The sequence below is a fragment of the Rhinoderma darwinii genome, chromosome 8 (assembly GCF_050947455.1).
Source record: "Rhinoderma darwinii isolate aRhiDar2 chromosome 8, aRhiDar2.hap1, whole genome shotgun sequence".
Classification (NCBI taxonomy): domain Eukaryota; kingdom Metazoa; phylum Chordata; class Amphibia; order Anura; family Rhinodermatidae; genus Rhinoderma; species Rhinoderma darwinii.
Window position 1 is genome coordinate 4015515 of NC_134694.1, and position 237878 is coordinate 4253392.

The 237878-nt window shown below is 45.1% G+C and overlaps 1 protein-coding gene across 2 annotated transcripts; it reads right to left on the reverse strand.

The window, feature by feature from the left end:
* Positions 1 to 38112: 38112 nt before the first annotated feature.
* Positions 38113 to 189245, reverse strand: MED27 (mediator complex subunit 27). Of its 2 annotated transcripts, none has more exons than XM_075834697.1 (8): positions 188989 to 189245; positions 188160 to 188304; positions 110913 to 111043; positions 82121 to 82214; positions 54581 to 54688; positions 47519 to 47560; positions 42178 to 42255; positions 38113 to 38402 (listed from the first exon to the last, which is right to left on the reverse strand). In XM_075834697.1, exons 1-8 carry the CDS (start codon positions 189192 to 189194, stop codon positions 38388 to 38390), a joined length of 819 nt encoding a protein of 272 aa, XP_075690812.1. In that variant the 5' UTR covers positions 189195 to 189245; the 3' UTR covers positions 38113 to 38387. The 2 variants fall into 2 exon arrangements, with proteins under 2 accessions (XP_075690812.1, XP_075690811.1); XM_075834696.1 differs by lacking the exon at positions 38113 to 38402 and adding an exon at positions 38749 to 39279 and having other exon boundaries at positions 188989 to 189244.
* Between the last annotated feature and the right edge of the window lie 48633 nt (positions 189246 to 237878).

Genomic DNA, 237878 nt, shown 5'->3' on the forward strand with positions numbered 1-237878 from the left:
CGGCCCCATGTAAAGAGAGCGACAGAGGGCGGCCCCATGTAAAGAGAGCGACAGAGGGCGGCCCTATGTAAAGAGAGCGACAGAGGGCGGCCCCATGTAAAGAGAGCGACAGAGGGCGGCCCCATGTAAAGAGAGAGACAGAGGGCGGCCCCATGTAAAGAGCGACCGAGGGCGGCCCCATGTAAAGAGAGCGACCGAGGGCGGCCCCATGTAAAGAGAGCGACAGAGAGCGGCCCCATGTAAAGAGTGAGAGGGCGGCCCCATGTAAAGAGCGACAGAAGGCGGCCCCATGTAAAGAGAGCGACAGAGGACAGCCCCATGTAAAGCGAGACAGAGGGCGGCCCCATGTAAAGAGAGCGACAGAGGGCGGCCCCATGTAAAGAGAGCGACAGAGGACGGCCCCCTGTAAAGAGAGACAGAGGGCGGCCCCATGTAAAGAGAGCGACGGAGGGCGGCCCCATGTAAAGAGCGACAGAGGGCGGCCCCATGTAAAGAGAGCGACAGAGGGCGGCCCCATGTAAAGAGAGCGACAGGGGGCGGCCCCATGTAAAGAGCGGCAGAGGGCGGCCCCATGTAAAGAGCGACCGAGGGCGGCCCCATGTAAAGAGAGCGACCGAGGGCGGCCCCATGTAAAGAGAGCAGCCCCATGTAAAGAGTGAGAGGGCGGCCCCATGTAAAGAGCGACAGAAGGCGGCCCCATGTAAAGAGAGCGACAGAGGACGGCCCCATGTAAGGAGAGCGACAGAGGGCGGCCCCATGTAAAGAGAGCGACAGAGGGCGGCCCCATGTAAAGAGAGCGACAGAGGGCGGCCCCATGTAAAGAGACAGAGGGCGGCCCATGTAAAGAGCGACAGAGGGCGGCCCCATGTAAAGAGAGCGACAGAGGGCGGCCCTATGTAAAGAGAGCGACAGAGGGCGGCCCCATGTAAAGAGAGCGACAGAGGGCGGCCCCATGTAAAGAGAGAGACAGAGGGCGGCCCCATGTAAAGAGCGGCAGAGGGCGGCCCCATGTAAAGAGCGACCGAGGGTGGCCCCATGTAAAGAGAGCGACCGAGGGCGGCCCCATGTAAAGAGAGCAGCCCCATGTAAAGAGTGAGAGGGCGGCCCCATGTAAAGAGCGACAGAAGGCGGCCCCATGTAAAGAGAGCGACAGAGGACGGCCCCATGTAAGGAGAGCGACAGAGGGCGGCCCCATGTAAAGAGAGCGACAGAGGGCGGCCCCATGTAAAGAGAGCGACAGAGGGCGGCCCTATGTAAAGAGAGCGACAGAGGGCGGCCCCATGTAAAGAGAGCGACAGAGGGCGGCCCCATGTAAAGAGAGAGACAGAGGGCGGCCCCATGTAAAGAGCGACCGAGGGCGGCCCCATGTAAAGAGAGCGACCGAGGGCGGCCCCATGTAAAGAGAGCGACAGAGAGCGGCCCCATGTAAAGAGTGAGAGGGCGGCCCCATGTAAAGAGCGACAGAAGGCGGCCCCATGTAAAGAGAGCGACAGAGGACAGCCCCATCTAAAGCGAGACAGAGGGCGGCCCCATGTAAAGAGAGCGACAGAGGGCGGCCCCATGTAAAGAGAGCGACAGAGGACGGCCCCATGTAAAGAGAGACAGAGGGCGGCCCCATGTAAAGAGAGCGACGGAGGGCGGCCCCATGTAAAGAGCGACAGAGGGCGGCCCCATGTAAAGAGAGCGACAGAGGGCGGCCCCATGTAAAGAGAGCGACGGGGTGGCCCCATGTAAAGAGCGGCAGAGGGCGGCCCCATGTAAAGAGCGACCGAGGGCGGCCCCATGTAAAGAGAGCGACCGAGGGCGGCCCCATGTAAAGAGAGCGACAGAGAGCAGCCCCATGTAAAGAGTGAGAGGGCGGCCCCATGTAAAGAGCGACAGAAGGCGGCCCCATGTAAAGAGAGCGACAGAGGACGGCCCCATGTAAGGAGAGCGACAGAGGGCGGCCCCATGTAAAGAGAGCGACAGAGGGCGGCCCCATGTAAAGAGAGCGACAGAGGGCGGCCCCATGTAAAGAGAGCGACAGAGGGCGGCCCCATGTAAAGAGAGCGACAGAGGGCGGCCCCATGTAAAGAGAGCGACAGAGGGCGGCCCCATGTAAAGAGACAGAGGGCGGCCCCATGTAAAGAGCGACAGAGGGCGGCCCCATGTAAAGAGAGCGACAGAGGGCGGCCCTATGTAAAGAGAGCGACAGAGGGCGGCCCCATGTAAAGAGAGCGACAGAGGGCGGCCCCATGTAAAGAGAGAGACAGAGGGCGGCCCCATGTAAAGAGCGACCGAGGGCGGCCCCATGTAAAGAGAGCGACAGAGAGCGGCCCCATGTAAAGAGTGAGAGGGCGGCCCCATGTAAAGAGCGACAGAAGGCGGCTCCATGTAAAGAGAGCGACAGAGGACAGCCCCATGTAAAGCGAGACAGAGGGCGGCCCCATGTAAAGAGAGCGACAGAGGGCGGCCCCATGTAAAGAGAGCGACAGAGGACGGCCCCATGTAAAGAGAGACAGAGGGCGGCCCCATGTAAAGAGAGCGACGGAGGGCGGCCCCATGTAAAGAGCGACAGAGGGCGGCCCCATGTAAAGAGCGACAGAGGGCGGCCCCATGTAAAGAGCGACAGAGGGCAGCCCCATGTAACGAGAGCGACAGAGGGCGGCCCCATGTAAAGAGAGCGACAGGGGGTGGCCCCATGTAAAGAGCGGCAGAGGGCGGCCCCATGTAAAGAGCGACAGAGGGCGGCCCCATGTAAAGAGAGAGACAGATGGCGGCCCCATGTAAAGAGAGACAGAGGGCGGCCCCATGTAAAGAGAGCGACAGAGGGCGGCCCCATGTAAAGAGAGAGACAGATGGCGGCCCCATGTAAAAAGAGAGACAGAGGGCGGCCCCATGTAAAGAGCGACAGAGGGCAGCCCCATGTAAAGAGAGCGACAGGACGGCCCCATGTAAGAATAGCGACAGAGGGCGGCCCCATATAAAGAGAGCGACGGGGCGGCCCCATGTAAAGAGCGGCAGAGGGAGGCCCCATGTAAAGCGCGGCAGAGGGCGGCCCCATGTAAAGAGAGAGACAGATGGCGGCCTCATGTAAAGAGAGACAGAGGGCGGCCCCATGTAAAGAGGGCGGCCCCATGTAAAGAGAGACAGATGGCGGCCCCATGTAAAGAGAAACAGAGGGCGGCCCCATGTAAAGAGAGACAGAGGGCGGCCCCATTAAAAGAGAGCGACAAAGGGCGGCCCCATGTAAAGAGGGCGGCCCCATGTAAGGAGAGCGACAGAGGGCGGCCCCATGTAAAGAGAGCGACAGAGGGCGGCCCCATGTAAAGAGAGTGACAGAGGGTGGCCCCATGTAAAGAGAGCGACAGAGGGCGGCCCCATGTAAAGAGAGCGACAGAGGGCGGCCCCATGTAAAGAGAGAGACAGAGAGCGGCCCCATGTAAAGAGCGACCGAGGGCGGCCCCATGTAAAGAGAGCGACAGAGGACGGCCCCATGTAAAGAGAGACAGAGGGCGGCCCCATGTAAAGAGAGCGACGGAGGGCGGCCCCATGTAAAGAGAGCGACAGAGGACGGCCCCATGTAAAGAGAGACAGAGGGCGGCCCCATGTAAAGAGAGCGACGGAGGGTGGCCCCATGTAAAGAGCGACAGAGGGCGGTCCCATGTAAAGAGCGACAGAGGGCGGCCCCATGTAAAGAGCGACAGAGGGCAGCCCCATGTAAAGAGAGCGACAGAGGGCGGCCCCATGTAAAGAGAGCGGCAGAGGGCGGCCCCATGTAAAGAGCGAGAGAGGGCGGCCCCATGTAAAGAGAGAGACAGATGGCGGCCCCATGTAAAGAGAGACAGAGGGCGGCCCCATGTAAAGAGAGCGACAGAGGGCGGCCCCATGTAAAGAGAGAGACAGATGGCGGCCCCATGTAAAAAGAGAGACAGAGGGCGGCCCCATGTAAAGAGCGACAGAGGGCAGCCCCATGTAAAGAGAGCGACAGGACGGCCCCATGTAAGAATAGCGACAGAGGGCGGCCCCATATAAAGAGAGCGACGGGGCGGCCCCATGTAAAGAGCGGCAGAGGGAGGCCCCATGTAAAGAGCGGCAGAGGGCGGCCCCATGTAAAGAGAGAGACAGATGGCGGCCTCATGTAAAGAGAGACAGAGGGCGGCCCCATGTAAAGAGGGCGGCCCCATGTAAAGAGAGACAGATGGCGGCCCCATGTAAAGAGAGACAGAGGGCGGCCCCATTAAAAGAGAGCGACAAAGGGCGGCCCCATGTAAAGAGGGCGGCCCCATGTAAGGAGAGCGACAGAGGGCGGCCCCGTGTAAAGAGAGCGACAGAGGGCGGCCCCATGTAAAGAGAGTGACAGAGGGCGGCCCCATGTAAAGAGAGTGACAGAGGGCGGCCCCATGTAAAGAGAGCGACAGAGGGCGGCCCCATGTAAAGAGAGCGACAGAGGGCGGCCCCATGTAAAGAGAGCGACAGAGGGCGGCCCCATGTAAAGAGAGAGACAGAGAGCGGCCCTATGTAAAGAGCGACCGAGGGCGGCCCCATGTAAAGAGAGATGGAGGGCGGCCCCATGTAAAGAGAGTGACAGAGGGCGGCCCCATGTAAAGAGAGTGACAGAGGGTGGCCCCATGTAAAGAGAGCGACAGAGGGCGGCCCCATGTAAAGAACGAGAGAGGGCGGCCCCATGTAAAGAGAGTGACAGAGGGCGGCCCCATGTAAAGAGCGACAGAGGGCGGCCCCATGTAAAGAGCGACAGAGGGCGGCCCCATGTAAAGAGCGACAGAGGGCGGCCCCATGTAAAGAGAGCGACAGAGGACGGCCCCATGTAAAGAGAGTGACAGAGGGTGGCCCCATGTAAAGAGAGCGACAGAGGGCGGCCCCATGTAAAGAACGAGAGAGGGCGGCCCCATGTAAAGAGAGTGACAGAGGGCGGCCCCATGTAAAGAGCGACAGAGGGCGGCCCCATGTAAAGAGCGACAGAGGGCGGCCCCATGTAAAGAGCGACAGAGGGCGGCCCCATGTAAATAGAAAGCAGCCCAATGTAAAGAAAGAGGCCCCATGTATATAGAGCAGTCATTATCCTGTACCCCAAGTGTCAGCGTATCATTGTCTTGTACCCCAAGTGTCAGCGTATCATTGTCCTGTACCCCAAGTGTCAGTGTATCATTATCCTGTCCCCCAAGTGTCAGTGTCATTATCCTGTACCCCAAGTGTTAGCGTGTCATTATCCTGTACCCCAAGTGTCAGTGTCATTATCCTGTACCCCAAGTGTCAGTGTATCATTGTCCTGTCCCCCAAGTGTCATTGTATCATTATCCTGTCCCCAAGTGTTAACGTGTCATTGTCCTGTACCCCAAGTGTCAGTGTATCATTGTCCTGTCCCCCAAGTGTCATTGTATCATTATCCTGTCCCCAAGTGTTAACGTGTCATTATCCTGTCCCCCAAGTGTCAGTGTCATTATCCTATCCCCCAAGTGTCAGCACGTCATTATCCTGTCCCCCAAGTGTCAGTGTATCGTTATCCTGTCCCCCAAGTGTCAGTATTATTGTCCTTGTACCCCAAGTGTCAGTGTATCATTATCCTGTACCCCAAGTGTCAGCGTGTCATTATCCTGTACCCCAAGTGTCAGCGTGTCATTATCCTGTACCCCAAGTGTCAGTGTATCATTATCTTGTACCCCAAGTGTCAGCGTGTCATTATCCTGTACCCCAAGTGTCAGCGTGTCATTATCCTGTCCCCCAAGTGTCAGTGTCATTATCCTATCCCCCAAGTGTCAGCGTGTCATTATCCTGTCCCCCAAGTGTCAGTGTATCGTTATCCTGTCCCCCAAGTGTCAGTATTATTGTCCTTGTACCCCAAGTGTCAGTGTATCATTATCCTGTACCCCAAGTGTCAGCGTGTCATTATCCTGTACCCCAAGTGTCAGCGTGTCATTATCCTGTACCCCAAGTGTCAGTGTATCATTATCCTGTACCCCAAGTGTCAGCATGTCATTATCCTGTACCCCAAGTGTCAGCGTGTCATTATCCTGTACCCCAAGTGTCAGTGTCATTATCCTGTACCCCAAGTGTCAGTGTATCATTGTCCTGTCCCCCAAGTGTCATTGTATCATTATCCTGTTCGCCAAGTGTCAGTGTTTCATTATCCTGTCCCCAAGTGTCAACGTGTGATTGTCCTGTACCCCGAGTGTCAGTGTGTCATTATCCTGTCCCCCAAGTGTCAGTGTCATTATCCTATCCCCCAAGTGTCAGCGTGTCATTATCCTGTCCCCCAAGTGTCAGTGTATCGTTATCCTGTACCCCAAGTGTCAGTGTATCGTTATCCTGTCCCCCAAGTGTCAGTATTATTGTCCTTGTACCCCAAGTGTCAGTGTATCATTATCCTGTACCCCAAATGTCAGTATCATTATCCTGTCCCCCAAGTGTCAGAGTATTATTATCCTGTACCCCAAGTTTCAGCGTATTATTATCCTGTAACCCAAGTGTCAGTGTGTCAATATCCTGTACCCCAAGTGTCTGTGTATCATTATCCAGTCCCCAAGGGGCAGTGTCATTATCCTGTACCCCAAGTGTCAGTGTATAATTATCCAGTCCCCAAGGGTCAGTGTCATTATCCTGTACCCCAAGTGTCCGTGTATCATTATCCTATACCCCCAGTGTCAGCGTGTCATTATCCTGTCCCCCAAGTGTCAGTGTGTCATTATCCTGTCCCCCAAGTGTCAGTGTATCATTATCCTGAACCCCAAGTGTCAGTGTACCATTATCCTGTACCCCAAGTGTCAGTGTATCGTTATCCTGTCTCCTAAGTGTCAGTATCATTGTCCTTGTACCCCAAGTGTCAGCGTATTACTATCCTGTCCCCCAAGGGTCAGTGTCATTATCCTGTACCCCAAGTGTCCGTGTCATTATCCTGTACCCCAAGTTTCAGTGTATCATTATCCTGTCCCCCAAGTGTCAGCGTGTCATTATCCTGTTCCCCAAGTGTCAGTGTCATTATCCTGTCCCCCAAGTGTCAGTGTCATCATCCTGTCCCCGAAGTGTCAATGTATCATTATCCTGTACCCCAAGTGTCAGTGTGTCATTATCCTGTACCCCAAGTGTCAGTGTGTCATTATCCTGTACCCCAAGTGTCCGTGTCATTATCTTGTACCCCAAGTGTCAGTGTGTCATTATCCTGTCCCCCAAGTGTCAGTGTATCATTATCCTGAACCCCAAGTGTCAGTGTACCATTATCCTGTACCCCAAGTGTCAGTGTATCGTTATCCTGTCCCCCCAAGTGCCAATATCATTGTCCTTGTACCCCAAGTGTCAGCGTATTATTATCCTGTCCCCCAAGGGTCAGTGTCATTATCCTGTACCCCAAGTGTCCGTTTCATTATCCTGTACCCCAAGTGTCAGTGTATCATTATCCTGTCCACCAAGTGTCATTGTATCATTATCCTGTCCCCCAAGTGTCAGTGTATCATTATCCTGTACCCCAAGTGTCAGTGCGATTGTCTGGACTGGATACAATTGTAACAATCTCTCAGCTGTGAGAAGTGTTAGGGCAGGAAGAGTTTTTAGCCTCTCGATGTAAACAAGAATGTTTCCATTTACTCACAGCAAGCAGAGATCCTGAAAATTATGAGGAACAGAAACACAAATATGCAAATGTATCAAGAGGTAGAATAGGAGCAGTTGTCAGATTGTTATTTTTCTTGGCTCTGATTCTTTTGACTCGTCCACTTTATTTTAATGACACAAGATCGGAGCGGCCATTTACCTGTACGGTGGATTCCCCCCGCGGTAGCGTTCACCGTCTCTAACCTTCCTGACACGTCTGTATTGGGCTGTGCTCTTCTGCTCGCAGTCTCCTCCATGTGTCAGTGTTTGGGATGTGTTTTTGTTTCATTGTGTCTGTTCATCTTCTCCGCTATAATAATGAGATTTGTAGAGTAACACCACCACCTAGTGTCAGAATGCAGTACTACAGGGAGGTTTTACGTCATTGACTCAGGACTGGGGTGACAGAACGGGCTGTGTACACAGTGACGTCACTATCAACCAAGGGATCGGAGCTTCTGGTTACTAACGAGCAGTTACAGCTGGGAGTTGTAGTTCTGAAATAGCTGGAGAGCTGCATGTTGGAGACCTCTGCTCTATAGTGACCGCAGGTCATTGGCCCTCCAGCTCTTGTGCCCAGTTGCAACCATTGAATCCAGTTTATAAAATATCAAGTGCGTTGGTGACCACATTGGAGACATCAATGCCTCATATTATACAGACTTTGCCAACTTTCTACATAAATGACATCATACACTTTTGCATGGAGGGATGGGGGTCAGTGACAGTATTTCTATCATATTCCTGGTGGGCTAGAGTGGTTTAGCAATATCTCTGGTGGTCTAAAGAATATGTATACATTATACAGGGTGGTTATGGGTTAATATCCCAACACTTAACCATTTATTGCAATTATGTTATTATATAATATTATGTATTGTTCAGGATGGGGCAGGGGTTAGTGGTCTTGGGCTGGAAAGTGTTCTTACAATGTAAATTTATTTAACAAATAGATCCAAATCTCCTGGTTCTCTTCGCACACCTGTCTTCTTGCAGCTGCCACTAGGGGGAGCTCACTGCAAAGGAAATGTTACAGATCTCATTGAACTCAATACATTTCTAAGCAGTGGGCTCCCCCTAGTGGTGGCAGAAAGAGCTCCAGCCTTTACCTGGATTGTCCTGCCGAACTGCTCAGAGGGGTGCCAGGCACAAGGAAACTCACAGCTAAGTGTGCCCTTAAGTTTGTTACAATGTATCAGTGCAGGTAAATCAGTCTATTGAGTCCACATTGGATGGTAACAAACTCTCAACTGTGAGAAATATGAGGATGAGCCTCTGGATGTGAACAAGAATGTTCCCATTGATTTTTAAGCAAGCAAAGATTTTAAAAATGGGTTAGAATTGAAACACAAAGTATATTAGAAAGTCAATCAACTTTGATAAAGCTGAAACGGTTTATTTTAATAGGGTCAGTATCCTCCATTATTGGGGTTTAGGGGGCACTCATTCATATTGCAGTCTGTGGCCAACGTTAGACAACATGCCCATCATGCCCTGCAGTACAACCAATCGGTCCTAATATCGGTCTCAAACACATGAGGTCAACCTGCAATATTCTGTGTAGGACTAAATCTATATATATATATATATATATATATATATATATATATATATATATATAGGGCGGACAGCAGAACTCTGCAGATACAGCCATGTAAGTATTCCTAGGAGACCCTCAGTCAAGATGTTCCTCACAATAGAAAATTCTTGCTGAATTGTAGTACCAAGTGTGTCCTGTGGGTGGCACTGTCGTCCTCTGTTGAACAGGTCTATGCCTCCGCAACTAGACAGAAATTAAAGGGATATGCCATAAATATCTAAGGTGGGAATACCCCTTTAACAAAACTTAAAGGGTTACTCCCATTTCATAAAGTGGTGACATATCGCTAGGACATTCGGAGCTTTGGGGCCCCCAGTTATCTTGGGAATAAACGGGCCGCAGTGCTGGGTGTGCAGCGTGCCCATGACTGCCTATCCCTGCGCAGCGGCGCTGCAAAGCCTCATCAATTCAGGTGGAAACTGTCAGCAAGCATTGTGGCATTAGCTAAGGGTCTATGGTATCTGCGGTACTGCTGACATTAAGTGTAGGGGAGTGCACAGTGAGAGGGCTGGCGTGAGCCATGCTGGGGCCTGTAGTCCATATCAACACAGCTCTTCTAATGATCTGGCTATGTGCACTATTGATGGCTTTAGTGCCACCTGCTGGTCACTAGTGTACACAGCAATGTATTTTCTTTCATTATACTGCCACCTGCTGGTCACTGAACTACAGAGAATTTTGTTACTTTGGCTATAGTGCCACCTGATGGTCACTGATGTACACAGCTTTTTTTTTTATATGTCTATCATTGTTGTACACAATGTATTTTATTTGGGTATAATTCCCCTTGCTGGTCACTAATGAAAGCGGTGTTGAATTTTGCTGTGGCTATAGGTTCACCCATGTAAAAAACAAAGTATTTTCTTTGGCTATAGTACCCCCTGCTGGTCATTAGGGCACACAGCAATGTTTTCATTTGGCTGTAGAGCCCCCTGCTGGTCATTAGTGCATATAGCAATGTATTTCCTTCGGCTATAGTGCCACCTGCTGGTCATTAGTGCATACAGCAGTGCATTTTCTTTGGCTATAGTGCCGCCTGCTGGTCATTAACAGACACTGCAATGTATATCACAATGCATACCATATGGGCATGTTCACATGTAAACTCAAAAACGTCTGAAAATACGGAGCTGTTTTCAAGGGAAAACAGCTCCTGATATTCATACGTTTTTTTAAGCCACTTGCGTTTTTCGCTGCGTTATTTACGACTGTTTTTGGTGCTGTTTTCTATAGAGTCAATGAAAAATGGCTCTGAAAAATGGCTCCAAAAAACGTCCCAAGAAGTGACCTGCACTTTTACGCGGGCGTTTTTCAAAACTGCCGCGTAAAAAAATGCCCGTCGGGACAGAACGCAGTTTTTCCCATTGAAATCAATGGGCAGATGTTTGGAGGCGATCTGCTTCCGATTCTTCGGCTGTTTTTTGGGCGTTTACGGCTGTGTGAACATTCCCTTATTAGCGTCTTGTAATACGACTTATGTTCCACCCCAGGTTATTTCCTTACAGGATGATGAACTGTTTTTGTTTGTTTCATCTCGCACCCCGTTATGTTACCTCCAAAATCTGCGCCATTACCTTATAACAGATGTCGCAGGAGCCCGTTTGTTGTCTTTTGTAAAAGTACTGGGAAATTTTCCGGCATCAATAATATATAGACAAAGCATCTCTGCGCCAGCATCAGCCCCGAGGCTGTTCTGGGATTATGCGCGGCCTGTCAGTAGCCCCTCAGATGGAGGCAGCGGGGAGGGGGGGGGGGGTAGAAGGAAAAGGAGGCCGCGAAAATGATCATTAAATTTTTTCCTAATTTGCATTCTTCATGTTGAATAATGGATCGGCTGGGTCTATTTTTCCTCCTTTCTCCGGTGCCTGTGATAGATCCGCCTGTCAGGAAAAAGGGACACAGGGTTTCTGCCGCACAGATGGACAGAGGGCGCAGTTTAACCTCTACTTGCTGCAGAGTACCCCCAGACATGTACAGTCACCAGGCCGTGCTGGTCCTTACCACATCCGTTCACCTGCAGGCGCTAAGACAATGTGAGGATGATGGGAGAGTATGTTCACACGACAGCGTCCGTAACGGCTGAAATTACGGGGATGTTTCCGCCTGAAAACATCCCCGTAATTTCAGCCGTAACGGCATGTGCAGGCGCTTGAACGCCGCGTCCATTACGGACGTAATTGGCACTGCTATTCATTGGAGTCAATGAATAACGGCTCCAATTACGCCCCAAGAAGTGACAGGTCACTTCTTTGACGCGGGCGTCTATTTACGCGCCGTCATTTGACAGCGGCGCGTAAATATACGCCTCGTGTGAACAGACAAACGTCTGCCCATTACTTTCAATGGGCAGATGTTTGTCAACGCTATTGAGGCGCTATTTTCGGACGTAATTCGGGGCAAAAACGCCTGAATTACGTCCGTAATTAGTGCGCGTGAACATACCCTTAGAGTGAATTCACACGCGGCAGATTTGTTGCAGAAATTTCTGCGTCTGTCCATTTCATCTGAATGGGGAAATCCCGACACCCGCCGCAGAAACACGAAGAAGAAATCGGAAGATTCCCTTATAGATAGATCAAGGGCGAAAGTCTGAACTCAAGTTTGAATAGAATTTGCATCAACACCCCCCCCCCTTTACTAGATGAGGGAGGGGGCTCCTATACCGTGGTGAGCTCCAGTCTACAGTCCCCTCCACCTGCAGAAACTCCAGCCCCCTCCACCTGCATAAACTCCAGTCTACAGTCCCCTCCACCTGCAGAAACTCCAGTCCTCTCCACCTGCAGAAACTCCAGTCTACTCCACCTGCAGAAACTCCAGTCCTCTCCACCTGCAGAAACTCCAGTCCTCTCCACCTGCAGAAACTCCAGTCTACAGTCCTCTCCACCTGCAGAAACTCCAGTCTACAGTCCTCTCCACCTGCAGAAACTCCAGTCCACAGTCCCCTCCACCTGCAGAAACTCCAGTCTACAGTCCCCTCCATCTGCAGAAACTCCAGTCTACAGTCCCCTCCACCTGCAGAAACTCCAGTCTACAGTCCTCTCCACCTGCAGAAACTCCAGTCCTCTCCACCTGCAGAAACTCCAGTCTACAGTCCTCTCCACCTGCAGAAACTCCAGTCTACAGTCCCCTCCACCTGCAGAAACTCCAGTCCACTCCACCTGCAGAAACTCCAGTCCTCTCCACCTGCAGAAACTCCAGTCTACAGTCCCCTCCACCTGCAGAAACTTCAGTCCTCTCCACCTGCAGAAACTCCAGTCTACAGTCCTCTCCACCTGCAGAAACTCCAGTCTACAGTCCCCTCCACCTGCAGAAACTCCAGTCCACTCCACCTGCAGAAACTCCAGTCTACAGTCCTCTCCACCTGCAGAAACTCCAGTCTACAGTCCTCTCCACCTGCAGAAACTCCAGTCTACAGTCCCCTCCACCTGCAGAAACTCCAGTCCACTCCACCTGCAGAATCTCCAGTCTACAGTCCCCTCCACCTGCAGAAACTCCAGTCCACTCCACCTGCAGAAACTCCAGTCTACAGTCCTCTCCACCTGCAGAAACTCCAGTCTACAGTCCTCTCCACCTGCAGAAACTCCAGTCTACAGTCCCCTCCACCTGCAGAAACTCCAGTCCTCTCCACCTGCAGAAACTCCAGTCTACAGTCCTCTCCACCTGCAGAAACTCCAGTCTACAGTCCCCTCCACCTGCAGAAACTCCAGTCCACTCCACCTGCAGAAACTCCAGTCCTCTCCACCTGCAGAAACTCCAGTCTACAGTCCCCTCCACCTGCAGAAACTTCAGTCTACAGTCCTCTCCACCTGCAGAAACTCCAGTCTACAGTCCCCTCCACCTGCATAAACTCCAGTCTACAGTCCCCTCCACCTACAGAAACTCCAGTCTACAGTCCTCTCCACCTGCAGAAACTCCAGTCTACAGTCCCCTCCACCTGCAGAAACTCCAGTCCTCTCCACCTGCAGAAACTCCAGTCTACAGTCCCCTCCACCTGCAGAAACTTCAGTCCTCTCCACCTGCAGAAACTCCAGTCTACAGTCCTCTCCACCTGCAGAAACTCCAGTCTACAGCCCCCTCCACCTGCATAAACTCCAGTCTACAGTCCCCTCCACCTACAGAAACTCCAGTCTACAGTCCTCTCCACCTGCAGAAACTACAGTCTACAGTCCTCTCCACCTGCAGAAACTCCAGTCTACAGTGCCCTCCACCTGCAGAAACTCCAGTCTACAGTCCCCTCCACCTGCAGAAACTCCAGTCTACAGTCCCCTCCACCTGCAGAAACTCCAGTCTACAGTCCCCTCCACATGCAGAAAATCCAGTCTACAGTCCTCTCCACCTGCAGAAAATCCAGTCTACAGTCCCCTCCACCTGCAGAAACTCCAGTCTACAGTCGCCTCCACCTGCAGAAACTCCAGTCTACAGTCCTCTCCACCTGCAGAAACTCCAGTCTACAGTCCCCTCCACCTGCAGAAACTCCAGTCTACAGTCCTCTCCACCTGCAGAAACTCCAGTCTACAGTCCTCTCCACCTGCAGAAACTCCAGTTTACAGTCCTCTCCACCTGCAGAAACTCCAGTCTACAGTCCTCTCCACCTGCAGAAACTCCAGTCCTCTCCACCTGCAGAAACTCCAGTCTACAGTCCTCTCCACCTGCAGAAACTCCAGTCTACAGTCCTCTCCACCTGCAGAAACTCCAGTTTACAGTCCTCTCCACCTGCAGAAACTCCAGTCCTCTCCACCTGCAGAAACTCCAGTCTACAGTCCTCTCCACCTGCAGAAACTCCAGTCTACAGTCCCCTCCACCTGCAGAAACTCCAGTCTACAGTCCTCTCCACCTGCAGAAACTCCAGTCTACAGTCCCCTCCACCTGCAGAAACTCCAGTCTACAGTCCCCTCCACCTGCAGAAACTCCAGTCCTCTCCACCTGCAGAAACTCCAGTCTACAGTCCCCTCCACCTGCAGAAACTTCAGTCCTCTCCACCTGCAGAAACTCCAGTCTACAGTCCTCTCCACCTGCAGAAACTCCAGTCTACAGTCCTCTCCACCTGCATAAACTCCAGTCTACAGTGCCCTCCACCTGCAGAAACTCCAGTCTACAGTCCCCTCCACCTGCAGAAACTCCAGTCTACAGTCCCCTCCACCTGCAGAAACTCCAGTCTACAGTCCTCTCCACCTGCAGAAACTCCAGTCTACAGTCCTCTCCACCTGCAGAAACTCCAGTCTACAGTCCCCTCCACATGCAGAAAATCCAGTCTACAGTCCTCTCCACCTGCAGAAAATCCAGTCTACAGTCCCCTCCACCTGCAGAAACTCCAGTCTACAGTCCTCTCCACCTGCAGAAACTCCAGTCTACAGTCCCCTCCACCTGCAGAAACTCCAGTCTACAGTCCTCTCCACCTGCAGAAACTCCAGTCTACAGTCCTCTCCACCTGCAGAAACTCCAGTTTACAGTCCTCTCCACCTGCAGAAACTCCAGTCTACAGTCCTCTCCACCTGCAGAAACTACAGTCCTCTCCACCTGCAGAAACTACAGTCCTCTCCACCTGCAGAAACTCCAGTCTACAGTCCTCTCCACCTGCAGAAACTCCAGTCTACAGTCCCCTCCACCTGCAGAAACTCCAGTCTACAGTCCTCTCCACCTGCAGAAACTTCAGTCCTCTCCACCTGCAGAAACTCCAGTCTACAGTCCTCTCCACCTGCAGAAACTCCAGTCTACAGCCCCCTCCACCTGCATAAACTCCAGTCTACAGTCCCCTCCACCTGCAGAAACTCCAGTCTACAGTCCTCTCCACCTGCAGAAACTCCAGTCTACAGTCCTCTCCACCTGCAGAAACTCCAGTCTACAGTGCCCTCCACCTGCAGAAACTCCAGTCTACAGTCCCCTCCACCTGCAGAAACTCCAGTCTACAGTCCCCTCCACATGCAGAAACTCCAGTCTACAGTCCTCTCCACCTGCAGAAACTCCAGTCTACAGTCGTCTCCACCTGCAGAAACTCCAGTCTACAGTCCCCTCCACATGCAGAAAATCCAGTCTACAGTCCTCTCCACCTGCAGAAAATCCAGTCTACAGTCCCCTCCACCTGCAGAAACTCCAGTCTACAGTCGCCTCCACCTGCAGAAACTCCAGTCTACAGTCCTCTCCACCTGCAGAAACTCCAGTCTACAGTCCCCTCCACCTGCAGAAACTCCAGTCTACAGTCCTCTCCACCTGCAGAAACTCCAGTCTACAGTCCTCTCCACCTGCAGAAACTCCAGTCTACAGTCCCCTCCACCTGCAGAAACTCCAGTCTACAGTCCTCTCCACCTGCAGAAACTCCAGTCCACTCCACCTGCAGACCGCAGGATAAATGGCTCGCTCTTTCTGGGCAGTCAGACCGGGCAGAGACTGGAGGCCGCGGTGGGCAGATTTTACCTGTGCCCCATTGGTATTCATGGCGTTCGGCACCACGTTGATTGCTGAGTTGGACGAAGTCTCCCCCCCCCCCTCCCCCTCCCCCTTGTTCTCCAGCCTCATGATTAATTCCTGCCCATAACCTGTAAGGAGCTGCCGGTGACAGCCGGTCCTCCCGGACAGCAGATCCGCTCACAAAGCAAATTTCTCTGCCTCCGCTTCAATCCATCAGACTCTCATTATAATCGGCGGAACAGTTCATTGAATCGCACCCGTTACTGCTGTGCCCAGCACTCTGCCAGCGTCTCTGCCCACCACTCCGCCCAGCACTCTGCCCGCGTCTCTGCCCAGAACTCTGCCAGCGTCTCTGCCCAGCACTCTGTCCGTGTCTTTGCCCAGCACTCAGCCCGCGTCTCTGCCCAGCACTCTGTCCCGCAGGAGGTCGCAGGGAAGAGGAGGGGGAGCCCATAGCAAAGTGGGGCACCTCCCGATGCTGCCTTATCCCTCTAACCGGGGGTCCCGTTCTCCACAAACCCCCCACCTGCCGCAGCGGCTTTGTCAGTAGACGGACCATTCAGTGGATTGTCGCGCTCGCTCGGCATCAGTCACACTTAGAAATAGGTGATTTTCATGTTTACAAATTCACTTTATGACATTTTCATCAATTTTTTTTAATCTGAAAAGCATAAAAAACCGGAGCACGAGACGCGCGTATAACACGACACGACGCGATGAGAGCGCGATCACCGGGATCCGCCAATAGAAACAGGAGACGGCAATGATCCCATCATAAAGCGCCCCCTCCTATAGACACGCACTGGATCACAACCCCTATCGGCTCCATCATATTCTCTCTATTCCATATCATCTGCTATACGGACACAACATCTACACACAGCACTATGGGCTCTGCTACATCTATAACAGAAAACTAGAAATTTAGGACCAAGTTTTCGGAACCTTCTCAAAGTTGTTGTACAACTTTCCCCCTTCACATTAAAGCTGTGCGACTTCTCTGCGACCGTCTCATGACCAAAACTCGTAGCCAAGAGTCCCCCTATATGTCCTGTGCTGGAGAATAGACATCAGAGCTCTAGCGCCACCTCCTGGTTGATCCCCAGTGATACAGTTTTTGGTCTAGATAAAGTTTATATAAAAGTTATCAAGTCTGAGCCCATAAGATATTACGCCATTCACTGAACCAATTTTGGGTTGGATGATGGGTGGAGTTGTGCTCTGGAGTGTAGCTAAACTTTCAGAAAACTTTTGACATGTCAGAAGTTTTAATCAGTTGGGGGTCCGATCGCTAAAAAATAAATTGCCGGAGGTGCTCGGGTAAGCGCTGTGCCATTTAGTTTCTGCTCGGCTCTGCTGTACGACTCCTAGACTTTCTATTCAGCCCGTACACCGTTCACGTGGCTTTCCAAGCAAAGGCGAGCAGAAACGAAGTGGCACAGCGCTTACCCGAGCACCTCCGCCAGCTCCTTCTAGCAATAAGCAAGGCACACCGCGCTCGGACCCCCGCCCATCAAAACTTCTGACATGTCAACGTTTTATGAAAGTTTAGTTCCACTTTAAGTAGTCGCTGACAACGAAATACCCGCTGACAACGAAATACCCGCTGACAACGAAATACCCGCTGACAACGAAATACCCGCTGACAACTAAATACCCGCTGACAACGAAATACCCGCTGACAACGAAATACCCGCTGACAACGAAATACCCGCTGATAACGAAATACCCGCTGACAACTAAATACCCGCTGACAACTAAATACCCGCTGACAACGAAATACCCGCTGACAACGAAATACCCGCTGACAACGAAATACCCGCTGATAACTAAATACCCACTGACAACTAAATACCTGCTGACAACTAAATACCCGCTGACAACTAAATACCCGGGCACTCCATGAATAAAAAGTTCTGCAACTTTCTCAAATACTTTGTTTCAATTCCTCACCATACTCAAGATCTCTGCTTGCTATAAACAATCATAAAAACTGCCGTTTTTGGAGCTGTTTGGAGGCGAACAGCCAAAAATAAGCCGTGTAAACATGCCATAAAACTTCTCAAAGCTGAGAGTTTGTTACAATGTATCCAGTCTAACCAATCCTCTAGTAAGTTAATGATACACCGTAAGGGAATATTCACAAGGCTTATTTTCGGCTGTTTTTTGGGGTGAAAAATCGGAAGCAGAACGCCTCCAAACACCTGGCCATTGATTTTAATGGGAAAAACGGCGTTCTGTTACGACGGGGCGTTTTTTACGTGGCCGTTTTGAAAAACGGCCACATTAAAAAACCACCCGTGAAAAAGAAGTGCAGGTCACTTCTTGAGACGTTTTTGGAGCCGTTTTTAATTGACTCTATAGAAAAACAGCTCCAAAAACGGTAAAAAACGGCTGTAAATCAGGAGCAGTTTTCCCTTGATTACAGCTCCATATTTCCAGACGATTATTGTTGAGTGTGTGAACAGAGCCTAAGAAGCTTTCAGGACAGGAGAGAGACTTCTCCAGCTGTTGTGTAGCTCACAGAGGATTGCCTAGACTAGATACAATTGCGACAAACCCTCAGCTGTGAGAAATAGTAGGTTCGGATGGAGTTTCACTCGATTTTGAAGAAGTTGTGTTATTGTCTTGAGAAACGATTCCATATATATATAATTATATATGTACAGCTGGTATAAGTTATACATCTTCTTGTATATAGTGGTATGGAGCATGCTGGTATAACCCGGGTATCTTCTGTATATAATTATATATGTACAGCTGGTATAAGTTATACATCTTCTTGTATATAGTGATATGGAGCATGCTGGTATAACCTGGGTATCTCCTGTATATAATTATATATGTACAGCTGGTATAAGTTATACATCTTCCTGTATATAGTGATATGGGGCATGCTGGTATAACCTGGGTATCTCCTGTATATAATTATATATGTACAGCTGGTATAAGTTATACATCTTCTTGTATATAGTGATATGGAGCATGCTGGTATAACCTGGGTATCTCCTGTATATAATTCTATATGTACAGCTGGTATAAGTTATACATATTCTTGTGTATAGTGATATGGAGCATGCTGGTATAACCTGGGTATCTTCTGTATATAATTATATATGTACAGCTGGTATAAGTTATACATCTTCCTGTATATAGTGATATGGGGCATGCTGGTATAACCTGGGTATCTTCTGTATATAATTATATATGTACAGCTGGTATAAGTTATACATCTTCCTGTATACAGTGATATGGAGCATGCTGGTATAACCTGGGTATCCTCTGTATATAATTATATATGTACAGCTGGTATAAGTTATACATCTTCCTGTATATAGTGATATGGAGCATGCTGGTATAACCTGGTTATCTTCTGTATATAATTATATATGTACAGCTGTAAAAAGTTATACATCTTCTTGTATATAGTGATATGAAGCATGCTGGTATAACCTGGGTATCTTCTGTATATAATGATATATGTACAGCTGGTATAAGTTATACATCTTCTTGTATATAGCGATATGGAACATGCTGGTATAACCTGGGTATCTTCTGTATATAATTATATATGCACAGCTGGTATAAGTTATACATCTTCCTGTATATAGTGATATGGAGCATGCTGGTATAACCTGGTTATCTTCTGTATATAATTATATATGTACAGCTGTAAAAAGTTATACATCTTCTTGTATATAGTGATATGAAGCATGCTGGTATAACCTGGGTATCTTCTGTATATAATGATATATGTACAGCTGGTATAAGTTATACATCTTCTTGTATATAGCGATATGGAACATGCTGGTATAACCTGGGTATCTTCTGTATATAATTATATATGTACAGCTGGTATAAGTTATACATCTTCTTGTATATAGTGATATGGAGCATGCTGGTATAACCTGGGTATCTTCTGTACATAATTATATATGTACAGCTGGTATAAGTTATACATCTTCTTGTATATAGTGATATGGAGTATGCTGGTATAACCTGGGTATCTTCTGTATATAATTATATATGTACAGCTGGTATAAGTTATACATCTTCTTGTATATAGTGATATGAAGCATGCTGGTATAACCTGGGTATCTTCTGTATATAATTATATATGTACAGCTGGTATAAGTTATACATCTTCTTGTATATAGTGATATGGAGCATGCTGGTATAACTTGGATATCTTCTGTATATAATTATATATGTACAGCTGGTATAAGTTATACATCTTCTTGTATATAGTGATATGGAGCATGCTGGTATAACCTGGGTATCTTCTGTATATAATTATATATGTACAGCTGGTATAAGTTATACATCTTCTTGTATATAGTGATATGGGCCATGCTGGTATAACCTGGGTATCTTCTGTATATAATTATATATGTACAGCTGGTATAAGTTATACATCTTCCTGTATATAGTGATATGGAGCATGCTGGTATAACCTGGGCATCTTCTGTATATAATTATATATGTACATCTGGTATAAGTTATACATCTTGTATACAGTGATATGGAGCATGCTGGTATAACCTGGGTATCTTCTGTATATAATGATATCTGTACAGCTGGTATAAGTTATACATCTTCTTGTATATAGTGATATGGAGCATGCTGGTATAACCTGGGTATCTTCTGTATATAATGATATCTGTACAGCTGGTATAAGTTATACATCTTCTTGTATATAGTGATATGGAGCATGCTGGTATAACCTGGGTATCTTCTGTATATAATTATATATGTACAGCTGTAAAAAGTTATACATCTTCTTGTATATAGTGATATGGAGCATGCTGGTATAACCTGGGTATCTTCTGTATATAATTATATATGTACAGCTGGTATAAGTTATACATCTTCTTGTATATAGTGATATGGAGCATGCTGGTATAACCTGGGTATCTTCTGTATATAATTATATATGTACAGCTGGTATAAGTTATACATCTTCTTGTATATAGTGATATGGGCCATGCTGGTATAACCTGGGTATCTTCTGTATATAATTTATATATGTACGGCTGGTATAAGTTATACATCTTCTTGTATATAGTGATATGAGCATGCTGGTATAACCTGGGTATCTCCTGTATATAATTATATATGTACAGCTGGTATAAGTTATACATCTTCTTGTATATAGTGATATGGAGCATGCTGGTATAACCTGGGTATCTCCTGTATATAATTATATATGTACAGTTGGTATAAGTTATACATCTTCTTGTATATAGTGATATGTAGCATGCTGGTATAACCTGGGTATCTTCTGTATATAATGATATATGTACAGCTGGTATAAATTATATATCTTCCTGTATATAGTGATATGGAGCATGCTGGTATAACCTGGGCATCTTCTGTATATAATTATATATGTACATCTGGTATAAGTTATACATCTTGTATACAGTGATATGGAGCATGCTGGTATAACCTGGGTATATCCTGTATATAATTATATATGTACAGCTGGTATAAGTTATACATCTTCCTGTATATAGTGATATGGAGCATGCTGGTATAACCTGGGTATCTACTGTATATAATTATATATGTACAGCTGGTATAAGTTATACATCTTCCTGTATATAGTGATATGGAGCATGCTGGTATAACCTGGGTGTCTTCTGTATATAATTATATGTGTACAGCTGGTATAAGTTATACATCTTCTTGTATATAGTGATATGGAGCATGCTGGTATATCCTGGGTATCTCCTGTATATAATTATATATGTACAGCTGGTATAAGTTATACATCTTCTTGTATATAGTGATATGGAGCATGCTGGTATAACCTGGGTATCTCCTGTATATAATTATATATGTACATCTGGTATAAGTTATACATCTTCTTGTATATAGTGATATGGAGCATGCTGGTATAACCTGGGTATCTTCTGTATATAATTATATATGTACAGCTGTAAAAAGTTATACATCTTCTTGTATACAGTGATATGGAGCATGCTGGTATAACCTGGGTATCTTCTGTATATAATTATATATGTACAGCTGTAAAAAGTTATACATCTTCTTGTATACAGTGATATGGAGCATGCTGGTATAACCTGGGTATCTCCTGTATATAATTATATATGTACAGCTGGTATAAGTTATACATCTTCTTGTATATAGTGATATGGAGCATGCTGGTATAACCTGGGTATCTTCTGTATATAATTATATATGTACAGCTGGTATAAGTTATACATCTTCTTGTATATTGTGATATGGAGCATGCTGGTATAACCTGGGTATCTCCTGTATATAATGATATATGTACAGCTGGTATAAGTTATACATCTTCTTGTATATAGTGATATGGAGCATGCTGGTATAACCTGGGTATCTCCTGTATATAATTATATGTGTACAGCTGGTATAAGTTATACATCTTCTTGTATACAGTGATATGGAGCAGGCTGGTATAACCTGGGTATCTTCTGTATATAATTATATAGGTACAGCTGGTATAAGTTATACATCTTCTTGTATATAGTGACATGGAGCATGCTGGTATAACCTGGGTATCTTCTATATATAATGATATATGTACAGCTGGTATAAGTTACATCTTCCTGTATATAGTGATATGGAGCATGCTGGTATAACCTGGGGATCTTCTGTATATAGTGATATGGAGCATGCTGGTATAACCTGGGGATCTTCTGTATATAGTGATATGGAGCATGCTGGTATAACCTGGGTATCTTCTGTATATAATTATACATGTACAGCTGGTATAAGTTTTACATCTTCTTGTATATAGTGATATGGAGCATGCTGGTATAACCTGGGTATCTTCTGTATATAATTATATATGTACAGCTGGTATAAGTTATACATCTTCTTGTATATAGTGATATGGAGCATGCTGGTATAACCTGGGTATCTTCTGTATATAATTATATATGTACAGCTGGTATAAGTTATACATCTTCTTGTATATAGTGATATGGAGCATGCTGGTATAACCTGGGTATCTTCTGTATATAATTATATATGTACAGCTGGTATAAGTTATACATCTTCTTGTATATAGTGATGTGGAGCATGCTGGTATAACCTGGGTATATCCTGTATATAATTATATATGTACAGCTGGTATAAGTTATACATCTTCTTGTATATAGTGATATGGAGCATGCTGGTATAACCTGGGTATCTCCTGTATATAATTATATGTGTACAGCTGGTATAAGTTATACATCTTCTTGTATACAGTGATATGGAGCAGGCTGGTATAACCTGGGTATCTTCTGTATATAATTATATAGGTACAGCTGGTATAAGTTATACATCTTCTTGTATATAGTGACATGGAGCATGCTGGTATAACCTGGGTATCTTCTATATATAATGATATATGTACAGCTGGTATAAGTTATACATCTTCTTGTATATAGTGATATGGAGCATGCTGGTATAACCTGGGTATCTTCTGTATATAATTATATATGTACAGCTGGTATAAGTTATACATCTTCTTGTATATAGTGATATGGAGCATGCTGGTATAACCTGGGTATCTCCTGTATATAATGATATATGTACAGCTGGTATAAGTTATACATCTTCTTGTATATAGTGATATGGAGCATGCTGGTATAACCTGGGTATCTTCTGTATATAATTATATATGTACAGCTGGTATAAGTTACATCTTCCTGTATATAGTGATATGGAGCATGCTGGTATAACCTGGGTATCTTCTGTATATAATTATACATGTACAGCTGGTATAAGTTATACATCTTCTTGTATATAGTGATGTGGAGCATGCTGGTATAACCTGGGTATATCCTGTATATAATTATATATGTACAGCTGGTATAAGTTATAGATCTTCTTGTATATAGTGATATGGAGCATGCTGGTATAACCTGGGTATATTCTGTATATAATTATATATGTACAGCTGGTATAAGTTACACATCTTCTTGTATATAGTGATATGGAGCATGCTGGTATAACCTGGGTATCTCCTGTATATAATTATATATGTACAGCTGGTATAAGTTATACATCTTCTTGTATATAGTGATATGGAGCATGCTGGTATAACCTGGGTATCTTCTGTATATAATTATATATGTACAGCTGGTATAAGTTACACATCTTCTTGTATATACTGATATGGAGCATGCTGGTATAACCTGGGTATCTCCTGTATATAATTATAGATGTACAGCTGGTATAAGTTATACATCTTCTTGTATATAGTGATATGGAGCACGCTGGTATAACCTGGGTATCTTCTGTATATAATTATATATGTACAGCTGGTATAAGTTATACATCTTCTTGTATATAGTGATATAGAGCATGCTGGTATAACCTGGGTATCTTCTGTATATAATTATATATGTACAGCTGGTATAAGTTATACATCTTCTTGTATATAGTGATATGGAGCATGCTGGTATAACCTGGGTATCTTCTGTATATAATTATATATGTACAGCTGGTATAAGTTATACATCTTCTTGTATATAGTGATATGGAGCATGCTGGTATAACCTGGGCATCTTCTGTATATAATTATATATGTACAGCTGGTATAAGTTATACACCTTCTTGTATATAGTGATATGGAGCATGCTGGTATAACCTGGGTATCTCCTGTATATAATTATATATGTACAGCTGGTATAAGTTATACATCTTCTTGTATATAGTGATATGGAGCATGCTGGTATAACCTGGGTATCTTCTGTATATAATTATATATGTACAGCTGGTATAAGTTATACATCTTCTTGTATATAGTGATATGGAGCATGCTGGTATAACCTGGGTATCTCCTGTATATAATTATATATGTACAGCTGGTATAAGTTATACATCTTCTTGTATATAGTGATATGGAGCATGCTGGTATAACCTGGGTATCTTCTGTATATAATTATATATGTACAGCTGGTATAAGTTACACATCTTCTTGTATATACTGATATGGAGCATGCTGGTATAACCTGGGTATCTCCTGTATATAATTATATATGTACAGCTGGTATAAGTTATACATCTTCTTGTATATAGTGATATGGAGCACGCTGGTATAACCTGGGTATCTTCTGTATATAATTATATATGTACAGCTGGTATAAGTTATACATCTTCTTGTATATAGTGATATAGAGCATGCTGGTATAACCTGGGTATCTTCTGTATATAATTATATATGTACAGCTGGTATAAGTTATACATCTTCTTGTATATAGTGATATGGAGCATGCTGGTATAACCTGGGTATCTTCTGTATATAATTATATATGTACAGCTGGTATAAGTTATACATATTAGAAGAGTCATCCGGCAGTGAGATCGTTAAGCAGCAGACAGGTTCTGGAGAAGACGTGGAGCCGCAGTGCAGAATTACATGTGGGTTGGTGAGAGGTTTTTATCCTCTGCTCCGAAGTTGAAGTTTAATTACAAGATGGTATAATTACGCTCGCCGTCGCCTCTGTCTCTCTCTCGCGTGCGCGCGTTCGCCGTAATCCCTCTCTCGCTCGACGTAATCTCTCACCATCCTCTCTTTCGCGCTCGCCGTCCTCTCTTTCGCGCTCGCCGTCCTGTTTCTCGCGCGCTTGCCGTCCTCCCTGTGCTCGCCGTCCTCTCTCGCCGTCCTCTCTTTCTCGCCATTCTCTTTCACCGTCCTCCCTCTTTCTCGCTCGCCGTCCTCTCTCTCTCGCCGTCCTCTCTCTCGCCATCCTCTCTTTCTCGCCATCCTCTTTCACCGTCCTCCCTCTCTCTCGCTCGCCGTCCTCTCTCTCTCGCTGTCCTCTCTCGTGCGCTCACCGTTCTCTTTCTCGCGCTCGCCGTCCTCTCTCTCCTTCCAGACACAATAACATGGTCAGTTAACCCTGTTGAGCCAGAAATTCTCTGAGCTGCGATTCATGTTTTCTATCATTCATTATTTGGCTATAGAATGAAAAATTCCAGTAAAGTGCAAGAAAAGAGGTAAGGAGGCCTAATAGGTCACATCGGAGAAGAGCTGCACACTCATTTTTGAAGGCCACCTCTCCATAGACGTCCATGAAACCTACGGGTTCTCCAGTCAGAGATCTGCCCATGGACCAATATGTAGGATATATGAGGAGGTCGTATGTGGTTCCAAGTGACTGTTGTCCTTCTCTTACATGACCCAATTGGCACCAGATTCGAATAGGCCATCAAGTCAAGCAGGCAATATCTGACCAACCTATGGCCCACCATAGACATTCGATCTGAATTGTCTGGACCTGCTGGCAGATATTCTATGTCAACGTGCACCTATAGACTTGGGCGATACACAGTGGAGTCTCATTATTATGAGCAGCAGGTAATATCCAGAGTAACCGCCCTGTGCAGCACGGACAGCAGTAGACGGGCGGGCAGAGACTCAATAATGTGCTGGTCGGTGGTCTCCGGTATCTGGCGCCGCGGACTGCAGAACATCCCACATTTACTGGACGGTGTGTGTGTGTGGGGGGGGGGGGCGGGGATCCATAGAGCGAACAAGACGATGGAGATCCCACAGATGTTCAATTGGGTTCCAGTCTGGAGAATTAGGGGCCGGGGAAGTACTTGGAGGTCTTGGTCTGGCTCTTCCTGTCAGACATTTCTAGCCGTGTGACTTGTCGCATTGTCTCGCTGGAAGATTCCACCTGCCCCAGGGAAGACAATCAGCATGTAGGGGGGGGGGGGGGGGGGAACGTGATCTGCAATGATGGATTCATACCCAAATCGGTTCAGAGCCTTCCACATGGATGAGTGGCCCAGTGCCAGGAAAACATCCCCCGACCATAACGCTGCCGCCACCGGCTCGTGTTCCTCCAGCAATGGCTGCCGGGTGTTTGTTCTCTGATGTTTCTCGCCTGACGCGCCGACGTCCATCCGTTCCATGAAGTAGAAAACGTGACTCATCGGAGAAGACGACCCTCTGCCAATCATCGGTGGTCCGAGTCCAATGCTGCCGCGCAAATTGAAGACTTTTTTTTCCGCTGCCCCTTTGTTACAAAGGAGCAGTGATCAACCGTCGGCTTCAGAGCCCCATACGCGGTCGGGTTGACTGAACTGTTGTATTAGACGCACGTCCGGTCGTCCCCTGGTTGATTTTCATGGTAAGCTGCTTCACTATAGCGTGTCATTCACACCTCGCGCACCTTCGTAGCCGACGTTCACCTCTCACGATAATGGCACGTGGTGCTCCGCAGTTTCCACCTCGGTTATTCCCAATGGCGCAATTTCTCCACTCACGATACACGGTCACCACAGCAGCACGAGAACCGTTCACAAACTGCACTGTGAGAAATACCAACACCGTGCCCCGAAAGCCGATAATCAGCCCTTATTACAACTCTGATAAATCACCCTTTTTACCCGACGAGTGATATGTGATTAGACGGCCGACCGCACCCCTTATAGACCCACCAAGCCACCGCACATCACTGCCTGCATGGGCCACGTGGTGCCGAGGTCAAAAGTAGGAGGAGGTCATAATAATGGGGCTCCGCTGTGTAGTGATCTGTAAAGGTCGTCTTCCAATCGCAATCACCAGAATTTGGATATTTGGCCCAAGATGAAGAGTCGCTGCCAAGTGCTTACCAGACGATTGGGTTGAATATTGAGGGATAAGGCGGCAGTTATATCTGGTTCCAGCACCTACTGGGATCACATATAGGACAACAAAGAATCTATAGGATCAAAGTAGACACTTGTAAGGTCAGATCTCTCATCTTCTATATTGTAGGGGACCCTAAAGCTTCCCACACACTATAGACACTGGTTCGGTCGGCAGCTATTCATCCCACCTCCCCATACACTCGTTTATTTCAATAGGGAAAGGGGAATAAGTCGCAGTCAGACATTTCTAGCAGCGGATCATCTCCTGCGGAAATTATGCATCAGCCACCTTTAAATTTAAGCATGCCCCATCCTTCTTTCTCGGGAGACCTCCATAAATATTAGTCAGCCAGTACCACAAAAATCAGTGAGATATACCCATTAAATGAAAGTGGGCCTAAGCGCCTTCAGGGAACCCAAAGGCAGCAATTGCCCCCTTGAAAACACCTATAGATCCATCACTGCTTAACGATGCTGCTCCAACCATCTCCGCCTGGCAAAGGAGAGGACTCCCAGCCAATGGATGAAATGTAAAGTCAGCGACTAAGAACACAAACCCCCACCGTCAGCACGGAGCGGATGATTACTACAGCACTTATCAGCACGCACATCATTAGCATCTCATTAATCGTAACCCATGACCGGACCCAGCGATCGGTGACCTGGAAGGATTAAAGGTGCGACAAGTGGATGGATGGAGAGAAACGAGACGACTGTCATGATGAAGATCCAAAAACACAAGCGAATGTTATTCATATGTCAAAGAATAAAGTAGAAAAGACAGAGGCAGGAACGTACGGATAAAACATGCAGCGGGTCTGATGGGACGACGGGCTCCACTTCAGCAGAATACCTTCATAAAAAGAAATGTGAGATCGACCGATCATGAGATCGACAGAGCGACCGATAATGAGATTGACAGATAATGAGAGCGACCGATAATGAGATCGACAGATCGACCGATAATGGGATCGACAGATGGACAGATAATGGGATCAACAGATAATGGGATCATGAGATCGACCGATCATGAGATCGACCGATCAGGAGATCGAAAGATAATGGAATCGACCGATAATGAGATCGAAAGATCGACCGCTCATGAGATCGACAGATCGACAGATAATGAGATCGACCAATCATGAGATCGAAAGATAATGGAATCGACAGATAATGGAATCGATCGAAAGATCGACCGATCATGAGATCGACCGATCATGAGATCGACAGATAGACCGATAATGAGATCGACCGATAATGAGATCGACAGATAATGAGATCGACAAGATAATGAGATCGACAAGATAATGAGATCGACAAGATAATGAGATCGACAAGATAATGAGATCGACCGATAATGAGATCGACCGATAATGAGATCGACCGATAATGAGATCGACCGATAATGAGATCGACCGATAATGAGATCGACCGATAAGGAGATCGACCGATAAGGAGATCGACCGATAAGGAGATCGACCGATAATGAAATCGACAGATAATGAGATTGACAGATCATGAGATCGACAGATAGATAGACAGATAATGAGATCGACAGAGACAGATAATGAGATCGACAGAGACAGATAATGAGATCGACCAATCATGAGATCGAAAGATAATGGAATCGACAGATCATGGAATCGATCGAAAGATCGACCGATCATGAGATCGACCGATAATGAGATCGACAGACAGATAATGAGATCGACAGAGACAGATAATGAGATAGACCGATAATGAGATCGACCGATAATGAGATCGACCGATAATGAGATCGACAAGATAATGAGATCGACAAGATAATGAGATCGACAAGATAATGAGATCGACAGATAGATAGACAGATAATGAGATCGACAGAGACAGATAATGAGATCGACAGAGACAGATAATGAGATCGACCAATCATGAGATCGAAAGATAATGGAATCGACAGATAATGGAATCGATCGAAAGATCGACCGATCATGAGATCGACCGATCATGAGATCGACCGATCATGAGATCGACCGATCATGAGATCGACCGATCATGAGATCGACCGATCATGAGATCGGCCGATCATGAGATCGGCCGATCATGAGATCGGCCGATCATGAGATCGGCCGATAATGAGATCGGCCGATAATGAGATCGACCGATAATGAGATCGACCGATAATGAGATCGACAGATAGACAGATAATGAGATCGACAGAGACAGATAATGAGATCGACAGAGACAGATAATGAGATCGACCGAGACAGATAATGAGATCGACCGATAATGAGATCGACCGATAATGAGATCGACCGATAATGAGATCGACCGATAATGAGATCGACCGATAATGAGATCGACCGATAATGAGATCGACCGATAATGAGATCGACCGATAATGAGATCGACCGATAATGAGATCGACAGAGACAGATAATGAGATCGACAGAGACAGATAATGAGATCGACAGATCATGAGATCGACAGAGACAGATAATGAGATCGACAGAGACAGATAATGAGATCGACAGAGACAGATAATGAGATCGACAGAGACAGATAATGAGATCGACAGATCAACCGATAATGAGATCGACAGATCATGAGATCGACAGATAGACAGATAATGAGATCGACAGATAGATAGATATGAGATAGATAGATAGATATGAGATAGATATGAGATAGATAGATATGAGATAGATAGATATGCGATAGATAGATATGAGATAGATAGATAGATAGATATGAGATAGATAGATAGATAGATAGATATGAGATAGATAGATAGATGAGATAGATGAGATAGATAGATAGATAGATATGAGATAGATAGATATGAGATAGATATAGATAGATAGATAGATAGATATAGATAGATAGATAGATAGGAGATAGATAGATAGGAGATAGATAGATAGATATGAGATAGATAGATAGATATGAGATAGATAGATATGAGATAGATAGATAGATAGATATGAGATAGATAGATATGAGATAGATAGATATAGATAGATAGATAGATAGATAGATATGAGATAGATAGAGATAGATATGAGATAGATAGATAGATAGATATGAGATAGATAGATAGATAGATATGAGATAGATAGATAGATAGATATGAGATAGATAGATAGATATGAGACAGATAGATAGATGGATGGATATGAGATAGATAGATATGAGATAGATAGATGGATAGATGATAGATAGATAGATAGATAGATAGATAGATAGATAGATAGATAGATAGATAGATAGATAGATAGATATGAGATAGATAGATAGATAGATAGATAGATAGATAGATAGATAGATATGAGATAGATATGAGATAGATAGATAGATACTTTTGACTTCCATGTAGTAGACGTGATGAAATTACATTTCCTAATGAATCTGAAGATCTTTGACATTAGTAAATTGCTTTTCCTCGCCGTCTTTCCTCAGTCGTTCACATTTGCGCTTCCATTGTTATTTAGATGCAGGTTATGGAGACGGTTGATCCTCATCATTCCCTTTACGTAGAATCCACGACTCTGCTCAGCGGCTTTAATAACTGAGGGACTGTACGGAAGTAAAAGTGGAAACAAAACGGCTCTGGTCTCCACATTGAGGAGACACTGATCAAGCAGCTAGAGCAAGACGATGACGAGGAGCAGAAGCAGCACTCAAACATGACAACACGTAAACGAGACTGCTACATAATACAAGAGAAACAGACAAACATCAAGAAAGTGCACAAACAAGTGCCGGACACAAGTTCCAGTCCCTCGTTGGGCTAAAGGATAAATCACTAAAGAATATTTTATAAGCCATAAAGGACAGGTCAAAAAGGAAAAAAATAGAAAGCTGAAAAAAGTCTAAACATCAACACAAAACGAAAGGAGCAAATATAAGTTCTTACAATATCCATCACAGGAGGCCACGAGAACCCCACGTGTATCACCCACTTCTTCAGCAGTGAGGTCCTAATGGTAAGATGCCTGAGAAGAGTAACATATGTGAAGTAAAATCCAAAACATAGCAAAATAACGCAAACAGCAGATACAAAAACATGCACCAGAGGACGGCAGAACTACTCTGAGTGCAGCTCTGGAGTATAATACAGGATATAACTCAGGATCAGTACAGGATAAGTAATGTAATGTATGTACACAGTGACTCCACCAGCAGAATAGTGAGTGCAGCTCTGGAGTATAATACAGGGTGTAACTCAGGATCAGTACAGGATAAGTAATGTAATGTATGTACACAGTGACTCCACCAGCAGAATAGTGAGTGCAGCTCTGGAGTATAATACAGGATATAACTCAGGATCAGTACAGGATAAGTAATGTAATGTATGTACACAGTGACTCCACCAGCAGAATAGTGAGTGCAGCTCTGGAGTATAATACAGGATATAACTCAGGATCAGTACAGGATAAGTAATGTAATGTATGTACACAGTGACTCCACCAGCAGAATAGTGAGTGCAGCTCTGGAGTATAATACAGGATATAACTCAGGATCAGTACAGGATAAGTAATGTAATGTATGTACACAGTGACTCCACCAGCAGAATAGTGAGTGCAGCTCTGGAGTATAATAGAGGATATAACTCAGGATCAGTACAGGATAAGTAATGTAATGTATGTACACAGTGACTCCACCAGCAGAATAGTGAGTGCAGCTCTGGAGTATAATACAGGATATAACTCAGGATCAGTACAGGATAAGTAATGTAATGTATGTACACAGTGACTCCACCAGCAGAATAGTGAGTGCAGCTCTGGAGCATAATACAGGATGTAACTCAGGATCAGTACAGGATAAGTAATGTAATGTGTATATATACAGTGACTCCACCAACAGAATAGTGAGTGCAGCTCTGGAGTATAATACAGGAGGTAACTCAGGATCAGTACAGGATAAGTAATGTAATGTATGTACACAGTGACTCCACCAGCAGAATAGTGAGTGCAGCTCTGGAGTATAATACAGGATATAACTCAGGATCAGTACAGGATAAGTAATGTAATGTATGTATACAGCAACTCCACCAGCAGAATAATGAGTGCAGCTCTGGAGTATAATACAGGAAATAACTCAGGATCAGTACAGGATAAGTAATGCAATGTGTATATATACAGTGACTCCACCAACAGAATAGTGAGTGCAGCTCTGGAGTATAATACAGGATATAACTCAGGATCAGTGCAGGATAAGTAATGTAATGTATGTACACAGTGACTCCACCAGCAGAATAGTGAGTGCAGCTCTGGAGTATAATACAGGATGTAACTCAGGATCAGTACAGGATAAGTAATGTAATGTATGTACACATTGACTCCACCAGCAGAACAGTGAGTGCAGCTCTGGAGTATAATATAGGATATAACTCAGGATCAGTACAGGATAAGTAATGTAATGTATGTACACAGTGACTCCACCAGCAGAATAGTGAGTGCAGCTCTGGAGTATAATACAGGATGTAACTCAGGATCAGTACAGGAGAAGTAATGTAATGTATGCACACAGTGACTCCACCAGCAGAATAGTGAGTGCAGCTCTGGAGTATAATACAGGATATAAATCAGGATCAGTACAGGATAAGTAATGTAATGTATGTACACAGTGACTCCACCAGCAGAATAGTGAGTGCAGCTCTGGAGTATAATACAGGATATAACTCAGGATCAGTACAGGATAAGTAATGTAATGTATGTACACTGTGACTCCACCAGCAGAATAGTGAGTGCAGCTCTGGAGTATAATACAGGATATAACTCAGGATCAGTACAGGATAAGTAATGTAATGTATGTACACAGTGACTCCACCAGCAGAATAGTGAGTGCAGCTCTGGAGTATAATAGAGGATATAACTCAGGATCAGTACAGGATAAGTAATGTAATGTATGTACACAGTGACTCCACCAGCAGAATAGTGAGTGCAGCTCTGGAGTATAATACAGGATATAACTCAGGATCAGTACAGGATAAGTAATGTAATGTATGTACACAGTGACTCCACCAGCAGAATAATGAGTGCAGCTCTGGAGTATAATACAGGATATAACTCAGGATCAGTACAGGATAAGTAATGTAATGTGTATATATACAGTGACTCCACCAACAGAATAGTGAGTGCAGCTCTGGAGTATAATACAGGATATAACTCAGGATCAGTGCAGGATAAGTAATGTAATGTATGTACACAGTGACTCCACCAGCAGAATAGTGAGTGCAGCTCTGGAGTATAATACAGGATGTAACTCAGGATCAGTACAGGATAAGTAATGTAATGTATGTACACATTGACTCCACCAGCAGAACAGTGAGTGCAGCTCTGGAGTATAATATAGGATATAACTCAGGATCAGTACAGGATAAGTAATGTAATGTATGTACACAGTGACTCCACCAGCAGAATAGTGAGTGCAGCTCTGGAGTATAATACAGGATATAAATCAGGATCAGTACAGTATAAGTAATGTAATGTATGTACACAGTGTTTATGGGAATTATCTACGTATAGACTGTACTACGGTGTTCAGTGCAGGATATATGACCTGTGAGGATTATCATATTCTCAGTTTATAGGACTACAACTATAGACCTGCAAGTCCAAGAATACCGTACAATCTCACCCCCCTTCCCCCACCTTCTAATAAAATCTTAGAGAGGTAGGAGAGGACACAGCTGATTAATTATTCATGCCTATGTTTATTTTGGTCCAATAAAGTCACCCTGTTCCTTGGCTTTGATGGGATGTGATGGGGAGGCTCTGTATACCTGTACACAACTTTATCTGCTTTTTAGTCTGACAGCAAAAACAAGCAGCAGGCGTGAGAGCGGACCGCGGGGTTTCCGATACTAGAGATTCTGTACACAGCGCCAAACTTCACGACTGTCAATCTTTGCAACATTGTATCACAGTGCAGACTCTTCTAATGTGTCATCATTGTGCCGTAAGATGTGGGAACATGTATTGTGTAACGTCATTGTGAAGACTACAACCCCCAACATTCAAATCCTGAATAGCAGCACAAGAACAACCCTAAGACAGCTGGTAAATAAGTATGACCAAATTGGCATAAGCCCCAACATTTAGGGGTACAGGATAATGATGCACTGACACTTGGGGTACAGGATAATGATACACTGACACTTGGGGTACAGGATAATGATACACTGACACTTGGGGGACAGGATAATGACACGGACACTTGGGGGACAGGATAATGACACGCTGACACTTGGGGGACAGGATAATGACACACTGACACTTGGTGGACAGGATAATAACACGCTGACACTTGGGGGACAGGATAATGATACACTGACACTTGGGGGACAGGATAATGATACACTGACACTTGGAGTACAGGATTATGACACACTGACACTTGGGGTACAGGATTATGACACACTGACACTTGGGGTACAGGATAATGACACTGACACTTGGGGTACAGGATAATGATACATTGACACTTGGGGGACAGGGTAATGACACTGACACTTGGGGGACAGGGTAATGATACACTGACACTTGGGGGACAGGATAATGACACACTGACACTTGGTGGACAGGATAATAACACGCTGACACTTGGGGGACAGGATAATGATACACTGACACTTGGGGGACAGGATAATGATACACTGACACTTGGGGGACAGGATAATGACACGGACACTTGGGGGACAGGATAATGATACACTGACACTTGGGGGACAGGATAATGATACACTGACACTTGGCGGACAGGATAATGATACACTGACACTTGGGGGACAGGATAATGATACACTGACACTTGGGGGACAGGATAATGATACACTGACACTTGGGGGACAGGATAATGATACACTGACACTTGGGGGACAGGATAATGATACACTGACACTTGGGGGACAGGATAATGATACACTGACACTTGGGGGACAGGATAATGACACGGACACCTGGGGGACAGGATAATGACACTTGTTTTCCAGTGGGGTGTATTATTTAGTACGAGATGTCACCTGGTCTTACATGGCATCGCCCCGTGTGGTGGTCCTCAGTACTGCAGGCAGGATCTCATCCATCACCCTATAATCAGATCACTGGAGAACATCTCGGATATAACGGATGCGTCTTTAATATGCAGCAAGGACAGTAAAGTGCTGATTCTCTGCTCGCTGTCTGGCTTTTCCTCCATCAATCCCTCGTATTGATCACACGTTGCTTCCATTTTCCAGTCGCCAATATTTTTTTTTTTCTTGACAAGTTTTAATTCTCAGCTTGAAGTTTAATTAAGAAAAGGAGGAGGGTCGCTGCGGAGGAATACGTGAACCACCCGCTCCAGCGGCGCAATGACATATGTATAATATAACGCTATAATGTGAAGTGTATGTGTTATCTGTGGTGTTACATGGGACTGCAGATCACTACTACATTATCTGTACTCGGAGAGTGATCACTGTGTGTTATCGGTGGTGTTACATAGGACTGCAGGTAACACTACTACATTATCTGTACTCAGAGAGTTATCACTGTGTATTATCGGTGGTGTTACATAGGACTGCAGGTAACATCTACTACATTATCTGTACTCTGGGATATATTTTTGGGCACACATTTTACAAGGATGACCCTTCCTGCTCCTCCCCTCGTTAGAATGTTACGATACGATATAAGACATCTTCTGCATGTTACGTTACCACTGAATTATCAGGACGTTGTGGTCCGCAGAGGTTTCTGGATTGACTTTTACGGCCTGATGAATCGGAAAACTTTTTCCCATAAATAGAAGTGGAGCCCAGGGGGGAGCTGGGAGGCAGCGCAGCCGCTGACAGGAGGCCTTGAGGAGGAAATTGCAGTGTTCTTCTATGTCTTGATCAATATAAGCTCCTGAGGCAAACAGAGTAACAGCGGCAAACGGCCATGAAAAATGCAGGACGGGGGAGGGGGACAGGGGGCTCCCAGGGGCCACAAGTCTAAACAGTGCAATGCATATGTACAGTATTGACATTGAAATAAAAGTGAGAGGGGGGGGGGGTGCAAGAGGAAGCGTTTACTCCGATATTGCCGAGGAGGTAAAACTTTCCTTACATTAACACCATTTACTATTCGCCTCATATACGGCTGGGACGTTTCTAGAAGCGCAATTCCTGTTCACAGGTTGTGTCTGGTCTTTCAATAAATGGGGTTGAACTGCAGTACCACTTATGGCCATGGATAAGAGTGGCGCTATTTCTGGTAGAGAGCAGCAACGTTTTTCTAGACTTCCCGATTGAAATTATAGAACGGTCACATCTGGATGAGGGCAGCAACGCAACACGCACATAAGTCCTTCTATAGAGAACGTTCATGCTCGACCACTAAGGGGTTAACGGTCAGGAAAGCGTTAACTCCGTCCAGGAACTGCCATAAAGTAAAATCAGGAAGGTAATTGTGTGGTAAAGGCGATCAATAATGATTTTCAACAAGCGCCTTCTTCAGGACATGATCCACTTGCCTTTTAAGCCTAATGGTTTACTTGTAGCGCAGGCCAAGATGTCACCCGGTGCGGAGAGCCGAGCAACGGGACGGAGCGAGAACCCCAACAGAGGATCCCCGCACCAGACTGACGCCAGACTTCTGCAGGTGAAACGGCCAAGCACTAAAAGCACTGCAGGCCACATCAGCGATAAGGAGCGCGCCCCATATATAATTAATACCTTCTTATATAGCGTCCAAAAATCGTGCTGCGGTCTGCAGATTCCTAGAGAACAAAGTCCATCCAAAATCCACCACAAGCATTGCAAAAAGAAATATGTAGTTGTCACAGCCCCGCCCCTTTCCCTAGTCCCACCTAAAAGGGGCGTGACCCTGATCTAACCACCACAATAAACCTTTTCCAGATAAAGCTTGATCAATAATATAATGGTCTAATAAAAGTTCTACAACTTTTCTCACTGTTTTCAAGATCTCTGCTTAATGTAAGTGAATGGTAACATTCTTATTTAAATCCAGAAACCCCGAACTTCTCTAATACTTCTCACAGCTGAGGCTTTGCTACAATCGTTTCCTGTCTAGACAATTCTTTGTGAGCTTAACAGACTGATACATTTCACCTGCACTGATACATTGTAGGAAACGATCAGGACTGGAGCGAGGTTGGTGTTGTTGCTGTGTTTAGCTCACAGAGGATTATCTAGACTAGATACACTGTAACAAACCCTCAGCTGTGGGAAGTATTCGGTCAGGACATGTTTTAAACTTTTGTATGTAAATGAGAATTTTCCTGTTCACTGACAGCAAGCAAACTATGAAAAACAAATAGCCTTTGGATTCATTGTACCACTTTTTTTTGGCCAATAACAAAGAGCGGCCGCGTCTGTGCCGCATAAATCTCGTTAAGACGATGATGGACTAAGTCGTTGCTGCGTTCGCTAATTAACTCCACACACTGATGAATCGTCTGGTTTCTTGGTGATCTTTCCATGAACCCTTTCGGGGGCGTGGGAGTTGTTAAATCAGGGAATCCCTCAACTAGAGGACCCCTAACAAGGGAGAGATGACTGCAGCGGACTTACACAGGGATTTAAAGGAACAGGACAGATTTATAAAGTACAGTCATCATCATTCTTGTGTACACATATTAGGATGTCGATACGCCAGGAAGAGCTACCAGAGTCCCCTAATGCAGTTAAAGGCGATGTCCACTCATCCATCTACCATTGAAGTATTATACAGCTCCCTCTAAGGCCGGGTCAACAAAAAACGCTATTTGCAGCAGCTCTTTTACGACTACACTAAGTACTTCCACCATCTCACTAAATTGGCCTGGCAGGTAGCGCAGAGGGAATCCATTCTTATCTCAGGGTTCTTAGCCAATCAGAGCGAGTGCTTTTGGCAAAGCTGATAGGCCAAGAGAATGAAGATGAGCAGGGATCACCTCGCACTGTTTACTTGATCATGATTCGGGAGGGTTCATTTTTAGGGGGAACTAAAATGTGATTGAACAAGTCAACATGGGACTTCATGGTAATGGTGGTTGACCAAAACATACTGGAATCACTGTATGGATGAGATGATCCACCATGTTTTCAGGCTATCCAGTCTACAGATATGCTGTCAATGCTGCTGAATGAACCAAATGGCCAACTTCAATTAAAAAAACGTCGTCGATATACCTGCTCCATAAAAAGTCCATCAGGTACGATCGATCAGGATTTCTTAATCTGTTGATCCAAAAGCAGAACAAAACACATGTGAGATACTTCCCAACTTGTCCTTAGGTAAAGCTGCCCATACAACTTAGGTCAATACTTACTATATGGGGTCCGGTCCCTGACCTATCTATTGACATGTTTCGCTTGGGTGTGGATCATCCCAAAAGTGAAGAAATGGTGACAGCCCTAAAAACACATTATATTCCCATTATGTGCCCCTCTAACAACACGTGCAGTACCTAAAGACACGCAACTCGACTTAAGTTGGTGAAATTTCTGAATTTCTATTCATATTAGAAAACGCGGCCAATTTTTTTTTTTTATTGAAAACTCCAAAAAAATTAGTTTTTTTTTTTTTTTAATAATAAAATTTAAAGTACAATATCCTTATTCCTATAAAACATCAACTGACGGCCCACGATCGAAAAGTCAACATTTTCATGTTCTCTTCTGAAGACAAGCCACGAGACCAGATGTCCAAATCATCAAATTCCCGACACCCCTGAGGTCCAAGGTCTGATTGGTTTCCAAATGCCACAGCTGTGCCCCAGGCACGGAGCGAGCTCTAACATTAACAGCTTCCACCGAGGGTCGTAGGTCTTATTTGTGCAAGTTCCAAGGTCCACGTTCCCCGGACGGTGCGAATATCTTAATCTCGGTCCAAAAATTTCCTTTGATTAGCTCAAAAATATCCGAATGAAGTGGTCATCGAAGGAGAATCCCCCCAATCCCATAGATGGTTCCTTCTGTACTACTGCCGACAGGTATCATGGAAAGCCTCTAATGTGCGAAAATCCCTCCACGTGGGTGGCAGACCGTCCTGTAAGAACTTTCCGCAGCGTTGGCATGGAGCCTGGAACAGCTTGATATAACTTCTTAACCAGGTCTGCAAAAGGAGGGGGGGAGGGAAAAAGTGAAATAAAAAATGCCATCGTAGCTGTCATGTTTAATGCTCTGGGTGACGGGATGACACACTCTGGCCCGGGCCCAGGCGAGACGTGCTGCTTTCACAACCGCCGAAGTGCGCGAGCTACGTCTTTATTTATTTATTTTCGTCTTTTTACAAGGTCAAAAGAAAGCTGATTTAGAATTAAAAAAAAAAAAAAAAGTTGTTTTTTTTTTTTTCTCCGAGGCTCAGCGATCCTAAAAGCAGAATCCCATATGGCGTGGAAACTTTATTTAAACACACGGTAAAAACCGCCATAAGCACAAAAAATAATCAGAACGGCTCAGAGACGGAGATATTAATACAGATTTCACACGCAGGATTATACGGTGTTCAGAAATCGTGTTAAAGGGGCCTCCCGAATAAAACGGATTAATATGGCCGGGTTGATAAGGGAGCACTGTCTGACAACCTCATATAAAGTCCGTGGTTGTTAGGCAGTGAGTCCCTAGCAACCAGACTGTCAGTCATGGCTGGATCGGCACCTTCCTACCTGGAGCGGTCATGTCATCCCAATCTCTACACATAAGAATTAAAGGGTCACTCCACCGAAACGTATTTACCACCAGGTAATGTATATAAAATGCTATACAGAGTTTTAATGGGACTGTCCAGTTTGGAGAAGCCTTTTCCATTGCATGGGTCCCCCAATGGTCGCAGGGGGCTCCCACGGGAAATAGATGGCGAGTCCGCGTTGGCCGCCTGAGTAATACAAGGATCTGCCAGAGCGGCACTTAGCAGCGACTCTCCACGCATCCGTACGCCCTGATAGGGAACATAGGATAAATGTTGGCCAAAGCAGACAGCCCCTTTGACAGTAGTGCGGGCGCAATAGATCTACAAGGTTACGGCTACATGGCGAACTTTAGTCCCACCGAAACGGGTGACGCCTGGACAGAATCTAAGCGCCATAAATACAAGTAATTGGGCCATCTGTAATATAGCGGAAACTATGACAGTGCCGGTTCGGTCGTACAACCAGTGCTGAACGACCTCGTTAACTTAGAATGGGGTCTGTTGGGTTTCGTGGAAGAATAGCGCTGCATGCCGCCAACGTAAGTGTGAACAAGGCCTCAGAACGCTGTACCCACCGCGGCCGCCCAGCATGCCCGGAGGAGAAGGGGGTTTGGCATAAAATGACAATTTGCTGGATTTATCTGTAGAGTATGAGGCTCGTGTTCCCACAGTAACCGGCGAGACGTCTTCGTGCAGATGAACGAGTAGGCGCCGGCGCCACATTCTGCGGTCGGCTTTCTTTTTATACAGTAGGAACACATCCCTCTAAAATTCTCTGACAGGTTTTGGGAAAATGAGCGCTGCGTGATGCGTGGGTAAATAAAGACCTATAGGAGGCTGAATAGTTACGTCCTCAATAACTCTTCCTGCAATCAATACAGGAGGAGAGAATGAGGGATTGGACGCAGCCCGGGATGCACATTTGTCTGTGTTCAGAGCAACTTCCCCGCAGAATCCGTCAATATCGGACTATACGAAAAAGAACACTTAAAGGCGCCCGGTACCGCTCCGTAATGAAGTCGTAAACGGGAACACTTAAGCCCCTATTACACCGGCCGATTTTGGCCGGTGCAGCGAGCGCCGATCAACGAGACATCGTTGATCGGCGCTCGTTTGTTCCTGTCACACGGAGCTATGGATGGGGACGAGTGGTCGTTACTCCGATAACTGATAAATTCAGAGATCTAGTCTGCGGTCTAATTTCATTTCGGGGTCTAGTCTGGGGTTTTAATTTAATTCTGGGGTTTAATTTAGTTTTGGGGTCTAGTCTGGGGTCTAATTAATTTCAGGGTCTGGTCTGGGGTCTAATTTAATATCGGGGTCTAGTCTGGGGTCTAATTTAATATCGGGGTCTAGTCTGGGGTCTAATTTAATATCGGGGTCTAGTCTGGGGTCTAATTTAATATCGGGGTCTAGTCTGGGGTCTAATTTAATATCGGGGTCTAATTTAATATTGGGGTCTAGTCTGGGGTCTAATTTAATATCAGGGTCTAGTCTGGGGTCTAATTTAATATCGGGGTCTAGTCTGGGGTCTCATTTAATATCGGGGTCTAGTCTGGGGTCTCATTTAATATCGGGGTCTAGTCTGGGGTCTAATTTAATATCGGGGTCTAGTCTGGGGTCTAATTTAATATCAGGGTCTAGTCTGGGGTCTAATTTAATATCGGGGTCTAGTCTGGGGTCTAATTTAATTTTGGGGTCTAGTCTAAGGTCTGGAGCAAATTTGGGGTCTGAATTTATTGTGGGGTCTGGTAAAACGTTATATTATTTTTTAGAGGGAGGGGGTAATGTAATAAAGTTCTAGGTGCGCCTGTAAAGGGGGGGGGGGCAGTCTCACGACGCGGCGGTGATGTTCTCCACAAGTCACAGCACAGGTGGGGGCAACGTGCATGGTTAGGTGTAGGGCATGAAGGGGGCAGTCGTGAGCCAACAATTACCCCCCCCCACCCTCCCTGATGACATCACAGCTCGGTGAATTAGGGGGTAATTAAGACCTTCCTGCACTCGGTAAGCTCCACTGCTCAGCTGACCGGTGAAGGGTCCAGGATATTGGCATTTTTATTGAGCGCCTGTCAAGCCTCTCCGTAAAAAGGATCTCAGCTGGAGCTACAACCGATCAATCGCAGCCCCCTCCCCTGGAGATTGTAGAGTAACCCAGTGCTGACTGTGCGGCCGAGATGCCAGAACTTTCCACCTGTCACACCGGATCTGGAAACGTTGGGATGGGAAGCCGCCCGCCCACGCCATGACATATGAAGTAATGCACCGGCCATTAGAGTGTAAGCTCACGTGTCATGAACCCCCTCCCCTCAGAAGACTTACCATAAATGATCGCACCACCACGTCGGGCATCTGCGGCAGCTGGTAATGCAGCAAGGCGGTCGTGGCGTGGTCTGTAACCTGGAACACAGAATAATATCAGGTCACGTGGAGAAATGCGTAAAACAGCCAAAATCAAAGCGTCCCGTCCCCCCCCCCAATTACACACTAGATCACGCCTCATCCCTCTAGGGGAGAACCCAACATTTCTTCGCCCCCCCTCCTCCATCTTCCCACCTTTATAATTCGGAGGCATTTCATCATCTGTATTACGGCCACAAGACTCGGACCCCTAATAGAACCCTATGGTGATCGAAGTCCGGTTCAATTGGGGGGTCCGGGTCCTGCGGCCATATTGTTGAGGCCCCTCTGGTAAGGTGGTTTACACCATCCCCAGAAAACTTGGTGGGGGTCACCCTTTCTTGGGCACCACAGTAACTGCAAGGACGGCCTCGATGCTACATAGGGGGAGACGGGACGGGACAAAAAGTTCCTCATACGAGCGGCGGATCTCACCACGCTAACTGCGGCCTCCTACAAATGCTCCTCACAACCCGATCAGAGTGATCGCCCAGCAGGATCGCCTCCGTTTGGGATGAATGATGAGATACCGGCAGGGAGCGGGCCGGGGAGGAGATGAATTGCGTCTCTGCTTGAGCAGTTTGTGTGATCGGGATCCAGGGAGGAGATAACAGGCGGCGGCAATGTGACACCTTCATGAAAATTATTTGACACATCTAAAAAGCGTAAGCGCCGGGTGTGGTGGAAGGAGAGGCTGCAGGCGACAGCGCTGTCAATCGTACAGGCAGCCTTTATCAGCGCAGACACCGGCGAGAAAAACACGGCGAGATCAGTGATGAACGGGCGAGACGAAGAAGAAGAAAAACATTGAGATGTACGGGGGAGGGGAAGAGCGATGGGTAAAATACAAAGTTACCAGAGACCGGAATAAAAGAGCAGATCGATGAGCGGCGGAATCGGGCATCAAGACGTGCGGCCCCCCCCCCTGTTCTGAATGAGACGGTCGGGGTCTTACATATGGGGATGTCTCTATTACCCTCCTGGGGCATTCCAGATTACAAGTTATGGGCAAAGGATTTTCAATAGGGCCGCCATTACATCTCCCAGCTTTCCTAGAGCTCTGAATGGCAAATCCTTTTATATATGTGGTGACACGTCCCTGTTTTCAGGCAGATGTTCTGTTCAGGAACCTGGGAAAGCAGGGGAGCTGTAATGGTGGCCCTATTGTCACCCAGCTTTCCAGAAAACAGATATAGCTAAGAAATGACTAAATAGACCCCTGTAGGAGCTGCAATGGCGGCAGTAATGATTGTCACCCAGCTTTCCTAGAAGTAGATATAACTAAGGAAGGGCTGAACAGGTCCCCACAATGGTGGCCATACTGGCTATGACCCAGACAAGCTGTAGCTAAGGAAAGTCTGAACTGGTCACCATCTTAGCCACAATGGCAGCCATAATGGTAGTCACCCAACTTTCCCAGAATCAGATCGAACTATTGATTATATGACTAAACCCCTGCGGGAGCTGCAAGGGTGGCCATACTGGCTATCATCCAGCTTTCCCAGAGCCAGATATTACTAAGGAAAGTCTGAACCGGTCACCATGATAGTCCTAATGGCGGCCATACTGATCGTCACCCAGCTTTTCCAAGCAAATTAAGCCTGAACTGACTTCTGAAATGCCGGAGTCAGGTGTGAGCGCTGCTCTGGGGTTATTGACCGCTGCCATGTACGCCGGGCCTGACATGACGGCCATGTGCTCCTCTTCATGTACGGAGGTATCGATCGCCCACAACAAAGGAGAACTGATCACTACAATTTGCTTGTAACATTCTGACCCTATTAGTTTGATATTAGGGTTTCTGGGAAGACGGATGGCGGGCGGCTTTGTGAATGACCGTGAAGTTGTGGCCTCGGTGACCTTGAGGCCGGATCATCAATAGCCGGATCTATGGCCTCATGAATACATTCATGCTCCGGCTCTTTATCTCGCTGAACATTATTGACGAGAATATATTTTCATACATTAGGCGGCTGCATTGTCTTTGCTGCAGAAACTTTCCAGTACCGAACAGGAGGGCATCTAGTGATACCCAGGAGGGGGCAGACGGGCTGGTAAGGGCCACAGGGTGGAGGGCTGGAAGGTCAGGACATCCACCCCGACACTCTTCAAGGAGGAGAAAACTAGGACTCATTACTAGAAACTCTTATAGAAGGTTTATTCTGCGGCTCATCAATGGCCTTACTGAACCTATAGGTCACGAGTGGTCTACCCCAAGATGGCGGCCTCCGCTGGGTGTGGACATACCCTTTAAGTCTTCCCCCCCCTATCAACAACCTTGCAGTATACAAATGTGTACTGAAAAATCTTCTTGTTCTGCTCCTGACCTTTCTTCCTCATGTGGCCGGTCAAGGATACAGCGGCCATTTCTAGCAGCTATTATTTAGTCACAGGGTCACTCGGGCTTCATAGAAATACACAGTCCCTGCTCTCTCCTCCTCTGTAGCTCCTCTTTCATGGAATTCAATGCAATGCATGATCAATGGCAGTCCAGGACTAAAAAGCTTTCTACTACACTAGTCCAAGGTGACAACCCCTAACAGCCACCATTACAGTGCCAATAAGGGTTGTCACCAGCTGGTAACGGACCCTGAATGGCATATAAAACCTCATTGTTATGTAGTCACATGCCGGTTTCCACTCTCGAGTTCAGTGTGTCAGTCTTCACTGCACTCCTTGCATTCTATTTGTGAATCAGGAAGAGCTGGATGAACAGAGCTATAAATCGCATCTGGATAGGAGTGGGCTTACAAACGGAATATAAACAGTAAGATGAGTATGGGGTTACTTTCTGGCGGCGATATAATGCTCTCATCAGCCTCTCGATGGTGTATTCATGGGCACTTTCGGCTTTTGTTTGGCTTCTTTTTGAGGCTCGGCATGCCGCAAGGCTCTGTGTTTACTAGTTGACGGCATCTATTCATCTCCGAGCCGGCTACCTGGAGTTCTGTCACAGGAACGGGCGCACACATCCTATTAAGACGATCGGGGAGGTGGACCGGCCGGACCGCGGGAACGCTCTAAACAGCCTATTTACTGCCGCAGTTTAAATGCCACATTAAGAAAAAACCAGAGCCGGTGGTCAACGGGGAACCTATTCATCCTCCGTAGCGGCGCTGCCCCCTCAAGAGTCAAACTCTCCTTTTATCCGCAGCCCATTGTCCCAGACAATACCCGTCAGATTTAGACTTGGACGACACAAAGGGAAGGCGTGAAGGCAGGGCGCTGCTCCCTGGCATGAAGTTCACCGTCGCCCGGGCGGGTGTGCAGTAACGTGCCGCAGATTAGTATTCAGGACTCTTCTCCGAATCCATACTGCCCCCCTATTTAGGGAAGATACAGCAGAGAAAAACGACACCGCGTACTAATGACCGCTCCGAACAATTCATTTGTGGCTCCCCTCCCCCCATGTCCTCCTTACAGGGCTCCCGGAAGCTGAGATATAGGGGGCTGTTTGCAGGGTCCTCACACTGTATAGCGGCTGGGACATGAACCCTGCGGTCGCCTGGGACTGACTTTCTTCCAGATTACAAAATAATATCTCAAGGGGTCAGAACTCACATTACTCAATAAAGCCGCTATTTTGTTGATCAGGATCGCCCAAAAATCCCACAGCGCCACCCTCCATGTCAGAGACAGCACAGGGGCGGGTAAAACAGCTGTACAATGTAACGACCCCGCAAGCAGCTCCTCATCCTCAAGAATGTGACCCTATTTCATTCATTGGATATTTTAAGCCCCACCCATTCACACCAGGAACGCCCCATTTTGGGCCTTATTTGCATAAGCCCCACCCTTTTAATGTACGTTCCGTAGGGACGATCCCATAAAAAAAACTAGACAGCTGGGAGATTTAAAGGAGAACTCCAATCATCCCTAACCTTACACCGACGACCCTGATGTGGGATGCAATGATGATCAGAGTGGAAGCCGATCAAATCGAGACGTTCAAACATCTTTAATGCTCTCCTTTAAAACATGAAGTCCCGCTCTGGGCGGAGCTTAGTGGTCACATGACTATGGGTGGAGTCTGACACATTTGCTCGAGCCACAACTTGCTACAATGTAGAAGCCATAGTGTGACCGTAACGAGAGAACAGACAGGTCTAACACTGCAGGGAGGAAAGGATTCTTCATTGTTACTGGAGCTTTGTCCTTCCGGACCGCAGAAAAGCTGGGTGACTACTCCGGTGGGCGCCATGTTGGTCGTTAACATTTTTTTTTTTTTTTTTTACTACGACTCTTGGGATTTCTTTCGGGGAGGGCATTGAGAGCCGTGTTTCGTGACTTTATAAGTTCAGTATGAAAATGATTTCATCCGCGGTACGAGATTCTCCAGACGGCGCCTTCAGGAGGGGGGGGGGGGGGGGAGACGACTGCTGAGCTTCTACCCCTGTTGTGAATGATTTCAATGTCTGGGCAGTCCACAAGTAAAATGATCCTGAGCGTGCGGTGGATTGTGGAGCGCGGCGCTCGCAGACCCCTCCGGCGAGGCTGGCCCTTCATAAACCAACCTAATAAAGCCGTTCTGCTGACGTTGCGTTTATTGGGGAGGAAACAGGCGGGAGGAATTCATTCTGGCTTTATCAGGAGACAACAGGTGGGGTGGGGGGGGGTCTTCCAAATCTCCGAGCCTCAGGAAGACGCTCCATCGGCCAGGCTCGTCATGTTGTCCACTGAGTATCGGTTTGGTTGCAGGAGCGAAGCACAGGAGGATCTTAAAGGTTCATTCAGAAAGTGTCCGTACACGTAGCGGCAACACCACCAGTAATGGAGACCATATTGGTTGTCACCCAAGAATTATATACTTGAGAGCTGCATACACACAATTCTACAGCTTCAGAGCTGAAATCTCCCAGCATCCCCTGCTTGTTCAGTGTCTGCACAGAGCTTGCTCTGGTGATTTGCATGCTGGGAAGTGTCAGCTTTACACCAGGCACTGGATAGTCATGTGTGATGTGCAAAATGCTGACTGCTCCCTGTATTCTAGAAGCTCAGCTGTTAGGGGGGGGGGGGGGGTTTATGCTCACAGGCTTGCTGACTGTTTCCAATAGCAAAAAATCTCTAGGATTCTACATTATATTGCAAGTTCTGTGCTGGAAAAAAATCAGATCAGATTATATGGATTATCAAACGCCAGATTAAAGGACTTTTATGTAGCGTTATAGCGTGAAATGTTGTTAAATGTGGAATTTGGAAGTTGTTGCGGGCGGGCAGGGTGCGGGCGGGCAGCGTGTGGTCAGGGCCGATGTGCTGCTCTTACCTTCTGGAAGACTTGATAGATGGACTTTGACCAGATGTCCAGCTGAAAGAAGTAAATAAAATAATAAAATGTTAGTCCCTGATTCGGAGTCCTGCACCATTATAACACTATAATGCAGTAACCGCCCACCACGCCGAGTCCCTTCCAGTAACCCGGTGTATTGGACCATTGGAACTCTATGAGAGGTCATTAAATCCAGCATTGACGAGGAATTTACATATTTACCAGGTGCATGAATTATTAAGAGGACTGAAGATGAAGGACGGGACTGCGGCTCTTCGTTTCATTAGCGCCTGCGGACGGGGCAATGTCCTTGGCGAAATCAAGGTTTAAATGAAGAAACCCCAGTACAAGGAGACCTGCACCCCCCCCGAATCCTCGTATAGCCCGTCATGGGGAGCGGCAGAGATCACCCTCCAGCTTCTCCGCAACACTGGCACCAACCACAGGAAAGCAGTCCAGGTACCGAGATATAGCACCCTGTATACCGCACCCGTGCCCCGACCACCCCCAGTCATTACAGAGGCCGCCAGGTACGCAGAATCACAATATACAGGATGTTATATACGCTGCCCTCCTGATCCTATATACGCTGCCCTCCTGATGCTATATACGCGCTGCCCTCCTGATCCTATATACGCTGCCCTCCTGATGCTATATACGCGCTGCCCTCCTGATCCTATATACGCTCCCGTCCTGATGCTATATACGCGCTCCCGTCCTGATGCTATATACGCGCTGCCCTCCTGATGCTATATACGCGCTGCCCTCCTGATGCTATATACGCGCTGCCCTCCTGATCCTATATACGCGCTGCCCTCCTGATGCTATATACGCGCTGCCCTCCTGATGCTATATACGCGCTGCCCTCCTGATGCTATATACGCGCTGCCCTCCTGATGCTATATACGCGCTGCCCTCCTGATGCTATATACGCGCTGCCCTCCTGATGCTATATACGCGCTGCCCTCCTGATGCTATATACGCGCTGCCCTCCTGATCCTATATACGCTGCCCTCCTGATCCTATATACGCGCTGCCCTCCTGATGCTATATACGCGCTGCCGTCCTGATGCTATATACGCGCTGCCCTCCTGATGCTATATACGCGCTGCCGTCCTGATGCTATATACGCTGCCGTCCTGATGCTACATACGCGCTGCCCTCCTGATGCTACATACGCGCTGCCGTCCTGATGCTATATACGCGCTGCCCTCCTGATGCTACATACGCGCTGCCCTCCTGATGCTACATACGCGCTGCCCTCCTGATGCTACATACGCGCTGCCCTCCTGATGCTACATACGCGCTGCCCTCCTGATGCTACATACGCGCTGCCCTCCTGATGCTACATACGCGCTGCCCCTCCTGATCCTATATACGCTCCCGTCCTGATGCTATATACGCGCTGCCCTCCTGATGCTATATACGCGCTGCCCTCCTGATGCTATATACGCGCTGCCCTCCTGATGCTATATACGCGCTGCCCTCCTGATGCTATATACGCGCTGCCCTCCTGATGCTATATACGCGCTGCCGTCCTGATGCTATATACGCGCTGCCCTCCTGATGCTACATACGCGCTGCCCTCCTGATGCTACATACGCGCTGCCCTCCTGATGCTACATACGCGCTGCCCTCCTGATGCTATATACGCGCTGCCGTCCTGATGCTACATACGCGCTGCCCTCCTGATGCTACATACGCGCTGCCCTCCTGATCCTATATACGCTCCCGTCCTGATGCTATATACGCGCTCCCGTCCTGATGCTATATACGCGCTGCCCTCCTGATGCTATATACGCGCTGCCCTCCTGATGCTATATACGCGCTGCCCTCCTGATGCTATACGCGCTGCCCTCCTGATGCTATATACACGCTGCCGTCCTGATGCTATATACGCGCTGCCCTCCTGATGCTATATACGCGCTGCCGTCCTGATGCTATATACGCTGCCCTCCTGATGCTACATACGCGCTGCCCTCCTGATGCTATATACGCGCTGCCGTCCTGATGCTATATACGCGCTGCCGTCCTGATGCTATATACGCGCTGCCGTCCTGATGCTATATACGCGCTCCCGTCCTGATGCTACATACGCGCTGCCGTCCTGATGCTATATACGCGCTGCCCTCCTGATCCTATATACGCTCCCGTCCTGATGCTATATACGCGCTCCCGTCCTGATGCTATATACGCGCTCCCGTACTGATGCTATATACGCGCTGCCCTCCTGATGCTATATACGCGCTGCCCTCCTGATGCTATACGCGCTGCCCTCCTGATGCTATATACACTCTGCCGTCCTGATGCTATATACGCGCTGCCCTCCTGATGCTATATACGCGCTGCCGTCCTGATGCTACATACGCGCTGCCCTCCTGATGCTATATACGCGCTGCCGTCCTGATGCTATATACGCGCTGCCGTCCTGATGCTATATACGCGCTGCCCTCCTGATCCTATATACGCTCCCGTCCTGATGCTATATACGCGCTCCCGTCCTGATGCTATATACGCGCTCCCGTCCTGATGCTATATACGCGCTGCCGTCCTGATCCTATATACGCTCCCGTCCTGATGCTATATACGCGCTCCCGTCCTGATGCTATATACGCGCTCCCGTCCTGATGCTATATACGCGCTGCCCTCCTGATGCTATATACGCTGCCGTCCTGATGTTACATACGCGCTGCCCTCCTGATGCTATATACACACGCTGCCCTCCTGATGCTATATACGCTGCCCTCCTGATGCTATATACGCTGCCCTCCTGATGCTATATACGCGCTGCCGTCCTGATGCTATATATACACGCTCCCGTCCTGATGCTATATACGCGCTGCCGTCCTGATGCTATATACGCGCTGCCCTCCTGATGCTATATACGCGCTGCCGTCCTGATGCTATATACACGCTGCCGTCCTGATGCTATATATACACGCTCCCGTCCTGATGCTATATACGCGCTGCCCTCCTGATGCTATATACGCGCTGCCCTCCTGATGCTATATACGCGCTGCCGTCCTGATGCTATATACGCGCTGCCGTCCTGATGCTATATACGCGCTGCCGTCCTGATGCTATATACGCGCTGCCGTCCTGATGCTATATACACACACGCTGCCCTCCTGATGCTATATACGCGCTGCCGTCCTGATGCTATATACGCGCTGCCCTCCTGATGCTATATACGCGCTGCCCTCCTGATGCTATATACGCGCTGCCGTCCTGATGCTATATACGCGCTGCCGTCCTGATGCTATATACGCGCTGCCGTCCTGATGCTATATACGCGCTGCCGTCCTGATGCTATATACACACACGCTGCCCTCCTGATGCTATATACGCGCTGCCGTCCTGATGCTATATACGCGCTGCCGTCCTGATGCTATATACGCGCTGCCGTCCTGATGCTATATACGCGCTGCCGTCCTGATGCTATATACGCGCTGCCGTCCTGATGCTATATACGCGCTGCCGTCCTGATGCTATATACGCGCTGCCGTCCTGATGCTATATACGCGCTGCCGTCCTGATGCTATATACGCGCTGCCGTCCTGATGCTATATACGCGCTGCCGTCCTGATGCTATATACGCGCTGCCGTCCTGATGCTATATACGCGCTGCCGTCCTGATGCTATATACACGCTGCCGTCCTGATGCTATATACACGCTGCCGTCCTGATGCTATATACACGCTGCCGTCCTGATGCTATATACACGCTGCCGTCCTGATGCTATATACGCGCTGCCCTCCTGATGCTATATACACGCTCCCGTCCTGATGTTATATACGCGCTGCCGTCCTGATGTTATATATACGCTGCCGTCCTGATGTTATATATACGCTGCCGTCCTGATGCTATATACGCGCTGCCGTCCTGATGTTATATACACGCTCCCGTCCTGATGCTATATACACGCTGCCGTCCTGATGCTATATACACGCTGCCCTCCTGATGCTATATACACGCTGCCCTCCTGATGCTATATACACGCTGCCCTCCTGATGTTATATACACACACGCTGCCGTTCTGACGCCATATAAACACTTACGGATGGTTTCTTTGGGGGCAGACTCGCAGCTTTGAGCGCCATATTACAGATCTCATCACTTACTTTACTATCTGACCGGTTACTTTTTCGCACTCCGCGGTTTCTACGCCGATACCAGAATCACTGGAGCGACATTCCCGCCCTGGTTGGAGGTTTTGTGGAATTTCGCAGAATCCCGGAATTCCATTTCCAATCGACATATTTTTTTCTATCTACAACATGAACCGAAGTCCACCCCCAGATGAGACATAACCCCCCTCCCCCACCCGCTCGGACCCTCCGTCCTCCTCCTATTTACTAGCGTTGCGGGACAGGACGCCGTTTTCTGAAGGTCGTGCGAATGATTTCAAAGTCGATAAACGAATCCCAACCTTCCTTGCATCTCATATCAAACGGGGACGGTGCCAGCCCCTATTATAGAAATCAGATTGCGTCCCCTCCCTGCCGGAGCGCCCCCTCCCCGACGAGTTCTACGCCGGTCTTTGAAGTGGTGGGGAAGCAGGGATCAGAGATTACCCCAGAGACGGCTCCGGTGATCTTTGAAGCTCGGCTTTGATAGCTTTGTGCTTCTCACTTGCTGAGGTTGGGATGATGTGAGCGGCCGCTGACGTGCGGTAATTAATGAAGCCGTAGTCAGAACAGACGCCGCTGCTCAACAAGACCATTCAATGAAGACGCTTATCTGCTACACAGACGAGAACATGAACTACAGAGCCCAGGAGGGAGCGCAGGGGCACCCGGGGGTGGAGTGGCCCCGAAAAATGCCCTGAAATAACCTCACTGTGCATTAGAAAGGCGGCAATCTAAGCGATCCGGGGGCGCTACACCGGACGTGACCCCCACGCAGGGCGGCACTCACAGTCTGATCATTTAAAGGAACAGTTCACATTATTAAGTTATTCAGGGAAAGCTGGGTGACCACCAATACGGCTGTCATTAGGGCTCCCACCGTGGTGATCACTCAGCTTTTCCAAACTCCTACAAGGTAAAACAGGGATATATCCCGTGCACTAAATTGACGCATAGCCAAATAGATTCTTCAATCAGGACTCTGGGAAAGCTGGGTGACCACTCATATGGCCGCCATTATTGCTCTCACATTGGTGATCACTCAGCTTTTCCAAACTCCTACGAAGTAAAAAAAAAAAAAAAAAAAGTAATACACCCCGTGCACTAAACGGAAGCATAGACTTATAGATTTTCCATTCCGGACTCTCAGAAAGCTGGGTGACCATTAAAGCCGCCATTACAGCTCTCATTGCGGCGATCACTCAGCTTTCCCAGATTCCTAAAAGGTAAAAAAAAATTAATACATCCAGTTCACTAAACTGATGCATAGTCAAATAGATTCTTCATTCAGGACTCTGGGAAAGCTGGGTGACCCCAACATGATCGCCATAACAGCTCACACAGCTTTTCTGGACTGCCGAAAGGCAAATCAGCCCAGTTATGCTGTAAAACTAGCCCTGTGTGGCTGCAGATCTGAAGTCTGGCCCCGTCCGGGGGGCTTCGCCCACCTGTAATTCTCTGCAGGTGTTTATATCTTATTTCTGGAGGTCGGACGCACTTGGCAACATCTTCGGCCAATCAAAATCCCCATGAATACGGCCGCCTTAAAGGGAACCGCTGTCTAATTATTAAAAAAAATAAAAAAAAAATCTGATTGATAAAGCAAAGGGAGCCCTCCAGCCCTCCCGGCCCCTTCTAGATGCGGGACAATCTCCATGAGGCAAAGTATCCATAGCAACCAGACGTCTCTGATGTTCAAACTGTGACAATGTTGCCATTCGCGCCCCCCCCCCGCTTTATTAATCAGATTTTTCTGAAAACTCAATACAGCCCCTTATTTCTGCCGCCGAGGGGCCACCTGCCCCCCCCCTTGTATAAAACAGACCGTCACGTCGTATATTTCTGCGGGATTGATCATCTATGCGCGTAGCTCGGCACCGCGGCGGTAAAACACCTGCATACTAACGATCTCCTCTCCCGCGCCCTCTGCTCGTTAGGCCGTGGCCTTTGGGTGAGAAGAGCGTTGTATGAGCTGTAATCAGCCAGGGAGCCCGATTCCCATATTAATGTCCGCGCAAAAAAAAACGAGCGGCGTGGACAGGATGGGTTTAGCGCTATGCCAATCAACTCTTTAACCCTTCCTGCTACAGCAAATTCGAATGCCTGGGAAATTCCCCGCGACCGCTGGCGTCACTCACGGATAACCGGCTGCTACTTTGTCGTTTCCAGCGCCTCGGATAAGCGCAGAGCGGCCGCCGGCACGTAAGGGGTTAAGGCGAAAAGACAATTATATGAGCACAGTCGGCTGTGAAAAGCAAATTAATTTGTTAGCTGTTCCGATGTTGCCGTGGACAAGGACGACTTTTTTTTTTTTTTCCGTATTAAACATATTCATCTGTTCCCGTCTGCCCTTTTTTGCTCGTCAATGAATTTAGGAAACAAATATCCCCGGAGTAACCCCCGATGTGCCAATTACGAGCGCGGCGGGAGAGACGGGAGCAAGGAGGGTGCCGGCTTGTTACTCGCAGCTCTGTAAATATCACCAGCGCCTTGGCCAGGGCTGCGGCTCGCCGTGACCTCTCCATCGAGCAACTGTTAATGCCAACCGAGCCCGGAGACTGGCAGAAGGCCGGGCCAGACAGGATTGCATCGCGTCTTAAGTCTTTTCTCATTTGCGCTGGTTAAAGTGACACTAGACCCGCGGTCCATTCCGCCTTGCAAGCTTCTGCTCTCTGTTTTCAGCCACTGTAACAGTTCTATTCTAGAACGGATAGATCTTAAGATCCATTTACATAGGGCTGCCATGTGACCAACCGGTCCCCAAAGACCCCTCAGCCACATAAAAACGTGGTCGGGGGTCCTTGGGCAGATTTAATATTATCTTTAGACTAGGCCTCTGCATACGTGTCAATTATATTAGCCGCTCGTTGCACTTTTGAAAATCCGGCGACTTTAGGTGTACCGGCCCTTTAAGAGAATCACATGATCTCACCTTGCCGTCTTCCGTGTAGACGTTTTCGTTGTAGCCTTTCACAATGGTGCGGTCGATGAAGAGACTGCGCATCACCACGATCACTTTCAATACTTTACCCAGAGTCACCTGCAATGAGAGGAGGGGGTTAATACTTTTTGTAGCGAAATGAGTAACTTGAATAACGGCTGAAACTTTCTGCAGCTTTCTAATGTACAGCGCGTGTGACAATTCTTTACCATTTGCAATACTGCTGCTTGCGGTCAGTGAATGGGGACATGAAAACCTGTCCTGACCGAATACTACTCACAGCAGAGGGTTTGTTGCAATTGTCTGAGCTTAACGGAGCAGCTGGATAAAATCTCTCTGGTCTTGCTTGTTTGTTACAATGTACCAGTGCAGGTAACGTATCGGTCTGGAGTTCAGTACAAGGTTTTCTGGTGTCTATAGGAGAAAATCTTTATCTTCTCTTCGAGTCTGGCATTTTGGGGACAAACAAGTGGAGATGGTCTCGGGCAGATAAATCAGTGGGTGAAGCGTCGCTGCTTGGCATCCAGGTCTATGGGATTGGCAGAGGGATAAAGGACTTTTTTTTTTTATCCTATAAGACGGATGCAGTGAGCCGGCTGGAACGCCAACATGTTTCTTCCACTTGTGGTGCTGCCTGACCAAGTGGACTGTGTTGCTGTGCCAGTGCAGACGGGCAAGGTCTGCTTCGGGTCACTAGCTGCGTGAATGCCCGCTGAACAGAGCTGGCACTGTGTGCGCCCAGATGGCAGACGGAACGGCTCACTCCGTGCAGCTAAACTGGTCTTGAAAACGATTAGGGATTCATTTAGTAACCCCAACGTAATGTGTAGACCTGCCAGGATAAAAGATGGCTGGCACAGCTATGTGCCCAGTGACAGGCGCCATCTAGTTCTACCCACCATTACATGCAGAGATCTACAGATATATGAGATTATATCAGGTATCGCCAACGCTTCATCTGTTAGGTGCGACAACCGTTTTCAGAAAGATGGACAGGATGTTGTCACAGCCCCGCCCCTTTTACTAGAATCCCACGCTTGTTTATGGTCCAGATCTGTAACAGTGTATCAGGATTAGAATGTGTCAGTAATGGGGTATCCGGACCCTAATCATTCAGCTGTGTATGTGTCCGCTGGGACCCACCGCATATATAGTATGGAAAGAGTCCGCACTGGCATGGAAACGCTCCGCTCCTCTCTGACTTTCCCCTCCCGGCTCCAATAGATATAATGGGGGATACGGGACCCCTAATCTAGTCCCAGCGGCCGGACCCCCACCCCTCAAACATTCATAGGACAGGCCATCAATTATTACATCAGCAGAACATAGGACTAGTATGAGCAAAAACCTCCAGACCGCACCCCGGTTTCTGATTGCAGCGCGACCGTACGTCACCGGCTCGGTGTGCCCTCACACTTACCACCTAACACTTTTTCTCACTTCTAAATGAGTTGCAAATCATTCAGTCACGGAAATCAGCTGAGATATTTATGGCAATCTGAACAAGCAGAGCTGCAGTATAAAGCATGGTGGACAGAACAGTAATATAAGCCTCTGATGAGACAGGTGGTATACTTCAGATTCCTACAGGCGATGCCGGAGTCACGGATCGTAGCCAACCCAGGCAGAAATGGCTGATAACACAGAACAATAGCTTGCATTTTAACTGAACCACATATGTAGAGAAGATCACCCGCAGGCTTGGCCCCTGGCCATATTATTAAGGGCACAGTTGGCATTAGAGCTGCTGAGTGTAGGACAATATTTCGGATCCTGCAGGAGCGCCCACAATACCCATCACTCCTTCCCGCTCCCTTATAATTCCCAATGCAGTGAGGGCATTGCAGGTGGCACAGGCACGTCTCCCCATCAGGACAGCTAATGAAGTGTGGCACGGCGTTGGCAGCGGAGGGGAAGAAGTGACAGATCGACATTTTTTTAAAGCCCCAGACAGAAGATCTGTGCAAGAAGAAAAACTTTCTCAACTGGTCACAAGAGGGAACATGAAATATAGATGCGCCCAAACCTTTCCTCCGCCCACAGCTTATTTAGCGAAATCCCCAAACAATTTCCTGCCCGATGCCCTGGTACAAGCTGCGGGTCACCAAACAATTATATCTCCCGTGTCCTACCAGTCCTTGAAGGTCAAGGAGCCTCAGAAGACAGACTAGAAGAAAACTGGGAAGAGGGGGTGTCAAGGCTAGGATCAATACGGGGCCCCTGGTCATGCCAACCCCCTTATCCACTTGGGGCACTAATCCTAAAACTTGCTGTCCACCCCCCTTTCCATGACCCTTTGGTCCATTCCCCGGTACTTTTGGTCCATTCCCCAGGGCCAGGATCGAACCATCTTCTAGAAACGGGGGGAGCGACAATCCTAGACTTTCTCCAGGGGTTCGATGGCTGACTCTAGGGTAAATACCCCATTGCTGTGTTGGCATTACAAGCGTTGGCACCTTCTTGGGCTCTAATTGTATTTGAGAGATTAACAGAATCCGGGAAAAAAACGCTGCAAAATCGGCTTTATCCGACACGGGGGAGGGATGTTCAGGGAGGGGAATTGGGAGGAGGAATGAGGATTTGGAGTTAGCTGAATCTGCAGGTTTACGTTGATTTATAGCATTCATGCAAATGATCTGTCCATGAGACATTGATTTGTGGCGTGTGTCAGTGTATACTGCAGTTCTAGCATTCTATTCAAAAACCAGGATGAGCAGCTCTACGGCTTCCGCTTAGATGTCAGGATTCGCTGCTTTCCAGGACACTAAACATCCCTTGAATCTTGTTCTTACGTCCATTTATCTCCTCCCTGCTGCTGAATGGCATCCGGTGGGATGAGCGGTGGTTTGTCATGGGTTAAATAGTCAAGGAAACTTGATGCCAGCAGAAAATGAGGAAGCCCTGACAATACCGGGGGGACGGTCCCTGTAGGACTGCACTGTACTCATTATATTGTTTTACTACAAAGCTATGAATTTCAAGCACTCGGATCCTTGGGGGGAAAGCTCTAAATCCCTATTAATAAGGAAACAAGGCTCCCGCTGCCTGGATCTCACCTGGAAGTCGATGCGGCTGCCGCTCACCTCGCCGCATTGTCAGTCATCGCCATCCACCGAAACATCACAGCCGTAGATTTAATGAATGCAATTAAGAAATTTTTTTCCTAAAACTCCCAAAAAAAATCCCCGGTAAATTAAGTCCTTGAACCGTCCTCAGCAGAAGGGTCTTCATTATGTCTGCTCCGGGGGTGCCAACCAACATGGCGGCACTGGCAGCGGTGGTCACCCGGCAATCACCGACTAGTTGGGCAGCAGAACAGGAGATACAACCCAAAGGCCACTCTACATCCTACAGTATATGGGCACTCACACTCAGGCCCATGCCAATCAGCCCTCTAGGGTCACTCTCACAACTAGGGACAATTCTTCATCAGGTGGAAGCACTCTGCCCTTTGGTCCAGTGATGGGCACCATATCCCTGCCTAAGGTCCAAAGAGGGTGCTCTACTTTCTATCAGGGAAGGAGTGCCCGCTGCCCTACGGCACGGGGTCACACTTTCCTCCATCATCAATGCTACCCTTTCCTTTATCCTTCTGGGTGGGCACTTATCACTTTAGACCAGCAGTGGGTGCGGTGTCCTGCCCTAAGGTCCAGATGGGGTACTCTACCTTCAGTTTGGGAAAAGTGGGTACTCTGTATTGGGGGTCAGGCTGCCCTTCAGAACATGGACTATTTTTCATTCATCCTTCAGTATGGGGGAGGGTGATCTTCTCTTTGGTCCAGTGGTGGGCTCCCTGTCCCCACCTAGAGTCCAAAGGGGGTGCTCTACTTTCTGTTGGTAAAAGGAGTGGCCGCTGCCATTTGGCATGGGGGTCACACTGCCATTCAGCAAAAGTGCTATGCTTTCCTTTATTCTTAAATATGGAGGGGCACCCATCCCCTCTAGTCCAGCAGTGGGTGCGGTGTCCTGCCCTAAGGTCTAGAGGGGGCACTCTACATTCTATTTGAGAAGAGGGGGTGCTCGGTCCTCCAGTATTGGAGGTCACACTGCCCTTCACCACATGGACCATATTTCCTTTATCCTTCAGTACGGATGGGCGATCTTCACTTTGGTCCAGTGGTGGGCACCCTGTCCTCACCAAGGGTCCAAATGGGCAACTCTACTTTCAGTCAGGGAAGGGGTGCCCTCCACTATGGGGGTCACAATGCCCTTTAACTACCACTCTTTCCTTTATTCTTCATTACAGGGGGCACCTTTCCCTTTGGTTCCGCATCAGGAGCTCTGTACTGCCCTAAGGTCCAGAAAGGGCACTCTACTTTCATTTTGGGAAGATGTGGGTATCTCTGCCCTCTGGTAGGGAGTCATGTGGTCATACAGTACACTTTTTATCCTACACTGGGTCACTCTTCCATTTGGTCTAGCGGTGAGCGCTCTGTGCTGCCCAATGGTTCAGTTCGGGAGAGGAGACCCCCCCCCCAACTCCTCAGTAGAGGTCCAGCAGCCGTTCAGAATTAGGGCCACTTTTTCCATCATCCTTCACTACAGGGGGCGCTCTACTCACGTTTTTTACAATCATAACAAAAAGTAATACATGTGAAAATCCTATTGCAAGGCAACAATTCAGCTTCTAGAGGGCACCCCTCGGTGGGCGCCCATTATGTATGCAGGTGGATAGTACGTGCGGTTTGACCTTATCAGACGTACCCACTGTGTGCACGAGCCTGTTGTGTGCGATTACCGCCATCCCCACAATGTCAAACAAGGACAGTCAGCACTTTTGTCAGATGAGACAGAACAAGGGGAGCGCGCTACACAAACTACAGCGGGATCGAAGGAGCATTCACAGCCCTAGGAGGAACTTTGAAGTGAAGGAAATGTGAGGTGCTGAAATATTAATTAAGTGCACATTACAATACAACTCTTCAGAACCGGGGAGAGCGCGGCGCGGCTCGCGGAACTTTTAAGGAAGTGGAAATGGCTCGAAATTCCTCCTGGTCGCTAAACGGCCTAATTATTTCCCAAACACCTCTCGTCTGACAAGGAATTATCCCAGAAAAGTTTGCTGACTGGCTCTGGGGCTTGCGTTCTCCTTAAACTTTGGCGACATCGCCGTTCCCGAGGGAGAGAATTGTGATGGCGGCTATGAATATACATTTGGTTACATCAGTCTCCGTAATGAGGACCAAGCAGTTGTCTCTAATTTACACTGATCACAACGGAGATGCCGAAGACTGACGCCTGGACCAAGCAGACCTGCCTGCTGCTCCTCAACAGCCCATCCATTCAATTCCACCTTAAAGGGGAGATCCACTTTAAATTATCTTGAGAAACGGAGATCCGATAAACAAAACCACTATTGATTTAAAGATCCACGGGGTTGCAGTGCTGGATAACACAGCCAAGCTCCTGTAGCCGGTCTGTGTGGTTCCTCTATAAAGAATCTTAAAAATCTATTCCACCTTAAATGGGAGCTCCACCTTTAGTTAACATCTGATGTAGAGATCTGGGACTTCCGTAGATATTTAAAACAAAGGGGTTACAGCTTCCGAGAAACAATGGACAGGCCAGAATTGGGTTCTTTATGGAACACCCAGCAAAAAAGAATAAAAAAAAAATAAACAATCCACCTTAAGAGGCGAGTTCCACCTTAAAAAACCTAAAATTTGGATTTTGAGCTCCACATCAAGATTGAGATTAGCCAAGCAATTGGAACAGAGAAGATGCCACAGCACAGTTTCCATACACCATGAATAGCGCACACATTTACACAGCTATGGTGCGTCTATTTCGGTAATTGCGCCCATTAGTAGTAGTCACCCAGCATCCGTTACCCAAGTGCAAGATGAAGATAGGCCTCCACTTGCTTAGCTGGAGCCCTGAGCACTAAAATGAGCTTTAAAATGCAAATAAGTGACCCCAAAAGACACAAGAAAAATGGCCACCAATATTACACCCCGTCCACGTTTTATGGGCGCAGCAGTCCCATCTCTAGACGACCTTGACCGGACTGACGCACCAAGAAAGTCAAAGTCAAACTGAGGAACGCAGCGCAACCCAAACCAAACCACTTGTGGCCCTCCAGCTGTTGTGAAACTACAACTTCCATCATGCCCCCACCGCAGCCGGCCATCAGGGTATGTTGGGAGTTGTAACTCCACAACTGCCAAGAACAAGGTGAGGAGTAAATACTGGAATGAAAGCCAAGAGTGTGTAATTAACTATGTGCGGTCGTACACGGCCTTCAGCTTGAGCCGCATTAATGGTGACAGCCTCCCGCGCGCAGAGGAGAAACTTTCCCAGTTACGTCTTCAACTTGTTCTGTCGATAGCCGGTTAGACAACCCTTTGCTTTTTAATATTTCGCCTGTAAGACGTGAGCCGGCTCGACCTTGATGTGGAAAATTTTAATTCAAATCAATACGTGTGCAAGGTCATTTTAAAATTCAATTAATATGAATGGAAATGTATGCCGCGCCATTCCTGCAGGAGAGACAGGGGAACGCGCCAAACTTATTTATTTTATGTTGGTTTATTAATTTTTCTCCGTAACAGGTGAAGACACATATATGAGAACAGCATCAGCTGCAAGGAAAATAATAAAAAGGAATAATTCTGAAGCTATTGTTACATAAAGGGCAGAACTTATAATTCATAAGAATATCTGGAAAATAAGAGTACTATAATACTGCCCCCTATATACAAGACTATAACTACTATAATACTGCCCCTATATACAAGACTATAACTACTATAATACTGCTACTATATACAAGAATATAACTACTATAATACTGCCCCTATATACAAGAATATAACTACTATAATACTGCTCCCTATATACAAGAATATAACTACTATAATACTGCCCCCTATATACAAGACTATAACTACTATAATACTGCCCCCTATATACAAGAATATAACTACTATAATACTGCTACTATATACAAGAATATAACTACTATAATACTGCCCCTATATACAAGAATATAACTACTATAATACTGCTACTATATACAAGAATATAACTACTATAATACTGCCCCTATATACAAGAATATAACTACTATAATACTGCCCCTATATACAAGAATATAACTACTATAATACTGCCCCTATATACAAGAATATAACCACTATAATACTGCCCCCTATATACAAGAATATAACTACTATAATACTGCTCCTATATACAAGAATATAACTACTATAATACTGCCTCTATATACAAGAATATAACTACTATAATACTGCCCCCTATATACAAGAATATAACTACTATAATACTGCCTCTATATACAAGAATATAACTACTATAATACTGCCCCCTATATACAAGAATATAACTACTATAATACTGCTCCCTATATACAAGAATATAACTACTATAATACTGCTCCTATATACAAGAATATAACTACTATAATACTGCCCCATATACAAGAATATAACTACTATAATACTGCTCCTATATACAAGAATATAACTACTATAATACTGCCCCTATATACAAGAATATAACTACTATAATACTGCTCCTATATACAAGAATATAACTACTATAATACTGCTCCCTATATACAAGAATATAACTACTATAATACTGCTACTATATACAAGAATATAACTACTATAATACTGCCCCTATATACAAGAATATAACTACTATAATACTGCTCCTATATACAAGAATATAACTACTATAATAATGCTCCTATATACAAGAATATAACTACTATAATACTGCTCCTATATACAAGAATATAACTACTATAATACTGCTCCTATATACAAGAATATAACTACTATAATACTGCCCCTATATACAAGAATATAACTACTATAATACTGCTCCTATATACAAGAATATAACTACTATAATACTGCTCCCTATATACAAGAATATAACTACTATAATACTGCTCCTATATACAAGAATATAACTACTATAATACTGCCCCCTATATACAAGACTATAACTACTATAATACTGCCCCTATATACAAGACTATAACTACTATAATACTGCCCCCTATATACAAGACTATAACTACTATAATACTGCCCCCTATATACAAGAATATAACTACTATAATACTGCTGCTATATACAAGAATATAACTACTATAATACTGCCCCCTATATACAAGAATATAACTACTATAATACTGCACCCTATATACAAGAATATAACTACTATAATACTGCCCCCTATATACAAGACTATAACTACTATAATACTGCCCCTATATACAAGACTATAACTACTATAATACTGCCCCCTATATACAAGAATATAACTACTATAATACTGTGCCCTATGTACAAGAATATAACTACTATAATACTGCCCCTATATACAAGAATATAACTACTATAATACTGCTCCTATATACAAGAATATAACTACTATAATACTGCCCCTATATACAAGAATATAACTACTATAATACTGCCCCTATATACAAGAATAGAACTACTATAATACTGTGCCCTATGTACAAGAATATAACTACTATAATACTGTCCCCTATATACAAGAATATAACTACTATAATACTGTGCCCCATGTACAAGAATATAACTACTATAATACTGCCCCCTATATACAAGACTATAACTACTATAATACTGCCCCTATATACAAGAATATAACTACTATAATACTGTGCCCTATGTACAAGAATATAACTACTATAATACTGTCCCCTATATACAAGAATATAACTACTATAATACTGTGCCCTAAGTACAAGAATATAACTACTATAATACTGCCCCTATATACAAGAATATAACTACTATAATACTGTGCCCTATGTACAAGAATATAACTACTATAATACTGTCCCCTATATACAAGAATATAACTACTATAATACTGCCTCCTATATACAGGAATATAACTACTATAATACTGCCCCTATATACAAGAATATAACTACTATAATACTGCTCCTATATACAAGAATATAACTACTATAATACTGCCCCTATATACAAGAATATAACCACTATAATACTGCTCCTATATACAAGAATATAACTACTATAATACTACCCCTATGTACAAGAATATAACTACTATAATACTGTCCCCTATATACAAGACTATAACTACTATAATACTGCTCCTATATACAAGAATATAACTACTATAATAATGCTCCTATATACAAGAATATAACTACTATAATACTGCCCCTATATACAAGAATATAACTACTATAATACTGTGCCCTATGTACAAGACTATAACTACTATAATACTGCCCCTATATACAAGACTATAACTACTATAATACTGCCCCCTATATACAAGAATATAACTACTATAATACTGTCCCCTATATACAAGACTATAACTACTATAATACTGCCCCTATATACAAGAATATAACTACTATATACTGCCCCCTATATACAAGAATATAACTACTATAATACTGCCTCCTATATACAAGAATATAACTACTATAATACTGCCTCCTATATACAAGAATATAACTACTATAATACTGCCCCCTATATACAAGACTATAACTACTATAATACTGCCCCTATATACAAGACTATAACTACTATAATACTGCCCCCTATATACAAGAATATAACTTCTATAATACTGTCCCCTATATACAAGACTATAACTACTATAATACTGCCCCCTATATATACAAGAATATAACTACTATAATACTGCCCCCTATATACAAGAATATAACTACTATAATACTGCCCACTATATACAAGAATATAACTACTATAATACTGTCCCCTATATACAAGAATATAACTACTATAATACTGCCCCTATATACAAAAATATAACTATTATAATACTGCCCCTATATACATGAATATAACTACTATAATACTGCTCCCTATATACAAGAATATAACTACTATAATACTGCCCCTATATACAAGAATAAAACTACTATAATACTGCCCCTATATACAAGAATATAACTGCTATAATACTGCCTCCTATATACAAGAATATAACTAATATAATACTGCCCCCTATATACAAGAATATAACTACTATAAAACTACCCCTATATACAAGAATATAACTACTATAATATTGCCCCCTATATACAGGAATATAACTACTATAATACTGTCCCCTATATACAAGAATATAACTACTATAATACTGCTCCTATATACAAGAATATAACTACTATAATACTGCCCCTATATACAAGAATATAACTACTATAATACTGCCCCTATATACAAGAATATAACTACTATAATACTGCCCCTATATACAAGAATATAACTACTATAATACTGCCCACTATATACAAGAATATAACTACTATAATACTGCCCTTATATACAAGAATATAACTACTATAATACTGCTCCTATATACAAGAATATAACTACTATAATACTGCTCCCTATATACAAGAATATAACTACTATAATACTGCTCCCTATATACAAGACTATAACTACTATAATACTGCCCCTATATACAAGAATATAACTACTATAATACTGCCCCCTATATACAAGACTATAACTACTATAATACTGCCCCCTATATACAAGAATATAACTACTATAATACTGCTCCCTATATACAAGAATATAACTACTATAATACTGCTCCCTATATACAAGAATATAACTACTATAATACTGCCCCTATATACAAGAATATAACTACTATAATACTGCCCCTATATACAAGAATATAACTACTATAATACTGCCCCTATATACAAGAATATAACTACTATAATACTGCCCCTATATACAAGAATATAACTACTATAATACTGCCCGCTATATACAAGAATATAACTACTATAATACTGCCCCTATATACAGGAATATAACTACTATAATACTGCCCCTATATACAGGAATATAACTACTATAATACTGCTCCTATATACAAGAATATAACTACTATAATACTGCTCCTATATACAAGAATATAACTACTATAATACTTCCCCGTATATACAAGAATATAACTACTATAATACTACTCCTATATACAAGAATATAACTACTATAATACTGCCTCTATATACAAGAATATAACTACTATAATACTGCTCCTATATACAAGAATATAACTACTATAATACTGCTCCTATATACAGGAATATAATACTATAATACTGCTCCCTATATACAAGAATATAACTACTATAATACTGGCCTCTATATACAAGAATATAACTACTATAATACTGCCTCCTATATACAAGAATATAACTACTATAATACTGCCCTCTATATACAAGAATATTACTACTATAATACTGCTCCTATATACAAGAATATAACTGCTATAATACTGCCTCCTATATACAAGAATATAATTACTATAATACTGCCCTCTATATACAAGAATATAACTACTATAATACTGTCCCCTATATACAAGAATATAACTACTATAATACTGCCTCTATATACAAGAATATAACTACTATAATACTGCCTCCTATATACAAGAATATAACTACTATAATACTGCCCCCTATATACAAGAATATAACTACTATAATACTGCCCCCTATATACAAGAATATAACTACTATAATACTGCCCCTATATACAAGAATATAACTACTATAATACTGCCCCCTATATACAAGAATATAACTACTATAATACTGCCTCCTATATACAAGAATATAACTACTATAATACTGCTCCTATATACAAGAATATAACTACTATAATACTGCTCCCTATATACAAGAATATAACTACTATAATACTGCTCCTATATACAAGAATATAACTACTATAATACTGCTCCTATATACAAGAATATAACTACTATAATACTGCCCCTATATACAAGAATATAACTACTATAATACTGCCCCCTATATACAAGAATATAACTACTATAATACTGCTCCTATATACAAGAATATAACTACTATAATACTGCTCCCTATATACAAGAATATAACTACTATAATACTGCCCCTATATACAAGAATATAACTACTATAATACTGCTCCTATATACAAGAATATAACTACTATAATACTGCCCCCTATATACAAGAATATAACTACTATAATACTGCTCCTATATACAAGAATATAACTACTATAATACTGCCCCCTATATACAAGAATATAACTACTATAATACTGCCTCCTATATACAAGAATATAACTACTATAATACTGCCCCCTATATACAAGAATATAACTACTATAATACTGCTCCTATATACAAGAATATAACTACTATAATACTGCCCCCTATGTACAAGAATATAACTACTATAATACTGCCCCCTATATACAAGAATATAACTACTATAATACTGCTCCTATATACAAGAATATAACTACTATAATACTGCCCCCTATATACAAGAATATAACTACTATAATACTACCCCCTATATACAAGACTATAACTACTATAATACTACCCCCTATATACAAGACTATAACTACTATAATACTGCCCCCTGTAGACAGGCATATAGTAGTAGTTTTTTATCGGACTACATTACGTACACTAGAGCATCTGCAGGCGTATAGGTGAGGATCCATGCTACGTGTAAGGTAAGTGCTGACGCCCGCATTAACACCCTGGTATTGCGGCTGCTGCTCGCCCGCGCTGCACACTCCGGTTTGCCATGTTGGTAAATAGCAGGATAGGTTGAAATTAAGCTATTAGCTGTTAAAGCAAACACGGCCTGTAATTAGTTTCTTTACCGGGATGGTTAGAGGGACGCTTGGCATTTACCTTTCATTAATCTAACTTAATTGCAAGAGTGCATGTTTTGTGAGCAAAGTCAACATGGGCTGAGGGCTCGGGGCACAGACTGGCGAGGGCTATTTTGCAGGGTAAACACCACTGACAGCAATTATTCCTTCATTCTTCCATAAGGTTACCTAAAGGTTACACAATAACAGCGCTCTCACCTAATGAGCCGTGATACGGGGTTTATATTTGGCGCAGATGGCCGAGTGGGCTGCTCGCACCGGAGATGAGCTCAACACAGACAAGGTTACAAGCTGCGGCCCGCACACACAGCAGGGTTGTACTGGGCGGGAGATGTGACGCTTGTCGGTTACCATAAAGGACATGAAGCCTTCTTACACGAAAGACTCAAACGGATGGACGGCCATATCATACGAGGTCGTACTGACGCGCTCCGCAGCGGCTCTCCCCCCTCTATGTCGTCCATACAGCCTAAAAGGACTGTCCCTTTAAACACTGTATAATGAAAAGTTCTGCCACTTTCTAATACCCTTTGTGTTTCAATTTGTCACTAATTCCAAGATCTCTGCTTGCTGAGAAACATTCTCATATCTGTACGGAACTAGTCCAGTTCACAAAGCTGCAGAATTTGTTACAATGTATCAGCGTAAACAAGCTACAATACACACAAGTCTCTTTTTTTTTTTTTCCCGCACTCCAGGCTGATGGCTCTGACCTGCACTGATACATTATAACAAACCTACAGTTGTGAGAAGTATTTGTTTAAATCGCTTTTGGATGTAAAAAGGGATGTTTCCATTTACGGACCGAAAGCAGAGATCTTGAAAATGCTAAGGAAACTAAAAGTCCATTAGGCAGCGTCCGATGTTGCGTTATAATACATCCATACAGAAGTGGCACGTTGCGCTGCAGGAACCGCGGCTGTACAAGAGCGACGTGACATTTGCAAAACACCCCGGCCCTTTAACTTGAACGGTTGTAGTAACCTTGTGAGAAGCAGGTAATGACTGTTAACAGGAGTAACGCGTGGCGGCGAGCTGTGATCTCACGCCGAGTACTAGCAGGGCTCCGGAACGTGCAATGATTTAATTACATGTGCCGCTCATTAGTACACATTAGCAGGAGCGGAGCCAGTGTTGGCACACTATTAATGACACCCGGGCATGAGGGAGAGGATCACATCCCGCCACTCACACGCGGCACCCTTCAGGGCCATATTTCATCATGAAAACGGCCTCGCAGGGAACCTATTGTGCGGCCACCGAGGGTGCCAGAGCGGGGACGGTCGCGTATAATGGTGACATGTTCAACTAAATCCAGACCGGACGCACGGAGAATGCAGCAAAAGACCCTCAATTAAAGGGGAAATCCCATCAGAGAACCACAGCTGATGCAGAACCTCTTGGCAGGAGGACCGTTTAATCACAAAGAACTGATCTAGACCTACACAGAACAGGAAAGACGTCGGGTGGCAGCAGTATAGGGGGAGCGCAGCTGCTATGGGTAACGCCACCTTTTAGGCAGCTTAGTGTCAAGTGACATTCAACGAAACACTATACACAGTTATCCCATTATGTCATCCCAAAGTACGGCCACGTGTAATGACTGTTTGACCACCAGGTGGCGCCATTTCTTCAGTCCAGGACATAGAGGACAGAACTCCCCTTATATACACCGGTCTTTACTATTATAGATATTCTCCATTAATAACTATGAAGATTACAAATAAGACTCGTCTACATTGTAACAATTCTGGACGACTAGTCGGAGGGTCAGGACGGATTGCCGCAGGTTCTGGGCCTGGACGACTAGTCGGAGGGTCAGGAAGGATTGCCGCAGGATCTGGGCATGGACGACTAGTCGGAGGGTCAGAACGGATTGCCGCAGGTTTTGGGCCTGGACGACTAGTTGGAGGGTCAGGAAGGATTGCCGCAGGTTCTGGGCCTGGACGACTAGTCGGAGGGTCAGAACGGATTGCCGCAGGTTATGGGCCTGGACGACTAGTCGGAGGGTCAGGGAGGATTGCCGCAGGTTCTGGGCCTGGATGACTAGTCGGAGGGTCAGGAAGGATTGCCACAGGTTCTGGGCCTGGACGACTAGTCGGAGGGTCAGGGAGGATTGCCGCAGGTTCTGGGCCTGGATGACTAGTCGGAGGGTCAGGGAGAATTGCTGCAGGTTCTGGGCCTGGACGACTAGTTGGAGGGTCAGGAAGGATTGCCGCAGGTTCTGGGCCTGCACGACTAGTCGGAGGTCAGGAAGGATTGCCGCAGGTTCTGGGCCTGGACGACTAGTCGGAGGTCAGGAAGGATTGCCGCAGGTTCTGGGCCTGGACGACTAGTCGGAGGGTCAGGGAGGATTGCCGCAGGTTCTGGGCCTGGATGACTAGTCGGAGGGTCAGGGAGGATTGCTGCAGGTTCTGGGCCTGGACGACTAGTTGGAGGGTCAGGAAGGATTGCCGCAGGTTCTGGGCCTGCACGACTAGTCGGAGGTCAGGACGGATTGCCACAGGTTCTGGGCCTGCACGACTAGTCGGAGGGTCAGGAAGGATTGCCGCAGGTTCTGGGCCTGGACGACTAGTCGGAGGGTCAGGAAGGATTGCCACAGGTTCTGGGCCTGGACGACTAGTCGGAGGGTCAGGGAGGATTGCCGCAGGTTCTGGGCCTGGATGACTAGTCGGAGGGTCAGGAAGGATTGCCACAGGTTCTGGGCCTGGACGACTAGTCGGAGGGTCAGGGAGGATTGCCGCAGGTTCTGGGCCTGGATGACTAGTCGGAGGGTCAGGGAGGATTGCTGCAGGTTCTGGGCCTGGACGACTAGTTGGAGGGTCAGGAAGGATTGCCGCAGGTTCTGGGCCTGCACGACTAGTCTGAGGTCAGGAAGGATTGCCGCAGGTTCTGGGCCTGGACGACTAGTCGGAGGTCAGGAAGGATTGCCGCAGGTTCTGGGCTGGGACGACTAGTCGGCGGGTCAGGAAGGATTGCCGCAGGTTCTGGGCCTGGACGACTAGTCGCAGGGTCAGGAAGGATTGCCACAGGTTCTGGGCCTGGACGACTAGTCGGCGGGTCAGGGAGGATTGCCGCAGGTTCTGGGCCTGGACGACTAGTCGCAGGGTCAGGAAGGATTGCCGCAGGTTCTGGGCTGGGACGACTAGTCGGCGGGTCAGGCAGGATTGCCGCAGGTTCCGGGCCTGGATGACTGGTCGGAGGGTCAGGACGGATTGCCGCGGGTTCTGGCCCTGGACGACTGGTCGCAGGGTCAAGAAGAATTGCCGCAGGATCTGGGCCTGGACGAATAGTTGCAGGGTCAGGAAGGATTGCCGCAGGTTCTGGGCCTGGACAACTAGTCGGAGGGTCAGGAGGGATTGCTGCAGGTTCTGGGCCTGGACGAATAGTCGGAGGGTCAGGACGGATTGCCGCAGGTTCTGGGCCTGGGCGCCAGCTCTGACCGCATCCTCGTCCGTGCTCAGTGACTTGCGGTAATATAGGTTTGCTGGAGCCGCCCTATGTGATGATGGACAGTTCTTCTCCCATATAAACATAATAGGTTGTTCCTAATTTAGAGCGTCCGTCCTTGAACCGACATGTCCTGTTATTAAGAGTGACAGCTCTGATATCAGTCAGTCACACCGGCCTCATCTCTCGAGCTGACAATTTGTGGTTGTCCATCCCATTAGATGAGATACTGGAGAGTCCCGAGGTCAGGACATCACATCACACAGGCGGCCGGGCCGAGACATCCAAAAGTCTTATATCCCAGCCAGCAAGCACCAAGGAACGTGACCCTAACAGGAGCCCCAATGTCAGGAGACCCCCAACTCCAACCTCTCATGTGATGACCCCCAGACCGGAGAGAAGAACATTAAGAGGAAACTAAAGGTGATCGTCCTGTATATACCCCCAAAAAACATCAAGGGGAAATTAAGGCCCCCCAGGAAATCTCATTGAGTAGTTCATAAATGCCTAGACATATTTATCCCTGGCCCCAGCAATAACCAAGAGACCCAAAAGGCATTAGGATGTGTAGATACCACTACAAGTCCCTGGACAATGTACCCCTGACGTCTAGGGAATATCCCTGGGCAGAGTATATACCAACGGCCGCTAGGAAATATCCCTGGGCAGAGTATATACCATTGGCCGCTAGGGAATATCCCTGGGCAGAGTATATACCAACGGCCGCTAGGAAATATCCCTGGGCAGAGTATATACCATTGGCCGCTAGGAAATATCCCTGGGCAGAGTATATACCAACGGCCGCTAGGAAATATCCCTGGGCAATGTATACACACACAACCGGAGATGAATTGTCTGCCTGGTTAAGGTGGCGGTTTTCCTGGCCTCGTCTCGCCTTTCATATGCTGCACGTTGTTCTGAGCCTTGGAAAGGAAACCCTTCACATAATAAAGACATTACACGAGGAAACGCCACAAAACTGCGACAAAGTGTCAGTAGTGAACGAGCAGAACCTGCAATCCTCCAAATCCTGACAAACGGGAACTGTGACAATAAACCCAAATTATGGGGACAGCGGACGTCTAGTAAGTGCGGCATAGTCGTCCTGGGGGTGTATACAGACGTCTAGTAAGTGCGGCACAGTCGTCCTGGGGGTGTACACAGACGACTTGTATGTGCGGCATAGTCGTCCTGGGGGCGTACTCAGATGTCTTGTAAGTGCGGCACAGTCGTCCTGGGGGTGTACTCAGATGTCTTGTAAGTGCGGCACAGTCGTCCTGGGGGTGTACTCAGATGTCTTGTAAGTGCGGCACAGTCGTCCTGGGGGTGTACTCAGATGTCTTGTAAGTGCGGCACAGTCGTCCTGGGGGTGTATACAGACGTCTAGTAAGTGCGGCACAGTCGTCCTGGGGGTGTACACAGATGTCTTGTATGTGCGGCACAGTCGTCCTGGGGGTGTACACAGATGTCTTGTATGTGCGGCACAGTCGTCCTGGGGGTGTACTCAGATGTCTTGTAAGTGCGGCACAGTCGTCCTGGGGGTGTATACAGACGTCTAGTATGTGCGGCACAGTCGTCCTGGGGGTGTACACAGATGTCTTGTATGTGCGGCACAGTCGTCCGGGGGTGTACTCAAATGTCTTGTAAGTGCGGCACAGTCGTCCGGGGGGTGTACTCATATGTCTTGTATGTGCGGCACAGTCGTCCTGGGGGTGTACACAGATGTCTTGTATGTGCGGCACAGTCGTCCTGGGGGTGTACACAGATGTCTTGTATGTGCGGCACAGTCGTCCTGGGGGTGTACTCAGATGTCTTGTAAGTGCGGCACAGTCGTCCTGGGGGTGTATACAGACGTCTAGTATGTGCGGCACAGTCGTCCTGGGGGTGTACACAGATGTCTTGTATGTGCGGCACAGTCGTCCGGGGGGTGTACTCAAATGTCTTGTAAGTGCGGCACAGTCGTCCGGGGGGTGTACTCATATGTCTTGTATGTGGGGCACAGTCGTCCTGGGGGTGTACTCATATGTCTTGTATGTGGGGCACAGTCGTCCGGGGGGTGTACTCATATGTCTTGTATGTGGGGCACAGTCGTCCGGGGGGTGTACTCAGATGTTTTGGATGTGCGGCACAGTCGTCCTGGGGGTGTACACAGATGTCTTGTATGTGCGGCACAGTCTGGGGGCGGGTCACATCCACATTACACGAGAAGTTGGAGCAATATGTTACGTGTTTACCAATGCATAAAAGTAATGTAATGAGGAGCAGCGTGCATTAAGCAGCGGAGTCACTACTATACCTCGCAGCAGAATTATTTAACCCTCACTGTCCCATACTTCTGAACAAGATGGCAGCCAACCAGACACCAAGTGTGACCCCGATGGCCGCAGCTGAGCAATGACGGACCTCGCAGGGGCAGCAATCCAGAAGTTTGCGCTTTGAGTATTGGGCCGGCTATTAGTCTGGAAAAGCTGGTAATCTGGCATAGCTCTGACAACTTCATGTACTGAGAAAACCACACTACTGGTCAGAAGTAGTCAGAGCCCCGCCCCTGAGTCTTCACCTATTGGTTATCCTCACTTCCATCTATTTGCTGTGCATGTCAGGCTGGGGGAGGATGACTGTAGGACAGGTGAATACAATCTATTGTTCTCTGTTATCAGACATGTCAGGCTGGGGGATTACTGTAGGACAGGTGAATATAATCTATTGTTCTCTGTTATCAGACATGTCAGGCTGGGAGAGGATGACTGTAGGACAGGTGAATACAATCTATTGTTCTGTTATCAGACATGTCAGGCTGGGGGAGGATGACTGTAGGACAGGTGAATACAATCTATTGTTCTGTTATCAGACATGTCAGGCTGGGGGAGGATGACTGTAGGACAGGTGAATACAATCTATTGTTCTCTGTTATCAGACATGTCAGGCTGGGGGAGGATGACTGTAGGACAGGTGAATACAATCTATTGTTCTCTGTTATCAGACATGTCAGGCTGGGAGAGGATGACTGTAGGACAGGTGAATACAATCTATTGTTCTGTTATCAGACATGTCAGGCTGGGGGAGGATGACTGTAGGACAGGTGAATACAATCTATTGTTCTGTTATCAGACATGTCAGGCTGGGGGAGGATGACTGTAGGACAGGTGAATACAATCTATTTTTCTCTGTTATCAGACATGTCAGGCTGGGGGGAGGATGACTGTAGGACAGGTGAATACAATCTATTGTTCTGTTATCAGACATGTCAGGCTGGGGAGAGGATGACTGTAGGACAGGAGAATACAGTCTATTCTCTGTTATCAGACATGTCAGGCTGGGGGAGGATGACTGTAGGACAGGTGAATACAATCTATTGTACTCTGTTATCAGACATGTCAGGCTGGGGGAGGATGACTGTAGGACAGGTGAATACAATCTATTGTTCTCTGTTATCAGACATGTCAGGCTGGGGGAGGATGACTGTAGGACAGGTGAATACAGTCTATTCTCTGTTATCAGACTTGTCAGGCTGGGGAGAGGATGACTGTAGGACAGGTGAATACAATCTATTGTTCTCTGTTATCGGACATGTCCGGTTTCGATGAGGCTGCCTGCAGCGTTCTTCCTTGAGAGGAGTGACAGGATGTTAGAATCCTCCCCTCACCCATGATCCCTACTTTATGTCACATATCTCCGGTGCGGACCATAAAGCGTCCTTTATGGAAATCGTAACTGTTGCAAATGACAGGATACTGGTCGTTTCTCTGGATCGGACGTCTGTAGTTTGCAGCAAAGTTATAATAAGTGGTGAGAAAAATGACAGAAGGGTAAATAGTAGAAAGATTAAAAACTTATAAAAGTGGGAGGAGTCATAACGTGCGAGTAACAAATGGTAGAAGGCGGTGCGGTGTGCGCGCGGTGTGGGGTGGCGGATGAGATATATTTCAGGCTCTCACGTTCTGGAATGACCTGTCTCTGCCTTCATAGATAATTTAGGAGCCCGGTTCGCCTCTAATTTATAGCGTCGCGGGTTAATCCTTCTGTTCCATGGTAGAGATGATGAGCATGACAAATCCCTCGTGGGCTGGGGGAGGATGGGGAATAAACTGTCTCCCAAGTGAAAATCTGGTAGTTTATGACCCGTGACCCGGCGGGTCAGAATCCGGCCAGGAGCGGGGGTCCCGCTGGTCTTCAGTATGGGCAGACCAATTGCTGGCAGGACATCCTCGTGTCCGTATTTGGGTCTGTAATGCCTCAGAGTTGCTTCCGCCACCGTTCCATATGTCTGTTCGGCTGCGTTGTTTCCATGAGTCACCCATATTTCATGGCTCGCAAGAAAAAAAACGGAAGGAGGAAACGGTGACTATATTGAAAACACCAATAGGAAGGTCACGTGATCGGATTTCCGTGGCGTTTCCTACCAACGTATCTGCAAAGTGCGGACAGCACACAAATGACTTCAGTATAGACTTAAAGGGGCGGCACGGGTCTGCAAAAACGGACAGGGATATGACCTGTTGTATGTCTGATATGACCTGTCGTGTGTATGAGGACAGGGTACAGAGATATGAGGGTTGGGGGAAGAGTAAGGCCCCATCCACACGACCGTAAAAATTGTCCGTAATTGCGGACCATAAAACGATCCACAATTACTGACCCACTTCGTTCTTTTGGCCGCGCACACATTTCCTTATCGCTACGGATGAGTGTCCGTGCCGTAGAAATTTTCCAAAAATTATTGAACAGCCCTTCTTTTGCATTTCACGGGCATATATTGTATGGGAGCACGGCCCGAAAATGGGGGTGGCATGGGGGCTAAGGGCTCATTCAGAGGAGTGTAATACTTGTCCAATGGGGCCGATCACACATGCGCGAGTTTTCACGTAACGAGTGTCCGTTGCGTGAAACTCACTGCACGTCCTATATTGGTGCGTTCTCACGCAGCTAGTCGCCCATTGAAGTCTATGATGGCTGCGTGGAAACCACGGACAGCACATGGACGCACATCTGTGTGCTGTTCGTCTTTCACGCATCAATTACATAGAAAGGCAGTGAAATAAATGTAAAAAAGACGTAAAAAAAAAACGCACGCCACACGCAACGCACTAGAAATGTAGGAAAAAATTTTACGCACGCAAATTGCACACGCTCGTCTGAATGTAGCCTGAAGGTTCAGGTCCGGCTTCGTTCACATCTGCGTCGGGACTCCGCTCACGGCTCCTGTCGGGCCTTTCCATCCGGGGAACCCATAAACGGAAACTGGACTGAAACAAACCGAAACCGTAGGTTTCCGTTTCCATCACTATTGATTTTAACGGTGACGGATCCGGTGCGAATGGTTTCCATTTGTCATCGTTGTGTACGGGTTACGTCGCTTTGACGGAAAGAATGGCGCAGTCGACTACAGTATTCATTCCGTCAAAACGACGGCACTCGTACACAACAGACAGACGGAAACCATGAACGGAGCCCGGACGCAGATGTGAACGAAGCCTTAGGAGGGTGGAATAAGGGTTAGGGTTGCGATAAGGGTCAGGAGGGAGACGATAAGGGTTGGGGGGGGGGGGGGATAACGGGGATGTCGCTCCCAGAACTATCGCACTAGACGACGCGGCTTCGGTTCAGGGGTTTCCCCTTCTTAGACGCCTTTTATCCTTACGTGTTGACACTAGAAATAACAGATAATTAACTATTAAAATATGTATATAACTGCACAAAATGAAGTGACAAAATAAAAAGCAGCCCCCTAGGCGGCCCGCTCACCCGCAGATGACCCGGAGTCCCCACACTGCCTAAACAGAGCACTTTGCAGCACCGAGGACGCCCCCGGACGCACTTTGATGTGCGTTTAGATCCAATCAGGCATCGGCTTGTATTCCTAGCTCCCCCTCCTCCATAACTTACACAAAACTTCCACTTGTTACGAACTCTTCCTTATTTCCTTCAGAGCAGAACTCTCTTGACATTTTTTTTTCATGCTTCCTGGTGAAGTAGGGACCATCTGAGTAATTATCACGATGAGATTAATCAGTGCCGGGAATTACAGGTCCTAACAAACGAGCATCTGGACGCGCAAAACCTTGTCACGCCGCAATGGATGGTGAGGGGAGGATGATCAAGAGCTTCGGAAAGAGGGAAACTCCACTTTTATACAATCTAAATCCTAACAATTTTGAGTAACATGGTAAATACTTCCCTCTAGCTATTTTTGCCATGAATTTGGGTGACATTACGATTTAGTCTCCAGTCCCACCCAAAGCTGCATTCAGAATTCTGCAGGTGGAGTCCAATTATATTGTGGGAAGTCTATTGACAGTCTTGTCTCAACAGATTAACTCCAAATTTCTGAAAAGTACAGAAAAACTGCAGACACTGCTCATGTAGAAAAGGAAATTTAAAGAATGTTTGTCTTTGCTTTGGATGTGACAGGAGAAGAAAACACAATAGAACTTTAAATCTGTACAAAATTGCAATGGTTCCCAAACTTTGTCAATTCAAAAACTGTAAAACGTTGTAAAAACTGGGAGGAAAAATGTGGAAGTGATTCTGAAAAGAGAAAACGTGGGATTTGGGAGGAGAGAGCAGGGGCTGTGCATTTCGATGAAGCCTGGGTGACTCGGTGACTATGTGAGAAGTCCATAGCTGTCAAGAACGGCAGCTGCAACTTAGATAGTTCATCTAGGAGACGAAGAAGAGTACGGAAGCAGAAATGGCTGCTAAAGGAAGAAAATAGAACACACTAACAACGGTTCAGGAAAGTTTAGTCATTTTGAGCATACAGTATTATATCGTGGGCCGTGGTCAGAGAAGGTGACTCTGAGATCTGCCGCAGGAAAGGCAATCAGTGAACGTGTTACCCGGAGATGTAAATAAGCGCGCGCTCTCAATTTGTTTATAAATTGCGCTGGATTACAATCTATCAAGGTAATGGATGGCAGAGACGCGCCACATGGTGTCAGATGAAGAATGGCAGCCGCTCCGCCATCCGTCACACAGGCGAGAAATTCAGGAGAACGATATAAACAGGAGACATGAATTACACCGACACAATAATACACAAAGTGCGACTCTACATAAATGTATCGCGGGAGGGGAGACCAAAGATGACGGAGGCCCCTGGGCAAAAAAGAAGTGTGTGTGTCCACATAATACAATCATACAGCGCCCACGTAATAGTCATACGGTGTCCACGTAATAAAGCCATACAGCGCCCACGTAACAGTCATACAGCGCCCACGTAACAGTCATACAGCGCCCACGTAACAGTCATACAGCGCCCACGTAACAGTCATACAGCGCCCACGTAACAGTCATACAGCGCCCACGTAACAGTCATACAGCGCCCACGTAACAGTCATACAGCGCCCACGTAACAGTCATACAGCGCCCACGTAACAGTCATACAGCGCCCACGTAACAGTCATACAGCGCCCACGTAACAGTCATACAGCGCCCACGTAACAGTCATACAGCGCCCACGTAACCGTCATACAGCGCCCACGTAACAGTCATACAGCGCCCACGTAACAGTCATACAGCGCCCACGTAACAGTCATACAGCGCCCACGTAACAGTCATACAGCGCCCACGTAACAGTCATACAGCGCCCACGTAACAGTCATACAGCGCCCACGTAACAGTCATACAGCGCCCACGTAACAGTCATACAGCGCCCACGTAACAGTCATACAGCGCCCACATAATACGGCGATACAGCGGTGTAACGAGGAACAGTAAGTAAGCAACTAAGCTCCAGGGTGGAGTGAGGAGCTACACGTGGTGGGGGGGGGTAAAGATCTCTCACTGGTGGAAGCCCCAGGACAACAACCTCTATTATCCATCCTATATAATACCCCGTTACATACATACAAGGTATTGACGGGTAATGGACACTGCACGCCTCCATACAAATAACGGGACTAGATCAGGGTCTGTAGAGGTCAGAGGGCGTTATATGTCTGCAGGAGAATGGAGAGTACGATAATACTGCCCAAAATATCATTACAATACAGCGCCAACCGAAATGTGAATGCAGCTTTAGAAGTGATCGGAGTAGAAGATAACGTTACTAAAATACAGTGCAATACAGCTGAGGTTTTGCAATGTGCTGTGGCCCTTTAAATGTAAACGGCTGAGGCGCATAGCGTGACAGAGTGGAGTTCAGCCTGCAGCCGCTACGTGTCGGCCTGATGAACAGCGGGCTGCATGTTTTTGGGGGTGTTTTGATGCTAATTGGAGGAGACACTGAATATATTGTGCATCTTTTTCTGCCGATTACGGTTTCTTAATTACGAGCAGCCTATCGCCGGCCTCCATTGTCTGCTCATTCACCGCGGTCGGCGGCCCCCCGGAAGCAGGTGTTCACTTTACTTTTTAATTAGAGGCCCAGAAACACAGATTTTTTTTTTTTTCCTTTTTCATTTTCTTCCCCTGAGGCAGAACTAGAACTCCTTCCCCAATGTCTACGAGGAGGCGGCGCAGGACGGCACAAACGCCTCAATCTCCGGAATCTGAGAGGCTCGGGGTGGTCTTCGGCTGCGGCCGTGCGCTAGTATTGGGCCACGTGGTCTCACCGCAAATTGCTGCAGTTTTCGCACGCGGCTTGTACAGGTGAAGCAAAAAGTTTCAATAAGCTTCACCTGTACAATCTAAGCGACCAAAAACCACGCCAATCGTGGTAAAACTGCGTACGGTTTTGCAGCTCATTTCCCGTCCATACAGCCCACCACCACAGCGTGGCCCCTACGTGTACAGGCCCCTTTAAGAGGACCCCGCCTCTCCTGACAGGTCCGTTTTAGTAAATACTTGTATTCTCCATGAAATAATTCTAGAAAATTTTCGAACAGCTCTGTCTTGTGCAGTTCCTCTGTTATTCCTCCTAAAAATGTATGAATAAATGGACAACTGGGTGTTAACATTCCATTAGCCAAAGGCTTGTCTCTCAGTACTGATTGGACGCTGTCAGTCTAGGGACACACCCCCAACTGGCCACACCGAGTTGTCATTGTATCCCTACATTTCCAGGAGGAACAACAGAGGGACAGCAGTCTTGTGATACCGGTCATATTAGTTGTTGGGGTGCAGGAATGATGCCGCTTCTCTTGCTCCCAGGGACCCGTTGTTATGAGGCCTCATTGTGATATATATTATTACGAGGCGCCTATATAATAGATTGTTGCGTCGTCCGCCCGACTGAGTGCTGCTCTTCCCATGAACGCTCCGCACTGGCTTATCGGGGGGTTTCGGAGTGGGGGACCCCTCTCTACGATCCCAATATGCCCTAAAAGATCATATAGACAGGGACTGTCCTGATAATATCAATGTATAGTCTGCTCTGTAAAGCAGTTCCACAACTTTTTAATTACACTCTGGGCTTCAATGCCTCATCATTTTAAAGACCTCAGCTTGCTGTCAGTGAATGGAAAACTTCTGGTTTCCATCCAGACAGAAAACACCTAAACTCACAGATGAGGATTTGTTACATATGTATCCAGTGTATCCTCTGCTCTCTTAAAGGGGTATTCCCATCTTATACATTTATGGCATATGCTGTGGATTTGCCATACATTTCGGATAGGTGAAGGGGCCACCTCCAGGACCGTTTCTATGTGGAGAACAGGGGTCCCCAGACCCCCGTCCAGCCTGGTGAAATGCTGCCGCATTCGGGTGGAGTATAAGAGAAGAGGTGGCCGCTCTCCATTCACTTCTAGAAATAGCCGACCCCGATCGCCACCTCTGGGACCCGCACCTGTGGATTTGCCATAAATGCCCGAGACGGGAAAAACCCTTTAAAGGGAATCATTGTATAATATAAAAGTTCTGCAACTTTCTAATATACTTTGTGTTACATTTCCCTCCCAAGAGCTCTACTTGCTGTCAGCGAATGGAAGCATTCTTGTTTACATCCAAAGCCATACTAACCGAACACTTCTGACAGCTAAGGGTTTGCTACAGTGTATCCAGTCTACACAATCCTCTCCGGTCAGCAGCACAAATCTCTCTCCTGTCCTGATAGTTTGTTACAATGTATCAGTGCAGGTAATATGTATCAGTTTGGAGTCAGGGCTGTAGTATTAGGTCTGAACAGGACCATTTGTTTTTTTTCTTAATATTCAGATGGTAAAAACCTGTCCTGACTTAGTCCTGCTCTGGAGCTTTGTTACAATGTATCACTGTAGATCAGAGCTATTAACCTGGAGCCCAGGATAGGAGAAATATTCCACAAATCATACAGATAAGTATTTCAGATTGTGAGCCCCACGGAGGACAGTAATAGCGGCTTCTGTACAGCGCTGCGGAATATGTTGGTGCTATACAAGCAACAGAAATAAATCAAAATTCAGCACAGAGCAGAGTCCCTACACTGATACATTGTGCCAAACCCGCCTCAGTGTGCGCAGGACTAGGTCAGGGCGAGTTTTAAGCCTCTAATAGCAAACAAGAATGTTAGCTGTTCACTGACAGCAAGCAGAACTCTTGAAAATGAAGAATTGAAACACAAAGATAGTTGCTTTAGGTGGAAGTGCCTGCTCGTCAGAGCAGTAAAGGGTTAAGACGTGCAGAAAGTGTCCCCTGAAGCATTGTGACTGTCCGCCTGCGGGTCGCTGAGCATCTGTCACACCTGAGTAAGCGGCCGCCCAGGTGTCCTGAAGTAACATCCAGGGATAAGGATGATGTGAGTGCTACTTCTGCCTGACGAGACGGCTTTCTGCTCCGCAGGGAGACACGAGTGCCCATTTCCTGCCGTCCATGAGATAATGGACTATAGAAGCGGCTGAGGAGAGCGCGCCGTCCTCCTACACCGAGGAACTTCCCACATCCATTACTGCTCTGCTACATCCTACGGCAAGAACCAGGCTAGTCGCCGTCTTCTCCGTTTTTATCGGTGTCTGGGAAAGCTGGGTGACAAGCAATATGGCCGCCATTGCACCTCCCACAAGTGTAGTCACCCAGCTTTTCTAGAGTCCAGAATGGCATTTGTACAAAGCCATGGTGTATAACCAGGCAGAAATGCCTTTCAGGAACCCAGGAAAGCTGGATGATGACCCCAGTGGGAGCTGTAATGGTCTCTAAACTGCGGGTCTTACCAGAAATGTATAAAACGGAGGTGATCCATGGTAAAGAGTCCAGTTATGAAGTGAGATCGGAAGCAGGGGAGGCAGAATTAGGAATATATTCCATTCAGGATTCTAGGAAAGCTGGGTGACTGTGATAATTTACATATACACAGACACACACACAATGCTACAAGTCAGGACTCTAAACAAATTTGGGCGGGGCTATGACAACCTTCGGCGTTGTCAGCTTATACTGATAGGGAGCATTAACCCTTTACTTTGGCTGGAGGCGGAGCTAGACTTACCAGTAACATGGCGGAGGTCCCGTTGGGTCTTGATAAATGGATGGTCATCTCTGGGAACATGCGGTCAATCCGAGTAATGACATCATCAATGTACCTACCGGGGGAAAAAAAAAAAGTGAACTATTTAAAGGGCCGGTAACCCCCAAGTCAGCGGCTTATAATGGTGCGGGAGCGTTATAGGGGGATGATATCAGACACACACATGGATGTAAATGATCAACGGAGATATGTGACAACATAGGGATCATGGGGAGGGGAGCTCCCTGTTACTCAACTCATAGACGAACAATACAGCCAGCCTGAAACGGCTGATAACAGGGAACAATAGATTGTATTAATCTGCACAGCAAACGGATAGGATAAGGGTTTGATAGAAAGTTTCAGTATGGACAACCCTGAAACACAGCAGCTGCCTCCCGACTACAGGTTAATGGATCTTACCTACACTGATACAGTGTAACAAACCCTCAGCTGTGTAAGCAGGACTTCGTAAAATGTTTGTTTTTTTTTTAGCTCTTAAATGTTACCAAATATGTTTTTGTATCTCGAATTTGGGGAGGAATGGAAACAAAGAATATTAGAAAGTTGCAGCTTCATTTACATAAGAATGGACAAACCCTTTAAGGAATCTTCCACTTATAAAATCCATTTATATTGCCCTAACACATAGAATATTGAGAAACCTTGCAGATACTTTACTAAAGTTACTTATCAAATCTTCTCCTCCAGTCACACCCAGAGCTGCAATAACAATCCTGCTAGTCCCCGTTCACAGTCAGCAATGCATTGTGGGCACTAGGATCCCAGTGACACGGCACGAGAAGTTGTCACATAACTGACAGCAAAGTGGCGCTAAACTGATGTCCATTACCATGTCCTACCAGCAGAATTGTTACTTTTTTTTGTTGCTTTGGATGTGACTGGAGACTAAAACATGATAGAACCGAACTTCTTGTGTTAATGTTTTTAGAAAGTGGAGTTCCCCTTTAAGCCAAGATGTGGTAACTGCGGCATGTAAATTGCAGCTACTAATTAGCTGCCCAGTGGAGTGAGGTGCCCGACCCACCCGGGCGAGGAGCAGAACTAAGAGACATTTGTTTGCTGAACTTGTGACATATAAATCACGACTGTTCCCACTTTTTGCCGGTGTGAGTGACAGCCGCCACATTACCGCAGTCCTGACGCCGCCGCCGGCTCGCAGTTTCCGTGCTCAGCAAAAAAAAAAGTGTCGCTTTGCAGGAGAACAAAGGTCACTGCTAACTATATGCTAATAGAGACATCGGGCATCACACTCCCGCCAAACCACAATCAATACACAGCTCAACTACTGCACGCTGGCCGGACTCTGCAGAATGTAATGAACCCGGCGCACACCAGCAGATCTGCGGGGGGAGAGCAAAACAAATGAGACGACAGAGGCGCCAGCTGAACACGGCTCAACCTGCGGGCACGTGCCAGGACGACAACTCCAAAGGGCTGAAGAGGGGCAGTGGATGTCAAAAGGAAAGGTGCCCTATTGAGACTAATCCAGTGGGCACCATTGTATCCCCCCTCAAAGTGCCAGTGAGGGGGCTAGATCCACCAGACACTACAGAGAAACGTAAGCGCCAGTTGAGCACAGCTCAATCTGCAGGGTCATGCCAGGACACTAAGAGGGGCAATGTATTTCAAAAAGAAAGGTGCCCCATTTAGACTAATCCAGTGGGTTTAAACCCCCAAAGTGACCCCCAAAAAACAGGGTCGCTAAGATGTAATCAATACACGGCCAGGGCGGGTGGTTCTCGCCCTCTTTTAGCGTCTCGGAGATGGACCCGCACTGCACTTTTTTAAAGGGAAAGTCCATATTTGCAACATTTTTTTCTAATGCATAAAAAAATTGAAGTGGTGGTCTCATGAAGATGCCCTATTAGGGTATATGATGTCATAGAGGGAACCCCTCTATGAGCCAGAATGGAGAGTCACTCCCTGAATGGCCGCCATGTTAAACGACATTTCCCCCTACAGTGGCCGCAGTTTTCTGGGGGTATCAGCGCCGGCTACCATATGAAAGGGACGAGGAAACCGCCTTAAGCAACTTTTAAAATAGTTTTTAATAAAGATTAAAAAAATAAAATTGATCGTTTTGTGTCTACAGCTCCTATGCAGAGCGATAGAGACAGACTATGAACAATCCCTGTGTAGTCTGACCCTGCAGTCACACTGGTTCATAAGGACAGATAGAAGGGAGTGACTGCAGGGTCAGACCACACAGGGTTTTTGTTTGTAGTCTGTCCCCATCGCTCTGCATAGGAGCTGTAGACACAAAACGATAGATTTCAAATAAAATGGAGCAGCAAAAAAATCGTTCTTTTCCAGTTGATGGTGCAGCGTGATTTAGAGGTCCAGGAATTTTGCGACTATTTATCACTCAGCTGCCGGTCCCTAATCCATAGGTAGGGATCACTGCTCCCCACTGCGGGTCTCATTAATGCGAACCTCGTTGCTCTTTCCTACAGCATCACCAGCAAGAAATACGAAGCGACGGAGCGCGATTCTCAACACCCGAAGTTGTGATTGAGGTCTGGACAGATGGCGAGGAGTTTCAGCCTGACCCCTCTTCTTGCGGGGCTGGACGGGATCCAGCGCTGGTGCGATGCCGCTCGGCAGAAGAGAGACTTAAATAGCGATGAATCCCACACAACGCGCAGGAGACATGCTGTTCATTTCTTACACCCATGCGAAGGGGAGAAAGTAGGCAAATCTGGCATGACGACAGCGGGATGAAATAATCACATCAGAAAAAGGAGCGCGGCGGCTGCAGAGGCGCTCGGCAACGTGCTGCAAAGACAGAGGGAAGCGGCACCGACATTTAAAGGGAAGGTTCATCTAGTAGGAAACTGCTTAAAGGAGTACTCCACAGGATACGCCATAAATGTCTGCAAATATGGGTCCCACCTCTAGAAAGGGGGTCACCCGAGCGCGTCCCCCAACGCGTAACGGCGGAGAAAGGAGAGGTGGCCGCTATTCACTTCTATGGGAGTTCTGGAAACAGCTGAGCAAAGGGACAATATATTCCGTGGGGGTACAACCTTGGTTTTCCTCGCTCCAGCAATGGGGAGCGGCGGCCATCTTTCCCACTCTAGCCCTGGATTGGAGGTGCGGGCGGAGCATCGGCCGAAACGCAGTCTATGAGGGCGGAGAGGTGCCCAGGTCAATCAAGAAAACCTAATAATTCCGTAATAAATTGTTCTGCAATTCCTCACCGTCTTCAAGATCTCTGCTTGCTGGCAGTGAATGAGAACATTCATATTTATATCCAGAATCTAAGAACCCGTCCTAATAATTTCCAACTGACACAGCTGTAGGACTTGTTACAGTGTATCCAATCTGGCTCTTTAAGGCCTTATTCACACAGTGCCGTTTTAATGCTGTTTTTTTTAAACCACAACCAGAAGTGGATCATAAAGGGAGGGGGAGCATGCAGAAAAGATTCCAATACTCCTGTTATTTTTTCCACTCTTTGGGTCTTCAAAAACTGCACCGAAAAACTGTACTGTGTGAACATACCCATGCGGCAATACGTTCGGAATGAGTGTACACACCACTAACTGCGGCTTCAGGGTGTATTTACATGTGCACATTTGTTTCTGCCACAATCTGCGCAAATTGTGGCAAAAAAATATAAAAAAACCCACAAAGCCCACGTGTGATAATAGACCTGTACACCCATAAAAGTGGTTGCCCCAGGAAAAAATCAGATCCGCATGTCCTATTAAGGCTTATGGAAATCATTCATGGGGGGGGGGTTCCCCACTCCGGACCCAGATATAGGAATAACAGCTCTGGAGGACTCGAGATACCATTGAATTACATGGACTACCATTCATCTGAATATCCGCCATGTAATACCACATTTCACCAGCAGAGGCAATAAGAGGTCTCCTTTTAACCAGTCGCCTGCCTGGTCCCAAAGACGCGGGATTACAGGCAGGTCCATGGTAAAGGTAGCGACAAATTTGTCTTCATAGAGGAAAGGAACAAGCCAGACATTTCTGAGATCAGAAACATAAAAACACCATTCAAATTCTCAGTCATCAAATGTAATCATTATTTCTGCTGGAGGTGTCAAAAAAAATAAAAAATAAAAAATTTAAAAAAAATTAAAAAATTTTTTTTCAAAAATTTCCGAATTTCTAAAACACAAGCGGCATGCAAATTACTATCTGCTGAGTGTTCTGGACGCCTCCTGTTGATTATATCCCCCCCCCCACCGCTGCTCCCCTCCCCATCCCCCCTCTCGGAGGTTGAATTTTTGATTTATTTATTAACCTCTGGAGAAAAAAAAATATAAAAGGGATAATTTGATGGTGAGCGCAGCTGTCTCCGGCACAAGCCTTTACATGTCAGCACATCAGCCGCCTCTGTCCTTCCAGCAACACCAATTAACAATGTTTAATAAAGCAGAAGAACTTGGTGGAGAATGCTCAGTGATATTCCCGCCGCTGAAAATGTAATGGAGGCGAATCCCCGGGGGAGGGGACGGCAGGATAGAACAGCCGGGGCCCGTAGCAGACGCAGCGTAGGGGGGGGGGTGGGTGTCACGGATGAGGAATTTGTCCAGGATAACAATTTCTTCCAAAAACAGCGCCACGCTTGTCTAACAGGTTGCGTCTGGTATTGCAGCTCATCCCAATGGCAGCCGAGCTGCAATATCAGACACAACCCCTGGACAGGTGTGGCGCTGTTTTTAGAAGTAAGCTGTGAGAACTCCGGCCCCTTTATTACGGGGATGCTGGGGGTTGTACTCCCACCGCTTACACACTGACGGCCTACATTATGGGATTGCACCGTTAGCAATTGATATGGGAATCGTGCCAGGAGTATACGCTCCGTGCGGCTGCCCGGCAGGCGCCATCAGTGGCATACAGGTGCTGTTTTTGGCCGGCTGTGTAATTTCGACTCCTAGAATAACAATGCCATGGGGTGGATCTGGGGGTGGCGGGTTATGTTGGGGAGCAGTGGAGGGGCTCGTCGTACTATTCCATATACAGGTGTCTGGTGGATGGAGGAACTTTTATTGCCAGACTGCTCAGCAAGCAAAACGGTTGCAATTGGGAAAAAAAAAATCTGCTCCATCAGCAGAGGTGACTCCTGCATAAAAGATCTGGATAAACCTGGAGACCGATGAGGCTTGCTTGAGGGGAGCGTCCCCTTTAATGCGGGGGGAGGATAGGGATCCCGTGCCAGGCAGTGATGGATGGGGCGACATGGTGTCAATGCACAGAATCTCAATAATGTCTCCATATCGCTGCACCTGATAAGACTGCACAAGGCAGGATTGATGGAGTCGCAACGCGGGCGGCTGTTACTTCATGTGCCCCCCCGGCCATTTATACATTTATCTACCATTACCCACAAGGGGGGGGGGGCATCATTTGTCAGTCCTGAGTTAGTGGGAAGCCCAGGAGGGCATGCACCTGGCACTGCCACCATCCTGCAATCTATCGCCTGTCAGTGTCATACAAGATGAAATGTGCATTACATGAAGTGCTGGGTTTAACCCCGTCAGGGTCTATAATCTGGAATATTCATTGATGGCCTGTTCTTAGGATCGCAGCATGAAGAGGCTGCGGCACTTGTATTTGTATAGGAATGAGCTGCAGTACCAGGCACGACCACACGTGTCGCCATGTCTGATCCCTCCGTTCTGCTGATCAGCAAGGGTCCCAGACTGGTCACACATAATGGAGTGTAACCCCCGCCCCCCCCATGTGCAGACACCTCTTTCCACTAGGTACAGGGGACGGGCACCTCCTTCTCCGGATACGTAGGTCATCTTCTCTTATTGATGTATATAGTAGATGCAGAAAACCTGACATAAAAGGGTCCGTATACTTCTTTATTGTTTAAATGCAAATTTAGAAAAATAAAATGAAAGCAACTTTGCAAATACTTTTAACTTTTCAAAAATGGACCGTTTGGTGTATACAGCTCCGATGCAGAAAACACATTAAACCCAGTGTGTAGTCAGATCCTGCAGTCATGTGGTACTCCCCTCCTTCTGCCTCCTTTTATTGATAAACAGTAGAAAGGGGGGGGGGGGGTGATTGTCCAGCTTAGAAAACCCGTTGTCCTACACCCTATTAGGGAGTTCTAGGGTAATAGAGGGGGGGGGGGGGTCCTCTGTTCAGGACCCTCAACTCTTGTCCAGAGTGGGGAGCGGTTACATAGAGCGTCTCTGAAGGACCTGTCCTGTATTACACGAACACATTGATATAAATGAACACTGTGTAATACTTCATTTCTCCTGTGGTGGCGCTGCAGAGAAACTGAACACATCCTAGCAGGTTTCCCTATAGATTACAGGCGATCACTGGGGATCTCAGCAGAAGCTTTGTCACCTCATTGTCAGGGGTCCCTTCTAACATGTCCAAAGCGGAGACCCCCCTTGAGGTATCAGAGTGTGAAACGCGTCATAGTACGACCCCACATCTGAGTGCCGTAGCGAGTCATTTAGGCCTGGGACCTCACACAGTCCTACAGGTACATTCCATGTTATTTTTGTCACATGCCAGATTAGGGGATTACCGAAGCACTGGATGTCGGATTATCGGATTCTTTCATGGAGATATTACGGATCTGCGCCTCCTCATACAAACAGTCTATTATGACCGTCCCGCCCAGTCCCCGTGCCGCATTGATCACATCTTTTAATAAACGGATAAGAATCTATTTAAAGCCGCACGGATCGTACAGCGGAGAAGAAAGTTTAAGAGGAGACGTCAGGACTCCGCGGGGAGAAGAAGCTGCTAAAACCCCACCTTGTCCTCCACGAGACGCGTCTATTCCCATTACAGCGTATGTGCTGAGCGCTCGCGCACCTTATGGCTGACGGTCTCTGAATAGTCGCTGACATATGTTCACATCTTATAAATACCGGCAGATGAGGCGCTGGAAGGAACGCCGCCTCTCGCTGCGCCCCCGTACATTAAAGGGGAAACTGTAAACTAAAGCTCAAGATCCGGGCGGACGGCGCAACAATTGTCATGGGGGGCAACCAATATGGCCGACATTATAGCTCCCGTGGGGGTTATCAGTTTCCAATGACTGTTTACTCCTTTCACATCCAAAGCTGCTTTCAAAATTGTGATGGGCGCTCTGGAAACCGACCCTGATGTACAGAGGAGCAAGTAACATCCGCCTCTACCCCAGCCTGACATGTCTGATAACAGAGAACAATAGATTGTATACACCTGTCCTACAGTCATCCTCTCCCCAGCCTGACATGTCTGATAACAGAGAACAATAGATTGTATACACCTGTCCTACAGTCATCCTCTCCCAGCCTGACATGTCTGATAACAGAGAACAATAGATTGTATACACCTGTCCTACAGTCATCCTCTCCCCAGCCTGACATGTCTGATAACAGAGAACAATAGATTGTATACACCTGTCCTACAGTCATCCTCCACCAGCCTGACATGTCTGATAACAGAGAACAATATATTGTATTCACCTGTCCTACAGTGATCCTCCCCCAGCCTGACACGTCTGATAACAGAGAACAATAGATTGTATTCACCTGTCCTACAGTCATCCTCTCCCCAGCCTGACATGTCTGATAACAGAGAACAATAGATTGTATTCACCTGTCCTACAGTCATCCTCCCCCAGCCTGACATGTCTGATAACAGAAAACAATAGATTGTATTCACCTGTCCTACAGTCATCCTCTCCCCAGCCTGACATGTCTGATAACAGAGAACAATAGATTGTATTCACCTGTCCTAGTCATCCTCTCCCCAGCCTGACATGTCTGATAACAGAGAACAATAGATTGTATTCACCTGTCCTACAGTCATCCTCACATGAAATGGCTGATAACAGAGAACAATAGATTGTATTCACCTGTCCTACAGTCATCCTCACATGAAATGGCTGATAACAGTGAGAAAGAGATCACATTCAGAAGATGGACATAAGATGGACCTTGGGGTCAGTTTCCCTTTAAAGGGATAGTAACATGAATGATTTAAAGGACCCCCTTGTACAAACTGAACCACAATAAAATCGACCAACAGCAAAAACGTCAAGGGATCTGGTTCACAAAGCTCAAATACGTGAGGTCCCGGCTTTACAGGAGGCTTACTGACATCTCTGGACCCGTAGGAAGGCACAGAAAAACAGGAGAAGATCCTGCTCCGCCTTACTGATCGTGTACCGAGGATTTCTACTCCACTCATGTCTAAAGCTGCAGCCAGAAGTCGACTGTAAGCCGAAAGCAGTGTATTGTGGGAGATCAGATGACCGCTACACAGTAACAACTGCTGCTAGATCACATGGCTGACGGCAGGTGGAGATATACCGCTGTCTGTTTCCACGGGCAACCGGAAGAATGTTGAATACAGCTCTGAATGTGATCGAAAAGACAAATGGAGGCAAGGAGTCCGGAGCGGGACACTGAGAACCCGGAAGACTCGGCAGAAGACAGAACCTTCAGGAGAAACAATGGCGGCCGCTGCCATAAAGCATCATGCTGGAGGATTTCAGGAGTCCTCCCGGTTTTAGCGGCATCTTGGTGGGAGGCTCTTTAAGATGCGAGACGCCTCATATTGTAACATCTTTATACCGTGTAGACATTCTGCAATGCAGCACGAAAGGCGTGAAAACGAAAATAACGGGACGTGTGCAAATATTACCGTGCGAATGCTGAAATAAGAGGCAGCGCAAGAAAGGCGGAAATGAATAGGTGGCAGGAGTGTGGGGGAGGGGAGACGCAGGTGGAAAGCCGCCCCTGGCATTGAGTAATACGGGCTGCTTGCTGTATATGAGGGCTTCATCGTAGGGGGTGAAATATGAAGGGGGCGGTACAGAATTAGGAAAACTAGGCGGCTTTCCCCCAGAAACCGCACCGGCTGTAGTCCATGGGATGTGTTTGGTATTTAAGTATCTGGGCCTGAGCTGCAATACCAGACGCGACCATGGACAAGAATGGTGCCGTTTCTGGATAAAAGCAAACGACCCCTTTAAGTAAAAAAATCCCCATGACAACACCGCATGGTTTAAAGGGAAAGTCCAGTCTTATATAAAATTTGGCACTACTAAATTTCTGCCGTTTTCTAATAGGCTTTGTGCTTTAATCCCTCACTGCCTGGTTGCAGGCAGTGAATAAGAACCAAAAACATCTCCTGACAGTCTCCTGCTCACACAGCGGATGGGTTGCTGCAATGTGTCAGTGTAGACCAACTTCTGGGAGCTAAATGAACAAATCGCTCTCCAGTGCCAGACTCCATAATGATATCGTAATGGGAGCGGTGGGGGTATTAGGGAGTAAAGAGGGAGGTGGGGGAGGGGCAGACTCTTCATCCGCCGCCTACTGAAATGCTCTGTGGCACAGGGTCTATTTGCCTTCATTAGTAGATGTGGTGGCACAAAATCAGGATGAGGGACGGCTGTTTACCAAGCGGAGTATGGCATGAAGAAACCGGGCACACCACGACCACGGATGGCATCAGACTGCAATGGCTCCAGCCAAATAACTGCAACTGAAGCCTGGGAGCAAGGTTGTCAGGCACCGGAGTGTCTGTCTCTTTAATAAACACAGGTGGTTGTCGTCGCACTGTGATTGTACGACAGACTGTCATGGCGGCCACCGGGAGTGGTCACCTCTCCAGGAAAATGTACAAAGTGGAGGTCTCCTTACATTATCTCATACATCTTTATTTTTGAGACGGGACATCGGGGAGATTTCCAAAAGTGTCGCACGTAGCAGACCCCGCCCATTAATATAAGACACCCCCGAAAATGATGCCGTTTGAATCACAAATTGTACATTTAACACCCCCTTTATCCTACCCCCAAGTACCAGGACCAGACCCCAAATCCCCATAATATAGCCTTCAGATACTCCCCGATCCTCGTTATCTGCAGCGGAGTCTGGGAGTGAAGAGGACTGCGGGAACGGGGAGAGGGGTGGATATTTAAGAGGATGTGGGGCACCTGGGACATTTACATGTTCTTCCGGGAGTCTCCAGGACATTAGAGACACACACTGCCCCCTAGTGGGCAAATAGCAATAAAAACACAGCAAGAATTACAAAACACTCCCCAAAAATGTGGTGCATCTTACTAGACGCTTCTCTTTCTTACACCACCACCTCTTGGTAAACTTAATGGACGCCAATTTTGTTGTGCAAGTTGAGGCCACGCCCCTTCCGCTACTCTCTTATAACGTCTCTCTTGTGGCACAAACGTTTGTTTTTTTTCTGCTGGAAATCAATAATGAATTTGTACCAACTTTGGCCAGAAATCTGACGCAGCAACAATTGTAAATCTGTTCTATGACTTGTGCAGATCTTGTGGGGGCGGGACTTGACTTCTAGGTTTGGTGTCATGCTCCGCCCCCCCATAGGATTATAGGATCAGTTTAGTCTAGAATAAGAGCAACATAACTGATGTATCCTAATAAAACAGCCTAGAAAGTATTGCAGTGGTCTACAACCTGGGGCTCTCCTGCTGGGAGTTGTAGTTCTGCTGCAGCTGGTGAGCCACAGGTTAGGGACCTCATCTAATGCACACGGTGAAAGCTTGGATCCTGCGTTCAATGCTAATCTGCTGAAAGAGCGATCCGGCCGATTAGAACATCAAGAGGCAGCGCAGAAAGATGGATTATTGAGCAGGGGCCTGGATTTTAAAAGGCGTGTGGTGCCCTTTAAGACTGAAAAGTACAAGTCAACTCGACTGTGTGCTGGAGGGGGTACTCTGCACCTTCCACCGTACTCCTCTCCTGAAATACACTGTGCTGCTCGGGACCCTGCTCCTTCTACCACTAAAACTCTCAATCTGTGGCCACCCACAAGGGCAGCACAAGCCCCTCCTGAAATACTTAGTGCTGCTGGGAGACCCTGCTCCTTCCACTATGTAACTCTCAGCCTGTGACCTCCCACAAGATCAGCACACTCCTCTCCTGAAATACTCTGTGCTCCTGGGGACCCTGCTTCTTCCACTCTGCCAGTACCCCCAGACATGAAATACTCTGTGCTGCTGGTACACCCACTACGTGTGTGTGATTGCAGGAAAGTCTATCAAGGACTAGGGCCCGCTGCTTGTGCTGCACGGTGTCATCCATTTAACAGATTTTTGTAAAGGTTTCCCTTTAAACAACCCGATGTCATTGAGCAGGTAAGAACAACGCCAATTTCCATGCCTTTCAGGATCTGTGGAAAGCTGTGTGATAGTCCTGGTGGGTACGGTCATTACTCCCACCCCCCTCTTCAAAGCCTCAGAGGAGGATTCATGTACTTGTAGTTCCCCCTCTCATCGCTTCTTCCCATGATGCTCAGCAGCTGTCTAGTTAACAGACCTCACCCACAATCTTACCCGGGCACATTTCTATGCGTCTCATTATTACAGGAGGGTATGACCCGCTCGATGCACAGCTGGAGCCACACAGTGAAACGCCTGGTGCAGATGGCGCTCGTGCAATTGAATTACAGCGAACCCCTGGATCACCCGGCACAGATAGGAAAGGTCAATGAAGAGGCAGCGCTGGAGGAGGCAGTAATTCCACCTGTGCCCCCCGCTGAACACGCTGATGAGTGACAGGGGCGGCCATGCGGCAAGGTTACCCGCACCTTAACGTGACACGGAGGGCCCCCTGCTGGGTACAGGCTCCATCCTAATCCTTCCCCTGTACCTCATCGTCATGCCACGCATACGTCTTCGGGACAGCAGGGAAGAGGTGGTCACAAGTGTCAAATTAAAGGGGGGACCCCACCAATCTCCAGGATATTAGGGCCCCAATCAAGCGTGACCACACACATTAAAAGGGATTGGAAAGGATTGGAAAAACATGGCTGCTTTCTCCCAAAACAGCGCCACACCTGTCCACAGGTTGTCTGTGGTATTGTAGCTGAGCCTCATTCACTTTAATGCAACGGAGCTGCAATACCTGACATGTACAGGTGTGGAGCTGTCTTTACAAGAAAGCAGCCTTGTTTTTCTAATCTTGTTCTACCGCTTTAAAAAAAAAAAAAAAAAAAAATGGTACATAGATGTGCAGTTAGCGTTCGCCCCCTCTCCAATCCCTCTCTCCTACTTGTGTCAGTCTTCACTGCAGTACTGCATTAGATTCACATACAGGAATCTCAGGAATATAAATCTCAATACTTAACAGCAGGCGGTATAAACCTCCATGGGCACAAATGGTGCCCAGAACGAGCCGCATTCACATGTGCAGGTTTGTATCCAGTCTAGAAAATCCTCTGTGAGCTGTATGACTCCAGACTGACACAATGTAACAGACGATCAGGGCACGAGAGAGCTCAGAGTATTGTCTGCACTGGATGCATTGTAACAAAGTGACAGGTGATCAGTCTCTAAATGTAAAACAAGGTGTCCATTCACTGACAGCAAGCAGAGAGCCTGAAAACGGTAAGGAATTAAAATCTTGGATAAAGTTGCTGGTAATTTACATTAATCAATAATTCATGAATTTGACAAAAAAAATACACAGACTAACATGTAAAAGCGGCGCTGGCACCATTCTTCCTGCTCTCCCGGGGTGCGTCCATGCAGAAAGAGGACGGGCAGATGTCTTGTGACATCAGTTGTGCCATCATGGCAGCTCCGCAGCCTGGTACAGTGTGTCACCCGGCAGCCACAAACGTCATTCCCCAGTCCCGGCATGCTGCCTGACACGTCGTACGCAGCTCTCCTGCTACGTCAAGCATGTTTTCTGCGGGGCTGTCGATGCGTTTGGAAGGTAATCACCCGCGAGTCATGAGTGTTCATTAGGGCGACTGGACTGGTTATTGACCCAAGCGCACGATAGAAGGACTGCCGGAGACTAGAGGACATTGCTCTGCGGACTGGTCACACCGGACAGCCGACTGTCAGTCTGAACAGACCCCAAACATAGGCAGGTGGCAAATTATTTTTTTTATTATTTGCTTAAGACACCTGCACCATATGCAATAGGGGAAATTACAGAAAATGTATCGGCAATAGAATCCAAATGTGTCGGCAAAAGTATCAAAATGTGTCGGCAAAAGAATCAAAACGTGTCGGCAAAAGAATCAAAATAGATCGGCAAAAGAATCAAAATAGATCGGCAAAAGAATCAAAATAGATCAGCAAAAGAATCAAAATAGATCAGCAAAAGAATCAACATGTATTGTGTATCGGCAATAGAATCCAAACTTATCGGCAGAAGAATCAAAACGTATCGGCAAAAGAATCAAAACGTATCGGCAAAAGAATCAAAACGTATCGGCAAAAGAATCCAAACGTATCGGCAAAAGAATCCAAATGTACCAGCAAAAGTATCCACATGTATCAGGACATTTTAAAGAGTCCCTCCAATTGTCTGGAAGCCGCTGGAGTAGTAATTCCTCACTATAGTTTTAAATAATTTCAAATACATTACAAGGGAATTTTGAGTTGATAGAGGGGGTCCCACTATTCAGCACCCCCATTAATTTGTCACAGCAGAAAGAGCCTCTCTCGCCCTGGAGGACCCAGCACATTGCTTTCATTGGTCATGGTGTAATGTCTTGTTTCCCCTGTGGTGGCGCTGCTGTGGATTACAACACTTGCTGCTAGATTATAGCCGATTCCTGGGGTCCCAGCAGCAGGACGTCCTGTGATCATCTCATCAGGGGACACAACCAACAAAAACAAGCACCCCTTTAATGGAATCACAGAGATGATGAAGGGCTCCCTCCTATTGGTCAGCAGACTGTCCAAAAACATCTCACAGCAGCCAATGGAAAAAAATCGGCTATTTTCTTACTGGAATTTCTTACCGAAAACAATTAGTCAATGAAGCGGCATCGTCTGCCGGCCGCGCCTTCCCACCATAGAGAATAAACGACACTAGTGAGGAAAGTAGCGCCCCGCCGCAGCCTCGCTCCCGGCGAAAACATCCATCCAGCTCGTGACAATAGACGTGAGTGGAGGATTAGGAACAAGACCGGAGTATAAAGAGCTTCCTGTTCATTCGTTAGAAACTTAAAAAGCAAAAACTCTGATTCATACTCAAGTCACATCCAGAGCTGCACCAACATTTCTGCCGCTTTCAGCGTTTTTTTTCCCACCCCAATGTCAGATATCTGACCTTACAGCTCAGAATTAGCTTTACCATAATCATTTGAGCTCCCACAATGAACTGCATTACATCTTTGTGTGTGACTAGAGTAGAAAATATCCTCATAAGAATGCAGCAAGTGCAAAAATAAAGCAGCGGAGAACTGAGCGATCGTGAGTCGCTGCCTCGGAGAAGGTCTGCTGACCCGTACCACCAGCAGACATTTCACCCCGGATTGTTAGCGGAAGGCGGACCACCGGGGACTGTTCGCTCATCAGACCCTCGTCTTCCGGACTGTGAGAGCCTCGGCTAAACTAGGACTCACCCTCCCGCGGGGAATAACTTCCCCGGCCTCGGAGTATAGATTTACTTAACAAGACGCCAGGAGGAGGGGGCAGCATGAAATAAATAGATCTCGGCCCACTGAGGTTTTCCATTCTCAGTCCATGGGTGGTACAGAGGAGGAGGGCTCGTTACAGAGTCGGCCGTACACTGCCATAACGTCTATGCAAAAAATGTATTGTTTGCACGGCGCCAACATATTCTGCGCCGCCGTATGGGACAAAATTCTAATAAAAAAGGTTGAGAAAGAAAAGGGTAAAATCCGGCGAAATATAAAGGGGAGAAGAAAAATCCTCCAAACTGTCTCAAGGCTGTCAGGGCATGGTGAGAGTTGTAGTTCCGCATAGTGGTGGTAGTTATAGTATAAAATCCAGTCAATAGGGCATCCGCAGGGATTTCTGAATGCAAAAGAACATACAACCAAAAACCCGCGAAGAGGAAAAAAAAAAAAAAAGGCTTGTGGTTCAGGGGAGGAAAAGACAGGGGGCGCTCTACTATGAACCTATATAGAGGAGATGAACTGGTCACCTCTACGAGTTGTGTCTCAGATCGGTTGGGCTGTGTTGGTGCTGGAAGAGGATGGCGCTCTAGCGGTTGGGCCTCGCCTAGGGCGGCATGTTGGAGATGAGCGGAAAATATGGTATAACCCCGTCTGGACGAGATATTCGCCTAACGCTCCCGGTTTGAGAACTCTACTGGATCACCGGCCAATGACGATCACTAGCCATGGAGTGCCAAGTACTGTGGGTACAGTTAGGGTCTCAGCCGCAGCCAATCAGACCAGAAGGTGAGGAGAGGTCTCCAGCTGTTGTGAAACTACAACTCCCAGCCTACGCCTGTCAGAGAATGATGGGAGCTGTAGCTTGGCAACAGTTTGAGAGCACTGGGTTCAACACGCCGTCTTGATAGGATTCTACAGTGTTAGGGCCCGGGCTGGACACCCCATACAACAGGCCTTAGCGTCAGCTGATGGGTGTTGTAGTCCCTCACCTCGGCTTCCCCTATTTATTTTTTTTCCTCCCTCTAAAATGAGGACAACAGAAATTTTACAATGAGAACGGGAGACGAGAGGAACCCGAGGAGACAATAGGAATAAATTAGCAGCGAGATTTTATTTTTAGCCCAAGTAGCGCAATTCCAGAATTGATTTTCTGTCTGTCGGATTCAAACAGCCGTCTCCGAAATAAAAATAATAAAAAGGAATCGAGAAACCTGAAACACGCAGGAATTTTACATCTGGTGCCAACTGGATACTAAAAATACTCCACTCGGAGCCCGGATGAAAGGATCCTCCTCGCCCGGCAGACGAGCTCAAAGCCGGAGGGTGAAAGAAGAAAACCGTCTGAGACCGGAGACTCCCGTATCTTTACTGGGGTATAAAGGGAACCCCAAAAAACGGCAATATTTATTAACGGGAGCGGCAACAAAGAGCGTCTCCGTCTCTGGAGGACCCGACATGTCCATGGATTATACAGACGAACCATCGATTCCAATAGGCACTGTGTAATGCTTCATTTCTCCTGTGGTGGCGCTGCAGAGAAACTAAACACTTGCTGTGGATTCCCTCACAGATCGAAGTTGATCGCTGGGGGTCATAATAACAGGACATCCTGCGATCAGCTTATGATTAGGGGGCCGTTCTAACAAAAAGGCATTGTCCCAAGCGGAGAACCCCGTTAGTGTAGTTTTCCCAAACTAATAGCAATATTAAAGAGACAACCCCTTCCATATCGGAGCCGGTGCGATGTTGAGCTGATCGCCGTGGGTCTAGCTCCCAACACTCGATTGCAGGGGGAGGCCACGGCCTGCCAGGAATCCCCCCCAGCGGCCACCAATAGGTCATTTGGACAGGAATTACCGTATCTTCATAAGACAACGCCTCTGGTAACTTCTGTTGTGGCACGGGGATCTTAGGGCGCCCTAAAATATTAGATATAGCTCCTTTTTAGTAAAGATCAACAGTCCTATCATGCTTCCTTCTCCATTCACACTCAAAGTCAGATGTGACATCACAGCTAAGCTTTGGATGTGACTGGAGTAGAATAAAGTAAAGCCAATTAACTGGGCAATGATGGAAATTCTCTGTGTCCTACACCAAATCTGTCACAAAAATAGGGACAGGACACCCCATATTGTCAGCATAGGGGGTCTAGGCGGGGGTTCAATCCCTGGGAGGGGGTAAGGGGTAGTTTCTCCCAGTTCTTTTTCCAGCATGAACACAGAATATGGGATTTTTCAGGGCATCTCAGTCGGGATGATAAGCAAATGTTGCTGATTGACTGGCAGATCGTCACCGAGGCTTTGTAGCTGCGCCAGCGCCCCCCCCCCCTCGCTATAACAAAAGCGCTAATTGGAAGCACAGCAGTAACATCAGAGCTTTGATGTCGGCTTCAAATGTGAACTTGAGCTGACTTTTCTGTCTCTGTCCGACTGTATTAAATGCCTGAAATATGGAGTTCACAGGAGAGCGGAAACTTTTACCGAGAATACTGATTGGCTCAGACAGTTCTGTGACACCTAATCCTGCAGATGGACGCCACGTAAAACCCGCGCGCCCACCGCGTCTCTGTACTCCAAACTCCTGCACGGCCTATGTATATTTCAAGACGATCTGCCGCCAGACGGACCCTTTTATTTCCGGATGCCCTAATGAAGGGATTAGTCCGTGCACCCCCCACGATGGCAGCAGGTGTATAAAGGGCATCGACGACCTTAAAGAAACGGCAGCTGGGTGACCACCACTCGTGGCCGCCATTACAGTGCCCATTGGGTATGTTACCCAGTTTGCAAAGACCATGAATGGCATTAGAAACGTGCAGAGCAAGACTGGTTTTACGTGTTGCCGTAGTCGCAAAGAGTAGTACCGATACTAAAAGAAAAACGACTCCATGGCGATGTTAAGAAAACCCACTTACCGCCGTTTTCTGCGTGAAAAGATGCAAAAATCGAAACGCTACAACAGAACGTAAAGAAAAACCCCACCCCCACGTCTCGTTATGTCTGTGTCAGTCTTTACTGTAGATCTGGAATTCTACTCATGAACCAGGAAGCTCAGGATGAACAGAATAGGCCAATATCAGACAGGGACGTGCGGTAAGAAAACATTGCGGGGTGATATGGGGATCCTATATGATAACAGCGTCTCTCTATTAAAGATCTATTGTAATCTATATGGGGGCTCAATGTAAGGCTTCCGGTTTGGGCCGGCCCTTTGGGTAGGTTCCACTGCCGATACGCTGTGAATGTGCTCAGGGTCCCTCGCTCCGGAGATGGCGGCACACAGTGTAGGAGGTTTGAAGACCTTCAAACCCCTCCTTCTCCCGACACTAGCCAGAAGAAGGGAGGGGGGGATTGTGTGATGACACTAAAGCGAGTGCATCCACCCCAAATTTGCAGCATAAATCAATGAGGTTGCTTTACCACATTGACCATGCTGCAATTTTGGGAACTGCTCCCTCTAGTGGTCAGAACATGGAAATGTTATAAATTAGAATCTAATTTATAATATTTCCTGACTTGTGAAAAAATTAATACAATGTGTAATCACTTAAAAAATAATTGTTTAACTGAAAAAAATAATAATAATTTCTAGCGACACGTTCCCTTTAAGACCAGGAATATGGGAAATCTGGCCGGGTACAATGTTCTTGAATATTTTACGGGCGCTTGTTAGCGCTGGGCACGGCCGTGTGTCTGATTTGCTATGTACGGATGAGCGGGTTTGCTGGAAAGCGAAAAAAAAAAAAAAAACGACATTTCAGCAGGGACGTCGGGATGAAGCTGTCACCGGTGACAATCAGCTGTCAGGGAGGGAGGGAGACGGGAAAGAAAGAGCGGGCCCCAGATTAGATCAGAGGAGGTGGCGGGAGACATCAGATAGCACGGGAGCTGCCGACCTGTCAGGAGGATGCGGCAGACAGCGCTAATATAACCGCGCGCTCGCCAGGGCCGCGCTGAAGCTTTATAAGCCATTATTCCAGGTGATAGATGGGAGGAGGGGGGAGATATCAGGCCGCGGGGTAGACACAGGTTACACACACAGGACACGGGGATTATTCTTATTAAAACCTCCCAGCAGCAAAATGGGACCTGAAATGACCTGGGGGGAGGGGGAGGTGCAGCAGAGCCGAGTGTCTCATCAGGGCTCTGATCGCTGACAATGGCGGCCACACTGCGAGTCCGTGGACTACCTAGGAATAAAAAGGAATATTGCTGCCGACAGGTAAATAGACGCTGGCCACAGCAGAGAGCGCAGCAGAGGCCGCAGCAGAGGGCGCAGCAGAGGCCGCAGCAGAGGGCGCAGCAGAGGCCGCAGCAGAGGGCGCAGCAGAGGCCGCAGCAGAGAGCGCAGCAGAGAGCGCAGCAGAGAGCGCAGCAGAGGCCGCAGCAGAGGCCGCAGCAGAGAGCGCAGCAGAGGCCGCAGCAGAGGCCGCAGCAGAGGCCGCAGCAGAGAGCGCAGCAGAGAGCGCAGGAGAGGCCGCAGCAGAGGCCGCAGCAGAGGCCGCAGCAGAGGGCGCAGCAGAGGGCGCAGCAGAGGCCGCAGCAGAGGCCGCAGCAGAGGCCGCAGCAGAGGCCGCAGCAGAGAGCGCAGCAGAGAGCGCAGCAGAGAGCGCAGCAGAGGCCGCAGCAGAGGGCGCAGCAGAGGGCGCAGCAGAGGGCGCAGCAGAGGCCGCAGCAGAGGCCGCAGCAGAGAGCGCAGCAGAGAGCGCAGCAGAGAGCGCAGCAGAGAGCGCAGCAGAGAGCGCAGCAGAGAGCGCAGCAGAGGCCGCAGCAGAGAGCGCAGCAGAGGCCGCAGCAGAGGCCGCAGCAGAGAGCGCAGCAGAGAGCGCAGCAGAGAGCGCAGCAGAGAGCGCAGCAGAGAACGCAGCAGAGAACGCAGCAGAGGCCGCAGCAGAGGCCGCAGCAGAGGCCGCAGCAGAGGCCGCAGCAGAGGCCGCAGCAGAGGCCGCAGCAGAGGCCGCAGCAGAGAGCGCAGCAGAGGCCGCAGCAGAGGCCGCAGCAGAGAGCGCAGCAGAGAGCGCAGCAGAGAGCGCAGCAGAGAGCGCAGCAGAGAGCGCAGGAGAGGCCGCAGCAGAGGCCGCAGCAGAGCGCGCAGCAGAGGGCGCAGCAGAGGCCGCAGCAGAGGCCGCAGCAGAGGCCGCAGCAGAGGCCGCAGCAGAGGCCGCAGCAGGGGCCGCAGCAGAGAGCGCAGCAGAGAGCGCAGCAGAGAGCGCAGCAGAGAGCGCAGCAGAGAGCGCAGCAGAGGCCGCAGCAGAGCGCGCAGCAGAGAGCGCAGCAGAGAGCGCAGCAGAGAGCGCAGCAGAGAGCGCAGCAGAGCGCGCAGCAGAGCGCGCAGCAGAGGCCGCAGCAGAGGGCCGCAGCAGAGGCCGCAGCAGAGAGCGCAGCAGAGAGCGCAGCAGAGAGCGCAGCAGAGGCCGCAGCAGAGAGCGCAGCAGAGAGCGCAGCAGAGAGCGCAGCAGAGGCCGCAGCAGAGGCCGCAGCAGAGAGCGCAGCAGAGAGCGCAGCAGAGAGCGCAGCAGAGAGCGCAGCAGAGAGCGCAGCAGAGAACGCAGCAGAGAACGCAGCAGAGAGCGCAGCAGAGAGCGCAGCAGAGAGCGCAGCAGAGGCCGCAGCAGAGGCCGCAGCAGAGAGCGCAGCAGAGAGCGCAGCAGAGAGCGCAGCAGAGAGCGCAGCAGAGAGCGCAGTATTAAGTGCGGATTCTACCGGTGAATCACCTGCCGTTTCAATGCAGATTTCCGCATCACATTACGCAGCGCGTGCATGAAGACTCGCAGTTCCGAGAGGTGGATCCATGTTGCGTTTCCTCGGTTCGGCCTCCACGGACTGATCGTTGCTTTAACCCCTTCCTGTCTGCTACCTATGGAGCAGCATTTATGACAGCGCAGTGCTCCATTCACAGTAAACATTCTTCGTCCGCCTCTTCTGTATTTATAGAAATCTTATGGAGCCAATTAAAGGTCGTTATTTTAGGGGCCCGGTGCGCCCATGAGGGGCCGATAATGACACACAGAAGCCTGTAGTCCGGTCAGTCGCTCTCTCGATGTCTTTTCCTTTGGCGGGTAGCGTTGTTGCAGCCGCGCGGTCACACCCCCCTCCGCCAGCTTCCGTGGGCACAATTTGCTATTTTTCCGCTTGGACGGGAATGTAAAATGTTTTTCTTATATATCTATCCGAAAGGCTGGGGCGCCATGACCGGGGTTACAGGGGCCAGCGGCGGGGGCTTCTAACAAGCTGCTAACGCCTCCGGATCGGGGGCGCCGGCATCGTATTGGCGGGTCTAATAAGTCAAGGCGCTGTATGTTTATCGGATACATGAAGGCGAGGAGATGAAGCCGTGTTTTCCATCTCACACCCAAACTTTGAGCTGTAATGACCGACGTGGTCATTATTAGCTGCTAATGATCAATTACTTGGTGATATATTCCCCCCGAGCCCCGGCGCTGCCGCTCCGTAATTGGTGGCGTCTGGTGAGGAGGGTGCGGGCTCCTCTCAAATGCTGATAAATATAAGGACATTTCGGGAAGGGGGGGGGGCGACTGCAATCTGATTAAACATTAGAATTAAACTACAGAATATAACGTATACCCGACAACTGATGTACGACGGCGAACAGGAGGAAACAGGTGGTGCCAAGTCATGTGCAAGAAGTGCCAATTCTGTTCCGAATAGATCAGACTGAGCCTCCCTGATACAGATATCACGAATACAATGACAAACCGGCAGTGAACACTGACACAGTAGACACGAGAAAGCTCCGGTCCCACGGTTTGCCCCAATTCAATTCCGAAAATTTGCCTTGCTCTCAAAAGCAGTCGTGTTAATAGCTTTAACCCATTAATGACCACATGATCCTATGCCCGAAGGAATGAACCAATGAATGAAGTGCAGCTCTGGTACGCGGTAATACGGGCTGATGAGCTGCACAGAGGTTGGCTGATAACAGGAAGCAATTGATTGTATTCACCTTTCCTACAGTCAGCTTCTCCTCAACCTTAGGGGGGATTCACACAAGCGTGTATTCGGTCCGTGCGGGCCACGTGGTTTTCACGCGACACGCATGGACCAATACAACTCTATGGGGCAGTACAGACAGTCCGTGCTTTTTGCGCAGCGTTTGTCTGGAGCGCAAAAAGCGCGACAGGTTCAATAACTCTGCGTATTTCGCACATCACGCACCCATTGAAGTCAATGGGTGCGTGAAAACCACGCAGGTCGCACGGAAGCACTTCCGTGCGAACCGACTGAAACAGCGCGCCAGCTGTCAACAGGATGAATGTAAACAGAAAAGCACCACGTGCTTTTCTGTTTCCCAACATCCAAACGGAGTGTCTTTGCGATGAGCGAAGCCGGACAAGCGAACCGAACTTCACCGGGTTCGGCCGAACTCGTTTTGGCCGAACCCGGCAAAAAAATTATCGGTACGCGACGTCAGGAGATAGTCACTGTCCATGGTGCTGAAAGAGTTAAACTGTTTCAGCACCCTGGACAGTGACTTCCGATCCCAATATACATGAACCTGTAGAAAAAAAAACGAAGTTCTGACTTACCGATAACTCCCGGCTTCTTCCTCCAGTCTGACCTCCCGGGATGACAATTCAGTCCAAGTGACAGTTCCAGCCAATCACAGGCCAAGCACAGGCTGCAGCGGTCACATGGACTGGCGCGTCATCCAGGGAGGTGGGGCCCGATGTCGAGAGGCGCGTCACCAAGGACGCGTCACCAAGGCAACGGCCGGGAAGTTCTCGGTAAGTACGAACTTTTTCTTTTTTTTCAACAGTTTTTTCGATATTGTGTTCGGCATTCACTGTCGAGGGTGCTGAAAGAGTTACTGCCGATCAGTTAGCTCTTTCAGCACCTTGGACAGTGACGGCCGTCGACTAGCCTCATCTCTATGATGGCGGCTGCGTGATTTTCACGGATGTCACACGCAGCTGTCAAATGGTTTTTGCGCGCGCAAAACGCATTGTTGTTTGCGCGCGCAAAAACGCAAAGTTCGTGTGTATCTGCCCTAAAGAGGGCTGATAACAGGGAGCAGTAGATTGCATTTACCTGCACAGGAGGAGGATGACCGTCTGTAGGTGTAGCGCCCTGCGCTGTAATTGCTGGCAGTATATAAGACCCGGTGTATGTGCGGGTGACGGCCTCCCCGGCGTCTTAATGGATGGATTAGACGCAGACGCCACTTCCAGTCACCGACACCATAAACCGTCCGTCACGTGCTGGAAAAGCGTCTACGATGGAGCGCAGTAAAGTGAATTTGCCGTCTCTTGACTGATCGTATAACATCAGAGGACTCGCTCACAGATAAAGCGTGCGCTGGACTGCGTTAATGCGATTAGCCGACCACAGGAGACTCTTCAATAGCTGCGAGAGCGCAGAATGGCGCGGTAATCAAATATCCCACGGAAATGGTGCCCTGATGAGGAAACGCGAGACGACTCCCCGCATCATGTGACCTGTGAACCCGCGGCACAGAACTACGGTCGGGAATCTGGACCTAAATAACACTGGAGACTCTCCAACTGTGATGTTCAGTCCTCACTGCAATTCTTGCATTCTATTCAGGAAGCAGCAAGCGCAGGATGAACATTTCTAATCTACAACCGATTACAGAATAGTATTGACATGACGGGGGGCGCCGCTGCGCTGCCGGGGGTTGGTTACACAGCATTAGAGAACGTCTCACTAGATATAATGCTCAGTAAGTGACGGCGGTCCCCTCCCCTCCCCCTCCTTACGCCACAATTATCCTAATCAAAACGCCATTTATCCTTTATGTACGGGACTGAAATAGCCGGGGTTTCCCCCTCGCTGGAGCGCAGCGCGGAATTCCAGACACCGGCCATTAATTCTGCCAGGGTTTATTTCGGAGAACGCCGAGCAGACGCTCCCTAAGGTTTCGGCTAATGGCTGTGGCGCGGTGAAGTATCTGTCAGTAACGCAGTATCCTATTATAAGCGCGCCGCCGTCCTGGCCCCATGTAATTATGTTACGTCGCGGTGAGAGTGGCGCGGGGTTAACGATCGTAGACGTGGGAACGCCGAGCCTCCCAGGCAAGTCGCACCACGCCCAGGAGCGCAACTTGTACTCACTTGAAAAATCGTAAAAGTGGCGACAGCGGTGTTAATGAAAAATTCTAATTATAGTTTTGTATCCTCCCCCCCCCCCATCCCCAGTCCCGTAAAGGTGGCATATAATTTACATGTGAACGGGTTCTGTTAACCCCTCGTGTCCCTGCAAAGCCAGAAATAGAGGATGATGGCGCCACTCCTAGCATGCCCTGGCAGAACGAGGGTTGTCGTTTTCCATCAGTTAGAGAGTCATAGGTTGAGGAACACTGGTACGTGATAGGGTACGACTGGCTTAATCCGCAGCGCGTCATCCGCTGCGCCCAGATCTGTGCCGAAACCTGCCTGATGTAAATATCACACCTCCCATAATGCAGTGCAGCAGAACATGTTGTATACAGACGCTGAACCAGCAGGGGGTGGCAGGAAAACGTGAGCTACCAAGAAGCCAGCAGAATTCTGAATTCAGCTCTGGGTGAGAACGAAGGCTTGCGTTTCCTTTCCTCCTCATATTCGCAATCTTCCTTTGTGATCAGTAAATATGAACTTTTCTTATTTCCATCTAGAGGCTGAAAAGTCTTCCTGGCTTAGTCCCGATCACACAGCTGATGGTTTGTTACAACGTATACAGTCTAGGCAATCCTCTCACTTACAGACACGGATACCATGTAACAAGCCCAGCAGCTGAGTGAGCAAGACTAGGCCTGGACAGGTTTTAAGCTTCTAGATGTAAACAAGGATGTTTCTATTCACTGCCAGCAAGCAGAAATCTTGACAATGGCAATGAATTGAAAGAAAAAAACAAAACGAGAAAGTTTTGTCTATTCCTGTTCTCCACATGTTCCTAAATCCCGCACCTTCCCGTGTAACCCCTTTATGTTTTGACCCCTCTCATGTCCTAGGGTGGAGGCACACGCGGCTCTCGCAAGTTCTCCATAATCTGTCCGCATGATTGAGCGGTAAAGCGGTTTGTCGGGAGGACTGCTGTAAATCTACCGGTCAGGACAGGGCTGAAGCAGCGCAGCCGGCGGGCGACACAGGAAGATGTGACAGGAGTCACTTTGTGCAAACCATCGCCTGGTGGTGCCGCTCTGTAAACGCCTGGGAGCATAAAACAGACCCTGCACGTCAATGCCAGTAATGTCTGTTAAAGGGGGTCTCTGCTTTAGACAATCCCTACTTGTTTTAGAAGAATCCCTTGACAATAAGCTGATCACAAAGTGTCCTCCTGCGATCATCTGATCTGTGGAGAAACCTGGCAGTAAGTGCTCAGTTTCCCTGCAGCGCCACCACAGGAGAAATTAAGTATTACACAATTCATATCAAAGTGTTGTCTGTGTAATACAGGACAAGTCCTCCAGAGACACAGCTCTCCACTCTGCCCAAGAGAGGAGGATCCTGAACAGAAGACCACCCTCTAATACCCAGAACTTCCTAATAGGGTGTATAGAGAATCCCTTTAAATACGGACACCACCGGTTCCCCAGGCACATAAGGTCTTGGCTGCCAGCAGAGAGATATTTGTAACTGCCCCTCTGGAGGACCCGGCTGGAGTTCTCCTCTAAAGGGGTCGTTCTCTATATTCAATATATACTGGAGTCGACCTCGTAGGAATCGCTATTGTACAGTGAAATGCCTTTTATCCGGCGTCTGATAATCCAGGAAGTCTGATAATCCGGCACGATCAGGAACCATTAATGCGATTTTACTGGTTTTCCTCCACGGAGCCGCCAGCATGTATCTATACGTATCTCTTGTGCGCAATTTTCAGAAAGACGCCATATTGGACGCCCATGACGTCTTCCTATCCGAGCAGGAGAAAAGCCAAATAAAGACCTTAAAGCTGAAGACAGAAATTAGACGGTAAAGAGGATTACAGCGCAGAACGCGGACGCTTCCTCTGCCATCGCCGTTTGGGGGGTCAAATCCCAGACACGTGAGGCTGAGCGCGGACGACGTGTAAGGAGATTAGACGGAGATTAGCGAACGTCAGAGGAAAAATCGGAGAATCCGGGTCCAGACGAAAAGAACATCCGCTGGTACACGGCGACGGCGCAGTTACTGAGAGTCAGCGTCTGAGCCGCGTCTGTGACCCCGCTGCTCGTCTACAGTGACCCACTGTCCAGTAATGTCCGAGAAAAGATGAGGCAAAATACCGGACACAGCGCAACCACTTTCAATGGACTTCAGAAGCGGGCGCGGTACTGGCGGCCATATTGATTGCTGTAGATATCAGTTCTGTATCTGCGGCGCCGCTTATACGCCGTATAATAACGTGTCCCGCTTGTAGGACTGCCGTCTTATGTATCACTAATGCTGCTCCATATGTAATCTGCTCATCACGGATTATATTCAGGACACGGCACGGCTGCACTGAGGATCATTATAGGCCGCTGACGGACGCTGCGCTCACGGGCGGTCGGAAGGGGTTGTTCCGGCTCAGTCAATCTTCATGTGACAAGCTGAACTGGGGGATGGGGGTTGTGTAAATCAAGCAACCGCTCTAAACGGGGCACTAACCCTGCTGTCTGTCAAACTTTCGCAGAGTAGAGCGGGCAAATACAATCTACTGTTCTCTGTTATCAGACATGTCAGGCTGACTGTAGCATACTTTAATAGGATGAGTGTCCCCATGATCCCTACTGTAGGTCACAGATCTCCAGTGCTGAGAACATCCAGAGATGCTTATATCCAAGATATCGACCGCTCCTGCACTATTATAAGTGTGACTGGCCCTTTAAATTCGAGCTGAGATGTGTTGCCCAGTAAAACGTCGTTCACATATGCGCCAGGGTCCCGTTCCGACGGAGCGGGACCCTGACGGACGCAAACGGAAACCAAAGAGTTCAATGGTGACGGATCCGGTGCCAATGGTTTCCGTTTGTCTCCGTTGTGCAAAGGGTTCCGTTGTTTTGACGGAATCAATAGCGTAGTCGACGAAACGTCGGAACGGGACCCTAGCGCAGATGTGAACGTAGCCTAAGAAGCACACTCAGGAGACATCGCGGGGTTGGGTGCACGCATATAATGTGTGTATGTGTATACTATATATATATATTAGGGGCTTACATTATAATTACCGCAGTTTGGCGCCGGTCCATTATGTGACAATAAACCGCAGCGAGCGCTATAATCCTATATACAGCCGCAGAGAAAGCGGCACGGGGCTCAGACATGTTCACCGGTGCGGTGTTGGGCAGCGCGGCGCCATGACATCATAGGGTCACATCAGCTGAAGGGCACAATGCAATATGTGGGAAGTGTCGCAGGCTACCCCAATCTAAAAAGTGATGGAAAGGGGGGACACGGAATTGGGTATGAAAACATAACACGCCATATCTTGCCACAGAAGTTCCCAGAATGGTTAGTACCCAGCTTTCCCAGACTCCTGAACAGCACACAGTTGTGCAGCGGTAAGTAGAATCATTGCTGCAAGGGGCCTTCCCATAATCGTTATTTATCAACTATCCACATCAATAGCTGATCGGTCAGGGTCCAACTGCTAAGACCCCTACCGATCACGAGAACAGGCTTACCTGGCATGTGCAGTACCGCTTCATTCCATTGGGGTTCCCAGGATCGGCAAAGTAAGCCCGTTCTCGTGATTGGTGGGGATCCCAGCGGTCAGATATTTCTCAGCTATCCTGTAGATTGGTGATAAATAACGATTATGGGAAGTCCCCTTTAAGAAAGCGGCGCATGCTGTAGTGAACACAGTAGTCTAGGAAAGCTGGGTGCCAATCAATATGGCTACCTACCTCCCCCCACCATGGTGGTCACACAATCTCCCTATAAGCTAGAGTGTTAAAGGAATACTCCATACAAAACCGATGCCAGTCCTGAGGGGGCGGTGCATGACACAGTGACTCAAAAGGACAGCAGATGGAATCGCTGTGTCAAGCCCCGCCCCCTGCACTAGACATAATGCTACCTGGAGCGTTCCTTTAAATCTGCTAGAAAGATTTACTGCTTTTCTGGAAACGTAGTGACAACCGCAGTGTTTTCCGCATAAGTGATAGTTGACACCTAACTAAGAAAAAGCCGAATAGACATTTGCTACCCCTTTAAGACTCCTCGCCCGCTCCTCTGTGCGAGAGATGCCGGGTAACTGTGGCGATATTTCCTTTGTTGCTGATCTTGCGGCTCGTCGCAACCCAGAGGAGAGCGAATGAGCCGCCTGATAATGAAACTTCTTGGCCGCTGATCTCGCTCTTATTAGCTCAGCCCCGGCCTTGTACAAACAGCGATCTAGCAGAGCTGGAAACGCAAACAGAGTTTTAATTTTTAATTAGGCCGCTCCCGGTGCCGCGATCCCGGAGAGGAGTCGGAGCGCGGGCGGGAGGATTACTACTTCATTACAGGTTATCTGCGCCCTATCCTGCCAATATTAAAAGTTAATGCTCTGCAATAAGATGGAGGAGTCGATGGCGAGATCTCTGGAGAGAGGAGATGCAAAGTACGAAGAACAAAAAATTCAGAGAGGGCGAAAAGCCGTCAAAGTAACACAAAGTGCGGCACATTCCTTTAATCCGGCGTCTGATAGTCCAGAAATTCCAGTTATCCGCCACAGACTATTAGGATTTGTATACTTGGGTCTGATAAGCCGGAACATTTGATGGACCGGCATATTTAAAGTGTGACGTCCAATATCAGCCATTGTTATAGGTTGTAGTCCAGTGACTCGGAGTGCCCCTAAATAAACGAGTCCCCCCTCCCTGCACATTGGGGTCCTTAGTGATGTAACCTTTAAAAAAAACTGCTAAGTGACCTGAATGGCGCGGTCTCCCCGATTCCAGCGATGTTTTTCTTTTTTTCCTGAACCCCCCCGTTCCAGAGATATGGCCACTGTTGTGTTGGCTCAATCTATGCTAATTTGCTGTAGTTTGCCAACAGGGCGTGAACTACATTTAAGCTGCCTCGCGCTGATTGGTCAGCATCAGAGGCAGGGAAGCTAGCTCCACCCAGTTGGCTAACTACAGCTTATAGGGAGCCAACAAACCAGTGGACATATCTCTGGAACCGGAGGGCCCAGGAAAAAAAGGAAAACAGCGCTGGAATCGGGGAAACAGTGCCACTTAGGTCAGTAACCGGTTCAACTTATATGACCTAGTGACAGGTCCTCTTTAAGCGCTTGGAGAAGGGCATCGTACCTAGTATAATACAATAAAAGACCAGGGTGGAGCAAATATTAGTGGCCAATTTCAAGTTTTTGTAGCAAGAAACGGAGAACCCCATAAACTTCAATGGAAAACGCCTCAAAAAGTAATAAACTGGGTTATTCAATGGTTTCCTACAAGGGTCTTCGGTTACTCACTGGGGTGGGAGGACGAGGGTCGTGGGCTGCGCCTTGGGTCTTCTCTTGGCCGAGACTCCCATCTGGTTGGCGGAGCGTTTCAAGGACTGCTGGTTCAGGAGGCCGGATGCCAGGCCAGCGTGGTACTGCAACTGGGGAGGGAAAAGGAGAAACACTGGTAAAATCCCAGATTTATTGGGAGGGGTAATGAAACCTGTATGAACAACAATATACAATGACATTCAAGAGCATAATAATGTTATAGCAGATCCAGGACGGCCGGGTGACAACCAACATGGCCGACAAGACACTAAATGTGACTAATGATATGATTACAGATGTGTCCAGCATCGCTGCTAGCTCTCAGGTGGATCAAAGCGACTGAGACCCTATTACCCACACTCAGGAGTCCACCGGGGACTCACTTTACAATCAAGAAGTAGGACCTAGAGAGGACTCTTGTAAGGCAGCGCTGCCACATAGACCCAAGAGGACAACCCTGTTATTTCTTTATGAACAGCCGCGTCTGTAATGATGGAGTCCACAGTGGATAATGACAAAGACAGAACCATTGTACCCATGGGGGGAGCCATGTAAAGTGTCACACCCAGGGACCAGCCACATGAACAAGGATCATCCAACATATGAAGGAGATCCGCTTATAATAGTGCTAAAGTGTTATAAGAGGAGCGGCTGATATCAGTCACACATATGATGTAATGTCTCTGGAGGATATAATAGTACTGGAGTGTTATAAGAGGAGCGGCTGATATCAGTCACATATGATGTAATGTCTCTGGAGGATATAATAGTACTGGAGTGTTATAAGAGGAGCGGCTGATATCAGTCACATATATGATGTAATGTCTCTGGGGGATATAATAGTACTGGAGTGTTATAAGAGGAGCGGCTGATATCAGTCACACATATGATGTAATGTCTCTGGGGGATATAATAGTACTGGAGTGTTATAAGAGGAGCGGCTGATATCAGTCACACATATGATGTAATGTCTCTGGAGGATATAATAGTGCTGGAGTGTTATAAGAGGAGCGGCTGATATCAGTCACATATGATGTAATGTCTCTGGAGGATATAATAATACTGGAGTGATATAAGAGGAGCGGCTGATATCAGTCACATATGATGTAATGTCTCTGGAGGATATAATAGTACTGGAGTGATATAAGAGGAGCGGCTGATATCAGTCACATATATGATGTAATGTCTCTGGAGGATATAATAGTGCTGGAGTGATATAAGAGGAGCGGCTGATATCAGTCACACATATGATGTAATGTCTCTGGAGGATATAATAGTACTGGAGTGATATAAGAGGAGCGGCTGATATCAGTCACATATATGATGTAATGTCTCTGGAGGATATAATAGTACTGGAGTGATATAAGAGGAGCGGCTGATATCAGTCACATATGATGTAATGTCTCTGGAGGATATAATAGTGCTGGAGTGATATAAGAGGAGCGGCTGATATCAGTCACATGATGTAATGTCTCTGGAGGATATAATAGTGCTGGAGTGATATAAGAGGAGCGGCTGATATCAGTCACACATATGATGTAATGTCTCTGGAGGATATAATAGTGCTGGAGTGATATAAGAGGAGCGGCTGATATCAGTCACACATATGATGTAATGTCTCTGGAGGATATAATAGTGCTGGAGTGATATATGAGGAGCGGCTGATATCAGTCACATATGATGTAATGTCTCTGGAGGATATAATAGTACTGGAGTGTTATAAGAGGAGCGGCTGATATCAGTCACACATATGATGTAATGTCTCTGGAGGATATAATAGTGCTGGAGTGATATAAGAGGAGCGGCTGATATCAGTCACACATATGATGTAATGTCTCTGGAGGATATAATAGTGCTGGAGTGTTATAAGAGGATCGGGTGATATCAGTCACATATGATGTAATGTCTCTGGAGGATATAATAGTGCTGGAGTGATATAAGAGGAGCGGCTGATATCAGTCACACATATGATGTAATGTCTCTGGAGGATATAATAGTGCTGGAGTGTTATAAGAGGAGCGGCTGATATCAGTCACATGGTGTAATGTCTCTGGAGGATATAATAGTACTGGAGTGATATAAGAGGAGCGGCTGATATCAGTCACACATATGATGTAATGTCTCTGGAGGATATAATAGTGCTGGAGTGATATAAGAGGAGCGGCTGATAGTCACATATGATGTAATGTCTCTGGAGGATATAATAGTACTGGAGTGATATAAGAGGAGCGGCTGATATCAGTCACATATGATGTAATGTCTCTGGAGGATATAATAGTACTGGAGTGATATAAGAGGAGCGGCTGATATCAGTCACACATATGATGTAATGTCTGGAGGATATAATAGTGCTGGAGTGATATAAGAGGAGCGGCTGATATCAGTCACATATGATGTAATGTCTCTGGAGGATATAATAGTACTGGAGTGTTATAAGAGGAGCGGCTGATATCAGTCACATATGATGTAATGTCTCTGGAGGATATAATAGTACTGGAGTGATATAAGAGGAGCGGCTGATATCAGTCACATACAATGTAATGTCTCTGGAGGATATAATAGTACTGGAGTGATATAAGAGGAGCGGCTGATATCAGTCACATATGATGTAATGTCTCTGGAGGATATAATAGTACTGGAGTGATATAAGAGGAGCGGCTGATATCAGTCACATATATGATGTAATGTCTCTGAAGGATATAATAGTACTGGAGTGATATAAGAGGAGCGGCTGATATCAGTCATATATGATGTAATGTCTCTGGAGGATATAATAGTACTGGAGTGATATAAGAGGAGCGGCTGATATCAGTCACACATATGATGTAATGTCTGGGGGATAGAATAGTACTGGAGTGATATAAGAGGAGCGGCTGATATCAGTCACATATGATGTAATGTCTCTGGAGGATATAATAGTGCTGGAGTGATATAAGAGGAGCGGCTGATATCAGTCACACGTATGATGTAATGTCTGGAGGATATAATAGTACTGGAGTGATATAAGAGGAGCGGCTGATATCAGTCACACATATGATGTAATGTCTCTGGAGGATATAATAGTGCTGGAGTGTTATAAGAGGAGCGGCTGATATCAGTCACATATGATGTAATGTCTCTGTAGGATATAATAGTGCTGGAGTGATATAAGAGGAGCGGCTGATATCAGTCACACATATGATGTAATGTCTCTGGAGGATATAATACTACTGGAGTGTTATAAGAGGAGCGGCTGATATCAGTCACATGATGTAATGTCTGGGGGATATAATAGTGCTGGAGTGATATAAGAGGAGCGGCTGATATCAGTCACACATATGATGTAATGTCTCTGGAGGATATAATAGTACTGGAGTGATATAAGAGGAGCGGCTGATATCAGTCACATATGATGTAATGTCTCTGGAGGATATAATAGTACTGGAGTGTTATAAGAGGAGCGGCTGATATCAGTCACATATGATGTAATGTCTGGAGGATATAATAGTACTGGAGTGTTATAAGAGGAGCGGCTGATATCAGTCACACATATGATGTAATGTCTCTGGAGGATATAATAGTACTGGAGTGTTATAAGAGGAGCGGCTGATATCAGTCACATATGATGTAATGTCTGGAGGATATAATAGTACTGGAGTGTTATAAGAGGAGCGGCTGATATCAGTCACACTTATGATGTAATGTCTCTGGAGGATATAATAGTGCTGGACTGATATAAGAGGAGCGGCTGATATCAGTCACACATATGATGTAATGTCTCTGGAGGATATAATAGTGCTGGAGTGATATAAGAGGAGCGGCTGATAGTCACATATGATGTAATGTCTCTGGAGGATATAATAGTACTGGAGTGATATAAGAGGAGCGGCTGATATCAGTCACATATGATGTAATGTCTCTGGAGGATATAATAGTACTGGAGTGATATAAGAGGAGCGGCTGATATCAGTCACACATATGATGTAATGTCTCTGGAGGATATAATAGTACTGGAGTGATATAAGAGGAGCGGCTGATATCAGTCACATATGATGTAATGTCTCTGGAGGATATAATAGTACTGGAGTGATATAAGAGGAGCGGCTGATATCAGTCACACATATGATGTAATGTCTCTGGAGGATATAATAGTACTGGAGTGATATAAGAGGAGCGGCTGATATCAGTCACATATATGATGTAATGTCTCTGGAGGATATAATAGTACTGGAGTGATATATGAGGAGCGGCTGATATCAGTCACACATATGATGTAATGTCTCTGGAGGATATAATAGTACTGGAGTGATATAAGAGGAGCGGCTGATATCAGTCACATATGATGTAATGTCTCTGGAGGATATAATAGTACTGGAGTGATATAAGAGGAGCGGCTGATATCAGTCACATATGATGTAATGTCTCTGGAGGATATAATAGTACTGGAGTGATATAAGAGGAGCGGCTGATATCAGTCACATATGATGTAATGTCTCTGGAGGATATAATAGTACTGGAGTGATATAAGAGGAGCGGCTGATATCAGTCACACATATGATGTAATGTCTCTGGAGGATATAATAGTACTGGAGTGATATAAGAGGAGCGGCTGATATCAGTCACATATATGATGTAATGTCTCTGGAGGATATAATAGTACTGGAGTGATATAAGAGGAGCGGCTGATATCAGTCACATATATGATGTAATGTCTCTGGAGGATATAATAGTACTGGAGTGATATAAGAGGAGCGGCTGATATCAGTCACATATGATGTAATGTCTCTGGAGGATATAATAGTACTGGAGTGATATAAGAGGAGCGGCTGATATCAGTCACACATATGATGTAATGTCTCTGGAGGATATAATAGTACTGGAGTGATATAAGAGGAGCGGCTGATATCAGTCACATATGATGTAATGTCTCTGGAGGATATAATAGTACTGGAGTGATATAAGAGGAGCGGCTGATATCAGTCACACATATGATGTAATGTCTCTGGAGGATATAATAGTACTGGAGTGATATAAGAGGAGCGGCTGATATCAGTCACATATATGATGTAATGTCTCTGGAGGATATAATAGTACTGGAGTGATATATGAGGAGCGGCTGATATCAGTCACACATATGATGTAATGTCTCTGGAGGATATAATAGTACTGGAGTGATATAAGAGGAGCGGCTGATATCAGTCACATATGATGTAATGTCTCTGGAGGATATAATAGTACTGGAGTGATATAAGAGGAGCGGCTGATATCAGTCACATATGATGTAATGTCTCTGGAGGATATAATAGTACTGGAGTGATATAAGAGGAGCGGCTGATATCAGTCACATATGATGTAATGTCTCTGGAGGATATAATAGTACTGGAGTGATATAAGAGGAGCGGCTGATATCAGTCACACATATGATGTAATGTCTCTGGAGGATATAATAGTGCTGGAGTGATATAAGAGGAGCGGCTGATATCAGTCACACATATGATGTAATGTCTCTGGAGGATATAATAGTACTGGAGTGATATAAGAGGAGCGGCTGATATCAGTCACATATATGATGTAATGTCTCTGGAGGATATAATAGTACTGGAGTGATATAAGAGGAGCGGCTGATATCAGTCACATATATGATGTAATGTCTCTGGAGGATATAATAGTACTGGAGTGATATAAGAGGAGCGGCTGATATCAGTCACATATGATGTAATGTCTCTGGAGGATATAATAGTACTGGAGTGATATAAGAGGAGCGGCTGATATCAGTCACATATGATGTAATGTCTCTGGAGGATATAATAGTACTGGAGTGATATAAGAGGAGCGGCTGATATCAGTCACACATATGATGTAATGTCTCTGGAGGATATAATAGTGCTGGAGTGATATAAGAGGAGCGGCTGATATCAGTCACACATATGATGTAATGTCTCTGGAGGATATAATAGTACTGGAGTGATATAAGAGGAGCGGCTGATATCAGTCACATATATGATGTAATGTCTCTGGAGGATATAATAGTACTGGAGTGATATAAGAGGAGCGGCTGATATCAGTCACATATATGATGTAATGTCTCTGGAGGATATAATAGTACTGGAGTGATATAAGAGGAGCGGCTGATATCAGTCACATATGATGTAATGTCTCTGGAGGATATAATAGGAGCGGCTGATATCAGTCACACATATGATGTAATGTCTCTGGAGGATATAATAGTACTGGAGTGATATAAGAGGAGCGGCTGATATCAGTCACATATGATGTAATGTCTCTGGAGGATATAATAGTACTGGAGTGATATAAGAGGAGCGGCTGATATCAGTCACACACATGATGTAATGTCTCTGGAGGAGATAATAGTACTGGAGTGATATAAGAGGAGCGGCTGATATCAGTCACACATATGATGTAATGTCTCTGGAGGAGATAATAGTACTGGAGTGTTATAAGAGGAGCGGCTGATATCAGTCACATCACATATGATGTAATGTCTCTGGAGGATATAATAGTGCTGGAGTGATATAAGAGGAGCGGCTGATATCAGTCACATATGATGTAATGTCTGGAGGATATAATAGTGCTGGAGTGTTATAAGAGGAGCGGCTGATATCAGTCACATATGATGTAATGTCTCTGGAGGATATAATAGTGCTGGAGTGATATAAGAGGAGCGGCTGATATCAGTCACACATATGATGTAATGTCTCTGGAGGAGATAATAGTGCTGGAGTGTTATAAGAGGAGCGGCTGATATCAGTCACACATATGATGTAATGTCTCTGGAGGATATAATAGTGCTGGAGTGATATAAGAGGAGCGGCTGATATCAGTCACATATATGATGTAATGTCTCTGGAGGATATAATAGTACTGGAGTGATATAAGAGGAGCGGCTGATATCAGTCACACATATGATGTAATGTCTCTGGAGGATATAATAGTGCTGGAGTGTTATAGAAGAGGAGCGGCTGATATCAGTCACACATATGATGTAATGTCTCTGGAGGATATAATAGTGCTGCAGTGATATAAGAGGAGCGGCTGATATCAGTCACATATGATGTAATGTCTCTGGAGGATATAATAGTGCTGGAGTGATATAAGAGGAGCGGCTGATATCAGTCACACATATGATGTAATGTCTCTGGAGGATATAATAGTGCTGGAGTGATATAAGAGGAGCGGCTGATATCAGTCACATATGATGTAATGTCTCTGGAGGATATAATAGTGCTGGAGTGATATAAGAGGAGCGGCTGATATCAGTCACATATGATGTAATGTCTCTGGAGGATATAATAGTGCTGGAGTGTTATAAGAGGAGCGGCTGATATCAGTCACATGATGTAATGTCTCTGGAGGATATAATAGTGCTGGAGTGTTATATAAGAGGAGCGGCTGATATCAGTCACACATATGATGTAATGTCTCTGGAGGATATAATAGTGCTGCAGTGATATAAGAGGAGCGGCTGATATCAGTCACACATATGATGTAATGTCTCTGGAGGATATAATAGTGCTGGAGTGATATAAGAGGAGCGGCTGATATCAGTCACATATGATGTAATGTCTCTGGAGGATATAATAGTGCTGGAGTGATATAAGAGGAGCGGCTGATATCAGTCACATATGATGTAATGTCTCTGGAGGATATAATAGTGCTGGAGTGTTATAAGAGGAGCGGCTGATATCAGTCACATATATGATGTAATGTCTCTGGAGGATATAATAGTACTGGAGTGATATAAGAGGAGCGGCTGATATCAGTCACATATGATGTAATGTCTCTGGAGGATATAATAGTACTGGAGTGATATAAGAGGAGCGGCTGATATCAGTCACACATATGATGTAATGTCTCTGGAGGATATAATAGTACTGGAGTGATATAAGAGGAGCGGCTGATATCAGTCACATATATGATGTAATGTCTCTGGAGGATATAATAGTACTGGAGTGATATAAGAGGAGCGGCTGATATCAGTCACATATATGATGTAATGTCTCTGGAGGATATAATAGTACTGGAGTGATATAAGAGGAGCGGCTGATATCAGTCACATATGATGTAATGTCTCTGGAGGATATAATAGTACTGGAGTGATATAAGAGGAGCGGCTGATATCAGTCACACATATGATGTAATGTCTCTGGAGGATATAATAGTACTGGAGTGATATAAGAGGAGCGGCTGATATCAGTCACATATGATGTAATGTCTCTGGAGGATATAATAGTACTGGAGTGATATAAGAGGAGCGGCTGATATCAGTCACACATATGATGTAATGTCTCTGGAGGATATAATAGTACTGGAGTGATATAAGAGGAGCGGCTGATATCAGTCACATATATGATGTAATGTCTCTGGAGGATATAATAGTACTGGAGTGATATAAGAGGAGCGGCTGATATCAGTCACATATGATGTAATGTCTCTGGAGGATATAATAGTACTGGAGTGATATAAGAGGAGCGGCTGATATCAGTCACATATGATGTAATGTCTCTGGAGGATATAATAGTACTGGAGTGATATAAGAGGAGCGGCTGATATCAGTCACATATGATGTAATGTCTCTGGAGGATATAATAGTACTGGAGTGATATAAGAGGAGCGGCTGATATCAGTCACACATATGATGTAATGTCTCTGGAGGATATAATAGTGCTGGAGTGATATAAGAGGAGCGGCTGATATCAGTCACACATATGATGTAATGTCTCTGGAGGATATAATAGTACTGGAGTGATATAAGAGGAGCGGCTGATATCAGTCACATATGATGTAATGTCTCTGGAGGATATAATAGTACTGGAGTGATATAAGAGGAGCGGCTGATATCAGTCACATATGATGTAATGTCTCTGGAGGATATAATAGTACTGGAGTGATATAAGAGGAGCGGCTGATATCAGTCACACATATGATGTAATGTCTCTGGAGGATATAATAGTACTGGAGTGATATAAGAGGAGCGGCTGATATCAGTCACATATATGATGTAATGTCTCTGGAGGATATAATAGTACTGGAGTGATATAAGAGGAGCGGCTGATATCAGTCACATATGATGTAATGTCTCTGGAGGATATAATAGGAGCGGCTGATATCAGTCACACATATGATGTAATGTCTCTGGAGGATATAATAGTACTGGAGTGATATAAGAGGAGCGGCTGATATCAGTCACACACATGATGTAATGTCTCTGGAGGAGATAATAGTACTGGAGTGATATAAGAGGAGCGGCTGATATCAGTCACACATATGATGTAATGTCTCTGGAGGAGATAATAGTACTGGAGTGTTATAAGAGGAGCGGCTGATATCAGTCACATCACATATGATGTAATGTCTCTGGAGGATATAATAGTGCTGGAGTGATATAAGAGGAGCGGCTGATATCAGTCACATATGATGTAATGTCTGGAGGATATAATAGTGCTGGAGTGTTATAAGAGGAGCGGCTGATATCAGTCACATATGATGTAATGTCTCTGGAGGATATAATAGTGCTGGAGTGATATAAGAGGAGCGGCTGATATCAGTCACACATATGATGTAATGTCTCTGGAGGAGATAATAGTGCTGGAGTGTTATAAGAGGAGCGGCTGATATCAGTCACACATATGATGTAATGTCTCTGGAGGATATAATAGTGCTGGAGTGATATAAGAGGAGCGGCTGATATCAGTCACATATATGATGTAATGTCTCTGGAGGATATAATAGTACTGGAGTGATATAAGAGGAGCGGCTGATATCAGTCACACATATGATGTAATGTCTCTGGAGGATATAATAGTGCTGGAGTGTTATATAAGAGGAGCGGCTGATATCAGTCACACATATGATGTAATGTCTCTGGAGGATATAATAGTGCTGCAGTGATATAAGAGGAGCGGCTGATATCAGTCACATATGATGTAATGTCTCTGGAGGATATAATAGTGCTGGAGTGATATAAGAGGAGCGGCTGATATCAGTCACACATATGATGTAATGTCTCTGGAGGATATAATAGTGCTGGAGTGATATAAGAGGAGCGGCTGATATCAGTCACATATGATGTAATGTCTCTGGAGGATATAATAGTGCTGGAGTGATATAAGAGGAGCGGCTGATATCAGTCACATATGATGTAATGTCTCTGGAGGATATAATAGTGCTGGAGTGTTATAAGAGGAGCGGCTGATATCAGTCACATGATGTAATGTCTCTGGAGGATATAATAGTGCTGGAGTGTTATATAAGAGGAGCGGCTGATATCAGTCACACATATGATGTAATGTCTCTGGAGGATATAATAGTGCTGCAGTGATATAAGAGGAGCAGCTGATATCAGTCACACATATGATGTAATGTCTCTGGAGGATATAATAGTGCTGGAGTGATATAAGAGGAGCGGCTGATATCAGTCACATATGATGTAATGTCTCTGGAGGATATAATAGTGCTGGAGTGATATAAGAGGAGCGGCTGATATCAGTCACATATGATGTAATGTCTCTGGAGGATATAATAGTGCTGGAGTGTTATAAGAGGAGCGGCTGATATCAGTCACATATATGATGTAATGTCTCTGGAGGATATAATAGTACTGGAGTGATATAAGAGGAGCGGCTGATATCAGTCACATATGATGTAATGTCTGGAGGATATAATAGTACTGGAGTGATATAAGAGGAGCGGCTGTTGTCAGCCACAAATATACATTTATTCACCTGTTGTACAATAAGCCTCTCTCTCTCTGGTCTGAACTGGCTGATAACAGGGAGCAATAGTCTGCATTCATGTACACAGAAGATGAATACAATCCAGAATGCAGGGTCCGTCATATAACCCACATCAATATTTATCCCAGAAAGGAGACCCCCGCAACCAGGGACAGATCAAGCAGCAAAATCTCCAAGGAGACGCAATAAGGATGAACCCGCCGGCGCCCGGCACCATTCACACTGATCATTAAGTGAAGGCCGCGGCGAGGAGACCTGGAGGATATAACGAAGGTTCGGGCAAGTTCAGGCAGAAAATGAGTAATTGACAAATAGGACGGCTGACTTTTTTTTTTTTTACAGACAGACGAAGGAGCAGCGCGCCAATTATATCCCGGCCATAATCGTGTCAGGAAATGGCGCTTCAACACTACAAGTGAACGGGATTCTCAGGCGCTCTCATGAAGGCCTTCCGGGCAGACATCCTATAGACGGCTCTTTTAACAGCAGCGTTACGTAGTTCAGACGCGCTGCTCGCATTTCCTGCCTGTGGGGACGACTCTCAACTGTCAGGAATAGCAGATCTCCAAGACTGAAGCTGCTGCGGAACTACAAACGACGCAGGGGGGGGGGGATCTTAAAAAGGGAACCCGAAACTTCTAAGACTCGCCCTAAGATGTTCCATCAAAGCTCAACTGGCGAGTCAAAAGCGCAATTGTTTCCTCATAAATTCCTATTAAATGTGTCTTAAAAGGGGTAAGTGGGACAGTATCTTATTCGTGAATTCTGGGGTAATAGAGGGGGGTCTTCTATTCAAGGGACCCTCATCTCCTGGTCAGAGTGGAGAGCGGTTACATAGAGCATCTCCGGAGGACTTGTCCTGTATTACACAGACAACACATTGATATAAATGGACACATTGTAATACTTAATTTCTCCAGTGGTGGCGCTGCAGAGAAACTGAACACTTACTACTAGGTTTCCCAGGAGATCACAGACGATCACTTAGTGATCAGTTTATTATTGAGGAACCCTACTAACAATTAAGGATTGTCCAAAGCGGGGAACCTTCTAATACGTCACAGATACATCGAAGAAAATAACATTGTGACGTCTGAGATCTTTGCCTAACATGGATTTCCAGAATGAACTGAAATCGGACATGAAATTGTAGGTAAATGCCTATTCTATGGGGATGTTGGGTCAGATGGGAACAGAAATCTCTGAGTAGTGTCAAAGGCGTCTGTAAAGTCCTTCATTCTAGATATCAGTGGTGCTCCAAAGTCACAACCTTCACCAACATCATCATCTCATGTGCCTATAATCAGAATATCATTGTGACTGGATTTCCTCTTTAGGTCCAGTTCACACAGGTTTTTTTTGCATGCAGGAAAAACCTGCCTCAAAATTCCTTCGGGAATTTGGAGGAAGATTTTGCCTTGCCTGCACTTTCTTGGCCATGTTTTTCGCCCCCGGCCACTGAGCATGGGAGGTCAGAGACGGAAACGCGGGAAGAAAGAGCATGTCACGTCTTTTTTTCCGCTCGTGGGAGAAAAAAAAAAAAACACGTCCGACTCTCTTCTAAATCAATGGGAGGCGGTTTCTGCGTCAAAAACGGCTCCAAAAAACTCTGCGTGAACTGGGTCTTAAAGGGAACCGGTCACCAGAATTTCAATTTCACTTAAGGCAATACAGAGTGGGTGAAAAAAAACATTTTAATGTAACCTATAATTATCTTGTAAGTAGCGCTGTACATTTAGCCTTCCGTTTTTTTCCGTATGCTAATGAGCGAAAGTCATATCTTCATTCCTCAAGCCTTTTCAAGTCAACCCCGCCTCCTTTCTTTTGATTGACAGCTCCTCACCTCCCATCAGCACACACGAAATCCTGCAATTGCGCATCGGTGTCCTGTTCTGGTGCGTGCGCACAAAGGGACACCACAGCGGCGAATGTGGAGTAACTAGATTTGAGGCCGGACGAAGCAGAGATGGGTGTCGGACCATATATGACGGGCACACGAGCGCCATCTCAGACGAGACTTTGCCATTCAGGGCGGGCCAGTTATTGGCGGTGGGCGGGCATAAGAGGAGGAAGGAACGAGACTGACTATTACCATAAAGGGCGCAAAATGTTTGCAGACCGTTATTTACGGTCGGAGGAGGAGTTTAGGGGAGCGGATAACGAGAATGAACTTGTGACCGCAGCGGCCGGTGAGGGGGGAGGAGAGATCAATAGGTGAAATGCCGGTGACCGGTTTAAGGGCAATTATTCCAAAAACTAAAATACGGAAAGTTTACAGTGCGATATGAGATGGAGAGACGTAAATAATGTTATCCTGCTACAACGGCCAATTATACCCGGATCTCACCCAAGAGGACCTTGCTTTCATCTGGGATGGTCACCAGGGTCTTTAGATCAGCAATGGCGCCGAGGCAAATCAAACTCCCGTATTCCCAAACTGTCCAGTACTCTGGGGTGTAAACCATTGAGGCCAACCAATGAAATCGTCCAATTCCTGCTCATGGGCGGAGCCATCAGAAAACCCTCCTGCTCATTCTAACCGTATGGCCAAAGAAGGTCAAAAAGGGCAATTTGCTAATATTTTTGATTTATTTTTAATTGGGCGCAAAAGTTGTAAAATGTTCAGAAAACGGATTTGACGAATATTCACTGGCAGTGTATGGAGAGATATTACATAGGGAACAAATCTCACCTAAAGTTTGAATTTCTTCCCCCCCCCCGATGAGAAATCTCTAAACTGAAAAACAAAAGGGAACCGAGGAGCTTTGAGAAGACGACCGTCTCGAGGCTTCGATCTACGGCGCTCGGAATCTGCAATGAGAGCAATATAAAGAGAGCGCTCAGGAATTAATGGAGAGACAGCTTGGCACAATTCACACTCTGGAATGTTCCTTTTGCTTCGTCTCCGAGCTAGTCTAGATGCGGCACATTAAAAAAGATGGCAGTAAGATCAGCCGCTTCATAGGCAGCCGGATACCGGCGGTTTAAAAATAAGATATCTGCACTGGAGAAGGGATCAGGGTGAAATCTTACATAAGATCCTACATCAAGGGTCCATATTTTTGGGAAGTTTGGCGAGTAGTGTGAGGTGTCAGTATTTGTAGTGTGGCGCAGATGTAGTAGAGCCGTAGGTGTCATTTTTTTGTTTCTTATAAACTTCCCTGCGATCCTAAAGAAAATGAACTGTGTCGAGTGACAAATTCAGCTCTGCTACATACATATAATGTAGTTTGGCTGCGTTTCATGTGAGAGAAATCAGAAGCCTGTCAGGTTTGGGGGGAATGTATCACATTTTAATTTTATGTAGAAGAGGAATGTGTTTATTATTATTATTTTTTAAACATTTTGTAACTATTTTTTTTTTAAATTCCATCCTGTATTGTCTGTCTAGAAAGTGCAGCCAAGTGTGCGCTTTATGGCAGCTGCAATGAATGGGAGTTAATGGACAGAAAAGTGTCCATAGACTGATAGGGTCTCCAGAAAAAGATGGAGTACTGCCCCTACCCCAAAGACCAGGGAGCTGCCTACAAACCTTATCTGTATTTATAATGTTACTATCTTGCCTTATCCAGACCTAATATCTGACTCTGCCCCAGCCTGGAAAGCAAAAATGAAAAGTGAGCTGCCAAAAACAGGAAACATCAGCCTATTGTGTGTTCTCTCAAGGTCCGTGTGAAAAACGGAAATATTTTTTCATATATGGTTAGTCACATTACCTTTTTTATAATGGTATGAAAAAATCTTGTATATACACACACACACACACACACACACACACATATATATACACACACACACATATATATATATATACACACACACACATATATATATATACACACACACACATATATATATATACACACACACATATATATATATATATACACACACACACACACATATATACATATACACACACACACATATACATATACACACACACACATATATATATACACACACACACACACATATATATATATACACACACACAAATATATATACACACACACACACACACACATATATATATATATATATACACACACACACACATATACATATACACACACACACATATATATATACACACACACACACATATATATACACACACACACACATATATACATATACACACACACACATATATATATACACACACACACACACACACACACACACATATATACACACACATATATATACACACACACACATATATATACACACACACACACACACACAAACATTTTTTTCTGTACAAAAAAAGAATTAAAAAAAAAGAGATAAAAAGAACACACACTTCCTGCGTTCAACAGGAAGATCTCTGATGACGACGTGCCTTGAATGATATTATGTTTGTAGGAAAGATAAAAAAAAATTATATTTATAGTTCTATAATGTGGTAATAATAAACACTATAATACAGTAATAAACTAGAAACAACAAATGTAACTTAATAAAATGTAATAAAACACCACACTTAAAAAATAATATCACAGTAAATCATCAAGTAATAATACAATGAGGTTGTAGTAATAAACACAAAAATAACCCAAATATTACAAAAAATATATAAATTGTAAGGAAAAACAAAATACTAAATGTTCTCATAAAAACAAAAATCTAAAATAATCAGAATACAAAATCACAAAAAATGAAACTATATAATACATTTCAATATAAAATATAAGTATTATAAAATACAACTAATTCTAATGAAAAAAGATTAAATATAATAAAAAAAATATAAAAATATAAAATGATCTAAAAGATTGTAAAAAAAAAAACACAAAAATATAAAATAAAAAAAATGTAGAATATAAAAAGATATATTTTATAAGATCTGAAATAATATAAGATGACTGGCATAATGCAAGTTATTATGGAATATTTCTATTATTTCTATTATTAGGACAGAACACCCTCCGCTCCCACCAATCAGGACGAAGGGCCTAAAATCTATATAAAAAACCTTTAAAAAAAAAGTAAAAACTGCTAAAAAAAAAAAAAAAAAAAAAAGAAGAAGAAAGGTCAGAGTTAATGGGATTCTGTCTGAGCGGATCTATTCATTATTTAAGCAGCAGACCCTGTATTCAAGCAGAGGCGGATTTCATCTCAAGGTAAAATTTCCAGGTCGCGTCTCGCTGCCGACGAGCGCGCGGTGGGAATCTGCATAACAAAACATTCCTCAAAACTATCCGTTATTATGTAAGCCCCGACCGAAGACGCCGCGTCCTTTTTATCGCATGATGAATAATGAAATACTTTGGCGTTGGGCGAGTACAGACCCCTCCCAACCTCGCGCCGCTGCCTCCATGTTTTGACTGGATTATTACCGTGTGGATTTGCATGTTGAGAACCGTACAAGAGATTCAGGAATATCCCGGGAACGGAATACAACATTGTTCTGCCGCTTCACCGCATGATGGATATGAATATTGCAGCGTTACTCCACCAGATAAATCGGCGAGGGGAGAGGAGATCTCGAGAAGCAGAGAGCCGCAAGGACTGTGCGCCATTTCTTATATGCCGGTCACAGAAGCAACGTGAAACCGGAAAACCCAATTGGGGAGGGGGGTCGGCGGCCAATTTCATCGTCTCTTGTTAAGTTTCCCTCTTAGCTACTTAAAGGGGTATACTTTCTTAAATAGGGGCGCAACTTTGACGCCATTGTTCCTCTCCGCAGCGTAACCTGGACAAGACGTGTACTCTGTTACATAAGGGAGAACATTATATATATAGTCCCCAAAGGAGACCTTCCTCTACTGGTCACATGCACATTTGTAGCCAATTACATGGCAAGAAAGGAGAAATGGTTACAAAGCAATCCCTACTGATCATAAAAGATCTATAAAAGTGACGCTGCTATTTAAAGGGCATGTCCTGTTCGGTGAATAAAAATCGATATCAGTTAATACCGCAGAGTAGATCTTACAGGCTGTATTTTACGACACTGCCATAATAAAAGACTCCAGCTTCACTGCATTATAAATATAAAGTAGGCTTTTCCTTTCCCCCATGCTTTATACTACAGCTCTGATCCAGGAGAACAGAATTCTGCTCTGAAATAAGACTAGCCACGTTGTCTTTAGTAGCGAACCTTCTGTCTCATCAAAGTCTCAGGCTACTACTCTGTCCCTCCCCCATGCTTTACATTGCATCTCCGCTTGTTCACGATACCAGCTGTGTAGAAGCGCAAGCTCAGACATGTTGTGACAGCGGATTTCCCTGACAGCGAGGACACAATTATAATCTACAAGCAAGTAAATCCTCACTCATAAAAAAAAAAAATCAAAAGTAGATTATCTGGTAACTACGGCGGAAAGTCTGAGGGGAGGAGCCTCAGTAAGTGGGAGGAGCCTGTAGATCTATAAACCGTAAGTTTATATTTATAACATTATATAGAAAAGTAGAAACGCAAAGCAAGTCCGAAATGATGCAGAAACGTTTGCGTTCTTCCTTACATCATATATGATCACACATGGACGAAAACTCGCGCTCGCCTGACGATTCTATTAAAAAGCGCAATTTATATTGTTTTAAAACTAAAGCAGCTGAGATCTGAATCCCTGGCGTCAGGATATCTCCTCTCCCTCGGGGAACGGATGCATTATTTAACAGATGCCAGGGCCTAATCGGCAGCGCCGCGTTATACATGCATTTGGCGTACGCACTTCTGTTTTTTAGGCCCTTGTTTCTGCTCATTAAAATAGTTTTCTTCCCCCCGTTAATGAGGGAGAGTTTTTCTTCTCACAGACAAATGCGGCTCGTCTTTTTTGAAGGCGACGCGGAGCGCGCTGCCCCTGGTTTCATCCTGATAGAAGAAAGCCGGCGGGAAAAAAATAAAAAATTACGCGACTTTAATTGATTAAAGTAAAACTCTGCGGTAATGAGGCCGGTTTGGGGAATGTTTGTCGTTCAAACAACGTTTGATCCGCTAACAGGGAGGTAAATTCTCAACATGGACAAGCGGCGCAGTTGGCGCGGGTCTCCGGTTTACTTACTTCCCTCCGCACTTTGTTCTTCTCCCAGATTTCGCGGCTTTCAATTAACAAGTAACCGGGGCGAGCAGGAGAGATGCGGCCTGTTTTCTGCTCCAATTAGATGACCATTAGGCAGACTTTGCCGAGCGGCGGGAGGAGACCGCAGGCGGTATTGCCGTACACTGAACACCCGCAGGGTCAGACAATAATGGACCGGCAGAAACATTCGCCAGGCAAAACAAAAAAAAATGAAAACTTCTAGGGTAACCCCCGAGCCGCGGATGCCGTCAGACACAATCCTTTTGTTTTAAACGAAATAAAAAAAGCTTAAAAGTAGAACGCCGAAGTAAAAAAACAAAGTATAAAATACAAAATCTTCAAATATTCAACCCGAAACCTAAGGACTATTTATAGGACCGTAAGATGAGAAATGTTAGGAACCAGCAGCCGGAACCGGACCAGAGCGCAACCACGTAAGACGTGAAGTCCATACACGCCAATATCGGGAGAGTCCCTTAAACACGGTATTAAGAAGGTTCCTGACTTTTGACTCACCGGGCTACAAACAACCTGAGAATGCAATGAGGAAAAATACATCCAGGGTCCGACTTATAAGCGGTCGTCACCCTCAACCCCACAATCGTCTCCAATCAGCCTGGTATTCCTCATGAAGTCCTGGCACAGTCCACAATAATTGCACCGGAGCGTTCATTGTATTTCCAGCATTAATAATCTCAAAGTATCAGCTTCACTTTACAGTCAAGAAAAGGTTGGTAAAGAAGAACAATTCGTCATACGTATGGCATGTGGCAGTGCCCCTTATACTAGTCCAAATTACATGAAGTATGTGATGAACCGAGCGATAACCTATTAATGGCCACCCTGACCCCAACAAAGCAGATGAAAAGTATGAAGAAGTCTTCTAGAAAGAAGAAAAGAATCAAACGCAGGCAGAATATATATAGACATGAACTACTATAATACTGCTCCTATATACAAGAATATAACTACTATAATACTGCTCCTATATACAAGAATATAACTACTATAATACTGCCCCTATATACAAGAATATAACTACTATAATACTGCTCCCTATATACAAGAATATAACTACTATAATACTGCACCTATATACAAGAATATAACTACTATAATACTGCTCCTATATACAAGAATATAACTACTATAATACTGCCCCCTATATACAAGAATATAACTACTATAATACTGCTCCCTATATACAAGAATATAACTACTATAATACTGCTCATATATACAAGAATATAACTACTATAATACTGCTCATATATACAAGAATATAACTACTATAATACTGCCCCCTATATACAAGAATATAACTACTATAATACTGCCCCCTATATACAAGAATATAACTACTATAATACTGCTCCTATATACAATAATATAACTACTATAATACTGCCCCTACATACAAGAATATAACTACTATAATACTGCTCCTATATACAAGAATATAACTAATATAATACTGCCCCTATATACAAGAATATAACTACTATAATACTGCCCCCTATATACAAGAATATAACTACTATAATATTGCCCCCTATATACAAGAATATAACTACTATAATACTGCCCCTATATACAAGAATATAACTACTATAATACTGCCCCTATATACAAGAATATAACTACTATAATACTGCTCCTATATACAAGAATATAACTACTATAATACTGCCCCCTATATACAAGAATATAACTACTATAATACTACTCCTATATACAAGAATATAACTACTATAATACTGCCCCTATATACAAGAATATAACTACTATAATACTACTCCTATATACAAGAATACAACTACTATAATACTGCTCCCTATATACAAGAATATAACTACTATAATACTGCCCCCTATATACAAGAATATAACTACTATAATACTGCCCCTATATACAAGAATATAACTACTATAATACTGCTCCTATATACAAGAATATAACTACTATAATACTGCCTCTATATACAAGATTATAACTACTATAATACTGCCCCCTATATACAAGAATATAACTACTATAATACCGCTCCTATATACAAGAATATAACTACTATAATACTGCCCCTATATACAAGAATATAACTACTATAATACTGCCCCTATATACAAGAATATAACTATTATAATACTGCCCCCTATATACAAGAATATAACTACTATAATACTGCCCCCTATATACAAGAATATAACTACTATAATACTGCCCCCTATATACAAGAATATAACTACTATAATACTGCCCCTATATACAAGAATATAACTACTATAATACTGCCCCCTGTATACAAGAATATAACTACTATAATACCGCTCCTATATACAAGAATATAACTACTATAATACTGCCCCCTATATACAAGAATATAACTACTATAATACTGCCCCCTATATACAAGAATATAACTACTATAATACTGCCCCTATATACAAGAATATAACTACTATAATACTGCCCCCTGTATACAAGAATATAACTACTATAATACCGCTCCTATATACAAGAATATAACTACTATAATACTGCCCCCTATATACAAGAATATAACTACTATAATACCGCTCCTATATACAAGAATATAACTACTATAATACTGCCCCTATATACAAGAATATAACTACTATAATACTGCCCCTATATACAAGAATATAACTACTATAATACTGCTCCTATATACAAGAATATAACTACTATAATACTGCTCCTATATACAAGAATATAACTACTATAATACTGCCCCTATATACCAGAATATAACTACTATAATACTGCCCCTATATACAAGAATATAACTACTATGATACTGTCCCTATATACAAGAATATAACTACTATAATACTGCCCCCTGTATACAAGAATATAACTACTATAATACTGCCCCTATATACAAGAATATAACTACTATAATACTGCTCCTATACACAGGAATATAACTACTATAATACTGCCCACTATATACAAGAATATAACTACTATAATACTGCCCCCTATATACAAGAATATAACTACTATAATACTGGTCCTATATACAAGAATATAACTACTATAATACTGCTCCTATATACAAGAATATAACTACTATAATACTGCCCCTATATACAAGAATATAACTACTATAATACTGCCTCCTATATACAAGAATATAACTACTATGATACTGTCCCTATATACAAGAATATAACTACTATAATACTACCTCCTATATACAAGAATATAACTACTATAATACTGCTCCCTATATACAAGAATATAACTACTATAATACTGCTCCCTATATTCAAGAATATAACTACTATAATACTGTCCTCCATATACAAGAATATAACTACTATAATACTGCCTCCTATATACAAGAATATAACTACTATAATGCTGCCCCCTATGTACAAGAATATAACTACTATAATACTGCCCCCTATATACAAGAATATAACTACTATAATACTGCTCCCTATATTCAAGAATATAACTACTATAATACTGTCCTCCATATACAAGAATATAACTACTATAATACTGCCTCCTATATACAAGAATATAACTACTATAATGCTGCCCCCTATGTACAAGAATATAACTACTATAATGCTGCCTCCTATATACAATATAACTACTATAATACTGCCTCCTATATACAATATAACTACTATAATACTGCCCCTATATACAAGAATATAACTACTATAATACTGCCCCCTATGTACAAGAATATAACTACTATAATACTGCCCCCTATATACAAGAATATAACTACTATAATACTGCCCCCTATATACAAGAATATAACTACTATAATACTGACTCTATATACAAGAATATAACTACTATAATACTGCCTCTATATACAAGAATATAACTACTATAATACTGCTCCTATATGCAAGAATATAACTACTATAATACTGCCCCCTATATACAAGAATATAACTACTATAATACTGCTCCTATATACAAGAATATAACTACTATAATACTGCCTCCTATATACAAGAATATAACTACTATAATACCGCTCCTATATACAAGAATATAACTACTATAATACTGCCCCTATATACAAGAATATAACTACTATAATATTGCCCCCTATATACAAGAATATAACTACTATAATACTGCCCCCTATATACAAGAATATAACTACTATAATACCGCTCCTATATACAAGAATATAACTACTATAATACTGCCCCTATATACAAGAATATAACTACTATAATACTGCTCCTATATACAAGAATATAACTACTATAATACTGCCCCTATATACAAGATTATAACTACTATAATACTGCCCCCTATATACAAGAATATAACTACTATAATACTGCCCCCTATATACAAGAATATAACTACTATAATACCGCTCCTATATACAAGAATATAACTACTATAATACTGCCCCTATATACAAGAATATAACTACTATAATACTGCCCCTATATACAAGAATATAACTACTATAATACTGTCCCCTATATACAAGAATATAACTACTATAATACTGCCCCCTATATACAAGAATATAACTACTATAATACTGCCCCATATATACAAGAATATAACTACTATAATACTGCCCCTATATACAAGAATATAACTACTATAATACTGCCCCTATATACAAGAATATAACTACTATAATACTGCCCCCTGTATACAAGAATATAACTACTATAATACCGCTCCTATATACAAGAATATAACTACTATAATACTGCCCCCTATATACAAGAATATAACTACTATAATACCGCTCCTATATACAAGAATATAACTACTATAATACTGCCCCTATATACAAGAATATAACTACTATAATACTGCCCCTATATACAAGAATATAACTACTATAATACTGCTCCTATATACAATATAACTACTATAATACTGCCCCTATATACAAGAATATAACTACTATAATACTGCCCCCTATATACAAGAATATAACTACTATAATACTGACTCTATATACAAGAATATAACTACTATAATACTGCCTCCTATATACAAGAATATAACTACTATAATACTGCCTCCTATATACAAGAATATAACTACTATAATACTGCCCCCTATATACAAGAATATAACTACTATAATACTGCCTCTATATACAAGAATATAACTACTATAATACTGCTCCTATATACAAGAATATAACTACTATAATATACAAGAATATAACTACTATAATACTGCCCCCTATATACAAGAATATAACTACTATAATACTGCCTCTATATACAAGAATATAACTACTATAATACTGCTCCTATATACAAGAATATAACTACTATAATATACAAGAATATAACTACTATAATACTGCCTCTATATACAAGAATATAACTACTATAATACTGCTCCTATATACAAGAATATAACTACTATAATACTGCTCCTATAATACTGCCCCCTATATACAAGAATATAACTACAATAATACTGCTCCTATATACAAGACTATAACTACTATAATACTGCCCCTATATACAAGAATATAACTACTATAATACTTCCCCTATATACAAGAATATAAATACTATAATACTGCCCCTATATACAAGAATATAACTACTATACTACTGCCCCTATATACAAGAATATAACTACTATACTACTGCCCCTATATACAAGAATATAACTACTATAATACTGCCCCTATATACAAGACTATAACTACTATAATACTGCCTCCTATATACAAGAATATAACTACTATAATACTGCCCCTATATACAAGAATATAACTACTATTATACTGCCCCTATATACAAGAATATAACTACTATAATACTGCCCCCTATATACAAGAATATAACTACTATAATACTGCCTCCTATATACAAGAATATAACTACTATAATACTGCTCCTATATACAAGAATATAACTACTATTATACTGCCCCTATATACAAGAATATAACTACTATAATACTGCCCCCTATATACAAGAATATAACTACTATAATACTGCCTCCTATATACAAGAATATAACTACTATAATACTGCTCCTATATACAAGAATATAACTACTATAATACTGCCTCCTATATACAAGAATATAACTACTATAATACTGCCTCCTATATACAAGAATATAACTACTATAATACTGCCCCCTATATACAAGAATATAACTACTATAATACTGCCTCCTATATACAAGAATATAACTACTATAATACTGCTCCTATATACAAGAATATAACTACTATAATACTGCCTCCTATATACAAGAATATAACTACTATAATACTGCCTCCTATATACAAGAATATAACTACTATAATACTGCCTCCTATATACAAGAATATAACTACTATAATACTGCCCCCTATATACAAGAATATAACTACTATAATACTGCCTCCTATATACAAGAATATAACTACTATAATACTGCTCCTATATACAAGAATATAACTACTATAATACTGCCTCCTATATACAAGAATATACCTACTATAATACTACCCCTTATATACAAGAATATAACTACTATACTACTGCCCCTATATACAAGAATATAACTACTATAATACTGCCCCTATATACAAGACTATAACGACTATAATACTGCCTCCTATATACAAGAATATAACTACTATAATACTGCCCCTATATACAAGAATATAACTACTATTATACTGCTCCTATACACAAGAATATAACTACTATTATACTGCCCCTATATACAAGAATATAACTACTATAATACTGCCCCCTATATACAAGAATATAACTACTATAATACTGCCTCCTATATACAAGAATATAACTACTATAATACTGCTCCTATATACAAGAATATAACTACTATAATACTGCCTCCTATATACAAGAATATAACTACTATAATACTGCTCCTATATACAAGAATATAACTACTATAATACTGCCCCCTATATACAGGAATATAACTACTATAATACTGCTCCTATATACAAGAATATAACTACTATAATACTGCCCCCTATATACAAGAATATAATTACTATAATACTGCTCCTATATACAAGAATATAACTACTATAATACTGCTCCCTATATACAAGAATATATCTACTATAATACTGCCCCCTATATACAAGAATATAACTCCTATAATACTGCCCCCTATATACAAGAATATAAGTACTATAATACGGCCCCCTATATACAAGAATATAACTACTATAATACTGCCTCTATATACAAGAATATAACTACTATAATACTGCTCCCTATATACAAGAATATAACTACTATAATACTGCCCCTATATACAAGAATATAACTACTATAATACTGCCCCCTATATACAGGAATATAACTACTATAATACTCCCCCTATATACAAGAATATAACTACTATAATACTGCCTCCTATATACAAGAATATAACTACTATAATACTGCCCCCTATATACAAGAATATAACTACTATAATACTGCCCCCTATATACAAGAATATAACTACTATAATACTGCCCCTATATACAAGAATATAACTACTATAATACTTCCTCCTATATAAAGGAATCTAACTCTCCACCTCGAAGGCTTCGTTCACATCTGCGTCAGGGTCCCTTTGACGTTCCGTCTGAGCTTTCCATCGGAACGGAACCCTGACTGACACAAACGGAAACCATAGGATTCTGTTTCTATCATTATTGATTTCAGTGGTGATGGACCTGGTTCCAATGGTTTCGGTTTGTCTCCCTTGTTTTGACGGAATGAATAGATGCAGTCGAAATGACGGAACCCCTGCACAGCGGAGACAAACTGAAACCATTGGCACCGGATCCATCAGCATTGAAATCGATAATAATGTAAATCAGGGTTCCATTCTGATGGAAAGAGCTCCGACGGAACGTCCGAACGGGACCCTGACGCAGGTGTGAACGAAGCCTAACAGCTACATGTAATAAAACCCTGTAGGTCATACAATATGGGGTACAATAGGTGTCAATCACAGGATTTATGTTATTTTTTTTGTTGATCTTTCCCTTTAAACAAGCTTCAATGATGTCCCACTAAACACGACCCCAACCCCCCCGCCCGATCATCTAATGTGGCAGTCACAGCAATGTTATAATTTATACATAAAGTCGCTCTCCGGGGGGAAGAACAAGGTACAGAATTTTAACGGAGTTTCAGGTCAGAGATAAAAAGAGAGATGACTTTTTTTTCTTTCAAAGGGAAACAATTATGTGTAAAGGATTTTTATTTCAGCTCCGAGTCGTCAACATCTGAAGACAACAAATGAGTCACTCGCTACGAGCGGCAAACAGGCAGCTCAGACGCCGGGCCCGAAACGCGTTCCTGGCGCCCTCCAGCCGCTTTTTCTTCTAGATTATTATTATGTGTTACACGAGGCTCCGGTCTTTCCGCCTTGAGTGATGTTTTAATTACCTCGCCCTCTTTTTAGAGAGTTCCTTCTTGGGTCCTCTACTCTACCCTCATTTTCTCCAAACATGTTCCCTAAGGGAATAAACTGACTGAGGAACACGAAGCCCATCAAACTCGTCCTTCATTCTCATTTAAGCTGACAGAGGTGGTGTCGTTTCAATGGGATCAGCAGAACAGGGCCTGGTAACGGAGCGTTGTACGTTCTGTGTAAGATCTTCTCATCATTCATGGGCGGAAAAACATCTAAAAAAACAGGGATAATAATCCCTCCTGTCAACTCCATCAAGGATTTCCCACAAGGCAATGACAGGATCTCTGTGGTTGGAGGACACGGGGCGAGTATAGACAGTGAAAATATAGGTGCTGACATGTCTGGAGACGGGGCTCCTCTACAGTCCCCAAATTCATAGTTCAAACCTGTGAAGTGCCCCTTTCCTTTCTAGTGGGATAGTCCCAAGTCCCTCTCCGATCCTTTAATGTCCCTCTTTTTTTATCTGGGAAATAGATTTGCATTAATAAACTTTCTATAATGCTCTAGAAACTATTGGTCTGGGCCTAATCTGGATATTATTTCATCACTTGGGATCATAAAAAAATATTCCAGAGTATTGATCTGCATGGAAAATACAACTACCAATGTCCCTCTTCGACTTTCCAGAAAGTTTGGCAATATGATCGTTAACTGGGAAACGACACCCTCAACCGTCCACATCAGCCACATGACCACCAGAAACTGCCTTGGAGTCGGCATAAAAATACTCCCCCTTCTGGACAGTGTGTGAACTAAGGGAGTATTGTCTTTGTCTGCAGATTCCTGGGTGGTCCTTAAAGAAGACCGGTCACCTCTCCTGACATGTCCATTTTAGAAAACACATATTCCCCATGAAATAACAATTCTAGAACATATTTTCTTACAACATTTCCTTGTGCTGTTCCTCTGTTATTCTTCCTAGAAATTTCTGAATAAATTAACTACTGGGTGTTACTTTGTCAAAGCGGCGTTTTTAAACAGTCTGCTCTGTCAGCACTGATTGGACGGTGTCGGTCTGTGTAGGGACACACCCCCCAACTGGTAACACCCAGCTGTCAGGAATAACAGCGGAACGGCAAAATGCAGAGTTCTAAGAAAAGATGTTCCAGAATTATTTCATGGGGAATACAATTATTGCGAGAGAGAGATACGAGATGGAGAGAGAGAGAGGGCGAGAGAGAGATACGAGATGGAGAGAGAGAGAGGGCGAGAGAGAGATACGAGATGGAGAGAGAGAGAGGGCGAGAGAGAGATACGAGATGGAGAGAGAGAGAGGGCGAGAGAGAGATACGAGATGGAGAGAGAGAGGGCGAGAGAGAGATACGAGATGGAGAGAGGGCGAGAGAGAGAGATACGAGATGGAGAGAGGGCGAGAGAGAGAGATACGAGATGGAGAGAGGGCGAGAGAGAGAGATACGAGATGGAGAGAGAGAGAGGGCGAGAGAGAGATACGAGATGGAGAGAGAGAGAGGGCGAGAGAGAGATACGAGATGGAGAGAGAGAGAGGGCGAGAGAGAGATACGAGATGGAGAGAGAGAGAGGGCGAGAGAGAGATACGAGATGGAGAGAGGGCGAGAGAGAGAGATACGAGATGGAGAGAGGGCGAGAGAGAGATACGAGATGGAGAGAGGGCGAGAGAGAGATACGAGATGGAGAGAGATACGAGATGGAGAGAGAGAGAGGGCGAGAGAGAGATACGAGATGGAGAGAGAGAGAGGGCGAGAGAGAGATACGAGATGGAGAGAGAGAGAGGGCGAGAGAGAGAGGGCGAGAGAGAGAGGGCGAGAGAGAGAGGGCGAGAGAGAGAGGGCGAGAGAGAGAGGGCGAGAGAGAGAGGGCGAGAGAGAGAGGGCGAGAGAGAGAGGGCGAGAGAGAGAGGGCGAGAGAGAGAGGGCGAGAGAGAGAGGGCGAGAGAGATACGAGATGGGCGAGAGAGATACGAGATGGGCGAGAGAGATACGAGATGGGCGAGAGAGATACGAGATGGGCGAGAGAGATACGAGATGGGCGAGAGAGATACGAGGAGGGCGAGAGAGAGGGCGAGAGAGAGGGCGAGAGAGAGGGCGAGAGAGAGGGCGAGAGAGAGGGCGAGAGAGAGGGCGAGAGAGAGGGCGAGAGAGAGGGCGAGAGAGAGGGCGAGAGAGAGGGCGAGAGAGAGATATGACAGATAGATATGGGGATAGATAGATATGAGGAGAGATAGATATGGGGATAGATAGATATGAGGAGAGATAGATATGAGGAGAGATAGATATGAGGATAGATAGATATGAGGATAGATAGATAGATAGATATGAGGATAGATAGATAGATAGATAGATAGATAGATAGATAGATAGATAGATAGATAGATAGATAGATAGATAGATAGATAGATAGATAGATAGATAGATAGATAGATAGATAGATAGATATGAGGATAGATAGATAGATAGATAGATATGAGGATAGATAGATAGATAGATATGAGGATAGATAGATAGATAGATATGAGGATAGATAGATAGATAGATAGATATGAGGATAGATAGATAGATAGATAGATAGATATGAGGATAGATAGATAGATAGATAGATAGATAGATATGAGGATAGATAGATAGATAGATAGATAGATATGAGGATAGATAGATAGATAGATAGATATGAGGATAGATAGATAGATAGATATGAGATAGATAGATATGAGATAGATAGATAGATAGATAGATAGATATTTCATCCGCTGTATAGAGCAGTATTTAGATTATGAAATTGGTGACAATCTGATCTACATCTCTTCTTGGAGACACGGGACGTGGAGGGATCGGAGTGATTGATCGGCTCGGGGGAGGTTTTTTTTCCTCTCCAGCCGTTGTTGCTTGGGTCTAATTTGCTTTCTCGGCCGTTTTGCACTATGCGGCACATAAATCAAACAAATGCTAAGAGAGGCGCATGCATCATGGATTGGCATTTCAAAACCACTTGCAAAACGTGTATTGGACACAGGGCACAAGAGAGAGCAGGGTGACCCGAGCAGGCGGGCGACGAAGAAAAGGGCAGCGCGGGCGAGGGGACGTGGTTAATTAAGCTTAGAGAACTTCCTAACAAATACGGTACAAAGTAATTTAAAAGCAGAAGACACGAGCTCCATGTACCGCAAGCAGCTGCGGCCAATCAGAAGAGTTATCGCCGCGATCCCGATTAGCGCAGTCGCTCCATTTACTTAGACCTCGACCGTCACGACTGGAATAATACGCTAACATGTATTCATAGGAGATCACTGGAATATTCCTGTATCACTAAGACATTACGTCATCATATATATTCGTCAATTATCGCTAACAAAACGCGGCGTATTTCAGATCGGAATCGAAATGGCCGTCTGTACTCGGGTGCCTAATACAAACCCTGAATGCTAGCCTCAAAGATTGGAGAGTATGGGTAGAATCGCGGATCACAACCTCCTGTGCCGGACACCAAGTGCAAAACCATTGAGATGACATCACACATTTCACCCGCGGGATGAGTAGTGGAGATCTGTGCTGGGTGGGCAGGTGAGTATAGACCAGAGGCGGCCAGCTGCTGCACAACTACAACTCCCAGCAGAAACAGAAACCAACAGATTGGACACCACTGGTGAGGACTAGTCAAGTGGGAATGAAGATGAGGCAATATAAGCAATGAGGTAATGCTGGATACTAGAAACCGGCTTCCTCCAAGAGACTGCAATGCGTCGTGATCTTACATGCTTGCCACGACCAGACTACCAGGGCTAAAGGTTAGATCTTGGTATTATACTAAATCGTATCAAAGATCTAGGTGTAAAATTTGGGGCGCATAACTCATTTTAAGTCAGATAGCAGGAAGAAACGTTAATTCCTGATTCTGTGTCTGCCTAAGGGAGGGAGGAGGGAGCTGCAAGTGAGAGTCTGGTAGAGTCATCTCTCAGTCTGTACATCCTGGGACTTTTCTTCATGTTAAGTCCCTCTTACTAGCTCCAACTCCACTCACTCCCCAGAGAGGAGGCAAGGCTTTGGGACAATAGGCCAGCAGGTTGGAGGAAGTATCTCATTATAGCAGAGCTGCTAAAAGTCTGCGCGGGTGCCAAGACCACTGGGCCGCAGCAATAGACGTCACCAGCTCAGCCTCTGATTGGGTTATTATGTCACCAGCTCAGCCTCTGTTTGGGTTATTACGTCACCAGAGCAGCCTCTGATTGGGTTATTACGTCACCAGAGCAGCCTCTGATTGGGTTATTACGTCACCAGAGCAGCCTCTGATTGGCTTATTTAACTGGTGATGTATATTGTTGCAGCTCAGTCTCCGATTGGTTATTAAGCTGGCGACATCTATTCCTGCATTGCAGCCGTCTCGGATCCGCTATGAAAAGCTAGCTCCCATATGAAAGTCAGGCGTAGAAATACACATGTGAGGGATATAATATCACAGCAGAGCCTATAGAGAGGTTACGGACACTTGTGGGCACGTGCCACTAAGCCTTAGAGCCAGAATGCACAATGACCACTTTTCCAGATGGTGGTGGTGCTGGTGGTAGTAGTCCCGACGCTTGCCTACGCTGCTGTGTATATCTATAGAGTGATTGTATCCTTGTTTATTCTGCCACCAGTTAAAAATCGTGCAGCGCCGTTCAGGGTCCCCCGAGAGTCCAGTCACAGAGACAATTGGCCATATTCATCTGCCAAGATCTCTGAAGGGAGAGAACGTAAAGGAAAGCGAAGACGTTGGCATCATGACCTTACCCACAGCAGCGGAGAACAGGACAAGAGCCAAAATCTCCAGAACGAGGGGAAGACGCACCAGACGTGAACAGAAATGTACAGAATTATAGATGGAACTGGTGTCCGCTGTGTACAGCAAATATAGAACTGCGAGCAAAGTACTGACCCAAACGTGAAATATACGGCACTGCCCAGAAGGGAGATTCCTGTAGTGTGGCACCAAAGATCTGGCACACAGGGTAGTGAAAAAAAATTGTCCCAGACTTAATGTTAACCCCCAAGCAGGAGCCCTAATTCAAGAACTCATTCATATGGCTTACTCAGGATCAGTAATCCACCACCAGAATAATGAGTGCAGCTCTGGAGTATAATACAGGATATAACTCAGGATCAGTACAGGATAAGTAATGTAATGTATGTACACAGTGACTCCACCAGCAGAATAGTGAGTGCAGCTCTGGAGTATAATACAGGATATAACTCAGGATCAGTACAGGATAAGTAATGTAATGTATGTACACAGTGACTCCACCAGCAGAATAGTGAGTGCAGTTCTGGAGTATAATACAGGATGTAACTCAGGATCAGTACAGGATAAGTAATGTAATGTATGTACACAGTGACTCCTCCAGCAGAATAGTGAGTGCGGCTCTGGAGTATAATACAGGATATAACTCAGGATCAGTACAGGATAAGTAATGTAATGTATGTACACAGTGACTCCACCACCAGAATAATGAGTGCAGCTCTGGAATATAATACAGGATGTAAATCAGGATCAGTACAGGATAAGTAATGTAATGTATGTACACAGTGACTCCACCAGCAGAATAGTGAGTGCAGCTCTGGAGTATAATACAGGATGTAACTCAGGATTAGTACAGGATAAGTAATGTAATGTATGTACACCGTGACTCTACCAGCAGAATAGTGAGTGCAGCTCTGGCGTATAATACAGGATGTAACTCAGGATCAGTACAGGATAAGTAATGTATGTACACAGTGACTCCACCAGCAGAATAGTGGGTGCAGCTCTGGAGTATAATACCAGCTATAACTCCGGATCAGTACAGGAGAAGTAATGTAATGTATGTACACAGTGACTCCACCAGCAGAATAGTGAGTGCAGCTCTGGAGTATAATAAAGTAACACAGGATCAGTACAGAATAAGTAATGTAATGTATGTACACAGTGACTCCACCAGCAGAATAGTGAGTACAGCTCTGGAATATAATACAGGATATAACTCAGGATCAGTACAGGATAAGTAATGTAATGTATGTACACAGTGACTCCACCAGCAGAATAGTGAGTGCAGCTCTAGAGTATAATACAGGATATAACTCAGGATCAGTACAGGATAAGTAATGTAATGTATGTGCACAGTGACTGCACCAGCAGAATAGTGAGTGCAGCTCTGGAGTATAATACAGGATATAACTCAGGATCAGTACAGGATAAGTAATGTAATGTATGTACACAGTGACTCCACCAGCAGAATAGTGAGTACAGCTCTGGAGTAGAATACAGGATATAACTCAGGATCAGTACAGGATCAGTAATGTAATGTATGCACACAGTGACTCCACCAGCAGAATAGCGAGTGCAGCTCTGGAGTATAATACAGGATGTAACTCAGGATCAGTACAGGATAAGTAATGTATGTACACAATGACTCCACCAGCAGAATAGTGAGTGCAGCTCTGGAGTATAATACAGAATATAACTCAGGATCAGTACAGGATATGTAATGTATGTACACAATGACTCCACCAGCAGAATAGTGAGTGCAGCTCTGGAGTATAATACAGGATGTAACTCAGGATCAGTACAGGATAAGTAATGTAATATATGTACACAGTGACTCCACCAGCAGAATAGTGAGTGCAGCTCTGGAGTATAATACAGGATGTAACTCGGGATCAGTACAGGAGAAGTAATGTAATGTATGTACATAGTGACTCCACCAGCAGAATAGTGAGTGCAGCTCTGGAGTATAATACAGGATGTAACTCGGGATCAGTACAGGATAAGTAATGTAATATATGTACACAGTGACTCCACCAGCAGAATAGTGAGTGCAGCTCTGGAGTATAATACAGGATGTAACTCGGGATCAGTACAGGAGAAGTAATGTAATGTATGTACATAGTGACTCCACCAGCAGAATAGTGAGTGCAGCTCTGGAGTATAATACAGGATGTAACTCGGGATCAGTACAGGATAAGTAATGTAATGTATGTACACAGGGACTCCACCAGCAGAATAGTGAGTGCAGCTCTGGAGTATAATACAGAATATAACTCAGGATCAATACAGGATATGTAATGTATGTACACAATGACTCCACCAGCAGAATAGTGAGTGCAGCTCTGGAGTATAATACAGAATATAACATGGTGTTAACAATTATCATAACAATAGGTAAAAAATAAAACACAAAGACAAACACAAGAAGGACAGAACAGATAGAACTCGGGGTCCTTTTCTACAGTTAAATTCTACATTTCATTATTTATTGTCAATATTGTAAAAGTCTTATGAAGAAAAAAATAAGAATAATAATTGAAAAAAACACAAAACCTCAAAAACAAGCAGGAATAAGAAGCTCTGATGAGGATGATGAGTAATATTCGCACACAGCAGTGTAAACCATTAGACCCGGCAAATCTTCATCACTGCAGAGATGCCGATTACCAAAAAGTAAAACATCATTACAGCGTTACTCCACAAACATCGCCATGGAAACCTCACTGTAAGATCGCGTCCGCTCGCTTCATCATTAGTGTTTGTTTTTTATGTTACATTATATTCAGAATTCTGGCAATAATTATAGTTGTGAAATCGCAGGCGGCAAACACGAGATGACACAATCAGAGATGTAAAAGTCAACACAGCAAAGCACACGGACGGCATGGACTCCAAACCTATAGAATTCCATGTAACGAAATCTAATAAAGGGGTATCCTCTAACACGCTAAAATAGGATAGAAAAAAAGAGACCCCCATTAATTGCTAGAACGAGGGGACCCTGGCATCCTGACATTTATTGTGGACATCAAGGTCCCATTGACGTCTATCGAAGCAAAGTTCATAGGCTGAGAGGTCCCGGAATTACCAAACTAAAAACATAAAAAGTGGTGCAACCCTCAAAAGAGATCAGTGGCCACCCCATCAATTTAACCTCCAGAAATGCGTCTACAAATTTAGGACGGGGGTGGGGTCCATGAGTTGGGAATCCAAATGCTATCCCTTACGGGCAGCCACTAGTGATGGTTTGATTAACCTCACAGTCCAATCAGAATAGTAAAAGACTCCACAGAAAGAGATGAAGCTCCTCTGCCCAAATACTGAAACTCCACGCGGTGCTCATTTCTCAGACGGCACCGTATAGAGCAGATGTTTGTGCTCCAGAGCTGCGCTTTCCATTCTTACTCTCGACAGGAAGCTGCAATTATTGTCGGCCATTTTAGTGGCTAAAGGAGAGATGTCTTTGGTCACCGGGTCACCCAGCTCCAAACAAGCATACAATCCCTGAGAAGCATCAAATAAGGTAAATTTGTATAAGAATATGGTCACAGTAAAGGTTTCCACAAGGGCTCCTGCATGGACGTAGGACATCTCCATACAGTGGTCATGTAGGGACCAGGCAAAATGTCCCTATGCAACGAAAACAAAAGATGCCACTCCTACCCTGGCGAACGCGCCCACCTGACATAGTAACACTTAGGTCATTGTATTTGCAATCACGGGCAGCGCGGTTAAGGGCTGTTACAATAGCAGATGCATTCCCTCCTACGCCTCAATTAATTTGCGAATGCTCCCAGGTTGGGAAATAACGAAGTGGAGAACATTTCTCTGCTGGTTGTGTCTAGTTACCCGGAGGTGGATGCTGTAGGCGAGGTGCAAAAATTGTGCTTGAGTTGAATGGGTGCCAATGGAGAGAAAGCACACGCCAAAGCTTCCTGCCAGCGAGGAGACCCATCCGCAAGAAAGAATTGGCAAAGACGCGGCGTGCGCTGGGTATTATGCGCTCTGTTGGGGTGTTATTCTCTATGCCGGCGTCTAGGGTGCAGAATCTCCATAGTGGGGTGGGGGGGGGGGTGACAGGGTTAAGCAGCTCCCCCGTCTAGTCATGAAGGGTTAATATACTGTGCAACATAATGCGGACGGGAAAGCAGAACTGCATGTTCTGACACAAAGTGATTAATTGGAAAATCGTACGAGACCTTCGCTGTCACAACACTGACGTTCACCAGGCAGTAATGGGCATGGACAGAAGACATATGGCAGGAGGAGTCTTCATGTGCCATCTTCTTCACGGGCAGGGAACGCTCTCGGACCGCAGATCTCTGCACTGGTACCGCACAAAAGTTAAAGCCGCCCAACAAGGGCAAGAAATCTCTCCAGATAAAGGAGGACTACAACTCCCAACAGGCTGGAACACCACCGCTGGTCCAATCCTAGAAGAAGAGACCACAAGTCTGGTGCGGAAACATCCAAATAAATATCAAGCGGCGATACTGGGGGGCGAGCGGAGAACAGCGTCACAGCCTCTCGCATTGTACCACTGTTCACCCCTTTAAATCAAAGAATACACCCCTCGCATATAAGACTGGAGTCGTCCTCTTCTGTAGAGATGACAAGTAACCATTCAATGTGGATGTTCTGCGGAAAGCTGAGTGACAACCAATATGGCCGCCACGGCGCCACCCCAAAGAGGTTGTCATCCTACTTGGATGGATCTATGGATCCTGACAGTCAGCAGGGCATATATAACCACTGACTAAATAGAATTGCCATTCAGGAGTCAGAGTGACAGCACCGATGCAGGCTGTAATGGCGGTCAGGTGGCAGCCAACTTTCCCAGAAACCAATGTGAACGAAAACCAGACTCCCTGACCCCCACATATTAAGGCGTCGGCATGTGAAATTTTTTTGGAGATGACGTGGACCACTTAAGTTCTGTACGGGTTTTCATTCTCAAAATGGAATGTTCTCGTTCACTGACAGCAAGCAGAGATTGTGAACAATTGAAAACACAAAAAAGTCTATTAGAAAGTTGCAGAACTTTTTAGGATACAATGATTCAGCTGGAAACCCTTAAAGAGCCAGAGCGGTCCGAGACCCCTGTACCAAGACGTATCCATCGGAAGCGTTGGTCTCGTACTCTGTATTCTCTTAGCATTTAGAAACTTCAACGCCCTCCATCTGCTGCCTTAGCCTGCAACCACTGTGGTGATTTATTAACCAGGAAACGATCCCTAATTGAGCGGCATTATTGGGAAATGACGGATGGCGGCTTGTTTTCTCATGCATCAGCTAACTCGTACGACGGACGCTGCAGAATAATCTCAAGCAAATGGCAGGAGCCTAATTACCTATAAACGCCGACTTCTCCGGACCCCTCAGAAGCGCTTCTTCCCCAACCAGACCCGCGTACACACCATGCCGGGACAATACTGCGCTCCATTATTTATCAGGTCCCTATAAGACTTAGTCATGGCCGAGGTCAACATCAAGGCAAGTAGATCTAGCGCGCGCACCCCTTATAGATCACATACTGTGCTGTGAAGTGGGGGCAATTTTTGCAAAATCGGCATATAAGACTGCCACGTCTATGTGATTTTGGGGTAGGTTCCCATACATGGCGGACCTACATGTGGTCCTAGTGGGTGGCAAGTACCTATGCAGGACGCGCACCCCAGAGAAAATACATTGCTAGCAAACAAGAGTGGGGAACTGGCCCAATGATTATAGAAAGGGCACCAAGGAGTTAACACCAGGTCCTTAACAGGGAGCCCATTTTCATATTTTCTATCGGCCCCCTCTCTACTATTTACGGTACTAAAAATGGGCCGAGGCATGAAATGTCCCAGAATTTGCGGTGCAAATGTTCATATGCTCAGTCCTTAAAGAATGTCTTGTTGTCTGCCCTAATCAGGACATTCTAAGTCCTCACCCAACACGTAGGCTCCGTTCACACCGGACAACCCCATTAATGGTGACAACCACTATTTTTCAAGAAAAGTTGTCACAGCCCCGCCCCCTCAACACAGAATATGAATATTAGGTGATTTAGAAAGAGGACGACTTCAAAAAGGAGAAAATATATTCTAATCATTCAACCGCAGCACAATCCATTCATGTCCTTGTTTTTGGTGGACAGTTCCTTAAAGACACACATAATTTGAATGGGCAGGTTCTCCTTGCCCCCCAGGAAGATACAGGGCCCATAAAATAAAAAAGTTGGGGCACCCCATCAGGTACTGGTTGACACCGCCACTTCTGAGGACATCATACTTGTTCCATCCCATGCCGGACCTTACGGTGTCTCCCCCCCTCCCGTCTTCGATTGTAAATATGGCGCCAAGCTGTCCCCAATTATATTATGGAGAGGGGGGGACGACGACATTCACAGCAATGCGAACCAAAGAGTTAATGGTTGTGCCCATCAATACCAAGCGCTAAACCTTCCCAGGAAACGAAATCATTGAGAAGCCGCAACGTGCACGGAGCGATCTGAGCAGCGCCGCTCGTCTCCAATATGTAAATGACTTGCAGAGATTAAATACCTACTTTGCTTAAATACTCTTGATAATGAGTTTTGCCTTTTTTTAAGCATCTTTTAAAGGGCGTTTCATGTCGGCAACTGCTGGAATCTGAGCTAAATTGTTTTAATTCGAAGCAGCACCATCTGTTGTTAACATAACCGAGCTCGGGATTGAAGCAGCGAGACGGCTCTGCGGAGGACCCACCGCGCTGTCAGAGGGAGACGGGGGGTCGTCAGCTGAAAAACACTCGCTCCGAGAGAAACGCGGTGATTAAAGGAGGAGAGAGAACGAGAGATATCACAAGAGAAATATAGAACGTTCACCCGACGCTCGCCAAACAATCATTAATCTTCAGGGGCGGCGTGCGCAAATCAATAGACTTGTGCTGTCCACCGTGGATCTGGCGTAATGATCATATGTAATTATTACTTCACCGGTCCCGCCGGATCGCCACAAACTACTACAATAAAGACGACCAGATACGTTACAAAACGCAAGCTTCCCTCTCGAAAGGAAGCAACCGCCCATGTTGGATTCTCACGAGCCCCCCCCCCCTCCTATATATTCACCTCCGGAATTGATCTAATCGAGAGGTGGGGGGCTAGGTTGATCACTACCAGACAAAAAAGAAATGTAAAAAAGTCGGAGACCCCCCCCCCCCCTCCATTCAATGATTGGATTTATAATCCAATGGGGTTTTCTTCATCGAGACAAGTTCTATCCATACGCACTATTAGGGCACATGGAGATTATAGGGGGGGGTCCTCATTTTTGGACCCAACTATGAGCCAGGGTGGAGAGGTGATAAGGACAGGTGACCACACAGAGGAAAGTCAGCCCGATCGAAAGTGTTTGTCCGAAGAGCAGAGGTCTATGGTAAGGAGGGCACGTTGGATTAGGGATCAGCATGTGTCTCGCAACGCCTGCCTCCCCTCTCCCCACTGAAAACACATGTACGTTTTGCCGAACAGAGCGTTCACGTGTATGGGGGAGTCGGGAGGAATGGTCCGTGTGTTACATGGTCGGCCATTTATTTGATGGTGGTCAGGGGATCCAGGAGCCGGACCACCATCATTCAGCTGCTCGCTAAGGGCTCAGTTTTCGTACAGAAGGCAATGTCTTGAGAAGACAACCCACTTCATAGTCATTAAAAAAAAAAAAACAGAAAAAACGGGGTCTTAGAAGTGGAGGAGATTTTTGGCATCTTCTATGTCATTCCTCTTCAGTTATGTTGAGGTCTGGGGTGGCCGGTCTATGGTTCTGAGGATATCATTATCTACTCGGCTTCAGGACTTCACAACTCATCTTCATGATCACTTTCCCCGATCCCCCACTGATGGTTGTAGGCCTGGTTGGGGTTTGGACTCATCGGTCCATAAAACCTTCCTCCACGTTCCACGTCCAGTTTCTGGAGACATTTTTGCGGTTCATTGCCCTTTCTCATGAACGCCTTCTTGACAGCTCCAGATCCCTACAGACCCACAGTGTTGTCCTAAATGTTCAGGACTACTGCGATATCTCCAGCCATCTCATTGGTGGTCACCCTATCTTCCTTTTCCCAAGGAGCTGGATCTTCTCATAATAGCTCTACCAGAAGATAGAGCTTCAGTTGGATCAATGGCGCTTCAAGTGAAATGTCCAATTAGATTCAGTCAAGGAAGAACGATTGTTTTTTTCTGGCTTTTAATGGTTAAAAAAAAAACTTGCCTAAATTGTGTGTGGTAAGGAAGCTGCTGTCCAAGGTACTAAAACTTTAGTTTGGGTTGACTGGGACCAGAAAAACATGGCTGCTTTTTTCCAGAAATAGTGCCCCACCTGTCCATAGGTTGTGTGCGGGGTTGCAGTTTAGCTCCATTAAAGGAAGTGGAGCTGCAATACCATACACAACCCATGGACAGGTGTGGTGCTGTTTTTGGAAGAAAGCAGCCATGTCTAACTAATCCTCTACATCCCCTTTGATCTGCTGACTGTTACTCTTTTGCAGTTGACCATTCTACTGCCATCTAGGGGACAGAAAGGGTAGAAGCATTGATTAAAGAGACCAGTTCAAAGTGTGCTTCTGAGATATTTGAAAAATCAGAGAGAGAATAAATCAATGTCTGTACAGTGCCTGGTATAAAGACACCTCAAATCACCAGACACTGAACAAGCAGGGAATACTGGGAGATGTCAGATCAGAAACCTGCAGAATAGTGAGTGCAGCTCTGAAGTATAATACAGGATGTAACTCAGGACCAGTACAGGATAAGTAATGTAATGTGTGTACACAGTGACTCCACCAGCAGAATAGTGAGTGCAGCTCTGGAGTATAATACAGGATATAACTCAGGATCAGTACAGGATAAGTAATGTAATGTATGTACACAGTGACTCCACCAGCAGAATAGTGAGTGCAGCTCTGGAGTATAATACAGGATGTAACTCAGGATCAGTACAGGATAAGTAATGTAATGTATGTACACAGTGACTCCACCAGCAGAATAGTGAGTGCAGCTCTGGAGTATAATACAGGATGTAACTCAGGATCAGTACAGGATAAGTAATGTAATGTATGTACACAGTGACTCCACCAGCAGAATAGTGAGTGCAGCTCTGGAGAATAATACAGGATGTAACTCCGGATCAGTACATGATAAGTAATGTAATGTATATACACAGTGACTCCACCAGCAGAATAGTGAGTGCAGCTCTGGAGTATAATACAGGATGTAACTCAGGATCAGTACAGGATAAGTAATGTAATGTATGTACACAGTGACTCCACCAGCAGAATAGTGAGTGCAGCTCTGGAGTATAATACAGGATGTAACTCAGGATCAGTACAGGATAAGTAATGTAATGTATGTATACAGTGACACCACCAGCAGAATAGTGAGTGCAGCTCTGTAGTATAATACAGGATGTAACTCAGGATCAGTACAGGATAAGTAATGTAATGTATGTACACAGTGACTCCACCAGCAGAATAGTGAGTGTAGCTCTGGAGTATAATACAGGATATAAGTCAGGATCAGTACAGGATAAGTAATGTATGTACACAGTGACTCCACCAGCAGAATAGTGAGTGCAGCTCTGGAGTGTAATACTGGATGTAACTCAGGATCAGTACAGGATAAGTAATGTAATGTATGTACACAGTGATTGCACCAGCAGAATAGTGAGTGCAGCTCTGGAGTATAATACAGGATATAACTCAGGATCAGTACAGGATAAGTAATGTAATGTATGTACACAGTGACTCCACCAGCAGAATAGTGAGTGCAGCTCTGGAGTATAATACAGGCTGTAACTCAGGATCAGTACAGGATAAGTAATTTATGTACACAGTGACTCCACCAGCAGAATAGTGAGTGCAGCTCTGGAGTATAATACAGGATATAACTCAGGATCAGTACAGGATAAGTAATGTATGTACACAGTGACTCCACCAGCAGAATAGTGAGTGCAGCTCTGGAGTATAATACAGGATGTAACTCAGGATCAGTACAGGATAAGTAATGTAATGTATGTACACAGTGACTCCACCAGCAGAATAGTGAGTGTAGCTCTGGAGTATAATACAGGATATAAGTCAGGATCAGTACAGGATAAGTAATGTATGTACACAGTGACTCCACCAGCAGAATAGTGAGTGCAGCTCTGGAGTATAATACAGGATATAACTCAGGATCAGTACAGGATAAGTAATGTAATGTATGTACACAGTGACTCCACCAGCAGAATAGTGAGTGCAGCTCTGGAGTGTAATACTGGATGTAACTCAGGATCAGTACAGGATAAGTAATGTAATGTATGTACACAGTGATTGCACCAGCAGAATAGTGAGTGCAGCTCTGGAGTATAATACAGGATATAACTCAGGATCAGTACAGGATAAGTAATGTAATGTATGTACACAGTGACTCCACCAGCAGAATAGTGAGTGCAGCTCTGGAGTATAATACAGGCTGTAACTCAGGATCAGTACAGGATAAGTAATGTATGTACACAGTGACTCCACCAGCAGAATAGTGAGTGCAGCTCTGGAGTATAATACAGGATGTAACTCAGGATCAGTACAGGATAAGTAATGTAATGTATGTACACAGTGACTCCACCAGCAGAATAGTGAGTGCAGCCCTGGAGTATAATACAGGGTATAACTCAGGATCAGTACAGGATAAGTAATGTCATGTATGTACACAGTGACTCCACAAGCAGAATAGTGAGTGCCGCTCTGGAGTATAATACAGGATATAACTCAGGATCAGTACAGGATAAGTAATGTAATGTATGTACACAGTGACTCCACCAGCAGAATAGTGAGTGCAGCTCTGGAGTATAATACAGGATGTAACTCAGGATCAGTACAGGATAAGTAATGTAATGTATGTACACAGTGACTGCACCAGCAGAATAGTGAGTACAGCTCTGGAGTATAATACAGGATATAACTCAGGGTCAGTACAGGATAAGTAATGTAATGTATGTACACAGTGACTCCACCAGCAGAATAGTGAGTGCAGCTCTGCAGTATAATACAGGCTGAGGACCAATTACAGATACATGCTGGACTGTTCTTTGTGTCCTGGTTGTTTTTAAAACTTTTTTTCATAGGTAAAAATGAACAATTGATCTGCAATTCACAACTTTCAGCTTCTGCAAACAAAGCATGACCTCCCCCAATATGTTCCCCATCCAATCCTTGTGATGGAAGTTTTTTCGGTAGCGTTTTGTTTAAGGATTTACGCTTAATGGCTTCTACGTGCATTCGATGAAGTGGCTCCCACCATCCACATCTCGGGGCTGTGAGTAAAACAGGAGAGACCCAAGGAAGAGGGGAGAGAGGTAGAGAGCATGCGAGAGAGAAAAGGTAGAGAGCACGCGAGAGAGAAAGGAAGAGAGCACGCGAGAGAGAAAGGAAGAGAGCACGCGAGAGAGAAAGGAAGAGAGCACGCGAGAGAGGCGCAGGCTACGGAATCCACTCCGGGCTCCCCTGGGACTTTATGTGACTACTGCAGACGCTTCTGGGTCAAGTTACTGCTGATCCTAAGGTCAACACTGAATTAATTGCCTTCACTGTGAATAAGGATTTCAAATCCCAATGGATTATTTACAACTTCAGCACTAAGTGGCCTTTAATGGAGAAATGGGGATGAAAATAAAAAAACTGGGAACTAAAAGGTTAAAAAGAAAAAAGCTAGGACGTTAGGCTATCAAAAATGCCACAGTGGGACTGGATACAATGTTGCTGAGTGATCACTATTGTTAGACACCGGCAGTGATACATTGTATCTTTACAAAAACACCAGAGAGAAAAACAAAAAACAGCCAAACATTTCCTGCCCCTTTTCTTTTTGTATGGGGCTCGTATTGTTCACCCCACTTCCACTTCTTGCTGTTGTGGTAAAATTGTGATCTATGAATTTATATTTCGTTATGTGCCGTGACCGGACGGGTGTTTTACCCCCGGACGAAGCATTGATCAATGATCATTTGTCTCGACTTTATCAATAAATCGATATATTATATATTATTACCATTATGTGCTTGGCGATGTGAATATATTCACTGGATATCGCCCCATCGTCGCGTGTTTCTATCTCCTATGTTACCCCCCTTTTTATTCAATTATTTATTATTTATTTGTGCATTCATAAATGTAGTTGTTTTTTTTTGCCATTTTTGTTTTTGGCGCTTTTGCTCTTAGCGCGACATCGGAACAAGTTAGATTTGCATAACAAGCCCATTTTTGATTGGTCCATGGGTTCTTTACAAGCCAAAAGGACTGGTGACGACTGGAGTACAAATTCGCACTGGTCCCAAAGTCGCGAGAGAATCCCACCCATAGGAATGAGACAACATTGTATGACAGTCACACTCCAACGGTAACTGTTTTGCATATGAGGTCACTAGCCCCACCCCCGAGGAGCACAAGCTTCCCATCATAAACTCTAAGGCACCATGCACATGACCGTAGCTTTCATCCGTAATTACGTATGAAATTGCAGAACCATTTATTTGTACCGGCCACGGTCACCTTCCCGTATATTTACGGCTGTGTGTCGGGGCCGTAGAAACGATCCGTAAAGTACAGAACCTGTCCTGTTTTTGTCCGCAATTGCGGAATGGACACCCCCCCCCCCTCATGGAACGGGCACTTCCACAATTGCGGACAACTACGGATGTGAATTCGTATTTGTGGACAGTAGAAAATTGCTGTAGTGCATTGGTGACGGGGCTTTTCTCCGGAGGAGCCTCTTTTAGAATAAAGTCTCTGCTCCGGCTAATTGAGGAGTGCTGGTGACCCCCTTTACCACCTTCATATGCACTCACTACAAGGGGATGTCCACAAATAAAAAAAAAATTATGAATTAATATAAATCAGCCACGGACCCAGTATGGCAACCATGTGTCCACATCGTATAGAACAAATATTCCCAAACCCTCAAATTATAAACGAAGTTCCCAATTTTTTTTAACACAGCTCCGCCCCTTTAAAGGCACACACCAGTATAAAAAGGAAAAAAAAACAAACAGTGATTCCACATTGTTTAGGGACCTTGGAGACTTCCTTAAGAATCTGATCAAGAGTACAGTCCGAAAAACATTTGGTTAGTGATCGCTGGCGGGTGACAACCCAAGATGTGCGGTCCCTTGTGTAGATCTGAAGTGGTCACTCACATAGCGCTACTGGAAGAACATAAATCGGACTTGAGGGCGGCTGAGACCCAGCACTTGATTGTGCAAGACCAGGTGGATACTTTAGTTTAATATTGGTCAGGGGGTTTGTGTAATTGGTCAGGGTCTGGGGTGCAAGAGATGGAGTTCCCCTTTAAGAGTGTGTTTTTTGTTGTTGTTTTCTTACACAGCAACGGACTATAAATAATTGGTAATATTTGGCTATCGGTGAGGTGACGGATTCCAGAAGTCAGAAGTTAAACGTGAGGCGGAGAGTCGAGGCGGCTGGTGGACGCTTCCCATCTGTGTTGTGACGGAGTCTCTGCATTTGTTTGACAAGAATTAGCAACTTTCTCCAGTCTCGTTGCACGTGGAGCAGCCACTATGGGGACGCAGCAGTGATCTGGCACATGGAGTATATACTAACAAGAGTGACAAGAGGGAGGACGTGCAGCCAAAGCAAGCAGAGAGGGGGCGCCGCCGCTACATTACAGCACCGTAGAGCAATAATACGCAGCAATGTGCAAACCGTATTCTGCGACAGAGACAAGAGCAGCGACCTTCACATTAGGACAGCGATCAATGCAAGGGCCCCAAAATAAACCTGCAATGTTATCTAACAATACTTCATTCATGAACAAGGAGGCTCAGGATGGACAGAGTTATATGTCTCCCTCTTACAGGCAATTTATTGCTCTCTGTTAGCAGTTTAAGACTAGAGAAAGCTTCACAGAGATTCCTGCTAAAAAGGTTCTTTGAAGTGTAAATTTTCCTCCCCCATGTTCACTACGTTATGTTACATCCCCCAGTGCTGAAAACCTTCATTTATATCATATGTGTGACTGATATCAGCCGCTCCTCTTATATCACTCCAGTACTATTATATCCTACAGACATTACATCATATGTGACTGATATCAGCCGCTCCTCTTATATCACTCCAGCACTATTATATCCTCCAGAGACATTACATCATATGTGACTGATATCAGCCGCTCCTCTTATATCACTCCAGTACTATTATATCCTCCAGAGACATTACATCATATGTGACTGATATCAGCCGCTCCTCTTATATCACTCCAGTACTATTATATCCTCCAGAGACATTACATCATATGTGACTGATATCAGCCGCTCCTCTTATATCACTCCAGCACTATTATATCCTCCAGAGACATTACATCATATGTGACTGATATCAGCCGCTCCTCTTATATCACTCCAGCACTATTATATCCTCCAGAGACATTACATCATATGTGTGACTGATATCAGCCGCTCCTCTTATATCACTCCAGTGCTATTATATCCTCCAGAGACATTACATCATATGTGTGACTGATATCAGCCGCTCCTCTTATATCACTCCAGCACTATTATATCCTCCAGAGACATTACATCATATGTATGACTGATATCAGCCGCTCCTCTTATATCACTCCAGCACTATTATATCCTCCAGAGACATGACATCATATGTGTGACTGATATCAGCCGCTCATCTTATATCACTCCAGCACTATTATATCCTCCAGAGACATTACATCATATGTGACTGATATCAGCCGCTCCTCTTATATCACTCCAGCACTATTATATCCTCCAGAGACATTACATCATATGTGTGACTGATATCAGCCGCTCCTCTTATAACGCTCCAGTACTATTATATCCCCCAGAGACATTACATCATATGTGACTGATATCAGCCGCTCCTCTGATATCACTCCAGCACTATTATATCCTCCAGAGACATTACATCATATGTGTGACTGATATCAGCCGCTCCTCTTATATCACTCCAGCACTATTATATCCCCCAGACATTACATCATATGTGACTGATATCAGCCGCTCCTCTTATATCACTCCAGTACTATTATATCCTCCAGAGACATTACATCATATGTGACTGATATCAGCCGCTCCTCTTATATCACTCCAGTACTATTATATCCTCCAGAGACATTACATCATATGTGTGACTGATATCAGCCGCTCCTCTTATAACACTCCAGTACTATTATATCCTCCAGAGACATTACATCATATGTGTGACTGATATCAGCCGCTCCTCTTATATCACTCCAGTACTATTATATCCTCCAGAGACATTACATCATATATGACTGATATCAGCCGCTCCTCTTATATCACTCCAGCACTATTATATCCTCCAGAGACATTACATCATATGTGTGACTGATATCAGCCGCTCCTCTTATATCACTCCAGCACTATTATATCCTCCAGAGACATTACATCATATGTGACTGATATCAGCCGCTCCTCTTATATCACTCCAGCACTATTATATCCTCCAGAGACATTACATCATATGTGACTGATATCAGCCGCTCCTCTTATATCACTCCAGTACTATTATATCCTCCAGAGACATTACATCATATGTGACTGATATCAGCCGCTCCTCTTATATCACTCCAGCACTATTATGTCCTCCAGAGACATTACATCATATGTGTGACTGATATCAGCCGCTCCTCTTATAACGCTCCAGCACTATTATATCCTCCAGAGACATTACATCATATGTGTGACTGATATCATCCGCTCCTCTTATATCACTCCAGTACTATTATATCCTCCAGAGACATTACATCATATGTGTGACTGATATCAGCCGCTCCTCTTATATCACTCCAGTACTATTATATCCTCCAGAGACATTACATCATATGTGACTGATATCAGCCGCTCCTCTTATAACACTCCAGCACTATTATATCCTCCAGAGACATTACATCATATGTGTGACTGATATCAGCCGCTCCTCTTATATCACTCCAGCACTATTATATCCTCCAGAGACATTACATCATATGTGACTGATATCAGCCGCTCCTCTTATATCACTCCAGTACTATTATATCCTCCAGAGACATTACATCATATGTGACTGATATCAGCCGCTCCTCTTATATCACTCCAGCACTATTATATCCTCCAGAGACATTACATCATATGTGACTGATATCAGCCGCTCCTCTTATAACACTCCAGCACTATTATATCCTCCAGAGACATTACATCATATGTGTGACTGATATCAGCCGCTCCTCTTATATCACTCCAGTACTATTATAAGCGGACCACTTTTAGGTAACCCGCCTTTTAATTTGGCCAGGAAAAATAAATGATCCTATGTGAAACCTTTTCCTTCAGGACACTTCGCTCCAAGCGTCGTCCAAATCAAGAACGCCACGCCGGTGCACTTAGCGGCGTTAATGTTCCTCGTGAAGCCAGAACGGCTGAGCACGTGTAATCTTCGTACACAACATCGGTCTCCAGCCCCAATTACAGTCGAGTTATGTAAAGTACGAGCGGTTTATGCCCCGTATCCAACCCCAGACAGACAAACAGCGCCATAAATGAGCCATTGTTAAGGACACGGGTGTCCGGAGGAGGCACTGACGAGGTGTACGGTCTCATCCTTCACCGCGGACCATTCCCCAGGAACGCTCGACTAATAGGCAACAAAAGCTGCAATGAGTCCGGACGCAGCGGGAAGACTTCATTTTAGCGCCTATTAAACGGTATCTTGAACGGAAGGTCACACGGGCTAATTGGTGTGAATGCTTCCAGCGCAGTTTTTGAGGTCCTCGCTGGGTTACGGTGGAGGTTGAGATTCATTACTTGAGCCTCCGTATCGCAATGTCTGCCCCCAGCAGGAGCCTGTCATGTAGTAGACAGCAAGGCCTGGCGGCATCAATCCTGGCACAGCACGAGGGGAAAACAAACACAGACCATGCACGGCCGCCCCGTCAGACAAGCAGAGAGGGGCCCGCAGCTCAGAGGAGGAAAGAGTTAACGAGCATTTACCCCAGAAATCCACAGAAGGTCCTGGGGTCGCCCTCCTCTGGAAAGTGAACGAAAATTATTTTACTTGATTTCTCAGTTACGTTTATTACTAATGCTGGCAATATTAAATGTCACGGAGGGGCAGGGGAGAGGAGGGCCGGGGCAGGAGAGGGCAGCGGCAGGGGAGCGCAGAGGCAGGGGAGCGGAGAGCAGGGGAGAGCAAGGGAGGGGGAGGGCTGGGGAGAGCAGAGGAGGGGGAGAGCAGAGGAGGGGGAGAGCAGGGGAGGGGGAGAGCAGGGGAGGGGAGAGCAGGGGAGGGGGAGAGCAGGGGAGGGGGAGAGCAGGGGAGGGGGAGAGCAGGGGAGGGGAGAGCAGGGGAGGGGAGAGCAGGGGAGGGGGAGAGCAGGGGAGGGGAGAGCAGGGGAGGGGAGAGCAGGGGAGGGCTGGGGAGAGCAGGGGAGAGCAGGGGAGAGCAGGGGAGAGCAGGGGAGAGCAGGGGAGAGCAGGGGAGGGGAGAGCAGAGGAGGGGAGAGCAGGGGAGGGGAGAGCAGGGGAGGGGAGAGCAGGGGAGGGGGAGAGCAGGGGAGGGGGAGAGCAGGGGAGGGGGAGAGCAGGGGAGGGGGAGAGCAGGGGAGGGGGAGAGCAGGGGAGGGGGAGAGCAGGGGAGGGGGAGAGCAGGGGAGAGCAGGGGAGAGCAGGGGAGGGGAGAGCAGAGGAGGGGAGAGCAGGGGAGGGGGAGAGCAGGGGAGAGCAGGGGAGGGGAGAGCAGGGGAGAGCAGGGGAGGGGAGGGGAGAGCAGGGGAGGGGAGAGCAGGGGAGGGGAGAGCAGGGGAGGGGAGAGCAGGGGAGGGGAGAGCAGGGGAGGGGAGAGCAGGGGAGGGGAGAGCAGGGGAGGGGAGAGCAGGGGAGGGCTGGGGAGAGCAGGGGAGGGCTGGGGAGAGGAGAGCAGGGGAGGGGGAGGGCAGGGGAGGGCAGGGGAGGGGCAGGGGAGGGGCAGGGGAGGGCAGGGGCAGGGGAGGGGCAGGGGAGGGCAGGGGCAGGGGAGGGGCAGGGGAGAGCAGGGGAGGGCAGGGGAGGGGAGAGCAGGGGAGGGGAGAGCAGGGGAGGGCTGGGGAGAGCAGGGGAGGGCTGGGGAGAGGAGAGCAGGGGAGGGGGAGAGCAGGGGAGGGCTGGGGAGAGCAGGGGAGAGCAGTGGAGAGCAGGGGAGGGGAGAGCAGGGGAGGGGAGAGCAGGGGAGGGCTGGGGAGAGCAGAGCAGGGGAGGGGGAGAGCAGGGGAGGGCTGGGGAGAGCAGGGGAGGGCAGGGGAGAGCAGGGGAGGGCAGGGGAGGGCAGGGGAGGGCAGGGGAGGGCAGGGGAGGGCAGGGGAGGGCAGGGGAGGGCAGGGGAGGGCAGGGGAGGGCAGGGGAGGGCAGGGGAGGGCAGGGGAGGGCAGGGGAGGGCAGGGGAGGGCAGGGGAGGGCAGGGGAGCGCAGGGGCAGGGGAGCGCAGGGCCAGGGGAGCGCAGGGCCAGGGGAGCGCAGGGGCAGGGGAGCGCAGGGGCAGGGGAGCGCAGGGGCAAAAAAGAAGAGGCGCAGGAAGAGCAGAAGAAGGGGCGTAAACAAGCAGTCAGGGTGTGGATCTTGTTATATAAAAAACAGCAGGGTTGTAAATTGCCCCAAGGGCTAAAATGTTCCTAACAGTTCCATTAACCATTTATTATATATTACCCATGATTCATCAGAGCAATCATTGAACTGGAAAGCTCTAAACACTTGACAGAGAGCGCGGAAAGCTGGGTGACCATCTTGGCTTTCCGGTCTTCACAGAGGTCTCCGCTTTTCCTAAATCCTGAATGACAAATCTGTTTATTAATTCATCAATATGTATCGCGGGATACCCATGAAGATTAGCCAACCAGGATGAGTGACAACCTCTGGCAGGTAATGGCGGTCATATTGGTTTCTTTGCTCAGGATGTTTGGGATTTTTGCCGGACAGGTCTGGGACGTGAACATAGAAAGAAGCCTCTTCAGTGGAGACGCTCGGTAATGAACAGCACCGCCCTGCCAATCTCTGCGGCCCCCTCTGCCAGTCTCTGCGGCCCCCTCTGCCAGTCTCTGCGGCCCGCCCTGCCAGTCTCTGCGGCCCGCTCTCATTTCACATTCACCGGCTCATCTTCCCTCCGACTCCGTACTGTGCAAACATCATTTACTGACCTTTTACATCTGAAGGACGACTCCACAGTCCGCGGTCTACAGAAAACACGGCGGTCTCACCTTTACACGCACTCATCAGACGAGGGGAGCGCTCGTAACGTCCATTACTGAAGCGATCAGAGATGGCGGCAGAGACAGGTCCAGGAATCGGATAGGCGCGACTTATGCGACAGTATATTGTCGTTATCTGCTGTGTTACACTACCTTCTCCATGCCTAACCTACACATTGTAACAAACCAACCGCTCTGGGAGAAGGACTAGGTCCAGGGTTTCAGTTTCTGAATGTCAATGGAGGCTTCCATTCAATGACAGCAAGCAGAGCACCTGAAACCGGTGAAGTACTGAAACGCAAAGTCAATTAGAAAGCTGCTGAACTTTTCGTTATACAGTGATCGCTTTATTTTCATTATCAGGCCCCTCCCACTTTACGTCTGCAGCCAATTTTGGCGACTGCAAAAGTGACAATCAATATGGCGGCAACAGATCCAGTTGCCGCTTTTGCACAAACGGTCGCCACCGTAGTAGAATAGACACCAGTCACGTCTCTATACGTAAAAAGGAAATATAGCCGCGCGGCCCCTTTAAATCCCACCGATGTTTCCATATAAAAGACGCCGTCCCCCTCGAAACACTTAACACATCAGGACACACTACACGGCTCTTTGCACGCCGCGCAGTTTCGCTCCGCTCCTAATGGAAAGACACAAAGCCTCTTCTTGACCTTCCTCCTGGAGGCAGCGCTGGCAGCGCGCCACGTATCGCTACCGTAAATGAATATAAATCTCCAACAACTGCGTATTCACATAACGGAGAGCAGCTTAAGGTTGACAAGGTCGGGTCAGAGGGACATATGGAGTTAGAATTAAACCCACAGTCGGAATAGCTGAGCCCCCCACCCCCACTCCCGACAGCGGCGACTGCGCAGGGCACAGAGGGGGCACTTACTTCTGCAATCACGCCGCTTATTAACATTAATTGTATTGAGAGGTCTTCATTCCAAGAAAGCGTCACTTTTACTGACCGGATCAGGATTGGGTGTCAGTAAATGGGGTTATCCTAGTGCGGCCCCGTTCTTCTGAGAGAGGCGCGGCGGCGGTGGACACCACCAGGTACAGCCTGACCCCGCAGGTAAGGAGGAGCCCTACTTTTCACATGTTCTTTGTATTGAAACAGTCGATATATATGGAGGCGGCTCCCCGAGGAGAGAGCAGCTGTCATGGCGGACGCCGGATGGTCAAATTGTCAGTAAATGGATTTCGGATTTATTCAGAGGGGGCAAAGACAGAGAGAGAGACCGGGGTGGCAGAGACAGAGAGAGAGACCGGGGTGGCAGAGACAGAGAGAGAGTCCGGGGTGGCAGAGACAGAGAGAGAGTCCGTGGGGGCAGAGACAGAGAGGGTCGGGGGGCAGAAACAGAGAGGGACGGAGGCAGAGAGCCGGGGGGCGGAGGCAGAGAGCCGGGGCGCGGAGGCAGAGAGCCGGGGCGCGGAGGCAGAGAGCCGGGGCGCGGAGGCAGAGAGCCGGGGCGCGGAGGCAGAGAGCCAGGGGGCGGAGGCAGAGAGCCAGGGGGCGGAGGCAGAGAGCCGGGGGGGCCGGAGGCAGAGAGCCAGGGGCGGAGGCAGAGCCGGGGGGGCCGGAGGCAGAGCCGGGGGGGCCGGAGGCAGAGAGCCAGGGGGCGGAGGCAGAGCCGGGGCGCGGAGGCAGAGCCGGGGGGGCGGAGGCAGAGCCGGGGGGGCGGAGGCAGAGCCGGGGGGGCGGAGGCAGAGAGCCGGGGGGGCGGAGGCAGAGAGCCGGGGTGCGTAGGCAGAGAGCCGGGGCGCGGAGGCAGAGAGCCGGGGCGCGGAGGCAGAGAGCCGGGGGGGCCGGAGGCAGAGAGCCAGGGGGCGGAGGCAGAGAGCCAGGGGGCGGAGGCAGAGAGCCGGGGGGGCCGGAGGCAGAGAGCCAGGGGGCGGAGGCAGAGCCGGGGGGGCCGGAGGCAGAGAGCCAGGGGGCGGAGGCAGAGCCGGGGCGCGGAGGCAGAGCCGGGGGGGCGGAGGCAGAGAGCCAGGGTGCGGAGGCAGAGAAGAAGAAAGCTGAAGAGCATGCAGACCCTCATATCTCTGCCGCCCCCTATCCTTTACCCCGTACACCCCCGCTGGTAACTGATGTACATGACTGGGGGGGCACATACTTTGCAGATACATTGATTGTCTCAGATATATACATAACGGATCATGAAGAGTGCGGCGTCAGCAGAGCTTCCGGCTGGGTGAGGGGTGTACACACGGGAGGCGGTTTAATCCCCCCTAATCCTGCAGCAGCCGCAGCCCGGGCTTTACAGACTGTGGGAAATTCTGCTCACTCACTGCTTTTACCATTTCTAGGACCCTCCCCAGAAATCATTATTCCTGCTGCTTGTGAATAAGACCCCTCCCAGGTCCCCGGCCCACAAAATAGTCAACGGCGGTCGATGGTAACTCTTTCAGTTCCATGGGGGGGGGGGGGATGTCTAATCAGAAATGGATCAGACAGGAGGTGCGAGTGTCAGCTCTGTGGACGAGGTCTGATGGAAACTTGTCAAAACTGTGTACGCAAAACAAGCGGTTCTGAGCAGTGGTGTCTTCTACTCCGGAGCGGGTGCTTATTATTGTCGACATATTTGGGGGGGACCCTTGTGTGACCCCGTTAAAAATGGGTTATCGAACCCCCAAGCCAGTCCTTGGGAGGGGACCCAAATATTTGATCACCCGCAAGCTGCCCCATTAAGGTGAAACAGGATCCCACAGGTTATAATCCAGTCCGTGTTTCCCCCAAAAATTCTATTAAACCCAGAGCATGACAATAGGTTGTTAGATGTAGAAATGAGGGTGGGGGGCAGAGACACCTCGCTCATCTGAGGATACTCCCCCACAATGCCCCTCATTATCGTCCTCGTCAGCCGCTTTGGTAATGAGTTAGTAGCACAGGGCTCGGCAGTTGCTGGGGTGGATTGGAAAAGAAGGGGCGACACAAAAAAAAAAAAAAGTTAGATTCTGGATGATTAAAAGCGTCTTCATCTTAATCTCTGCCCCTTATAATTTCTATTTCAGTAACGAAGCCTTCAGCTGCGAAGCGGTCCCTCCAACCGACCTCCACCGGAATCATTAGGGAACAGCAGAAGATAACGAGGATGACGGGACCTCGTGGGCTCAAAGGACCCGAGAGCGAGGAGCGGCGGAAGACGGAGGAATCGGGGGCGGGGGGGACCTCAAAGCGTCGGCCATGTCTGAGAACGTCCGCCAAGTTACTCTGTACTTCTATATCCTACTGAGACTAACCCGCAGTGAACCCAAAAATCACCAAGACGATCACTGGTGGGGGGACGACTCATGTAAGATGGACGGGGCATTATACAAGCTGCTCATATAGAGACCCCATATCCCCTATGGCTGCCATGTCTGCTGTGGAGAACCTCTTAAAGGGCCGGTAACCATAAAGTCAACAACTTATAATAGTGCGGGGGTGACTGATGAAGTAGTGACCATGGGGGGCAGGGAGGTTTTTACACTTCAGGGGACTCATCCCCATTGAAGACCCTGTGGGAACGCCAAACTAACCCTTAAAATGCTGAACCTGCACAAACACTTGTATAATAAACCTGTGATATGCAGATGAACCTGCAGACGTCACCGCGACACAGATCCATTAATGCGGTGGATGAATACCTGCAATACCAGGCGCAACCCAAGGACAGGTGTGGCGCTGTTTCTGGAAGAAAGCCGCCATGTTTTTCTAATTCTGTGCAACCCCTTTAAGGATTCAGCTATTACAACTTGCAGGGGATGACACCCGGCTCCCTAAATAGTCAGGCCCCACGCACATGACCATGGAATTTGCCCGTAATTACGGACGCATTCACTTCTAGTGACCACGGACATTTTCGCGTAGATTTTCAGGCCGTAGAAAGCCTATGCGAAAGATAGAACATGTCCCATCATTCGCTTTTTACGGACCGTGCTCCCATACTTTGTATAGGAGCACAGGCTGAAAATGCGGGTGGCTGTCCGCGGCCGCCAGTGACTGTAATCGCGGACCGTGATTACGGGCACGGCCGTGTGCAGGGGGCCTAAGTCGGCAAAACAGTATTTGCTACAAAGTATCCAGTGAGCAAAATATAAGGCCCTGTTCACACTGAGTTTTTTTTACACGTTTTAGGACGCGGAAACCGGGCCAAAAAACGTCTGAAAATGCCTTCCATTGATTTCAATGGGAGGCGGAGGCATTTTTTTACCGCGAGCGGAAAAACAGTCTCGCGGTAAAAAGAAGCGTCATGCCCTATCTTCGGGCGTTTACGCCTCTGACCTCCCATTGACATCAATGGAAGGCGGAGAAAGCGCATTTCGCTGCATTTTTTGCCCGTAGCACTCAATGGGCGTGAGTGAAAAACGCCGCAAACGGCGTGCAGGCAGGTCAAAATCTGCCTCGAAATCCCAAACGGAATTTTGAGGCAGAATTTTCCTCCTGCAAAAAAACTCTGTGTGAACAGGGCCAAACAGCACAAATCTCTCATGTCACAATGTATCATTTTAGGAAGGATTATCTAGACTGTATGAATTATAACAAACCCTCATCTGTGAGCAGTAATAGGTCTGTGCAGGTTTTCGGCCTCTGGACTTAAACAAGAATGTTCCCATTCACGCAGAGCAAGCAGTGATCTTAAAAATAGTGAGGAATCGATGCACAAAGTCTATTAGATATACGTTAAGGAACTTTTCATTACACAATGGTTTAAGGGGGTCTCCGCTTTGGTGAATTCCTACTTGTTAGAAGGTCCCTTGTTAATAAGCAGATCATAAACTGTCTCCCTGAAAAAAAAAAAACAGCGATCGCTCTGATCTGTGGCAGTAAGTGTTTCGTTTCTCCACAGCGCCACCACAGGAGAAATTAAGCATTACAGAGTGTCCATTCATATCAATGTGTTGTCTGTGTAATACAGGACGGGTCCTCCAGAGACGCTCTATGTGACCGCTCTACACTCTGACCAAGAGATGAGGATGCTGATCAGAGGACCCCCCCCCCCCCCTCTATTACCCAGAAGTCCCTAACAGGGGGTGTGACAATGGGTTTTCTGAAATGGACGACCCCTTTTAAGCTTTAGTTACATAAGCCCCTTTAATAACATGTTACTTATATTTGACTCTAGGGTATATCAATGGGGTTTTCCCACTGGCACCCCCACCGATCGTTCGGGGCCCCCCGCAATCACTTAGCCCGTGGATAGGTGAAACATGTTCTTAGTGGGAAATCCCCTTTAACCCCTTCTTTGCCATAAGTTTCCTCTAGAGCTGCAAGTGTCATTGAATACTCCACAGCAGGGAAGATGTCAGCGCCAGCCGCTGCGTTAACATCGTTCTTGGCACGGAGCAGCGCTCCCTCCCAGACATAATAGTCAGTCAGATGCTACAAGGAAGCCGTCCGCGCTCAATTGACCACGCAGATTTATGGAGATCTCTCCGCTAACTAGGGACAATTGATGGGGCACTTCACATGTGGTAATAATGGAAACATCCGGACGCTGACAGGGAATCGACAATATAGATGAGGAGACGGAACAACGCACAAATAACGCTGTCTGCCGGAGGTTAGAAATAAAAGCCGCTGCAACTGCGCTGATCACTAACCAGAGAGGGGGGGAGCTATGGGCTATGACAACTTCACTGTCACCTGCAGTATAAAGCATGGTGGTGATTCTGATTTGATACACTCTAATTGCTAAGAAAACGCAGCCCCTAAAAAAGAACGTGAAATATCAGCCTACACGAGGTGGCAGTGGCGGTCACTCAGCTTTCTACAGACTCTGAATGGCATATAAAATCAGCACTTTATATAGAAAAGTACCTCGATCCCATACTGGGTCAGTCTCAACTGTAGTTTTGGCATTGTATTCATGAATCAGGAGGCACAGGATGAACAGAGATGGCGTGAGGTGCGAGAGGCCGACCCAGATAGAACACTTATGTCACATGACCTATATACCCTGTACATAAACCGGCTCCGCTTTTTATTTTCTGGATTATCAGATGCCGGATTAAAAGAAATGTCACTGTAGACCGTCAGAGAAGCTTCGAATATATAATATATCATATTATAGAAAAACTCCCGGCCCAGGAGAGAGATCTGTGGTGAGGACTTTGTGTTTTACCATTTTGGAAGATCTCTGCTTGCTGTCAGTATAGTAGAACTTTACGGAAGAAGGAAAAGCCAAAGCGCGATGTGAAGAGGGCCTTACCTGCACTGATACATTGTATCTCTTGGCGCACGCAAAATAATACATTTGGAATGACATGTGAGACCAGGGGTCAGCAACCTGCGGCACTCCAGCTGTTGTGAAACTACAACTCCCAGCATGCCCCGACAGCCTTTGGCTGGAATAATAAAGTCTTTGGCTGTCAGGGCATGCTGGGAGTTGTAGTTTCACAACAGCTGAAGTGCCAAAGCATTCCGACCCTTCTGTTAGACAATTTCCTGTCTCACCTTTAGGCTAAAATACCGTAAACCGATAATGTGCGCCCAAAAAAACGTGCACATTCGGTAAAATTTTTTCGGTTTTTAAGACACCACTTGCAAAACTGTCTAAAAACCGTCATAAATTTGGCGCATGCCACGGTCTTTTTTTAGCGCAATTTTTATGACTTTTGGCATATTCCGCTTCGTAAATCCCCCGCTATTCACAGAGGCTGCTTCGCTACGCCACCAAACCGCTTCCGGGAAAACAGACCGCCATTAATGGTGACCGGGAAATGGCGCAGAATGACGCATTCTATCAGAACAATCGCTCGCAGGGCAATTCCGTAAAATAAAAAAATTGCTCCACAGCGGAGCGCCGCGTACTATCGACACATCGGGACCATGTACGCCGCTCTCGCCCCACCCCCACTTAACATCTGCGTGCACGGTACAACTTACATAAGACGTCTGAACAGATGGTGTCGGGTGCTGAGCATATTTTTGCTTGAAATAAACTTTTTTGCGGCGCGGGAGGGAGCGGCGGGGGGGGGGGGGGGGGGGGGAGATTTCTCGGCGTCTCTTTTCTTGACTTGAAGATGAAATAAAAATAAGAAAAAAAGGTTTTCAGGTAAAAGCGGCTTCCACCAGAGGGACAAAACACGTAATTAGCATTCGTTTCATCCGCCGCTTGGACAGCCGCGCTTTTATTTGTTAAACGGCTGATTATCAACAGCGACTGAGAAATTAATATAATACCGGAATGAATTAGTAAATATTTTATACGCGGTTCAGTAGATTAAACGGATTTCAGCGCAGCCTGCAGGGAAAACACCAAAAGTTTCTGGGATTAAGAAGGAACGATTAAAAAAACAAAACAAAAAAAAAAACGCTTTCATGGTGCCGTTCGTGGGTAACGGTATTGGGGTCACGGTCTAATCCAGAGCATCTGATTCTGGGGTTTGACCTTGAAAATCTCAGTGGAAAATGAGGATGTGATTATCTTAAATGACCTCACACTCCAGTCACAGCCAAAGCTGCATCTACAACTCTGCTGGTTTCCGGTGACCAGGGTTTTGTAAAAGCTCAGATGACAATTAGGCCACACGCACATGACAAATCCTTGTGAACGGAGCATTCGCCCCTATAGAGGTGCAGTAGAGCGTCGTAGAAATCCACGGGTGCCATATTACGGCTGGTTGTAAGGAACCTTGAATGCTGCTCTGGATGTGAATGAAGTAGAAAACAAGATCAGTATACTATTATATCCTCCAGAGACATTACATCATATGTGACTGATATCAGCCGCTCCTCTTATATCACTCCAGCACTATTATATCCTCCAGAGACATTACATCATATGTGTGACTGATATCAGCCGCTCCTCTTATATCACTCCAGTACTATTATATCCTCCAGAGACATTACATCATATGTGACTGATATCAGCCGCTCCTCTTATATCACTCCAGTACTATTATATCCTCCAGAGACATTACATCATATGTGTGACTGATATCAGCCGCTCCTCTTATATCACTCCAGTACTATTATATCCTCCAGAGACATTACATCATATGTGTGACTGATATCAGCCGCTCCTCTTATAACACTCCAGTACTATTATATCCTCCAGAGACATTACATCATATGTGACTGATATCAGCCGCTCCTCTTATATCACTCCAGTACTATTATATCCTCCAGAGACATTACATCATATGTGACTGATATCAGCCGCTCCTCTTATATCACTCCAGCACTATTATATCCTCCAGACATTACATCATATGTGACTGATATCAGCCGCTCCTCTTATATCACTCCAGTACTATTATATCCTCCAGAGACATTACATCATATGTGTGACTGATATCAGCCGCTCCTCTTATATCACTCCAGTACTATTATATCCTCCAGAGACATTACATCATATATGTGACTGATATCAGCCGCTCCTCTTATATCACTCCAGTACTATTATATCCTCCAGAGACATTACATCATATGTGTGACTGATATCAGCCGCTCCTCTTATATCACTCCAGTACTATTATATCCTCCAGAGACATTACATCATATGTGACTGATATCAGCCGCTCCTCTTATAACACTCCAGTACTATTATATCCTCCAGAGACATTACATCATATGTGTGACTGATATCAGCCGCTCCTCTTATATCACTCCAGTACTATTATATCCTCCAGAGACATTACATCATATGTGACTGATATCAGCCGCTCCTCTTATATCACTCCAGCACTATTATATCCTCCAGAGACATTACATCATATGTGACTGATATCAGCCGCTCCTCTTATAACACTCCAGTACTATTATATCCTCCAGAGACATTACATCATATGTGACTGATATCAGCCGCTCCTCTTATATCACTCCAGTACTATTATATCCTCCAGAGACATTACATCATATGTGACTGATATCAGCCGCTCCTCTTATATCACTCCAGCACTATTATATCCTCCAGACATTACATCATATGTGACTGATATCAGCCGCTCCTCTTATATCACTCCAGTACTATTATATCCTCCAGAGACATTACATCATATGTGTGACTGATATCAGCCGCTCCTCTTATATCACTCCAGTACTATTATATCCTCCAGAGACATTACATCATATATGTGACTGATATCAGCCGCTCCTCTTATATCACTCCAGTACTATTATATCCTCCAGAGACATTACATCATATGTGTGACTGATATCAGCCGCTCCTCTTATATCACTCCAGTACTATTATATCCTCCAGAGACATTACATCATATGTGACTGATATCAGCCGCTCCTCTTATAACACTCCAGTACTATTATATCCTCCAGAGACATTACATCATATGTGTGACTGATATCAGCCGCTCCTCTTATATCACTCCAGTACTATTATATCCTCCAGAGACATTACATCATATGTGACTGATATCAGCCGCTCCTCTTATATCACTCCAGCACTATTATATCCTCCAGAGACATTACATCATATGTGTGACTGATATCAGCCGCTCCTCTTATAACACTCCAGTACTATTATATCCTCCAGAGACATTACATCATATGTGTGACTGATATCAGCCGCTCCTCTTATAACACTCCAGTACTATTATATCCCCCAGAGACATTACATCATATGTGTGACTGATATCAGCCGCTCCTCTTATAACACTCCAGTACTATTATATCCTCCAGACATTACATCACATGTGTGACTGATATCAGCCGCTCCTCTTGTATCACTCCAGCACTATTATATCCTCCAGAGACATTACATCATATGTGACTGATATCAGCCGCTCCTCTTATATCACTCCAGCACTATTATATCCTCCAGATACATTACATCATGTGTGTGACTGATATCAGCCGCTCCTCTTATAACACTCCAGCACTATTATATCCTCCAGACATTACATCACATGTGTGACTGATATCAGCCGCTCCTCTTATATCACTCCAGCACTATTATATCCTCCAGAGACATTACATCATATGTGTGACTGATATCAGCCGCTCCTCTTATATCACTCCAGTACTATTATATCCTCCAGAGACATTACATCATATGTGACTGATATCAGCCGCTCCTCTTATATCACTCCAGTACTATTATATCCTCCAGAGACATTACATCATGTGTGACTGATATCAGCCTCTCCTCTTATATCACTCCAGCACTATTATATCCTCCAGAGACATTACATCATATGTGACTGATATCAGCCGCTCCTCTTATATCACTCCAGTACTATTATATCCCCCAGAGACATTACATCATATGTGTGACTGATATCAGCCGCTCCTCTTATATCACTCCAGTACTATTATATCCTCCAGAGACATTACATCATATGTGTGACTGATATCAGCCGCTCCTCTTATATCACTCCAGTACTATTATATCCTCCAGAGACATTACATCATATGTGTGACTGATATCAGCCGCTCCTCTTATATCACTCCAGCACTATTATATCCTCCAGACATTACATCATATATGTGACTGATATCAGCCGCTCCTCTTATATCACTCCAGTACTATTATATCCTCCAGAGACATTACATCATATGTGTGACTGATATCAGCCGCTCCTCTTATATCACTCCAGTACTATTATATCCTCCAGAGACATTACATCATATGTGACTGATATCAGCCGCTCCTCTTATATCACTCCAGTACTATTATATCCTCCAGAGACATTACATCATATGTGACTGATATCAGCCTCTCCTCTTATATCACTCCAGTACTATTATATCCTCCAGAGACATTACATCATATGTGTGACTGATATCAGCCCCTCCTCTTATATAACTCCAGTACTATTATATCCTCCAGAGACATTACATCATATGCGTGACTGATATCAGCCTCTCCTCTTATAACACTCCAGTACTATTATATCCTCCAGAGACATCATATGCGTGACTGATATCAGCCTCTCCTCTTATATCACTCCAGTACTATTATATCCTCCAGAGACATTACATCATGTGTGACTGATATCAGCCGCTCCTCTTATAACACTCCAGCACTATTATATCCTCCAGAGACATTACATCATATATGACTGATATCAGCCGCTCCTCTTATCCTCCAGAGACATTACATCATATATGACTGATATCAGCCGCTCCTCTTATAACACTCCAGTACTATTATATCCTCCAGAGACATTACATCATATGTGACTGATATCAGCCGCTCCTCTTATAACACTCCAGTACTATTATATCCTCCAGAGACATTACATCATGTATGTGACTGATATCAGCCGCTCCTCTTATATCACTCCAGTACTATTATATCCTCCAGAGACATTACATTATATGTGTGACTGATATCAGCCGCTCCTCTTATATCACTCCAGCACTATTATATCCTCCAGAGACATTACATCATATGCGTGACTGATATCAGCCGCTCCTCTTATATCACTCCAGCACTATTATATCCTCCAGAGACATTACATCATATATGTGACTGATATCAGCCGCTCCTCTTATATCACTCCAGCACTATTATATCCTCCAGAGACATTACATCATATGTGACTGATATCAGCCGCTCCTCTTATATCACTCCAGCACTATTATATCCTCCAGAGACATTACATCATATATGTGACTGATATCAGCCGCTCCTATTATATCACTCCAGTACTATTACATCCTCCAGAGACATTACATCATATGTGACTGATATCAGCAGCTCCTCTTATATCACTCCAGCACTATTATATCCTCCAGAGACCTTACATCATATGTGTGACTGATATCAGCCGCTCCTCTTATATCACTCCAGTACTATTATATCCTCCAGAGACATTACATCATATGTGTGACTGATATCAGCCGCTCCTCTTATAACACTCCAGTACTATTATATCCTCCAGAGACATTACATCATATGTGTGACTGATATCAGCCGCTCCTCTTATAACACTCCAGTACTATTATATCCACCAGACATTACATCATATGTGACTGATATCAGCCGCTCCTCTTATATCACTCCAGCACTATTATATCCCCCAGAGACATTACATCATATGTGTGACTGATATCAGCCGCTCCTCTTATATCACTCCAGTACTATTATATCCTCCAGAGACATTACATCATATGTGTGACTGATATCAGCCGCTCCTCTTATAACACTCCAGTACTATTATATCCTCCAGAGACATTACATCATATGTGTGACTGATATCAGCCGCTCCTCTTATAACACTCCAGTACTATTATATCCACCAGACATTACATCATATGTGACTGATATCAGCCGCTCCTCTTATATCACTCCAGCACTATTATATCCTCCAGAGACATTACATCATATATGTGACTGATATCAGCCGCTCCTATTATATCACTCCAGTACTATTACATCCTCCAGAGACATTACATCATATGTGACTGATATCAGCAGCTCCTCTTATATCACTCCAGCACTATTATATCCTCCAGAGACCTTACATCATATGTGTGACTGATATCAGCCGCTCCTCTTATATCACTCCAGTACTATTATATCCTCCAGAGACATTACATCATATGTGTGACTGATATCAGCCGCTCCTCTTATAACACTCCAGTACTATTATATCCTCCAGAGACATTACATCATATGTGTGACTGATATCAGCCGCTCCTCTTATATCACTCCAGTACTATTATATCCTCCAGAGACATTACATCATATGTGTGACAGATATCAGCCGCTCCTCTTATAACACTCCAGCACTATTATATCCTCCAGAGACATTACATCATATGTGTGACTGATATCAGCCGCTCCTCTTATATCACTCCAGTACTATTATATCCTCCAGAGACATTACATCATGTATGTGACTGATATCAGCCGCTCCTCTTATATCACTCCAGTACTATTATATCCTCCAGAGACATTACATTATATGTGTGACTGATATCAGCCGCTCCTCTTATATCACTCCAGCACTATTATATCCTCCAGAGACATTACATCATATGTGTGACTGATATCAGCCGCTCCTCTTATATCACTCCAGTACTATTATATCCTCCAGAGACATTACATCATATGTGACTGATTATCAGCAGCTTCCTCTTATATCACTCCAGCACTATTATATCCTCCAGAGACATTACATCATATGTGACTGATATCAGCCGCTCCTCTTATATCACTCCAGCACTATTATATCCTCCAGAGACATTACATCATATATGTGACTGATATCAGCCGCTCCTATTATATCACTCCAGTACTATTACATCCTCCAGAGACATTACATCATATGTGACTGATATCAGCAGCTCCTCTTATATCACTCCAGCACTATTATATCCTCCAGAGACCTTACATCATATGTGTGACTGATATCAGCCGCTCCTCTTATATCACTCCAGCACTATTATATCCTCCAGAGACATTACATCATATGTGACTGATATCAGCCGCTCCTTTTATAACACTCCAGTACTATTATATCCTCCAGAGACATTACATCATATGTGTGACTGATATCAGCCGCTCCTCTTATATCACTCCAGTACTATTATATCCTCCAGAGACATTACATCATATGTGTGACTGATATCATCCGCTCCTCTTATAACACTCCAGTACTATTATATCCTCAGAGACATTACATCATATGTGTGACTGATATCAGCCGCTCCTCTTATAACACTCCAGTACTATTATATCCTCCAGAGACATTACATCATATGTGTGACTGATATCAGCCGCTCCTCTTATAACACTCCAGTATTATTATATCCACCAGACATTACATCATATGTGACTGATATCAGCCGCTCCTCTTATATCACTCCAGCACTATTATATCCCCCAGAGACATTACATCATATGTGTGACTGATATCTGCCACTCCTCTTATAACACTCCAGCACTATTATATCCTCCAGAGACATTACATCATATGTGTGACTGATATCAGCCGCTCCTCTTATAACACTCCAGTACTATTATATCCTCCAGAGACATTACATCATATGTGACTGATATCAGCCGCTCCTCTTATATCACTCCAGTACTATTATATCCTCCAGAGACATTACATCATATGTGTGACAGATATCAGCCGCTCCTCTTATAACACTCCAGTACTATTATATCCCCCAGAGACATTACATCATATGTGACTGATATCAGCCGCTCCTCCTATATCACTCCAGTACTATTATATCCTCCAGAGACATTACATCATATGTGACTGATATCAGCCGCTCCTCCTATATCACTCCAGTACTATTATATCCTCCAGAGACATTACATCATATATGTGACTGATATCAGCCGCTCCTCCTATATCACTCCAGTACTATTATATCCTCCAGAGACATTACATCATATGTGTGACTGATATCAGCCGCTCCTCTTATATCACTCCAGCACTATTATATCCTCCAGAGACATTACATCATATGTGACTGATATCAGCCGCTCCTCTTATAACACTCCAGCACTATTATATCCTCCAGAGACATTACATCATATATGTGACTGATATCAGCCGCTCCTCTTATATCACTCCAGTACTATTATATCCTCCAGAGACATTACATCATATGTGTGACTGATATCAGCCGCTCCTCTTATTACACTCCAGTACTATTATATCCTCCAGAGACATTACATCATATGTGACTGATATCAGCCGCTCCTCTTATATCACTCCAGTACTATTATATCCTCCAGAGACATTACATCATATGTGTGACTGATATCAGCCGCTCCTCTTATATCACTCCAGTACTATTATATCCTCCAGAGACATTACATCATATGTGTGACTGATATCAGCCGCTCCTCTTATATCACTCCAGTACTATTATATCCTCCAGAGACATTACATCATATGTGTGACTGATATCAGCCGCTCCTCTTATAGGGGGATACATGTATACAGGGGGTCACTATGAGCAAGATACGGGGGGTACATTTATACAGGGGGTCACTATGTGCAGGATACGGGGGGTACATTTATACAGGGGGTCACTATGTGCAGGATACGGGGGGTACATTTATACAGGGGTCACTATGAGCAGGATACGGGGGGTACATTTATACAGGGGTCACTATGTGCAGGATACGGGGGGTACATTTATACAGGGGTCACTATGTGCAGGATACGGGGGGTACATTTATACAGGGGGTCACTATGAGCGGGATACGGGGGGTACATTTATACAGGGGGTCACTATGAGCGGGATACGGGGGGTACATTTATACAGGGGGTTACTATGAGCGGGATACGGGGGGTACATGTATACAGGGGTCACTATGTGCAGGATACGGGGGGTACATTTATCCAGGGGTCACTATGTGCAGGATACGGGGGGTACATTTATACAGGGGGTCACTATGAGCGGGATACGGGGGGTACATTTATACAGGGGGTCACTATGTGCAGGATACGGGGGGTACATTTATACAGGGGTCACTATGTGCAGGATACGGGGGGTACATTTATACAGGGGTCACTATGTGCAGGATACGGGGGGTACATTTATACAGGGGTCACTATGTGCAGGATACGGGGGGGTACATTTATACAGGGGTCACTATTAGCAGGATACGGGGGGTACATTTATACAGGGGTCACTATGTGCAGGATACGGGGGGTACATTTATACAGGGGGTCACTATGTACAGGATACGGGGGGTACATTTATACAGGGGTCACTATGTGCAGGATACGGGGGGTACATTTATACAGGGGGTCACTATGAGCAGGATACGGGGGGTATATTTATACAGAGGGTCACTATGCACAGGATACGGGGGGTACATTTATACAGAGGGTCACTATGCACAGGATACGGGGGGTACATTTATACAGGGGTCACTATGCGCAGGATACGGGGGGTACATTTATACAGGGGGTCACTATGTGCAGGATACGGGGGGTACATTTATACAGGGGTCACTATAAGCAGGATACGGGGGGTACATTTATACAGGGGGTCACTATGAGCAGGATACGGGGGGTACATTTATACAGGGGGTCACTATGAGCAGGATACGGGGGGTACATTTATACAGGGGTCACTATGAGCAGGATACGGGGGGTACATTTATACAGGGGGTCACTATGTGCAGGATACGGGGGGTACATTTATACAGGGGTCACTATGCGCAGGATACGGGGGGTACATTTATACAGGGGGTCACTATGCGCAGGATACGGGGGGTACATTTATACAGGGGTCACTATGCGCAGGATACGGGGGGCACATTTATACAGGGGTCACTATGTGCAGGATACGGGGGGCACATTTATACAGGGGTCACTATGTGCAGGATACGGGGGGTACATTTATACAGGGGTCACTATGTGCAGGATACGGGGGGGTACATTTATACAGGGGTCACTATGTGCAGGATACGGGGGGGTACATTTATACAGGGGGTCACTATGTGCAGGATACGGGGGGTACATTTATACAGGGGGTCACTATGTGCAGGATACGGGGGGTACATTTATACAGGGGTCACTATGTGCAGGATACGGGGGGTACATTTATACAGGGGGTCACTATGTGCAGGATACGGGGGGTACATTTATACAGGGGGTCACTATGAGCAGGATACGGGGGGTACATTTATACAGGGGTCACTATGTGCAGGATACGGGGGGTACATTTATACAGGGGTCACTATGTGCAGGATACGGGGGGTACATTTATACAGGGGTCACTATGCACAGGATACGGGGGGTACATTTATACAGGGGGTCACTATGTACAGGATACGGGGGGTACATTTATACAGGGGTCACTATGTGCAGGATACGGGGGGTACATTTATACAGGGGGTCACTATGAGCAGGATACGGGGGGTATATTTATACAGAGGGTCACTATGCACAGGATACGGGGGGTACATTTATACAGAGGGTCACTATGCACAGGATACGGGGGGTACATTTATACAGGGGTCACTATGCGCAGGATACGGGGGGTACATTTATACAGGGGGTCACTATGTGCAGGATACGGGGGGTACATTTATACAGGGGTCACTATAAGCAGGATACGGGGGGTACATTTATACAGGGGGTCACTATGAGCAGGATACGGGGGGTACATTTATACAGGGGGTCACTATGAGCAGGATACGGGGGGTACATTTATACAGGGGTCACTATGAGCAGGATACGGGGGGTACATTTATACAGGGGGTCACTATGTGCAGGATACGGGGGGTACATTTATACAGGGGTCACTATGTGCAGGATACGGGGGGTACATTTATACAGGGGGTCACTATGCGCAGGATACGGGGGGTACATTTATACAGGGGTCACTATGCGCAGGATACGGGGGGCACATTTATACAGGGGTCACTATGTGCAGGATACGGGGGGCACATTTATACAGGGGTCACTATGTGCAGGATACGGGGGGTACATTTATACAGGGGTCACTATGTGCAGGATACGGGGGGGTACATTTATACAGGGGTCACTATGTGCAGGATACGGGGGGGTACATTTATACAGGGGGTCACTATGTGCAGGATACGGGGGGTACATTTATACAGGGGGTCACTATGTGCAGGATACGGGGGGTACATTTATACAGGGGTCACTATGTGCAGGATACGGGGGGTACATTTATACAGGGGGTCACTATGTGCAGGATACGGGGGGTACATTTATACAGGGGGTCACTATGAGCAGGATACGGGGGGTACATTTATACAGGGGTCACTATGTGCAGGATACGGGGGGTACATTTATACAGGGGTCACTATGTGCAGGATACGGGGGGTACATTTATACAGGGGTCACTATGCACAGGATACGGGGGGTACATTTATACAGGGGTCACTATGCGCAGGATACGGGGGGTACATTTATACAGGGGTCACTATGCGCAGGATACGGGGGGTACATTTATACAGGGGGTCACTATGTGCAGGATACGGGGGGTACATTTATATAGGGGTCACTATAAGCAGGATACGGGGGGTACATTTATACAGGGGGTCACTATGAGCAGGATACGGGGGGTACATTTATACAGGGGGTCACTATGAGCAGGATACGGGGGGTACATTTATACAGGGGTCACTATGAGCAGGATACGGGGGGTACATTTATACAGGGGGTCACTATGTGCAGGATACGGGGGGTACATTTATACAGGGGTCACTATGTGCAGGATACGGGGGGTACATTTATACAGGGGGTCACTATGAGCAGGATACGGGGGGTACATTTATACAGGGGGTCACTATGCGCAGGATACGGGGGGTACATTTATACAGGGGGTCACTATGTGCAGGATACGGGGGGTACATTTATACAGGGGTCACTATGTGCAGGATACGGGGGGTACATTTATACAGGGGTCACTATGAGCAGGATACGGGGGGTACATTTATACAGGGGTCACTATGAGCAGGATACGGGGGGGTATATTTATACAGGGGGTCACTATGAGCAGGATACGGGGGGTACATTTATACAGGGGTCACTATGTGCAGGATACGGGGGGTACATTTATACAGGGGGTCACTATGTGCAGGATACGGGGGGTACATTTATACAGGGGTCACTATGAGCAGGATACGGGGGGGTACATTTATACAGGGGGTCACTATGTGCAGGATACGGGGGGGTACATTTATACAGGGGGTCACTATGTGCAGGATACGGGGGGTACATTTATACAGGGGGTCACTATGAGCAGGATACGGGGGGTAAATTTATACAGGGGTCACTATGTGCAGGATACGGGGGGGTACATTTATACAGGGGGTCACTATGTGCAGGATACGGGGGGTACATTTATACAGGGGTCACTATGTGCAGGATACGGGGGGTACATTTATACAGGGGGTCACTATGTGCAGGATACGGGGGGTACATTTATACAGGGGGTAACTATGTGCAGGATACGGGGGGGTACATTTATACAGGGGTCACTATGTGCAGGATACGGGGGGGTACATTTATACAGGGGGTCACTATGAGCAGGATACGGGGGGTACATTTATACAGGGGTCACTATGTGCAGGATACGGGGGGGTACATTTATACAGGGGGTCACTATGTGCAGGATACGGGGGGTACATTTATACAGGGGTCACTATGTGCAGGATACGGGGGGGTACATTTATACAGGGGGTCACTATGTGCAGGATACGGGGGGTACATTTATACAGGGGGTCACTATGTGCAGGATACGGGGGGTACATTTATACAGGGGTCACTATGTGCAGGATACGGGGGGGTACATTTATACAGGGGGTCACTATGAGCAGGATACGGGGGGTACATTTATACAGGGGGTCACTATGAGCAGGATACGGGGGGTACATTTATACAGGGGGTCACTATGTGCAGGATACGGGGGGGTACATTTATACAGGGGGTCACTATGAGCAGGATACGGGGGGTACATTTATACAGGGGGTCACTATGAGCAGGATACGGGGGGTACATTTATACAGGGGTCACTATGTGCAGGATACGGGGGGCACATTTATACAGGGGTCACTATGTGCAGGATACGGGGGGCACATTTATACAGGGGGTCACTATGAGCAGGATACGGGGGGTACATTTATACAGGGGTCACTATGTGCAGGATACGGGGGGTACATTTATACAGGGGTCACTATGTGCAGGATACGGGGGGTACATTTATACAGGGGTCACTATGTGCAGGATACGGGGGGTACATTTATACAGGGGTCACTATGTGCAGGATACGGGGGGTACATTTATACAGGGGTCACTATGTGCAGGATACGGGGGGTACATTTATACAGGGGGTCACTATGAGGAGGATACGGGGGGTACATTTATACAGGGGGTCACTATGAGCAGGATACGGGGGTACATTTATACAGGGGTCACTATGAGAAGGATACGGGGGGTACATTTATACAGGGGGTCACTATGAGAAGGATACGGGGGGTACATTTATAAAGGGGTCACTATGAGCAGGATACGGGGGGTACATTTATACAGGGGGTCACTATGTACAGGATACGGGGGGTACATTTATACAGGGGGTCACTATGTGCAGGATACGGGGGGTACATTTATACAGGGGTCACTATGAGCGGGATACGGGGGGTACATTTATACAGGGGTCACTATGTGCAGGATACGGGGGGTACATTTATACAGGGGGTCACTATGAGCGGGATACGGGGGGTACATTTATACAGGGGTCACTATGAGAAGGATACGGGGGGTACATTTATACAGGGGTCACTATGAGAAGGATACGGGGGGTACATTTATACAGGGGGTCACTATGTGCAGGATACGGGGGGGTACATTTATACAGGGGGTCACTATGAGCGGGATACGGGGGGTACATTTATACAGGGGTCACTATGAGAAGGATACGGGGGGTACATTTATACAGGGGTCACTATGAGCAGGATACGGGGGGTACATTTATACAGGGGTCACTATGAGCAGGATACGGGGGGTACATTTATACAGGGGTCACTATGAGCAGGATACGGGGGGTACATTTATACAGGGGTCACTATGAGCAGGATACGGGGGGTACATTTATACAGGGGGTCACTATGTGCAGGATACGGGGGGTACATTTATACAGGGGGTCACTATGAGCGGGATACGGGGGGTACATTTATACAGGGGGTCACTATGAGCGGGATACGGGGGGTACATTTATACAGGGGTCACTATGTGCAGGATACGGGGGGTACATTTATACAGGGGGTCACTATGAGCGGGATACGGGGGGTATATTTATACAGGGGTCACTATGTGCAGGATACGGGGGGTACATTTATACAGGGGGTCACTATGAGGAGGATACGGGGGGTACATTTATACAGGGGGTCACTATGAGAAGGATACGGGGGGTACATTTATAAAGGGGTCACTATGAGCAGGATACGGGGGGTAAATTTATACAGGGGGTCACTATGTGCAGGATACGGGGGGTACATTTATACAGGGGGTCACTATGAGCAGGATACTGGGGTACATTTATACAGGGGTCACTATGAGAAGGATACGGGGGGTACATTTATAAAGGGGTCACTATGAGCAGGATACGGGGGGTACATTTATACAGGGGGTCACTATGAGCAGGATACGGGGGGTACATTTATACAGGGGTCACTATGTGCAGGATACGGGGGGTACATTTATACAGGGGTCACTATGAGCAGGATACGGCGGGGTACATTTATACAGGGGGTCACTATGTGCAGGATACGGGGGGTACATTTATACAGGGGGTCACTATGAGGAGGATACGGGGGGTACATTTATACAGGGGGTCACTATGTGCAGGATACGGGGGGTACATTTATACAGGGGGTCACTATGTGCAGGATACGGGGGGTACATTTATACAGGGGGTCACTATGAGAAGGATACGGGGGGCACATTTATACAGGGGTCACTATGTGCAGGATACGGGGGGTACATTTATAAAGGGGTCACTATGAGAAGGATACGGGGGGCACATTTATACAGGGGTCACTATGAGCAGGATACGGGGGGTACATTTATACAGGGGGTCACTATGAGAAGGATACGGGGGGCACATTTATACAGGGGTCACTATGAGCAGGATACGGGGGGTACATTTATACAGGGGTCACTATGAGAAGGATACGGGGGGTACATTTATAAAGGGGTCACTATGTGCAGGATACGGGGGGTACATTTATACAGGGGTCACTATGAGAAGGATACGGGGGGCACATTTATACAGGGGTCACTATGAGCAGGATACGGGGGGTACATTTATACAGGGGTCACTATGAGCAGGATACGGGGGGTACATTTATAAAGGGGTCACTATGTGCAGGATACGGGGGGTACATTTATACAGGGGGTCACTATGTGCAGGATACGGGGGGTACATTTATACAGGGGTCACTATGAGCAGGATACTGGGGTACATTTATACAGGGGGTCACTATGAGCAGGATACATTTAGTTAGGGGGGGGGGTCAGTGGCCAAGATGGCGGCCATCCCCGACGCTGGAAACCCTATTAATAGTCATAATATTCCGTCAGTGATTGCCTCGTCCTGAGCGATGAATTTTTGGGTAATTTGAACACTTTTTTTTTCCTTTTTATTAACACAAAGTATAAATGAGTCGTCGGCGTTTCCTCTTTTAATTGGTGTGAACGCCGGGAGGGAACAAAGCCCTCCTCGTCTCCTCCACGTAAATAAGACGCCGATCCAGCCGAGCATTTCCATCTCGCATCAACCGCTCGCAGCCACCAGAGATTTCATGCAAATTATGTTTCCTGGGGCGAAGTTAACACGGCAGATAAACCTTAACGAAATTACGTAAGGAGAGCGCGCGGCGACCCTGCAAGAGGAACGGCGCCAAAGACGCCAGAAACCTGCGTGACAAGACAAGATTATAAAAGAAGAAGTTACATTGTATCGGTTCATCTCCACAATCCCTCATAAGAACCCATCAACCTGCCCACTGGGGCCCTTGGGTCTCGGTTGGGGCCACATTTCAAATCGTACAATCATTAAGGGGTCCCAGAATCATGGTGGGGCCAAGAAAGACTGTAGAGTGAAATATACTTGGTCTTTCAATTCGTCTCCACTATCAAGATCTCTGATTGCTGTCAGTGAACAGGAGAATTCTGTTTTACATACAGAGGCTGAAATCATGTTCTGACCTAAACACAGCTGAGGGTTTGCTACAATTGTATCCACAATCCTCTGTGACAGCCTGGAACCCCAGTCTGATAAAATTTATCAGTGCAGGTCAAATGTAAAACTATCATGACAAGAGAAACATTGTGCGGATGCAATTGTAGCAAATCCTTCGCAGTGTAAAGTGCTAGTTCTGTTAAGGTTTTCATCCTCTACTTGCTGTCACTGAATGGAAGCGTTCTTGTTCATGTCCAAACCTGTTCTGACCGTGTCTAACTGACACAGGTGAATGGTTCGTTACAGTGTATCAGAGCCCTCTTTTACAGAAAGCTGTGTATCTCATCAGCTTTTCATTCACTGACAGCCTGCTAGAAGCGCTTGCATGTATTCAGGGGTGTTGTCTGGAATACACAGACATGAATGCTGGATCTTGCCCCCAAACAAGGTGCTTGAGGGTAAATACTGATGGCGCCCCCAGTGGCGAAGACCGGAATGGCAACCATTTTTTTAAACTTTTGATTGAGGGTGAAGGGGGTCACTTTATTTTTTAAATTAACTATTGACATTCAGACTATCGGGGGATGGGCTGTCGGATATTTGCCTGTTCTGTCATTTCACCCAGAGCGGCCGATGTTGGTGATCCAGGGATTATGCTAAACCTCGGAGCGAGCGCGGCTCCCCAATTCCAAGCGAGGGCTTGTTGAGCGTCTGGAGTTTGACGTCGGGTTCTACATTCTCGCTCGCTGCCCTTCACAGGCGTCCTCTACAATCCTGGCCTGTTTCCCCTCCTTGCATGCTCTCTGCCTGCCACAAAGTTAGTCAAGCAAGCAGTGATGTAGGAACAGGCAGCGGGAGGGAGAGGGGAGATGCCCTTATCTCAGCTCATCAAATATACAAGGTGGAGGCAGCAAATGGGGGTGGGGGGGGGGGTCATTAATTATTGAAATGCAGGCAAAACAAAATACAGAACAGCAAAAAACAGCTGCCGCTTCCAAGGCCAACACAAAACAGCACAAAAATGAGCCGCGGCAGGAGGGTGAGGGGTGCGGAGCGCCGCGCTACAGTTGTGGCTATCGAGAAACGCGCACGTAGAAAAGGTTAATGCGGACACGTGCGTAAAAAAAAAAACGTGGAATAGATGAAGATCTGATAGAACCGAAGCACAACCCAAAGTCACTGACCCGGCTGTAATAGATGACAGCCACGTCTATAGCCATGTATGGATTTAAAGGGGCAGCTGCGGAATTATCAGCTGCAGAGTGTAAAGTAACACAGTGATCGAGGCTGCCAGGAGGAACTAGGAGAGTGAAAAAAAAAAGTCTCGCAGTTCGGGATTCGGAGTAAATTCACTGACCAGCCCCTAAATATTTCCAGATCTATACTGTAAGAATCCGTGTTATGCATCTGTACTCTCCCCACAGAAGGAGATGTCGTTCCTATATTACACTGCAAAAAAAAAAATACATTTATATCAATGAGATAACATAGAAAATGAATGCGCCAGATGACGACTTTAACCGTCGGAGGGTAAAAGTCGTCACCTGGCGCATGAGTTTTTATATCTTTAGTCCAATTGACTTTAAAAGGGGGTTTTCTGTGATTTTACATTGAAGGTCCAACCTTTGGAAAAGTCTTCAAGGGGAGATTTATGGGGGTCCGAACAGAACAGCAGAATGAAGGAGCTTCAGCGCTCCAGCCCCTTCACTGCAGTCCCGCATGTGAAGACATCCATGCACGTGTGGCTGCATCTGGTACTGCAGCTCAGACTATTCAAGTCAAGGGGGCCGAGCGGCAATGCCGGGTGCGTTGGGTACTTCGGGGCTGCACTGCTATTCAGTGGGGGGGGTCCCAGAGGTCGGACAACCATCAGTCACACATTGATGGCAATAGGATAAGTTTCTGTCCGCGTCTTGCGGTCCTCAGACAGGATAAAATGACAGACAGGTGTGTCGAGCCCCCCCAGGTGTCGAGTTGCGTCTAATCCCAGGTCCGAAAAACTTGTCAAAACAGAACTTTAATCTCCCGGTGCGGATGAGAAGTGACGATCGATTGATATTTGCACATTTCTCCCGGATCGGAGAGTAATGAGGGGGTGTCAGCTCTCCTCCTCCTGATATATGCGGCTTAAAATATGAAGCGTCTAGACGACCGACCGACGTCCTGCGCCAACGGCGAAAAATAAAAACCCAGAAGAAGGAAAGTTTCAATTTGGACTTTTGAAAGATTGGAAAATGATAGGAGAAGGTATGAAGATGAATGGCTGCCGGCTGCCGGCGACTAATAAATCAATCACACCTTCTCATCTCAGCAGATTACTGCAGTAAGCAAAAAAAAAAACGGCTCCTAACTCGCCGTCTATGGAAAACGGCTGACAGCATCAACACCGACGAGCAGCAAAGTGTAATTAGAACATTTCTACCGGCTCGACAACGCAGGATAAATCCCACGGGGGGCGCCATCGAGTATTAGCAGTCGCGATTAGTATATGGGCTATAGGAAGGCGTCTGCGCAGGATAAGCTGTAGATGTCTGAGAGGTGGGGACCCACGTCTAAGACCCCCAGATATGAGAAGAAGAGGGGTCACTTGCTTTGCCCAGCTGTTTTTGTAACTCCCATAGACACGAATGGGGAGACGTGCGCAGAAACGTCGCCATTTATTCTCCGCCTGGATCCCTGTATTTCCATCCTAAATCTAAAATTTTTAGCGATGAGATTACAAATAGAAAAATGAATGCGCCAGATGACGACTTTCACCGTCTGAGAGTAAAAGTCGTCATCTGGCGCATGTTTTTTTTATATCTTTAGTCCATTTGACTTTGAAACGGGTTTTCTGGGATTTTACATTGAAGGTTTATGGGGGTCCGAACAGATCAGCAGAAAGAAACAGCTGCGGTGATAAAGCCCCTTCACTGAAGTACCTCACGCGGTGACATCATGTGCGGCAGCTCAGACTATTCTAGTGAACGGGGCAGAGCGGCAGTGCCCTGTGTGTCGGGTACTCCGGGGCTGCAGTGCTCCACTGCCTCTTCCTTCTGCTGATCAGGTGGGGTCCCAGAGGTCGGACACTCACCAGTCACATATTGATGTGAATGGGGAGAGACATGCGCATGTCTGCAAAAACCGCGCCATTCATTCTCCACTTGGACGCCAGGAGACCCTCGTTCTCCCGATAGGTGGATATGCCATGTCTGGGATGATGAGGATACCCTTTTATTTTTCCCAGTGCCGGGACTCCCACCAGTCAGCAGAATAAAAAAGGAGCCATGACGCAGTCAATGTTAATCTAGGCACAGCGCTGCAGTACCAGGCACAACCACACCTGTATGTACGGCGCTGTGCCCGGATAAACATTGAGGGATCGCGCGGCCCCTTTATTCTGCAGATCAATGGGAGCCCCATTAGTCCCTACCAATCATCCTTTCTAAGGATAGGCCATCAATTAAGAGGTCCCGTAACATTTTGCCCATTGGACCCTTCTGGACAAATAAATCGCCGGACAAATCCCCCAAATAATTCTGTAGTGGCGCAGATGCAGGTGCATAAGACGTCTGCCTTAAAGGGTCATCCAATCTTGTTTAGCAACTTTCAAACACCATTTTCATGCTCACTGCTTGCTGTCAATGAATGGAAACAATCATTTGAAACAATCATTTTACATTCAGAGGCTGTAAACTGTACAGACCAATTACTTATTACCGCTGAGGGTTTGTTACAAGCATGCATAGTGTTTGAAAGTGCTAACGACACAGATTGGATGACCTTTAAGGCAGAGTCTTATGCACCTGCATTGGCCGTTGGCGTGGCTGCCGCAATGGGACATAAAAATATTCGGATTTACCCTTCATGGCTCAAGAAAAGCAGGGTGAAAACTCCTATTTTAGCTTCAATGAAGACCATGTTGGCAGTCACCCAGCTTTACCAGAAACAGATAGAACTGGGATACGCTATAAATCAAGGGACAGCAACCTTCGGCACTCCGGCTGTTGTGAAACTACGATTCCCAGCATGCCCTGACAGGCAAAGGCTGTCAGGGCATGCTGGGAATCGTAGTTTTACAACAGCTTGGAGTGCACAAGGTTGCTGACCCCTGCCATAAATGTTTGATTGGTGGGGGCGCAACAGCTGAGACCCTCACTGATCACAAGGAGGGGGGTTCGGGTACCAGCCTGCGGACTGGACTGAAGAGCTGCCTGCTCGTACGCGGACTTCGAGACCTCCTTAGGCTATAATGAAGAGTCAGCGAGGGTCCGCTCCTCCCAGCATCTTGTGAGGGTCCCAGTGATGAGGATAGGACAAATGTTATTGGTGGGAAAAAGCCGAAAGACGTTGGTCTGCCGGCAACTTCCTGTCTGTGTCTGTCAGAGCATGCTGGGAGTTGTAGTCTCACGCAGTAATCGGCGATGAACAGGGTGGTCTTACCTTATTGGACCACTTATAGGCCTGGAGCAGCTGGCTGTATAGGGGGGTCTTGTCGTGGACAGGATCCAGACTCAGTAACCCGCTGTTATGGAGCGGATGGTTTTCCGACGGTTTCCCGACCAAGTTACTGAGACGTTCGAGTTCACTGAGGAGAAAGAAGAGACATCGAGGTCATCAACAACTGCGGATCTCGCCGGTTATTATACTACAACTCCCAAGGCCATGATGTGAGGAGTGGGAGAGTTATATAGTGGAAGGAGAAGGTTCCCACAGCAGCACAGAGTATTTCAGAAGTGTGTGTGTATAAGTGTGTGTCTGTCTTGTGGGGGGGGGCAGTGACCTGTCCATGCAGTTTCACATATCAATGCTGTGCCCCCCTATTCAGCCACTGCAAGATTCCGGTCATTGTACCATTTTAAAAGATCTGTGCTTGCTGTCAACTAATAAGAACTTCTCATTCACACCCAGAGGGCTGAAAACCTGTACAGACCTAATCCTTCTAACAGCTGAGGGCTTACCTAGGACTCCAGACTGATACATTGTTGCAAAGTATAAAAGATTTGTGCTGCTGATGTGTTTACACTGGATACATTGTAACAACAACCCCTCAGCTGTGAGAAGTATTAGGTTAAGTGTTTTCAGCCTGTGGATGCTCTTATTCACTGACAACAAGCAGAGATATTGTAAAATGGAGACAGGTTGTAGAACAGACATGGCATACTGGGACTTGTAGTTCCACAATGCAACACAGAGGACCCCAAACTGCACCCCCTCAGTCATGTGACATCGCAGTTGCCCTTAGCAACCCCCTCCCCGGCAGTGTCCGTACTTGAGGTCCCGGTTGACGCAGTGCAGGTTGTCCTGGAAGTCGCTGATGAAGGCTCTCTCCCGGGCCTCCTGGCTCTCCTTGTTCTTCATGCCATCCTTCAGGCAGTCAAACACCCGGGAGACACTGGAGCGCAGGGCCTGGATGGAGTGAATGGCCTGGGAGAAGGCCTCCAGGTTTACCCCGACATTCAACGGATCCGCCATCATCTCGTACAGCGGCTGCCGTAGGAACCGTCCCCTGCTGATGACGTCACGGACTCGCAAGGGACGTCGGGAGTTGTAGTGAGAAGTGCGGCTGGCGTCCTGTGCCGCCGCTGAGGGCTGGGAACGTCGTGTGACATGTGAAAGGAGAAACTTCTGACGTGAAGTAATGTTCTTATAACTAGCAGTATTATCATAGTACCATGTGCAATTCAGGGGTCTGGGAAAGCTGGGTGATAACCAATATGGCGGCTATTCCATTAACACTCAGCTTTCCTGCACTCCTGAATAGCAAATGACGAGCATGACATGTAGCACTGCCTCACCAAACAGACTTGCCAATCAGGAGTCTAATCTGGGAGCAGAAATGTCGGCCATATTGGCTACAACAAAGTCTGCTCACCTGACACAGAGCATTTTCCTTTTTTTATTGATTGTTATCATCCATCTTTTCCAAGTTCCTGAGTGCCAAAATTATCTTGCCATGCAGCAATTTGGTGTGAGTATGGCAGCTCTGCCACTCAGGAGCCTAGGAAAGCTGGGTGAAGTGACGAGTCATATCAGTGGTCACCCAGATACAGACCTGACTAGGTAGCGGCTGAATATAACATTTAACGGTTTGACGGAAGGCCTCTGCTTGCTGTCAGTGACTGGGAACATTCTTGTTAACATCCAGAATATGAAAATCTGTCCTGACTTTTCACAGCTGTAATTTGCTACAATTGTATCCAGTCTATATAATCCCTGTCAGGTATTTACAGCAGCAAAATTCTCTCTCCTGTGCTAAAAGTTTACTACAATGTATCGGCGTAGATAAAAATGTATCCGCTTGGGCTGTTTACCTCACACAGGGTTGTTTAGACTGGATACGATTGTAGCAAACCCCCAGTTGTGAGAAGTATCAGGTTGGATGAATGTTTCCATTCACTGACAAGAAACAGAGCTCTTGATATCACTCTGATCCTGCATCTGTATAGTGAAGAGGATGAATATTCCTTCTAGAGATTATTTAGGGATCTGATATTGATAAAAATTCCAAACATGAATCAGCAGTACGTTGGAGCGCGGGTCATTTCTCACCGTCGTTTCATCGCGGTTTTATCGATTCCCTTCACTGTTTGCAGATACATCAGCCGCCGACTGCAGGGAGCGAGGTCGTCGTCCGTGTAGCTACGAAACGCGCTGAGGATGGAGGTGTAAGTAATGGGGTGTAATAATAGGGTCACCAGACGGGGTGGGGGGGGCACACAACATAAGTGGATCGTCAAATGATGTCATGTGATTATTGCACGATGATGTCATCACCCTATATGACATATCCTAGAGAGGGTGACGTCATCAGATACACCGGCCAATGACATTTTACTGCCCCCTATGGAGGAAATTATGTCCTATTACTAGGTAATTAAAGGGCACCTCCAATTCTGAAACTTTCTATTAGATTTGGTGTTTCAATTCCTCACCATGTTCAAGATCTCTGCTTGCTGCCTGTGAACATTCTTGTTTGTGACTTAATACTGTCATAATACTTCTCACAGCTGAGGGTTTGTTACATTGTATCCCGTCTCGACAAAACACAACAGCAGCACAAATCTCTCTGCGCTGATAGTTTGTGACAATGTATCAGGTGCAGGTAAAATGTATCAGTCTGGAGTCCACAGAGGAGAATTGGGGGCTCATTGCCCTGTTGTACTGGTGATGTTATCCCCCCCCCCCCCATCCAGAAACAGAGCCCCTCGTGTCTATGGGATGTGTCTGGTGTTCAAGTGAATGGGGCTGAGCTGCAATGCCAGACACGACCATGAGGAGGTGTGGCGCTGTTTCTGGAGGAGCAGCCGTGTTTTTCTAATCTCATACAAAACCGTTAACATTAGCAAACAATGGAGGGGTAAACTGGGCAGAACAGAACCAGCGCCGTTAGTGCGGCCCCATTATGACGCCTACTATGGGGACCCTTCTAATTCTATGCCTGATTATAGCAATCGATTTCTAAGACTTAGCGATGACCGCTGGTAAAATTGAGGCTAAAACAAGTGCCGTGAGCAGAAAAATGCAAACAAATCTCATATTATCGCGCCATAATTTGCGACTTTTTGACATCCGAGAACTGCCATAAAGCTTCCCTTAGGCCTTGTTCACACTGGGTTTTTTTGCAGGCAGAAAAAATCTGCCTTAGAATTCCCTCAGGAATTTTTTGGGCAGATTTTGACCTGCTTGCGCTTTTTTTTCCCAGTTTTCGCAACGTTTTTTCATCCGCGGCCATTCAACCTAATGCAAGGACAGCTGGCGAAAAACGGAACAGAGTGCCATGGGTTTTTTCTGCCTCCAATTGATTTTAATGGGTGGTCAAAGGTGGAAACCGCGGCAAGAAAGGACATGCCGCTTTTTTTTCCCGCGAGCGGCCAAAAGTTGCCTGGGGAAACCATCTGCCTCCCATTGAAATCAATGGGGAGCAATTTCAGCCGTTTTTTGGCGCTGATTCCGACAACCTATCCGCTTAAAAATCAGCGCAGAAAAACTCAGTGTGAACAGGACCTTAGTCTTTTCTATGTTCCATCCGTTTCTGGGAAAGCTGAGTGGCCACCAATATGGCTACTATAAGGCCTTGTTCACACGTGTGGGTTTCCGCACAGAAATCCGCGCCAAATCTGACGACAACCCGCATCCCATGCATGTGAATGAGGTTTCCGGATTGTATGACGACGGGGTTTATCCTCATGCGGATCCGCGGCAGAAATCCGATGGTAATATTTCTCCCCGTGTCGAATAATCCGGCATGTTGGGTAATCTGTCATCTATCCCGTCACATGTTCATTATTTCTGGATCGGGGGAGATCACTCGCTGACCTTGGCAGACAATATCATAGAGGCGGGGGTGAGCGGCGGGAGGAGGATGGGGGGAGTGATTATTCTCTCCGCTTCTTCTCCATTTTTCTCTTGTAACGTTCCAATACAGAAAAGATTGATTTGCTTTCCATAAGTGGCGGCTGCGAAGTTCCAGATTTCCGTGTTGTTGGTTCAGCAGAAAATGCCGCTCTCCGGCTCCAACCGTCCGGAAGATGATTGGGCAGCAGAATTTAACCCCCGGCGCGCTGAACTAGCTTGAAATCTCAATATAATATCATGTGACCCAGCACGCCCTGTAACTGCGACCCCTTTGCCCCTTATGATCTGTTCTTTAGCCCAAAAAAGGTTCCATCCAAAAAAAAGGTGGAGAATTACGGCATAAACTTTACCCTTAAAGGGGTTTTCCTTATTTAAAGGGGCCCGATTATCACCTTTCCACAGGATAGATGATAATTGTCTGTTCGCTGGGACCTCCACCGATCTCCGTACCCCCTGTCCACAGTGAGGAGGGCCTGGAAAGGAGCGGTGGTCGAGTATGCGTCTATTTGAATGACGGGAACGGTCGAGTACAGCGCTCAGCTTTTTCCGTCAGTCCCTTAGTTATTGAATGGAGCGGCAGACATATTGTCGACCCCCGCTCCGTTTAAGCTCCTCCTCACTACAGTGGGTACAGGGAGGAGGAACAGAGGTTTCAGGACCCTGATTCTCGCAATCGGTGGGGGTCGCAGCGATCAGACAATTATCCTGTAGATTGGTGATAATTGTCGATTGTGGTCCAACCCCTTTAAGGATCTTAAAATAGGCTATTATTATCAATGGTGGGGGTCCGATACTGATGACTGAAGGGGCACCAGCGAGCGCAGCGTCCTTTTCATTCTTTACCAGGCTCAGCGCCGCCGTACATTTAGTATTTGATGTGCCGTTTATTACAGTTAAATGGGACTGAGCTGCAGTACCAGGCACAACCACTACCAATTACATGGCGCTGTGTCTGGTAACTAATGATGGCAGCGCTCGCCCCTTCACTCTGATCGGCGGGAGTAACGGGTGTCGGATATTGATGGCTATCGTAGGGATAGAATTTAAGGACAAAACTAAATATTAGTAATTATTACAAATAAATACAATAAAATTCCTTTAATCCAGCATCTGATAATCCGTCAGATCTTTATCAAGGTTCTCTGGTCTTTTACAACTAAACATTATTGATAATTGGGCACTTATCAGGCCCCATTGATCCTGGATTAAAGGAATTTTACCAAAATGTGTAAAAAATACATAAAATAGTTTAAGATTCTATAAAAAATACTTTCAAAATAATGTAAATATAATCTGATAATAATAGATCGTAATTTAAAACTTGACTTTAGTTATCTAATACCGATCTTGAGGTACATCACTTCATACTCCATTCACATCCATAGCTGCAATAAATCTCTCTGGCTGCAGGAACTCCATTCTCAATACCACCTCCTGCTGGTTCAGTATCTGTACAATGCGTGCTCTGCTGTGTTGCATTGTAGGAGATAGAGTATACACACCGGGCACGCTACATATTATATGAAATATATATATTTCTCCATACAACGAAATCTCCGCAGCAGAATCTATCGCATTCGGAAACTTTATTTAATCTTCTGAAACTTTTGGATTTATGTTTAAGCTATAGACCAGCAAAATGATAATTGCAGCTCTAGAAGTGATTTGAGTTAAAAAAAAATATTTACCGCCACCTTCCACACTACAATAATATATACAAGGTTAAAGTGAATCTTCAGTATTAATTATAGATAAACAGTAGAGTCACTTTCTGAGTACAAGCCTAACATCCTGTATTATACTCCAGAGCTGCACTCACTATTCTGCTGGTGGAGTCACTGTGTACATACATTACATTACTTATCCTGTACTGATCCTGAGTTACATCCTGTATTATACTCCAGAGCTGCACTCACTATTCTGCTGGTGGAGTCACTGTGTACATACATTACATTACTTATCCTGTACTGATCCTGAGTTACATCCTGTATTATACTCCAGAGCTGCACTCACTATTCTGCTGGTGGAGTCACTGTGTACATACATTACATTACTTATCCTGTACTGATCCTGAGTTATATCCTGTATTATACTCCAGAGCTGCACTCACTATTCTGCTGGTGGAGTCACTGTGTACATTACATTACTTATCCTGTACTGATCCTGAGTTACATCCTGTATTATACTCCAGAGCTGCACTCACTATTCTGCTGCTGGAGTCACTGTGTACATACATTACTTATCCTGTACTGATCCTGAGTTATATCCTGTATTATACTCCAGAGCTGCACTCACTATTCTGCTGGTGGAGTCACTGTGTACATACATTACATTACTTATCCTGTACTGATCCTGAGTTACATCCTGTATTATACTCCAGAGCTGCACTCACTATTCTGCTGCTGGAGCCACTGTGTACATACATTACTTATCCTGTACTGACCCTGAGTTACATCCTGTATTATACTCCAGAGCTGCACTCACTATTCTGCTGGTGGAGTCACTGTGTACATACATTACATTACTTATCCTGTACTGATCCTGAGTTACATCCTGTATTATACTCCAGAGCTGCACTCACTATTCTGCTGGTGGAGTCACTGTGTACATACATTACATTACTTATCCTGTACTGATCCTGAGTTATATCCTGTATTATACTCCAGAGCTGCACTCACTATTCTGCCGGTGGAGTCACTGTGTACATACATTACATTACTTATCCTGTACTGATCCTGAGTTATATCCTGTATTATACTCCAGAGCTGCACTCCCTATTCTGCTGGTGGAGTCACTGTGTACATACATTACATTACTTATCCTGTACTGATCCTGAGTTATATCCTGTATTATACTCCAGAGCTGCACTCACTATTCTGCCGGTGGAGTCACTGTGTACATACATTACATTACTTATCCTGTACTGATCCTGAGTTATATCCTGTATTATACTCCAGAGCTGCACTCTTGATTCTACAGCTTCCGAGCTGAAATCTCACAGCATCCCCTACTTATTGAGTGTCTGCACAGCACTTGCTCTGGTGATTTACAAACAGATCCCCATATCTCAGCTTACTGGACCCTTTTGGTGGGAATAAAATATTTGGGTTAAATTAAGTCACAGCTGGTTTTTGAGTTAGGTTTCGAGTGACTCCTCCACCCACGTCGTCTCCTCCTCTGGCTCTCCTGTTAATCTTATTTATACCTGTCAAAAAGCAAAATTGAAAATCAAAGTCAATTGGTAAATTCAAACTACAACCAATTCACGTTCTCAGTCCTCAGAAAATCATTTGCAGACCACATCCGTCTTTTACAAGGTCACACCCCATTAGATTAATTGACGTACCTTATTCTAGAAGCATAAATCTCTTTACATCACATATTGTCCTTCCCCTGCCGGTAACCACAATACTCACACTTAGCGCAGAGGAAGAGTTCTGTCATCTGCTTTATGTAAGGCCCAAACTAATCAACATGCAGCAACGTCATCTGTACCCAAGAAAACCTTAAACAATGGACGACCCATCACTCCTGTAACATATGGACAAAGTCATTCTGGCAAGCCTTGATTCCATTATACAAAATATAGGTACTTCTACCACTACTACAATACTGCCCCCTATGTACTAAAATATAACTACTATAATACTGCTCCTATATACAATAATATAACTACTATAATACTGCTCTCTATATACAAGAATATAACTACTATAATACTGCTCCTATATACAAGAATATAACTACTAAAATACTGCCCCCTATATACAATATAACTACTATAATACTGACCCTATATACAAGAATATAACTACTATAATACTGCTCCCTATATACAAGAATATAACTACTATAATACTGCCCCCTATATACAAGAATATAACTACTATAATACTGCCCCTATATACAAGAATATAACTACTATAATACTGCTCCTATATACAAGAATATAACTACTATAATACTGCCCCTATATACAAGAATATAACTACAATAATACTGCCCCCTCTATACAAGAATATAACTACTATAATACTGCCCCCTATATACAAGAATATAACTACTATAATACTGCTCCCTATATACAAGAATATAACTACTATAATACTGCCCCTATATACAAGAATATAACTACTATAATACTGCTCCTATATACAAGAATATAACTACTATAATACTGCCCCTATATACAAGACTATAACTACTATAATACTGCCCCCTATATACAAGAATATAACTACTATAATACTGCTCCTATATACAAGAATATAACTACTATAATACTGCCCCTATATACAACAATATAACTACTATAATACTGCTCCTATATACAAGAATATAACTACTATAATACTGCTCCTATATACAAGAATATAACTACTATAATACTGCCCCCTATATACAAGAATATAACTACTATAATACTGAGCCTATATACAAGAATATAACTACTATAATACTGCCTCCTATATACAAGAATATAACTATTATAATACTGCCCCTATATACAAGAATATAACTACTATAATACTGCTCCTATATACAAGAATATAACTACTATAATACTGCCCCTATATATAAGAATATAACTACTATAATACTGCCCCTATATACAAGAATATAACTACTATAATACTGACCCTATATACAAGAATATAACTACTATAATACTGCCCCTATATACAAGAATATAACTACTATAATACTGCTCCTATATACAAGAATATAACTACTATAATACTGCCCCCTATATACAAGAATATAACTACTATAATACTGCTCCTATATACAAGAATATAACTACTATAATACTGCCCCTATATACAACAATATAACTACTATAATACTGCTCCTATATACAAGAATATAACTACTATAATACTGCTCCTATATACAAGAATATAACTACTATAATACTGCCCCCTATATACAAGAATATAACTACTATAATACTGAGCCTATATACAAGAATATAACTACTATAATACTGCCTCCTATATACAAGAATATAACTATTATAATACTGCCCCTATATACAAGAATATAACTACTATAATACTGCTCCTATATACAAGAATATAACTACTATAATACTGCCCCTATATATAAGAATATAACTACTATAATACTGCCCCTATATACAAGAATATAACTACTATAATACTGACCCTATATACAAGAATATAACTACTATAATACTGCCCCTATATACAAGAATATAACTACTATAATACTGCTCCTATATACAAGAATATAACTACTATAATACTGCCCCCTATATACAAGAATATAACTACTATAATACTGCTCCTATATACAAGAATATAACTACTATAATACTGCTCCTATATACAAGAATATAACTACTATAATACTGTCCCTTATGGATAACAGAACTGAGCAGACCCTAAGGTGAATGACATTAGTGCATGAGTGTTATTGATTTGGGAATATAGCAGGAATAGTCTCTCTTTTTGGTAGCAGATTATTATTAATAGAACCAGGTCAGTTTGTCTTTGCCAGTTCTCCGCTCCAAACTTAAATGCAGTTACTTACAAAACTTTAGGTATTTTGTGTAAATTTTCCAGGGATTCTGTTATCCAGTCCTAAAAACACGAGTAGTAGTAAATTATAGTTCCAGATGGCCTGTACTCTGCTTTGGTTCGGCACAGTAGACACTGCTAAATATTCTTTATAACAGGGTCAACATATAGAACTAGACTAGTGACTGTGCTGTGTGCATGAAGACATGTAACATATACAAGCTGTATGTATAATTATATACAGAAGATGCCCAGGTTATACCAGCATGCTCCATATCACTATATACAAGAAGATGTATAACTTATACCAGCTGTACATATATAATTATATACAGTAGATACCCAGGTTATACCAGCATGCTCCATATCACTGTATACAAGAAGATGTATAACTTATACCAGCTGTACATATATAATTATATACAGGAGATACCCAGGTTATACCAGCATGCTCCATATCACTATATACAAGAAGATGTATAACTTATACCAGCTGTACATATATAATTATATACAGAAGATACCCGGGTTATACCAGCATGCTCCATATCACTATATACAAGAAGATGTATAACTTATACCAGCTGTACATATATAATTATATACAGAAGATACCCAGGTTATACCAGCATGCTCCATATCACTATATACAGGAAGATGTATCACTTATACCAGCTGTACATATATAATTATATACAGAAGATACCCAGGTTATACCAGCATGCTCCATATCACTGTATACAAGAAGATGTATAACTTATACCAGCTGTACATATATAATTATATACAGAAGATACCCAGGTTATACCAGCATGCTCCATATCACTATATACAAGAAGATGTATAACTTATACCAGCTGTACATATATAATTATATACAGGAGATACCCAGGTTATACCAGCATGCTCCATATCACTATATACAAGAAGATGTATAACTTATACCAGCTGTACATATATAATTATATACAGTAGATACCCAGGTTATACCAGCATGCTCCATATCACTATATACAAGAAGATGTATAACTTATACCAGCTGTACATATATAATTATATACAGAAGATACCCGGGTTATACCAGCATGCTCCATATCACTGTATACAAGAAGATGTATAACTTATACCAGCTGTACATATATAATTATATACAGAAGATACCCAGGTTATACCAGCATGCTCCATATCACTGTATACAAGAAGATGTATAACTTATACCAGCTGTACATATATAATTATATACAGAAGATACCCAGGTTATACCAGCATGCTCCATATCACTATATACAGGAAGATGTATCACTTATACCAGCTGTACATATATAATTATATACAGAAGATACCCAGGTTATACCAGCATGCTCCATATCACTGTATACAAGAAGATGTATAACTTATACCAGCTGTACATATATAATTATATACAGAAGATACCCAGGTTATACCAGCATGCTCCATATCACTATATACAAGAAGATGTATAACTTATACCAGCTGTACATATATAATTATATACAGGAGATACCCAGGTTATACCAGCATGCTCCATATCACTATATACAAGAAGATGTATAACTTATACCAGCTGTACATATATAATTATATACAGAAGATACCCAGGTTATACCAGCATGCTCCATATCACTATATACAAGAAGATGTATAACTTATACCAGCTGTACATATATAATTATATACAGAAGATACCCAGGTTATACCAGCATGCTCCATATCACTATATACAAGAAGATGTATAACTTATACCAGCTGTACATATATAATTATATACAGAAGATACCCAGGTTATACCAGCATGCCCCATATCACTATATACAAGAAGATGTATAACTTATACCAGCTGTACATATATAATTATATACAGAAGATACCCAGGTTATACCAGCATGCTCCATATCACTATATACAAGAAGATGTATAACTTATACCAGCTGTACATATATAATTATATACAGGAGATACCCAGGTTATACCAGCATGCTCCATATCACTATATACAAGAAGATGTATAACTTATACCAGCTGTACATATATAATTATATACAGAAGATACCCAGGTTATACCAGCATGCTCCATATCACTATATACAAGAAGATGTATAACTTATACCAGCTGTACATATATAATTATATACAGAAGATACCCAGGTTATACCAGCATGCTCCATATCACTATATACAAGAAGGTGTATAACTTATACCAGCTGTACATATATAATTATATACAGAAGATACCCAGGTTATACCAGCATGCTCCATATCACTATATACAAGATGTATAACTTATACCAGCTGTACATATATAATTATATACAGAAGATACCCAGGTTATACCAGCATGCTCCATATCACTATATACAAGAAGATGTATAACTTATACCAGCTGTACATATATAATTATATACAGGAGATACCCAGGTTATACCAGCATGCTCCATATCACTATATACAAGAAGATGTATAACTTATACCAGCTGTACATATATAATTATATACAGAAGATACCCAGGTTATACCAGCATGCTCCATATCACTGTATACAAGAAGATGTATAACTTATACCAGCTGTACATATATAATTATATACAGAAGATACCCAGGTTATACCAGCATGCTCCATATCACTATATACAAGAAGATGTATAACTTATACCAGCTGTACATATATAATTATATACAGGAGATACCCAGGTTATACCAGCATGCTCCATATCACTATATACAAGAAGATGTATAACTTATACCAGCTGTACATATATAATTATATACAGAAGATACCCAGGTTATACCAGCATGCTCCATATCACTATATACAAGAAGATGTATAACTTATACCAGCTGTACATATATAATTATATACAGAAGATACCCAGGTTATACCAGCATGCTCCATATCACTATATACAAGAAGATGTATAACTTATACCAGCTGTACATATATAATTATATACAGAAGATACCCAGGTTATACCAGCATGCTCCATATCACTATATACAAGAAGATGTATAACTTATACCAGCTGTACATATATAATTATATACAGGAGATACCCAGGTTATACCAGCATGCTCCATATCACTATATACAAGAAGATGTATAACTTATACCAGCTGTACATATATAATTATATACAGAAGATACCCAGGTTATACCAGCATGCTCCATATCACTATATACAAGAAGATGTATAACTTATACCAGCTGTACATATATAATTATATACAGAAGATACCCAGGTTATACCAGCATGCTCCATATCACTATATACAAGAAGGTGTATAACTTATACCAGCTGTACATATATAATTATATACAGAAGATACCCAGGTTATACCAGCATGCTCCATATCACTATATACAAGATGTATAACTTATACCAGCTGTACATATATAATTATATACAGAAGATACCCAGGTTATACCAGCATGCTCCATATCACTATATACAAGAAGATGTATAACTTATACCAGCTGTACATATATAATTATATACAGGAGATACCCAGGTTATACCAGCATGCTCCATATCACTATATACAAGAAGATGTATAACTTATACCAGCTGTACATATATAATTATATACAGAAGATACCCAGGTTATACCAGCATGCTCCATATCACTGTATACAAGAAGATGTATAACTTATACCAGCTGTACATATATAATTATATACAGGAGATACCCAGGTTATACCAGCATGCTCCATATCACTGTATACAAGAAGATGTATAACTTATACCAGCTGTACATATATAATTATATACAGAAGATACCCAGGTTATACCAGCATGCTCCATATCACTATATACAAGAAGATGTATAACTTATACCAGCTGTACATATATAATTATATACAGAAGATACCCAGGTTATACCAGCATGCTCCATATCACTATATACAAGAAGATGTATAACTTATACCAGCCGTACATATATAATTATATACAGAAGATACCCAGGTTATACCAGCATGCTCCATATCACTATATACAGGAAGATGTATAACTTATACCAGCTGCACATATATAATTATACACAGAATATACCCAGGTTATACCAGCATGCTCCATATCACTATATACAAGAAGATGTATAACTTATACCAGCTGTACATATATAATTATATACAGAAGATATCCAGGTTATACCAGCATGCTCCATATCACTATATACAGGAAGATGTATAACTTATACCAGCTGTACATATATACTTATATACAGAAGATACCCAGGTTATACCAGCATGCTCCATATCACTATATACAAGAAGATGTATAACTTATACCAGCTGTACATATATAATTATATACAGAAGATACCCAGGTTACACCAGCATGCTCCATATCACTATATACAGGAAGATGTGTAACTTATACCAGCTGTACATATATAATTATATACAGGAGATACCCAGGTTATACCAGCATGCTCCATATCACTATATGCAAGAAGATGTATAACTTATACCAGCTGTACATATATAATTATATACAGAAGATACCCAGGTTATACCAGCATGCTCCATATCACTATATACAAGAAGATGTATAACTTCTACCAGCTGTACATATATAATTATATACAGGAGATACCCAGGTTATACCAGCATGCCCCATATCACTGTATACAAGAAGATGTATAACTTATACCAGCTGTACATATATAATTATATACAGAAGATACCCAGGTTATACCAGCATGCTCCATATCACTATATACAAGAAGATGTATAACTTATACCAGCTGTACATATATAATAATATACAGGAGATACCCAGGTTATACCAGCATGCTCCATATCACTATATACAAGAAGATGTATAACTTATACCAGCTGTACATATATAATTATATACAGAAGATACCCAGGTTATACCAGCATGCTCCATATCACTATATACAAGAAGATGTATAACTTATACCAGCTGTACATATATAATTATATACAGAAGATACCCAGGTTATACCAGCATGCTCCATATCACTATATACAAGAAGATGTATAACTTATACCAGCTGTACATATATAATTATATACAGAAGATACCCAGGTTATACCAGCATGCTCCATATCACTATATACAAGAAGATGTATAACTTATACCAGCTGTACATATATAATTATATACAGAAGATACCCGGGTTATACCAGCATGCTCCATATCACTGTATACAAGAAGATGTATAACTTATACCAGCTGTACATATATAATTATATACAGAAGATACCCAGGTTATACCAGCATATCACTCCATATCACTATATACAAGAAGATGTATCACTTATACCAGCTGTACATATATAATTATATACAGCAGATACCCAGGTTATACCAGCATGCTCCATATCACTATATACAAGAAGATGTATAACTAATACCAGATGTAGATATATAATTATATACAGAAGATACCCAGGTTATACCAGCATGCTCCATATCACTATATACAAGAAGATGTATAACTTATACCAGCTGTACATATATAATTATATACAGAAGATACCCAGGTTATACCAGCATACTCCATATCACTATATACAAGAAGATGTATAACTTATACCAGCTGTACATATATAATTATATACAGAAGATACCCAGGTTATACCAGCATGCTCCATATCACTATATACAAGAAGATGTATAACTAATACCAGATGTAGATATATAATTATATACAGAAGATACCCAGGTTATACCAGCATGCTCCATATCACTATATACAGGAAGATGTATAACTTATACCAGCTGTACATATATAATTATATACAGGAGATACCCAGGATATACCAGCATGCTCCATATCACTATATACAAGAAGATGTATAACTTATACCAGCTGTACATATATAATTATATACAGAAGATACCCAGGTTATACCAGCATGCTCCATATCACTATATACAAGAAGATGTATAACTTATACCAGCTGTACATATATAATTATATACAGAAGATACCCAGGTTATACCAGCATGCTCCATATCACTATATACAAGAAGATGTATAACTTATACCAGCTGTACATATATAATTATATACAGAAGATACCCAGGTTATACCAGCATGCTCCATATCACTATATACAAGAAGATGTATAACTTATACCAGCTGTACATATATAATTATATACAGAAGATACCCAGGTTATACCAGCATGCTCCATATCACTATATACAGGAAGATGTATAACTTCTACCAGCTGTACATATATAATTATATACAGAAGATACCCAGCTTATACTAGCATGCTCCATATCACTATATACAAGAAGATGTATAACTTATACCAGCTGTACATATATAATTATATACAGAAGATACCCAGGTTATACCAGCATGCTCCATATCACTATATACAAGAAGATGTATAACTTATACCGGCTGTACATATATAATTATATACAGAAGATACCCAGGTTATACCAGCATGCTCCATATCACTATATACAGGAGGATGTATAACTTATACCAGCAGTACATATATAATTATATACAGGAGATACCCAGGTTATACCAGCATGCTCCATATCACTATATACAGGAAGATGTATAACTTATACCAGCTGTACATATACAATTATATACAGAAGATACCCAGGTTATACCAGCATGCTCCATATCACTGTATACAAGAAGATGTATAACTTATTCCGGCTGTACATATATAATTATATACAGGAGATACCCAGGTTATACCAGCATGTATATTTTCAGTTTTTTCTTCTTACAGATAATTCTTTAGGGGGTGCGGGGAACATTCCTTTGACTGGATTCACATCCTCTGAACATTTTGTGGACTCCGATCAGAACATGCTATAGATCTGCAGCATTTCTGTCCAGTGTGAATTTGGCTTTGTTACTCCTTTTTACTTATATTATTTTCTTTATTTCATTTTCCTAATTGACTTTGGCCGGCAGCGGTCGGTGATAATGTTAGTAATTGCGCCCGTATATTATTTTGCTTCCACTACGGTCGTTCAGCTTTGTGTATATTTCGTATTTTCGCCGCTGTACACTGTATATATATATGGCCGCCACTGCCGTCCCTTATGACCCTCCAGATTGGAATGCTATAAAGTGATTATGATTTTCTTCTGTTACAATGAAGCCGCTTCCTGCTTGTTTTCTCTTCCTCAGACCCCCTGAGAGATGCAGCAATAACCGGACTTCTCGCCCTCCCCGCGCTGCATTAAAACCTTTTCACTCCCATTAGAAATTCAATATTTAGATCCTTTCCGACAAACAAAGATAACTTTAACTCATTCCCTGCTGCTGGGACAGCGAAGGGCACAACGTGGACACTGCAGACTGAGGTAGACCATTTATAAACGAACCCAGTTTTTATTGGGGTTCAGCATCTGGGATCATCCCATATTCTTGTTTGCAAACCCTAAATGCAATTTATATATATTTTGCGTTAGTGTCAGTCCTCACTGTACTTGTGGCATTCTATTCATGATCCTGGAAGCTCAGGACAAACAGAGTTAATGAATATAATACCACAAGTACAGTGAAGACTGACATTTCTCGTGTCAGTCTCAGTCCTTACTGTACTCGTTACATTCTTTTCATGAACCAGCAAACCCAGGATGAACAGATCTCTAGTTCCCACCTATACAGGTCCGCTTCAATGTGCCTACTATCCAGGATCAGTGATACGTTGGCCTATAACTTCTATACTGGGAAATCTATAGTGTGCAGTGATAGAGGCTGTATGAGCAGACACATATGGGCTTTTCTATACTGACTACCAGGCGTTACTAGAAAAGACTCGGCCCCATAGCAAACTTTTGACTGGGGCTCCCCACTTGTAGATAGTGTCTCCCTATAGATTCCTCTGTAAACAATGCCATACAGCCCCCGGTATATAGCACCATACAGCCCCCCACCCTGTAAATAGTGCCATACAGCCCCCCTGTAGATAGCGCCATACACCGCCAAAACCCTCCCAAAAGAACGGCCTATAGTTTGTCCTGCAAAAGACATGTATCCCCTCTCCACAGGATCTCCACAGGACAGGGGATACATGTGTGATCGCTGGCAGCGATAGGGAGAACGGGGGACCGAAACCCCCCTGAAGTTCTCCATGAGAAACCTCAGACTTCCAGGGTCTGTGCAGCTCAATAAAAATTAAAAGAGCGCTGGTCACGCATGAGCACATTTCTACAGGGCTGCCGAAACAGACCCCGGAAGTCTGAGATTTCTCATGGAGAGCATCGGGGGGCTTTCGGTCCGCCGTTCTCCTTATCGCTGGGCGTCCCAGCGATCACACATGCATCCCCTATCCTGTGGATATCCTGTGGAGAGGGGATACATGTCTTTTGTAAGAACAACCCCTTTAATGGCAGAGTGGGGAGATACCTCCCTGCTCTGCCGTAGTGTTCAGTGGCGTCGCGCTGTAGCGGTCATAGTTGCTGCTAGCGGAGTTTTCGGCCATGGGGGGGGGGGCACGGGCCCCCTCATGCCGCAGGCCCTGTAGCAACCGCTACGGCTGCTACAGCGGTAGTTACGCCACTGCTGACTACAATGACCTGCTATGAGCGTGAGCTCCGCCAGAGATGGAGTATCACTTTAATTGAATGTAACATTTTTTGTTCTTGTTCTTTTCATTTTGAATTCTTCATTCCTATTAACCAGAAGCTGGAGACATTGTAACGAACCGGGAATTAATAATCCACATCATAAATGGAACATGAGCAGTGAGATGTCCATGCTGCAGAGCTGAACTCATCACTCCGATAACTCTCTGATTACAGATAATGTAGTAGATGTTACCTGCAGTCCTATGTAACACCGCAGATAACACAGTGATAACTCTCTGATTACAGATAATGTAGATGTTACCTGCAGTCCTATGTAACACCACAGATAACACAGTGATAACTCTCTGAGTACAGATAATGTAGTAGTGTTACCTGCAGTCCTATGTAACACCACAGATAACACAGTGATAACTCTCTGAGTACAGATAATGTAGTAGTGTTACATGCAGTTCTATGTAACACCACAGATAACACAGTGATAACTCTCTGAGTACAGATAATGTAGTAGATGTTACCTGCAGTCCTATGTAACACCACAGATAACACAGTGATAACTCTCTGAGTACAGATAATGTAGTAGTGTTACCTGCAGTCCTATGTAACACCACAGATAACACAGTGATAACTCTCTGAGTACAGATAATGTAGTAGTGTTACATGCAGTTCTATGTAACACCACAGATAACACAGTGATAACTCTCTGAGTACAGATAATGTAGTATGTGTTACCCGCAGTCCTATGTAACACCACAGATAACACAGTGATAACTCTCTGAGTACAGATAATGTAGTAGTGTTACCTGCAGTCCTATGTAACACCACAGATAACACAGTGATAACTCTCTGAGTACAGATAATGTAGTAGTGTTACCTGCAGTCCTATGTAACACCGCTGATAACACAGTGATAACTGCCTGATTACAGATAATGTAGTAGATGTTACCTGCAGTCCTATGTAACACCACAGATAATACAGTGATAACTCTCTGAGTACAGATAATGTAGTAGTGTTACCTGCAGTCCTGTGTAACACCACAGATAACACAGTGATAACTCTGAGTACAGATAATGTAGTAGTGTCACCTGCAGTCCTATGTAACACCACAGATAACACAGTGATAACTCTCTGAGTACAGATAATGTAGTAGATGTTACCTGCAGTCCTATGTAACACCACAGATAACACAGTGATAACTCTCTGAGTACAGATAATGTAGTAGTGTTACATGCAGTCCTATGTAACACCACAGATAACACAGTGATAACTCTCTGAGTACAGATAATGTAGTAGATGTTACCTGCAGTCCTATGTAACACCACAGATAACACACAGTGATAACTCTCTGAGTACAGATAATGTAGTAGTGTTACCTGCAGTCCTATGTAACACCACAGATAACGCAATGATAACTCTCTGAGTACAGATAATGTAGTAGTGTTACCTGCAGTCCTATGTAACACCACAGATAACACACAGTGATAACTCTCTGATTACAGATAATGTAGTAGATGTTACCTGCAGTCCTATGTAACACCACAGATAACACAGTGATAACGCTCTGAGTACAGATAATGTAGTAGATGTTACCTGCAGTCCTATGTAACACCACAGATAACACAGTGATAACTCTCTGAGTACAGTTAATGTAGTAGTGTTACCTGCAGTCCTATGTAACACCACAGATAACACAGTGATAACTCTCTGAGTACAGATAATGTAGTAGATGTTACCTGCAGTCCTATGTAACACCACAGACAACACAGTGATAACTCTCTGAGTACAGATAATGTAGTAGATGTTACCTGCAGTCCCATGTAACACCACAGATAACACACAGCGATAGCTCAGATTAACCTGCAATCCTATGGAAAAACACATTGTGATTTTAACGTGCCAAATAACAAACACAGCTTTCCTACGTTGACTAACTCCTCTCTGCTGCATCAGTACTGTGGGGCTGACATTATTCTATATATCGCATTTATTATTCAATTGTTCTTCAGAGGTGACTGCTGTGACTGATATATCAAAATATAGATTTTCCTCCCCTCGCGAGGTTCCTATCCATCTCTCTGCGGCAGCCGTTCTCTGTCATTGGTATAAAAATAGGGATTTTACTGTACTTGTCCTACGGTATCGGATTCCAGAGGTAGAACTTGTGAATGAGCTGCGCTTTCCTCCCCACTCTGACCTTGTGGGGTCACATTACACCGACCCAAGCACAAAAGTAAGAAGTCTCCCCAGGAGCGGTGCTAAGTGCGGAGTTCTGCAAGGTTAAGTCTATGCAGAGGTGTGAGATGGATTTTCACTCTGCGCTTATCAACTCTTCACCCCCATCTAAGACCGTCCAGGGGTGAAGGACACAGAAATGTAGTACTTGTGATTTCTCTTAAAGGGAAGCCCCACGTTTAGAGCCTTTTAAAGGGTATGTCCACCAACAACATTTAATAGTTTACATAAACAACGGAGTCACTTTGTAAATACATTACATCCTGTATTATACTCCAGAGCTGCACTCACTATTCTGCTGGTGGAGTCACTGTGTACATACATTACATTACTTATCCTGTACTGATCCTGAGTTACATCCTGTATTATACTCCAGAGCTGCACTCACTATTCTGCTGGTGGAGTCACTGTGTACATACATTACATTACTTATCCTGTACTGATCCCGAGTTATATCCTCTATTATACTCCAGAGCTGCGCTCACTATTCTGCTGGTGGAGTCACTGTGTACATACATTACATTACTTATCCTTCACTGATCCTGAGTTACATCCTGTATTATACTCCAGAGCTGCACTCACTATTCTGCTGGTGGAGTCACTGTGTACATACATTACATTACTTATCCTGTACTGATCCTGAGTTACATCCTGTATTATACTCCAGAGCTGCACTCACTATTCGGCTGGTGGAGTCTCTGTGTACATACATTACATTACTTATCCTGTACTGATCCCGAGTTATATCCTCTATTATACTCCAGAGCTGCGCTCACTATTCTGCTGGTGGAGTCACTGTGTACATACATTACATTACTTATCCTTCACTGATCCTGAGTTACATCCTGTATTATACTCCAGAGCTGCACTCACTATTCTGCTGGTTGAGTCACTGTGTACATACATTACATTACTTATCCTGTACTGATCCTGAGTTACATCCTGTATTATACTCCAGAGCTGCACTCACTATTCGGCTGGTGGAGTCTCTGTGTACATACATTACATTACTTATCCTGTACTGATCCCGAGTTATATCCTCTATTATACTCCAGAGCTGCGCTCACTATTCTGCTGGTGGAGTCACTGTGTACATACATTACATTACTTATCCTGTACTGATCCTGAGTTATATCCTGTATTATACTCCAGAGCTGCACTCACTATTCTGCTGGTGGAGTCACTGTGTACATACATTACATTACTTATCCTGTACTGATCCTGAGTTACATCCTGTATTATACTCCAGAGCTGCACTCACTATTCTGCTGGTGGAGTCAGTGTGTACATACATTACATTACTTATCCTGTACTGATCCTGAGTTACATCCTGTATTATACTCCAGAGCTGCACTCACTATTCTGCTGGTGGAGTCAGTGTGTACATACATTACATTACTTATCCTGCACTGATCCTCAGTTACATCCTGTATTACACTCCAGAGCTGCACTCGCTATTCTGCTGGTGGAGTCACTGTGTACATACATTACATCCTGTCTTATACTCCAGAGCTGTAATCACTATTCTGCTGGTTGTGATTGGAAGTAGTCAGCATGCTGGTTATCAGCTGCACACACATAGTAGCTTAGCTGAGCTCCTATGATGCAGGGAGCAGTTAGGGGACTTCTGCATCGGATGACTGTGCATTGTCTTATATAAAAACGACTGTTCTTAATGCAGACACTGAACATGTAGGGGATGTTGCACTATTTATTATCTAAATAGAAAGTTTGTCGTTTTATTTTTATGTGGTGGGAATAGTACCTGCCCCTGCATTAAGCTGTTATGGATCTGTAGATAAGATTTGGGTATTGGGGTGAGGTTATTACAGTTTCTGTGTATTATATTCGCCCTGTTTCTGCGCTCTCGCCACATTACGGTCGTTTATATTCCCACCTGGTGAATATTGACCTCGTGTGTTGTCTATTGCGCAGGAATTTGTAAAGGAAGAGCATAGGACCATGAAGAGGTGACACTGCGAACCCTAGAGGATGAGGCGTCAATAAAATGACTGACCCTTGTCAGCGAGGTCTGCGGGTGTGACGACCATCCTGTACTGTTCACACTGACGCCAAGTCACATCTGCTAAAATCCCCATTGTCAAATGAGACATGTTCCAAGGCATGATATAATACACTGAGATCACACAACTATCTATCTATCTATCTATCTATCTATCTATCTATCTATCTATCTATCTATCTATCTATCTCATATCTATCTATCTATCTATCTATCTATCTATCTATCTATCTATCTATCTATCTATCTATCTATCTATCTATCTATCTCATATCTATCTATCTATCTATCTATCTATCTATCTATCTATCTATCTATCTATCTATCTATCTATCTATTATCTATCTATCTATCTATCTATCTATCTATCTATCTATCTATCTATCTATCTATCTGTCTGTCTGTCTGTCTGTCTGTCTGTCTGTCTGTCTGTCTGTCTGTCTGTCTGTCTATCTATCTTTCTCATATATATTTATCCATCTAAATTGTATCCTTGTTAACCTCCATGTTTCATAAGCCAAGTCTTAAAGGGGTATTCCCAATTTACCAGGCGGAACAGGGGACCTCCGTTTTTCAGATAGGTGCCGGTCCCAGAGGTGGGACTTGCACCTATCAGAAAATGTATGGCATATCTGGGAATGGAATACCTCTTTACGCTATTAAAGTTGGCCCTCCTGTGCTTGTGTATGGGGTGCACTGACTGGCACTGCCATGGAGACATCTTTCAGACTTGCACTTGAAATCAGACTTGGTTGAAGGTCAATCTGACAGCCATGAAGGAGATGACCAAGGGACGGACCATCAAGGAGATTGGATTTATGCTCCATCTTTGAGGCCGCCCGGTTCTGCGCGCCTCCCCCTCGGATCTCACAGATCCCTCCACTTAATCTCGTACTACAAAGGAGATGAGAGCAGGAGGCCGCGGGGCCCCATGAGTCCTGGGCTTGTTCCTCACATGCTGCTTTGTCTTCTGTGATGTCGCTATTGATTACATATGTCCTGCTAATGGCCTCCTTAGTCTTGTGCCGAGTTTGTCTCATCCTTCTTTTTATTTATTATTAAGCCTCTGAGTCTTTGGATCTATTTATCGGAGCTTCATGTTACATGTTCTATTCTGGTATCGGATAAAGCGCTGTCTATTTTTATACCCCTGTGCAAACTGGCGCATTGATGGATCTGAGCAAGAGACCATGTGTTGGAAATGTGACTGTATATTCAGGAACACGGCCCCAGCTAATCCGTCCTATAGATGTGGGATAACTCATCTAGATCTGCGCCAACAAGGCTGGATCATCGGCAGCTGCATTATCCAGAAGGGCTAAGTGTCTGGTCTAAGCTGAACTAAGTCAGAAGTGGGATGAAGTTCTGGAGTCCTCCTCTATTTTCAGACCTTTTTTAGTTTTATCTGTTTCTCTGGAAGCTGAGTGACAACCGGGGCCTTAGGGTGGATGGTGATCTGTGCCTCACCTTGTGTTTACACCCCGGTCCATTATGTTGTACATATAGTGCCCAAATTACTAGACCATACACTACGTTATTACCACCACCATACATTGCCTGCTTACCACCACTATACACTGCCTGCTTACCACCACCATACACTGCCTGATTACCACCACCATACACTGCCTGATTACCACCACCATACACTGCCTGATTACCACCACCATACACTGCCTGATTACCACCACCATACACTGCCTGATTACCATCACTATACACTGCCTGATTACCCCCACTATACACTGCCTGATTACCACCACCATACACTGCCTGATTACCACCACCATACACTGCCTGATTACTACCACCATACACTACCTTATTACCACCGCCATACACTGCCTGATTACCACCACCATACACTGCCTGATTACTACCACCATACACTACCTTATTACCACCGCCATACACTGCCTGATTACTACCGCCATACACTGCCTGATTACTACCACCATACACTACCTTATTACCACCGCCATACACTGCCTGATTACCACCACCATACACTGCCTGATTACCACCACCATACACTGCCTGATTACCACCACCATACACTGCCTGATTACCATCACTATACACTGCCTGATTACCCCCACTATACACTGCCTGATTACCACCACCATACACTGCCTGATTACCACCACCATACACTGCCTGATTACTACCACCATACACTACCTTATTACCACCGCCATACACTGCCTGATTACCACCACCATACACTGCCTGATTACTACCACCATACACTACCTTATTACCACCGCCATACACTGCCTGATTACTACCGCCATACACTGCCTGATTACTACCACCATACACTACCTTATTACCACCGCCATACACTGCCTGATTACCACCGCCATGCACTGCCTGATTACCACCGCCATACACTGCCTGATTACCACCGCCATACACTGCCTGATTACCACCGCCATGCACTGCCTGATTACCACCGCCATACACTGCCTGATTACCACCGCCATACACTGCCTGATTACCACCGCCATGCACTGCCTGATTACCACCGCCATACACTGCCTGATTACCACCGCCATACACTGCCTGATTACTACCGGGAAGCGCTGGTGGCACATACCAATATTTTATCCACTCATTAACAATGTAGCGATTTCCCTTTAAGTAGTAATAAAACTTTTCCATCTGTAGCTTTACATTAATACTATATATAGTTCATTAGGCCGCTGTAGAATATTTGGCACGTATGTATATATAGAGTAGCGGGTGATAACTCCTGTGGTGTGCAGTTGAATGGACTGGCAGTGGCACCCGGTGCCCGCTTCATTGCTGTCTCCCTATGTTCTCGTCAACAGCTAAATGTATCAGAAATGCAGACGAAATACAATTTTTCCCCTAATCCTGTGCCAAAAAGCGTGTACTGTGAAGATGTCCTGTCTTGTGAGAGGCTTCTGTATGTGGGAAAGTTATACAATAACACGTTACCATGGTGCCGCAGGATCCCGTATCCACACACAGGCCCTGGCAGCGCCATGCGTGCAATCTGTTTTCTCGTCTGAGTTACATTTAGTCACTCTGTATCAGTGCAGTCGATGAGCCGCCACAAAGCTGGAGCAGAAATCACCTCCCCTCATGGATGGTGGGACCCACAGTGCCCCTTTTATCAGTGCCAATGCCCTTATACCTGTACCAATCACAGCACCTCTATAACGGAAGTTACATTTCCTATAACACTCCTAGATATAGTGCCCCTAAAACAGTGCCAGCTAAGTGTGTCAGACATAGTGCCCTGTGACAGGGGAAGTCACACCATAGTGCTGCTATAATGGACAGTCACCGGCAGCAACATCCTTACAACAATGCCACTCGAGAGCTCTTCTAATGGTGCCAATCATGATGCTTGTATAATGGTAGACGTTACAGTGGTACCCACAACACCTACTATATCAGTCCCCGCTGCAGCACCTTCTATAGCAGTGCCACCCACATCATTGTGCTCTTAAAACATTGCCAGCTAGAGTGCTCCCAGAAAGTCGTAGCGAGTAGTCCTATAAAAAGTGCCAGTCTGAATGCCTCTATAGCAGGACCAGCAACAATGTGCCTATAGCAATAAAAGTAACAACACAGTATTCCTATAACAGTCCCAGACACAGCACTCTGCTTCTATAACAGTCCTTGCACTCTTCTTCTATAAATGTCCCAGCACTCTACCTCTATAACAGTCCTAGCACTCTTCTTCTATAAATGTCCCAGCACTCTGCTTCTATAACAGTCCCAGTACTCTGCTTCTATAACAGTCCCAGCACTCCACTTCTACAACAATCCCAGCACTCTACTTCTATAACAGTCCCAGCACTCTACTTCTATAACAGTCCTAGCACTCTTCTTCTATAAATGTCCCAGCACTCTACCTCTATAACAGTCCTAGCACTCTTCTTCTATAAATGTCCCAGCACTCTGCTTCTATAACAGTCCCAGTACTCTGCTTCTATAACAGTCCCAGCACTCCACTTCTACAACAATCCCAGCACTCTACTTCTATAACAGTCCCAGCACTCTACTTCTATAACAGTCCAAGTACTCTGCTTCTATAACAGTCCCAGCACTCTACTTCTATAACCGTCCCAGCCCTCTACTTCTATAACAGTCCAAGTACTCTGCTTCTAGAACAGTCCCAGCACTCTACCTCTATAGCAGTCCCAGCACTCTACTTCTATAGCAGTCCCAACACTCTACTTCTATAACAGTCCCAGCCCTCTACTTCTATAACAGTCCAAGTACTCTGCTTCTAGAACAGTCCCAGCACTCTACCTCTATAGCAGTCCCAGCACTCTACTTCTATAGCAGTCCCAGCACTCTACTTCTACAACAGTCCCAGCACTCTACTTCTACAACAGTCCCAGCACTCTACTTCTACAACAGTCCCAGCACTCTACTTCTACAACAGTCCCAGCACTCTACTTCTACAACAGTCCCAGCACTCTACTTCTATAACAGTCCAAGCACTCTGCTTCTATAACAGTCCAAGTACTCTGCTTCTATAACCGTCCCAGCACTCTACTTCTATAACCGTCCCAGCCCTCTACTTCTATAACAGTCCAAGTACTCTGCTTCTATAACTGTCCCAGCCCTCTACTTCTATAACAGTCCAAGTACTCTGCTTCTAGAACAGTCCCAGCACTCTACTTCTATAGCAGTCCCAGCACTCTACTTCTATAACAGTCCCAGCCCTCTACTTCTATAGCAGTCCCAGCACTCTACTTCTACAACAGTCCCAGCACTCTACTTCTACAGCAGTCCCAGCACTCTGATTCTACAACAGTCCCAGCGCTCTACTTCTACAACACTCCCAGCACTCGACTTCTACAACAGTCCCAGCACTCTACTTCTATAACAGTCCAAGAACTCTACTTCTATAACAGTCCAAGCACTCTACTTCTATAACAGTCCAAGCACTCTACTTCTATAACAGTCCAAGCACTCTACTTCTACAACAGTCCCAGCACTCTACTTCTACAGCAGTCCCAGCACTCTACTTCTACAGCAGTCCCAGCACTCTACTTCTACAACAGTCCAAGCACTCTACTTCTACAACAGTCCAAGCACTCTACTTCTACAACAGTCCAAGCACTCTACTTCTACAACAGTCCAAGCACTCTACTTCTACAACAGTCCCAGCATTCTACTTCTATAACAATCCCAGCACTCTACTTCTATAACAGTCCTAGTCACAGTTCCTATGCAATATAATACTCTGATATTTGACACTCTAGACTGGAATGGTAAGTGCCTCTAGTTATCGTCTAGTCCCACCTAATTACATATAAAGTGCCGCATGTGGGGCCTTTGTTGTTTAGGAGATGCTGCAGTTTAGCTTCTTTCCCACCAGGACTATTGTAACCCACATCTAAGAGACTGTTCTGACGATCGCGTTTCCGTGTTTTATCCTATACAAGAGGCAGATGAAAAGATGATCACCCAAGTTCTCTGTGCAGCGTCTATGTCCCTGTATCAATCACCACTGACTCCTTATTATATTCGGAAACCTCCGCATCTTTTTACTCACCTCGTCCTCGTAACATCCCTGTTCTGCTGTCACTTTTCAGGTTCGGTTTTCAGAAACAAGTCAAATATAACTTTTACTTTGTTATATGGAACGTAAAGGGATTGTCCAGCATTAGAAAATAGGGTGTGGTTTTTTTTTCCCCCAAAACAGCGCCTCTCTTGTCCATAGGCTGTATCTGGTATTGCAGCAGCCTCATTTATTTGAATATAACTGAGCTGCAATACCAGACACAGCCCATAGACAGAAGTGGCGCTGTTGTAAAAACAAAAAAGCAGACTTCTTTTTTTCTAACTCTGGACAACCTGTTTCCACCCTTTACCATTTAAAAAAAAAAGTTAATAGGTTTAAACATCTGTACTGATTAATTTTCTAAAATATTATGCTAGTGGTTGGAGCTCCGTTTTTTATTTTTTTTATTTAGAGCTGTAAATTCCCTGCATAGACATAAAGTTACAAGATAACATTATCTATACCTGCAGCCACCACTAGGAGGAGCTCCGTGCATACTGATTATACACTGTACTCAATAATAACACAGTATGCAGTGAGCTCCCCTAGTGGTGGTTGCAGGTATAGAGAGTGTTATCATGTGACTTTGTCTTTGCAGGGGATCTGGAGCTCTGTATCAGAAAAACTGTGCTCCTACCCCCTATAAAGATATATTAAAAAATGAATCTGCCCAGAATGTTGGATCTATAAATGGCCTGTTGTTAAATGGTGGAGATTCACTTTAAGTAATACTCATGGAGCAGTGATTCCCAGGACCCTCGTCTCCATCCTTCCGCAGTAGGTGATGATACAGTTTGCTTACAGGTTTGCTTCTGCCCACCTCCGCTGTTTTACATACAAGACGCTGAGTCAGGGAAAAGAATAAGAAGCAGACCTGCCTCGGTGTGCTGGCATGGGCGCTCCCCCCTGAGCTGAGAGGGCATTTTCTCAGAGAGATGCCACTAGTTATTCCGGGCTCCTTCACTCATTACATACTCTGTCCTGCTGGAACGTGAGGTGGGTCGGGAGAGGCTGCGGAGACACTCTTTCCATGCCAGAAACACTTTTGGGATTGTAATAAAATCTGAGATATTGACTTTGTATTTCCATACGACCCGCCATAGAAAGCAATAATGACTGGACGTTTGCAAGCACACATATAGATACCTCCCAACTTTCAAATACCACAAAGGGACAAACGTTGCGGCGCGGCAATTTTTTTTATTTTAAGCCACGCCTCTAATCCACTCAATCCTCGCCCATACACACCCGGTTCAGCCCACACAGTAGCATGATCCCATAGCTGCCCCCACACAGTATAATTCCCTCTAGCTGCCACCATACAGTATAATGCCCCATAGATGCCCCCATACAATATTATGCCCACACAGATGCCCCCATAGAGTATAATGCTCACACAGATGCCCCATACAGTATAATTCTCAAACAAATTCCTCCATGCAGCATAATGCCCCCATTTCTGCCCCCATACAGTATAATGCCCTCTTAGCTGCCCCTAGTGCCAGTGCCCTTGTAGATAGTGACATATGTAATAGTGCCCCTATATAGTGTCACAGTGTCCATGTAGATAGTGCCACACTCCCTTGAAGATAGCCCCACCCATTCCCCTGTAGATAGCGCCATTGGCACTCCCTCTAGGAGCGGATTCCCCAGCCAGAGCACAGGCTGGTGATTCCGCTACTAGAGGGAAGCCCTGATGTCACTGTCCATATATGGACAGTAATGTCAATGGCTTCTCCAAGCACAGTGCTTAAAGTAGCGCTGTGCCCGGGGAGTCCTCGGCGAGCGGAGGAGCTCCCTCTGCTCCTCCGCTATAAACTAATTCTGAAGCAGGAAGCTGATGTTTCCCTGCTTCAGAATTGGGTTCAACTGTAGCTGCGTCCTGAGGACGCAGATACAGTTGACAGCGGGATATCGCCCGCAATCCGGGACTGTCCCGCTGAATCCAGGACGGTTGGGAGGTATGCATATATATGGACATTAAAGGGGGCTAGTATCTTAGACTGCTATGACAAAAATATCTAATAGGTGTGGGTCCCACCTCTGGAACCCATACCTATCTGGAGAACGAGGGTACCCCCACCTGTCTCGCTTGGTCAGGCAACCACCACATCCAGGCGAAGAATGAACGGAGGTGGCCATGCATGTGAGCGACTCTCCATTCACTTCTATAGGAGTTACGGAAACAGCCAAGAACACTTGTGGGGTGAGCTGCCACCTCTATATTTATTTTCTGCCTCGATGCGGCAGGCACCTCACCATTTTCCAGATATTTATTGCTGTCAGGGAATGAGAACTAAGCTGAAAATAGCTAGAGCTGATCTCAACTGAGAAGTGGATACAATTGTATCTAGTCTAGATGATGATAAATTGTAGCAAATGATTTAACTTGTAACCATTTCTCAGCTGAGAGCACCAGGAGGTATGTACAGGTATGTAAAAAAACATGTTCTCATTTACTGACAGCAAGCAGAGATTTTGGAGATGTGAGGAATTGAAACGCAAGGGGACAGATTTATTAAGACTGGCATTTCATATGCCAGTCTAATGGTGCAACCCCTATCTCGCTGCCCTATCACTGCATACAGAGGTACTAGAGGGGAACCCTTTGTTAGGACCCCCCATTGTTTACTAGTGTGAGACGCTGCGACAAACAATAGCTCCGGTGCGTCCACGTATTACACAGATGGTCTAATCATTTCAGTGGGCTCCATATGTAATACAACGCTGCAATTTAATGATCAATTACCAAGTGTTTGTGCCAGCGATAACAGCTGGTCTATCAGGGGTCCCAGCAGCAGGACCCCCCTCAGCAATCTGCTTTCGTCAATGGGATTTGCTCACACAAAACTGGTTGTCCAAAGGGAACAACCCCTTAACCCCAACTTACCCTCTGAACCCGTCCTCTGTCAATGCGCTGTGCCACTGCCCTACCAGGGAGGGGATTATAACTGCTCATCCTGAGCTGCCTAGTTCATGAAATTAAAATACACTTACACAGGCAGAGCATAGAGACCGAGGGAGATGTAACCTAGATTTATATGCCATTCAGTGGAATCTGAGCGTTACAATGTATCAGGGCAGGGAAGATGCATCCTGGCTCACAGAGGATTTCTAAACTGGATACAATTGTAGCAAACCCTCAGCTGTGAGACGTATTAGGTTTGTACTCTGAATGTAAAAAGGAATGGTCCCATTTAGTGACATCAAGCAGAGATCTTGAAAGGGTAGGGAATTGAAACACAAACCCGTCAGCTCTCCTGACAGGTCTCTTGTAGTAAATACTTGCCTTCCCCATTACTTAAGAATTTTGGAGTAACTTTTCTTCGAATCGTTCCGTTCCTCTATTATTCCGCCAGGAAATGTATAAAAAAATGGACAAATGAGTGTTTACCGTTCCCCATGTCAATGAGGTCGGGTTAGGTTTTTAGCCTCTGGATGTAAACAAGAAGCAAGCAGCAAGCAGAGATCTTAAAAATGGCGAGGAAAAGACAGACAAAGTCTATGTGGAACTTTTTATTAGTGATTAAAGGGGAGAAAGAAGCAGGCGTGGTGATCGGGTCCGGCAGCACCCCCGGCGATTGCCTATAATCGCCAGAGAAGGCCTGGAACAGAGGCACTGGGTCCACCAGAGCATGAGCCCCTCTTACCGAGCAGCTCTCCATTCTGGCACATAGAGAGGGGTCCTGAACCGGGACCCCCCTCTGAGATGCCCATGTGCCTTAACTATCATATGGACTGGGGTTGTCCTCCTGAGACGACCCCTTTAAACTTTATTTACATAGTTCTGGACTGGCCCTTTAAATCCTTGTAGCTCATGTTATACCAGAGGGAGCCGGCTTGTTTATTAGGAAATGACTGCGTGTAAAAGTTAATTTACTGGGGCAGCAGCATGCCCGGGCTGCTATTTAGCGCTGGTACATGTATAATCTGTCACGGAGCAGCATGTATAAGCTGTCATTTAGCAGGGGAGCGCGTGTAAAGCGGCATTTATTACGGACGCAGCACGGGCCGGGCTCCCGTCTACTCAGAAAACATGTAGAAAGTGTCATTTATCAGATAAATCGCATGTACGCGCTGCCATTTGTCATTGGAAAATAGAGCGGGATTACCATACAGTGAAAGCCTATCAACGCAGCGACAACTCTGCTGATTGCTTACACGCCGCGCCGTCCTCCGATAAATCAATGAATCTCATGTATACACAATAAAGAAGACTTCATTCCACCATACCTGCGAGAAGACATTTATCAGCCAGTGAATGGTGGATGAGCCCTGCAAGGGAGTCGGATCAGCAGATGTGCGATGCAGATTGGATTTAAAGGGATAAAGACATTACCGCTTTTATTTAAAGGGAAACTTCATTGAATTTCCGGTAGGGTTAGGGCTGCATCTTGTCAAGGGCACAGAAGGATGATCAGAGGGAGGGTGGCACGGGGTCCTGATCTAAGCAGGGCGACCGTCCTATTGGGGGCTTTTTCCCACATATCAGTCGTTGGTCTTCCTGTGAAGTTTTCACTTTATGGGATAGGGAACGTTGATTACAAGACCCACTAGGTAGAAACGGGTCAGGAGGGTCCCCACAGACAGTCTGAACTACTACCTGAATAATGATGTGCCCTACTATGTGGTGATGAGACCAGAACCCCAAGGGCTTCCAAAGGGGGGGGGGGTATTTCAGCACATGTATATGCACTTGCAATACAAATGAACCCCTAACGCCTCATGCACACGACCGCGTGCGCCGCCCGAGTCTCGTCAGTGATCCCAGGAAAGATAGGACGTGTTCCATCTTTCCTCAAATCGGAGACTCTAACCATTTTTCACAAACCCGATTCACCCGCTAAAGTGAACGGGTCCATGAAGTCTATCGGGTGCCACTCGGATGCCGTCAAAAATGTCCCGAGTTCAGTTCAGCTTCTCTAATGCTGGGGGGGCACTTTGTTTTTCTTACATCAGATGACTGTACCGTGCCTGGTGTAAAGACATTATAACAGAAGGTAAATCACATGAATAAACTCTGTGCAGATACTGAACTAGCAGAGGATACTGGGAGATTTCAGCCCTGGAGTATGATACAGGATGTAACTCAGGATCAGTACAGGATAAGTAATGTAATGTATGTACACAGTGACTCCACCAGCAGAATAGTGAGTGCAGCTCTGGAGTATAATACAGGATGTAACTCCGGATCAGTACAGGGTAAGTAATGTAATGTATGTACACAGTGACTCCACCAGCAGAATAGTGAGTGCAGCTCTGGAGTATAATACAGGATATAACTCAGGATCAGTACAGGATAAGTAATGTAATGTATGTACACAGTGACTCCACCAGCAGAATAGTGAGTGAAGCTCTGGAGTATAATACAGGATGTAACTCAGGATCAGTACAGGATAAGTAATGTAATGTATGTACACAGTGACTCCACCAGCAGAATAGTGAGGGCAGCTCTGGAGTATAATACAGGATGTAACTCAGGATCAGTACAGGGTAAGTAATGTAATGTATGTACACAGTGACTCCACCAGCAGAATAGTGAGTGCAGCTCTGGAGTATAATACAGGATATAACTCAGGATCAGTACAGGATAAGTAATGTAATGTATGTACACAGTGACTCCACCAGCAGAATAGTGAGTGCAGCTCTGGAGTATAATACAGGATGTAACTCAGGATCAGTACAGGATAAGAAATGTAATGTATGTACACAGTGACTCCACCAGCAGAATAGTGAGTGCAGCTCTGGAGTATAACACAGGATGTAACTCAGGATCAGTACAGGATAAGTAATGTAATGTATGTACACAGTGACTCCACCAGCAGAATAGTGAGTGCAGCTCTGGAGTATAATACAGGATGTAACTCAGGATCAGTACAGGATAAGTAATGTAATGTATGTACACAGTGACTCCACCAGTAGAATAGTGAGTGCAGCTCTGGAGTATAATACAGGATGTAACTCAGGATCAGTACAGGATAAGTAATGTAATGTATGTACACAGTGACTCCACCAGCAGAATAGTGAGTGCAGCTCTGGAGTATAATACAGGATGTAACTCAGGATCAGTACAGGATAAGTAATGTAATGTATGTACACAGTGACTCCACCAGCAGAATAGTGAGTGCAGCTCTGGAGTATAATAGAGGATGTAACACAGGATCAGTACAGGATAAGTAATGTAATGTATGTACATAGTGACTCCACCAGCAGAACAGTGAGTGCAGCTCTGGGGTATAAGACATGATGTAACTCAGGATCAGTACAGGATAAGTAATGTAATGTATGTACATAGTGACTCCACCAGCAGAATAGTGAGCGCAGCTCTGGAGTATAATACAGGATATAACTCAGGATCAGTACAGTATAAGTAATGTAATGTATGTACACAGTGACTCCACCAGCAGAATAGTGAGTGCAGCTCTGGAGTATAATACAGGATATAACTCAGGATCAGTACAGGATAAGTAATGTAATGTATGTACAGTGACTCCACCAGCAGAATAGTGAGTGCAGCTCTGGAATATAATACAGGATATAAATCAGGATCAGTACAGGATAAGTAATGTAATGTATGTACACAGTGACTCCACCAGCAGAATAGTGAGTGCAGCTCTGGAGTATAATACAGGATGTAACTCAGGATAAGTAATGTAATGTATGTACACAGTGACTCCACCAGCAGAATAGTGAGTGCAGCTCTGGAGTATAATACAGGATATAACTCAGGATCAGTACAGGATAAGTAATGTAATGTATGTACATAGTGACTCCACCAGCAGAATAGTGAGTGCAGCTCTGGAGTATAATACAGGATATAACTCAGGATCAGTACAGGATAAGTAATGTATGTACACAGTGACTCCACCAGCAAAATAGTGAGTGCAGCTCTGGCGTATAATACAGGATGTAACTCAGGATCAGTACAGGATAAGTAATGTAATGTATGTACACAGTGACTCCACCAGCAGAATAGTGAGTGCAGCTCTGGAGTATAATACAGGATGTAACTCAGGGTCAGTACAGGATAAGTAATGTAATGTATGTACACAGTGACTCCACCAGCAGAATAGTGAGTGCAGCTCTGGAGTATAATACAGGATATAACTCAGGATCAGTACAGGATAAGTAATGTAATGTATGTACACAGTGACTCTACCAGCAGAATAGTGAGGACAGCTCTGGAGTATAATACAGGATATAACTCAGGATCAGTACAGGAATAGAATTGTTGATACTCAGACAGCAGCACATCTTCCTGTGAAGCATAAACTGGGTCACCTCAGCTTGTAGTTGTGGGATTCTCTATGGGGATGCGGGTGCTTTCAGTGGAGATTCCCGCTGTGCACAACAATGAGGAACACAGTATTAAAGGCTAAGCAGATGCAAACGTATGTAAATGTTCCTTATAATGAGCCGGCCACAAGTTACAGGGTTTTATAAGGATGGTATCAGCAGTAACATAGAGAACAAAGCATCTGATACAGCAGGATGATGAGTGATTGTAGGCTGCGCCTCACTGTGTGTGCTGTTATAATGATGATGTCATAGATAGACTGCAGAGTGATGTCAGAAATGAGAATAGTATATGGACAGTGCTTATTCTAGATAGATAGATAGATAGATAGATAGATAGATAGATAGATAGATAGATAGATAGATAGATAGATAGATAGATAGATAGATAGATATGAGATAGATAGATAGATAGATATGAGATAGATAGATAGATAGATATGAGATAGATAGATAGATAGATAGATAGATAGATAGATAGATAGATAGATAGATAGATAGATATGAGATAGATAGATAGATAGATAGATAGATAGATAGATAGATAGATAGATAGATAGATAGATATGAGATAGATAGATAGATAGATAGTTAAACAAATATATGGCTTGAGAAAGGCTCTAGAGGATAGAGCTAAAACGTTGCACGCACAGGGGGCAATAAATACACCCTTTATCATATTTTCTGCGGAGTGCTGCCTCTTTTTTGGATACTAGATAGATAGATAGATAGATAGATAGATATGAGATAGATAGATAGATAGATAGATAGATAGATAGATAGATAGATAGATAGATAGATAGATAGATAGATATGAGATACATATGAGATAGATAGATAGATAGATAGATAGATAGATAGATAGATAGATAGATAGATAGATAGATATGAGATAGATAGATAGATAGATAGATAGATATGAGATAGATAGATAGATAGATAGATAGATAGATAATATTCAAAAAATAGGCAGCACTCCGCAGTAAATGTGAAAATAGGGTACTTTTATTGCCCCCTGTGCACAGGGGGCAATAAAAGTACCCTATTTTCACATTTACTGCGGAGTGCTGCCTATTTTTTGAATATTATCAAGTTTGGAGCGTGGTCTGTTCCTGAGGATTTGCACCCACCATACACCGGTGCTGCTAGATATATTTGTTTATCTAGATAGATAGATAGATAGATAGATAGATAGATAGATAGATAGATAGATAGATAGATAGATAGATAGATAGATAGATAGATAGATATGAGATAGATAGATAGATAGATAGATAGATAGATAGATAGATATGAGATAGATAGATAGATAGATAGATACATAGATAGATAGATATGAGATAGATAGATAGATAGATAGATAGATAGATAGATAGATAGATAGATAGATAGATAGATAGATATGAGATAGATAGATAGATAGATAGATAGATAGATAGATAGATAGATATGAGATAGATAGATAGATAGATAGATAGATAGATAGATAGATAGATAGATAGATAGATAGATAGATAGATAGATAGATAGATATGAGATAGATAGATAGATAGATAGATATGAGATAGATAGATAGATAGATAGGTAGATAGATAGATAGATAGATAGATAGATAGATACATAGATAGATAGATACATAGATAGATAGATAGATAGATAGATAGATAGATATGAGATAGATAGATAGATAGATAGATAGATAGATAGATAGATAGATAGATAGGTAGATAGATAGATAGATAGATAGATAGATAGATAGATAGATAGATAGATAGATAGATAGATAGATAGATAGATAGATAGATACTTTTTATGCATTTGCTTTTCTATGACATTATTGGCAGCTGCTTCGCTGGGTTTTTGTTCGACTTCCTCTGGATCAATAGAAATAAAATTACAAGCAGAGAATAACAGGAGACGCAGTCGGGTGACGGTGATGGACCTCTGTTCTCTGCCTGTTCTAAAACTCATCAATTATCTGTAGGCGGGTGAGGGTCAGGGCACCAGTATTCGATTATTAAATACTTAAAGCCACGCTCATTGTCTGTTACCCCCCTGTGAGGAGACCTGCACCCTGGATCGCCCAGCTCTTAAACTAGCAAATCCAATATATCACTGACCAACCAGACTATCTCTATCTATCTATCTATCTATCTATCTATCTATCTATCTATCTATCTATCTATCTATCTATCTATCTATCTATCTCATATCTATCTCATATCTATCTATCTATCTATCTATCTATCTATCTATCTATCTATCTATCTATCTATCTCATATCTATCTATCTATCTATCTATCTATCTATCTATCTATCTATCTATCTATCTATCTATCTATCTATCTATCTATCTATCTATCTATCTATCTATCTATCTATCTATCTCATATCTATCTATCTCATATCTATCTATCTCATATCTATCTATCTCATATCTATCTATCTCATATCTATCTATCTCATATCTATCTATCTCATATCTATCTATCTATCTATCTATCTATCTATCTATCTATCTATCTATCTATCTATCTATCTATCTATCTATCTATCTATCTATCTATCTATCTATCTATCTATCTATCTATCTATCTATCTCATATCTATCTATCTATCTATCTATCTATCTATCTATCTATCTATCTATCTATCTATCTATCTATCTATCTATCTATCTATCTCATATCTATCTATCTATCTATCTATCTATCTATCTATCTATCTATCTATCTATCTATCTATCTATCTATCTATCTATCTATCTATCATCTATCTATCTCATATCTATCTATCTCATATCTATCTATCTCATATCTATCTATCTCATATCTATCTATCTATCTATCTATCTATCTATCTATCTATCTATCTATCTATCTATCTATCTATCTATCTATCTATCTATCTATCTATCTATCTATCTATCTCTCTCTCTCATATCAATTCAATTCAATTCAATTCAATTCAAAGAAGCTTTATTGGCAGGACCAAATACATATTAGCATTGCCAAAGCAAGTAAGAAGTAAGGGAATGAGGGATAGGGACTGAGGGCTTGGGGATAGGGACATATCTAGGGTCGGGGTTATACAAGTCCATGGCATATCATGTCTCTCTCAGTTTATGGCATGCAGTGACATATTGTGCCGCTGTGCCCACTGTGGTTTCCTCTTCACCCAGCAGGATGTAGAGTTTCTCTTCCTCTTCCATGGAGCTGAAGTCTGGTAAGAGATCAGAGAGTCTCCTGAAGTGAGTGTCCCTCACTGCTGAGTATTTGGAGCAGTGTAGCAGGAAGTGCATATCTATCTATCTCATATCTATCTATCTATCTATCTATCTATCTATCTATCTATCTATCTATCTATCTATCTATCTATCTATCTATCTATCTATCTATCTATCTATCTATCTATCTATCTATCTAATCTATCTATCACCCTGTCCAAATCTGAAGGGACATGATGGGAGTTGTAGTTTCACAGCAGCTGGGGAGCCATGGATTGGCAGCCACTGACCTACTGTCATCTATCTCTTAATTATGAAGTCTTTCCATGTAATCTCACAAGTTCTCTCTTAAAGGGAGACACCACTCGCACAGGATATCTATGCATTACACCATGTATGTGACGTCCTATAATAGCTGAGCAGGCGGGCACAACTGTACCTACTACATAGAAGGCATTAAGTGCCAATTATTGCTCCAGAAAGTAAGTCCCGTGCCATAATCCTAGAAGCGGAGGACTTCTTTTCTGAGTCAGGGAAGCAGGGAAGTGTCATGTGACTCCTCAGCTTTGCTGATTGGCTGATGGGTCTCTTAGAGGGGAGGTTCTTATGTGACAATCTACATGTGACACTAGTCCTACTTGCCAACGTGCTCCAGCTGCCATGTCCCCGTCTCCTTGGCAGTAGCGCCACCTGCTATCCCGACAGACATTTATTAGATATATCTGTTTCAGGAAAAGCCGGGTGACAACCATTACAGCCGCCAGTGCAGGGATTTTCATCCAGCTTTCCTACAGTTCTGAATGGTAAACCTGCCTGGACATATCCCCTGCTGCCATGTCATTGCCATTCAGGCCTCTAGGAAAGCTGGAGAAGAAGCCGTACATAACGCTCTATTCACCAACGATGATTGTCCAATAGGATTCTGGGAAATTGTCGCCATCGTTGTATAATTTTTGGACTTTTTTTCGTATTATTTTCTACTTTCCACCCTTTGCCGATTCCCCCGGGTGGAGCGCACCTGCTGTATCACATCGCGAGCACAAAATCACTAACTGGGCCTGAACTGATGATTCGTATTGGAAGAACACCTGCCTCGGAATCTGCGATCGCTCTTAACCCCTGCTCTGCCGCGCCGGTTTGAGGCGGATCCTTATTGAACAGGATAGATCATGTGGATGAAGTCTTAATACGCCAGGTACACCCCCCCCCCCCCCCCCCCCGGCTCTGATTGATAGGACTGTGAGTGAAATGTGATCAGTTCTGCAGAGATTTACAGGATTTGTTCCAGAGAATTAACTCTCGGCTCACAGCACGCATCCAGGAAGGTTGTCCTGTAATATAATATAACGGCTCAGTATAATACACAGAAGGCAGCGACTCAAGGCTCATTTTTCGCAAGTTCTTATTAGATTTCGTGAGTTCATAATTCAGCATTTTCTTCCTCCTCTAGTAGTAACCTTGAATAACCCAGCTTAGCACCTGCTAATGTATTCTGTGCTCCTCTGCTCAGCTATACACGTGCAGCAGGGCTGAGTTGGTCAGATGTGCATATTGCTAATATATTCTGTGCTCCTCTTCTTATCTATACACATGCGGCAGAGCTGAGTTGGTCAGATGTGCATATTGCTAATGCATTCTGTGCTCCTCTGCTCATCTATGCGCATGCAGCAGAGCTGAGTTGGTCAGATGTGCATATTGCTAATGTATTCTGTGCTCCTCTGCTCATCTATACACATGCGGCAGAGCTCAGTTGGTCAGAGGAGCATATTGCTAATGCATTCTGTGCTCCTCTGCTTATCTATACACATGCAGCTGAGCTGAGTTGGTCAAATGAGCATATTGCTAATATATTCTGTGCTCCTCTGCTCATCTATACGCATGCGGCAGTGCTGAGTTGGTCAGATGTGCATATTGCTAATGTAGTCTGCGCTCCTCTGATCATCTATGCGCATGCAGCAGAGCTGAATTGGTCAAATGAGCATATTGCTAATATATTCTGTGCTCCTCTGCTCATCAATGCGCATGCAGCAGAGCTGAATTGGTCAAATGAGCATATTGCTAATATATTCTGTGCTCCTCTGCTCATCTATACACATGCGGCAGAGCTGAGTTGGTCAGATGTGCATATTGCTAATGTAGTCTGCGCTCCTCTGATCATCTATACGCATGCGGCAGAGCTGAGTTGGTCAGAGGTGCATATTGCTAATGTATTATGTGATCCTCTGCTTATCTATACACATGCAGTAGAGCTGAGTTGGTCAGATGTGCATATTGCTAATGTATTATGTGATCCTCTGCTCATCTATACGCATGCGGCAGAGCTGAGTTGGTCAGAGGAGCATATTGCTAATATATTCTGTGCTCCTCTGCTCATCTATATGGATGCAGCAGAGCTGAGTTGGTCGGATGAGCATATTGTTTATATATTTTGTTTTCTTCTGCGACTTTACATGAATGCAGCAGAGCTGAGTTTTTCGGATAAACATATTGCACAGCAGCCAACAGGTCCAGGAGCCTCCATAGATCTAACAGAGAAAACCAGCAGAACTCCAAAATAGAATTGAATTTGTGAGTTTCCTTCACCCCACAGCAGGTACGCAACGTTTCAACCCAGAAGGGTCTCTGTTAAGCCTTGATATAGACCCTTCGGGGTTGAAACGTTGCGTACCTGCTGTGGGGTGAATGAAACTCACAAATTCAATTCTATTTTGGAGTTCTGCTGGTTTTCTCTGTTATATTTTTGTGTTCTTCTGATCTTCTATACGCATGCAGCAGAGCTGAGTTGGTCAGATGAGCATATTGCTAATGCATTCTGTGTTCTTGAGTACATCAATATGGATGCAGTAGCACTGTTGTCATTTGCAGCAGAAATTACTTATCTGTGGTTTTCCATAGAACTATAAGGAAACCTTCTAAACCTATTAAATTATCGCAATTCAGATCCAATAAGCCAAGTGACAAATTCAGCTCTGCAGTGATAGATACAGCATAGCAGAGAGATAAGCATGTGTGTGTGTGTGTGAAAAAAATCATTTGACAAAGTTTCTGAATGTCTCTGACATATCTGACAACCAATATGGCCGCCATTATAGCTTTAACCGAGGATCACCCAGCTGTCCCAAACTCCTGAAGAGCACATCTGCTTAGTCGCACACTGATATGAAAACACTGGATATGTCCCTGTATTTATATATGGGCTGGGTGTATTTGAACATCCTTTCCTACCTTTAAGATTCAGTTTCAGGGAGACTAAAATGCGGCGCTGAAGGCATCATGGAAATGTATAAGTGCAGGTCACCCCTCCATAATGATAGGGGCCTCCATTAACAGTGCCAGCACAGTGTCCCCTATGGACAGTACCACCAGAATGTCCCTTAAAAATAGAGTGCCCCCTATAAACCATCTCACCAGACTGTCCCTTATAAACAACAGTATCCGCAAAGTACCCTCAGTGACCAGTACTGCCAGCTGAGTGCCCCCAATGAACTATACTGCCAGCTGAGTGCCCCCAATGAACTATACTGCCAGCTGAGTGCCCCCAATGAACTATACTGCCAGCTGAGTGCCCCCAATGAACTATACTGCCAGCTGAGTGCCCCCAATGAACTATACTGCCAGCTGAGTGCCCCCAATGAACTAGACTGCCAGCTGAGTGCCCCCAATGAACTATACTGCCAGCTGAGTGCCCCCAATGAACTAGACTGCCAGCTGAGTGCCCCCAATGAACTATACTGCCAGCTAAGTGCTCCCAATGGACTATACTGCCAGCTAAGTGCCCCCAATGGACTATACTGCCAGCTGAGTGCCCCCAATGAACTATACTGCCAGCTGAGTGCCCCCAATGAACTATACTGCCAGCTGAGTGCCCCCAATGAACTATACTGCCAGCTAAGTGCCCCCAATGGACTATACTGCCAGCTGAGTGCCCCCAATGAAATATACTGCCAGCTGAGTGCCCCCAATGAACTATACTGCCAGCTGAGTGCCCCCATTGAACTATACTGCCAGCTGAGTGCCCCCATTGAACTATACTGCCAGCTGAGTGCTCCCAATGAACTATACTGCCAGCTGAGTGCCCCCAATGAACTATACTGCCAGCTAAGTGCTCCCAATGAACTATACTGCCAGCTGAGTGCCCCCAATGAACTATACTGCCAGCTGAGTGCCCCCATTGTACTATACTGCCAGCTGAGTGCCCCCATTGAACTATACTGCCAGCTGAGTGTCCTCTATAACAGTACTGCTGCCAGCTGAGTGTCCTCTATAACAGTACTGCTGCCAGCTGAGTGCCCCCAATTAACAATACTGCCAGTTAAGTGCCCCCATTGAACAGAACTGAGTGCCCACAATGAACTGTACTGCCAGCCGAGTTCCCTCCAGTGAACAATACTGGCAGCTGAGTGACCTCAATGAAAGGTATAGCCAGCTAAGTGCCCCCATTAAACCCTACTGCCAGCTAAGTGCCCCCAATGAACAGTACTACCAGCTAAGTGCCACAATAAACAATACTGCCAACTAAGTGCCCCCAATGAACAGTACTACCAGCTAAGTGCCCCAATAAACAATACTGCCAACTGAGTGCCCCCAATGAACAGTACTACCAGCATAGAAATTAGTGGTGCCTGCCAAAGAAAGACCCCAGTACATCCCACTATACAGCATCCTGGAGATAATGGTGATTGAACAGGCAGTTGTCTTACCCAATCAGCTTCTTGCTTTATTTGTTTTAATAGTCTCTGCACAGGAGCCCTAAAGGCAAATGGACGCACCCCTCCCGAATCCACTACCAGGTATCTCATCATACAGAGAAGTAGTACTGCGTGCTCTCCTGAACAGAAGGCCTGAATCTCAACATTTCCTACACTAGCCACTAGTGGGCACTCTATGTGGAGCGTGTGATGGAGGGTACGGGGCCCCATAGGACCTCCTCCTGCCTGTGCCCATTTTTGGAGCCTTTGACAGCCTTTCACTTCCCTTTCCTGCTATAAACAGATACAATGTTGCACTGACATTCTGCAATGTTCCGACCTGGAATCCACATTCCGTTGCCGCGTTCCGTTCCCGCCGCGCACAACAAGGCGCCATCGTCCGCCTGTTACAATGAATACACAGATCTGTCGGCTGTTGTCCTTGAGGAAGACGTGTGATATATTATTACTAATTCATTTATCCTCCTGCTCTGTTCCCGTCTTGTAATCGACTCAGGGACAAGCGCCGCGTTTTCACAAACGAGGATCAACCTTTTCCTTTTTACCAAAATTTCCATATTCTTTGTGTGCGGATCTTCCACAGATGCGACATTTATAAAACAGATTTAGCCCGGCATTGGAAATGTCTGGTTCTGGTTGGTAGAGAATCTTCTAGAAACGGAAACATTGAAATGGTAGATTGAAGCGAATATTTAGGCCCCTCCTCTTTATTTGGGCTCCTCCCACTCCATTTGTTTCCTGATAATTATCTCTTGCTCACTCGTGGTTTAGTTGCATTGTGTCTTGACTATAAGAAACATCAGCTCTCCATGCACTAACTTCTATCAGACAATATGAGCAAGCAGAGCTGCAGTGTAAAGTATGGGGGACAAAACAGCAGTCTTCGCTTCTAAAGTCAGCCATACACATCAGATTATGTGCGGCCACCATGTGGCCAATCAATTGTCGTTCTAACCATCAATATGCCAGACTGATTTTTTCTTTAGTGCCGCCATTGGATTCCTAATGGCGGCACTCACACAACAAATGCGTTACTGGAGCCCCTCTAACTTTCTCCACCATTGCAGATCGTTTCACCACCAAAGAGAATAGTTATCTGTGCTCCTCATCGTGCAGGGTGAGGTGTAGTTTAATGCCCCGTCCCATACTGCGCCTTTAATAACTTCTTTATCTGTGTCTTCCAAGTAAATAATTTATCTTCGTAAATCACTTCTAATAAACCAGGACAATGAAACCGAATGAGCGTCACCCCGCGACGACATCCCCCGAGCCAGCAGAGAATTATGTAGAAAATTGTGACAATAATATTGAATAATTTAACATTAAGCAGAATGCTCATTGGAGTAAACATTATGAATGGCGCACGGCGATGTACGTCTGTAACTTTGACCGTGCAGGGCGCTGCAGATATTATTCTCTGCCGTTTATGTAGGGTTTCCAATTAATTCACTGCAGCAGTACAACAAAGAAAAGTTGGCCTAATTCGGTAATATGCAGAGCCCCGCCTCTTTATCAAGGCTCCTCCCCTATGTCGATCTTCAGCCGTTTCCCGTTAATCATCCTCTTCTCACGGCTCGTTTCATTACTTGAAGTTTATAATGACTCCGTCCTTACTATTTGGAAATCATCTCTCCATGTACTGACTTCCTGCTGAGCTTGTGCTTATACACGGCAGCCAATCAGAACAAGCAGAGCTGCAGTATAAAGCATAGGAGAATGACCGAAGAGCAACCTAAACCTCTGATGAGACAAGAGGTGTATATCAGATTATCTCTGACTCCAATAGACAATTCAGCTAAGCTGGAGTCACTGATCATAGCTATGTTCTGATGGAGCAGTGCTACAGTGTAAAGTATGGTGCATGGGTAGAGCAGCAGCCTGAGCCTCCGTTGAAAAAGGTGGTAGAGATTAGACTACTTCTGACTCCAATTGATAATGCAGTTAAGCTGGAGTCACTGATCATGGCTATGTTCTGATGGAGCAGTGCTGAAGTGTAAAGTATGGTGGATGGGCGGAGCAGTAGCCTAAGCCTCTGTTGAAAACAGGTGGTTGAGTTTAGACTACTTCTAACTCCAATAGGAATTGGAGCTAAGCTGGAGTCACTGATCATGGCTATGTTCTGATGGAGCAGTGCTGCAGTGTAAAGTATGGTAAATGGGCAGAGCGGCAGCCTGAGCCTCTGTTGAAACAGGTGGTAGAGTTTAGACTACTTCTGACTCCAATAGACAATGCAGCTAAGCTGGAGCCACTGATCATTTCTCTGTTCTGATCAAACAGTGCTGCAGTGTAAAGTATGGTGGAGGGACAGAGCAGCAACGCGCCATGGTACACACATTGGGCCATAGCTTCCCTACCGGTGATTCCAGCCCTGGTCCATCTCTATTGATCATTGCTAATGGAGGGAAACATTGTTCTGAGCCAAGGGGTGCACTTGAATTTGGGTTCACAGAAGCAATAGTCACTCCACATGGTGCCCGCTCAACCCCCGCTGCTGGAATGTTGGAATAAATACAAAACAAACCATGTGGCAAAGCTTTTTAAAAAATGGGGTCATTTTGTCTTTAAAGAACAATGAGAAGCAGCCGCACGATACATTAGTGCAGCCCTCGCTGCCGCCCGAGTCCATCAGTAAATGGTTAATACATTTATTCCGGCTCAGCCACACACCGTCTCTGTAAGTGCCCGGCTGAGGGAGCCAAAAGAAGCATTTGGAGAGGTAAGACCCTAAAACCAAACACATCAATATAGATCCCGGGCACTGAGCGTCCTTTATACAGCCCCACACAAATCATCCGATACTATATACAGAGCAAATTATAAACTACTATGTCTGGGTGGGGGCAAATGGGACCCCAACCCACCCTGTCCCCCAACATCAAGCTAGGTATTATCTTTCCTACCCGGTCAGCACTGACTGAAAAGTGCGTACAGACATACCCCACTAACACTCAGCTGTCAATCTATTCTTATATTTCCAGGAGGAATAACAGAGGAACGACACAATGTAAGGTTCTAAAAAAAATATGCTCCAGTCCTGTTATGTTATAAAGTCTGCAAGTATCTACTAAAAGAGACATGTCAGGAGAGGTGATAGAATTTGTGTTTCAATTCCTCCCCCATTTCTGTCACTGAATGGGAACATTATCCAGAGTCTGAAAATTTGTACAAACCTAAAACTTCTCGAAGCTGAGGGTTTGCTACAATTGTATCCAGTCTAGATAATCTTCTGTGAGCTATACTTTCTGGACTCCAGATCTACAGGCACTGATACATTGTAGCAGGAGGGTAGAAAGATTTATACTGCTGATGTTTTTCTCATAGAGGATTTCCCAGACTGATACATTGTAGCAAAACTCCAGTGGTATTGGGTATGTATGGGATTTCTGTGGCTGTGGTATCAGGTCCTCTCCAGCAGAATGTCTCCTTTGTGTCTCTTCTTCTCATGCTGATTCTCCCTCCCTCTCTTTCTTTTGACTTTTTATTTTATGGCAGACTATATATTAGGTCACAGATCAAAGGAAGGGATTTACAATCAACACATATAAGTGCTCTTTAGTCAACCACCTACACTATAGGGCCGGAGGCTGGGGAACCCTTTGAAGTCCCAGACATTTAGATTTAGTTCTATTCATATGTTTGCACCCCATATAATAATAAAAGTGTCCCTATTCTCCTCTGCTCAGTATTTCACTTGTTACAGCAGCAGTTTGTGCTCTGGAGCTGCTCTTCCTACTGAGGACAGGAAGTTGTAACCATCAGCAGACATTTTTAGGGCTATGGAGAGCTGTATTTAGTCACTGAGTCACCCAGCTGTATACAAGTATACACAGTTACATCCTGGAAATTTTTCCCACTCCCCATCTGTTTTCCATGTGTTTTTTAGTCTTGTGTTTGCCATTATAATAGTCATGTCCCTGTGCCCAAATGGATAAGTATATTGGGAGAATTGCCCACATGACAGCCCACATAAACCCTGGGAGGTAGCAATTCAAGCTTTTCTGCTCAGGGCATCCATGCATATTAATAAAGATCGGGAGCTGTAATGGGAAGGGATGCAATTTTTACATAAATGTATGTTGTTTTACGTTTTTCCATCTTGTTCATGGCTGTGTGTGGTGTTGAACTGTAATACCAGACACAGCCATGGACAACAGTGGCGCTGTTTTTGAAAAGAAGCAGCAGAGCCTTCCTTCTGTGGAGCCACACTTTACACTATTGAGAACCACCATGTCCATAAACTTGCAGATGATAAAATAAAGGTATCTTTTTTTTGTCCTTTTTGTTACTTTAGTATTTAGTCCTCACTAATCCTGACTGAAGCTTTGCTGTCGACTTGAGGTGGCGGCTGATAAATAACTCCGGCTCTTCCCTGTGCTCCCCGGTGGGCTGTGATGAGATCCTTGTGCACAAACATCCTTGGCAGATGAAGGAAGTTACAATTAATAGCTGCTTCTCCTCTCCCACATTAATTAAACAGCAGAGGTCATGGATAGACTGCGCCCTGAATAGTCACAGGGGTGCGGGGCTGCCCAAAAACAGAGGGAGCCGTCCATACTGGGTGCAGCAAAACCCCAGGGTGCAGGGGATTGTCTATACTGGGTGCTGCAAAAACCCAGGGTGCAGGGAACTGTCCATACTGGGTGCTGCAAAACCCCAGGGTGCAGGGAACTGTCTATACTGGGTGCTGCAAAACCCCAGGGTGCAGGGAATGGTCTATACTGGGTGCCTCAAAACCCCAGGGTGCAGGGAACTGTCTATACTGGGTGCAGCAAAACCCCAGGGTGCAAGGAACTGTCTATACTGGGTGCTGTAAAACCCCAAGGTGCAGGGAACTGTCTATACTGGGTGCTGCAAAACCCCAAGGTGCAGGGAACTGTCTATACTGGGTGCTGCAAAACCCCAGGGTGCAGGGAACTGTCCATACTGGGTGCTGAAAAACCTCAGGGTGCAGGGAACTGTCTATACTGGGTTCTGCAAAACCCCAGGGTGCAGGGAATTGTCTATACTGGGTGCTGCAAAACCCCAGGGTGCAGGGAATTGTCTATACTGGGTACTGCAAAACCCCAGGGTGCAGGGAACTGTCTATACTGGGTGCTGCAAAACCCCAGGGTGCAGGGAACTGTCTATACTGGGTCTTGCAAAACCCCAGGGTGCAGGGAACTGTCTATACTGGGTCTTGCAAAACCCCAGGTTGCAGGGAACTGTCTATACTGGGTGCTGCAAAACCCCAGGGTGCAGGGAACTGTCTATACTGGGTGCTGCAAAACCCCAGGGTGCAGGGAACTGTCTATACAGGGTGCTGCAAAACCCCAGGGTGCAGAGAGCTATCTATACAGGGTGCTGCAAAACCCCAGGGTGCAGGGAGTTGTTCACTTATATCTTCTTAGGGTGATGCTGATGGGGAAGCGCTGTCTATGGGGGGGGGGGGGGGACTGTCTATACAGGGTGCTACTTAAACTCATTGTGGAGGGAGCTGTCTATACAGGGTGCTGCTGAAACCCAGGGTGCAGGGAATTATCTATACAGGGTGCTCCTGAACCCCAGGGTGCAGGAAACTGTCTATACAAGGTGGTGCTGATCAGTGGGAGCTGTCCATTCAGGGTGGTGCTGATCAGATGAAGCTGTCCATTCAGGGTGGTGCTGATCAGATGAAGCTGTTCATTCAGGGTGGTGCTGATCAGATGAAGCTGTCCATTCAGGGTGGTGCTGATCAGATGAAGCTGTCCATTCAGGGTGGTGCTGATTAGATGAAGCTGTTCATTCAGGGTGGTGCCGAACCTCAGCGTGTAGGAAACTGTCCACAGAGCCTGAGCTGATCGCTGCTGATCACTGCACATAGAGAGCGCGGCTCCTTTAAGAAGCACATTGCTCTGTGGTGGGATGGTGCACGGCGCTCTGGAGGAAGTTACGCAGCCTGGATCATGCCCTGAGATAAAAAGCTGCGATTGAAAGTGATGGCTCAAGGATTTAGCCTCAGTATTAACTTGGAGAGGTAGGGAGCGCAGGGAGATTTCCTAAAGCCTCTGCCATCTGCCCCGGTCTGGGAGGAGCTGCGTGTCCGGGCTGCGGGGGCTTCACACTGCACAACGGACCTGGGACATAAAAAGTTTGCTGGCGATTTGTGTGCGGGGGTCCTGGGTGCAGCTCCTGGATGTAATAAGTCATCGGATCGCTGGACTGCTGCTAATCTGGAGCAATAAAGGGATGTAAAATTCACAGAAAGCTGGAAGAGGAGGCAGTGAGGTAAGGAGAGGTGTCATTCACATTACATGCGTTATATCATCAGCCGAGGGACTGCAGGAAGGAAACTCGTCCTTATTCACATTACATGCGTTATATCATCAGCCGAGGGACTGCAGGAAGGAAACTCGTCCTTATTCACATTACATGCGTTATATCATCAGCCGAGGGACTGCAGGAAGGAAACTCGTCCTTATTCACATTACATGCGTTATATCATCAGCCGAGGGACTGCAGGAAGGAAACTCGTCCTTATTCACATTACATGCGTTATATCATCAGCCGAGGGACTGCAGGAAGGAAACTCGTCCTTATTCACTTTACACATTTTTATTGCATTAACTTTTTTGCAGACTTGCAGAGTCATAGAAGAAACAAAGACTTCATTATACACGAGGAGGGGGAGCAGTTACCT

Excerpts from the sequence above, each read along its gene's own strand:
- MED27 (XM_075834696.1), bottom strand. The coding sequence starts at position 189,194 with ATGATGGCGGATCCGTTGAATGTCGGGGTAAACCTGGAGGCCTTCTCC. Across the intron at positions 47,561-54,580 it reads TCTACACGGAAGACGGCAAG|CTGGACATCTGGTCAAAGTC; the intron begins GTGAGATCATGT and ends TACTTCTTTCAG. Across the intron at positions 42,256-47,518 it reads TCTATCAAGTCTTCCAGAAG|GTTACAGACCACGCCACGAC; the intron begins GTAAGAGCAGCA and ends TCTGTGTTCCAG.